Source organism: Microtus oregoni, unplaced genomic scaffold, assembly GCF_018167655.1.
Source record: "Microtus oregoni isolate MIOR12 unplaced genomic scaffold, Mior012 000003F_ref0000135, whole genome shotgun sequence".
Classification (NCBI taxonomy): domain Eukaryota; kingdom Metazoa; phylum Chordata; class Mammalia; order Rodentia; family Cricetidae; genus Microtus; species Microtus oregoni.
Window position 1 is genome coordinate 41,387,456 of NW_024543062.1, and position 288,358 is coordinate 41,675,813.

Genomic DNA, 288,358 nt, shown 5'->3' on the forward strand with positions numbered 1-288,358 from the left:
AATATTAAAGAGAAGACCTGAACCAGGGTGGACAAGGGAAAAACACAAGTACAATCAAACTCCAGGATGATTAGGGGTAGGCTCACCCCAACCTTGTCTACCTGTCTCCAGATGTGTGTGTACATTAACCTGAGCTCTTATCCTGGGTCACTGAACATCTTTTAGAGTAAGGTCATTTCTGATCTTTTCCTTGGTGCATGGAAAGCCATCCTGTCTTTGGGGAACTCACCTTTCTGCACAACCTCTTTTTAGGTTATCTTCCATATTGCATTCTTATTGAATTCTGGGGATGTTGCCTCTCTCTGTTTCAATTGTTCTCACAAGCTTCTGTGGAGGCAGAATGACTATGGTGTTGGGTTTCCACATCTGCTTCCACAGGACGCGTGCCTCACTGCACTCACCTGGATGCTGTCATCACAACACTTGTCTTTCTATCCCTCTGCACTCACTCCAGTATCTCTTTCTGTCCGTATCTAGTTTGCATTCTCTAACCATCACCGCACAATTCTCAGTACCTTTAATGGCCTATTCTGCACACGGGGAATCAGCTTTGGCCATGCCTTACTTCTCCATCTCTTGGGAACAAGCTGATCTTGTTAACTGTTTTAAACCATTGTGCTAAGTAGCTTCTTTAAAATTCACAACTCTTACTTTCAAGTGGGACTTGAAAATTGCTGGACTACAGCTCTCCCACAAATCCACTCTGCCATTCTTGATGGTGACTGCCTTCAAATTCTTTCTCAAGCTTCCAATATTTCCTATAGGCCAGGCAATCTAATGTTTGCTTCACACTTCACTGAGAAAACAGAAGGGATTATGTGGAAACCCCCTAAATTCCCACCACAGTCACCTGCAAGTGTCTGCCTTCTTAGCATGCGTTCCTGTCTCAGGAGCACAGTGCCTACACCTGTGTGCTCAATCTCACTGCTCTCTCCAGAGTTTTAAGCCTCACCCCTACTGCTCCTAGCTGCTGCTGCATTCTCAGTCAGCCTCGGGGCACCATAGTACCAACACTACAGCTCCTGTGCAGAACAAGATTTCTCGAAAGATTGTGTAATTGGATTTTTCTTTGAGCTGCCAGCTCACAAATAATGAGACTTAATAATTATGAAAGTTCAGCCTAGCCTTGTCTCACTAGCTCTTGTAACTTAATCTACATTCTGTTACGTGTCATCTCTCCAGACTGCCCATGCTGTTTCCTACATGTCTGGCTGGAAACTCTTTTTTCTTCTTCCCAGATTCTCTGCCTGGAAGTCCGGCTTATACCTCCTGCCTAGCTATTGGCCGTTCATCTTTCTATTATGCCAACCACAGCAATACATTTTTCACACGGTGTACAAACATCCCACAAGCCTGCCAGCGATGTCAATGGCTCTTTTTAGCCCATGTGTACCACAGTTGTGCTCCCAGCAGTTCCCTTACACTAACTTTATCAGTGGTTCTCCCAGTGCTTCACTAACTCCTGCCCACCAACAGTAGTCATGGATGCAGCTGAGAAACCCTTCCTTGCGACGTGATGCCATCTCGTTTTCCCTCCTGCCTCATTATCCCCTCTGCTTTTGCTCTGCTGGGATTCCCAGGGTTACTTTAGATCCTTTTTCCACAGTAACTCATCCCAGAAACAAGAGGGACCACATGCAGTTCTGACCTCTCCTGAGATGCAGGTGTGGCTAGCTTATTCTTTGACACTTTTGCGCACAACTCTCGACATAGGTTTAACAAATAGAAAAGAAATTAGACCTGAACTCAAGCTCCTTTGTTTCCTCACCACTGTCCTTACCCACCATTGGCTCAGCAACTCTTGCCAGCCACCCCCGCACCCATGTTGGTCTTTATGGCCTCCCAAGTTTATGTCACCTTATGTCCCATGCACTATGGCTCTTCTCTCTTCCCTTTCACATGGCCAAAGCTTAAGTTTTGCTAGTTTAAGACAAAATGTCAGTTCAAAGAAGTCAAAGTAAGCAGCCATTCTAACAGTTCCTTCCTAACCCTTCCTGTCAGCCTGTTCTTGCCCACACAGGCTTGGTGATGGTGGCCTGGGTCAGACTAGGCACTCAGTAACTGTATTAAGACTTGTCATTTCTACAACAAACATGTGAAACAATTGAAAATATTACTTAGGTCAATAAGTTGTCTATACAGACAGGGACTCCTTTCATCCAAATGTTTCCTGTGTTCTATAAGAACTTACCATCAATGCTATCATCTGTAAGGAGTTAACACTTTATCTGCCTCCACCCTATCATGTAAAGACTTAATGATATAGAAGACAGTTATAAGACTAAAGGAGTCTAGCTTGAGGTATACTGTATAAGGTTTGCCATCTGCTTCCCTCTATGTAGAAGACTGCTCTTTTGTTCCTGGCCACCCAGACCCAAATAATCACAGCAACTGTATCAATTACAACACTGTTTGGCCAATGGCTCAAGCACATTCCTAGCTAGCTCTTATGTCTTAAATTAACCCATTTCTATTAATCTGTGTATCATCCACAAGGCCATAGCGTTACCTCATTTCTGTCTTGTTTCCTCAGTGGTTGGCTGGCGTCCTTTTCCTTCAGCAGCTACATGGTGTCTCCTTGACTCCACCTACTCTCTTTCTATATCTCTGTTTAGATTTCCCACCTAGCTTTACTCTGCTAAGCCATTGGCCAAAGCAGCTTTATTCATCAGCCAATAAAAGCAACACAGATACAGAAGGACATCCCACATCATCTTCCCTTTCCCCTAAAAAAGTTATTTAAATATGTGGATCTGTTAATAAAAATTATAACAGAAATATATTAGTCTATTCTCCCTACTCATGGATTTCATAACTATGAATTGAAAAATTCTCATAAAAACTGTCTATATGAAGTAGCTACATTTTTTATACTTGTAGTAACCCCTAAACAGTAATCTTTAAAACTGTAGTCCCTGGTAAGTCGAACGCTCTTCAGTGGAAAGCTACACATCCAAGACTGTATGGCAGCATCAACTAGACTGATGGGTTTATTAGAACTAACTGAACAAAAAACAACCAAACAACAACCAACGCCCCCCAACCCCAACAAATCAGACAACAACCAACCAACCAACCTAACAAAAGACAACCAAACAAAAACCAACCAACAAAACCCAACCAAACAACCAAATAACCAATCAATCAACCAAACAAAAACCCATAAGGGAGGATAGGAAAAGAGGGATGGATCTGAAATGACTTTGGGGGTACATGATCAAAGCGCATTGTATGCAATTCTCAAAGAACTAATAAAATATTAAAAAAGAAATTATTTCCTTCCTGAAATATAATCAACAAAGCGTTTATATTGCACTAGGTATTGTAAGCAATCTAAAAATGACCTGCCAAACATGGAAGACTAATGTCAGGCTATAAATACCATGCCACATATATCTGCACTGATTCTTGGAACAATCTCCAGTTCCTGGGGTTTCTGCATCTACTCATCTGTTAACAAACAGAGATATATCCCACTATAGCTCAAAGGTGTATGAACATTTACTTTAGAATTATGTCTGAAATGTATTAGTTTTATATCACTACAATCCTTATTAGTAAAACCAAACTAGAATAAGGAATTTATAGAGATTAGATTTCTAAAATATCAGAGTATTTTCATGAATAAATGATTTTTTTAAATTTTTATATGGATAGTGTTTCAAAATGAAAACAAGATATGCAACCAAAACAAGTATGCAAAACATTTTATTTATAACAGATCAACATTTTGACATGAAAGGTAGCCACTTTCAATTTCTCAGGAATGCCTAGAATCCAACAGTTCAGAAAGACTACTCAATAATTTCACTATAGGTAAAAGAAATAAATGGCTTAGCCTGTGGAAAATTATTTTATAAGCTTTGACTGTGTGGGAAAGCTAGCTTTCCCAGTAAGTGAATATAATCCAGGTGTATTAAAGCCAATTTATACAACAAATGAGAATCATCTATATGCATGAACTGTGTTTAAATGAGTTCTTTTTATCAAAATAATTCATTCTTTAAAAAGGCCTGGCATTAACCCCTAAAATCAGTCACCCCTTTCCTATGCTCTGAGTCACTGTGTAGACAACCATCCAATTCCAGTGAGCTGTTCATCAACACACGCATGGGAGCAGCCCCTGAGTTGAAGGGATCAGTGGTGACTAAGCAGCATATCTTACCCAATGCCACTTTCAGTTAGAAGGGAAAAAGCAATCCCCAAAGGTCCTAAAGGTTTCAGTACTTCTCAGACAGGACGAAAAGGTAAACTGCAAAGTATAAGCATCTTAAATGTGTTACAGGAAGTAGGTATTACAGTTTAGACTTATATTTTCTTGTGAATTTCAACCTGGGGACAAACAATTATTAGCTCTTCTCGGCACATTTCTTTTTGAGCACTTCAATCTGGTACAAATGTTGTGAAATTCACCCTGGCTACTCGCCATGCTCAAGTGCTGTTTTTCCTCGGGTAATTCAATTGTATGCTCTAAATGCTGGGAGAGCAAACAGCACTTCAGGATTTTGAAGAGAGATGTGACATGTTTTAAGTCTCATCACTGTCTACTTATTGTAGGAGCTGTCATTCAAATTCACCACAGCAGCCTCAAATACTGTGTGAAAGGAATATATGTAATTCCTACAGAATACACAAACTCAAGTCCAAAAGGCACAGAGTAATGCTGGTGGCTCTTTCTAGTCAGTTAAGAAATAATAAAAAGTCTTCATTATTCTTTCATAATTTAAATACTTAAGTAATCTCCACTTTTATTATACAATGACTTCAAATTTACATTATTTTAAGTACCATTGTAATAGCTTAGAGTATAATACAGATATTTGCGAGTATCCCATCCAAAAATAAAAAAACGAAACAAAACAAAACCAAAAAACCCCTCTTCACTATACATATATATATATATTATATATAAAAGTTATTCTCAAAAATAAGAACATAGAATAGGGACTTGGTACAGATTCTTAAATCAAGTTTCTGTTACCACAGTTATAATTCCCAAACCAACAGATACACAGTAATAATCAAAAGCAGTGCAAATATCTTTGGAGGTTAGGATAAAATTATAACACAAGAACATAAGCTCAGGAAATAAAAAGGTAAGCGCTTCAAGTACAAGGAGCCAGTCTGCTTGAGGTTCACTTTAGTGTTCGCTGGGGCTCCCTTCCTGTTTCTACTTCTTCCTCTGGAACACATTGGCCAGCATGGCCCCTGAGGTTGTCAACTGACCCATTTTGTTCAAAAACTTGGTCTTTGTGTCTTCACTCACTAAACTTGCAGCAATTGACATTGATCTAGAAAAGAAAATTTAAGATGAGTGCAAAGCAACTAAAACTTTGGGTCACAGCACATGTGTGGAGGTCAGGAGAGCTGTGGTTTTCTCCTTCTGCCACCGGGGTCATCAGACTTGGTGGCAGGTGCCTTAACCTGCTGAGCCATCTTGGGGGCCCTCCAGGTTTTCATCTGTTAGTAACAGATCATTACATTACAAGGGAAATGGAGATCTGTAAAGAGGGATTTTTCTGTGTCATCTTAGATTTGGTATTTGACATGACAAGAGCAGCAACAGTTAAGATCACCTATGGTTGAGAACAGAACCTAGGCTCCACTCTCCTGCTGTGAAGTCTTGGGGAAGTTGTTTATCTACACAATGAGCCTGCTTTAGAGGGCTCCTGTGATTACTCAGATGCCAAGTGGGAGGGACATGATAGCATTCTCAAAGTCTTAGTAGTTAATGCTGTTCTTTTACTTGCCTACTTGGTCTTCTTTTAAGAAAGATCTCTCACTGGCCTGGGTCTTAGTGATCTGGCTAGTCTGGCAGACACAAAACCCAAGGGATTCTCCTATCTCTACCGCCTTGGAGCTTGAATTGTAAGAATGTACTACCATGTCCTTAAAAAACACAAAACAAAACACAAAAGCAGGGTGCTGGGGATTGAACTCAGGCCATCATGCTGCATGGAGCTATCCTTCTCCTAGACTTATATAGTTTTTCTTTTAACTCTATTGCTTCATTGGATCTTTGTTTTTGTTTTTTTGTTTTTCAAGTCAGGGTTTCACTGGGTAGCCCTGGATGTCCTGGAACTCACTTTGTTGACTGGCCTTGAACTCACAGAGATCCCTTTGCTTTGCCTCCCAAGTGCTGGGATTAAAGGTGTGCACCACCACTGCTCAGCCACTTCATTCAGTTCTTACAACTGGAACACGGGTACTACCTATTCCCCAAATGAGCAAATTATATCACAGCGAGGTTTGCACTGTGATAACAATCCTATTCTCTTTCAGGGTGTGTGTCTGTGTTCTGAACAACTAGCTGTATTAACTTCAATTAACTGTCTTCAAATTAATTTCTTCTTTCCTTTACAGCAGCCTAGTGTGCAGGAAGTAAACACAATCTGAATGACTATGAAAGATGGCTTATTATCACACTGCTTAACAGGAAGAGAACCCTGATCAAGCACTTTTTTTAAGTGCCCCAACAAGTGTCCTGCAACAGACAGGAAACCAGCTTACTGCCTTGTGGTTTTGATGAAGATGCTTTAGATCTTATAGGTTCCGTCTCCTTGTCTATAGCACACAGCTTGCAGTTTCTACTGTAAAATGTCCTGAGGATTAAATAAGGGAATGTGTATGAACAAATAAAGGTCAACGTGTGGCAAGCTGCAAGTGTTCAACTTGCCTCGTTTTAGAATTCATTTATTCTTCAGATGGACATGGTGGTGTACACTGGCAAGCCAGCACACAGGAGGCAGAGTCTAGGCTAAAACAGTGGAGTGGGTGGGGAAGCTCTCTTTTTTCATAGGAAGTTAAGAAAAGTTCCAAATACTTTACAGAGGCAAAAGACTTATGTGTACTGGCTCCAGGTGTATGTGCCTATTTATATGTGTGAGAATTCATGACTGATAGAATGAAATGAGTATTTCAGCAGTCAGCCTCAAAGGAAATTGTGCTTGAGCTTTCTTTATGATTAGATGCACAAAACCGTAATTCTTCACTGAAAATACAGTACATGAACCCATATATAAATTCTTCCCATTTTTGAATGTTCAACATTCTAACTTGAATTGAATCCATAATTCATTGAATCTTTGAATTCTATTAGTTTGGCTAGAATATCCCCACATGTGAACATTCCTGTAATAAATTATAAGTACTCCAGTAGCAAACAGAAATGTCTCAGGAGGCCTTTAAAGATTCCTAGGCTGGGGACTGGAGAGATCACTCAGTAAGTGAGCACCTGTCATCAAGCCTGAAAACCCAAGTTCTGGACCCACATGGTAGACTCCTGAAAGTCTTCCTCGGTTCTTCACATGTATGTGCCTTTGACACCTGTGCCCCCACTAATCTCTCTCTCTCTCTCTCTCTCACACACACACACACATACATACACACACACACACACACACACACACCCCTATCTCTGAGTGCATATAATATTGAGAGGGAAGGTACAAAGACAGGGTAGAGATTTGAATCTTAAAGTCCCTAAGTATTTCTCATGATTGGTTCAATACTTTACAAAATGCTGACTTGAACAGTTTCCTTCCTTCCTTCCTTCCCTCCCTTCTTCCCTCCGCCCTTCCTTCCTTCCTTCCTTCCTTCCTTCCTTCCTTCCTTCCTTCCTTCCAAGATAGGGTCTCACTATGTAGCCCTGGCTGCCCTTGACATCACTCTGCAGACTAGCCTGGCATTGAACTCGCAGAGATCTTCCTGCCTTTGCCTCCCAAGTGCTAGGATTAAAGGATGCACATCATGCCTGGCCTGAATAATTTTCTTGTCTTCCAAATAAGTGACTATAAAACAACTCAAAATAAAACATTATATCCATAGATATTAAATTTAGATAGAAAAATTCAGGTTAACCTTTAAATTCTTAAAAAAGAATAAATGTCTTACCCTTGAGGCTCTTGGACAGTCTTGTTTTCTACTTTTTGTTCACATTCTTTAATCATGGAACTTAAAATAACCTGATAAGAAAAGTCACTCTAGTGAGATACAGTTAACATTGTCAAATACTATGCTACAAATCACAGTCCAAGCCATTCTAAAAACCTGAAGAGGACAGAGTGTTAGGAACCCTGGGAAGAGACTGGGCCAAGGCTCTGGCATGCAAAAAAGCCTATATGCTGACAGTGTGGAAGTCAGGAGCAGGTACAAAGAGCTGGAAGACACAGAGTTAGAAATAAGTGATAGATAGGGAAAGAACTCAATTAAAGAAAGTTAGTGGTCAAAGATCGTTACATGTAACAGATAAAATTTCCCATAGAGATTTCCATATTGAATTCTTCTTGTGTTATCCCTACTTTAGAGAATTATAGAGGATCAAAATGTTAAAGAATTTGTTGCAGCATTACAATTGGTAAATGCATTCATAAAATAATGCCAAGCTAGACTAAGCAGTGTTACGCATGGCTGTCGTAATAAGCCTCACACAGGGAGAAAGGAGTGAGTACAGGAGAAGGTAAATCCCAGGAACCTGGTGCTGCTAGGCACAGGCACTTACCTCATGTTCTGGAGACAGATGTTCCATGTCAGTCCGTAAACATCTGAGGCCGGGTAAAAAGTGATTTACCATTAAATCCTCTGAAATGACTGAGGAAAGGTAGTCAAGGAAAAGAAAAAAAAAAACCAAGCAGCGTCCATCAGAGAAGAGATCACATAGAAAGAAGCCTTTTAGATAGTGCCTCAGTATAGCAAACTCTCCAGTCAGGCTTCTTGTATAAACGGCACCTTCTTGGGAAAGGTTGATGCCAAGACTTACCCACCTAAGTTTATTCTTACATATCTATTTATGTTGGTGCTATCTCTAACATTCCATAACTTTATTAAATATCACATAAATAAAACAATGCATAGAACATTCAATTATGTGGGCAAGGAAAAGGTTCAATTGGTAAGTGCTTGCTGCACAAGCATGAGAACCTAAGTTGCACCTCAGAACTTGGTGCAAAGGTATGCCTGCAGTCCCACAGTGGTGTGCCTGCAATCCCACAGTGGTGTGCCTGCAATCCCCCAATGGTGTGCCTACAATCCCACAGTGGTGTGCCTACAATCCTAGCCTCAGTGAGGTAGAGACAGCAGAAAACCTGGGAGACACACGGTCTTCAAAAGTAAGGTGGAGGGTTCCTGAGGAACAACGCCTGAGGTTGACCTCTGGCCTTCACATCACACACGCACTTGCATACATAAAAATATTTTCATGACAGCTAAGCTGAAAGTTATGTAAAAAACCGATAAAGGCAAGTTGCTCATAACATTATTACTTTTAATGGTTGTAAAAGATTTTCTAAATGCAAACATTTAGAAAAAGATGTACATTCATTATCAGAAATGCCGAGGAGCTTCTTCAGAGACCCACTGTGCTCGGCCTGAGGACGACACCACCTGTAACAGCAGACCTCATGCAAACGGCAGCACAGTCAGGGACAACACACTTGGACACTTTAGGTTGAGTAACTTGTCTAAGGCATACACATTTTTCCTGCTTGCTTTCTTTTTTAATTAAAATAATTTCATTTTGTGTGTGGATTTTTGCCTGCATGTATGAGTGTGGACCACTTGTGTGCCTGGTGTCTAAGGAAGGCAGAAAGGGACATTAGATCTCCTGGAACTTGAGCCATCACCCGGGTGCTGGGACTTGAACACGAACAGTCTGCAGAGTAGTCCGTGCTCTAAACTAAGTCGTCTCTCCAGTGACGTGGGATTTTCAAGACAGGGTTTCTTGTGTAGCCCTGGCAGTCCTGGAACTCACTTTGCAGGTCAGGCTGGCCTTGAACTCACAGAGATCTGCTTGCCTCTGCCTCTACTGGGATAAAAGGTGTGTGCCACCACTGTCCAGCTAAGATGACTTTCTGTTGGTCCAGAATGAACCACACAGCACATTCAGTTTACTTTAGGTCCTGGTCATCTTTGAGTTTTAGTTCATTATCTCCACATTCAAAAGAATCGAAAACCAGGTGCATTTCTCAAGAAAATAAATTCATCTTATAAATTCACATTAATTCTGGAATATTCTTATTCTAGCTCTGGTTTAATACTGCACCATGTCCCAGAGAAAAATGAAGTAAATGAGTTCCTTTATTAAACTGGCTTAATTAAAAAAATTACCATGAGCTTCATTAGGAAAAAAAGGAATTATATTACCATTTCCTTGAAAATGGTTACAATGCTCATAAACAAAGCTCCTATAATGCATAAATTATAAATTTAATAGGTATTAAAAATGCGCATGGGGCCTGCGAGATGGCTCAGTGAGTAAAAGTACCTGTTCACAAACTGGAGGCGATCCGAGTTCCGTCTCTGGCAGCGGCGTGAAGGTGGGAGAGGGCAACTCCGGACAGTTGTCCTCGGACCTCCACATGGGTATGTGCTGCAGCCTAATCATGATGCAGTCTTGTATTCTAGACACTGGGAAAGCACCTCCAGGATGTAACTGTGGTGACCTTTGGATAGCAGAGTGCTATAAGGAACCATGGGCACGGAGGCTCAGGACGGCTGGACTTCCAGAAAATAGGGAAGTTATTCTTTCTACTCACAATGGGCCAGCCTTTTCCTCATAAAAATGAAACCACCTTTCAAGGACTGAACATACACATACCACTCAGTCCTATCTGACTCTAAAACCACTTCTACCTCAGTAAATGGTCAAGTACCTGACTGCCAAGAGACGACATTCAGAGTTTCCTATGATACTCCTGCTTTTTACATAGATCTATGATAAAGTTTCCTTCTAAACAAAACCTGTCGCTGTCCATTTAAATACAATCTGTGACCTTCTTTCTACATAACCCCTTTAAAATTCCTCAATGTAAATGTCACCCAACATTAACCTCTGGCCTCCAGTGCACCCACATGCATTCATTCATCTCTTCTTGCCACACACCCTGTCAAATTTTCTCCTTACCTCTAAGCACTACTCTCTAGCCTGAAGGGTTTTTAATGTCCTTTAAGCCTGTCATAACATTCTGATTTGTTGTTAGGCCCAGCGTTACATGTAACTTTCCTATGTCAGTTCTGGGCAATGGGACCTTATTAGTGAGCACACTCTTGATTCAAGTAAGGTGCAAGTCATAGAGAACAGAGGACTTGATCAGGTATTACTCTTAGATGACTCTCCCCCTTCTTGTTCTGGCAAAGGCCTTTTAACTTCATTACTCCGGCAATCGTTTGTGCATACTGACAACTCTTGATAATTGCTCTGTGTAAATGTCTATGTTCAAAAATCACTGCTTTTTTCTTTAGAAATTCTGTTTTATGGAGCTAAAGTTGTGCTTGGATTTTCCCCTTTTCCTTCAGGCATATTCCACTATAAACTCCATTAGCTAATCTAGATTACACATGAGTTTTGCTTAACTTCTAACAAATACTTTCAGAGCTGAGTCTCTAATTCTCAGGCCATCACAGCTCTCCGGCCAGGGTCCTGTCACTTCTTCATAAGAAGAGTTCTCCTTGCAAACTCACAACAGCAGTTCCTCATTTGCTTCCTCTATCTTCTCGAAGTTGAAAATCCAACAAGATGAATCAGGAGGGATAGTGACTTCTGCTTTTAGTGGAACAAAGCTTAAACAGGAAATGGACACTTAAGTTATCAAACTAAAATATTAGATCCCTGCTGACTATCTAGCCTGTTATAAAAAGCATGGCTTAGGGCTGGAGAGATGGCTCAGTGGTTAAGAGCATTGCCTGCTCTTCCAAAGGTCCTGAGTTCAATTCCCAGCAACCACATGGTGGCTCACAACCATCTGGCGCCCACTTCTGGCCTTCAGGCATACACACAGACAGAATATTGTATATATAACAAATAAATATTTAAAAAACACATTAAAAATGCTACATAAAAAAAAGCATGGCTTACACCATCCACATAAATAGATCATTTGTAATCAATCTTCAAAATAAAATGAACTCATCAGTGCATCCAACTTTCTAAGTTTTAATTTCCAGAGGGCCTTACAGCTCCCCAATACACAGCTTTTACAACTTAATTTATTCTGAACAAAAGCAACCCTTCACGGTTACACACCAATTTAAAAAAGACCAATTCCAGAACTAATGAGTGTCTGTGGCACTCGAGAGCACATTTATCCTAACTGAAATGGCTGTCCCCTCTGCTGAGGACTGTGACTTGGCATACAACACAGAACCATGGTGCTCTGAAACACTTCCTGTCACCTCGTTTCCCCTATGAATCACTAGGAGGCTTAATTACTTTTTTTTGTGGGCAAAGATGATAATTCTCTCCTTATTTGTCTAACATGCATTTCCATGGTTCTGTTGAGAATTTAGTCTTTCACCCTTCCCAGTCTCTTAGTTCCCTTTCTTGAACTCTGCTGTCTTTTACTGAGAGCCAGAGGCTTCTCTTCCTTCCTACTTTTACTTTACTAAACATAGCATAGGGAGAACACTCAACAGGACAGTCAAAGCTCTACACTCCAGTTCAGTTTTGCTTGTAACTATGGAAAGCAGAAGTTCTCACTGCAGTCTTTAAGTCTTAGTTTAATCATTTATAATCTAGTGGGTTGATATGGGCCTTGAGGATGTTTCTCTCCCAGCTGTTACTACAGATGACGACCGTGTTGGCTCTGGACTTCTCCAGAGTGACATTTCATAGTGTTCCACTGTATACCAGAACATGAAAGCCTAACTTCATTCTGTCCTGCATTCTTGCTCACTATATAGTGAAGTATCAAGGCTTTAAAATTATACAACACAGAGGATTAAAAACTACCTTTAAAGATAATGAGATAGCTAGAGTAAAACAGGTACGGCAAGTTGAACCCAAACTTTCAAAGAAGTCCACTCTGTTCTTATGTTCTTTACTATACGGTGGGTTATACACAGTCAGCTACAGTTCAACACAGCAAGGATACAGCAACAGGACAGTGCACTGTAGGCTTCAAAAAGATGGATTGCGATGTCCAGTCTTTTCGAATCTACAATTTGTAAGTTGTTCACCAAGGCTAATTTATGTAGATGTGGTATAACAACTGAAAAAAAAAAAGAAGTTGTTACATTTTATTCCAATCATGTGTACACAAACCTCATATTTTACAATGCACAATTATTATCATGATTTATAAGATTTCATTTTAATACTGGATGCTTTCAAACATTTACCACCATCCTTTGCTTACTCTTTCTTATTAGGCAAGACTGTATGCTTTTTCAAATAAGTGATTTGTGACTTGAGAGAGAATATAACACTACCACCACTGTCTAGTTCTGAGGACTATGTAAAAATGATCTCATCTCACCTCCCAATCACCCCATGGAAAAACAATAAACAAATGAACCAAGACACAGCATATATGCACTATGCTGCGGTCCTAGACATGTTTCCTTAATTACCACTGCTATTACATAAGAGGTACATGCCTTTTCCCTTCTCAATAATAAATTATTTTATTTCCTCACAATATAACAAGTATCTTTACTTTCTCAAAGTTTAACCCACTGTTAAGAAGCACTCTGAATTTCCAGTCACTGAAGGGATAGAATAGAGTTCTAAGTTCAAAGACAACTTCTGTAAAGTAAAGTCACGGCTTGGGAAACAATAAACAAGTGATAACAGCAATCATCTTGGATGCCCATGATTTTCTCTTACTAGGCAGAGACTTGCCAGTAAGCCAGCTTTCTGCAGGAATGGCTTCAGAACCAGTGATTGTTTATCTGGTTAGAGAACACACCCCTCTAGCAACTGTAGTGACTCTTGTTTACACTGAGTCTGATGTAAAAGCATGTCTTCTGAAAGAACTGTTTCCTACACACACAAAGACTGTGAGCACAGTTTCCATGCTTCTCACTAAATAATGACAAAACCCCCAACAAAACAACCAACAATGTCCATTTTGAGGGGTCTTTGTTAAAATGAGTAACACAGACTTGGTAAGTCGGCTCACATCTATAATCCCAGAACTATATAGGTAAAAGGAGGGAGATTTAAAGTAGGCTATAAGAAGTCCCACTTAAAAAGAGGGAAATAAAAACAAGGCAACAAATAACAAAACAAAACAAAAACACTCAAATCAAAAGAACAACAATATTAAGAAGGGCTCTACAGGCTGGAGAGAATTAAGAACATTTGTTGCTCTCGCAGATGATCAGGTTCCACTCCCAACACCCACTTGGTGGCCCACAATCAATCACAGTTCCACTTTCATCCAGCTCTAACAAGATGTCTAGCCGTGTGCGCTGCACACTGTACACACATGCAGATCTAACAAGATGTCTAGCCGTGTGCGCTGCACACTGTACACACATGCAGATCTAACAAGATGTCTAGCCGTGTGCGCTGCACACTGTACACACATGCAGATCTAACAAGATGTCTAGCCGTGTGCGCTGCACACTGTACACACATGCAGATCTAACAAGATGTCTAGCCGTGTGCGCTGCACACTGTACACACATGCAGATCTAACAAGATGTCTAGCCGTGTGCACTGCACACTGTACACACATGCAGATCTAACAAGATGTCTAGCCGTGTGCGCTACACACTTGTACACACATATGCAGGCAAATACTCTACAAGTAGCTAGATATAAAGAACTAAAGAGTGTTCTAGAAAAATAACCAATGTTTAAGATAGGAGTAAGGGACTGTAGCTGTAGTGATGGTTCTGTGGTCAAGAGCACTTGCTATTGCTTATCTTGCAGAGGACGGGGTTTTGGTTCCCAGAATCCACACGGGGGCTCACAATCATCCGTAACTTCAGTTTCTGGTGTCTAATGTTCCTTTCTGGCTTCCTCGGGTACCAGGCTCCCAAGCGGTGCAGATACACATTCAGGTGCCACCCACACACACACCCAAAGAAGTTTTAAAACAGATACAAGACTAAAAGATCTAATGAAAAATTGGGAAATAATAAGGGCTATTGAAAGAACTAATATTAGTTAAGGAACAGAGTGATAAATAATTATTCTAATTATTCCAATTTTTCTACTTTTTCTCTAAACACCCAAAGAGAACTACCTATAAAGATAGATGGTTAAGAATATTGCATTCTTTCTGATATGGTATGGGCTTAATTTCGCTATAAGTCCTATTTACAGATTTGACATTAAATTTTCCAAGGTAAAGCCTTTTGAACAAGAAAGTAGTTCAAAATGGGGAGATCCAAAATTTTTTTCCCCTAAAAATATTTTCAGGAGACAATCAGATATCAGAGACAATAGTTAACTGGATCTAGAGTCAACTAAAGCCTTCCCCAGCACACCTTCCGGGACTACTGGAAGCAAACCAAATCCTGCTCTTTCCTATCACACAGTTCTTACACACTTAATAGGTAGGCATTGTTTACGTGAATAACACTCACATAGGAGGTCTCCTTCTTAAAGTTCTTAAGAACTCTAAAGAGACATTGATATACAGATAATGTTTGCTCTGAGAATTAACCCTTGGTCTAGAATAACTAAGGACAACGTCTCCATGGACCCATGCAAACAACTGGGTCTACTTTATGCTCATGGCAATCCAGACAGTCTCCCTGTCCACATCTCTCCCGTGAGTGCATTCAAACAGGCTACATAATGCTCTGCTTGGGACTGAACACAGACAGCATAGGCCAAAGACCCATCTTACTTACCACATCCCTCAAAGAAACTACTGTGTCAGTGATGTCAGGCCACACATTAAGAGCTCTGACTAAAGCACATGCAAATGTGGTGTTGTAACATTAGGACTATCTGTGATTTCTGGTGGCTGGGTGTACTCACCGCAGGAGAAGAGACTATCCTGACAGTTGGGATAGCACTATCGCCCTCAACAAGCCTTTCGGACATTGCACTCCAAATAATGACTTACTTTTTTTTTTTGCTGATATTCTGATTGTAAAACTGTTTTTTTTTTTTTTTTAAATCAGTCTGGCTATATAATAGAGAGCCTATTAGAGAATACAATTTTTTAGTAGAAACCAAACTGACTTAAGTAGCTAACCCTATGACCCTCTAGGAAGCATGTAAAACTGCTGACACTAAAAGCACAATAAAGTATCACAATGATCACAAATATGCTTTGGAAAAATGACGATGTCACCCAAAAAAGTGTAATAAATGCTGAGGGCCAGAGTAAGGAGGAGAATGTCGGAACTAGAGAAAGGAGCTAGCAGAGCACTATGCAGATCCAAACACTGACGCTGAAAACAGAGCTGTGCATGAGGCTGATGGCCAGAAGGACTGTGAACTTCCTGTAAGAATGCGACTTGAAGAACAAATACATCCCTAAAGCTTTGATTAAGAAAGTCTCTTAAGGGCTGGAGAGATGGCTCAGTGGTTAAGAGCATTGCCTGCTCTTCCAAAGGTCCTGAGTTCAATTCCCAGCAACCACATGGTGGCTCACAACCATCTGTAATGGGGTCTGGTGCCCTCTTCTGGCCTGCAGTCATACACACAGACAGAATATTGTATACATAATAAATACTGACGCTGAAAACAGAGCTGTGCATGAGGCTGATGGCCAGAAGGACTGTGAACTTCCTGTAAGAATGCGACTTGAAGAACAAATACATCCCTAAAGCTTTGATTAAGAAAGTCTCTTAAGGGCTGGAGAGATGGCTCAGTGGTTAAGAGCATTGCCTGCTCTTCCAAAGGTCCTGAGTTCAATTCCCAGCAACCACATGGTGGCTCACAACCATCTGTAATGGGGTCTGGTGCCCTCTTCTGGCCTGCAGTCATACACACAGACAGAATATTGTATACATAATAAATAAATATTTAAAAAAAAAAAAAAAAAAAAAAAAAAAAAAAAAGAAAGTCTCTTAAACCAGGAAGCAATGGTGCACGCCTTTAATCCTAGCACTCAGGAGGCAGAGGTGGGTGGATTTCTGTGAGTTCAAGGCCAGGCTGGTCTACAAAGTGAGTTTCAGGACAGCCAGGGCTATTACAGAGAAACCCTGTTTCAGAAAGAAAGAAAGGAAAGAAAGAAAGAAAGAAAGAAAGAAAGAAAAAACTACAAGTAACTTAAGTAACTATAGGTGGGGAGCTACTCTTCCTGTTTTATTTACAGCTGGTGTTGGGATCAATTGAAGAAGAGTTTTATAAAGTGGGAAATGAAGAGCAGCAAGGTTTTGGTGCCCAGACAAGCCCCTTGTGATGGCACAATGCAAGAACAGGTATGAAGGGGACTTACACTCATCTCGGAACCGGGGTTCTGCATTAGGCCCGACTCTGCCAAATGTTCTGATAATCTCTGTATGCAAAGAATGCTGGTCTTGGTACTGAGGATCTTCCAGAAAAGAAGCCAACTGCGTCTTCACTCTTTCTAGCAACTTAAAATCAGATACAGATGATTAAAAATGGAGTAGTGCTGTTATGGTGAACAATAAGCAGATTGAAAATCACCTTTCACAGTGGATTTATGCTGCAAAGCTATGATAGTGCAGTAATTCTGTTTGTGCAGTAATTCTCAATTTAGATTAACAATAAAAACACACCTGACAAAAATTGAAAACAAACGAAAAAAACAAACCAACTATGTAAGGAAGGGCTGGTAAGATTCTGAGTTTGTATCTGAGTTCCAATTCTCACATCAGCGTGTGCACCAATCACCCTCCTCCTAGCAGCAGTGAGTCATCAGTGACTGACCCTTTAGTCACATTTCCTACACATCTTATTTTAGGACTTAAGGCCATGTTGAAACTCTGCCAAGACTGCAAGCGTTGCAGAAATACGTGTTCTTTTTTCTGTTGCTTTGTCAGTTGAAATATAGAAGAAAAAAGGGGAAAAATATTCTTTCTATAACTAAAATTTAATTTTTATTATAAGAATCTTTAGACAATGAAATTACATTGAATTTCTTATTTTGGTGGGCATACATGATTTATTTTCTAATCCAAAAGATTTTTTTCTGTCTAGTATGACAAAAAAAAAATTCTAATGCTCATCTTTTTTTTTTTTTTTTTTTTTTTAAGGTTTTCAAGACAGGGTTTCTCTGTGTAATAGCCCTAGATGTCCTGGAACTTGTAGATCAGGATGGCCTTGAATCACAGAGATCCACCTGCTTCTGCCTGTGCTGGGATTAAAGACGCGCGCCACCACTGCTGGCCTGACACTCATCTTGATACATGCTTTTTTTTTTTTTAAAGGAGTTTTATTTTATGGGTATGAGTGTTTTCCATGTATGTATATATGTATGTGCACCATGAGTGCACCTGGTGCCTGGAGAGGCCAGAAGAGGCCATCTTATTCCTTGAAACTGGAGTGATGGATGGTTGTTGAGTCTCCATGTGGGTGCTGGAACCAAACCCAGGCCCTTTTCAGGAACAGCAAGTACTCTGAACTACTGAGATATCTTTTTAGTATCTTGAGAAGTGTGCTATATTTAATGTTACAGTTAGGCATAAAACATAAAAACCTTGAAATAAAACCAGTTTTAGAATCAAAATCATCTTTGCGGACGAAAAGCTTGTTAAAACCTCAGGCAGGCAAGGCAGGGTTTATGGTGATACAAGCTACAAAGAGCTACATAACCTATTAGAGGATTTTACAATGTAGCATCAATGGAAGTTGTCAGGCTACAGGTGTCCTCTCTACTTCATTTGCAGCTTTGTTTTCGCAATGTTTTGTGACAAAATACATCTTCAAACTAGCAATCAAAAATGTATGCTGGGCATAGTGATGTACACCTTTAATTCTAGCACTTGGGCTGCAGAAGCAGGCAGATCTCTGTGAGTGCAAGGACAGCTTGGTCTATACAGGTAGTACCAGACCAGCCAAGGGTATTCAGTAAGACTGCATTAAAAAACAAAACAAAACAGAAAAAAATTGTATATAGATTGGCTTATATCTAGCTAGCCTATAGTTAATTTTTTAATTGAAAAAACTAATACAGAAATGGAACAGTTTCTTAGAATAAACAATTAGTTTAGGTTGTGGTGCTTTTAAATTTTATCTTTCTCTGATCAATATTTAAGAAATGCCATTAAATTCCAATGCTCTCTGGCCCCACCTTCAGTTATACCATCAGAAATATGTCATCATCACCAGCACAGAGGTAATAAGCAAATGTCCATTTCCTACCTCTCTCTGAATAACTGTCTCCATAATAGTGCCAAACGCTGGGATCGTAGCAATCCTAACAGAGCTGTTAGAAATCAAAAAGGAAGGAGACTGAGACTTCCCTGAGAGACCACAGCATCATCATTAACATATGTATCAAAATCAGCACAAGGTAGAAATCCCGCATTAGTCTAGCAATGACAGTTAAACTTTTAAAGAGCAGACCAAGAAGAATGCTCAATGAGACAGGCAGGATAACTCAAGGTCACAGTCTGGGAACTCACAATTCAGGATCAGCGGACAAGGTAACAAGGGCCGGAGCAACCCGCTTGTCAACTAATGCTTCACTCATGCCTCGGAGAGTCAGCTGTAAACCAGTCAACATGCAATAAAAAATGGTGTGGTAAACTGCAATGAGAACTGGGTTAGCTGTGACTGAGGATGGGCAGGCAGACTCCCTGGTCTTTCTTGTTTTAGTCATCCACATGAGACATTAAAATGTTAAGCCTTTGGTTCATGCCACTACACTCACTGGCAACAACCTGTTAGTGAAATTATCAGAGCATCCTTTCTTGGCTTAGAAGAAATAGTCCATCAGCTTGTTTTGGTTTTGAAAGTGTTCCTTGATTATTAATGCAAATACTTTTTTCCTCTTTATATGGCCTCCGAATTAGTCTTATTTTGAGGCTGACTTAAAAAACAACCCCAACAACGTACTAATAGCAATGTGATAGTTTCAAATCAAGTAAGCGTATGACCTGCCACAACTATTTTCAAGAGATTCTGCAGTGACTGTTAGCAGCATGATGGTTATTTCTTGACAGGCACATTTAGAAAGGAATGCTGGACATAGAAGGCAGGGCCAACACTTACATTTCAGGGTCACTGGAGAGAGTAATGAGAGCAGGAACAACCCTCTGAGCTACCAGAGTCTCATTCACCCCCTTCACCAACAGCTGATTGGTCAGCACAGGGGGTATTCACAGGTGGTGCATGAAAGCAAACAGTGCGCCATGGGAAGAATAAAGGAACAAAGAGAGAGAGAAAACACAAAAGCAAACCAAAATTAGAAGCAAAGCAAATACTGCTACTGGAGTGCTTACCAAGGCAGAGAGGGCTTAGGAGGAAAGAAAGCTTAAATTGCCTAGCAGTTCACAAAAAGAGACTTGTCACCAACTGAATTTGACCTAAGTTTGTCCTTTAGGTCAAAGACTACATTCAATTCCCATCTTCAATTAAAATACAATGTAAAAAAAAAAAAAAACCCTGACTTTTTCTTTTTGATTTTATTGAAACAAGGGTCTTACTCTGTAGTTCTGGCCGGTGCTAACTCACTATGAAGACTGGCTTCAAACTCAATAGAGATCCACATGCCTCTGCCTCCCTTGGGCTGGGTTAAAGGCTTGTGTCACTACAGCTCTTAAAAAAAGAAAATAGCTAAAAAAGAGACACATATTGTATTAACAATACAACTAGCTAAAATTATTAAAAGTCAACTGGGTATGATTTTATTATGATCACCAAAGAACAAATATGCCTTTTAAAAAGCAGACTTTAATGGCTTGTAGCCATCAACTGCTTCTGACTTTCTACAGTGAGGGCACTGAAGTCTACATAAACTTCCAACCTTCTCACACAGTCTTATTATCTGAGCAATAAACATATACTTCAACATAATATCTTAGAATGTTAGACCTGGAAATCAGCTCTGGGTTCAAATTCCAGCTCTCACCCACTATTAGCCTTGGATGAATTACAGAATAAACTAGTTTGCTCATCTGAAAACGCTGAGTTTCTCATCAACTCAAAGGCCAAATGTACTATTAATTTGCAAGCAAGAAATATTGTACAAGGTAAATATATGCATACAAGAGATGAGTTTAGCTATTATAATTTTTATAAAAAGAAATCATTTAAAACTTGGTAGTTTACCTCTAAATGTGTTTTTGCTTTCTAATTTTCTAAAAGCTTACATAATTTTTAGAGTAAATATGACCAGAACAAATGTGTTTCTCTAACAGTCATTAAAATATTTTTGTTAGTAACCAGTACCAACGTTGTAAACAAGAGGGTAGTAGAGTATACATTTTGTTTTTGTATAGAATATCAATCCCTTGTCCTTAGCTTTGGAATGTAAGCATAAATTATTACTAAATCCTAATCAATCTGTTCACTAGTAGTAGCTCTCCTCTGATCAGAGTTCTTTGGACACTCCATATCAAAATTGCCACGGTGCATGCACTGATACTCCTCTTACAAAGTATGAGAAGCTTAGCTGATGTTATGTGAAGATATTTATTTCTGCAATAATCTGTTATCATTTATCAACACATTCATTCCAGAACTGATTTTGGCATTCTGAGATAATTTATTAAATGCCTACATAATTAGGCAGGAGAAAAATGATAAAAGACATTAATGTTACTATATTCAGGCAGGGAGAACTAGGACAAGGAATTCAAACTGTTCGTTATCATAAGAAGGCTTAACTTTGAGCAAGGCCTAACTTGATGGATGCCTGCTGTCTTGAGTCTCAAAGCAGGAGATTTAGAGGACAAGTTAATCTCTCACTGCTCTGGAATCCTTAAGGTAATTACAAAGAAAAAAAAGGCTAAAAAATTATTTGATAAATTTAAGAGTTATCAACTAATAGACATTTTACAGACTGTATGTATCCTTTGATCTTTATGTCTGGTAAGGCACATACAAACATTATCAAAGTTTAGCAGATGAAGAAACGGAGACTCGTAGAAAAGAAATGATTTTTGTCCAGGGTTTTTGAGTCGAAAGTAGAACCAGACAATGGAACGACTCATTCTTACCTGTCTTAACTGATGTCTAATGGTACAGTTCAATTACTTCATGACTAACTTACTAGCTATGTGAAGTTCTTTTCTATAACTTGTCACTCTAGGTCACTAACATGAGAGTTACTAAGCTTCCCCTATAAAAGAATGTCATTCATTTTTTAGTTCAAAAGGTAAGACACAGTCTCTTGTTTAATATCAGGAACAAAATAAACCCATTGGGGTTCTCCTTGTCCTGCTATCTAAAAATAAAGCTAAATTTGTGCTAAATTCCAGAAAATATGTCAAATTATGTTCCTAGCATACCCATTTCTCACTTCTATCATTTTATTCTGTTGCTTGACTTTTAAGGTAAGCTCTCAGATAGTCCCGGTTGGCCTTGAACTCACTATGCACTGAAGAATGCTTTTGATCTCCTTGCCTGACTTCTGCACCACCACCCCAATTCCATGTGGTCCTGGGAAAGAACACAGAACCCCAGGCATGCTAGGCAAGCGCTTTAGTAACTGAGTCATACCCTCACCACAGCCCTAACACCACTTTTCTAAAAGAAAAAAGGATTTTAAATGTCCTTATTTCTTACAGTTTTATTTTTAATGTACTCATTTTGAAGGAAGCAGGCATAACTGTAAATTATAAAACATTAATATAAAAGACATCTCATGAATCTAACATAATTTTTGGTAGATTATTTCCTCCAAATAAGGATTACTGACAGTAAAATTATACCCTAAATAAGAGTAAACTATATTTCATTGCTAATCCATCTGTCTACCTAGTACTCCTTAAATTCATAATTGACTTGAAAAAAATTTTTAAATTACTGTCAAACTAGACTCAGAAGTTCATAATCAAACAAAACGACACTGACGACAGTGTAGACACAGGTACAGCATTCAGACAAGCACAGAAACCAAAGGCCACGTACCAGGCAGACACAGAAACAAAACCAAATGTGAAAAGGCGGCAGGCTATTATTTATTTGAAGTCTTTGCATTCACACAATGCATATGTATGTATTAAAATTAGCAGTCAAGAGAAAGAAGTAAGTTTTCAGGCCTTAGAGTAAAACCGCATGAAGAGAGTATTAATGAAGGCTTTTGAAAGGCTACATTTTTCCCTAGATAGAGACAAGCAAAGAAATTCATCTTTCATGGTAAAGTTTGCTTTTCAGCACACTGAATAATCAAAAGTTATTTAAACCAAGAAGGAACTTGTACAGATTAAAAAATATCAAAATTACTCTGGCATTGATCTCAACAAATAATTCTTGATTATAGCTGATCTTAAAAACAAATCAGGACAAAACTTTAATTTTCCTTGTCAAGTGAATTTTTGTTTAGGCTTGATCAATCTAATTGATAGTTATTAGAAATTATAGCAATAATTTAGAAAATTATAGAAAAAATAGAAATATTTTAAATATGTGAAATATTCTATCCTTACAACTGAAATTTATCTTAAATTGTAGAAAAATTCTTTAATTCTGGAAGATTGAATTAATTCCTCTCAAAAGCATTTTAAGTTCTACTCCCTAACCAAAAAGATATTTGCAACTGATACCTGGCCGGGCGAGGGAAACAAGTTTTCTGCAATGGAACATCACTGGACATGCACCAACCATGGGCAGCCAAACAGTCAACAAAACACAGACTCTGTGTTGCTTTTTGAACACTTTTTGCTTTGGGTTTTTTATTTTTTTTTTAAAGCTTGTTTTAATTTTCAAGTTTATTTTGTTGGCTTCTTAAAATTTTATTTTTGAAAAAGAAAGAACATTAAGTTGGTCAGGCAGGAGGTGAGGAGGATCTAGAAGGAGCTGGGGAAGTGGAAATTATTACTGAAGTATATTGTGTGAAAAATAATTTAAAAATTAAATTCAAAAAAAGAATCACAGCCATAAAGGGACAATTTTAGTTTACATAAATCTATGTTCCTTACAGTTTTATGATTTTGTGAAGTAATAGCACAAATTAGGAAAACAGAGACATGATAACTAACATTTATTAAAGCTCATATGTTCAACACCCTATTAAGGGCTTTACAGTAGTAACTTACAGAACACTAACAAAATTCATTCCAATAGGATACTTTATATCTTTATATCTTCATTTTGTAGATGAGGAAACTAAGGTACAGAGGAGTTCAACAATTAACAAAGTAAGTAACAAAGTTGGTGGAAGAGATGGAAACTGAACCCAGGCAGCCTGACCCTATGGCAAGACTCAACAGTATCAACAATAAACCAATTGAGGACTTCATCTTCTAAAAATAAGTACATATGTCTATGGGATAAAGCGCTATCCGATGGGTCAACTTTCAGTTATCATATTACTTGGGAAGACAGTAAGTGAATAAACTCTAGGTACATCATAGAACAGTTTTGTAGGCAGTTAATGACTAAAGGTCCTATTCCAGATATGATATGTGAAATGAATACGAAAATTTCAAATAACTACATTTTATTACTATTAAAGAGTACTACAACTTAAGTAATACCCTATACTGAGCAGTCATTTACCTCAGTAAATAGGAAAGGACACTCAGAAAGACTTAATAGGATGGAATTCAAATAATGTTTACCAGAGAAATGAAACTGAAGATAACACTTAAAGAACCAATAAGGCTAGAAAACATTCTTCAGTTTGCCAAGGCTAAAGTTCTGCCCCATCACACAGTTCACAACTAGACAGTATTCAATGTCATAGATATATATTCATAGATATATATGACTTATATATCTATCTATCTCACACACACATACATGACATTTAAAACTTAAAAGAGAACTGAATGCTAGCATACCTCAAACATCCTAGCAGCAGTGCACCTGACAAGTGCGGAAGTGTGGACAACACCGTACCACAACACAGTCAGCAACAGCTCGTGATAGGCTGGATTTGCCCTGCAGGAAAAATGACGACCTTAAGGTCAATGCCATATGCTTAACTGATGCATTGAAAATCACTATCTATGTGTGTATACATATATACATATTAATGAAAAAACACTGGCAGAACATATAATGAAACATAAGTTTATTACATCATAGCTAATATCTCACACAAGTCACTTTATGTAAGTGTAAACCATATTCAAAATTACACTCCTCTAAGCATCTATAATTGTCAAAGAAATTCTAACCTACTTCATAGCATGAAAACTAAAATCACAAATAAAAATAGGAATGGTGGCCCATCCCTCTAGACAGAACATAGGAGGTGAAAAGCCAAAGGATTGCAAACTCCAGGACATTCTGCACAGTGCTGCCCAGGTCTAGTAAACTCCAGGGCATTTTGCACAGTGTTACCCAGGTCTAGTAAACTCCAGGACATTCTGCACAGTGGTGCCCAGGTCTAGTAAACTCCAGGACATTCTGCACAGTGCTGCCCAGGTCTAGTAAACTCCAGGACATTCTGCACAGTGCTGCCCAGGTCTAGTAAACTCCAGGACATTCTGCACAGTGCTGCCCAGGTCTAGTAAACTCCAGGACATTCTGCACAGTGCTGCCCAGGTCTAGTAAACTCCAGGACATTCTGCACAGTGCTGCCCAGGTCTAGTAAAAACTGAATAAGCAATAAGCCTGCTTTGTCACATGGTTGTAGAGTGAAGCCCATCTTCATGGAAGATATTATTATTAATAAATACACCTCCTAGTGGCTCTGGCCGGTATCTCAGCTGCTCAGGAGGGTAGGTAGAAGGATTAACAAAGTGAGACTCTGTGTGGCCAAACAGAAAATAAATAAATAATGAAATAATGAAATAGACAAAGAGGCTGGGGTTACAGTTCAGTGGGAGATCACTTGTTTGGCATGTGTATGGGCCCAGATTTAATTTCTAGTACCACAGAGAGTGACTGAGATATATGCACTTCAGTCACCATAACTTGTGATTAAAGCAGGACAAACAGGCCACAGAAAACTGAATAAGAAATCCATGATACTAGCTCTTAATTGAGGTTTCTTTCCATTTCTAGGAAACAACTTTTTAAACTCTGCACATGATTATATTTTTCTACCAGCTTCAAAGAAAGTATCAGTCTGTACCTTCAATCTTATAAAAAAAAAAAACAACAACCCACAACACATCAACTACAAAATATTTAAGAATATTCAAATAAGCAAAACCAAAACCAACTCAAAATGTAAAATCTTAACTCTTAAAGACAATGGTGTGTGGTTAGGTTTAAAACACCATTCATTTAATGCATCCATTTGGAAAGCTGCCTACACCTTAAAAAGATGCATGCGCCTTACAGTACCTTCTTCTCTAGCCGCTGAAGCAGCCTCCCCTTTCTGGAAACCACTGCCCTGTTTCAATGTGGACGGGTGTTCTTCACCTGCTTTTAAGCCCTTAGAGTAGGATTTCCTGCTGCTATCATTTGGGAGCGTCCCTTCTTTTTTTGAGTCTTAGTTTCTTGAATCTTACATCTTTTTATTTGATATGTCTTTACAAAAAAACAAAACAAAACAAAACCCCAAAAATCAACAACAAAAAACCAAAAACCTGTAAGCTATTTTGTTTTTACCCAAGTTCCACAAAAGAAGCCTTCAGGCTGTCAAGAGGAGCATGAGACAGGGAGAGCAGCGTCATTACATCCTCTAGGAAGCCAACCAGCAGCTTTCGGTCATCTTCCTACAGAGGAAAAATACTGACAATCAATTCGCAATTAAGTAGAACTAAATGCCACAATTCCCTATCTTTAATTAGAAAGGATTACCACATACTGGGAAGAGCCACCTTGAAAGCTATGTTCTGCAAACAGTCTGGTTTGTGATGAAGAAAAACTATTAATGTTTTCAGTCCCTATTCAATGAATCATTATTACTTTCATAATAACTTTATTAAGAAATTGACAACCTGTTAGATTAGAGTTAAAAACTTTGCATGTTTAACTAATCAGAAAGCATAAGGGAAAGGAATCTGATATTCTCCCAGGAAATAAACACACAAGTTAAGGTCAAACTTTCAAAAAGGATAAAAGTCAAGGACAAATGGCTTCTGAACACAGTCAAAGTCCTGGTTAGCTTTTTGTTTGTTTTTGTCAGCTTGACACAAGTTAGAGTTGTCAGGGAAGAGAGAACCTCAATTGATAAAACCATCTCTATCACATTTCTTGCTGATTCAGGAGAGGGCAGGGCCATACCTGGGCAGGCGGTCCTGGCTGCATAAGCTTGAGCAGGCCATGGACAGCAAGGCTTTAAGCAATATTCCTCCAAGGTCTCTGCTTCAGTTCCTGTCTTGGTTTCCCTCAAAGATGGACTATGGCTGGGCATGTAAACCAAACAAACCCTTTCCTCCCTACATCGCTTTTGGTCATGGCCTTTATCATAACAAAGAGTAAGTAACTAACAGAAACTAACGATGATACCTACTATAAAATCAAACATTAACCATAACCTTGAAAAACAAACTGCAAGAATAAAAGAATTCAGAGAAATAAGAGCTAAAAATAGAATTCCAAAATGACTATGAATTCTTTCGAGTTTTTAAAATTTACTAAAATTATTTCCCATTTTAAATATCAATCAAATAATATTGCTTTATATATGTAGGTCAGAAATGTGTGCGCGCGTGTGTGTGTGTGTGTGTGCATGTGTGCACATGAGACACCGGGTCTAGTGCATTGTGAACAAGTGCTCTAGCACGGAGCTCTATCGCAAGACCTCAAGATAGTCTTTATTTCCAAATAAAACTATAGACTGTGGTTTATCCCAACACAAATAATACCTAGCAAGGAGAACTATTAACTGCTAGTCTGTGCTTTCTGAAATGAGCAACCCTAGTAATCTCTGATTATTACCTCAATTTAGTAAATGTTCTGTGATAGAAAAGCTCTTATTTTAGAAATAAAAATACAAGGGGTTTCAGAGTCACTCCAGAGATAGCTTCTTATCAAAATATGGGTGACCACAGCAAGACCAGCAGAAGTTAGATGAGCTGTGTCCTGACTGGAGAATCATAAACAAATACATGGTTTATTATTAATAAAGATACTATGTCTGGGGTAGTTTAACATATAGCAATAATTAAGAAAAATGAAGTATTACTAAAGGGTACCTTGGTAAAAACAATATAGTTTCTACTACATCTTTAAATTTTCCAATATATCAGATAAACTATTTAACCAATTACATGGAAAACATCATGATAAACAAAGAAATTCTGCTAAGTAAACATAATCTAATGTAAATTAAATCTATGTGTTAAATTGGTACTTTACGTAGAGACTTATTTGAATATGCTCCTCACTCCAAAACATTTATTGAAAATGAACAAAACTCTTTGCAAACAAGCATGAGGTATTTTCTAAGGAGAGGAAGTCTTGTCTCTCACCTGAATGTGGCACGTGAGGACTCCTGTGGCATAGATGGGGACTGTAGCTTTAGTGAGGACCCCATTTCCTGCTGAGGAATCTAAAATTATTAAAATATTTTTAAAAGTTCTAGTATACTTTAAGTGTAAAGGCAAAAGTGAAAACAACTGCATTTAAAAGCACAACTATTTACAGGATTGTTTGGGAAGCACTTTGGGGAAGGCACATTCTAATCTGTCAGTCACAATTTACTGAAGTGGCGATAAGGAGGTAAATTAGTACTAATAGTTCATATACTGATCATACTGCTTTAAGTGGTTTGTTTCTATGTCCTTAAGTGTTTTGTTTTTGTTATTGTACAGATATTTTTTATAGCTAATTTATTTGTAGTGCCGAATACAAAGAAATTAAATTGAAAAGATAATTCAACAATTGGACATGACTTCAACAACAAAACTACCATAGCTAGCATTTAAAGTTTATTTTGCTGGTCAAAGTAACATTTTCTTGGGAGGAAAATTGATGCTAGCTAACACAACAACGGTATCAGAGAATTAAATCTGAGGCTGGAGTAAGTGAGATACAGACTGCAAAAATGGGGCTTACTCATTTCCTTTCTGAACAATTAAATATTCACAGTTAACTATTGATTTTAAAAGCTGTCAGTTCTGAATAACTTTTTCTTCTAAATCACATCTTAATAAACTATAATCCTTAATGGTGGGATTTTAGGTACAGAATTACCTATGCATTCAAGATCTATCAAGTGTAAGTTGCTATATATTCCACTTACTATTTTCTATAATTTATTCTTAAAAATGAAAAAATAGACAGGTTTACAGATGTACACATAATCATTTTCTTAGTCCAGTGAAACTGGCCTACTGTGACGCTGTGCCTGCCTGCACTGGTTAAGACATATGGGTGAGGCTGATGAATGCAAAGTCTGTTTACACAGGACCTATAGTATCTTTACATTTTCTGTTTCATTAAAAAAAAATTGCATGCCCTTCATTGTTTTCCATTGTTATTTTAATGCTGCTTCTTTTGCAAGCTGAAGTACTTTAAGTTCATCAAAGCACACTCTAAGAATTAAAAGCAATTGGTTTGAGAAGTTTGACCTTTGTAGGCAGAATAAAGGAGATTGCACACAACTGTTGAAGGAGGACACTGGAAGGTTGGCCACAGCCTCATGGAGATACACAGATTAATATAGTTTCTGTGTGATCATTCGGGTCTGGGTGGCCAGATACCAACGTGCAGTCTCCATTTACAAAGGACGAATCACCCCATGGGGAAGAAACTGACAAGGCTAGAGGGAATACTAAGAACTCCATGACAGACAGTCTCCTTCTCAATTTCACTTCTTATTTTAGATAATCTTCAGATAACCAATACAGTATTTTTCCTGAGTATAAAGATTCAACTGTTTTTAGAGTAATAATGGACATACTTACCGATGTTTTCTTCAGACAGTCTCAAAATCTCCTGGAACTGGGGTTTTACCTAAGTAAAACAAATTAATCAGTGATCAATATATATTGACTATTGATACAACTATTTTGCTTTATAGGCTACTGAAATGGTCAGAAATATATTATTTTTAATTAACAGGCTCAAGATAAAAAGAAGAATAAAGGGACTGAAAGCAGGACTTAAGGATAAATAAAAATTAATTCAGGTCAGTAAGTATTTTCAGAATAGCCTTTGGTATCTTTCCTTAAAATAATTTCCAAGATGATTTAAAATTCTTAAAATTACTGCTAAAAACTAAATTTAGTTATCAATAAGCTCACTTGTATATTATTATATGATTAAAAACTTCACACCATATATGATTAGAATTATTGTAAAAAAGATCTCGCTGTATTTGAAGGGAATGAAAGGAAATTCTACTCATTTAGGATTTCCAGGGCTAACATATCAAAATGTGAAACCTATCACAATCCATTATCAAGTCCTTCAAATTAAAACTTCAAATAAGGAATTTTACTTCAGTATCTTAAGTTAGAACAAATGCTCATTTCAGTTTTCTTTTCTTTTCTTTTTTTTTAAATTGGGATTATCAGAGGTTTTAGACCACTGAAGACAATTCTGTAGTGTTCAATGCAACTGACTCCTACTAAGTTTTCCAAAGAAATAACAGCTATTTCTTTAGGAACTCTTGAGCAATTCCTGCTGATAATGGTAACAGGTAGACTAGTGAAGAGGAAAATGGATTTTGCTTTCTCTACATTAATGTCAAGACTCAGTGTTTGCTTTCTTGTTAGCACCTCCGTCACATTGATTTGCACATTTATTGCAGACTGAGGGAGACACTGTGAAAGACTAAGCTGTGCAATTATGATTAAGATGAATGTCTTCACTTTACAAAACACTATTTACAGGCTATTTAACTTAGTAAATGTCACAGAACTTAGCAGCTAATACACTAGAAAGGAAGTATGAATTTTGGTGAGCTTATTGCAGCCTACATTTCTGCTTTAAATGTTGCAATAATATAGATTTCTTAGGAAGGAGCAGAAGCTTAGAGTGTTTACTATTTGAGTATCTTGATAAAAACCTGATCATAGCAACTACCTTGTAATACCTTTAGAGTTCTCTAATCAACTAGCAAAACAAGAAACTGAAGACAAATGTATTAACAGAATTGAAGAAGAATTGGATGCAAGTGTCCTCAAATTTTAACACCTAAAACAATAAGCAGTGTAGGCCACTGTGACAGATCACACTATGGCAACGGCTGAGACACACATCTGAGTGTCCATGCTGTTTCTAAGGAGTGGGATCCTTGGAGCAATTTTTAAAGGCTGCTGGGGCTCATCATCCTAGGTTCTTATCAAGTGCTAAGCAGACAAATGGTCCCAAAATCTGTAGTATATGACAAAAACAAAAACCCCCAAAACCCTTAATTACTATTCAAAGAATTGGGTTGCTTTCCTCAGTTCATATGCCTAAGGTAAAAGCTTTTGATATATCTACTGTGGCAGATTTCATAATAAAATCTCAGTACACACTAAGCTGAGGCTAAATATACTACTTACGTGTAACTATTTACTAGCACTGTAAGGCATTAAAGACACTAAAAGATAAGGGAGGCTTGTCTATTAGTTTGGTAAAGCATTATCACATTACAATTCTGTTTCTTGAATATAAATAAAGATGGAATACAAATATTTACCTTAGTGTTTGTAAAAATTTTGCCAAATGTCCGGCAAAGACGCCAGAAAAATTTGGAGAATTCATGGACACAGGCAGTTGAGGTTACATTAATTTTGCCCACTATTTCGATAAGCTGTGGTAACCTGAAGGTGAAAGGAGAGAAAAACAGCAGGGGCACACATGAATGACTGTCTCTGGGATACGTCTGCAAGAACACCTCCCCTATGTTCTCTATAAGCAAAGGTTTCAGATCCTTTGAAATGGTATTAATGACTCTACTAAATCAACTCTTCAAACACCAGTTTTAACTGCTTGTTATAAAAAAGAGAGTTTTCTGTGTGTGAAGCTAATGAGCTTCAATCAAAGATGTGATACATCACAGAACCTTGGTTTAAGAAAGCATTCATTCTAGACTCAAAGCTATTAAATTAGAATATAAAGTCCACTACTCCTAGTACTCCAGACAGAAGATCAGAGCAGACACAATAAAGATGAGCTTCTTTACACAATGTTACATATGCAGTGGGAGTTAATATCACCTTTCCAGTTTTGCTACTGAAGATGCCAATTTACGTTTCTTAAACAAATTAATCTATTTTATAAAATTCCTGTCTCAAACCTAAATATGAGCTATTTCACATTGAGTGAATTTAGGTATATATAATGGATATGGAGGCAGTAACTTACAACTGATTGACAACCCACAGTAAACTCTCCCAGCCTGTTGTGCCCTCATGTTCTAGTTGGTAATCGTAAAGTTCTAGCAGCACCGCCAATTGCTCACGACTTCCAATAATAGTAGACACATCTTGTAGAGGTGACATTGGCCGAGGGAACCTGGTCACTGTAAATAACAAACAAAAAAGCAAAATAAACCACACAGGAAAAAAAAATAGTTCTTCTGTCCAAAGCAAAACAAGGTTCTGATATTTAATTAAATTGCTTTAAACTTTAAATTTTACACATTAAAGAGAATTGAGACCCTCACACTTAATAACTAATTTAACAAACACTTACTAATGAAAACTAAGTTAATGTAGGTTAAATTAAAATCAAAGATAAGACTTCAGTAGAAAACATGGATTTAGTTAAAAATTGAATCTAATTAAAAATGTAGTTAAAAACAACAAAAATATGTAATTCCATTATATTGTTTATGCTAATGAAATAATCAAAATAATAAAAGATATTCTTCAGAGACTAAAGTTAAAAGCAGGGAAAATACTATTTCATAGGAGAGAATAATGATATAAAATATTGATGCTTCAGATGAAGAAATTTCTTTAGTAGTTAATTTTCAACCTTAAATGTTTTATTTAAAAAATTTCAATCAAAGTTAATGTAAAGTATTAAAGCCAGTGATGAGCAAGCTAAAATACAATCTATATAGATACTGTAACCAAGGTTCCATGTAGTACAAATAATAAAAACTCAGAGGCAGAAATAGGTTTTAAAGCTGGGTTGGGTGGTGGTGGCACACGCCTTTAATCCCAGAACTTGGGAGGCAGAGGCAGGTGGATCTCTGTGAGTTTGAGGCCAGCCTGGTCTACAAGAGCTAGTTCCAGGACAGGCTCCAAAGCCACAGAGAAACCCTGTCTTGACAAAACAAACAAACAAACATACAAACAAACAAAGCTGAAGATCAGAGAGGCAGAATAGTAAGCCACTAGAGAGACCTTTTTTACTTTTACCAATGCTCAGACCCACTAGACTACACTGTGTCTCTGCCAAACTTAAGACTCCACACTCCAGTGAGTTCCTATCTCTTTTCCTTTATATTCCTCTCTCTGCTCAGCCATACCGTTCCTGTCTCCAGCTCCATAGTGCTGGGATGAAAGGTATGTGACTCTCAAATACTGTGATAAGGTCTGAGCCACCACCACCTGGATTTGTCTCTGAATTGATCCTGTGTAGCCCAAGGTAGCCTTGAACTCACAGAGATCCCTTTGCCTCTGTCTCCCAAGTCCTGGGATTAAAGGTGTGTGTCACCACTGCCTGGCCTCTAGTGGTTTAGCTTTGCACTATGATCTTCAGGTAAGCTTTATTTATTGAAAAACAAATAAAATATCACTAGTCCCACATCTCAAACTTTAAAAAAATATGAAGGGAAACTGAAAAAAAAAACCCTCACCTTTAAAGCATGTAAATAAAACATAATACACACATATATATTTAAAAAGCTTAAGATATTAATAAAGCTTATAATCCTATGGATCACAATCCACAGATTTCTCCCCTTCACCACCTTTTTGATTTTTGAAACAGGGTTTCTTTGTAGCCCTGGATGTCCTGGAACTCACTCTGTAGACCAGGCTGGCTTTGAACTCACAAAGATCCACCTGCCTCTGTCTCTCAAGTGTTGGGATTATAGGTTTGCACCACTACATCAGACTCAGATTTCTTTTTTAAATTACATTTTAATTTTACCTGTGTGTATGCGTTTGGGGAGTAGTACATGTGTGCTAAAATATGCATGGTAGTCAGAGGACAGCAAGTTATCCCTTTCCACCATGTGGGAACTAGGGGTCAAACTCAGGTCGTCAGGCTTGGTTGCAAGCACCTTTGCCCACCGAGTCATCTTGACAGACCAGGATTTCATGGCATTATGGAATACCTACATGACAATTAAGTGAATAATGTATAACAGTAAGTTCATTAGCTATGTGTTATAAACTTCCAGATAGTAGTAAATACACCCAAAAGACACAGAAGGGTGCAGTATTTGCTCAAAATATATTTAATGCTATTAGGCTTCAGAAAATTTGAAATAGTACCTAACTTAAAAAATTTTAAAGTAAGATATTATTGTACTCTTGTGCTGCATAGGCATTCAACATTAAATGTAGAAACTCGTCATGACTGCTATCTGAAGTCTTCTATTTGCACTCGGAAATATGGGTAACATGGTTATCACTCACAACCTAGATTTCTGCTTAACTTCTCACTAGCCTTGCTCAGCAATAGAAGATCTGGATGATTAGGTGTTGCAGGAGCGCCTTCCGCTCCTTCAGCCAATAGCTGCTGAGATACCAGCCCACTGGGCGTGGTCTATTTCTCTTGTTTCTGGCTCTTGCTCCAGTGACTAAACTCCTTTCCTGGCTGTCAGTGTACTGTAAGTTTTTCCCCTAAAATAAATACCCCTTTGAATCCAAACTGGTGTGGGATTGTTTCGCACATTAATTAGGGGTATCTGGGTTTAAACTTCTACATTACATCGAAACATATATGATACAATTTCGACTAGGATTCTGTCATACTGGGCATAATCTGCAAGATATGATGGAATGAGTGCTTATATTTCAAAATCATTAACCTACAACTGGAAAATAATAATCACAATTAAAATAGATGAATTGAGACTCACTGTATTACGAAAGAGACTAAAGGCATTTTAAAATTTGAGACAAGCAAAAACAAAATGATGACAGGGAATAGGTAATTATGTCGAAAACTCAGCTAGAGAGAATACATTAGAATGTCAAGGTGGGCATGGTAGCACATGCCTTTAATTTCAGCACTTGGTTGCAGAGGCAGGTGGATCTCTGAAATTGAGTTCAAGAGAGCCAAGGCTATACAGAAAGACCCTGTTTCACAAAACAAAAATAAGAACAAAAGAATGTCTCAAAAGCCTCAAAATATTTTTCTGCTTATTAATAGTTTTAAAAACCTGAAAAATCTATCATACAACACTAGAGAAAGAGTCCCAGAGTAACATTTTAGTAAGATGGTAAAATAGCATCAATGAAACGTATACAGTAATTCTGCAGAATAACAGCTGCTAGGAATCGCTGGAGGTTAGTTTTAGAATGTCAGAGAATGCTACCTTGTTTACCACTGCACCCCAAATACCTGAAACAAAAGAACCTGAGATAAACTTCGGTTAACGTTATAAAATAACTGGCAGTAAAATCCTTGTGTTATCCTTTATAACAAATATAGCATTTAAATGAAGGATACAACTTTAACATTAAGCTAAAATCTGGGTGTAATGGTGTACACCTTTAATCCCAGCACTCCAGAGGTAGAAGTAGGCAGATCTCTGTCAGTTCTGGACAGCCTGGGGTATATAGAGAGACTCTGTCTCAGAAACAATAACAGCAGCAGCAGCAGCAGCAGCAGCAGCAGCAGCAGCAGCAGCAGCAGCAAGGCAAAGAGATATAGCAACAGCAACTAAAAACAAAAGATTGTTACTTGGCGTAAGGAAGACAATCACAAGAAGCAGTAGTTACATAAGTAAGGAACATGGTCAGGATGGCAAAGAAGTAAGTGGATGGCAGCTGCTGGCATTGAAGGGATATTTGTTAAAAACACGGAGAAGCTAAGAGACATCATAGGCTAAACTAGTTTCTAGTCGCCTCTCCCGGCTCTGGCTTAGAAGCAGGACTGCTACAGGTGTGTTTAGATAAAGTGAGATCATCTAGAAGGTGGGATCAGGGTAGGCTTGCTCCTATCTAATGCCTGACATCCTCACAAATATGGAAAAGCTGGGCACTAGGAGTCTGCAGAGATATGCAATGTGAAAAAAACAAGAGTCAGAGACACCTGCAAGCCAAGCAGCACCAAAGATGGCCCGCCCATAAATGACCAGATTTTAAGGAATGGGGCAGCTTTCTCTCAGTTCTCAGAAGGCCCTTCCTCTCCTAATCCCATCAAGTTATACTTCTGCCCTCAAGCTATGAGATAGCACATTTCTGTTATTTCAGATACTTAACTTGTGGTATTTTGTTAAGACAACTTCAGCAAACTAACACAGCCAACCAGGAAGAGGAAAAGAATTTAAAACAATAAGTACTTTAGTGGATGGTAGAGTCACAGAATGACTAGTTAGGAATTCTTATGGAGTTTTCCAAGTCTTTATCCTATGAAGTTTGATCTTTTAAAATTATCAATACAATAAGTCTTTATTAGAGCCACTAAGAGACACATATTTCACAAACCTGAAAATGTTCCAAAGCTATTTCAGACACAGGAACAGCTGTGTACAGCCTTTTCCTAGGTGTCGTGCGTAGGAGCAGCATGGCTGCCAACCACCTCATCACATCACAGATCATTTACTGTCCACTGGAAAGTGACTTCATGCATTTCTCCCCCACAACCCCAGTCCTGGGGATTGAATCTAGTTCCCCTCTCATGGATTAGGCAAGCATTCTGTCAATCAGCTGTACTCCCGGCCTGACTTCACATGTTTCTGAAGATAAGTCACTTTCTTTCTATGAGGTTGGGGAGAGAAAATCTTACTACATGCTTGTTTTTTTCTACCGCGAACACAACAAAAAATTATATTTATTATTAAAAATTACAACTATATTTATTCTACCCCATTGAAAACAAAATAGCAAGGGAAGAAATAATAAAGAGGAAACGACAATCTTCACACTAGCCCTAGTAACAATTAAGTAAGTCTTCTCATCGATTCAAATCTGAGACAGAAATGTCTATTCCAGCTTCCTAATAAAGTTTATAGAAACTTCCAGCCTTTGCTAGTATGAGACCCTGCCTCAACAAAGCATAAAACCTTACATAAAATCAACAAATAAGCAAAACACACCCATTCACCCAATGGGGAACAGAAGAAAGCACAACTATTGCAGAATAATCTCACATAGTTTATTCATAAAAGAGAAACCTATTAAGTTTTATCTCTGAACATAAGATTCGACACATTATACATACAAAACATTTGAATAACCATGCTGCTATGTAATGGGTAGAAACAAAACAACTCTTTGGGAAGCAAAACTGTCAATATTGTATCCCTTCTCTAAAGAGCTGAGAGTTGAGTACCTTCAATTTGTGGCACTTCACCATGCAGCGTGGCTTTGCTGGAGAAAGGCGCATTCTGAAGCACTAATGCAAAGAGAGATGGGATCAAGGACTGCAAGGCAGAAAGATACATGTGGAGCTTGTGTTCATCCAGCCCATGCTCTCCTTCCTGAAACAGAAGGGTGGGAGCTAATCTTAGGTTTCTGAAATCACATTGCAAGTTGGATGCATGACAGCTTCTCTTTCTATGGAAAACAAGCATTTAAAAACCTCTATGTTAGACCCAAACATGCACTTAACAGATCTGTCCATCCTAACTGTTATGAGAAGCAAGAAGGCATTGTAGACACGCCAGAGTCTTTACTAGGAAACACTGGGAAGAATTAGTTCCAAGGCTGGGAACACTTTTTCTGGGGAGTGTCTTATCTTCTGAAATTCTTGTATACTAGAGTGAGTCACAGGAGACACAACAAGTGTGATGCTGCTGATCCTGCAGGATCATCTGCTATTTCTGTTTCCTAAATGCTCTCAAGCACCTGGGGCCATCTGCATTTGCAAGGACTCACTTCCACAGATAAACAGAAAGAGAGAAATGACACAGAAGGCCAATGTTAAAGTGAAAAACAAAACAAAACACCCGAGGACTTATTAGAGATAAAGCAGTTATTGCATTCAGACAGATCTACTTGAGATGTCAGTTCACTGTTTTTTTTTTCTTTTTTCTTACAGAAACACTACTAGCTAATTAATTAGTATAGTGGAGACATTTAGAAGCAATGTGGTATAACTTACACCATAGCAAGGTACATACTAAAAAACAAGGTCTGGTTAATTATCAGATAGAAAGAATGCAAACACGTAAAAAAAAAAACCTAGATTTTCCTGAATATGCTACTTCAGTCTTAATTTTTATATATTTCCCCTAAGTGTTCACTGTGAAGTTTAGAAGGAACAGTCCAGTGTTTAGATTTAAGTCTATATTCATGTACATATGAGATCATCTAATAAATAGTTCTAAGATTTATGATAAAAACCTTAAAGGTCCTTGAAAACTTTGAAGCATAAAAGTCTAGAGTCAGAAACCAATTTGTATGACAGCTGGGGACCCTGACAAGTTACCTAAGTCAAACCCTAATTTCCGTGTAAAACACAAAACTCTCCTCAAAGGGTTCTAAGAGTGAAATGGGTTTTTAAATCTAAAATATTGATCTTTGCAGTATATATAGACACCCAAGAAATACTAGCTTCTCTGCTAGCCTCTAAAGAACATTTAGTACAAAAATGAGATAAAGACCCATCTATTATTTCTCAACTTTTCATCAACTCTTCTGAGTAGAATGAAGTTCTCTTAAGATGTCTATGCTTAAGTAAGCATAATTTATAGCATAGTTTTGACATCATAGAAATAAGAAGACCACAGACACTCTGCATTTAGTCATCTCTGGAATCTGGAACTGGAACTGATGTTTATGTAAAACACCATCATGAGCATCTTCAGAGCATCCGGGAAGAAGTGGCTTTCTGAACAATGTCTGCTATATTTCTAGGAAGATGCTCTTCCAGCCACTGTGTGCTTTCCCATCAAACTCCTCCTCTCTCCTCAGTGGTGATGTACTAAACTATTTGGCTAAGTGGTACATCTTGTCTCTGTTCCCCAATATTTCTCTAAGATGGTCTAGAACAGACCCTTTAAATTTATGAACTATATAAAAAAAAAGAGGAACTCACCCTGAGAAGCTTTTCAATCTTGTTCAGTAGTGTAGGTATAAGATGAGACTGTAAATTTCCAAGTTCAGTTGTCCAAGCAGCATAAGCTGGTAAAAATACTTGGTGTGTTGCACTAACGACTCTTTCTGAGGGGTCACCCAGGGCTGAAAGCAATAATTCAAAGCCCTGCAAAAAACAAACAAACAAACAAAAAAACAACAAAAAAAAACCCAACAGGTAAATGGAGATTGTTAAAAGAGTAAATTTCTACCAAAAATGTAATAAAATACAATATGCATTTCAAGAAATGTTTTAAGGAAGACAGTCATCTCCAAATCTTTCCCATTTTCTTGAGTGCTAGTGTATCTATGGATGAAGAGATGGGGCTGAAAACACGCACACTCATTTCCAATTTCCTGACAGTTGCTGGATTGAAAGCAGCTGTCCTTCCTGCTTATCACACCGACACACCATCTCACTGCAGACTGTCAAATATCTGAATCAGTACATTATTTGGAATTTATAACAGGGCAAAAATTCATGCTGAAAAACATACCTGCTGATATTTGTCAGGATCATCAATGTAGCCCATAATGACACCCAGGCTTTTGATCACAGCTTCTCTTACCAAATCTGCCTTATCTTCCATTAACATCTGTTGCAACATTGAAAGAACCAAGGAACTACGAATTTCTTTCTGAAAACAACCAATGTTTTTATGAGTTATTTATGCCATGATTTAATATGGTAATATTTAATAAAAATGCCAGTTACTGCTGTGCCTTAGCTTACTTTTAATACAATTTATTTTTACTTATAAATGTTGTGTGTAAGTGTGTAAGTATGGGTGTGTGCACACAAAGTCAGTGCCTGTGGAGAAGACAATGTCGGATCTCTAGAAGTGGCGTTTCAGGTGGTTGTGAGACACTTGATGTGAATGGTGGGAACCCAGAGTTGCATTAATGCCAAGCAGGGCTCAATCATTGAATTAAACCTCCAGCACACTACACCACTGCTCCCAGTTATGTTAAGGACTAAGCTTAATTAAAAGTTGAGGATAAAATAAAGTTATCAGGGGCTGAAGAGATAGATCAGTTGTTAAGACTCTACTGCTGTTACAGAGGACCAGAGTTCTATTTCCAACAGCCATGTCAGGCAGCTCACAGCACCTGTTAACCTCAATTATAGAGGTGTGCACACTGCTTCCTTGGAAACGCGTTCATGTGCAGCCCTCTACTTCTGCCTTTTCATGTAACTAAAAAGAAAATAAACCTTTAAAAACAGTCATCAATACTCAAATTCCTACCTTCTTTGTAGTTACTGAGACTTGTCAAGCCATAAAATGAATAAAGCCTAAACTTGGTCTGGCCCCTTTAAAGGAGATAATAAACCAAATAAAATAAAAACAAAGACTTGGTTTTTGTTCTAACTTTTTAAAACTTCTTAGATGAACAACACAAACATTTAAACCTGTGAGCTGTTTGTAATGAATAAGGCCTGTCATCTTAGCACACGGGTGGTAGGATACAGAAAGATCAGAAGTTCAAGGCCATCTTCTACACAGCAAGTTTTAGGCTATTGAGGGATAGATACAATGAGACTTTATCTCACAAAAAAACAAATGAACTTAAATTTTACTGCTACATCTCAGATGGAAGGCCTGGCCTCTATGTTAACATACACATTGTGAATTTGGGGGGAAAAAATCTAGAACATGAAGTTATGTAGATTTGCTTCAGAACTGGGGCACATTTTATCATTAAAAATCTATTTAAAAAGCCTTTACGCATTCAAAAGCTTTGTAGCAGTAGATGCAAACTTCCCGCAGTTCTAGAACCTACTCAATGTTCATTTTTATCACTGGAAAGGGATTTGTCTATTTGTTTGTCAAGTGACAACTTGATGGAAATGAAGATATCTGTCACATACCCAAGTTTGAATAAACACAGCTTGACAGTGTGTGCTTCTGCTGAGAAAAACTGATACACCAGGGAAGAAACCAGCTTCTGCCTCAGTGCTCAAGCAAGAATCTAAGTGCTTTTCCTGAAAACCCTGCCAAATGTCAGTCTGCAGCCAAAATATTTTCTATTATCACTTTCATCTTTGTGTCTAGAATATTACAAAGATTTAGGGTTTAAAATTTAGTAAAATTAACAATTTTACTGATTAAGCAAAGTCCTTTTTGAATGACTCTGGCTTGCTTTGGGAATGAATGCTATATAGAGCACAGTCCTTATCAGAGCATCTGAGGGCCAGCTCTCTGACAATGCCCTGCAGGAACACTGCTGCCCACACTGCTAAGCACCAGCACTGTATGTGTAAACACGTGAGGGACAAGAAAAGCCCTATTAGGAAAACACCTTCCACCTTATGGAACTCTTTGGGAGAATCAACTTCTGTAGCCGAGCGGTGGTGGCACACGCCTTTAAATCCAGCACTTGGGAGACAGAGGCACGTGGATCCTTGTGAGTTTGAGGCCAGCCTGATCTACAGCAGAGTGAGTGCCAGGACAGGCTCCAAAGCTACAGAGAAACCCTGTCTCAGAAAAACAGAACAGAACAGAACAAAACAAAGCAAAGAAACAAAAACAAAAAAAAGAACCAACTTCCCAGAGTCCTCAGAACATACTTGATGAACTACTCCACAGTTACATATACTATGCATGCACAACCAATCAGAATGTACTTATTTACAAAAAAAAAATGCATTAATGTAAGCTCCCTCTTCCCCCTACCCCCTTCTCTTTCTTTTGTTAAAATAGCATGGCTAAGAGAATTTGGATTAAAATGGACATATGTACTGTTAAACAGAAACAAAGAAAAAGGTTCTTACGGGGAGGTAAGGTGCCAGGGCTCCACAGGACTCTGCCACAAGCAGTCTTCTTTCTGGATATTTGTGATTAATCTGGAGTCAAAAACAAGCACATCAGTCAAATGGAAGCAACACACCCTCTCTTCTTCCAAAAAACAGTTACTTTTCAGCAGAATTAGTATTGAGAATATAGTACACTGTCTTCCTTTTCCACCTCTGGGACTGCCTGCGTGTCTATACCTGGGTCAGGAATAAGGGAATCAAGGGCAGCCTAAACATCAAGGCACAGGGGTATCTGTTAAAGAAAAAAGGGAAAATAAAAGATGAAGAATTGGCAAGGTATCTAGAAATCATGTGTTTGCCTAGGTCTAGGATCTCCTTAGCATGTCAGAAGAAGCAAGCACTTGTAGCAACAGGAGGTGGAGAAATCTTCTGGACCTAAGAGAACTGGCGTGTGATAAACACCAGTCTGTTTTCACCTGTGGGGCTAGTGGGGCTAGCCAATAGGCTGGCCATGCTTTAAGCAGCTACATGAGAACCTCTTTCCTGTTGGTGAATGCAAACACTGGGTCCGCCATGTGCTGACTACAGTGAACTGAAGCAAACTAAAGAAGTCACATGCTGGGTTAGTTCCCATATGTCTTCCTCATGGAATATAAATCTTTCCTTCACTGGGAAAGAAGTATATTGTGCTCATATTCCCATATCAAAAGATGACATAATTCAATAATGTTTTGGATGCCTAAAATTAAGAAAAGAAATTATATAGAAAGCTACTGGGCAACAAACTAGAGGTAGGTGGTGAGTCAGATCCCTGACCCACGATCATAAAGGTCACAAAAGAGAGATGGCAGAGATGTATGTAACAAACATCTCTGAGCTAAATTCAATCCGGTCACAATTGCTCTGAAAGCAGAGAAAGTTGGACTACCAGAGATTTGTGTTTACAGTTCCACCTCGTCCCTCTCAGTCTAGTGCACTGCACCTCAGGAAGAAACACACAAAATCAACTGCATTTCTTCAGTTAATGAATAATAAGATTCTCTTTAGCTTTACAAATAAGATATGAAACAAGCACAAAACATACATTCTGAAAGCTACAAACCACTGTGGTAGATATTTTGATGAACTTCTGTTACCCTAAACTCAGATCGGAAACACATAATTAGGACGGGAATCTTCTCCAGATCCATCTATAGATTAAATAAATTACTTGAAGAAAACAAAAACAAAAATAAAACCCAGCTGGCTTCTTTACAGAAATGAAAAGCAGTTCTTAAAATTCATATGGAGAAATAAGAGACCCATAGTAGCCACAGTCAACCTAGCAGTGCATTTGTTTTGGGGTAAACAAATGCTTTAATTTTTAAACTGGATGCATAGATGAATGTACCACTCTGTGAACACACTGACCATTCAGAGATAGACTGAAGCTAACACTGGAATTAACAAAACTCTGGGGGTGCTTTTGAAAACTAGCTCAGGCTTGTCTAGAACTCACCAGTACTGGAATTGCACACATGTACTACTACATGCCTGGCAGAATTTTTTACTTTTTAAATTTTCTTAGGGATTTTGAGGCAGGGTCTAGCCTTGACTCCTCCTGTCTCTGTCTCTTGAGTGCTGGGATTAAATGTGTTTATCACTGTGTTCAGTTTAAGTGCAAGCTAAAAAGAGAAAATGGAAAAACTAAAATCATCTCTTGTAGTCAAGCTTGTAGTCATGTTAGCTAGATTTTCCAGATCTACAGAGACGTATTTCAGAGGATAGGCATTCTTCAAACCTTTTAAAGACTACAGAATATGGCATTTAAAGTGTTTTAATAACTTAAGACTTTCCATGACATTAGATACATCTGTTCCTGGCAGCACCAATTACTTCAGGAGGATGATGGGCATTGAAGAGGCTCCTTATTGAGTTTGCTAGTCATTTGAGCAAGAAACTGCTTTTGCTTTGACTGCTTGATGGTATGCTGTGTGAAATGGACATTCAGGACCCACAGAGAAATGACTGTTGAACTTGCCTAAAGGTGAGACAATCCTTCGGGGTTCCTGCTTCATGAAAGAGTCTGCCAGATATTCTGCAGGACACAGAAGAAAGTGATGACAAACTGCCAATAGAGGTGGAACTATGTTTGAAATTTCCTGCTTCATGGAAAAGTCTGTTGGGTACTATGGGCCTGTAGGCTGAAGATGGATGCCCCAATATTACAGAAGAATTTTGGGTGACTGTCCAGGCAGCAAGATGCCTCTGTCAATTCTAGAGTTTTGGAAGTAGCTTACAATGCACTTCCTGTTTATTTAGGTGATATTATATCCCTCTGGAGTCTTTGATGAAGTTGAAGAATAGATAGGTATTATTATAGTTTTCCTTAGTTATAATAAAAGATAAAGTAGATATAAATATTGTAACTGTAATTCTTGCTTAACACCTGTTTTATTGTATGTAATGTTAAAGTTAAAATGTCCCTTTTTATTTAGACAGAAAAAGGGAGGTGATGTGGGATTCCCCTCTGTATGCTGTGAATACCATTGATTAATAAAGAATCTTCACTGGCCTGTGTGGGCAGAATAGAGAGGTAGGTGGGGAAAACTAAACTGAATGCTGGGGGAAAGAAGGTGGAGTCAGGAGATGCCATGTAGCCTCCGCTGGGAACAGATAAGCTGGAACCTTGCTGGTAAGCCACAGCCACGTGGTGAAACACAGATTAATAGAAATGGGTTAAATGAAGATGTAAGAGTTAGCCAATAAGAAGCTAGAGCTAATGGGCCAAGCAGTGATTTAATTAATACAGTTTCTGTGTGGTTATTTTGAGTCTGGGCAGCTGGGAATGAACAAGCAGGCTCCTACAACAGAATGGGAGCTGGAGAGATGGCTTAATGGTTGAGAGCACAACATGCTCTTTCAGAGGACCTGGGTTCAATTCCCAGGACCCATGGCAGTTCACACCTGTCTATAACTCCAGTTCCAGAGCTTCTGACACTCTCACACAGATGTTCATGGAAGCAAAACACCAATGAACATAAAATATAATTTAAAAAAAAAACTACTACAGTAAAATGAATTTGATTATAAATATATAAACTTGCTGTATTAAAGTTCTACACTTTGCAAACTGCAGGTATCTACAATGTATACAGGTTCTCCATTTGCACACATACTGTTAACTCTTCGTCAACTTGCTAAGTAAATAGCGCAAGGACTTTGTACTTGCTGGACCTTACTGCATCTAGAGTCTTGGTTCAACAGCACATCCTCAGAGGAGGACAAGTGTTCTACCATGCTCAGTCCTCTACTTTGTCTTTCTTTATACTGTTTTTCTAGTTACTACAGCAGTACCTGGCATAGGAATTAGTGTTTCTAAGTATCTGATGAATGAATGAATAAAGCAAAGCATCCTAAAGCATTCTTTTGTGCAAATAAACGATACGCAGAGCGATGGACAGTCATAATTCTCCTTCCATGGATTTCCCCATGTACTTTTAAAAGAAAATATAAACCTTCAAGAATAAGAAGAAAATAGCTAAGAAAGCCATGCAGGTAACTTACCTGTTCCCAACACTGTGGTAAAAGTTCAGCCTCCACACGTGTCGGTCCAACATGTCGTGCAAATGCCACACAGCCTGTCAGTATCATTTGTCTGAAAAATAATAGGAAAGAAACTGGTAGTGCATCAGAATATTGAATTACAACCACGAGTTAAAAAGAATTAAACAGCCAGTAACAGTAGCACCCCTTTAATTCCAGCACTTGGAGGTACACATATCTCTGTGTACCTTGACCAGCCTGGTCTATGTAAGTTTCAGGCCAGTAAGGGTTAGATGGTGAGACCCTGTCACAAAACAAACTTACACCAAGATAAATTAAAAAATAAATTGACAAGAAAAGAATCAATTCTAAACATCCTTATTATTGTTTCTCAATTTTTCACATTAGTGTCTTTATTATGTATTACAGTAACCTTCCACTCAATAGAGCCCACATGTACTAATACGAGCTTATTAGGAGATGCGCACTTATTCTTAACTGCACTGCTGAGATCTAGGGCCTCATGCCATCCAAGTTATACTCTAATCAAATCTTTGGGAATTGTACCACACAAATTCCCTATCATTTATATCTCCCTTTATTTCTATTTCTCAGTGTTTCTTTTTCATTTTTCTATTTCTTCTATTTTCCTCCACTTTAGAAAGCCAGTAAATTAAAGTGAATAAAAAGAGATATACTGAGAAATTCTATCACCTGCTTTCTCATGAGATATTCCAAATAACTGAGTATTTCTGTACCAACTACATACATATGTATGTGTTCCACAACTGTTAGATAACTGTAGAAAAGTCCAAGTATGGCGGGCACACTTGTAGGGCCAGTTAAGAGACTGCAGTAGGCAGATCTACGAGTTCTCTGGCCGACCAGCCTAACCTGTTCTACTCTAGACCTCTGAAAAAAGCTGCTTCAAGGGTCAGGTCTGGAGCTAGGCTAGTGGTAGAGCATCTGCAGATCACTGGTGAGTCCCTGGGCTCTATCCTTATTGCCGACAAGAGTAAAATTGTGCATTGTGTCTGAGGAAAGTACCCAAACTGTCCTATGGTGAACCGAAATTCTCGCGTGAACCCCCAAACCCTGGTCATAGTCATTGCCACACAAATTTTAAAATATTTCTTCATGATATGCATGTACTACTACTACATTAACCACATCTAAACATTGAAAAGAAAAAGTGATAGCTCTGAAATGCAGTTCAAAATAAAAAAGGTCAGATGGCCAGTATATTATTAATAGCACTGGAAGTAGGCTATTATAGCAGTAAAAAAATGAGACTACTTAGCTAGAAATATGGTATCATTTCTGGTTGTTGTCAAAGAACTGCAGAAAGTACCATCATGGAGTATAAAACCAGGTTTTACTGAGATATTGCTAAAGAAGTCTGAGATGAATTAACTAAAGAAAAATAACAAGTGGCTACCTATCAAGCATGTGCTAATGAACATATCTGTCTACTTTTCATTTGTATTATATGATAATATAGAATATTGCTATTAGTCTATTTTAATAAAAAGTTGTATTTCTGTAATATACCTGGTCTACAAGAGCTAGTTCCAGGACAGGCTCCAAAACCACAGAGAAACCCTGTCTCGAAAAAACAAAAACAAAAACAAAAAAACAAAAAAACACAGTAGTCAAGAATGTTTTATTTCTGATGTGAAGGCTTGGCCACCAGGTGGCAGTGGTTATGTTTAAGTTTTGCCTTGCCTGTCTCAAAAAACAAAACAAAATTTGTTTCATAAACTAAAAATGGGATGTAAAAAAGGTATTTCATTACTAAGTTATTAAGATAGGAAAAGGCATTTTTTAAAAGAAGAGAATGAGACATACAATTTCTTGTATAAATTGTACTCAGAAAACTTTCAAGTTAGATGATAAGTCTATAGTGAGCGATCTACTTTCCCTCAGTAGTAGTGCATGCAGGGTTCTAGTGCCACCCCGACTCTGAATGTGTCCTGAGGACAAACAAGTCTCTCCGCTCGCTCTTTGGTATATTCTACTAAGAACAAGAGACAGACACAGTGTAAATGTTGGGATAGCTTAGACTGTGTGATCATAACTTTGGAGCTCTTTCTACTTCAACTTCCCAGCTTTATGTGTCATGACTCATTTTTTATTTTATGATTTTACATAGTCAAATGATCAGAAGATATAAAAAGAAACCCTAAAATTAAATACTTACAAAGCACAACTCTGTTTTACAAAACATCAGCAAAATCCCTTTCATTATTTATTAAGCTAAAGATTGCATAGAAAAACATCCACTGGTGCGTTGTTTCCCTAAGGCCAGACTGCTTTCTTCATGCTCCCCTAGCAGCTTTACTTGGTATTTGAACATTTTCCTTCTTGAGGCAAACAACACACTTTCTTGATCAAACCAGTCCCTCATGTTCCTGTGTGCGGGGTGCTGTCCTATGGCGATTCCACGCATTTGTACCTGATGGCCATCAGGGGCTGCATGCAAGCTCCAGAAAGGACCTGTTCCTGGTAATTCCACCCCATCCACTGCTGCAGAGTTCCCACCTAACTTATGTAGAAAGAACAGGTCTGAATCTCTCAGAAACTGGTGTGACCCTCAGGAACCCATTTGGTGTTACATCAAGCTTTATGATGGCAATAAAGGTTTAGAAGTATTATAGACGATGGGCCAGCTCTCTGCTTTCCTCCTGAGGGTCTCTGCCACTTCATTTACAAAATGGTTCCTGGTCTCATTAATCCTGAGAGATCAGTAAAGATAAAGATGCTAAATTCTGTTAGATTCTGACCAAGAGCCAATTCATGGATTGACTAGAGTTCATGAGAAATCAACACTTTAAAGAACAAAGCATAGATTCAGTTTGCAAAGACTTAGTTATACTAATTATAAAAGTAGAGACTCAACAGGATTTGTACATACTTTTCACAGCTACTTTTGCTTCAAGAATTTACTTATTTTCACAGGTTTAATTTCTCAGAGTGTTTTCCCTATGATCTATTTATTTATCGGTATAAGTTGCAGGTTCCTTTAAAAATGAAGGTGAATAGAAGGAAAACAAACTCAATGATAACACTATTGACATCATACTCAAGATGGTGGACATATGACAGAACTCCAGCACACTGAAATTGATACTGGGAAGGAAAAAAGGCCTGTAGATTAAATCACCAACTATGGTGCTCCTTAAGAAAACTAGTATATCAGCATTGCATTTGTTTATTCCTGCACACCCACCTTTGCTCATCATCCGGCCTCTTGATCAGGTTGAAGAGTATGTGGAGGAGCTGGTCTCTTTCTTTAGGTTCAGGGTGTAGGCATGCTGTACACAATATGAGGGGGATCAACTCCTAAAGAAATATGAGAGTGGAGAAATTAAAAATAAAAATACAATGCATTAAATCCTAATTTTTATTTCCAGAGTACCTTTAAAACCTCAATAAACAGAGAATATTAATACATATATATACTGGTTAAAGATAAGGATAAATCACAGTGTAATAAAAATTATTCAAGGTTCAACTAACCTTTTTTTTAGCCAGAACTGCCAAAGGATCCATTAGGTTTTTACAGTAAATAACATCCCATAATCTGACAATCTGATATAACATTAATTTTAAAAGTATTTTAAGTTTCTCACAAAAGTTTACTACTTTTTTTTTTAAAGCATTAAAAGTTGAAGAAAAGAAAAAGTAAGAAAACAAAGTTTTTTCCTGGGACCGGACATACATCTCAATAAGGTACTTACTTAGCTTGTACATAAAGCCTTGACCTCCAACCAACACTACATATACCAACAATATAAAATTCCAAGTAAAAAACAAACACAGGTATACAAAAATCAAAATAAATGGAAACACAAAAATCTTTTCCCAAACTATATAACAAAAATTCCTTTACACACACACACACACACACACACACACACACACAATGTGCTTCTGTCAGTATGAGCTATAACTTAATAATTTTGTACCCTTCATATTTAATTCATTGTCTAATTAAAGTGACCATTCTTGGGCTATAGGTGCAGATCAGTGGGTATTACTACTGACCATAATTAGAAATATTTGATACTAAACTGAAAATTTAAACTACATTTCATCGTACAGTCAACATATAGAAGTAACAAACTTTTTTTTTTAAAGAAGTACCAAGTTTCTTTTTCATAGAAATGTATGAAATTAAAGCTGTCCACATTTTCATTAAGACAATATTCTGGATCCTAAATATATTATGTTTTTCATTTCTAATGGTTAAAAAAAAGCTGAAAAGTAGAAAGATATTTTTGGAGAGAAATGCTCCAAACTCTAAGTATTCTAAAGAAATCATGAGAATATATTAAGATTGGAGGGAAGAATCTCTCTTTCCCATTTACCTAATTACCTGCCTCAAAGTATAAGCAAACTAAACCATTAAGCAAGCTCTGCAGCTCAGAGCCTAAGAAGCAGGTTTAAATTGTGTGTAGATGACATAAGTTTAGAGTTGGGAAGGAGCTAAAAAGCAAGACTAAAAAGCCCTTTTATCAAGGTTTTTATATTTCATATTAAACTTTAATTATCTACTCTAAATTTTAAATTTGAAGTTATAAGATCTAGACAAGAGAAACTCCAAACAAATGAGAGAAGTAAAAAGTGTAAAGTACTTATTCTGTTTCTTTTTTTTTCCAATCATGCTATTTAGAAGCCTATATGGATTTCAGACTAAACAGCAACTAAAAAATTACAGAAAATTAGAAAAAATAGTTCTGTGCTGAGATTGTAAGACAGAATATTCAAGTTCTGCATGACCACTTTGGGTTCTTGGCGGTTTCTATAGGTCTGACCCTCATAGACTCACGTGTGAATAATTGGCCTATAAGAGGAGCACTAAAGGAGAAGAATCTACAGATTAAAGACAATTCCCATTTAAATGCCAACACAATTCTTTAGAGACCTTGAAAGAACAATATTCAACCTCATATAGAAAAACAATAAACCCAGGATAGCTAAAATAATCTTATATAATAAAAAGAATTTCTGGAGATATCACCATCCACGATCTCAAGCTCCACTACAGAGCTAAAGTAATAAAACAAGCATGGTTGTAGTATAAAAACAGACGGTGGATCAATGGAATCTAAGTGAAGACTTATGAATGAAGACACACATCCATGGACATCTGATTTTTGACAAAGGAGTCAAAATTATTCAACGGAAAAAAGAATCTTCAAAAAATGGTGATAGTCTAACTGGATGTTGGCATGTGGAAGAATGCAAGTAGATTCTTATCTATTGCCCTGCACAAAACTCAAGTCTAAGTGCATCAAAGACTTCAGCATAAATCTAGTTACACTGAACCTGACAGAAGAGAAAGTGGGAAATAATCTCGAATGCGTTGTCACAGGAAACAACAACCACTAGTAGGGCAGAAACTAAGATCAACAATTAATAAATGGGACCTCATGAAACTGAAAAGCTTCTGTAAGGCAAAGAACACCGTCAATAAGACAAAAAGGGCAGCCTAGAGAATGGGAAAATATATTCACCATCTCCAAATCTGACAGAGGGCTGATCTTCCAAATATATAAAGAACTCAAGAAACTAGACATCAAAAGTTCAAATAAAACAATTGAAAAATGGTTTACAAATCTAAACAGAATTCTCAACAGAAGAATCTCGAGATGCACTTAAAAAAATGTTTAACATCCTTAGCCATAAGAGAAATGCAAATTAAAACGATTCTAAGATTCCACCTTATATCTGTCAGAATGGCTAAGATCAGGAACACAGATGATAACTCATGCAGGAGACAATAAGGACCAAAGGGAACACAGATGATGATAACTCATGCAGGAGACAATAAGGACCAAAGGGAACACAGATGATAACTCATGCAGGAGACAATAAGGACCAAAGGGAACACAGATGATGATAACTCATGCAGGAGACAATAAGGACCAAAGGGAACACAGATGATGATAACTCATGCAGGAGACAATAAGGACCAAAGGGAACACTCCTGGGTAACAATGGCACGAGTGAAAACTTGTACAGCCAGTTTGAAAATCAATATTGAAAGTTGTTTTCCATATTGTTTCTTAGAAAACTGAGACTCAATCTACCTCAAGACCCAGCTATACCACTCTTGGGAATATACCCAAAGGATGCTCAATCATAACACAGGACACTTGCTCAACTATGTTCATAGCCAGAACCTGGAAAAAAAAAATCACAGATGTCCTTCAGCTGAAGAATGGATAAAGAAAATATGAGTCTTACTCAGCTGTTAAAAACAATGACATCACAAAATTCAAAGGCAAAAGGATGGAACCAGGAAGTCTGCATGGGACTGACTTAGGCCCTCTACATATTTGTGACAATTGTGTAGCTTGATCTACTTGTGGGACTCTTGACAGTGGGAGCAGGGATTGTCTCTGACTCCTCTAATGGCTTTTGGAACCCTACTCCTCAAACTGGGTTGCCTTGCCCAGCCCTACTACAAGGCGAGGTGCTTAGCTTTACTACAACTTGATAAATCAGATTTTGTTGCTCTCCACAGGAAACCTGCTATTTTATGAACAAAGGAGGAGTGTGCCTTGGGATAATGCTCTTGCACATTGCCAAGATTTGTCACTTGAATTGGTTTAATAAAACACTGATTAGCCAGTAGCCAGACAGGAAATATCAGGGAGGGGTAAGCAGACTATGAGAATTTTGGGAAGAGAAGAGCAGAGTCTGGAGTCATGGTCAGTTGCAGAGTAATCAGGATGAGAAAACTGCACTGAGAACAGGTAGCAAGCCATATGGCTACACAGAGATAACAATTATGTACTAATTTAAGCATAAGAGATAGTAATAAACCTGAGCTACCAGCCAAGCATTTATAATTAATACAACCCGCCTATGTGGTAATTTGGGAAGCAGCTGCAGAATGGGGCAGGACAAAAACTCACCTCCGATTACAAGAGTGGATGGGGTAGGGCAAAAGGCAGGTGGAGGGGAGGGACTGGGAGGAGATGAGGGAGGGGAAACTGCAGCTGGCCATACAAACAAATAAACAAACAGGTAAGTAAGCAAAGTCATTAAAAAAAGAGTTGCCACTTGCCATGGTCATGTTATCTCTTCAAAGCAATAGAAACCCTAAGACAAATGCTAATATCATGATTGATGGATTAACTGAGATTTTATTGGAGAACTCTCATAAAATAAATATTTAATCTGATTTGGAAGTTTAGTAAAAGTGCAGAGAAGAAATGACTTCTGAAAACATGAAAAACTCCAAAATTTGACCTATACTTCATGTCAGGCCAGATATTTTACTCCTTAGTGCCTTTCTTGTACTCCCAGCCCTCTTCCAATTTCTACATATGTATTTCCTATACTATTTTTCATATTCTTTCTTTGATCTATAACTTCAAAGTTATAAAATGAAGCAAAGATACGTGTATGCAAATACAAGAAAGTTTCTTGTATGCAGCAGAAGGATGGATTCTATTTTCATACCCAATCTGTTAGACTGTCTTTTTTATAGGTGAATTGAGTCCATTTATATTGAGATAGTAATGACCAGTGATTGCTAGTTCTGTTATTTTTATTGTTGTTATTGGCATTGTGTGTGCTTTCCCCTTCTTTAAGATTTGCTGCTGTGAGATCACCTATTGCCTGTGTTTTTGTGGATGTAGTTGATTTGCTTGGGTTTGAATTTTCCTTCTAGTACTTTTAGTGGGGCTGGATTTGTGGATAGGTATCTGGTTTGGTCATGGCATATCTTGGTTTCTCCCTCTATGGTGATTGAAAGCTTTCCTGGGTATAGTAGTTTGGGCTGGCATCCACAGTCTCTTAGTTTCTGCATAATGCCTGTCCAGGACCTTCTAGCTTTCATAATTTCCACTGAGAACCTGGATGTAATTCTGATAGGTCTCCCCCTATAGGATACTTGGTCCTTTTCCTTTGCAGCTCTTAATATTATTTCTTTATTCTATATGTTTAGTGTTTTGATTATTATGTGAAAAGGAGACGTTTTATTTGGTCCAGTCTATTTGATGTTCTGGAAGCTTCTTGTACTTTCATAGGCATGTCGTTCTTTAGATTGGGAAAATTTTCTTCTATGATTTTGTTGAATATATTTTCTGTGCTTTTCAGTTAGACTATTTCTTTTATCCCTATTATTCTTAGGTTTGCTCTTTTCACAGTGTCCCAGATATCCTGGATATTTTATGTTAAGAATTTATTGTATTGTACTTAACATTATCTTTGATCGATGAATCTATTTCCTCTATTGTATCATCATTGCCTGAGATTCTGTCTTCCATCTCTTGTATTCTTTTATTTATGCTTGTATTTGTGGTTCTTGATTATTTACTCAAATTTTCCACTTCCAGAAATCCCTCAGTTTGTGTTTTTATATTGCCTTTATTTCAGTTTTCAAGTCTTCTTTCATGTGTTTGATTGCTTTTCCTTGATTTTCTTTAAGGATTTTGTTGATTTCTTCAATTTTTTTTTCTTTAACCTTTCTTCCACTTCTTTAAAGGAATTTATCGTTTCCTTTTCAAGTGCCTCAATCATCGTCATAAAGTTATGCTAAAGGTCTTCCTCTGCTTCATCTGCATTGAGATGTTTGGGCTTGGTGCTGTAGAACCACTAGTTTCTGGTGGTGCCATATTGCTCTTTACGTTGTTGAGTGTATTCTTACCTTGTCTACTCATATCTTCCTCCAATTGGTATAGGTGAAGCCTGTGCTTCAGGGGTACCTCTTCCCCCCATTGGTGTAGTTGGGGACTGTGGCTCCACTGACTGCTCCTTCAGATGCAGGCAGAGCAGAGCCTCTAGTGATTACTCCTCTAGGCACAGGCAGGCCCAAAGATCAGATGGTCACTCCTCAAGGTATAGGCAGGACCAAAGCTTTCAGAGTCAGGTGGGGCAAACATTAACATGTACACAGAATGGCAGGGATGCTGGCTAGGACACAGGTGCTCTTTCCCAGAGGAATTTCTTTTTTTTCTAAATTTTTATTTAGTTCTACATTTTTCTCTGCTTCTCTCCCTGCCTCTCCCCCACTTCAACTCTCTCCCAAGGTCCCCATGCTCCCAATTTACTCAGGAGAACCTGTCTTTTTCTACTACCCATGTAGATTAGATCTATGTTAGTCTCTCTTAAGTGTCCTCACTGTTGTCTAAGTTCTCTGGGATTGTGATTTGTGGGCTGTTTTTCCTTGCTTTATGTTTAAAAACCACTTATGGGTGAGTACATGTGATAATTGTCTTTTTGTGTCTGGGTTACCTCACTCACAATGATGTTTTCTAGCTCCATCCATTGGCCTGCAAAATTCAAGATATCGTTTTTCTCTGCTGTGTAGTTCTCCATTGTATAAATGTACTACATTTTCCTTATCCATTCTTAGGTCGAGGGGCATTTAGGTTGTTTTCAGATTCTGGCTATGACAAACAATGCTGCTTATAAACATAGTTGAGCACATGTCCTTGTGGCACAATTGAGCATCCTTTAGATATATACCCCAAAGTGGTTATTACTGGGTCTTGAGGAAGGTTGTTTCCTAATTTTCTGAGAAATCACCACACTGACATACAAAGGGGATGTACCAGCTTGCATTCCCACCAGCAATGCAGGAGTGTTCACTTTTCATTTCAGATATATGCATGTGTTGTGTGTGGGACAAGTCTCAAGGTTGACGTATCTTCCTTAATTGCTCTTTTACCTTATTCTTTGGGGTAGAGTCTCCCAATCACAGTTTGACAACATGGCCAGTTTTGCTAGCCAGCCTGCTATAGGGATCCTGTTGTCATATGCCTATGCCTTTGAAGGCTTGAATTACAGTTGAGCTGCCAGCCCAGCCAATATTTATGTGGGTACTGGAGATAGAAACTCCGATACTTCTGTTTTCTTATCAGCTGAGCCGTCTCCTCAGACCCTAATCTCTCCCTCTCCACTCTGTGTGTGTCCTTGCCATAGCACAAGTGTGAAAGTAAGGACAGCTTCCGGTGTTGTCGTCACCATAAGACAGCTTCCGGTATTGTTGTCACCATAAGACAGGGTCTTATAAAAGTAAGGACAGCTTCCGTTGTTGTCGTCACCATAAGACAGGGTCTTATAAAAGTAAGGACAGCTTCCGGTGTTGTCGTCACCATAAGACAGGGTCTTATAAAAGTAAGGACAGCTTCCGGTATTGTCGTCACCATAAGACAGGGTCTTATAAAAGTAAGGACAGCTTCCGGTGTTGTCATCACCATAAGACAGGGTCTCACTCACTGCTGTGTGAGAGCCATCATCTTCTGGGATTTTCCTGTCTCCACTTCCTATCTCTCCACAGGAGTGCAGAGAGTATATTCACAAGTATTACCGCACCTGGCTTTAATCCCTACTGCAACCCGAGTGGTTTCTCTATGTAGACTTGACTGTCCTCGAAGTCAGAGATCCACCTGCTTCTGCCTCCTGAGTGCTGAGATTTAAGGTGTGTGCTGTGACTGCTCCCACAGCATCCGACTTTTAATTTGGTTCTCAGCAGCCTAAATCAGATTGTCCAGCTTACAAAAAAAAAATCAGTTTACTCATTAAGCCATCTCTTCAGTCCTATGTGTCCATAAGTTAAAGTGTCAAAAAGCTTAAATAGTTTATTAAAGATAATTTTTTTAAACTTATGTGCATATATCTATAGAAGCATGTCAGTTGTGTAGAGGCCTGAACAGATGTGTGGAACAAGTGTGTAGGACAAGTATGTAGAGGCCTGAATAGAGTCATGAACAGATTTCATATAATATCTTTCAAATCTCTATGAACTGTTTTTGCAGAAAAGGAAGTTGAACATTAAATCTACACAATTGCAAAGTTCCCTAAAGAATCAACAGATATTTAAACAGATAAAATTGGAAAACTCAGATGTCCCAATCATTTAACATACTAAAAACTACAGCAATAAAAAAGCATGGGAATGGCTTAAGGATAAGAATAGGATATACAGACCAATGGAATAGAACTGAGATTCCCAGATCCAAACAACCTATAGTAGCCAATTGTCAACAGAAGTGGCAAAGGCCTTCAACTGAAAATACTTTTTCTCTTGAACATATATGTCAGCTTAATAATCAATGTAAGGGCTATCTATAAAATGATTACAAGTCGTAATTGAAAAGGGTTTCATATCCAATCTATATGACTCTTACAGCTAAAACATATAAAGACAGTCCAATTAAAAATGGTCACAGGATTTGGAAAAAACACATTAGAAGTTAGTAAAATTATATGTGGGATGGGGAAAAGAATTTGTGTTGTCTGTCTTTTTCTATTTTAATAAAGTTAATGTTAATATATAGCTTCAAAGCACATGAGCGGCTAGGCCTCAACCCCCAGACTTGAGTCATAATGGCAGTTTCCAGGACCTTGACATGGGACAGTGGCCAGGCCCTGTCCTATAGAAACAAAACAAAGCAAAACAAAAAATAGAACAAAAAAGCACAATTATCAGGTCACAAAATCCATCCCATCCTGAACAGCTTTTGCCAGCCCAAAGAAATCCTCTATAAAGCCTGCCTCCTGCTCAGTTCTTTGCACCTGCATCTCACCCAAGGCAGCCACCTTCTTGTGTCTCTCCTAAGAAATCTTTTCTGTAAGGTGTGACCTGTGGTATTTTGGCTCCTGACTGCCAGGATATCTTACCCATCACAGTTGTAACACTTTATACTTTCTGAAAGTCTTAAACCCTGTTTCTAATGTGTTATGTCATCAGCTAGGATATTATAATGATCATCAGCTAACTAAACCTTTTAACTTTGTTTATGCTGAAAAAAAGCACATAACACTTGAGGAATAAGAAAAGCCTCAAATACCAATCCTTTAATCATAGGAGCTCTTTAAAAATACAGGCTTAAACAGGTGAAATATCAAAAATAAATTAAATTCCAAGAATTTAATAAGATAAGACAAATTTTGCTTCTTTTTTTCTCTCTGGGGGTACCAGGGATTGAACCTAGAGCCTCAAGGGTGCTAAGCACATGCTCTAAGGTTCTGTCCTTTTATAGCCAAGGATTTGTTTTAAACCAAATTAATATATACTTTATCATTTACTAATTTAATTTTGAGAAAATACAACTTTTATCGAATAGAACAAGAGGAAAAATTATTAAATAGAGAAAAGGATCAGTTTTTCATGAACCTACAAGAACACTCAATAATTTTTAAACATAAGAAAGTTAAAAATCAGCCAAAAAAGTATACATGTGTATACACACACATGATATCTGATTTATTGATGATACAAAACTATAAATACTTCATGCAATACAATCAGTTTTTAGTTAAGTGTTTATACTAATATGAAAAAAAGGCAAAACTGATTTTATAAAAGTCAGGTTTGATAACACTTAAAAATTATACCGCAGAAGAACAATAAGTGGGATGCAAACAATAGTTCATAACATGGATAGTACAAGCCGAGAGAGGAGAAGCTCAAACACCATCCTGCCAGGCAGAACCGCAAGACAACCTGAAATTGGACACTGATCCTTCAAGATCTCGAAAGCTTCCAGACAGATTAGTATGTCACAATCATTTCAAATTAGATACAGATAAAGCCATCATCAAGACTAGCTTCTAAGCTTTTTAAAAATTAAAAACATCTATAGGAATGAAAACTTTTAGGTCATTTTTTAAAATTAAAAATACTTATAGAAATAAAAACTTTCAAAGCTCTACATATCCTTTCTTGAGGATCAGTACGAATTTCTTTTGTTTACATAGATAACTAAGGTCAGCTTTAAATGGGTTTTGCCAATGCATTATATACCTAACATACTGTAGGTCCCATGAATATGAGTAAAATCAGTGATAAGTATTAACACAATAATGATAAAAACATATAAATTTAAATCTTTTGTTAGACAAATACAATAATTTATAACTATAAAGATAACTTCGTAATGTGTCCCTGGCTCATGGTCTAGGTCACATATGCTAAAATTTACTTGCAACTTTAACTAGATATTTAAAGCATCTGTAAAGAATGCAAATTCAAAACTTAAAAAAGGACCTTAAAAGGTTATTATTTTTTAGTATTTCAGCTATCTTACCATTATGAGATAATTGATTGTCAAACAAACATAATAAAACTAAGATTCATAACAAGCAATTACAAATGCATTTGGGAAAAATGTTACATTATTATATTATGTTAGTCTGTTAATTTTCAATGAGTGTCAACTTCTATAGACATGTCAAAGATAGCATCAAAAGAACAGAAAAAATCAATTACTGTTTGGTTACATGAAGATGACAGCATTCATGACACATAAATGGACCTACAGTAATAGCACCGCAGAAGCTAATAATGCTTTAAGCAAAACTGGAAACCATGGACACCATGCAGTTTTACTGAACTCACCTGACAGAGGTGTAAAACCATTCTCTAGGATCAGAGACGCATGCACAAAAGTAAGAATATGATTGCAAGTAACAGACTTAACAAAATAAAAATATAACACTAAACTTCAAAATGACAAAAATGATCACATGATGGGACTACTGGGATAAAAATACTTTTCTGTGTCTTACCTCTCTTTTGGCCAACAGCACATTAGGAACAATGTGTGGCAGGCAGCGTCCCAGCATTAACATAACACTCTCTTCACTGTCTGCAATCCTAGATACCTAGAAAACCAAACAGTTTAATGACAATTGTGGATGACTTCTGTGTGTAAAGGTGTGTACATGTCTATACTCTGGATGGAAAAACAAGCTCCAGCATCATAACTCCCACTACTAATAACAACACTGCCCCAGACAGCGTCATTTCTGTGGGGCGGTCATGGAGCAAGAGATGCTAGTAAAAGGGGTAGAGTTACTCATTTATTGTTTATGATGCTGGGGCTAACACTCACTGAGAAAACGCTTTTCTACTAAGCTACACCTCTAGCTACTAAGAAGGACAACACAAAAAGTTATCTATGCTAGCAGCTAGGGATGTGCACAGTAGGTTAACTATGGCGGTCAACAATGAATTGAACATTATAAATTAGCTTATAGAGAGGATTTCTCGTTTTGATTGTGTCCAACACACAAAAGTGGTATCTGAAGGACAAATGTCAGTCGTCCTGACTCAATGGATCCTTGTACCGTGATGTATCTAGTGTGTATAAACATGTATAATTCTACTTGCTGAGAAAAATATTTATTTAAAAGATAAAATAAAATGTCAATTAAAAAAAAAGTAGGGGTGAGACCCGGGAGGCATACTTCTTTCAGTTCTGGGAAGAAAGGATAGCCCAGAAATGGGACTTCCTCAATGACTACTGGTTTGTTTGCTTTTTCCTTAAAAAGATCCCTGCAACCATGTCAGGGCAACAGCTGTATTGAACTGCTTCAGGAAAGGCCCGAGAAAGCTGACCTGATTTTATAATGAAGTTTGCTGGACTGAGAGTGAACCAATAACCAACTACCTTCCTTACTGTTGAAATTTTTATGTACTATTTCTTAAAGAATAGGTTTTCAACTGAAATGCAATCTTAGCATAAGTATCTTTGTATGAAACACTATAAAAAACAAACACCCCTAAAACAGTAGAGATGTTTTATGGAAGCTGTGATATAAACTCACCTCTGATCCTAAACGACTATCTGCAGACATTCGACAAAAAGAGAGTAGTGCTTGGTGGAAAGCAGGTGACAATTTCCTGTAAGAAAATGGTAGAAAAAAGAAGATAGGCCTCAGGTATTGCACTGCTATCTCAGAAGGAAGTAAGCTGCAAATCGTGTACAGAAAGCCACATCCCAACACTAATCCTACCACATAAATGTTGCCCAGATTTCTCAGCCATCAGACTTGATGGGTAGAGAGAGCACATACAAATGAAGAACACTGCCCATCACCTAGCCTGATGCCAAATAGATGAATGGCCCTTATATGTTACTGCTCAAGCACTAAGTGGTACAGTAATCAGTAATTATAGAAAATATTTCCAAAATCTAAAGAGAGCACTATCTCCACCCTCCATTTGTTTATGTCTTCATAAAGGCTGACAAATGTTGAACAAGAAACAAAGTCAGAAAGGCATTACAGTTGTGCCAATATATAATAATTCAGTTTAACCTATAAAAAAACTAGAGAAAGGAAAGTTCGTTGAACATTCCTGATATAATTTAAGAGAAAAACATTGGAGGAACAACAGAAAATATCAGCTTACTTTTATATTTAATAAGAAAGGTCAAGCCTATCTCGCTCTCTAAAACATTGTGTCCATGTAATAGTACTCAAAAGGTTGACTACGAGCTGATTGTGTGCTCTATCTACAAAGACAAGACCAATAGCAAAAACTCACCAAAAGCATACTTAGTAGGCACCAAGTTGTATCCAAAAATGTCCATGATTGTAGAGTTAGAGAGATGTGCCAAGGCTTGTATCCTTTGCTCTTCTGGCACTCCCTACATTCTCTTAATGAATGGAGTCACAATCTGTTCTCTTGTTTAAACTAGATACCACAAACCACTCTTTCTCTAATTTCCAGTGGATTCATTCCTTTCTCTTCACTTCAAATCCAATGAACCCTCCCTCCATCTTTTAGTAAATCTCTTCCTTGCGTTTTCATTCTTAATGTTCTTTACCCACCCAGCCTCTGATTTCTTTACCTAGTCAACTCTCACTTAGCTTTAGTCTTAGATTAGATGACATTTCTTCAGGGAAACCTTTCTGCTTGATAACTAGGCTGGGTGCTTTGATTATGTGTTCCCAAAGCAAGACCCATTCATTGTCTTATTTTTCATACTTTAGTTTAATTGCTTCACATACACACACACTCTCTCTCTTTCACACCATAACGTTTGTGTATGAAAGGGTTACAGTGTCTCAGCCACCAGAGTATTCTTAGTAGCACTGCCTGGCATACAGGTATTGAGTGAATATAACCGCATCTACCTTTGGAGTATAAAAGAACTATACAGATGCTCTTATCTGGGAGGACTTTATAAGTGTTCCTACTACTGAGCACTGCAACATACATTTCCATATTTTATATCATCCACATTAGAACAAACACACCTTAAGGATTGCACACCTTATTCCAATTCTGTGAGCTTCATATATACAAAGATAACAATTATATCTAATAAGTACAGAAGGTTGTGGTTCATGAATGGAAATTTTCTTACACAAACAAATCCAGTACTTCTCAGTAATAAAGAGGACCTGTAAGTCTAAAGCAAATTAGCCAGCTGTAAGAATTTCATCCTAGTGTTGGGGATACTGTGCTTGTTTCTAATAAGAAGAGTACTATAGCCGAAAGCACACTGTAAGATTAGATGAGTAAGTATACACCAAGCACAAACACATGAAATAAAAAAAAACAGTAAATACTTCCATCTTAAAAGTATGGTTTTTTTAAAGTTACAACTGAAAATATTGAAAATTTATACTTTGTTCTTACTACTAGATAGTCTGAGCACACAGGACCGTAGTCATGGTTTACCTATTTTTTTACTTCCTAAATTTAAATACTGCAACCCAGCAAAAATTAAATGAATTAAGAGAATATTAATGACATCCTTCAGTAAAGATACAGAAACAAAACAATTTCATATTGCACAGGCAGCTATGCAGCACTAACCTCTGCTTGTGATAATACAAGGAAGGTAAGAGTCATGGAAGGAAAGGCCAAGAGCGTAGAGCTACTTATTATTTATTATATTATTTACATATTATCTATTAGAGGTTAGTTATGGCCGTAAGAACTTAGTGAAGACAGACTGTGTCAATTTATGTTCGTTCTTCTTATCGTTGACATAATTTAATAATTATTTGTCCCATCTTGTGACATGTATTCTGCCTATGAGCTAAGTCATTCCAAATGTATGAATTGGTAACTCTGCAAAAGGCATTCAAATATGAACTGAAGGTTTTCCAGCCCTACAAGCACAAAGAATCAAAGGCACATTTCAAAGTATGGCGTCACACTAACCTATTGGGCTGATCGAAGTGGACCACAGTTTTACTTGGTACAGAAGAAAGTGGTATTTCTTCTCTTTCCTTCTTGGGGAAAGAACCTGTGGACTTCTCTTTAGGAATAGAGGAATCAGGTCCACCTAGTGTTTCAAGATGACCATCCTTGTTTTTATACTGGTCTGAACTATTTACAACTGGGCTCCGTCTACTGTCTTCAGAATCTCTGTGGGAAGGCTGAACAGAATCACCAACTGCTGGGGTGGTAAAGTGCTCAGTTTTGAGGATGTCCATCTCACTGAAGAAAGAAAATTCCCGGAGAGCAATTTCAGTTTTGAAAGCTTCGACAACAATATTCACTCCCAGAAAAGAGGTTAATATAAACGGAACGTATTAAAAGGCAATTACTTCCTGAGTGACCACACTCTTCCTTAATAGCCATTGGTGCTTCATAGTCCTAAAAGTGTAGCTGCAAACTGTCAGTCAGGAGAAGAAACAACGGCCCTAAAGCCTGGTCTTGAGAACTATCCATTTGAAACACAGAGACCATCCCATCAAACCTAACTTAGTATTGTAAGAAGTAAATGAAATAATGAATGGTTCAGTATGAAACCACTAATGTAGAGTTAGTTTACTGAAACTGACAAGACACAGGTGAAGTTAAAATATCTAACTTCTTAAGTGTAAGACAAACTATAAGATACTATTGAAGCCTGCTTCACGCTACTATGTTTGCCAGACTTTTAGAAATAACAACTAAGTACTAACCTTTCAAGCCTTCTGATTTGCTCCATCAGTGACCATTTTTCATTATTTAATAAACTAATTTTATCTTCTAATTTCTGTACTAGCAAGTTCTAAAAATCAAAGCAGAAAAAAAGCAGAAACTCAAGATCTCACAGTAAGATTTTTACATAAATAATTTTTGTGAACATGAGTATTTAATTGGTATCTCTCACCTCTATAGGCTGGGAAGTGTCAAGTGTTGGAGGGACGTTGCCTAAAATTGGTGTAAGAGCCTCTAATTCATCTTCATCTACTCCACTGGCCACATCCACAAGATCTTTCCCAGTCACCTGGTGATTTCCAAAATCTCGGTAAAGCTGTAACAAGTCTGGGGGTTTGGGAATGTTTAATCCTACATCATCCCATAATTCAAAATCCTAATAGAAAACAAAACAAAAACATTAAAAAAGATTGGAGAAGTTGGAATGAGAGCTTACTGGGTAAGGGCACTTGCTGGCCAGTTTTGATGACTTGACTTCAATTCCTGGCACCCACATGGTAGAAGCAGAAGACCACCTCCAGAAAGTTGTTCCCTGACCTCACATACAGGCATGTGCACACATGCGTGCATGAACTCACACACTGTGCAGATGTAATTAAAAAAACTCTTTAAGGTAATTATGTCTTGTATTTTGAATCAAATATTGCTACTCTGGAAAAACCAAAGATAATATTGCATCATAATGTCTAAATGCATTGGGCAAGATGGTGCACACCTTTAATTCCAGCACCAGGGAGGCAGAGGCACATGGATCTCTGTGAGTCTGAGGCCAACCTGTACATTGAGTCCCCAGGTTGACCAGGGCTACATAGTGAGACCAGGTCTCAAAAATCAATTCAAATCAAATCAAAGTGTATATTCTAGGTACTCTTTCACTACACAATTATTATTCTAACAATCTTATGCTTTCTGTTTAATTGTGTTAGATGATAAGATGTTGCACTTTGGATGACGTACTGAGTGTGATTACTAGCACTGGAGCAAGAACGTCTAAGTACTTGGTTCACCAACATAATTACAAGTTACAAGCAAACTGACTGACGGCAATGTTCTTCTTTCATCCCACAGACTCTAATGAATTAATAATGAGCTTAAACTGCTGATCTTGCCACGGCCGCTTCAGTCTAACTTGAATTGCTTCTGGAAATTTAAAGAATCCAAATAGCTACCTGAAAATGTGTTGTGTTTTGAAAAATTCCCTTTAATTCAGAATAATTAAACTTCATAAAATCACAAAAAGGTTCAGCATCTTGAATACTCCATGGCAAAGATTTTTGGATGGGATGTATGATATTACATAGTAATAAATCACAGATACATATCCTTTCTTACCATCCTGTCTTGTCCTAAAATTAAATTGTTACCTTATTATAATTTGTTTATGAGACTCTCTGAAAAACTTCAGCATAGTAATGTTAATATGCTAAACATGGCACTTTAATTCTTTGATGGCTTACTTAAAGAATGGAATAATTAAAATTCAAAACTAAATAAGAAGTTGATGTGAGCACTAAAATTGGGGATTTGGAGAAAACAAGACTTAAATTCAACATCCTTAGTCTCTTCTTATTGTTGCCAAGTTAATTTAGGTTAAAAGGACCACCCATGAAATGGGTATAATATTCATTACCTCTTAGGACTTTTAAAAGAATTGACTAAATATTTTTAAAGGCCTCGTGGTGCTGGCTTACCAGAAATAAATCATTTTTAGCTTACATAAATTATGAAATGAATATTCCGCACATCACTTTATTGCACTCTGCCTAACTCAGGTCTAGCCTATTGAGTCTTCAGCCATGGCCGTCCTAAAGGTGTGGCATCTCAATGCACTGTAAGTTCATCTTTGAGGGCAAAGGAGCTGAGTATCTTTCACAAGTTCTTTTCTATCTAGATACCTGTTTTTGGTGAAGCATGTATATAATTCTTTTGCCTGAGTTTTTAAAAAATTCTGCTATTCTTATTAAAGAGTTATAGCGTTCTAACAGATCCTTTGAATATTTTCACCCAGTCTATGGTTTGCCTGTTTACTCAACAGTGGTTTAAATTTTTTTTTTAAATTTCTTTATATATCTTTGCCAAGGTAAGCCACATCTGTGTGTGCCCACAGAGGCCAGAGTGGGAGTTGGCTTTACAGGTGGATATGAACTCTATAAGAACAAAAAGCTCTTAATTGCTGAGCTACCCCTTCAGTCCCAAGAACAGCTTTAAGAATAATTTGTTATTTTACTATTATTATTATTATTATAAATAATTATTATTATGTGTCCATAATGAGTGTGTCTGGGCATGCATGCCATGGCGCAAGTATGGAGGTCAAAGGAGTCGATTCTCTCCGTCCCTTTCTCCATGAGTTCTGAGGATCAAACTCAGGTTGCCAGGCCTGTGTGGCAAAGTCTTTATCTGCTGATCAATCTCACCAGCAAAATGTGCTTTTTAAAAAATAGAAAAATTGTTTTGTTGACAGTACATCTAAAAGCACCATGATTTTGGTGTCATACCTAAGAAACCTTATCTTTCAAAACTGTAATGGTTCACCCCTCTTACATTTACCGGTATAAGCCTTAAGTCTTATAGGTTCATATTAAACTCTATGATTCACTTTGAATTAAATTTCACATATGGTATGGAACGTGGTTTCAGTCACACTTAGAAGGTGCATGGACACCATGATGTTATACTACCAATTGTAAAATGACTGCCGGTCTATATGGTAGTAACTGCACTTGTGAGAAATTAACTGCCCGTGTGCATGTCTCCCTCCCTCTAGCTTCTACTGGAATCGGCTCCTTGGCCTACTTGTCTATATAACAACAGGATACCTTGTGATTATCTTGATTCAGGTCCTCTTTGTTCTTTATCAAAGTTGCTTAGGCTACACTAGTTCCTAGCCACTTCCATTTTAATTAATGTCAAATAAGTCAATGAAGAAACACAGACCTTCTATATCCTAAGCTCTTTATTTGTTAATTACTGAGGAAGTACTGCTGATATCTCTTGATACTTTCTGATTCTTAACTGAGTAGGACCAATTGTTTGCAATTAAAAGTACCAGTTTAGACTTACAGAGACCATCATACTGTTTGACCTGTCCTCTCTGCTTATTCTTCTTCCCCTTTCAACATTTCTCACATTTTAAATATTTACTATTCACTGTTAAGTTAATGAGAAAAAGGCATGATTGACTTAAACTATAACCACAGTATTCATGTTTGGTAAATATTTAATGTCTTTTACATAGAATAAGTTCAGTAAAGCTACCTATCATGTGGTGAATAAATATTTATAACCATAAGCCACATACTGCATCAAATACAATGACAGACTTCAAATATGAATGACATCACTAAAATTATACCATTTTATTAAGTCTTTGAAAGTATATTTTATGCCGATGAATTTCACCCTGGTGATATAACTGAGCAGTTGCTAACATTCTCAGAAAATGTCCTATTACATCATACACAATTAGTTGTGTTACATTTAAGTCTTGCCAAACACGTGAGGATAACTGAGGAATAAACTGCTATGTCCTTTAAAGAACTTCTATTCCTGTAAAAATATCCACAGTAGATTTTATGAATCCAAAGAATAACCTTCATTAAAAAAGATGGCCTCTGGGGGAAGGGTACAGCTTCAGAGGTCGAGTGTCTGCTGAGCACCATAAAGTAGATGAATGAACAAAGATAAAAACAACAGCCTTCTGTTTCCCTCATAATAAAACCTCTGCCATTTACTTCTGCAAAGTCGTATTCAGAGAACCAATCACACACACACACATATACATACATCATATATGGTCATTCACAACATTTTCTAACTGAATTTTCTAATTGAATATATGAAATACAGTGCTACTCAAAAAATTTTATAGTCAAACTCAATTTCTAAGCTTAATTGATTTATAGGACCAAGTAAACACACAGTTTTAAAAAGAATACTTTACAAATGCACACAGATATGAAGGGGCCATACTGTTAATCACAGGCTGTAAAAAGCTACCTGGAAAGAAAGACAAGTCTTTATTTAGAAGACTTACAAAACAGAAAAGATCCGTGAGCCAATGAAATACTAAATGGAGTCGTACCTGATTTACTCTTAGAAATTACCCACTTCTAAAAATCAAGCAAAGAAACAAAGTAAATTAAAAGCAGACATTACTGAACAGTAACTTTACCTGATCATCATTTTCATCTGAAAAGGTTATTGATGTAAGCTTGTAGTTATTCTTCAACAAAAACTCATTGACTAGGAAGTTGAGAGCTCGCTTTTCAAGAGGTTTGATTGGCTCCTGGAAGCAAGAATAAAAGAGAGATGGGAAAATGTGAGCTTTGCTCCCTGACGCCTGGGCTACGCGGAGGATAACTGGTGCTGTCATTCACCCACCTGAATTTCAGGACTTGATTTGTAATTTTTTCGTTCCTGCAAAGGAACTTCATGTTCTGGTGGGATAAAATAAGATAATGTTTTACTATTTTACACATAAAAACAGTCCAGCTACTTCTACATTGTAAAAGTGGGAAAAGGCTCAAAAAGTTTTATGTACACCACCTGCAGCCTTTGTTAGGTTGGCTCGGAGGGCCTGAATGGTCTCCTTGGCTTTCCGTAGTTCAAACTCCAGGACTGGACAGGGATTTGGATTAAACACACACAGGCATCCAACCAAGAAAAGGGAAACAAAAATAAAAAAATAAAAAGCAAAGATGGGTATGAAAAAAACACAATTTGTATTGAAAACAGAAAGCATGCAATCTTTATGAAACTTGTGAACGCATGCAGCAGAGTTGATTAGCAAGCAAACTGGTGATCGCTTTCTTTGAGCAGAGTTAGGGGTGTGTGTTCTAGCTGTCTGACAAGGAATAGCTATTAAAAATATAGTCTGTGGCCTACTTTTATTTGGATAGTTAAAAATTTGATAATCTTGGTACTTGTTGTAGTCAATCTGGGTAAGAAAATGTAATGAAATGTTTTTGGTTAACATAACTTGGGGGGGAGGTTAGCTAAAAATTACATGAAAAATAAGCAAATATCCTTATAAAAACAAAACAAAACAACCCCCCCTCCGACTTTTAAGTTACTTTGAAATGTAATGTTCCGGATGCTGTGACTATAGAAACACTAATGGGTATAGTTTCAGTGTGCAACAAGTGCTGTGTGTGTATACATTTTCCTATACGGAAGCATGTTTTCTAGAAACAAGCAGATAGGTTAAAGACACACATAAAAAAGACCTGAAAGGTTGGGTGGTGGTGGTGTATGCTTTAGCACTCAGAAGACAGAGGCAAGTGTTTCTCTATGAGTTCGAGGCCAGCATGGCTTACAAAGAGAGGTCCCAGGACAGTGAGGACTACACAAAGTGAAAAAAGACCTAAAGGTTTATGTTTAGTTCAAATTTAACATTAAGGAATAGAAATGAGTTAATTCTAAAGAAAATGATTATATATACGCCAATCATTTCTAAAATAGTTGTATATAATTATCTAAAGGTACTAAATAAAATTGGGAAGAATTTAAAAGGATAAGTCTTCAAATAGTTTATTTTCTGTTAAGAGGGATTAATAAAATTCAAAGATTTCTCCTACTATCATATAGTCTGATTATAGGATAACACCGATGCTGGGAACACCTCTTATTAAACTTTGAACATTATTTGTCTTAAGCAAAATTGAATTGCATGTATCTTAACTGTGAAATTTTCTTAAATTTATAGATATTGTGTTTATAAAATAGCAAGCTTAAATTTGAGGGAAAAGGTTACTTCTGTTAATTAAAACTCTGGAAAAAGTAATTGACTTTTGTCACAAATGGTAACTACTGTCTTGAAGAAAAACTAGACAATTTAATTTGCATCTTAAGAAATGCAACTTTGCCCTGATTTACCGGTAGACAAAAAGATGAAATGGCATTGGATATAAGAAAGCTATAAAAATACATGGAAAAAATAGGATTCACTCAGTTTGCATGTGTTCAGTAAGAACTCAAGATGTAGTTGAATCACAGCTATGACGGCCATTGATTTTGATGCACCGAGTTGAACGGCAGTAGCAACAGAAGCACTAGGAGGGCACTGGGTCACTAGGTGCCATAGGTAGTCAGCAAAGCCGATCTGCAACCACGCTGTGCAGCAAAGCGAAGACTTTCCCCCTAAACCACACCTTTGAGAAACTCCTTAGGAGTATGCTAAATTCAGATTATTTATATTGCAGAATAGACCTATGTAGAAATTTGCTCATTTAAAATGTTTTCAAAATTCTATGAAATTTTGAAAAAAGCACCTAACTAGACTATGTATAAGGAAAAAGTATACGTATTATGTTTTCAATAGCACTTAAAATTGTTCAAAATATACTACAGAACAATTGCAGATCAGAAATGCCCTACACCAGAATGATAGAAAGTCGGGGAAGGAGAGGAAAAAAAAGGCGGGGCGGGGGGGGGGGGGACTGGTAAAAACACAAAATGGGAAATACTCAAATTAAACTGGTGACCAGGAACAAAACAAAAAATGATTAGGCACAGAAAGCCAGAAAAACCCATGTCAGACGGCAAGAATTGATTTTACAAACATCTAAATACATATTGCCAAATGTCATTAGAGACAGCAATGCTTTGGAAAGACAGCCTTCGAAAATGAATCACTCTGCTGCATGTTTCTGAGTATACAACATAGGCTCTACAAGACAGAGCTGTATGCTCGAAGCTGTAACACATCTCTATAAAAGTAGAATATAACCAAGCAATATAGATTTAGGAGAATTTTACAAGATTTTCTTCTTAAAATTGATTCTCTGGCAATTTCATACATGTATACAAAATATTTAAATATTACCCTCATTATTCTTTTATTCTACCTTCTACTGCTAAGATTCTTAAAGCCACACAATATTTATACACATATGAATCTGTCTCCTCAAACAGCAGATTGAAGAGCAAACTGAATTACCCTGTAGAAGACATGCTCAGGAACAAGCTGTAAGCAGTTCTTAAAACCAGAATGCTTCCTGAAAGTGTATGAGGGTATGTATGTTTATATAAGAACCAATAACCAATCTGCTCATTCTACATGCCCAATCCAAATTAAGGTTATCTTAGTGAGATTAAATGTAGTAACTACAAACATGCGTGTATATTAACACTATATTACAATTTTACTGAGACATTTAAGTCAGTATAAACAATTTTAAATTACCATAGGTCCCAATGCAGTATTGTTTTTCAAACTACTTCATGCTGACATGAGACTGGAAATATATTTTTTGCTCAAACCAATAGGTCAGAATCAGGACTTTGCCTCTCTTTTCTTTGAAGATGTGTATTTGTCTTCTTTCAGGTGAGTTTTCTGAATTTCTTGTCCCCCTTATTATAATGTTACCAGAAATAACATTTCTCAGCTCTTCACACTTTAGTGTTCTATGAGTGGTTTAGGAGAGTAAGAATATAAATTAGAATAAAAATTTGTTCATTTTTTGTTTTGTTTTTCAGACAGGTTTCTCTGTGTAGCCCTGGCTGTCCTGGAACTTGCTTTGTAGACCAGGTTGGCCTCGAACTCATAGATATCCTCCTGCCTCTGCCTCCCATGTGCTAAAATCCTGTATAAACTCTGATGTAAAAGTAATAAAAATCTAGTAACATTATCACCCTACTGGGTTTATGGAATTTCCTGCCTATTCTGGGCTTAAAAAGCAAATTGTACCATTAAACATGACATAGTGATTAAGTACATCAGAACAAAATTTAAACTCTATAGTCCATAGGCACCTCTGTTTCTGTATTTCTCCAAGAGGCTGGAAAAGCAGCCCTTTCTCCCAGTCCTTTAAAAGAAGGAAAAAGCCCTTCCTATTATTATTCTTTCTGTTCAGGTTCCTCTATCACTTGTCTCAGAGTTGGCTTCTCTCATTATCACCCTTGGGCCCTTTCTCATTTTACCTAAACACCCATTTTTGTGACATTCTTTATGATCACTCTCTTGAAACCCTTTCACCAGACACAATCTTACTTTCTTATTTCTTAGATATGCCCACCTGGATATCTCCTAAGTTTTGCATCTGATCCTAACTAAATTGCGTCATTCTTTCTTCTCACACCTGGTCTGCCCTGAGTCATCTCCCCCCATTAATGATACCTCCAAGTCAACTAAGGAGAGTTTGGAGAATACTCATCACTTACATGTGGTCTTCATCCTCCCGTCAAGTAATGTCCAAATCATACTGATTTAAATCCTTTAGTAACTAGCAATCATCTCAACCATCTCTATAACAGGCCAAATGTCAGACCTCTGTGACATTATGCATTATTATATATGCTAATATTACGATGCTCAAATATCAAAGACAGAAACAATCTGCAGAAAATCTCATCCTTCTAAATTTACCTATCCATGATCCACAAAAATTTAATGACCACTGCCTTTATATTAACTGAGCCACCCACCACAATAGTTTTTACCTGTTTCAAATCCTACCTGAATTCCACAGTAACAAATTGCAGATAAATCTATTTTCAGAATGCTTTATCTACCCTTGTTGGAATACCAATCCAATTTTAAATGATATCAAATTATAAGATTCATATAAGGTTCAGTATAAGAAAATAAATTCCAAAAGTTCTGCTAATAGGAAAGAACACACACAACTTGCAAAAAAAAAAAAAAAAAACCAACCAACCAAACAAACAAAAAAAACCCCATGGGAGAAGATACACAAAATAAGAGAAATTAGATTTAAAAAAAAAATTCTTAGCCAGGCATGGTGACACATGCTTTGGGGGGCAGAGTCAGGTGAATCTCTGTGAGTTTGAGGCCAGCCTAGTTTACAGAGTGAGTTCCAGGACAGCCAGGGCTACCTACTGAGAGTCTCCATATCTCAAGGAAAGAAAAAGAAAAGAAAAAAAAATTCCAGGCCAGATATGGCAGTACATGCTTGTAATCCCAGCATTCAGGAGGTTGAGGCAGGAAGATCTTAAAGTTGAAGCCAACCTATTCACACAGATTTATCTCAGCAAAACAGAGAGGCTACTGAGCCAGTGGAATACAGGCATTGCCTCGGCCATTTCCCAAGAAACAAGACCATGGTGCTACTAAGTGTTTGTTACTCGGGACAGGGGCTGGGAACTCCACAGGCAAGATCTGAGTCACCTTAGAAGAGAACAGCATAAATACTTGGAATACAGAGTTAAGAGTCAACTACTACGTGCTGAGTTGACCAGCAGTAACTCTTCTTTCCAGCATCCAGGAGGATCTTTTCCTTCACATTAGAGAGCAGCTCTGCATCCCTTTAGATTTCATCAGTGTGTGAATACAGACGTTACACTCTAGCAGGCTGTGCTACAAGAGCAAAATCAGAAACTCTGATGGTAAAAGATGGATCTTGTGAAGCAAGCTCTTATAGTTGTGCACATGAAGGGCAGAGCACAAATGCCCATGTTCTTTCTTGGGTGTGAGCCATCCTGTTCTCTGATACAGAGTACCTCACTGGCCTGGAACGCTCCAAGTAGGCTGGGTGGGCTGGCCAGAGAGTCCCAGGAACAGATCCTCAGCACAGTGATTACAGGTGCATGACACTATATATAACTTTTCCTTTCCCTCCCTCCCTCCCTCCCTCCCTCCCGGTGTGAGTGTGTGTGTGTGTCCGGGGTGTGTGTGTGTGTCCGGGGTGTGTGTGTGTGTCCGGGGTGTGTGTGTGTGTGTGTGTGTGTGTGTGTGTGTGTGTGTGTGTGTGTGATGAGTACTGGCGTTAAAACTCAGCTCCTCATGGTTGCAAGGCAAGAACATTACAGGCTGACCTATCTCCCAGCCATAGTTCTAAAGCAATCAAAACCTTAGTTGTTGATTCCAAAACAATCTTACAACAAAACTGGGTAGAAACTACTTCACACTTCTATGTTCAAAATGCATAATAAGGTAAACAACAGCAATTTGAATATCACAAATCCATCATATCTTTAAGAAAACTTCAGCCATTTATTAATGAAATCAGAATTAAGATCATTTGCTTTGACATCTGCTAGAACTTACATTAATTTTATGTGAAAATGTATACTTCATTGAAAAATTGTCAGCAATAAAAAGTTTCAAATATTTACCTGTTTGAAAAAAAGTGACCGTGTAAGAATAATTTTATTTGGGAAAGATTCAATTTTGGTATCTATAAAAAATACACTTTTTCAGAGGTACAGTTTATTCTAAAAGACAATGTGGTCTTTGGAAATTAAACTCTTTTGTGTTCCTGTTAGTGGCAAATCTCTGAAGTATCATTTTACTACTTTATACAATAAAGATTTCATTACTTATTTTGCAGGACTGTTAACAATATTAGGTAAATATTTTCTATAAACACCTAAGCCTGGGGATAGGGTTCAGTGGGAAAGTACGTGAATGAGGTCCTAGATCCAATCACTGGAGGGTGGGAGGCGTGGGGGGACAGGTAGACATGTCTTCTGATTCACTTTTAAATTACTACAAATGATTAGCAAAGAATTGCAATCTTTAGAAAATGTGATTATATTCTTAAAGTCTCACATGTATATACACATCTGGTCCCATACATACTGAAAGCTGTTTTCTAGAATAACATGTCCTTCCTCTAAGGAAGATGAAGACCTTATTCATCACCCACCAGCACAGTATAGTAACAAGAAAATGACTGGCTCCCTAAAGGTACAGGTAAGATATACTGTTTGGATTAAAAATGTAACATCAAAATACCCACATTCAAAACATTATTTTTCAAAAAAAAATTTTTTTGTTTTGCCTGTAGAAATGTTTATGCTTCATGGTGTAATTGGTGGTGCCTGTAGAGGCCAGAAGAGGGTGCTGGAGCCATGGGGACTGGAGCTACAGATCAGTGTGAGCTCTGAAGTAGGTGGTGGGAAGTGAACCTGGATTCTCTGAAAGTACAGCCAGTGCTCTAAACTGCCCAGCCAACTCTCCAGTCCGACATTCTACCGTTTGTTGTGCAAAGGTGTAGAGGATGAGGTACTCTGCTCTATCTGGAACTTTCTCTGGCTCTTCTGATACAATGGCAGATGGAATGGCTCAGAGCCTGTTTCTTAACAATGCTTTCTGTGACTTAAATAATGAGAAACTCTTCAGTATAATGGAATCTACCTTCAAATAGAAATTAAAGAACACAATTATATGGGCAACTTGTTGGTAAGAGGTTTTTTTTTGTTTTTGTTTTTGTTTTTTCCGTTGGGATTTCTCTGTAGCTTTGGGGAAGAGTTATTTTTTAACATGTAACTATACACATTAAAAAAAAAAAAAACCCTGTATTTGATCCCCAGTACAGGCAACACAGTAGTGGTGGCATACAGCTGTAATCCCAGCACTTGAGAGGTGGAAGTAGGGAGGGTCAGAAGTTTAAGATCATACCCAGGTACATAATGAGTTCCAGACTATCCTAGATACATGAGAACCAACCTATCTCAAAAAACAATAACAACAAAGCTACCATATATTTACTATACAATATAAAATATTTCATATTTACCAGAGAAAAATGTATAGCTCAATAAAAAATTTAATATTTACTATATAATATTTAATATGCAATTATATAACAATGCTACTTTACAAATGATACAATAAGATAAACCAATCCTGAGTTTATTCAATTAACTTTCCATTTGATTTGCTATTTTTAGATGTGACAGATGTGACTTGTAGTTTTTTTTTACCTAATTCTTTTCTTTGGTTGGAATCTCACTATGCAACCTATGCTAGACTCACACCTGGGGCAAGTCTCCTGCCTCAGCTTGCCAAGTGCTAGATTTTGATGTTTTGATGACTGTTGCTAAATTTTATGCTCACAACAAAACAGTTATAAAATATAGGTCACAGTAAATTTTTACAGTGACATTTTCATTAAATTGATATTACTATTATTTATAATTTTGAGCCCTCTTAGCTTTAGTTGAATTAAAATCGATTATCCACCCACCAACTTACATAATACCATGAGTTTTAAATATCAAATCTCTAGTCTTGAGCAAGGAATGGAAACCATATATTGGAATGGAATTTTTAATTAGGTCAAAGGTAATCCTTCACATTAACAGGGAGCATATGGGTCAGTTAATTGTGGGTTCTGTTGCTAGGCTATCTGGATTTGAATCCTTGTTTCACTACTCAAGTCTAGTACATTTTCTCCCAGAGCCTTAGTTTCTTGTGGGTAGGTGGTGATGCTTTAATGAAACAGTAAACACTTGGTGTTTACAGTGGAGCAAGCGAGTATAATACAAGAATTGTTTATTTTTATTATAGTGACTACAGTAGATCAGCACTGTATAGGCTTTAAGAAACCTGTCCCAGTATGTGCAAGAAAAATCCTTTACTAATAGGTGTAGATCGAGACTCACTCTGCCCTCACTGCTGTTTGTCCCGTATGGCCCTCCAGTTTCAGGAATGCCTACATCCCACTGGAGCTTAGTTCTTCCTTTTTATGTCTTACTCTGGACAGTAAGTCTGAAAGCAGTTCTATAACACTAAATGACTTCAATCCCAGGAAGTCGTTATCGTGAAGAACCAGATACTTGCACCAAAGGAGTCACAGCTTCTACACTGGCAAATTCCAGGGTAGATTCTGTGGAAATTCTCACTGGCATCAAAAGATACTGACAGAATACAGTATATGAGGACAAGTTGGTCCTCAGAAGCTCTACGGATCCAGTGGTGATTGATATCTTGATATCTATCTGGAAGGACAGGAGAGGAAGAGGGTGGGGATAGGAAGGGAGGAGACTGGTCTGAATAACTAAGCAAATAGAAAAGATGTTATCATATTACAGTGGTATGGTCCTGAAAGACCCATTTGTACCAGGCCTCACAGGAAAATCAGGAATATCTGGGAACAACTTTGAGAGCTATGGAACATTCACAGAACTCAAGGCAAAGTTCAAATTAACAATCAGAACAGAGCTATTTCAACCAGCTTTGAAAAATGTACAGTTATACTGATAGATATATGTGAATGTTGGTCTTAGCTTGGAGTATCAAGGAAATAAGGTTGAACTATGCAATCGATAATATAAGCCTGCTTTATAAGAGCTGTTAACTAGTTTGCTATAAGGAAAATCCAGCAAATTGTAGGTTTATATATTGTAAAACTTCTGACACCACTGGAACAGCAAACTGGCATACTTCCAACTTAAATAAGAAATCAGTACTTAACTTTGTATAATAACTACTTATATTAACATACCATACGGTTGGAGAAAGATAGTTCCTCAAGCCATTTTATTATTTCTGAAAAAAAATCAAAGAATCCAAATCTATCTTTCCAGTCTTACTCACCTGCCACTCTTTCATCTGTTTCTCTGTTACCATCATCTGAGTATCTTGCAAAGTCTAAAGAATCAAGAGTACTAATGCTCCCAGCTCGATCTATAAAAGAGAAAAGTAACATAACAGTTTTTTACTTAGTTGTAAAATAAGGGATTATAATTCAAGTATTGTCATTTAATTGTTGTAAGAGCTGCAGGTTGCATTCCGCCACCCAGCTCCTGCCACCGGCTACCTTTATCCAATATAACAACACACAAATTGTATTCTTTTAAACACTGCTTGGCCCATTATATCTAGCCTTTTCTCGGCTAACTCTCGCACCTGGACTAGCCGATTTCTAATAATGTATGTAGCACCCCAAGGTGCGCTTACCAGGAAGATTCTAGCCTACGTCCATCCTGGGTCGGAGTTCATTGCGTCTGCCTCAGAGAGCAGAGCTATCGAGTCTGCCCAGGAGAGGGGAACATGGCCTCTGAGCTCACTTCCTCTTCCTCCCAGCATTCTGTTCTGTTTACTCCTCCTACCTATGTTTTAACCTATGAGGGCAAGCAGTTTCTTTATTACTTAACCAATGACCTTCCTCCATCATTTAATAAAACTATAAATTCTAGAAATTCTACTAACCAACCAACCAAACAAAAAGATTAAAAATGCTCAAAAATAATCTAACCACTTTAGATAATCATGTTACCCAAATGGCTCACTTATGAACAAAGTATACACAAAACATATTACAGGTAATATAACCAGAACCAGCCAAGCAACCAAACATTCCAAACAGACAGTAAGCACCTCTGCAAAGACAGTTATGTGACCTGCACCTGAAAGACTTTGTAGATTTAGTCTGGGCTGGATAACTGCTGACTGGAAACAGAAGAAACTGGAAAAACAGATCAAAGCCAGTCTTCACAATCTATCCAATACACTGCTTATCAGACAGTCCAAAATTACTTGATACACAATAACAGCAAACTGTCATCCAGCACCAAGAGAAAATATGAGCAAAAAGGATCAATCCCAAGGCAAGCCATATGAGGCAATCAGAGCACAAAGATTGACTAAAATTATGTTTAGTGAATCAAAGTGTGGTGGTTTGAGCTAGTCTCAGGCATTTGAATACTTGTCCCCAATTGCTGGTGTTTAGGGGGCTTAGGAGGTGTTACCTTGTGAAGGTAGTGTTCCACTGGACATAGGCTTTGGGTTTCAGAGGCCATGTACCCTTTGCAGGGAGCTTCTCTCTGCTTCCTGTTTGCTGTGTAAGATGTGAGCACTCCGCTACTGTGCTGCCATGCCTGCTTGCCTGCTGCCAAACTTTTCCATCCCCAGTGGTGATGGACACTATTTGTCTGGAACCTTGAGCCTAAAATAAACCCTTCCTTATACAAGTTGTCTTGGTCATGATGTTTTAGCAGAATAATAGAAAATAACAAAAAACAAAGAGGATAGAAAATCCTAGCAGAAAATACAGAATATAGAAAAAAAATGAAAATTCTAGAAACATCAGTAGACCTGAAAAGTAAATGCTTCATACCAAAAGTTCAATGCAGAGTATAGCAGAATAAACATGACAGAGGAATGAATTAATAATAATTACAGGGGCAGTGAGATGGACTCAGTGTGCAAAGCACTTGCTGTGAATCTATGACCTGTGGTCAGTCCGTGCACTCCAGATAGTGAGGAAGGAACCAATTTCTGCAAGTGGCCTATGACTTCTGGGCATGTATGCGCAGTTATATAGACAAATGTGGGGGAGGGGGGAAACAAAGTTTTCTACTTGAAGAACAATGAAAGGTGACTAAGACGAAAATTAACAAAATAATTTCCATAGACCAACAACAAAATGTCTAAGAAACATAGAAATGGAGGCAACAAATAAAACAGGAGGTTGAGCAGATACAGATTCAAAAACGTTAAGGGAACACCAGAGGATAGAGTACAGAACCAGAGGAATATCATAATCAAATTGCTGAAAACCAAAAGAACAAAAGTAATAAAATCTGACAGAGAAACAGCCCATTCACATATAAGATGTAGGAGCATGGGCCACTAAAGAGGCATTCATTGTCAAAACTGATCAGAGTCTGCATCTATAATATATAAAGAATCAAAACAACAACAAAAACCTGGGCATCAAGAAAACAACCCAATTACAAATGGGGCATAGAAATAAGCAGAGAGTTCTCAAAAGATAAAGCAAAACGAAAAATCACCATCTTTGGCTATTGTGGAAAAAACAAACAAACAAACAAACAACTTTGAGATTTCCTCTTACCTCAGTCAGAATGATCAAGATCAGTAAAACAAATGAGAGCATGTGCTGGCAAGGATGAAGGAAAAGGGAAACACTTATGCATTGCTGGAGGGACTGCAAACTGCTACAGCAATAAAGTAAATCAGCGTGTCAGTTCCTCAGGGAGTCTGGAACAGATCCACCTCATCATCAGCTATACCACTCCTGGGCATATACTACTGAGACACCTGCTCATCCATGTTCACTGCTGTTCTATTCAGAAGTGTCAGATATTGGAAAGAGCCTAGATGTCCAGATGAATGGATAGTGAAAATGTGGTACATTTCACAATGGAATGCTATTCAGTTGTTAAGAAAAATGAAATTCGGGGCTGGAGAGATGGCTCAGAGGTTAAGAGCATTGCCTGCTCTTCCAAAGGTTCTGAGTTCAATTCCCAGCAACCACATGGTGGCTCACAACCATCTGTAATGGGGTCTGGTGCCCTCTTCTGGCCTGCAGGCATACACACAGACAGAATATTGTATACATAATAAATAAATAAATATATTTTTTAAAAAAAGAAAAATGAAATTCATAAGTAAATGGATGGGGCTGGAAAAAAAATCATCCTGAGTGTGGTAGTCCAGACCCAAAAGGGCAAAGATTGCATATTTTCTTTTATATGTAGATGCTAGCTTTTAATATGTGTGATACAATCCAAATAAACAGAGAAGTTGAGTACCCAGTAAGTGACTATGATCTCCTAAAGAAAGGGAAATGGAATGTGCTATTCTGGAGAGACAAAAGGGAAGACAGACTAGGAAGATTAAATAGGGAGGGTTCTGAAAAAGGAGGGTAAAGTGAGAAAACAGGGAGAGATAATTAATACTAAAGAGCATGTGAAAAACATGGTGGAAACCTACTGACACACACACACACACACACACACACACACACACACACACGAAAGAAATCTAAATGCAATCACCAAATAATAGGGAAACAATGCCTCAAGCAGACATCACATAGCCAGCAGGTAAAACCTTCAGGGCCAGCAAGGAGTTACATATTGTTGAATTATTGGCCAAAGTCGCTCCATGGAAACATCCAAACACTAGACAATTCCACACTAAATGATAAGGGCCTATTGCTAAAAACCCTATTGATAAAAACATATCTCATTGAACACAGAAAAGTCAATCCATTGACTAACTAGAAGTTTCTTCCTAGTACACATGGTATTGAACGGCACTCTAGGTAGGTAGTAGCACAGGAGAAAAGTAATCATCAATATTACCCAGCCATGAGCATTATAACTTACAGTAGCAAACTGCCTGCCGATAAACTGGCAGAACAGTAGCACAATTATTTTGAGAGTAACCAATTATTATCTGATTGAATTTTTTTATTTTTTTACATTTTTTATTGAGCTCTACATTTTTCTCTGCTACCCTTCCTACCTCGCCCCTCCCCTTCAACCCTTTTACAAGGTCCCCATGCTCCCAATTTACTCAGGAGATCTTGTCTTTTTCTACTTCCCTTGTAGATTAGATCTACGTATGTCTCTCTTAGGGTCCTCATTGTTATCTAAATTCTCTGGGATTGTGATTTGTGTGCTGTTTTCCTTTGCTTTATGTTTAAAAACCACTTATGAGTGAGTACATGTGATAATTGTCTTTCTGGGTCTGGGTTACCTCACTCACAATGTTTTCTAGCTCCATCCATTGGCCTGCAAAATTCAAGATGTAGTTTTTTTTTCTGCTGTGTAGTACTCCACTGTGTAAATGTACATTTTCCTTATCCATTCTTCAGTCAAAGGGCATTTAGGTTGTTTTCAGGTTCTGACTATGACAAACAATGCTGCTAAGAACATAGTTGAGCACATGTCTTTGTGGCACAATTGAGCATCCTCTGGATATATACCTCAAAGTGGTATTACTGGGTCTTGATGAAGGTTGTTTTCTAATTTTCTGAGAAATCGCCACACTGACATCCAAAGGGGCTGTACCAGCTTGCATTCCCGCTGCAATGCAGGAGCTTTTTCTTTAACCCACAACCTCTCCAGCATAAGTTGTCATCAGTGTTTTTGATCTTGGCCATTCTTACAGGTATAAGATGAAATCTCAGAGTTGCTTTGATTTGCATTTCTCTGATGATTAAGGATGTTGAACATTTCCTTAAGTGTCTTTCAGCCATTTTCGATTCCTCTGTTTAGAGTTTTCTGTTTAGGTCTGTACTCCATTTTTTAAATTTGAATATTTGTTCTTTTGATGACCAATTTCTTGAGTTCTTTGTATATTTTAGAGATCAGACCTCTGTCTGATGTGGTTAGTGAATATCTTTTCCCATTCTGTAGGCTGTCGTTTTGTCTTGTTGACCATGTCCTTTGCTTTACAGAAGCTTTTCAATTTCAAGAGGTCCCATTTATTAATTGTTTCTCTCAGTGTCTGTGCTGCTGGGGTTATATTTAGGAAGTGGTCTCCTGTGCCAATGCGTTCAGTGTATTTCCCACTTTCTCTTCTATAAGGTTCACTGTGGCTGGCTTTATGTTGAGGTCTTTGATCCATTTGGACTTGAGTTTTGTGCATGGTGATAGATATGGATCTATTTTCATTCTTCTACATGTTGATATCCAGTTATGCAAGCACCATTTGATGCTTTCTTTTATCCATTTGATATTTTTTGTTTCTTTGTCAAAAATAAGGTGTTTGAAGGTGTGTGGATTAATATCTGGGTCTTCTATTTGGTTCCATTGGTTCTTCTATCTGTTTTTATGCCAATGCCAGGCTGTTTTTTTCTGATTGAATTTAAGACCCACTCTATGAGAAGGAACCCATGCCTGAAAATACTGAAGTTATCAAGAGTCTATGGGACTGGGGGAAAACTTACTATATTATTCTATTAAAAGAACACAGCAATAAAATGACTTCTAATGACATTCGTTTATACCTACCTACAGAGCAGTGTCTATCACCAAAGAAGCTTCTTGATGTAGATTGGTACTAACGCAGAGATCTACAACTGGAAAATATGAAGTGAGTCTCTGGACTACCCAGTCATAAATGGGATGCCTTCATCAAACCTCTTCTTTTAAGGCTCAGGAACTTATGCAGAAGATGGAAAGACATACAAGAGCTAGAGGTGATGGAAGCCTCCAAGGAAACTGTCTTCCAGACAAAACAGGATTGATGCACATCTGAACTCACAGAGAGGGAGTTAGCATTCCCAAAGTCTGCACAGGTTCAGACATTGAGAGGGTGGCATGAACGTAAGGTACGACATCTAACCAAGACTCTATCTGCAATTGATAACCACCTGCAAAGTAAAAATTAGTTTCCTTCAATAGAGTCTCACTGGGCATATTGCCCAGACTTCATGGTAAGCCCTGTGTCCAGAGTAGTTGAGCAACACAAAATGAGCTCAACGGAATACTTTGTTTTATATTTTCTGGTTTTTGATTTGTATATTTTGGGGTGTATGTTTATTGTGTAATTGTTTTTCTATATATATTTTAGAGAGAGAAAACATAAAGTTGGGTATGTAGGAAGGTGGGAAGAGCCCAGAAGGAATTGGGAGAGGGTGAAAAACATCAAAATACATTTCATGAAAAATATTTTCAATAATAAAAAAACCCATCAAACTATACTCTTTACTCAAGATTTATAAATCTTACTAAGTTTTAGATCAAAAGGTAGAAATCTCATTTTAAAATATTGACTTCTAATGAACACTCAATACACGTTAAAAAAAAATCCAGGAAAAAATACACTGCTCGCGACATGCAACTTAATTAGCCGCTGGACAGGCCCTAGAATCACCTGGGAGACCAGCGTCTGTAAGCGTCTGTATAGGATTATCATGATGAGATTAAATGAAGATGGAAGATTCATCCACTGTGAGTGGCATCATTCTCTGGGCTAGGATCCTGGGTTGTATAAAAAGGAGAAAGTGAGCTAACCATGAGCATCCACCTCCTTTTGTTTCCTGAATAATGTGACCAGCTGCCTCAGGCTCCTGCCACTATGATGAACCCTAAAACTGTAAATTGAAATAAACCCTTCCTTCTTTAAGTTGTTTTTTTGGTCAGGGTATTTTATCACAGCAATAGGAAAAGTAACAAATAGGTCCTTGTCCACAATTCTGATGTCTCCAACCTGTGCATGCGTGACCACAAGGAGGATCTTTACCAAGAAATATTCTGGTGTTATGACGCCAGAATTCTGTTTCACACCTGATTTTAAAGGAATAATAGAATTATGTTGACTGTTGATTTCACATAACTTTTTTTTGGTTTGAGACAGGGTCTCCCTATGTAGCCCGGGCCAGCCTTAAACTCCAGTCTCCATCTTAAGAACGCTCAGATTATTGGCACAGGTTCTAACATCCCAGCCTCAGGTAAACATATTTTATGTTACGCACTCATCTTTTTCTTCCTAATATTTTTAGATATACATTAATGTCTAGACTAGAACCTTTTTAGTCATGATACAATCATTATTCTTCTGTTATACTGGTAGTATTATTCTTTTTAAGTTTTAAAGAACTTATCTATATAACAGGGAAGAACTTTGAGGAAGGCAAACACAATTTGATTTTTAACTTGGTATGATTATAGCCACTGAAAAATATACTCTTGCTGGGAAGTGGCGGTTTACACTTTTAATTTAAGCACTGAGAGACAGACGTAGTCATATAGTTGAATTTTAGGCAGCCTTATCTACAAAGTGAATACTACTTGCCTTAAAAAGTTCCTTTTTTCCCCCCTTTTTGGGGGGCATGAATAGTGCTGGAGTCAAACCTAGAGCCTCACGCATGCTTGCTTGGCAACTGTCTTAGCACAAAGTTATAAACCTAGTCCCTATATTTTTTATAGTTACAAGCCAATAATTTTACATTTTATAATAGGAAAAAATTGCTGTGGTATCTTAAAAAATAATGATTATAATGTCAGAGAAGAAAAATATTAGCACTGAAGAGATGGCTCAGTGGTTAAGAGTATTTCTTGCTTCTGCAGAGGACTTAAGATTTGATTTCCACATGGTGGTTTACAACTGCCTGCAACTCCATCCTTGGAGATCTGATGGCTTCTGACTTCTGTGAGGAATCATGCACACATGTGATGCCCAGACATCCATGCAGGCGAAAAACCCATATACATAAAATTAATTAAAAATATTCCAATTCATTAAAATTTATTCCATCTTGAAATAAAATAGTTATTTATGGAAAAAAGTAATGCTAATTCTGATTAAACTGTAACAGAGTTTGTAAGCAAAAGTATTTTGGATTTGAAGACTAGTAGTCTATATTGTAGGTCCAAGGTAAGTATGGTTTTTTTGGATTTAGCCACAAAATTTTAAAAGCAAATTTTAAGCAATTTCTGTAGGAGTCCTGTTACTAACATGGCTTCTGGACTGTGCAACACAGAAACATGATCAGGGCTATTAAAGGACAAGCACGCGTCTATTATATTCCAAATGGTCTAATACTTAAGGGAAATTTTGGAAAAATTAACCTCTTTTGCTAAAAAAGAATGCAACCAGATGTGATATATGACATACACTTGCCATTCTACCTACTTGGGAAACTGAGGTAGGGTAATCATTTGAACCTAGGACTTCTTCTCAAAACATGATTAGAGAATCTATCCAAAAACAAAACAAAATACCACAGAGTAAGTACATGCTAATACACAATGCTGTAGCTACAAAGTGTTTCTTCATAGACCAGCATGTCTCCTGTGTAACTTCTTAATAATTCACTTTATAGCTGGGCAACTAATGAGGCACCATAGTTGTAAAAAGAGCAAACCTGTTCTTAACTTTATCAAGGCTGAGAACTAAATCTATTATATACATGCTGAATATAAGATACGCAGAGTGGCTCTATAAATCACAAGTAAAAGTAGCTTTATTTATATGTACATTTGATGTTGTTGCCTCACTATTAGTTGCCCGGCTATAAAGAAAACTAACTCTGCATAGTTGTTCTCTGGCCTCTGCTTGTGGGTACACACAAATACACATTAAATAAAAATAAGCAAAGGGAAAGATTAATTACCTTGCATTGAGGCATTCACAGCCTGTGCACTTCTCCATCTCTTCTTGTAAGTCCCACAAGTGCCGTTTTATTTGTGACATGTTCCCTTAACTATGATGTTTATATTCCTTGCCTTTCTACTATATCCTATTTCATTTCATTTTGTTTCGTTTTGTTTGAGACAGGGTTTCTCTGTGTAATCCTGGCTGTCCTTGAACTCACTTTGTATACTAGGCGGGCCTTGAACTTGGAGATCTGTCTTTTTCTGCCTCCTGAGTGCTAGGATTAAGGCATGCGCACCAACACCGGCTCCAGTTCATACTTTTTCTCTGATAATCTTTCCTACATGGTGCACAGGACTGTTTACTTCACTTTGTATCCCAGCACAAGGAAATGTAAATCTGTGTTAACAGCAGTAACTAGTAACAGTAAAGTGGAACAAAAATAGAATAAAGAGAGAGGATGACATCAAGCCACAAAATAAGGGTAAAGTTGGTGGTTCAGAATCAAGCTGAAAGTATGAACTAAGGCAGCACACAAATACAGAGCTGAGAGATGGCAAAAATAACATAAAAATCTGATGACACTACTTTGAACAATCTTACACCTCCACAACAGGACTAGCAGGTTTTAAAAACAATCTGACTTGTACTTTTGCAATGGGTGAGACAATCTGGAAGATTACACTACACCCATGCTTACAACTTCATTTTATTCTCCTTGAGGCTGAGCCACGCTCTGTCACCAGAAAAATCACATGCAATCATGCAGCTAAGCTTGGTGGCTGAAACCAATCATACAAGCTGAATTGGCCTCATGTGATAACTTGATTCAGAATAGTTGATAAATGTACTTGGATCTGGCTGATAGTGAAGTAGAAACTCACAACTGATTAGATAACCCCAGTAGAGTGCTCTATCACAAATGCAAATATCTCCCAAAGCCTCATGGGACTATTGGAAAATAGGGGGAAGAAAGATCCAAAGAGCCAGAAGCTGGGGAGATGTAGGGATAAGCCCAGCCCATTAGGGGGCGTGCTCGCTTCGGGCTAATGTTTACATATAAATCTGGTAAGTGTGAGCCACAGCCCCTTCTGTTCTCCTGTTCTCTGCAGGAACCTGTGGGTCTGTAAGTCTATTTCCCCATTAAAGCTGTATATATTTTTTTAATGTTTATTTTATTTATTTATTATGTATACAGTATTCTGTCTGTGTGTATGCCTGCAGGCCAGAAGAGGGCACCAGACCCCATTACAGATGGTTGTGAGCCACCATGTGGTTGCTGGGAATTGAACTCAGGACCTTTAGAAGAGCAGGCAATTGCTCTTAACCTCTGAGCCATCTCTCCAGCCCCAGCTGTATATATTTTTACAATCTGTCCGCATTCATTTGCGCTGTTACAGGGAGAACTAGTAAAAAAATTGTCTTTTGGACATGATAGGACTAATAATAGCTCCCTCATAAGGACCCAGCCCAATGAACTCATAGCTGCTGTGGTTGCCCTGAACAAGACCTGCACAAGATCAAGCCAATCCACATTCCAACAAGGAGTAGGGAGGGGCTCACAAGTCCACACAACTACCTGACGAGGCAGGGATAATCGATGGTTTCTGGGGGAAGAGTCAGTTCATTAAGGATATGGTCTCTGGTAGGGAAACTACGCTCTAGTGAAGGGGCTCACACCCATGAATTTTTGGCAGCATAAAAGACTTGGTGGGTTATATAAAAAGAAGGGAAGGTAACTTGAAGTTGGATGGGTGAGGAGTTAGGGGAAGGAATGGAACATGGATATGATCAAAATATATTGTATGAAATTCTGATAGAATAAAAAATATTCTACTACAAATGTGTTTGCTCCTCTGTGGAGGCTAAACCAATTACCCTGGAGAGCTTACAATCACATGCACAGTCTGACTGTCCTGACTTTGAGGTTAATGCTATGTACTGTGGCTACCTTAATGGAGTGATACTCCTGGAAGATCATGCATCTTCCCCTCAATATGGGGCTATGCTTTCTCAATTCATCTTTTAAATTATGAATTCTGTATCACCTGCTTGACTATTTTGAGTGAAGACATACTCTGAATTATTAGATAGTTTGCTTGATCATATACTGAAACAACCTAACTTTTCTTGAGTTGTATCAGAATACAGTAGCTGTGGTAGAATGAATGTTAAGATAGAGATCTGAGTTAAATTCCTAGAACTGCCACTTAAAAGAAAAGATATGAGAAGTCCTCATCTTCTGATCAGTAGTCATCCTCTCGTTCAGACATACATGCACGCACGCACGCACGCACGCACAAAACTGGGGAGATAGAACAGTTTGTTCATAAGATACAAGGCCCTGGGTTTAAATCTCAGTCCTGGGTAAAGAGAGGCAGGAACTCCAAGCTAACAGGTGGAATGACTGTTAAATCACTACTGCCATACAAAAGACCAAAGGCTATGATGTAGGTTAAAACTAAGTCTGGGATGCACATAAAGTACTATAAAAGGGACATTTGGCCCAGGTCCTGATGAGGGAGTTTGTCAGGTGATACTTACTAGATAATTTAGACAGGTATAAAAGAAGGAGATATGCCTAGGAGTTCCCTTGATAGAAAATGCACCCTTTCCAGTTCTACTACATCAAATGTTAGCAATTTACATCCTCTGGAATCATTCAAAAGTACAGACACTTAGAGAAATCAATTAGGCTGATTTGTTAGTAAATTCCGGTTGGCCTCACAAAACACACCAAAGTATTAGCATCAGTGTGGGAAAAATTTGATGTCTCTCAAAAAGAAAACTGAGAATCCTCATATAAAACTTATATATAAATAATGGCTATATTAGTGATTACTCTGCTGCTAAAAATGATGTAAGAAGAAAAAAATAGATTAGCTTATTCAGAGAAAAAAGCCTACACAGTGGTGGTATGGTGAAAAAAAGGTGGCAGAAGATCCTTGGTTTGTTCCATAGCCTTCCTGTAAATTGAACCCTACCAAATTTAGGGTAGTGAAATTAAGTTATGTTGATATTATTTAAACAGAACACATCCAATGAAGCAGAGAAATCCCATTTCCTTCTTTTTATTAGCATAAATTAATATACAAAATAATGGAAAAAACAATTTTTGAATTAAGTCTTCCGAAGAGAAAAGGTCTTCAGTGACCCTAACAGCAGTACAGTGCGCTGCCATTTCCTATGCCATTCTTTTTTCAGTTCTTCAGTGAATCAAAGAATTACTAAGAAACATTATTTCCTGGTAGTATGATTCAAGAGACTGTGGGAAAAAGGAAAAATGCCTAGGGCAAATTGCCCAATAAGGAAGTTTTCTAGAGTGCCATAATTGCCAATAAACAGAAAACTCTTGATGTTATGGGTCCCAATACCAACGGGGTTACGGTTGGGGTGGGGAGGGGGGAGCAGCAGTGCAACACCTGCCAAAGATCAGAGCCAATACAAAGACAGCTACAGGGGGATCCCCTTGCTTCCACTACGCAGGGCACCACCCACCTAGCTCAATATTGTCTCGCTTCTCAAAAACGACCCTAGACTCGCAGCCCGCACACAAAAACCCTCAAGAGCACAGAGATTCTTCTAATACCAGGCCTGCAGGTGTGATAGGCTGCGGCTACTTACTGAGCTGCCCACCGCCCGACGTCGTACTCGGTTCCCGACCTCCAGCGCTTCCAACGCCTGATGCTCCAGGGATCCCAGGCGCCCCCATCCCTGGTGGAGTCCCACTCTGCCTCTCGAAGTTGCCAGGATTGGAGAAGTAATCGCGCAGCCGTGGTAGCTCGCGGCCGTTCTCCAACAGCTCTGTGTGCAGCTCCAGGGCAGTCAGCAAGTACTGATCGCGCAACAGCTGGGCGGCGATGGCATCGATTGACAATCGGGCAGGGGTCTCCCCGCTGCCCCCCAGGGCCGCCGGCGGGGCGGCCGTCTCCACCGGGAGCCCCGGTCGCGCGCTGCTCCCAGGGGCCATAGGGTCCTGTGGCGACAGCGAGTCCGCAGAGCCAGGATCCAGGCCGACCGCAGCACCCAGCCGAAGTCCTGCCCGCCGCTCCTCGGTCGCCGCTACCTCGTCGTCGTCCTCATCGGAATCGCTAAGGAATGGATTTACTCCGCCGCCACTGCCACCACCTCCGGGCGCCACCGCCGCCATCTTACTGTCAGGAATGTGGGTGCTTCCCTGCCTGGCCCGACAGGCCGCAATCTGAATCCCCGTTAGATCCCTGGAGCCACTGAGCACCTAGACAGCCAGGGCGGACAGCGTCCCTTCTTCGCACCTACAGACTAGTCCGGACTGGGAGGTAGGAGGCAGGGATGCAGCAGCACCCGCAGCCTCAGTCGCCGCTGCACCAGCAGCCGGCTCTGCAGGCGTCTTCCTGGTCTCTAGTCTCGCGAGAACAGGTTTGTGTCCCGTCCTCGCCCCGCCCCGTCCCCGCCTCAGCTCCACCCACTTCAGGCCCAGAAGTAGGAAGATTGAAGGACCCGCTCTGGACTCAAACTAAAGCCACGCCCATAGCCCATCGCGGATTGGCTGGCGCTTCTGGGGCTCGCTGGAGGTATCGCGACAGTTGGGGAGGCCTAGGCAACTTGGGGGCGTTCCCTGGTGTTGCAGGGGTGCAGGTGGCTGAGGGGCAAAGCTTGGATGTGCTTTGGGAGGGTTAGGGGCCTTTCTGGGACTTTCATGCCCGGGTCCTGACTTCGTGCAGAGAAGGTTCCCGAGACCCGACCTCAGCCGGATAAGCCCCAGGTAAAGTCCCGAGACCCTTGCACTTGAGGTGTGGCCGCACCAGCACGGTGACCTCACGCTCGCAACTCCCTTCATGCTTCCTTTTTTGCAGCTGTTTGCTGTCTCCGCCCAGATAGTAAGTGCCATGGGCAGTAGTCAGAATCTTGCTCTTTGCTCTTCTGTTCTTGGAGGTCTAGCGAGCGCATGACTTCCTTGCAGTTAGAAGTGGGCGGCCCCTCGGTCTCCAGAATCAGACCTAGAGAGCTGCGGGGTTCAGATAAAGCCTCAACGGAAATTGCACTCGAGTTTCCAGTTGCTTTTGCACTCATCTGTGAACTGCTTGGACTTGGACGACAAACTCAGTGCTCCATAAACCCTTGGAACTAACGTACAGTTTGCACCAAATGAAAATTTCAAACTGTTAATCTCAATCTACCATTAGAAATTTGTAAACTTTAGTCTGGGCAGCCTTGATGACTTGGTCATCCCATTCCAGTAGGACACATTCAGTGGCACTAGCATCACCCATCTTTTGTCCAAAACCATTCTTTCCCACAATCCCCTGAAACTTTTCTGAGTTTATTTAGGCTAGAATCAAGGTTTGGATTGTGGAGCTTAACGATTTAAAAAAAAAATGCACGCTGTAGAAAGAGTTGATTTTCTTTATGAAACGTTAGCACAGAACTATACTCCTAAGTTTGGAAGATCGTCTATCTTTTGTGTTATTCCTTGATTGTTGGCCGAGGTGATAAGGAGGTGTTTCCCAGCCGTTAGTGTTGGACTGCTATTTCAATTTCTTACACACAGCTTGCCACTTTTTCCTTGTTTCAATTTCCCAACTAAACAACTCCTAACAGACAATACAATTAGTATGCAGCTGTGCTAACTGCCTGCTCTGTCACAGTGAAGCCCTCAACTGCCCCCTTATCTTTGTGGAAGATAAAAATAGAGCATTGTTATGTGACTTTAGATACAGCTATTGGTTTACATGTAAAGTATGCCAGAAGCTAAGTGTAGGCTTTTATTTCAGTTTAATCAATAAACTACAATTTCATTTGAATGAGACTTTGAGAGTTTTTTGTCATTGTTATTATTGTTGTTTGCGTTTTCTTAGAAGCTTTTAAATAGTGTTTCATGTGATATGGAGGGAGTGTAGCATGAATCAGCAGAGCGTGAGACTTTTAATCTCAGGGTTGTGGGTTCGGACCCCATGTTTGGCACCAATTGTAGCACAAATAATAAAAACCCACAGAAAGATTGAGAAGCAAAGCAGCCAAGCCCCTAGAGAGCTTTTACCTTTGTGAAAACTTCAGACTGAAAGAGAGCAAGTTCCTGTCTCACCCTGCCTTATATGCCTCTCTGGTGCTGGGATTAAAGGCCTGTAACACCACTGCCTGGCCTCTATGGCTAACTAGTGTGGCTGCTGAGATTAAAGTTGTGTGCCACCACTACCTGGCCTTTATGGATGACTAGTGTGACCGTTTTGCGTTCTAGTCTTCAGACAAACTTTATTTGTTAAAATACAAATGAACTATCACTACATGGGAGGAGGAGTAAGGAAGTGGTTTAAGTTGGGAATAGGGGACAGGGAGCTAGGGAGAAAGATACTCTGAATTGTGAAAGAATGTAAGGAACCTTGTTGCATTGTAAGATAATTGAAAGATAGTTTTAGTAGTAAGGATTTTGTTGTTGTTTAAATAAAACTTTGGCTTCCAATTCTTCGGATAAATACTGTTCTGTACCATTTGTTAATGAATCTGAAAAAAAATCTTCAATACGGAAATAGTATAAAATGGCCAATATTGTATTGTGTTTCACATTTCTTAGCAAAAGGGATTATCAATCCTTACTTTGAGATTGTCAAAGAGATTAAAAACCAAATTTTGAAATGGAGTATTAGTGAATGGCATGGGAAAGACACGAGCAGAAATGCATTGTTATGTCCACTTTTTCCTTCTTTGTAATGAGAAAGTTTGGGAAGCTACAGTCGGGATCCCTGATGCACTGACAATGACAGAGGAGCCTATGCACATTATTATTAGGTGACGCTGGAAATGCTTGAGCTTCGCTTGCATTGGTCTGCCCAGGCGGATGATGGACCTAGAATTGTGAATGCTCTTGTCATGGAGCCTGGTCTGCAGCAGATGTTAGTGTGGCCAGGAATTAATTAGTGGCGTATTGGATACTGAGGACAGTTGGCAGATTTTAAAACACAAGTGCCAATGCTAAGGGAGCCCGGAAAAGCAGTTTATTCAGGAGGACCGAGAGAGGCAGCAGCTTTAATCTAGGGTCTGGATTCTAAAGTGCAAATAGAAAATAGATTTGAAGTGTTTGCCTCTGAGTCTTAGGTTGACCATTTGAGTTCTTCTGTGGCTGGTATACACATCTGTAATTAGATTTCTAGTTCTTATCCTGTAACTGCAGGCTTGTTTCTATAACTGTATTGCGCAGGAAATCAACTGACCAGTCTTCCCGTAGGGTATCTTTTTTTGTTTTTCTTTTTGGTTTTGGTTTTTTTTTTCGAGACAGGGTTTCTCCATAGCTTTGGAGCCTGTCCTGGAACTAGCTCTTGTAGATCAGGCTGGCCTCGAACTCACAGAGATCCACCTGCCTCTGCCTCCAGAGTGCTGGGATTAAAGGCATGTGCCACCACCACCTGGCCCCATAGGGTAACTTTATTTCTCCGTATTGTGCATGAATTGCTTTAATGCATATACTGGGATATTAAGAATTTCTGACTTCTACTTATATTAATAGCTGTTGGAAATTTTCTTTCTCCATTGGAACACTGACCCAGATCAAAGCCTTTTAGGCTGACATATGAATAAAGATAGTAGTTGACATTTGTCTCTTAGCAATAGAAATATAAAAGATTTTTTTTTAAAAAAAACACCATAATTTTTTTTTTTCCAAGACACAGTTTCTCTGTGTAGCCTTGACTGTCCTGGAACCTACTCTGTAGACAAGGTTGGCCTCAAACTCACAGAGATCCGCTTGCCTTTGCCTCCTTGAGTGCTGGGATTAAAGGTGTGCGCTGTCACTTCCTGGCTCACTTTTAATCATTTATGTTTTAAAATTATTTGAGGATTTAATAGTCTTAAATTACCACCAATAACATTATGTTTGCATTTTGTTGATTTAATGTTTGATAGTGTCTAATACTTTATTAGTGTTTAGTTGATGGTGGTAAATATCCCACAGATGTTATAAGGAGAGAGGGCCTGCTTTTCGTCCTGGCTGCCCTGCTAGCTTACACCCGAAATAATCACACAGAAACTGTATTCATTTAAACACTGCCTGGCCCATTAGCTCTAACTTTTTATTGGCTAATTTTTACATCTTAATTTAACCCATTTTCATTAATCTGTGTATGGCCACATAACTGGCTTACCGGCAAGATTCTAACCAGCATCTGTCCCAGGCAGGGGATCCATGGCATTCTGCCACTCTGCCCTTCTTCACAGTGTTCAGTTCTGTCTACTCTGCCTACCCAAGTTCTGCCCTATCAGGCCAAGCAGTTTCTTTATTGATTAACCAATGAAAGCAACACATAAACAGAAGGACCTCTTTCACCATTTCCCCTTTTCTGGTTAAACAAAACAGATATAAACTATATTTTTGAATAGGGAAGTGAATATGTATGCTTTAATTTTTATAGTTATGCATTTATTTTGAAGGTTCAAACAATTTAATTTTTAATTTTACTTTTTAATAAATGTGAATAAAAAGTGATTCCCTTTAGAGAAAAATGTTATATGGCAATATTGCTTGAGATAAATGTGATTGGGTAAATATTCATACTTTCAAGTCACTGAAACTTCATGTATAATAAGTTACTTAAACATAAAACATGGGCTTTTTTGTGTTTGTTTTGAAAATATCTTTGGAACTTTACAGATTTTTTTTCAGGAAACACAGAGGAGCAAGGCAACCTCTAGTGGCTGTTGGACATATTGGTATTGAAACTTAATTCTAAATGATTTATTCAGCAAACATTTGAGTCTTTGCACAGAACTGTAATGGATGCAAAGGGTAACCTTTCCTGCTGTCCTTGAATGATCGCAAAGTGACAAAAGCAGACATTAAATCATCGAACCCATAGTTATGTACTGAACAGATAAGTCTGCTGAGCTAAATCCAAAGCCTACATATACATTTTTAAATCACATGACTGCTATTGATAGTCAAAACTGGAGGACAAACTATAGCATGAATGATAAAAATCGAGAGACAAATTGGGGTTCAACCCGAAAACCAGAAAAGCAAAGCAGCCAAGCTACTAGAGAAGTCTTTCCTTTACCAAGGCTGGGCAACTGCAGACTAAGGAGACTAAGCCTCTCTTTCCTTCCAAGGGGTCAGACAACTGCTGGCTCATTAAGGTAGTAGAATCCTGGCTAATTTTTCTGTGTTTCAGTTATTAATATTCAGAATTCCATTGTCTTGATGGTACCCACTGTGTAGTTTAATGATCATATAAATTTGGAAAGAAGCAAGCATTGCACTGAGAGATTAGATTGCAAAATTAGTCTTTGTTTATTTTGTTCACCCTAAATTCTCTTAGAATAAAATATTTTGACCTTTTGGTTCATTTTTTTTAATTTGTCTTTGATAAGCACATTTATACTGTCTCTTTTCTCTTTACAGGACGTTTACACATGAATCCATGTGACATTTGATTCTTCAGACCAGGGAGAATAAAATGTGTCTGTAATTCTCATCTCATGGCTTTTTCAGCTCAAGGTTATTACACGTACCTAATACTGCTTCTCATGTTTTCTTTCTCTCTCTCTCTTTTTTTGTTGTTGTTTGTTTTTTTGTTTTTTTCAAGACAGGGTTTTGCTGTAGTTTTAGAGCCTGTCCTACAACTAGCTCTTATAGACCAGGCTAGCCTCGAACTCACAGAGATTCTCCTGCTTTGCATCTCAAGTGCTGGGATTAAAGGCACATGTTTTATTTCTTAATCTGTGGACACATTTACCAACAAAAGCAAAATGACAGCCGGTTTGAAAGCATTTCTATGGACGCTTTGGTCTTTGAGGTTTAATGGCTACTATCTTACATTATTATTTAGGCATTTCACTTTGTGTGGTTTTCTTTCTTTAGCATTTGTAAGCTCATCAGATCTCTGATAAGTCTTCCGAGTGCTCCTTTTTAAGGACCAATAATTTCATTTAATGAGAAAATAAAACCCTTTTTATTGACTTAGGGAAATAAAGTGTTTGTTTAAGGAGTATAGACTTTCTGAAGCACAGATGAAGTTTAACTTCTTGTGTCACTCACAAAATGGATAGAATGCAGATTCCCATTCAGTTTATTGCCGATTAGATAGTCAAACCTCTAAGCTGACAATTTAAAGATTTAAGTAATTTAATAAATTTAATTCTAGGAGTGGGAACAGTGCCATGTGGACAACCAAGAGTGACTTGAGTTACATTTTTTGTGTTATTTAGGATTTTCTGTGATTACCTAACTAATTATATGACCTTTTGTTCTGTGTTCCTTTGCTAAGTTTTAATTGTTTAGTAGTTAACTGGATTAGTTATAGTTTATTAATCCTAATTGAACTTGATTTCTTTTTAAAAACATCATGGCTTTTATTATTATTATTATATGTATGTAAGTGCTCTATCTGTATGTACACCTTTATACCAGAAGTGAGCATCAGATCCCCCTATAGATAGTTGTGAGCCACCATGTGGTTGCTGGGAACTGAACTCAGGACCTCTGGAAGAACACCTAGTATTCCTAACTGCTGAGCCATCTCTCCAGCCCTCATGAACTTGATATCTTTTTGCTTGGTGTACTTTAGCATATATTTTATTTCAGTATTATCTTAAGTTGTTAAACAGTGTTTTTGTTAGCATTATAAATGAGAGAAGTTGTATAATATCCTGACACAGCGCCAGTGTGTGAAGCCATCAGATATGCTGAAGATCCTTTTCACGCGTGTCCAGCCTGACTTTGTTCCCTGTTTTGGCTTCTCTTGCAGGTTTCTCATTCTGGATATGCTGCTGTTTTTTGCTTTGGGATTGCTTGTACATTTTGTGTTCTTCACCTCCATCTTTGACATTTATTTTACATCTCCTTTGGTTCATGGGATGACTCCTCAGTTTACACCATTGCCTCCCCCAGCAAAAAGATTAGTGTTATTTGTTGCCGATGGCCTGAGAGCAGATACTCTTTATGAATTAGATGAAGATGGTAACTCTAGAGCACCGTTTATTAGGTAAGGACGGAACCAAGCTCCGGGTGTGTCTTAGAAATGATAGATTGAGTTTGAAGAAAAGGTTGTATTATGAATTAATTGATTAAGCATTGATTAGTTTACAGTTGACAGTTTTTGAAACAAAAAACATTTTTTTTTTCTGAGACATGGTCTGACTGGTCTGGACGTTGGTAGACCAGGCTGACCTCAAGCTTAGCAATCTGCTTGCTTCTGCCTCCCAAGCCCTCAGATTAAGGCCGTGTACCTCCATCCCTGGCCTTTTTTTTTATTCTTAAAAATATGTGATTTTTTTTACACACTCAACTGTGTCAGTATATATTATAATTTTTTTAGTTTTTTCCCCTGAACAATATGAAAATATGACAATGTGGCATTTCTTCACCAAACACTGTACTGCATGTGTTAAGAACAAAGACTTCATTTTATATAGCCATATACCATCCTGGCAGCAAATAAAACTTAACAATGTAACGTTCTTTATGTTATTGTTTTCCTCCATTAGCAAACATCTCTGCTTTGTGGCTTAGAACTCTAGGGTGTGGTTTGTCTCTTATTTCTCTGGAATAGGGGAGTATTTTCTTTGTTATAGTACCTAGGTTCCTTCATGCTACTGTGATGAATTGGTGGGCACTATAGGATTGGGATCAACTGGGTTTTGAGATTCCTTTCCATCATAAAATTAACTTTTTGGTTTTTGACTCCTTACATAAAGATCTTCCTTAAAGCCTCATGAGAGTTTTAATACTAGCGTATGTTAACTGTTCATCCCGATTGTCTTTTAGGAACGTCATAATGCATGAAGGCAGTTGGGGAGTATCTCACACACGCGTGCCAACAGAATCTCGTCCTGGCCATGTAGCCTTAATAGCTGGGTTTTATGAGGATGTCAGTGCAGTTGCCAAAGGTTCTGTTCTGAAACAATTTTGTCAGATAAAATGTTTGCTATATAAATGCTTTTCCTACCACTGAATCATGTCATTAGTTGAAAGCTCAATCTGTTTTTAAGGATTTGTGTGTGTGTGTGTGTGTGTGTATTTGCTTGTCTGTTTATGCACCCCATGTGTGCAGGTGCCCATGGAGGCCAGAAGAAGGTATTCAACTCCCTGGAACTAGAGTGAGAGGTGGTTGTGGGCCACCCAGTATTGGTGCTGGAATCTAAACCTAGGACACCAGGGTTCGCAAGAGCAGCAAGTGCTTTTAACTTCTGAGCCATCTGTCAAGTCCTAAGATTGTGCTTTGAGATTCTTTTAACAAGTCTTTGAGTATGCCTTACTCACATGAACACGCCCTGGTATTGATTCTGGAATTAAATTTTAATCCGCCCACTGAAAAAGTATGTGTGTGTGTGAATATGTTAGTGTAAATAATGTTAGACATTACAATCAAGAATTTAAAAGTGATTATTTTAGTAAGAAATGGATTATCTATCTATCTATCTATCTATCTATCTATCTATCTATCTATTTGTTTTTGTTTTTTCAAGGCAGGGTTTCTTTGTAACCTTGGAGCCTTTCTTGGAATTCTCTCTGTAGACCAGGCCAGCCTTGGACTCACAGAGATCCCCCTGCCTCAGCCTCCTGAGTGCTGGGACTAAAGATTGTAGCACCACTGCCCAGCTTCTTCCATTTATTTTAAGATAGCCTATAATAAGCCTAATAAAATCTGAGTTTTATGTGTTGTCTTCAATTACTGTTTAAAGAATGCTTCTTTCAGACCTTCTTTTGTTGTTTTCTTATATTATTGTGTGCTTCTCTTCTCAAGGATGGAAAGAAAATCCTGTCGAATTTGACTCTCTCTTTAATGAGAGCAGGTACACATGGAGCTGGGGGAGTCCGGACATCTTGCCTATGTTTGCCAAAGGTAAGTGTATCGAACATATTTCTTCAGGAAGCAAGTAAGTCAGAAATAAATGTTTTTATTGTTGCAGTGGTGGGGATTGGCCTCAGGACCTCTCCCGTATGAGGCTAGTCTGTTACTCTATTATACTCTGTCCCTTGGCTTTTTATTCTTTATCTAGAACTAACAAACAAACAAAAACCCAAAAACTTCATTTAGCCTAGAGTGGTGGTGCATGCCGTCAGTCACAGTGTTCTGGAAACAGAGGCAAGTAGATCTCCCTGAGCCTGAGGCCAGCCTGTCCTACATAGTGAGTGTGTGCTCATGGTGCACATGGTACCCATGTGGAAGTCAGAAGCAATGTGCAGCAGTCATGTCCTTCCACATGTGGACCCCAGGGATGTAACTCAGGTCGTCAGGCTTGGGAGAAGTGCATAGACCCATTTAGCCATCTTGCTGGGTTTTATTTTTGATATGTTGTATTTATTTATTTCTAAAGATTTTTTTTTATCACTTCTGAAAACAGGTATGTGTCATGCAGTGGACTTGTCAGTTCAACAGATAGGATTTCTCCTTTGTTGCATTTTAAATATTGCTGTGGAACACTATATATATGCTTTTTGAGAGAGGGTTTCTCTGGGTGTCCTGGTGTGTTGGAACTAGCTCTGTAGACCAGGCTGGCCTCGAGCTCCTAGAGATCCACCTGCTTTTGCCTCCTGAGTGCTGGGGGATTTAAGGCGTGTGCCACCACTGCTGGCTAAAATTGTTTTTCTTTTTTGGAAGAACACTGTTAGTATTTTTGAATTCAATGAAATGATATATTTTATCATATAACAACCCTATTAACTTGAGCTCCAGTTTTCCTTTATATAAAATATGTTCTAATAATGTAACACCATAAAAGATTGTTTTAAAATTCAATGATTCACGTGCATCATTTATCAAAGTGCTTATTCTCGTTATGGGAACAGTGTTGGTGTTTGACTCTTTATACTTGGATAATTTGTTAAAGAAGCCAGTTGGTAGTTACATAAGATTTTAAATATGCAAACATTTATAATGACTAATCTATTTATTGTGCCATAGTGTTGGCATTTAATGCATATAATACTAATATGTTACTTAATATATTGAAATGCTACTTACAGTTCACTGCATTGGAGTTAGGATTTGTTGAATTTGTTTATGTGAACAAATCCACAAATACTAGGTCATCTCTTAATTAGAAAATTTATTTGAAAAAGTCAGTTGGATGAAGTTCTTGTCGTTAAATGATCTTTCCTGGGAGCAAAGTGACAGATCATTTAATGTAAAGATTTTATAACATTATATATAGCACGGATAAAAGTGGAAGCACTGAAGAAAGTTCTGTGTCCTGAAAGCGAACTATATGATCAGAATTGTACATGTGCTGTTCATAAGCCGGTGTTACACTGGGCAAGTCCCATTTGCTATTTTATATCTCGTTCTTTAGGAAGTAGTGAGGGCTGGTTAAGTTACTGTGGCTTGCCAAATTAGTCTTTCTACTTCTGGGCACAGTTGATAAAACAGAACTGATGCCACAGACCAATAGGAATGGTTCATTATGTGTGGTGGTAAATAACCAACTCCTTCAGAAGTCTGCATTCGGGGAGTAGAACAGCTGAGCAGAGTCAGTGTCAGTTGCGCAGAGTTGATGTAGAGTGTCATTACTTCATGCTCTGTTGTCGGGGAAAATTATTCTAAGGTGTGCTCCTTTTGTTTATGCTGCATTTGATTAACTGTGAAGCTGTGATTCTTTGCCTGTGTAAAACACCTGGCAGTCTAATAAAGACCTGAATGGCCAAGAGCTAGGCAGGAGCAAGGATAGGCAGAGCTGGCAGGCAGAGAGAATAAATAGGAGAACCAAGAAGGAACAAGCAACAAGAGAACAAAGGGAGGAAGACGTTGCTAGGCCTCCTTAGCCTTCTTATCACCAGGGAAAGGTGAGTGTGCTATCTGCCCATTCTGCAGCTCCATGATACAGGGCAATCAGACCAGCAGCCCCACGAAGCAGGACAATATGAAGTGATAGGGAGTCAAGTCAAAGCAGGAACTCAGTTTATTACTGTGAGCATCAGCTTATATAGGTTAAGCGACATCATGCGATGTAGGGGTACCTCCAGCCAATGAGAGACAGCTAAGCCCTTTCTCTGGCCTGAGGGACATCTACCTGGATTTGCTGTCTCATCTTCATTAGCTTTGAGACAATCCTTCAAACTCGAGCCAGGCTTTTCTCTGTCGTACAGGCCTCGAGGTACAGGCCCTGAGATAATTTTGACCTAAAAGACGTCAGGAGCCAGCTAGCCACACAGTAAGAGTTAAAGTTACATATACAGAAGTAAGAAAGATAAAAGTCCAGAGTCAAAAGGTATTTGGGATAATTTAAGTTAAGGAGAGCAGGCTACAAACAAGCCAGGCTAAGGCTGGGCAAAGAATAAGCCTCTCCACTCCAGAAATTGTTTTATATTCTTTTTTTTTATTTATTAAAGATTTCTGTCTCTTCCCCGCCACTGCCTCCCATTTCCCTCCCCCTCCCCCAATCAATTCTCCCTCTTTCATCAGCACAAAGAGCAATCAGGGTTCCCTGCCCTGTGGGAAGTCCAAGGACCACCCACTTCCATCCAGGTCTCCTAAGGTGAGCATCCAAACTGCCTAGGCTCCCACAAAGCCAGTACATGCAGTAGGATCAAAAACCCATTGCCATTGTTCTTGAGTTCTCAGTAGTCCTCATTGTCTGCTATGTTCAGTGAGTCTGGTTTTATCCCAGGCTTTTTCAGACCCAGGCCAGCTGGCCTTGGTGAGTTCCCAGTAGAACATCCCCATTGTCTCAGTGTGTGGGTGCACCCCTCGCGGTCCTGAGTTCCTTGCTAGTGCTCTCTCTCCTTCTGCTCCTGATTTGGACCTTGAGATTTCTGATCGGTGCTCCAATGTGAGTCTCTGTCTCTGTCTCCTTTCATCGCCTGATGAAGGTTAATATTCAGGAGGATGCCTATATGTTTTTCTTTGGGTTCTCTTTCTTATTTAGCTTCTCTAGGATCACTAATTATAGGCTCAATGTCCTTTATTTATGGCTAGAAACTAAATATGAGTGAGTACATCCCATGTTCCTCTTTTTGGGTCTGGCTTATCTCACTCAGGATAGTGTTTTCTATTTCCATCCATTTGCATGCAAAATTCAAGAAGTCCTTGTTTTATACTGCTGAGTAGTACTCTAATATGTATATATTCCATTCTTTCTTCATCCATACTTCCATTGAAGGGCATCTCGTTTTTTTCCAGGTTCTGGCTATTACAAACAATGCTGCTATGAACATAGTAGAGCATATACTTTTGTTGTATGATAAGGCCTCTCTTGGGTATATTCCCAAGAGTGGTATTGCTGGGTCCAGAGGTAGGTTGATCCCGAATTTCCTGAGAAACCGCCACACTGCTTTCCAAAGTGGTTGCACAAGTTTGCATTCCCACCAGCAATGGATGAGTGTACCCCTTTCTCCACAACCTCTCCAGCATAGGCTATCATTGGTGTTTTTGATTTTAGCCATTCTGACAGGTGTAAGATGGTATTTTAAAGTTGTCTTGATTTGCATTTCCCTGATCGCTAAGGAAGTTGAGCATGACCTTAAGTGTCTTTTGGCCATTTGAACTTCATCTGTTGAGAATTCTCTGTTCAGCTCAGTGCCCCATTTTATAATTGGGTTGATTAGCCTTTTATGATCTAGTTTCTTGAGTTCTTTATATATTTTGGAGATCAGACCTTTGTCAGTTGCGGGGTTGGTGAAGATCTTCTCCCAGTCAGTGGGTTGCCTTTCTGTCTTAGTGACAGTGTCCTTTGCTTTACAGAAGCTTCTCAGTCTCAGGAGGTCCCATTTATTCAATGATGCCTTTAGTGTCTGTGCTGCTGGGGTTATATGTAGGAAGTGGTCTCCTGTGCCCATGTGTTGTAGTGTACTTCCCACTTTCTCTTCTATCAGGTTCAGTGTGTTCGGACTGATATTGAGGTCTTTAATCCATTTGGACTTGAGTTTTGTGCATGGTGATAGATATGGATCTATTTTCATTCTTCTACAGATTGACATCCAGTTTTGCCAGCACCATTTGTTGAAGATGCTCTCTTTTTTCCATTGTATACTTATAGCTCCTTTATCGAAAATGAGGTGTTCATAGGTTTGTGGGTTAAAGTCAGGGTCTTCTATTCGATTCCATTGGTCGACTTCTCTGTTTTTATGCCAATACCAAGCTGTTTTCAATACTGTAGCTCTGTAATAGAGTTTGAAGTCAGGGATGGTAATGCCTCCAGAAGATCCTTTATTGTATAGGATTGTTTTGGCTATCCTGGGTTTTTTGTTTTTCCATATAAAGTTGATTATTGTCCTCTCAAGATCTGTGAAGAATTTTGATGGGATTTTGATGGGGATTGCATTGAATCTATAGATTGCTTTTGGTAGAATTGCCATTTTTACTATGTTGATCTTCCCAATCCAAGAGCAAGGGAGATCCTTCCATTTTCTGGTGTCCTCTTCAATTTCTTTCTTCAGAGACTTAAAGTTCTCTTCAAATAGATTTTTCACTTCCTTGGTCAAAGTTACCCCAAGATATTTTATGCTATTTGTGGCTATCGTGAAAGGTGATGTTTCTCTGATTTTCCTCTCTGCTTCCTTATCCTTAGTGTATAGGAAGGCAACTGATTTTTTGGAGTTGATCTTGTATCCTGCCGTATTACTAAAGGTGTTTATCAGCTATAGGAGTTCTTTGGTAGAGTTTTTGGGGTCGCTTATGTATACTATCATATCATCTGCAAATAACGAAAGCTTAACTTCTTCCTTTCCAATACGAATCTCCTTGATCCCCCTGTGTTGTCTTATTGCTATTGCCAGAACTTCAAGCACTATATTGAAGAGGTATGGAGGGAGTATATATTCTTGTCGTGTTCCTGATTTTAGTGGGATGGCTTTGAGTTTTTCTCTGTTTAATTTAATGTTAGCTGTTGGCTTGCTGTAAATAGCTTTTATTATATTTAGGTATGACCCTTGTATCCCTAATCTCTCCAAGACTTTTATCATAAAGGGGTGAGGAATTTTATCAAATGCTTTTTCAGCATCTAATGAAATGATCATATGGTTTTTTCTTTCAGTTTATTTTTATGATGGATTACATTGATAGATTTTCGTATGTTGAACCAGCCCTGCATCTCTGGGATGAAGCCTACTTGATCATAATGGATAATTTTTCTAATGTGTTCTTGGATTCGGTTTGCCAGTATTTTGTTGAGGATTTTTGCATCAATGTTCATGAGCGAGATTGGCCTGTAATTCTCTTTCTTGGTTGAGTCTTTGTGTGGTTTTGGTATCAGAGTGACTGTAGCTTCATAAAAGGAATTTGGCAATGACTCTTCTGTTTCTATATTGTGAAATACATTAAGGAGTATAGGTATTAGCTCTTCTTAGAAATTCTGGTAGAATTCTGCATTGAAACCGTCTGGTCCTGGACTTTTTTTGGAAGGGATATTTTTGATAACAGTTTCTAGTTCTTCGCTACTAACAGGTCTATTTAGATTGTTCACCTGGTTTTGGCTTAGCTTTGGTATATGGTACTTATCTAAAAAAATGTCCATTTCTTTTGCATTTTCCAGTTTTGTGGCATACAGGCTTTTGTAGTAAGATCTAATGATTCTCTGAATTTCCTCTGTGTCTGTGGTTATGTCCCCCTTTTCATTTCTGATCATATTTATTTGCGTGTTCTCTCTCTGTTGCTTAATTATTTTGGATAGGGGTTTGTTGATCTTGTTGATTTTCTCCAAGAACCAACTTTTTGTTTTATTGATTCTTTGGACTGTTTTCTGTGTTTCTATTTTGTTGATTTCAGCCCTCAGTTTGATTATTTCCAGTCTTCTACTCCTCCTGGGCGAATCTACTTCTTTTTTTTCTAAAGCTTTCAGGTGTCCTGTTAAGTCCCCGATGTATGCTTTCTCTGTTTTCTTTAAGTGGGCACTTAGTGCTATGAACTTTCCTCTTAGCACTGCTTTCATCCTGTTCCGTAGTATTGAGTATGTTGTCTCTTTATTTTCATTAAATTCAAGGAAGACTTTAATTTCTTTCTTAATTTCTTCCTTGACCCAGGTGTGGTTCAGTAGTTGACTGTTCAGTTTCCATGAGTTTGTTGGCTTTCTGGGGGTAGTATTGTTATTGCCTTCTAACTTTAATCAGTGGTGATCTGATAAGACACAGTAGGACACTGATTTTTTTTGTATCTGTGAAGGTTTCCTTTGTTTCCAAGTATGTGGTAAATTTTTGAGAAGGTTCCATGAGCTGCAGAGAAGAAGGTATATTCTTTCCTATTTGGGTGGAGTGTTCTATAGATGTCTGTTAAGTCCATTTGCTTCATTACCTCCAATAATTCTCTTAATTCTCTATTAGGTTTCTGTTTGATTGACCTGTCCATTGGAGAGAGAGGTGTATTGAAGTCTCCTACTACTAGTGTGTGTGGTTTGATGTCTGCCTTGAGTTCTAGTAATATTTCTTTTATATAAGTGGGTGCTTTTATGTTAGGAACGTAGATATTCAGGATTGAGACGTCATCCTGATGAATTGTTCCTGTTATGAGTATAAAGTGTCCATCTTGATCTCTTCTGATTGATTTTAGTTTGAAATCAGTTTTGTTAGAAATTCGAATGGCCACACCTGCTTTTTTCTTTTCCCTACCCTTTACTCTGAGTAGATGCCTGTCTTTGTGGTTGAGATGTGTTTCTTGCAAACAGCAGAATGTTGGATCCTGCTTTTGTATCCAATCTCTTAGCCTGTGCCTTTTTATAGGTGAATTGAGACCATTAATATTAAGTGATATTATTGACCAGTGGTTGTTTACTCCAGTTATTCTTATTGTTTTTAGTAGTAGAGTTTGTGTGTTTCCGTTCTTTGAGTTGTGCTGGTAAAGGGTCGCTAGATGCCTGAGTTATTGTAGGCAGTGTTGGCAATGTTGGATTCCTTGGGTTGCGATTTTCCTTCTATTACTTTCTGTAGGCCTGGATTTGTGTGTACGTATGTTTAAATTTGTTCTTATCCTGGAATGTCTTCTTTTCTCCATTGATAGTGAACAATAGCTTGGCTGGGTATAGTAGTCTGGGCTTGCATCCTTGGTCTCTTAGCTTCTGCAGTACTTCTATCCAGGACCTTCTGGCTTTCATTGTTTCCATAGAGAAGGCAGCTATAAGTCTGATTGGTTTACCTTTATAAGTTACTCGGCCTTTTTCCTTTGCAGCTCTTAATATTCTTTCTTTAACCTGTATATTTTGTGTTTTGATTATTATATGGCGAGGAGATGTTTTTCTTTGATCCAGTCTGTTTGGTGTTCTGTATGCTTCTTGAATATTCAAAGGAATATCTTTCTTTATGTTGGGAAAGTTTTCTTCCATAATTTTGATAAAAATATTTTCTGGGCCTTTGAGCTGTGACTCTTCTCCTTCTTCTATTCCTATTATTCTTAGGTTTGGTCTTTTTATTGTGTCCCATATTTCCTGGATGTTTTGTGATGAGAATTTGTTGGCTTTGCAGTTTTCTTTGATCAGTGCGTTTATTTTCTCTATGGTGTCCTCAGAATCTGAGATTCTTTCTTCTATCTCTTGTATTCTATTGATTATGCTTATTTCTGTAGCCTCTGCTTGTTGACCTAGGTTTTCCATATTCAGCCTGTCCTCAGTTTGTGTTTTCTTCCTTGCTTCCATTTCAGTTTTCAATTCTTGAACTGTTTCCATTACCTGATTGATCGTTTTTTCTTGGTTTCCCAGGGTGTCTTGTACGTATTTACTCATTTCTTCAAACTTTTTGTTATACTTTCCATCCATTTCTATAAGGGTGTTTTTTACATGTTGTTTAAGGGACTCTATTACTTTCATAAAGTCATTTTTTTCCCCACTTCTTCTGTGTTAGGGTGTTCAAGTCCTTCTGTTGTAAGATCTTTGGGTTCTGGTGTTTTCATGTTGTTTTTCAGATTATTGGGTGAATTCTTGCCTTGGCGCCTGCCCATCTCCTCCAATTGATGCTATCTAATGGGTCTTTTAAAACCGATCAGGTTTCCCTGCTGGTCAGGGGCTCCTCTTACAAAATGCCTTCGCTCTGTTTCCTGGCTCCTGCTGGGGGCCAAGATTTCTCTCACCCCTCAGAAGGGTCTTCAGGAACAGGACCAGGCTCCCTGTTTTCCAGGGACCTCGCCAACAAAAGGCCTACCTCTTTGATTTAATTGTAGTGGAGCGATCTGCTGCTCGTTGGTCCCCGCCGCCTGCATCTGCTGCCGTGGTGGTCTCCACCGGTCCCCGCCGCCTGCGGCCTGCGTCTGCTGCCCCCTGCGTCTCTTGTTTTATATTCTTAATACAGGTTTCATGAATTTATAAGATTAGCATATTTACCACCTTGGTATTTGGCACTAAGCAGTATTTCACCTTCCCCAGTCCTTGCTTTTAAGACAGGGCCTGGCTGATAGGAAAGCTGTGATTTTTTTTCTCCACTTCCCTAGTGCTAGGATTATAGGCACTCACTGCAATTCTAGGCTATTTATTTCCTTATGTCGAGACAAATGCACATAATCTTAAGACAAGCGAAATGTTTGAGTTTTTTAGGAAGAAGTATGCTGGCCATCTTTATTTAATATTGTAACTTCTTGAGAGCACACATTTCAATGGGAACAAACTTCAGAACTAATTTTTATTTTATTGCATATTAGGATTTTGACTATATATATTATTTTGAGAAGAAAAAGAACATGTTGATGTATATAACATGAATGATAGAATATAAAGTAAGCTTTTTCTCCTATCTTTCCTATCTCTATCATAAAGCACTTTGTAATTAATTCTGCCTACTTGTAAGTAAAGCAGGTATGATGGAGGCAGCATGCCTGTAATCCTGGAACTCAGGAAGCATAAGAGGAAAGATAATTTGACGTCATGAGTTCAAGACTAGTGTGTACAATATAACAATTTTATCTCAAAACAGCAAAAATACTTTTGATTATTTCATGTTTTATAACAGCTTAAACGGTTTTTTGGTTTTTTTTTTTTCCAATTTGTGTATTTCTCAAAAATTTTTTTCAGGTGCTAGTGGTGACCATGTTTATACCTACAGTTATGATGCTCAAAAAGAGGATTTTGGTGCTCACGATGCCACAAAACTGGATACCTGGGTTTTTGATAAAGTTAAGGTACTTGCTCTTTTGCTTCGTTTTGAAAGAGGGTCTTGTTATGTAGCCCAGGCTGGCCTTCGTTGTGGGACTTTTTCCCTCAGTGTCCTAAGTTCTGTTTTACATGTGAGTCCACCTGGGGAGGTGTTTGCTATTGAGTGGTTCGTAACTAAATACATACTTATGTAGAGTCCTGAAGATTTATTTCTGAGTGAGCTCATTTCAAGTTTAGTTTGCTGCCTGTCTGAACTGGAGCATTCAGTGTTGTACCATGCTATTTTTAAAAAGCAATTACAGTTTATAAAATTACTAATAAAGTTATTTTTTGAAATATCTCTCTAAAACTTTGTGTTTAGAGAGATAAACTCCAAGGTAAAACGAGTCCTACATTAGGGTCCAGAAAAACCTTCTTTCCATTTCTAGTTTGATGAGCCACTGCAGGCAGCTCTTGACCTTCTGTTGACCTTGGAGCTTTGGGCTGGTCGTAGTGGGCCAGTGAGATGTGGAGCATCTTGAAAATGCCATTGCAAAGGAGTAATTTTATAATAACAAAAAAATTAGATTTTTAAGAGAGTAGGGGCTGGACAGATGACTCAGCTCCTGTCGACTCCCCAGGTTTGATCCCTAGCACTGTGAGTGTCTCACAACCACCTATAACTTCAGTTCCAGGGGTCTGACAGCTCTTCTGCCTCCTCGGGCACCTGTGTGAACTTGGTAAACATACATATAGTCACAAACACATAAAAAATCCGCACAAAAGAGAAAATTCCGATAAGCCTAAACAGATTAGTCGGCTAGCCTTTACTAATTGCCCGTGAACTTCTTTAAATAGCAGAACTTGAAAAAGGCATTTGAAGTGACTACTGTTGAGACACAGGTTGAGCTCCACCTGGTTAGTGTTTCATAGCTTCCCAAATCTTGTGTCTATGGTTCATGGAGAAAACTATAAAATTAACTCAAGGAGACTGTAAATGGAAGCTTAAGGGCAGTTTTATCCTTGAATAATTTCTCTTAATTATTCCACTTATGCTTTTAAATACATTGTAGATTTTCATCAATACCTTATGGAAAGTTAGCGTCTTTTAAATCTATATACATTTATGTAAACAATGATGATACGTGCTAACATAATCTGTTTATTCAGATAATTTTTTTGTTTTTATTTTTTTGGGGCAGATTTTTGTGTATAACAGCACTTGCTGTCCTGAAACTAGCTGTTGTAGACCAGGCTGGACTTGAACTCACAGAGATCCTCCTGCGTCTGCCTCCCAAGTGCTACAATTAAAGTTGTACACTACCACTGCCTGGCTTATTTAAAATCATTTTAAAGTGCTCTCTTTGGGTGCTTGCATACATGCTTATAAATGTGAGTCAGGGTGAATTATTAATGTCTGAAAGGCTTATGAATCTAGGTTATTATTAGGATATTAATGTAATAAGTTCTGAACTGTATTTAAGTGGTGTTTCTCCACCACTGGACAGCCAAAGCAGGTCCTAGTCACGGAAGAGGAAGTAGTTAGACATTCTTACAACCTCAGTAAGAGGTCATAGTTTGACTGAAAGGGCGGTGGACAGGGTGATGAAAAATCACAATTTCCAAGTATACTTAGATATAATAAATGTCCTGTACCCCTTCCACCATTGCTGATTAACATTTGCCTTTTAGCCAGATAGTTCTTCAGTTTTTAATTACAGTAGATCTGTGGTAAGAATAGTATGAAATTAAGCTCCTTTTTTTTTTAAAGATTTATTTATTTATTAAGCATACAATGTACTGTTGGCAAGGAACGCACCAGGTCTCATTACAGATGGCTGTGAGCCACCATGTGGTTGCTGGGAATTGAACTCAGGACCTCTGGAAGAGCAGCCAGTGCTCTTACCCTCTGAGCCATCTCTCCAGCCCCCTAAGCTCCTTTTTCTATAATTATTTTGCCTAATTGTTTCAGAATAGCTCAAAGGTTATTTGGACAGAAATGTCTGAATTGATAACAAAGACTTCATGTTATATCTTGATGACAAAATTAAACACTATAAAATGAATTAGAGTTATTTATAAATTAACTACTTTTCACCTGATTTTTTACATTTAGGACTTCTTTTATGATGCGAGGAACAACCAGTCTTTGTTCTCAAAAGTGAATGAGGAAAAAGTAGTTTTTTTCTTACACTTATTAGGAATAGATACAAATGGACATGCTCACCGACCATCGTCAAGGTAATATTAATGATGTGTTCAATTTCAGCTTGTGGGGAATAGCTATCCCATTTGAATTTTTGATGTGATATGAAATTTTCTTTGTAGTTATAACAAAAGAGCTAGTACTTTATGTCCCTGCTATCCTGTAGGATGTTTTCAGCTATATGATGTATCGTTTATAGTAGTTAAGATCACTTATGCTTTGGTCACACTGCACATTAAAATAAGTGAAATAGATCTTCACCTAGTCTGTATTCTTCACTTATCAAGGCAGAGAGAAATGTCTGAATTACCCACATTTTGGGAATATTTTCAGTGAATCTCAAAAGCATAAACAGTTTATGAATTTTTATAACAGAAGATGTAATTCCCTGGGTGTTTGTTTGATCAGCTTTGTATCCAGCTAATAAAGTGTTGCTTGTTACTTCTTTAGCGCTATTCTCAGCTTTGCAGACCATAAGAAAGAAGAAATCATTTAAATTTTTATTCTTTATTTTGAATTGGTTTTATGCTAACTATAATGTCTGATGGTTTAATTACCAGCATGAATATCTCATTTTTCCTAGTTTAACATGATGTACTGTTTTTTTTTTGGTTTTTTCGAGACAAGGTTTCTCTGTGGTTTTGGAGCCTGTCCTGGAACTAGCTCTTGTAGACCAGGCTGGTCTCGAACTCACAGAGATCCGCCTGCCTCTGCCTCCCGAGTGCTGGGATTACAGGCGTGCGCCACCACCGCCCGGCTTGATGTACTGTTTTTATTAGTGAAATATACTCATATTAAACCAGCTTTGTGCAACTATGTGGGAAGCCTGAGTACAGTTCTCAGCACTGCAGTAGATTAAGTCACAAATACTTTATAGGGTGGGAATATTCTATATTTTAAATTATTATAGTTCCCTATGAAGGTTACCAAAACCGTTTATATGACGTGGACTTAAAAGTCCATTATCCTGTTTAGGATTTTAAGTGTTTATTAAAATATATTTACTAATCAATATTTTCCTTTTAAAATGTCTATGAAAATTATTTGAGGACTTTTTTAAATTCATTAAAGGGAAAAATTAGTCTTAACAGGAGCCTCTGATTTTAAAATAGTAAAGCATTTCTTCAATTCTTGACTTAAATGTAATGAGTAGGGGTTGGATGAATTCGATTGCTCTAAATTAATATAGCTTGTTCTTTTGTTTCTTTGTAAACAGGGAATATAAGGACAATATTAAAAAAGTTGATGATGGAGTGAAGGAAATTGTGTCAATATTCAAGCATTTTTATGGTGATGATGGGAAAACAGCATTTATCTTTACCTCCGACCATGGAATGACAGACTGGGGTTAGTCTGTGTTTCTGTGCTACCTTAATGAGAGTAGTGGCAGATATAGTTTGCAAATATTGTTCAGAAGATCCGATGTCTTGCAGTATGCAAAAATCCAGGACATAATTGTATGTTTAAAATATTAAATAATCTGACCTCTATAAGGGATCCTTTTTTTTCTAATTGTAAAAAGAATATAGTCTCATTTACAAATGAATAAGTAGAAAAAAAATCCAAGTACTTTTAAGTTTTCTTCACAGTTTTCTATTAGAAAAGAAATTCTACCTGGAATCCCTCCCATGTAGAGTGATGCTAGTTACAATGCACTGCTGCATTGCTGCAGCTGTGTGGTGTTAGTTACAATGCATTGCTGCATTATTGCAGCTGTGTGGTGTTAGTTACAGTGCTCTAATGCATTGCTGCAGCTGTGTGGTGTTAGTTACAATGCATTGTTGCAGCTGTGTGGTGTTAGTTACAGTGCACTGCTGCATTGCTGCAGCTGTGTGGTGTTAGTTACAGTGCACTGCTGCATTGCTGCAGCTGTGTGGTGTTAGTTACAGTGCACTGCTGCATTGCTGCAGCTGTGTGGTGTTAGTTACAATGCCTTGCTGCATTGCTGCAGCTGTGTGGTGTTAGTTACAGTGCACTGATGCATTGCTGCAGCTGTGTGGTGTTAGTTACAGTGCACTGCTGCATTGCTGCAGCTGTGTGGTGTTAGTTACAGTGCACTGCTGCATTGCTGCAGCTGTGTGGTGTTAGTTACAGTGCACTGCTGCATTGCTGCAGCTGTGTGGTGTTAGTTACAGTGCACTGCTGCATTGCTGCAGCTGTGTGGTGTTAGTTACACTGCCTTGCTGCATTGCTGCAGCTGTGTGGTGTTAGTTAGAGTGCACTGCTGCTTTGCTGCAGCTGTGTGGTAGTTCCCGAATTTGGGCCTCTGATTTCGCTAGCTTCACATGGATCAATTCTTTAAGACAAAGCATTTAGAGATGGTTTTGTGATTATTGGTGATTATATACTCATCTGACGACTCTTGATGTCTCTGCTGTAGGTTCCCATGGCGCTGGTCATCCTTCAGAGACTTTAACTCCTTTAGTGACTTGGGGAGCCGGGATCAAAGGTCCTCAAAAAGTATCAACTCAGCAATTTGATGACGAGTTTTTAAAAGGTACTAATATTTGTTTGTGTAGTCACAAATGCCCATGTAGATAGCATTTAAAATAGGACTAGAATTAAACTAAGTTGACATTTTCAATAAGATTTTAACAATTACTTGAAATTGTTTTAAATTCCTCTTTTTAATGATTCTGTCATTAATCATTGTTATATGCAAATGCTCCGTATCCAAGAGTTGGTTAGTTTGCTTTCTCTCCTTTTCTCTTTTTCCCCACAACCATTTGTTGAATATTTTCCAGTATACCACTGTTAGTAACTATTTTGGCCTTTCTAAATATCTAGGAATCAGAAATTTTAATCTTGTTTTATTATGTTAAAATTTTAATTAGAAATAAGAATAAAACAAGAAGGAAGGCACGGTTTCTTAGAGACAAATTATAAAATTAATTACAATTTTCCAACTTAAGCAAAAAACATATTAATTTTGAGGTTGCAGTTTCTAAAAGAAATATATATCTCCCTTATATGAAAAGCTAGATGTAGTACCAAGTTATTTCTGTCTGGACCCAGATGAAGAAAGCACAGCATGTCTTCATGTATGGCATGGGTACATTTTTCTTTTTTCTTTTGGTTTTTTTGAGACAGGGTTTCTCTGTGGTTTTGGAGCCTGTCCTGGCACTAGCTCTTGTAGACCAGGCTGGTCTCGAACTCACAGAGATCCGCCTGCCTCTGCCTCCCGAGTGCTGGGATTAAAGGCATGCACCACCACCTCCCGGCTGGCATGGTACATTTTTCATCATGCTGTTTACATATCGTCAGTGCTAACAGAGAATACCAGTCTGCTAGCTTCTTTGGCCACCAGGTGCCAGGCTTCTTGAGCCTCCATATTCAGACCCAAGGAAAGGTGAGTGTGCTAACTGCCCATTCCGCAGTCCCACTAATCAGACGCCATTGGGAGTCCAGTGAAGCAGGAACTCAGTTCATTACTGTGAGTGTCAGTTTATATAGCTTAAGTGACATGGTGTGATGTGGAGGTACCTCCATCCAACGAGAGGCATCCAAACCCTCCCTTTGGCTGGAGGGGCATCTACCTAATTTTTGCTGTCTCATCCTCACACAAACATGAGCCAGGTTTTTCTCTATCCTACAGGCCTTGAAGTACTTGAGCCAGGCTTTTTTTCTGTTTTATAGGCCTTGAGATACAGTCCCTGAGATAATTTTTGCCAAACACCAGGCAAGGTCATAGGCCTACAGGAGAAATTGCCAAAATACAGCAGTAGTATGTTATGCTCAAATCTGCAAAGTCTCCTAAAAGCCAACAAGGAAACCGAGTTCCATATGTAAAAGCAAACAGCCTTTATCTTATGCAAGTTTGCAAACTCAGTCTCTTTGCATGTCCAGTATATTGGAATAATCAGAGAGCCCCAATTTCAGTTAGAGATAGGTTTTTATAGTAGTAAAGTGGGGGTGAGGGGTTTCTGAGGTTCAGGACTCCTGATTGGCTGACATTTGTCTAGGGGTGTCCTGGTGAGTATGTGCTGGCAGGTGGTCCTATCTACATTGGTTGGGAATGTTAGGCATTTCCCTTGGATGGTCTATTTTTGGGTGATGCTTGGGTAATCTCAGGTTGTGGTTCTTCCTGCAACCAGGTGTTACTTTGGGGTAAACTACTGAGACTCAGGCCTCTGTTAAATTTATCAATGGCCAGAGTCCTACTCTGGCAGGTGAAAATGGTAAAGAACTTTCTTTGGGTGAACTTGTAATGATTGTTCTGTCTCTTTAAGAGACAAGTCACACACCCCCGCCCCCCCCATCTGCTAAGGCAGGCTTTAGGCCTGAGCTCTCTTTCTGTTTTCCTCTTGGGGAGGCAGCTTCTGCCTCTCTCCCCTCTTCTCCCCTTCCCCCGCTTTTGTCTCTCTCTTCTTTCTCTCTCTCTTCTCTCTCTCCTCTCTCTCTCTCTCTCTCTCTCTCTCTCCTGTTCTGTTCTCCCTTTCCCCTCCATAACCCCCTGAATAAATATCCAACCTCACTCTGCATGGCGTGTCTATCCATGTCTCTGTCTCTTGCCTGCCCGCCATGTGTCTCCCTGCCTGGGACCAGCCACTGCTCAGGGACCAGCAGCTGTTTCTGCCTTGGACTGGCTGTTCTCAGAGCCCGCTGCCTATGGCCACATGGCCCGTTACCACCGCTTGTGGACCTCCAGCATTTCTGCTGCCTACTGCCGCAGGGAATCCTGCAGCATTTTTAATTTTTCCATTACAAATGGGCATCTGTAACCAGAAGGAATAGACTCATAACTTTGAGTCCTAGCCAACAAGTTGGCTATAGCTTTGTGGAAGAATCTGGATACCTTTTACTGCTAAACTGACATTAATAACTTCCCTAGCCATTAATACTGTCACAGATCTCAGAAGGATAAAAAAAAAGTCTGTCTGAATATAGACCAAACTATTAAAAATGACAGGGACCAGAGTCTATATACATACAGTTAGTCATACCCAGATCTCCACAGCATTGGAGGCGGAAATATCCAGAACAGCAGTCTCACTGTCTCAGCCAGGCCCATAAGGTCAACTTTTCATTTTCTGTGGAAGAGGGACATGGAAAAGACTGACCTTATTTTGTCGAGATAAAAGTGGTGCAATCAGTTCTCCAGGGTCCTGCTGTTTGTCCACAGTCTGGACCGGGTCCTGGAAGCCAGTGTTGTACTGGGGGTCATCTTGCCCAGTGGACAGCGTCATCATAATCCAGATGGAGACATCATGGTGTCTCATAATCTTTTTTGGAGACCTTGGGTTACTGCTAGGATCTTGGAGTCTCTGTTTAATATAATAAGCTTTTTAGTCATTATTTTAAATGCCATATTCTGCAGGTCTCTGAAGTATGAGGGCTGCCTAGGTATGTCTGATTAGACAAACTTTGTTTCTTATTACTTAAGTTTGGCTTTAAAAACATATACAGGAAACTAAATAAGGCTTTTTTTTCTGTAACTAATTCTATCAGTACTTTAAAGACAACTGACTAACATGTATTTTTTTAACAGTCTATAATAAGCTAACAGCTTTTACAAGACTAGAACTCCATACTCTGTAATGATTTTGAATTAAAGCTAATAAAGAAACTGAATTAGTCATTCTGAGGGTATGACTATAAACACAGAACAAGTTTATATCTAACTGTTAATGCTATCTCCTGCAAAGGCAAGGAACAGATCCCAGGGTGAAATGGAAACAGCAGGGAGTCTAAGAGCTAGCATTGCACTAGACTTAGGTCTATTTTCCTGCTGATCTATAGAACCCATCTTGGCAGGTGTGTTCCAAGTTGCCCTGGGCCCAACATTTTTTCCCCTTCACAAGTACTGATAACAGGACTCAATCATGGATCCTCTCTGTCTAGGGGCTCAAGGGGGTAATACTGAAACCTCAACAATATTGACCCCTTCTCAAACAAAAGCCATCAAGTCTGTTGATAAGAAGAAGCAAGATCATTAGGGGCCTGTTAGAGCTGAAAGTAAGGTTGTTAACAAGAAGACCAGTTGAATAGGTTTTTATCCAGCTTCTGTTTGAGTGTTTTGTTTTCTATCATCAACAAGGCCATTGAATCTCTAATTACCCTGAAGTGATTGACATAGAAACAACATTTTTTCCTCCAGAAGAGGAGGTCCAAACCTCTTAGTGTCAATACAAAAATTTATGACTCAGCTTATCCAAATAGCTTAAACCCAGCAAAGTTAGCAAAGATAAAAAGGATAAACATTCATTTTAAAGCCCGAATAGACCTTGAACAAAGAAATGTATTTTTAAACCATTTTTTTTATTTTTTGGTTTTTCGAGACAGGGTTTCTCTGTGGCTTTGGAGCCTGTCCTGGAACTAGCTCTGTAGACCAGGCTGGTATCGAACTCACAGAGATCCGCCTGCCTCTGCCTCCCAAATGCTGGGATTAAAAGCGTGCGCCACCACCGCCCAGCCATTAGTCAATATTTTTAATGCTTTTACCTTTTAATAGAGTTTTGTATGTTACAGTGATCCTCCCATTACAGAGTTTTTCCTGTTGTTATTTTACAACTGCAGTTTTGCCTGTGTTCTGAATCTCAATTTAAACATCTGAAATGCAGGTGGCCCCAGACTACCACTGAACAACAACCTCCAAAAGATTGAGATTGATAGACTTGGATGCTGTTTCAAGCCCTCTATCAAACTGCTTAGGTCATTGTCTTCTGCATCACAAGTAATGAACATTTCTGTTTCTGGTTAGCTGTTGGTGCTTATGGCTCTGACCCTAATTTTTAGCCTTTTAAGTTTAATTATTAGTAATATGAAACATAATATCATGCAAAACTCTATCCCAATCCAAACTCTCTTGGGGGTTTGTTAGCCCATTCCAAGTGTCGCCTTCAATGAAGATGGTGGTCAAATTATGTGGCATCCTTTTATTTTTTTTTTAACTCTAGCAAAATGGCAATCATCCAAAGTTTAAAATGGAATTATGCCTTATGTTTTTTTTTAAATTACCCATGCATAGATTTTAACTAAATAAAACATTGATCTAACAAACGAAGAGCCATAATCCAGTCCTAGAGCCAGCATTTCAATAAAAAAAAAACCAGCATATAGTAGTTTTAACATTATCTCTACCAAAAAGTCATCTGAATTTTTGCTTACCCAAATTCAGTAACCAGAGCTCAGTGATAAATTTCTGAATCAGTCCTGTATATGTGGCCACAGCAGTGATGGGTGGCAGAGACAGCAAAAATAGTCAGACCATTTCTGTCTCAGCTCCATGCTTTCAAGAAAACTTACATAGACAAACTTTTAAACAAAACAAGCATATTTAGTATTCCCATGTTTGAGAAACCACAGCAAACATAGTTTACATCCCCTTTTGACCTTTTGTAACTTTTTATATACCTTTAACCAATCATAATTTGTAACCAGCCCCTCTGAATGATGACAGATATTTGTAACACATTGGCTCTGAATGATCAAAGCAGCTCTGGTGGACGGAAGTCTGGCTACAGTGTCACAACATGGCCATTGCGGGAACACCTATAGCCAGAGTCCTTGACCTGTGGAGCCAATCCTTGGTCAGGTTTGACCAGAAGTTGAGGCATGCAGCCCCCAGGACAGGTGGAGGGAACTCATCCACCAGCATGGGAGGGGCAGGGTGGTATGCAGCATGGGGGAAAAGATTGTTAACCTCTCCAAGCCTTAAAAATTAACCCCAGATTCTCTGTTCAGTGTTTGAAATCCTATTGGGGTACATTTGCCCCCTACAACTGTGGCTGGCAGCCTTGCTACATTGTAACAACAAGCATATATAGCCCAGCCACCCATCCACATAAGCAGGCTGCCCCACAGTCTCATGCTTGGGACCAAGGCTGACTTCTTTTCATGAAATGTTTAAGGCAGCAAGGAAAAAATACCCCTATGCCTATGGCCCTATGTCTAAAGTCTTGTCACAATATCTATGTCACAATGATCATAATATCAATGTCAAAGAAGTGATGATTTGAGTCTGTCCCATATCATCAGCATCAGTCTAAGTCAGGACAAAAACACAACAATACACAGACACACAGGACAATGAGCAGGACAATGGTGTCAAACCAAACCTAAGACCCCAGCTTCAAGCTGTTTTGCGGGTGTGACCCGCCCTCTATCAAACTGAGAATGCTACCTTCGTGTCTCACCATAGAACTGAGAATGCTACCCCTGTCTCTCACCACAGAACTGAGAACACTACCTGCGTGTCTCACCAGAGGGGACCGCCCTCTGCAGAATGGCCCTGGGAATGACTCCTCCAAGAGCCCTGCCTGTGAACTTTTCGCACATCCGCAGATTATTTACAAGCATTTATGGTTCCCGGGCATGCTCACAGAAAGACATGAGACACAGACATGAGACATAAAACAAAAGACAGAAAATTTACTGGCTGGTTGAAGGCTCTATAGGTGGTAGTCCCAGTGGGCTTGGTGAATTCCGGACGAGCCCCCAAATGTTATGCCCAAATCTGTGAAGTCTCCCAAAAACCAACAAGGAGACCGCGTCCCGTATGTAAAAGCAAAGAGTCTTTATTTTATGCAAGTTTGCAAACTCAGTCTCTCTGCATGTCCAATGTATTGGAATAATCAGAGAGCCCCATGCTCAGTTAGAGTTCGGTTTTTATAGTAGTAAAGGTGGGGGTGAGGGGTTTCTGAGGTTCAGGACCCCTGATTGGCTGACATTTGTCTAGGGTGTCCTGGTGAGTGTGTGCTGCTATCTACAGCAGTTGGGAATGTTAGGCATTTCCTTTGAATGGTCTGTTTTTTGGGTGATGCTTGGGTAATCTCAGGTTGTGGTTCTTCCTGCAACCTGGTGTTGTTTCGGGGTAAACTACTGAGACTCAGGCCTCTATTTAATTTATCAATGGCCAGAGTCCTACTCTGGCAGGTGATAATGGTAAAGAACTTCCTTCGGGTGATCTGTTCATATTTAGCTTATCATGGCTGGCTCCTACATAGTAAGCATTCATGATTTTTGCAGACTTACTGAAGCAGATTTGTGCTTAGAGAAATTAGAGAGATTTTTTTTTTTTTTATCTCCTGTGCTATCTTTGGGGTGGTGCTTGTTTCCGCAGGTCTTAGTACTAGTGCAGGGGTGTCCATCTCATGGTCCACATGTGGCCAATCATTGTTATGCACACTGCCCAATATAAAGCCACAAACTTACTAGTAGGCGTGTTTAAAACACTCACACACACACACACACTTGTAACTCAGTTAAGCCATTTTTGAGCATGGACTTTGGAGAGGATGACAGTCTATTCCAATGGCATGGAAAGCAGGTGTCTGGGTGCATCATGCATGCCATTGAAACTTCTGCCCAGCAGGAGATGAAACCTAGGAAACAAAGTTCTTGTGTTGGGTCCTTTTTATTGCTGTGCTGAACACCATTGCTAATAGGGATGAGGGAAGGACCTCACTGTAAGATCTGCTATGCTGAACCTGCTAGAAGAAACAGTAGGGACTGTGCTTGAACTGTAGGCACAGGAAAGGACTGTAGGCACAGGAAAGGACTGTAGGCACAGGAGCCTAGTAATGCAAGCATAAGACTGACAGCTGATAGGTGGGACCGCCAGAAACTTAAAAGCTTCTGTACAGAAAGTGAGTATCTAGATTATAAAAATTACTCAAAAACTTAACAACCACAAAACAAAAACAGTGATTGGGCATGGAGTAGAAAGTTCTCAAAAGATGAAATACAAATGACTGAGAAATAAATACTTTTTTAATGTGCAAATCCTCAGCCACCAGGGAAATGCAAATCAAAATTACTTTGAGATCCCACCTTAGCTCAGTCAGAAGTACTAAGCTCCAAGCACAAATGACTGCAAATGCTGGTGGGGGTGCAAACTGGTGCAGCCACTGTGGAAGTCAGTGAGTTTCCTCCAAAGCTGGACTAGCTGCACCCTATGAGGGGGTTGTAATAGTAACTAATACACTGTGTTAAAAGTTGGAGTTACAGGAGCATCATAGCTCCAGTTTTAAATGCTCTGGTAACTGCTGCCAACCCAGAAAAGGGAGGGCGGGTGTGTTGGCTGTCAGTCGCTGAAGCACAGCTTGCTGGCAGTTGCCATTAGGCAGGACTTCCCTCTTTGTTTCCTTGGATGTTTGGAACATTATATTTCCAAATGAACATGTTAAAAAACTTAATAAATCACAGAAAATGCTAACGATTTATTTTTTCAATTTTTCTTTTTAAAAATACTTTAGCATTTCCCCCTCTGCCCCTGCTTTTCTCGGTCTTTTTTTTTTCTTCCATACGTGGTTTAAGAAAGAGGCTTCCAATACTTATCCTTTATGTGGAGTGTCCTGCACACCTGAAAATAAGGCAAATAGTTCTTGTTAAAAATCTTAACATCATGTTTTACATCTATGTCTTCAGAATGGAGATTGGAAAACTGGAAGAGGCGAGACGTTGATCAGGTATCTATTTAAATTTAATTATTTTCTTTTTTATAAACATTTAGAGAAAAACATGCAAAAATAGGCTGTAATAGTAGTAGTAGTAGTAGCAGCAGCAAAGAAAATTTCCAACATATTTCTGTTAAGCAGACTACTTGGAGTGCAAGTGTTTTGTCCTAACCTTCTTGTGCCAATTAAAACAAAGAAACAAAATTCATATGGGTCGTTGAGCTGGCCAAGTGGATAAAGTGCTTGAATCATAAGCCAGAGTCCAGTCCCCAGCACCTAAGATGGGCAGAAACACACTCTACAGGGTCGTTCTCTGATCTCTGTGCACGCTCCTCTCCCGGCCTCCATCATACACAGAGTAATAAGTTTAAAATAAGAACATTTTAAACTCTCAATTGAAAATAAGAAAACTCCATCCAGGGGACTCAGGTGAGCAAGAGTTCTTGTTAAGAAGGTAAGATCTGAGCCAGACAGTGGTGGCGCACGCCTTCAATCCCAGCACTCGGGATGCAGAGGCAGGTGAATCTCTGAGTTCGAGGCCAGCCTGGTCTACAAGAGCTAGTTCCAGGACAGGCTCCAAAGCCACAGAGAAACCCTGTCTTGAAAGACCTGAATATCAATCCCTGTGCAGCTTCTTGTGCCTGTAACCTTAGTGTTGGGAGGTGAAGATCAGCAGGTCCCAGGAGCTTCCTGGACAGTCAGCCTGCTCAGCAGGCAGCAAATTTCTGGTTCAGTGAGAGAAGATGGAGACCAGTAGTAGAAGACACCTGCAAATCCGTCTTTCACCCCACTATGCCTGCATGCATTCCTTCAGGTACACGTGTGTGCACCATACCCTCCACCCAAAAGCTCCTTCCAGGTAACCTTTATAAGGGAGTTATTTTGTGTCCTTGCTGGTTTGTGTGTCAATTCAACACAAGCTAGAGTCATCAGAGGAAGGAGCCACAGTTGAGGAAATTCTTCGATGAGATCCAGCTGTAAGGTATTTTCTCATTTAGCAATCAGTGCGAGAGGGCCAGGCCCATGGTGGGTGGCGCCATCCCTAGGTGGGCCGAGCAAGCCATGGGAAGCAAGCCAGTAAGCAGTTCCCCTGCATGGCCTCATTAAGGCTCGCCATCATTGGGATGTGATTATGAAAGAGGCACAGGTCTGGGAGAGCATGGCGCACCTTGGGAATTTAATTTCAAAAGCTTGAGGAAGCTCTTGAAGAGTGTGTATGTGTGCTCACATGCACACAAGAATCCCTCTGGCTTCAGGATGAGTAGATGAGATGAGTGAGAGAGACAAGACTTAGGGAAGGGTTTGAATACCACCAGTATTCTGGGCGTGGCGTAAATCTGGGAGCAGCCTTTACAAACTCTTAGCTTAGGAGCAGAGAGGTACTTAAAAATGAGCCCCAATGAAACAGAAGGAACCAAACAGGTGTCAATGGGACCAAGAAGAGAATTTATCCCAGTGTCGATCGAGGAGAGCAGCAGGTGAAGTGCCCTTCATCGCAGGTTGTTCCGGCTAGGAACATTGCAAGTTTATCTTATTCAATTGCGCCATCCCTTTGTAAGGGAGAAGCAGATATTTAACTGATGAGGACTGCTGAAGTCTTCAGAGCTAACAAGCCAGGATTTGAAGGTGTCTCTTCAAGCTTTTACCTATTTTTACTACTTGACAACTTTTAAGGACTGCTAAGAACACAGCCACTTAAATGTAGGAAGGTAGAGTCTGTTCTCTCCCTGTGGCGAGCTGTCTTAAATGTAGGAAGGTAGAATCTGTTCTCTCCCTTTGGCGAGCTGTCTCTGGGTGATGGTGGTCCAAGCAGTCCCCACACTGCCACTTGGGCTCTTCTTCCTTCCCTGGCTGACCAGACTTCCTTCTGAGGGGCTTTCTCCTTCATGTTTGTGCACAGTCCTCCTGTAAAGACCACCGCCCTTTCCTTTATGACCACCAAAGCGTTCTTTTGCTTGATACTTAATAACTTACACAAACTGTTCAAGTTCTTAGCCAATAGGACAAGTAGGTTTTGATTTTGTTTTATATTGATGACCCTTAATGGTTACTTTTCAGATTTAGTTTTTCATAAGTTCAATCATTTCTAAAAAATGGCATTTAAAGACACTGATATATAATAATGTATATAAATGTTTGCAGGTTTTTGATTATAATCAGTATGGTGATGGTCCAAATACAGTTGTATGTGGGGATGCAATTTGCTGGTTTCTACATGCAGACTTACTGGAATTGAACTCTTCCATTCTAGGCTGACATTGCACCCCTGATGGCGTCTCTTATTGGAGTTCCCTTTCCTCTTAACTCGGTGGTAAGGAATGACACTAATTACCAATACTCCTTATAAAAATAAAATTTACTTTTCATGTGCTTCTCTGTAATCCTTAGTTGTTTTTTAAAAACTGTATTCCTTCCTGCTTATTTATATCTAAATAGGTAATATCTCATACTTGAGTGTAAACTATATAACATGGAAGAAAGCTTTTAAATGCTTTATTTCTTTAAAAACTATGGTTTTTTGAAAATTATTATAAAAAGTGAAATATATGTATATGTACAGTTTTAAAGGGAAAATTATTGAAAATATATTGATGGTTTGCTGGACTACATAGATCATGTTTGGAAATCACCAGGAACCAAGAGGGCCTGGCATGGCTGTGCTGCTCAAGGCACCAACCCTTGGGTAGAACAAAATTATACTTATAGTTGCTTCTTTCTAACTCTCAAGACCTGAATCTAGATTGCCTGGCTTGTCACAGAGGAGGCCAGCACTCTGATTCCTGTCCACCATATTCCATCCAGTGGGGAGGACCCTCAGCAGGAAGTAGTAACGCTGTTAAGAATCGGCGTGAATGGTGAAAACCAAAACATAAAGTAAGAAATACTCATCTTACTTACTCACAGCTATACTACTTGGTTTTCAACATTGAATTTATGTTAAAATGTAATAAGTCAGAACTGGAAGTGATAAGCTCTTGACTGCCATAAGCGTATGTGCGTGAGCGAGTGCATGCAGGGAACAGACTATCCGTTGGTTTATGTGTCCTGTTTACATCCTTATATCCAAGTATTGTAGCTGTGACCATTACAGTGCTTATTCTTCGTGTAGCAGTATGCTGCCCAACATGTCAGCTTCCCATTGCTATAAAAAGTTTCCTAGATAATCAGCTTAATGGGGAAAAAGTTTAATTTTGGTTTACGGCATTAAAGGTTTCAGTCTGCGGTGACACATTGTGCAGGAGTATGTGGTAGACCAAAACCAAAACTGCTTGCCTTGTGACAAAGATGTAAAAAAATCCAAGATACTTGTAAGAGGGTGTATCCCTAGTGACCCCAAAGTTTCTGTCACTTCTCATTAGGTCTTCCCTCTTCACGGGTCTGTCGTCTTCCCGTAGCACCAGGCTCCTTGGGGAGCATTTGTAGTACAAGTCAGCAGTAGTCTGCCAGTGGTAGATTTGATTTGATTTTAACCAGTCTCATTTGTTTATTTAATTCATTATTTTTGAATGTGAGAATTTTTTTTTCATTTATGGTTTTAAATATTTTGTTATTTAATCTAGAAATTTATTTTTTATTTCTTTTTCAATTTTTTTTGTGTGTGTGTGTGTGCGCGTGTGTGTGTGTGCATGCGTGCGTGTGTGCGTGTGTGTGTGCGTGTTTGTGTGATTGTCTTGTGTTTACCTATTCAGGTATGTAAGTTACTCAACACAGGTGCTGGAAACTGAGTCCTCATCCAGTGAAGGAGTAGCAAATGCCCCTAACCACTATCATCATGTACTTGTTTTTATTAATTTTTTTCTTTAATGCTTTGCCTGTGTGGGTTAGTACTTGCTTGGGTATTGATTTACCACATTAGGGCCTGGTGCTCTCAGAAAGCAGAAGAGGGTGTCAGAGTCCCTGGAACTGGAATTAAAAGTGATCCATGATGAGCCCCAATGTGGGTGCTGGGAATAGAGCTCTCAGGTCTCTGGAAGAGCAGCCAGTGCTCTAACCACTGAGGATCTCTGCAGTCCCACAGCAAGTGCTCTGACCACTGAGGATCTCTGCAGTCCCACAGCAAGTGCTCTGACCACTAAGGATCTCTGCAGTCCCTCAGCAAGTGCTCTGACCACTGAGGATCTCTGCAGTCCCTCAGCAAGTGCTCAGACCACTGAGGATCTCTGCAGTCCCTCAGCAAGTGCTCTGACCACTGAGGATCTCTGCAGTCCCACAGCAAGTGCTCTGACCACTGAGGATCTCTGCAGTCCCTCAGCCAGTGCTCTGACCACTGAGGATCTCTGCAGTCCCACAGCAAGTGCTCTGACCACTGAGGATCTCTGCAGTCCCTCAGAAAGTGCTCTGACCACTGAGGATCTCTGCAGTCCCTCAGCAAGTGCTCTGACCACTGAGGATCTCTGCAGTCCCACAGCAAGTGCTCTAACCACTGAGGATCTCTGCAGTCCCTCGGCAAATGCTCTGACCACTGAGGATCTCTGCAGTCCCACAGCAAGTGCTCTGACCACTGAGGATCTCTGCAGTCCCTCAGCCAGTGCTCTGACCACTGAGGATCTCTGCAGTCCCACAGCAAGTGCTCTGACCACTGAGGATCTCTGCAGTCCCACAGCAAGTGCTCTGACCACTGAGGATCTCTGCAGTCCCACAGCAAGTGCTCTGACCACTGAGGATCTCTGCAGTCCCTCGGCAAGTGCTCTGACCACTGAGGATCTCTGCAGTCCCACAGCAAGTGCTCTGACCACTGAGGATCTCTGCAGTCCCTCAGCAAGTGCTCTGACCACTGAGTATCTCTGCAGTCCCTCAGCAAGTGCTCTGACCACTGAGGATCTCTGCAGTCCCTCAGCAAGTGCTCTCAATTGTGCGTCATCTAACTTTCCTTTTTTCTATTGAAGCAGAATCTCTCTCCAGCTCAAGCTGGCCAGGAACTTGCCATCAGCACCTTGACCTCCAAAGTGCTTGGTTTACAGGTTGTACTTGTTTTACAATCAGAACAGCACAGTCTTTATCAATACTTGTTATGTTTTATTTTTTTAGGGGACACTTCCTGTGGAGTATCTTAACAACACTGGTCTCTTCAAAGCAGAGAGCATGCTTACCAATGCAGTGCAGATTCTTGAGCAGTTCAAGGTGAGGACAGTAAACACATGAACTGTGTATATAAATTCTAAACATGTTAAGTAAAATATTTGATTTTATATTTTAATTAATAATTTCCTATAACTTAGGATCTTGATTTTTGAATATTTGCCTATGTCATAAGTGACTGAAAAAATGAAAAGGGAAAGGAAAGCCCACGACTGCTCCTAAGTCTGGTGGAGGAGGAGGTTCATTGTACATATGTAGGAGAGTCCAGAGTAGCCTGGTGAAGAGAGGGGGAGGGGAGGAAGAGGGAGGGCAAAGTACCAAAAGGGGAGGCAGCCAAAATGTCTGGATTATATAGGGGAGAATCTCTGGGGGAAGGACAGCCCAGCCGCTGGGCTGGAGAGTGCAGCATAGAGGGTGGAGTATACCAGCCATGCCCTGTAACTGGTGGGAACTCAGGGATGCTGGGAGAACCTGGAGGCCTGGTCTACTTGAATATGTTAAATAAATAGGCACCTCAGCCATTGTCCAGGGTGTGAGACCTAACAATGAAGTTTTTATTTCTAACGTACAGGTTTTATGGGTGAGTTAGAGGGCACAGAATTGCCTTTGAGTGTCATATTAAATTGACATATATCCTTGCAAAGACTGCAAGTCCGGGCCTCATTTATTGGAATATGCCCGAAAGAAGTAGACTAGAGATCCAGCATTACAGGGACAATTCTCTAATGTAACTTTGCCTTACTTCCTTTTCAAAGAGTTAAGGAAAAGTCATTTCTGCAAGATTGATGTACTTAATTCTCATCTTACTGAGATAGTAAAGTATTATTTAATTTTTCTTTAAATATTTATGAAACTATAATATAATAACACAAAATCCCATTTATTTCCAAAGAAATTAATCATCCCCGAAGAGCCACTTCGATTGATATTTATATTTCAGAATGAAATTCATTATTTTTTATCATTTATAATTATTATTTTCATGCTTGGTTCCCAGGTGAAGATGACTCAGAAAAAAGAAGTTACTTTGCCATTTTTGTTTACACCATTTAAGTAAGTCTTAAATGTTTTTTAGTAGCTCGAAGGAAAAAGATTTCATTTGAGTTTGATGCCAATGAGATATATTAATTTATGTATAAACATTGTCTTTTTTTGTATGTAGCAAACTATGCCAAACTGAAGTCTTCTACTGTTACTTTTGCTAACATTGAGCCAAATATTGTCTACCTCTGAGTGGCTGAGGAGGAGACAGGGACGTGAGCACTGTCGTGGTTTTATAGAAAGATGTCCTGCTTACTTCTTTCTTTCTCCCTTAGAAAACAAACAAACAACCCTCTCCCCCACCACTGTCTTAGTTAGAGTTTTTATTGTTGTGAAGAGACACAATAATCACAACAACTCTTATGAAGGAAAACATCTAATTGGGGCTGGCTTACAGTTTCAGAGGTTTAGTCCATTATTGTCATGGTTGTATGTAGGCAGACATGGTTTTGGAAAAGGAGCTGAGTCTTCTCTGTCTTGATCTGCAGGTAGCAAAACTGACTGTGTGCCACACTGGGCTTAGCTTGAGCAGAGAAGACCTGTAAGCCCTCTCTCACAATGACACATTTTCTCCAGCAAGGCCACATCTCCCAATAGTGGCACTTTCTATGGGCCAAACATTTAAACACATGAGTCTTTAGGGGCCATACCTATTCATATCATCATGCCCCACAAAAAATTCACAGCAAACAAAAACCTCCAACAAGAAAAAAAAACATAAAACAAAACAAAAAAGTTATCAAGTGGTATTTTATTTTATTTTTTTTATTTTAAAAATTACATACTCAAGGTCATGAGTTTGAAACTGTCTGAGCCGCGGCATACTGAAGTTGCCATCTAAAGAAAGAAATTTGAAAAATAGACTTTAATCTTTGATGCAAACCAAGTAGAATATACATCAGGATAAAGAATACCATTGAGAATAAAAGTAAAACATGACATAATGGAAAATGTGCATTGTGGAAAAAAAACTATAAAATTTACTTTAGGTCATAATAAAATATAAATAAATATTGAGTAGTCTTGTTAAATATCATAAAATATTAACACTAACCTAAAATTTACTAACTAAAGAATAATTTTTTATGTGGTTCAAGATGTTTCTCAAATTTTATAGAGAGATTTACAAGAATCACTTAACTAATGCTGAGAAAAAACAAGATAAAGAGATTTTCTTTACTAGACAGCAAATGCATTCTAAAGTTACGAGGCAGCGTTGGTACAAGTATAGCATGCAGTTATGCAAACTGACTTGGTAGTACAAATACATAAAGAGGTTGATACCATGTCGTATTTGGTTTTGATTACAGATGACACGTAAGTTCAGGCGGAAGAAGACTTACACACAGCACTGTAGTAATAAGAGTGGCGGAGCTGCGTCTTCAGCACCCCGGCCACCTGCTAGCTTATGCCTCAAAATAATTACATGGACACTGTATTCTTTTAAACACTGCTTGGCCCATTTCTATCTAGCCTCTTCTAGGCTAACTCTCACACCTGAACTAGCCCATTTCTAATAATCTTTGTAGCCCACGAGGTGGCTTACCAGGGAGATTCTAGCCTACATCCATCCTGGGTTGGAGCTTCATCGCGTGTGCCTCAGAGAGCAGAGCTATCATATCTTCCCGGGAGAGGGGAGCATGGCGTCTCTGAGCTCACTTCCTCTTCCTCCCAGCATTCTGTTCTGTTTACTCCTCCCACCTATGTTTTAACCTATGAGGGCCAAGCAGTTTCTTTATTGCTTAACCAATGAAATCAACAGATTGATATATGACACTCCCACATCACAGCACATTTTCTTTGTCCTGGATAAAATATGGCCAGGTCCTCTACCTTAAGCCAGTCATACATCAAATTCAACATTGGTTGAAAAGGAAATAAAATGGTTCTTAAAAAGCAAAAATGTGACTCCCATAAAGAAAACAAAATACGTCATAAGAAAAAGACAACTTGAATATATCAGCATTAAATGTTGTGTTAGATAAAATAGACCATATAGATTAAGTCATTCTCAGATTTGTAGAAACTATTTATAGACTATGTAGCAGGCATTATGGTTTATGGTCTATGGAGGATTGTATACATCAGGTCAGGGAAGTAACTCAGGTGATAGAGTGCTTCCTGTTGAAGGCTGAGGAGCTGAGTTTATTTTCCAGAACCTATGTTAAAAAATAGAAAAGGTAAAGATATCAGTTGTGGTACTGTGCGTTTGCACTTTTAGCACTGTGGAGTTGGATTCCTGGGGCCTGTTGGCCAGAAGTCTTTCAGTTCTTCTAGTGAGAGACCTTATCTCAAAAACAAAATATGGATGCAATCCCAAGATTGACCTCTGCCCCTCACCCCCCATGTACACTCCCCAACACAAAAAAAATTTATACAGCATTAGGAAAAAATAGTACCTTAAAAATGGAAAATTATGTCCAAAATTCACAAAAGAGAATGTGTAGATGGTTTTTATGAAAAGAATATCCACCTTGTATTATCCCCTTTGTGAAGTAGTTCCTAGTATTTCCCTGCTTTACAGGTAAAGAAATTACAGCACAGCAAAATGACTTTAGTGAGATATCTAGCCCCAATTCCAATCCTAACCTGTAACCAATGAGTGGCTCCACAGCCTGCTGGACTCTTACCTGTGTTGTAGGGTGGTTGCATAATACCAGCACGTACCCACACTCTGTCCAAAAGGTTTACTTTTGACAGTGTGTTCTGAGATAAGTAATTATGTGGCGGTGTCCTTGTGAGCCAGTCTGTGGCAGTGTATGGAGAGTGAGGTGGTGAGCATGTATGTACTTGCATGAGAAAGTTCGTAAGTTAAGTAAGAAAAATAAGAATTTACCTGCGGTACATTATATAATGAACCTTAAAATATATATGCCATAATATTGTGATTGCACAGGAAAAGCATGAAATTTTACATGCCAAGCTAGTAGTATCATGAGGATATTAGCTAGCTCTATAGTGAGAATTTATTAGTTTAGTAAAGGTAAAAGAACCAGGTATAATACTATACTGAAAATTATTTTTCTAATAAATGGGGAGTTGTGCATGACATAAACTAAATTATATTTTAAAAGAATCTTTTCTGTATTAAAGCTTCATTCCTGTCTTGAAGTATGCTGAAAAAGTAATATTTGAGAGCAGTAACTATATGTGTTAGCCTGGCATTTAGTATTCAGTATATCCAAAAGAACATTGATTACTAGTACCCAAGTGCAAGAGACATTTTTATTTTCATTAAATCCAATAAATGTTCTACTTTATATCATCGGCTTCTTAATAACATCTGTGTACAGAGAACGACATCATCTTGTCAGCTATATCATGAGGGAAAGCGTGTGGCTTCCATCCTTTTAGGGAAATGACATTGTCTGAAGGTGTCTTTCCTCCCCTTTCCCCATTGCTCAGCAGTATTTCCTTCATGGCGCTGACTTCCTTCCTTCAGTATTGGCACCTGAGCATTTGATGAGCTCTAGGTTTTTTTACTTACATAATACATTTACAACATCAGGAAGTTTTTGTCTGAAAATTTTTATCTAAATAGCTAAGAAGAATCGATTAGATTCTGTCCTGCCCTGATCCCGCAGTTGTTAAGTCCCAAAGAAATCACACAGAAGTCTACATTAATTATAAACTGATTGGCCTAGTATCTTAGGCTTCTTATTAACTCTTAGAACTTACATAAGCCCATAATTCTTGTCTGTGGTAGCCACATGGCTTGGTACCTTTTTTGGTGAGGCAGTCACACCTTGTTTGCTCAGTGTCTGGATTATGACTGCAGACTGGAACTTCCCTTTTCCCAAGATTCTTGTTGCCCCACCTCTTCTTCCTGCCTGGTAGCCTTGCCTATACTTCCTGCCTGGCTACTGGTGAATCAGCATTTATTTAAAATACAAGTGCCAGGGTAAATGCCTATTGTCCCTCAGCAGGGTAGCAGAATAGCAGAGCTTTAAAACAAAAAATAAGATTGCTGAGGTCTTACGTATATTTTAGATATTGTAAAGAGTTCAGTTAGTTTTTACTATAATTGCATATTCTGTTTTATACTAAATAAATGGTTTCATACTGAGTTACAAATGACTCTTGGGGGAACAGAATAAAAGTTATGAAACATTCCTTTTGACAAATAGAATAAAATCTAAAGGCTAAAATTGGGTATTGTGAATGCTGAGTATATGCCAAGGTTTGACCAGCAGGTGGTGCTGCATGATTACGAGAAATTTGAAACCTTTCCTATACTGCCCTCACAGGAGGAGAGACACCTTGTGTTCCCAGTGCTCTCTTTTTCTGGGTGTGTGTGGGGTTTGTGATCCAGCCCTGGGGCTGAGTAGGAAACTTTGTGTCAGTCCAAGGTCAGCCTGGCACACACAGGATAAGCCTGTCTCAAAACAAAATCTGAAGGGAAATGGAAAGGAAGACTTAGGGTTCTCATAAGAGGCTGTGTTGGACAGTGGATCTGGACAAGGCTGTGCACCTGCCCCAGAAGAATAAGCATTTGAATGCCTTTTTCTCCTTTTGAAATTCATCGTGAAAATTTTAAAAATATAAATTTTATTTAAAAAATTCAATGTGTTTTTTCTCTAACATGGTATTACTTTCTTTTTATATATTTGCTTCCTTGGGCTCATAAATATGGAAATTCCTCACTCAGGTTACATTTATACACTGTTTTTTTGAGGAGCCTTTCTTTGCATCACCAATATGCTTTACTAATCATTTACGAGGTACACTATTTCCTCTTTAAAACTGAAGTCCATCTTTTAAAAATATTTTATTATTTGGGAATTTCATATCACAAACCCTAATCTTCCCAGTTCTCCAATGCCTATGACCTTATGACCTTATGACCTTAGGTCCTTATGACCTCTCCCAACAAAGAAGAAGAAGGCGACTGAGCAATTATGGCATACTCCTTTAATCCCAGCACTTTTGAGGCAGAGGTAGGTGGATCTCTGAGTTCAGATACAGCCAGGGCTACAATGAGAAACCCCCATCTCAAAGGAAAGAAAAAAAATAGGAGGAGAAGAAGAAAGAGAAGACAAGTCCAATTTTTGTCGCCCATACTGGAGCGTGGCCCTTCATTACCTGCAGCCCCGCCAGAGGCCTTCAGTTATGGAGAGCTCTGCTTCAGCACCCTTACCACAACTTTTAGAGTGCTCCTCGATGAGTTTCTGTCTAGCTGGTACTGTTTTTGGTGCGGTGGAGACAGGGCTGTCACAGAAGCCGTCTGTGTCTCTGTCTCTCAGCTTTGAGACTGCAGTCACCGGTACCACTGCAGAAGTAGCTTCCTTGCACGTCACTGTCAACAGGAGCACCGGCTGTGCATTTCTGTCAGGAGTGGTTCTCATGAGCTGTTGGGAGCCTTGCCGCAATTACAGCTCATTGCAATGGGTAGTTCAGGGAAGTATTCCCTGATGGGGCACCCCATCAGCAAGGCTTGTGGACCAGTAACTGAAAACCGCTGCTTCCATCTGTAATTTCGCTTGTGCAATTAACAGCTATGATATCTCCACATGCATTTTCATGTAATGTGTGTATGGAATCTCATGATTATATCTCAATATTAAGGGCAAATATATCTGTTGGTGCTCAGATGACTTTTCATTCATCTTTATAGTTTTTTAAATATGTATTTATTATGTATACAATATTCTGTCTGTGTGTATGTCTGCAGGCCAGAAGAGGGCACCAGACTTCATTACAGATGGTTGTGAGCCTCCATGTGGTTGCCGGGAATTGAACTCAGGACCTTTGGAAGAGCAGGCAATGCTCTTAACCTCTGAGCCATCTCTCCAGCCCCTCATCTTTATAGTTTTGATATGTAGAACATATACTGGGACATGCTTCATTATTAGATCTATTTGTCCCACAGGAATTGAAAACACTTAAAAGCCTGATTTGTCCTTTTGTTCAGACTAACTGCACACAGTTAGCTCACCTTTACCTCAGAGCACATCCAAACTAGACTGAAGGCTTTCTGTAACTAGGCCATAAGGTTAAAACCTTAGAGCTCCACACAAGGGCAGAGTCGCAACACAAAGCACCCAAAGAAAACCACGTCAGCTCTTCAGTTCTTTGCTTGTAGTCTGTTAACAGTAGACTGTAGTAATAGGAGCGGCGGGACTGCGTCCCCGGCACCCGGCCGCCCACATGGCTAGCTCTAGCTGATGCCCCGAAATAATTACACGGAAACTGTAGTCTTTTAAACACCGCTTGGCCCATTATATCTAGCCTTTTCTCAGCTAACTCTCGCACCTGGACTAGCCCATTTCTAATAATCTGTGTAGCCCAAGAGCTGGCTTACCATGAATGATCTTAACCTGCGTCTGCCTGGAGTCAGAGAATCATGGCGACTCCTTGACTCAGCTTCTTTCTCCCAGCATTCTGTTCTGTTTACTCCTCCCACCTATGTTTTAACCTATGAGGGCCAAGCAGTTTCTTTATTGCTTAACCAATGAAATCAACAGATTGATATATGACACTCCCACATCAGTAGACCTGCGTCTCAAGGTTTGTCACTGGGACTCTGCCCCCCCTCCCCCCCCACCAAATCGGGTCATGGTCTCACTCCTGGAACCTTGGAACCTTATCTTGCCATGGCAACACTTACTCTAAGAATGTGCTTTTGAGCAATAAGAGGCAACTCCTGTAATTTTTTTTTTATTGCCTCAAGGCTTCTGTAAGGAGAAGAGTTTTTAGGCTAGGGAAGAAGGAGCTAGAAGCAGCAGCTAGAAGGCTTCTGTAAGGAGAAGAGTTTTTAGGCTAGGGAAGAAGGAGCTAGAAGCAGCACCTAGGAGGCATTAGTAGCAGGCAGGAGAACTAGAATAGAAGCAGAACAATAAAGAGATTCCGAAAAGCTTGTGTGAGAGAGTTCGTTCACTCTCAGAAAAAGTCCTTTTTGCTGCAGTTGCCTTCATTCTATACCCTGAAGAGTGCCTTGGGGCTGAACCCCAAAAGTTGTCTCCCCTTAGACTTTTATATGGTTTCTGGTAATAGCACCGACCACGGATATCCACATGGTCTCTGGTGGCAGTACAGACTATAGACATCAGCACGACCCTTAGCTACATGGGCCATAGACACCATCATGGCCCTTAGGGGACAGCACAGCCACTCACATCAGCATGGTCCCCATTGGCAGCATGGCCCACGGACATCCACATGGCCCTCAGTCATACATTAGTACAGCCCCCAGCTCCAGTAGGACCATGGACTCAGACATGGCCTTTGGCAGTAGCATGGATCATGAACATCAGTATGGCCTCTATTTACAGCACAGCCCCCTGTCATCAACATGGTTTCAGGTGGCAGCACGCAGACCATTGATATCTGCATGGCCTTTTGTGGTAACACAAACCAGAGACATCAATACAGCCCTCTGTGCAGTAGGACAACAAACATGGACATGACCCTCAGCAACAGCACAGACCACAGATATCTATATGGCCTCATTAACTTTATTTTATGACTTTCTATACTCTTTTCCTTCTCTCTCCCAAGCCTACATACATTTATCCAACACTGTGACCCATTTAGAGGCTGTTTATGTCTGAATCTGTCCTATTGCAAATCTGTAATTCTTTACTGTCCAGGAACACTTCATACAATGTTAAGAGCTTCTTAAAAACTTAAGTTGCGCCATTAGTAGGGGTAATACGATAGCATCTATTTTCCTGCCCAGTCTAACACTTAAGCTGAGCTGTTACTATGATGAATACAGTAGTTCCTGCTCGGAGCTCTGCACAGTCCAGCATGGCAGAGCCACTTGTGCCTCTGAGCTGCTTGTGCTTCTGAGCAGCACACAGTGTCCCACTTCTAGGCACACAGAGAGTCCACGTTTCAAGCAAGCCATGGCATTTTACTCACAAACCCCATCCAGATGCTCTGTCTCCCGCAAGAGCCAGAGGTCACGCTCGTAGCATAGCCCAGAAAGCTGGCATTTTAAAACTGCTTGGCTTTTTTTCTTTTGCCATGGCTGAGTCGGGAAAAACTCTCTTAAAGGAGCTGTGGCACGCCACCAGCAAACAGCAAAAAGCTATGTTAAACCTTGTAATTTTTTTTTGTTTAAAATTAAGCTCTCTCAGGTTTTTAAGTGGATTTAGTCCATCATGTTGGCACCAGTTGTTGCAAGGGAGAGGGCCGCTTGTTCATCCCTGCTGCCCAGCTAGCTTAGCTCCAGAATAACCACACAGAAACTGTGTTCATTAAATCACTGCTTGGCCTATTAGCTCTAACATCTTATTGGCTAACTCTTACATCCTAGTTTAGCCCATTTCTATTAATCTATGTATCACCATGTGGCAGAGGCTTACCAGGAAAGATTCGGCATGTCTGATTCTGGTGGCTCCATGGTGTCCCTCTGACTCTGCTTTCTTCCTCCCAGCAATCAGTTCTGTCTTCTCCGCCTACCTAAGTTCTGCCCTGTTAGGGCAAAGAAGTTTCTTTATTCATTAACCAATACAAACAAAGCGCAGCAGGGGTTCCCACCAAGGAAGATTGCCCTCCCCCTTACCAGGTGCATCACTTGGGAAAGTGAACCCTGTACCTCGCCTGGGCATCACAGTGGAACTGACCCTGATGGTGGAGGTGTGGGTGTGTCAGCACCAATGCATTGGGGAGACCTGTCCTCATTTCTCATCTGTCATATGGTGGCATAGCTAAGGGAGAGTCGTCCCCCTTCTCCCCGTCCCTCTTCAATGCCTGAGGCAGGTAAAAGAGCTGACTCTGAGGTCATAAGAGCAGGAGACCTGTGTTGAGTCAGCCCCAGCATGTAGTGTGTCACACAGAGAATCTTTCCATCTCTTTTCTTCCATGAATACTCCTTCCTCTATCGTACTGTTTGAAAGTTGTTAAAATTGTAAAATAAGTTAATATGTGCCAAAAAAAGTATACAACTCGTAGCTCCATTAACTCAAAATAATAGCTATAGTAGTTCCCCTCTGAAGGATAAGACTCCCATTTCCTCTGTCCTTCACCTCAGTTCCTGTGTCCGCCAGCCTTTTTGTCACGGTGTTGAATTACTAGAGAAACAATGGAAAGGCTCGCAATGTTAGAGGGTTCAGCTCCTGAACTGCTAGCATGGTGGAGCAAAGATGTTATTTCCTGGTGACCAGGAGGGAAGGAGAGGGAGAGAAAGAATGAGAGTATTTAAGCATGAGAATGACTAGGGAGCTCAGGACAAATGTCTTTCAAATGCATAATTCTAGTGACCTGCTTTGTCTAGCTAGGCTTCACCTCCTAGTTGCCTATTCATTTATGAACTTACGAGTGGCAGTGATGAAGTTAGTACCCTCAAGATTCAGTCCCTTCTTCATAGATATGCCATATTGCAACCAAATGTTTACCACAGTAGCCTTTCAGGGGAGGCACACTTGTCCAAACTATAAGAATAAAGCCATTGCTTGATTAGTTTTTGCACACTGAATATAGTACCAGCCATGATGCCATTTGTGAGTTTGGTTTTATTGTCTTTTTGGGGGTAAGCCTGGGTTTAGAAACCCTGGGTTCAGGAGGCTTTATATTCGGGGAGGCATAAAGAGTGATGGCTGACTAGAGACTGTGTCCCAGCTCCAGATTTATATTCGGGGAGGCATAAAGAGTGATGGCTGACTAGAGACTGTGTCCCAGCTCCAGGTTTATATTCGGGGAGGCATAAAGAGTGATGGCTGACTAGAGACTGTGTCCCAACTCCAGGTTGCCACTGACCTCTGGTTTGTTTCTGCTGCTGCAGTGGCCTCACTGCAGCCCTGCTTGTGAGTTTGGGTTCTTATCTGTAGCTTTCCTCCCAGCGACTCCTGTGAGTCAGTTCTCACCCTGTGTGCATCCTAGCACTGGTGGCGTTCTTATGGACCTTGCTCTTACGTAACTTCTTTCCTGGGGGCTAGAGAGATGGCTCAGTGGTTAAGAGCATTGCCTGCTCTTCCAAAGGTCCTGAGTTCAATTCCCAGCAACCACATGGTGGCTCACAACCATCTGTAATGAGGTCTGGTGTCCTCTTCTGGCCTGCAGACATACACACAGACAGACTATTGTATACATAATAAATAAATATAAATAAATATTTAAAAAATAACCTCTATCCTGTCTCCACAAATGGCCCTCCTTGTCCCTCCCTGTCACCAGAACCTTTGCCCCCTCCCTTTTTTAAAAATGAGTTTTTCAGATTGTGTCATCTCCTGTGGTGTGGTATGTAGTGTTTCTTATGAAAGCTCCTGTTTTCCTTTTTTTTTCTTTTCTTGAAATTGCACCTCAGAATTTGTTTTAGTATAGTATAGTCTAAGTCTTTCTTGGGTCTGGAGAAATGGCTCAGGCATTAAGAGCACTGGTTGCTTTTCCATAGCACCTGGGTTCATTTCCCAGTGGCAGCTCACAACCATGTGCAATCCTGCTTCCAGGAGATCTGACATCATCTTCTGGCCTGTGTGGGCACTACACATATGGTGAACATACATACATGCTGGCCAAACTCCCATACATAATACAAATTATAAAACTCATATATATATTATAGTATATATACATAAATATTATTTGTACATATATATACATATATACAAACATATATACACACAGATAATAAAATCTCAAAAAAAAGTTATTCTAGGTCTATTTGAAATAATCCACAATTAAACATATCTAGGCGACATTTGCAGCCACAGAGTTTAATTTTCATCTCTCTGGTCTCGGGATTGCTGACGTCCCCACAGATTTTGCTTTATGTTTGCAGTATCTGTACTTTAAACTCTCAGCTTCTTGCCTTGTCCCCAAAATAGAAATGTTTTCATAACTTACACTTGTATCCAGGTTCTGGCTATTACAAACAATGCTGCTATGAACATAGTTGAGCATATACTTTTGTTGTATGATAGGGCATCTCTTGGGTATATTCCCAAGAGTGGTATTGTTGGGTCCAGGGGTAGGTTGATCCCGAATTTCCTGAGAAACCGCCACACTGCTTTCCAAATATGAAGAAAGTATGGAATATATACATATTAGAGTACTACTCAGTAGTAAAAAACAAGAACTTCTTGAATTTTGCATGCAAATGGATGGAAATAGAAAACACTATCCTGAGTGAGGTAAGCCAGACCCAAAAAGAGGAACATGGGATGTACTCACTCATATTTGGTTTCTAGCCATAAATAAAGGACATTGAGCCTATAATTAGTGATCTTAGAGAAGCTAAATAAGAAGGAGAACCCAAAGAAAAACATATAGGCATCCTCCTGAATATTAACCTTCATCAGGCGATGAAAGGAGACAGAGACAGAGACCCACATTGGAGCACCGGACAGAAATCTCAAGGTCCAAATCAGGAGCAGAAGGGGAGAGAGCACGAGCAAGGAACTCAGGACCGCAAGGGGTGCACCCACACACTGAGACAATGGGGATGTTCTACTGGGAACTCACCAAGGCCAGCTGGCCTGGGTCTGAAAAAGCCTGGGATAAAACCAGACTCACTGAACATAGCGGACAATGAGGACTACTGAGAACTCAAGAACAATGGCAATGGGTTTTTGATCCTACTGCATGTACTGGCTTTGTGGGAGCCTAGGCAGTTTGGATGCTCACCTTACGAGACCTGGATGGAGGTGGGTGGTCCTTGGACTTTCCACAGGGCAGGGAACCCTGATTGCTCTTTGGGCTGACGAGGGAGGGGGACTTGACTGGGGGAGGGGGAGGGAAATGGGAGGCGGTGGCAGGGAAGAGACAGAAATTGTTAATTAATTAATTAATTAATTAAAAGACTTACACTTGTAGAAAGTTCTCTTTTTTCTTTGCTTTCCATCTCTCTAGGCTCTTAGCCCTTGATTGTCTTTGCGCTTATAAATTGAATTTTAATTTAATTTAAAATTTACCACACTTTCTTGTTTCTGGTAGCTATACTGATATTCCAAAATTCACTGACAGCCTGAAACTTTGGTTAAATTCATAATTTAAAGGATTTTATTTAACCTTGTTAGTAAAATGTTAAGGAGAAAAATAGCATATGCACACATTTCAAATTATAGAACCAAAGATAAAAATGTCTCCTTTTCTGCCTAGTGTTCCAATCTTAGTAATTTTTTCTAAGGAAAGTTGTAGCTTGTTATGCGTTTCCATATATGGCATATATGTAGAATATTATTTCAATGAATCCTATAGTATATTAGGTTCTGTTCTATAGTATATAGGTTCTGTTCCTCTAGAGAACACATAGACTATTAAACAGGATTTGATAGACTGGCTTACAGAAAGTGGGCTGGAGAGTCTCATCAGTGATAGTTTCCATAGTGGAGAGGCAAAGATACCCCTTATCTGCTTAGTCCATGAAACTGGAGGTCTCAGCATTTCCAGTCCCGTCTCTAAGGAAGCTTAGAATCTCTGGAGAGTTATTGGCATGTGGGAGGAGCTGGACTTGACTGCGCAGAGGACAGCAGTGGCAATGACAGTAGCCACGCCTCCTGAGAAATAGAAGGCAAGGCAGGTGACATCGCTTCCTTTCTCTGTGTCTTAGGTCAGTGGTGCTCAGTCGACATCGCTTCCTTTCTCTATGTCTTACATCAGTGGTGCTCAGTCGACATCGCTTCCTTTCTCTATGTCTTACATCAGTGGTGCTCAGTCGACATCGCTTCCTTTCTCTATGTCTTACATCAGTGGTGCTCAGTCGACATCGCTTCCTTTCTCTGTGTCTTAGGTCAGTGGTGCTCAGTCTTCCTAATGCTGGAACTCTATAGCACTCACATTGTAGTGACTCCCAACCATAAAATTACTTTGCTATTACATCATAACTGTAATTTTGCTAGTTATGGATTATAAATATTGATATAAAAGATATCTTATATGCACCCCCCAAAGGGATCATGACCCACAGGTTGAGAACTGCAGTCTCAGGTAGCTCTATATGCTGACCATCCAGATAAACCATAGCTTGAGCATGCCACACACTTTTGATATTTCTAAACATATGTTGTCCTTCCCTACTCCTGCGTCTTTACTCAAGTGTCCCTCACATACTGTAATGAACCACAGATACTTCTTCAAAATGTTTCTCTCAATCTTTTAGATTTTCATCTTTTTTAACTTAATTTATCAGATCCTTAGTCTTTTTAGAACGGCAGTAAAGCTATACCATTCTTTCATTTTTTTCCCCACTTAAAGGCCTACAGCATTTTAATAGCTTTATAAACAAAGCTAAACAAACCAAACAAACATGCCCGAGTCTCACTCTGTGACTAAGTCGTGTCTGATACCGAATGTGAAGCTGAGGATGGTCCCAAACCTGAGAGCTAAAGGCATGTGCTACTTACTACAACAGGCTCTTTGATAGAATTTGATAGAATTTAATCTTACCCATTAAGATTTATTGGTTCATTCTGTGTGCTTAGTACTTTGTTAAGTATTATGGTGAAGTTTAATGGACGTATGAGACATTATCTTGATCCACATGAGGTAAAGATGTAACTGATGTGATAAATTGGTTATTATCCCACAGTAAAGTGGAAATGGTGTGAGTAAAGGTTTGGAATGGGCCATGAAGATTTGATTTTAGAAAGCATAAAGATCTTTATGGACAAGAACTCAGATGTAAGTACAAGATAGATGACAGATAAAAAATGGTGTGTGTGTGTGTGTGCGCGCGCGCGCACGCGCACGCACGTGTGCATGTGTGTCTGGAATCACGAGTAATTAAGAGGAGTAGAAGTAGTGTAGAGAGCTTAGAGCTTATAATTGAAGAAGTCGATCAAAGAAGCCATATTAATTGTAAGGAAGTTGGTGGAGGCAGTCAGGATTTGTTGAAGGAAAAAGAGCCTGCTTTTGGTCCCGGCCGCCCGGCTAGCTTACACATGAAATAACCACACAGAAATTGTATTAATTAAATTACTGTTTGGCCCATTAGCTCTAGCTTCCTGTTGGAGGCTAACTCTCACATCTTGATTTAACCCCTTTCTAATAATCTGTATATCACCACGAGGTCGTGGCTTACCAGGAAAGATTCAGCATGTCTGACCTGGCAGCTGCATGGCCATTCTCTCTCAATGCTTTCTTCCTCCCAGCATTCAGTTCTGTCTTCTCCGCCTACCTAAGTTCTGCCCTATCACCAGGCCCAAAGCAGTTTATTACCAATGAAAGCAACACAAATACAGAAGGACCTCCTACACCAAGTATTTACCATCAGAGTAGATCAGAGCAAGAAAAAAGAGGTCAGCTATAAGGCTTTTTTTTTTGGCAAATCAGTACTGCCTGCGCTCTTGGCTCAGTAATTCAAGGCTTCCAGGAAAACATTCCAAATGTTTGGTGTTCAAAAGCATAGGAAAATGGACCAAAATGACATTTTGAAGTAACATTTCTTTCTTTCTATTCCTGCCTGTGACACCTTTTCTTTACAAATTAAATTCTGTGGAGGGTGAGGATGGGAAGATGGTGGGTTTTTCTGCAATCAGAAACATGAGAGCCCTTGATTGGGTTCTTTTCAGTTGAATGAGCTGAGAGATCTTAGAATCAGAACAGATTGATTTTTTTTTAAGTTTATTTGTATTAGTTTTAATTATGTGTCGGTGTGTGTGTGTGTGTGTGTGTGTGTGTGCGTGTATGAGTGCGTGTGTGTTTATGTGTGTATGTGAGTTCAGTGCCTGTGGAGGCCAGAACATTAGATTCCCAGAATTGTAGTTACAGGTAGCTGCAAGCCACTTAACATGGATGCTGGGAACTGAACTCAGGTCCTCTGGAAGAGCAGCAAGTCTCTTAACCCTGAGTCATCTCTTCAGCCCCTCAACCCAATTCTTAATCATGATTCCTGTAGATTTCAAGAAATTTTGTGGGTAGTCTTCTGTGGTTCATGAATATTTTTGGAAAAACATGCAAGGTTTGAAATTATGTGTATTTTCTAGAAAAGAGTCTCAAGTTCTAAAATGAACTTCAGACTATCCCACCTCAAATTATTTAAAAGATTTACTTCTAATCAGAGTTAAGTCTCATCAGAGTTGGGAAACCACTAACTAGGAAGAAGACAAATGATTATGGTATGTTGACCATATCCAGTTCTCCTAGTCTTTGTCATGCATCATGCAACTTTCAGTGCCTTCAGTAACTTTTTATACATTGTCAAGATTTGATTATACTCATGTTAGGAATGGAGACTTAGTTCAGCAGTATGTATTCAAATTTTCATTTAGACATACTTATTCATTTTATAAAGGTGATTGTTCTGATGATATTTGTTGCTTTCTTTATTCTGTAATGTTAATAATGCCTTTGGGCTTCTGTAGCTTTGAGTTATTCTCTATTCTGTATTGTTTCTCTGAATTGATTGTAGTGCAAGAATGCTGAATAGGTTCAAATTATTCATTAACTCCTTTTGTTGGTTAGACTCTCCTGGTTTAATATGGATTCTCAGCCCCTGTTTTGATAAGGCATAAAAAGCTCACTTGATGAGTTACCATGCTACCCTATCTTTGTGACTAGTATACACATAGGAAGGCTTAGTGATGGAACTCAGTAGTCTAGTAATTACCTTGACTTAGTAAGAATTTCTTTGTTATGGCCTTAAATTTTCTTAGAATGATGACTTATATAGTTTTCTTAAATGTACTTAGTGTTTAAAGCTTTGTGTAAGGGATTGGAATATAACTCATCAGCGGGGCTATTGCTTATCATATCTAAGGCTTTCTGTTTGATTCCTAGCACTACCAAAAAAAATTTAAAAATAAAAGGCTATTTGGGATGATGTAATCTTTTTCTTGGAGGCGTTCAGATAGCAACTGTACGCTTCAACCTAATGTTTTCTTTCTTGTCCATTTTTATTTGGTTTTATTTTGTTTTCTCAATTTTTGCTATCTTATTTTCAAATAAGAATAAAAATCATGAAATGATAGAAACCAAATGAGAAAACACTAAAACTATTTTTCCTTCTATAGGTTGCTCTCTGATTCTCAGCAGCTGGATATTTTAAGAAAAGCAAGGTCTTATATAAAACAAGAAAAATTTGGTGAAGTAGTAAGTATATGAGCACTTGTGGTCAGGGCAGGGTAAACTATATGTAGGGAGCACATCAGGCAGACTGGAGATTTCCGGAGGAGCCTTTAGCCTTAGACATGCTTCTTATTTCAGGCAGTCTGTGACTGCAGTTTTCTAGTTTGGCTTTAGAAAGGAACTGTATTGCTGTTTTTGTTTGCTTGTTGTTTGTTTTTCTCCAATGAAAAAACAAATTTCAAGTAACCATCATCCCCTTATGAGGGTGCAGAGCATCCCCTTATGAGGGTGCAGAGCACCACATTCGCCACTTACAGTATCACACCGAAGCATTTATCTAATTATTCTCTATCAATAAAGAATCAGGTGTCATTTATCAGAGTGAGAACCTGAATGATCAGAGAAGTGGAAAAGCCATCAGTGATTTTCTTTTCCTTCCATTCCTCCATCAAGAACTTCCTGTCTCCTATTTGTCCCCAATCTAAGACCTCTATGGTTAATTTTGGTAAACTAGTGGTTAACTCTGCCCTCTGACTCATGTAGATGGAAGTTTCTGTCCTGCCCAGTCCCATAGCCATTCAGTCCCAACAAAACACACAGAGGTTTATATTAATTATAAACTGGTTTGCCTGTTAGCTCAGGCTTATTATTAGCTAACTCTTACACCTTAAATTGACCCATAATTTTTATCTGTGTTTAGCCTTGTGGCTTGGTACCTTACTCAGTAAGGCATTCTCATCTTGCTTACTTTCCACCTGACTGGTGACTGCAGACTGAGCCTTTCCTCTGGTCCTGCAGCCATTCAGTCCCAAAGAAATACACAGAGGTCTACCTTAATTATAAACTGGTTGGCCTATTAGCTCAGGCTTCTTATTAACTTTTATAACTACATTAACCCACAATTCTTGTCTGTGTTAGCCTCGTGGCTTAGTATCTTTTATCTCTGAGGCATTCTTGACTTGCTTCTTCTGTGTCTGGGTGATGACTGCAGACTGAACCTTTCCTCTTCCCAGAATTCTCCTAGTCTGGTCAACCTGCCTATACTTCTTGCCTGGTTACTGGCTAATTGGTGTTTTATTAAACCAATAGAAGTGACAACTCTTTACAGAGTACAAGAGCATTATCCTACAGCAACTCAGAGCAAACTTTATTTTCAGAATGCAATCAAACATCACATATTTCCCCTTTTTGTCTAAATAAAAAGGTTTTAAGTAACATAGTAAAACCATATATAATAAGTATGATAACTATATTCAAATATATACAGGTAAGAATTACATTAACAATGTCTAGTACATTTGCATTTGACAATTTCAGAGAAAGTACTCCATTATCTATCCTATTTTGGTGAGTCCAAATTTTTTTTTACCTAATTCACATTGTATCCTAACTTGTATTATCAACCCAAAACCTTTTTTCTATATCTTTCAACTTTATAAACTTAACACCTCTTTTGTGAGTTTCTTTTCAGAAATTGGTAACAAAGAAAACTATAGCTATAACTATCTAGTATTCAACTCCATTAGAGACCTGAGAAGGCAAAATATTACCTGAGGAGAGCAAACAACTTCCAAAGCTAAGAAATGACAGAAACAACTGACTGCTGGAACAGTCATCCACAGTTCCTCTGTAATGTTGGGGAATCCATCTTTGGCCTACAGGCCTAGAACATTTGAAAGACGTTTCTGTGAAGCAGGAATTTTGAAGGACTGTGTCATCTTGTCTGGGCAAAGTTCTACAGTCACTTTCTTTTGTGTCCTGCTTGTCCAATTTGGACAGCATTCTATCTGCAGTCAAGACAAGGACACTTTCTTGCCTGGTAGCTTACTTTGCCACAAAGAAAGTAAACTCCATATGGAATTTCTTTGATTCCCATTATCTTCTTTGAAGTAGATTGGTGCTGCCAGGAAGAGACATGTCTCAATGCCATAAAAATCTGTTATGAAAACATCTTAAGTGTTTCCATATTCCGAAGACCTCTCAAGTATTTGAAGACTATCTAAAATATATCTCTGTTTGACCTTGAAAACATGACATGCCTATAAGTTTGACTGTAATAGGTGACTAACTACTAACCTGCATTTTTTATCCTAAATAGTTTGTAATAATAACTTTCAAGGACTAGAAATTTATTTTACATTGTTAAATGAGCTGCATAGATACAATATCTTAAGCCAGAGCAGAATTGTATGTTCAGTATGTTCTAACAAAAATAGCCTTAAATTTGTATCAATATACAAATATCTTAAACAAGAGTAGAAACATATATACAGTATAACAAAAATAACCTCAAATTTATATCATTATATAAAAATCTGTACCAATATAAAATATTTAAGAGTAGTCGTTGATTTTTTTGTTTAAAAGTAGATTCATTAATCTACCCTATCATTTCTATATCCCTCTTTTTTTCTTTTCAGAATGAGATCCCTGAATCTAGTGTCCTTTGTTCAGCGTTTTTTTTTCCTAACCATTACTAATAACAACTGTAACCAACCCCAAGTGATAATATCCATAACCGAATGACCGAAAACCATCTACCCCACCACTTGGGAATGTGGCTGTTGTGTTCTCTAGGTTGCATCCTTGTGTCTGGAGGGTGACAGCATATCTAGGAAACCCTGATAAAATCGAAATACTGGTCAAGTCCTGGGAGAGCTCGCTGTGTCATTTGTTGACAGTCTCTGTGTAATGGGAAAGTGTAGGGCTGGTATAGTCATGAGCCTGAACCATCACAGCTAACCTTGAAATTGTCCTGAGCAGTTGGTAGTCCAAAGCTTATCTTTGGGTTCTATTAGTCAACTTAGATGTGTTACCACAATCCAGGTGCATTCATTGTAGTGGGGCCCAATAAACTTTTGGAGACTTCAGAGGTCGCTGTTAGGAATGTTCATGGTTCAGTATAGAAAACTTAAAACATTTTAAATGCCATATGCAACAGATCATGGAGAGGTTAAAGGGACACACTTGTTAAGTACATCCAGAATACAAAAATTTCTGCTTACCTGACAGAGACACAAACCCAAAATCATGTAGGGGAAACTAGATTAAGCCTTTTTGTCAGATTTGTTGGTACCCTATATGACCATTAATATTCTGACAAAAGGTATACACATACACACACATATCTCTTTTTGGTTTTGTTTTGTTTTTTGAGACAGGGTTTCTTTGTAACTCTGGAGCCTGCCCTGGAACTAGCTTTTATAGACCAGAGTGGCCTGAAACTCACAGAGATCCTCCTGTCTCTGACACCCCAAGAGCTGGGATTAAAGGCATGTGCCACCCCCCTTTTTCAAAACAGAGGCGCTAAATCTAATCTTCTTTGTTTAGCTTTCTTCCTGACTATTATCCATACAACTTATAACCAACACTCCAAACAAAGACAAATATCCATATTCTATTTTGGGGGAATGTGGGAGTAGTTTTCCAGGCTACTTCCTGCTATTTTATAATTTTTTAATTATAATTTAAAATTTTAGACTTCCTTTGGTAGTATTTGAACCCAGGGCTTCTCATATGCTAGGCAACCACTCTGCCACTAAACTACACACCCAGTTCACTAAACTATTGTTCTTTTCTAACATTTTGTAATTTTGGTGATATTTTACAGTAGATTTGCATAATATGATATGAAAGTAAAATATAATGCATATGCACACATGATTACACATGTATATGTATAGGCATTTCCATTACTTGGTCTAATGCTAAAGAACCTTCGTTTCCTGTGTGTGTCATCTGAGAACCATTTCTGCACAATGAATACTTTCAAAGACAGTATAGATTACAGACAGTTTCCATTAAAATGCCCTATTTTACCAAATTGAAAAATCTGTTTTATTTTGAGACTCTTTTTTTCATGTTTTGCAACAAGAGCCTCACAGTTGAAATCCGTTCCTATTCCTCCCATCTGTAGTTACTCATGCTTAGTGGTTTGATTCTGTGGAACGCCAGTTCTCCTGGGTTTGGGAAACTTGACTTCTATTGTTTCACTGCAAGTTCTACTTACATTTTGTCCCCCTAGGTCTCCCTCTGCGAGGAGCTGATTAATCTCGCATTGAAAGGATTGTCCTATTATCACACTTATGACAGATTCTTTCTGGGCATCAGTGTTGCTGTTGGTTTTGTGGGATGGACGTCTTATGCTTCTTTGTTAATCCTCAAGTCTCATTCTAATCTCACAAGGAGTGCTAGGACGGAAGTTAAGGTAAGTCTGGACGATGTAACAAAGATTCAGATGACAGTATCAAAGTCACCAGGAATAAGGATTAAGAAACTGAATCAAATCATGTATAGTGAGTTCATAGAATATGTAAATGTAAGAGTAAGTGAACTGATGTGTCTGTCTTTTACTTTCTTTTGTTTTGGCTATGTTTTCTGTTGCATCTGTTTTATCGTGCATTGGTCACATTGCTCATTGTAAGTGTTCCGCATCCTAGATAGGTCATTAGGAGCTGCTTCAGGGCTCAGAGAAATGCTCAGAGGTGGAAAGTGCTTACTGCTCTTGCTGAGGACCTGACTTTGGTTCCTAGATCCCATATTGTGTGACACACAATCACCTGTAACTTCAGTTCCAGGGATTCTGATGGACCCTGGTGTCCCTGGGCTTCTGATTACAAGTGACACATAAATTCATGCATGCATATACCCATGCACCTTAATAAATAAATCATAGAAATCAAAAACCACTCCAAACCAGGCGTGGTAGCACACACCCTTCATCACAGTGCTCAGGAGACAGGGGCAGGTGGGTTTCTAAGTTCAAGGTCATCCTCTTCTACACAGCAAGTTCCAGGACAGTGTGGGCCACACACGAAACCCTGTCTCAAAAACCAGAAAAACCGAAAGCAGTGTATTTATCATTATTTCATATTGAAAGCTAGGCAAACAATAAAGTCATAATTCACATATTAATTAATTAATAAATATTAAATAATTAACATAATATTTATTATATTCCTGACTTTATTCCTCTTTCAACTTACTATAAATTCCCAGAATGTTTTCTTTACCTTGTTTTGAGAATACAAGTCTAGCCTGCTATGCTTTCAATGAAAGGAAGAGGTCAAACTTCTAAACAAGTGCTGTGATCCTTTAGTACAGCTTATCATGTTGTGGTGACTCCCAACCATAAAATTCTTTTCCTTGCTACTTCATAACTGTAATTTCACTACTGTTACAAATTGTGCTTTCTGATTATCTGAAGTGACCCCTTTGAAAGACTCATTATAATTAACTCCTCAAAGGGTTCTGACCCATAGGTTGAGAAGCACTGCTCTAACTAGACTCTTACAGTACATACTTGGTTTTACTGCTTTAGAACACTTCCCTGTCTTAAAGTGTGTTTTGACTATCATTTACCAGGCAGAGTATCCAACCTCCATTTCCTAAACTTCATTCTCTCTCATGATTATTACCATGTTGAAATCCTCTAGAAAGGAATGTATTCTTATAATATATTTTTAATAATAATCGTTATTATTATATTATACCACACTTCTAGTGGTAACTTTTATCATTTTATATTTTGTCTGTAACGTAAGGAGAAGAACATTATTGCTTAATTTCAATTCTTTACAGTTCTGTAACACATCTTGTATAATTTCTTCCAAGTAATTTTAATTATTCCACTGTATTTGAAATTGACTGTAAAGGGAATTATTTTCTACATATTAGAGAAATACACAGAAATGATTATGTTTTGGTAATGGAGAAATGCATCTAGGAATTCTTGAAATGTATTCTGCCTTCTTTGCCTCTAACTGTGCCCTGTAACTGCTGTTCACAAAAGATGAGACTGAGCTGAGGGAATGAGCTAACTTGGTAACAGCCTCCCAAACAGGGTGTGGGGAGACTGAGGTCTAGGCCAGAGACTCTTCTTTCTGCTCCTCTCGCTGTTCAGAACATTAGAAAAGAAGATATGATACTTCTGTTAATGTGTCAAGAATTCGTAGTTGATAGTTCATTTTGCTTATTAATTGAGTGTATAGAACAAGGCTAGGTATTCTACAGAGAAATATGATGGTCAGATTTTACCATGGACTCTTGCTATTAAAGTAGGTAAGAAACACACATGGCCACACTCCATGATATTGGTCACTGCATATCATACTACAAATGGCAACCTTAAAATATGTTACGTGTTTAATATGATACTGCAAGAATTGCCATGTTTTAAATAAAAGGCAATCCTTCATAATGATAAAGGGGAAAAAAGTAAGTCTTGTTGTGAGTTTATTTTTAAAGACTTATTATTTTTATTTACCTGTATGTATGTGTATAGGAGGATATCTGAACATGAGTGAGGGTACCTGTGGAGGTAAGAGACATCAGATCAGTAGCTAGAGTTATAGGTGGTTGTAAGCCATCTAGAATGGGTGCTGGTATCTTAACTTGGGTCCTCTGCAAGAGCAATATACATTCCATCTTTTACATGTAAACCTTACCCTGAATGCTCGCTTTATGAATGTTGTTAAGTTTAATCTCACTGCAACTTTGTTGGTTATGATTCTCATAATATGAAGGGAGATTGATGGCTTAGATAATTCTGCCATATTGTATCAACTCTAGAAAGTCTAAATGTTTTTTAGACACTCTTATATCTTGTTGAGGGAGCTGCGGGCCTTGTTCCTGCCACCCAGCTCCTGGCTGCCTGGCTAGCTTATGCCCCAAAATAACAACACACAAACTGTATTCATATAAACACTGCTTGGCCCATTTCTATTAATGTGTGTAACACCACGAGGTGGTGACTCACCAGGAAGATTCTAGCCTATGTCCATCTTGGGTCAGAGTTTCATCGTGTCTGCCCCGGAGAGGAGCGGCATGGCGTCCGCCTCACTTTCTCTTCCTCCCAGCATTCTGTTCTGTTTACTCCACCCACCTATGTTCTAACCTATCAGGCCAAGCAGTTTCTTTATTAATTAACCAATGACCTTCCTCCATCAGTATCTTGTCTTTCATTTATTATTATATTATTTATTTCAAAATAGTGTGAGTTATAATCTCTTACAATCATTTGTAGTCTATCTAGCCCCTTTCAATTTTTAGAGATCATATTTGTCCATATCCATTTGAATTTGACCTTATATCCCCCATCATTTTGCTTTGGGACCTCCACTGGTATCTCTTACATCTTTATCTTGTGATGCCAATTGAGAGATTCTATAATTGCTGAAACTAATGCAAAAAAGAATAAAAAAAAATAATCGCCATCATTTAGTAAGTGGCAATAATGTTCTAGTTACTTTTTTAAGACCTGTGGAATCTGATTTCTTATTATTGATGAATTAGTATACATTTATTGTCCCCATATTATGGATAGAACAAAACTTTGTCAAGGAAAGCTTTGTACTTTGGACTGATCCCTCCCACATTAGCTGTTACTCAGGAAAATGCTGTGCAGACATGCTCACAAGCCAGTCTGACGAGCAGGTCCTCAGTTGAAGTTCCCTCCTCCCCGGTGTGGAAAGTTGACAACCAAGATCACCGTCACAATATCATATCCAGTTTATGAACTTGGAGCTGAGCTCTTAGCTACAGTGCTCTGTTTCAGCCTTTTTACATTGATATCCTGACTTATCCTTGATTCTTTCTTCATAATATTTAATGCCAGTAGAGAAAAACATCAAAAAGAGATGTGACATATTTAATATTTTCTTCTTTTTCCCCTAAATTTGTGTGTTTCTATAGAGACCCTTAATTCTCACTACATTTACAAAAGAGCACCCCCCCCCATTCCTTTCTTCTCTCTAGGCATACTCAATATCATCTGAAGGAGCTTAATTACTTTGTATCATTTTGTAATCACTGCTTCAGACCCTAGAACTCTAGTTTTTAGCATTATTATGTTCCCTTAAACGTTTCCAGGTCTTAGACGGTGTCCCTGACCCTTGCACTTACACCTGGCCCAGAGCACCAAGAGGCCTTGTGAGGCTGTGGTGTTTGTACTAGGGACTTCCATGGGGCTGAGGACAGTAGACGTAACTGAAGAGTCCAACTGTGTGTAGGTGTAGGCAGTGGGAGAGAGAGGCAAATGGACAGCATGGCAGGTTGGAGCTTGATAGAAAGAAAGTTTATTTCCAAATGAAGAGCGGTTTCTTGTGTGATAAATAGGTCCTTGTGAGCTTGCCATAGAAGCCAGTCAAGATTTAAAAAAATTGTTTCTAAGAGCAACTATGTTCAGAGTTCTGAATGAGTTATTTACAAACCAACTTTAGGACCATTGCCAGTCTGCAGCTGAGAATTACTTGACAATAACCATTCTAGGATAGCCAGTTTCTTTTCAGATATGCTATTACCCTCAAGTGATAGATTTTTCATTTTGAAAGAATTGTAATTAATCATCTAGTGGAACAAACATTGGAAGAAAATATTTTTCCCTTTATAAAATCTTAACAACTATCAATCAGCGAGGGTTTCAATGTATTTGAATGTTCCGTTTCATTTTCAGAAGCCACACCGTCTTCTGCCATGTAGCTTTGTAGCTATTGGTGTTTTAATGGCATGCTTTCTGCTGATCCAAGCCTGTCCCTGGACTTACTATGTGTATTGCTTGCTGCCAGTGCCAATATGGTATGCAGTTCTAAGAGAGTAAGTACCATATCTTTTTCCTTGTTTTCCACTTCACTGACAGTTAATTCTGTATTTAAAATGCATTAGGTTTAGTAGATGAATTTTTCTTTGGGCCACCAACTCACAAAAAAATGAAATAGAGACTTAATTTTCCTTGGCGTCCCCCCAAAAGCCTGTCCTTCCACTCTGCTAAAATAGAAAAAGGTACACCACTTAAAACTCCTTACCACTCTTTCTGGTGCTTCTGTCTTTCCCTCCCAGATGCCCTCTGATGTTCTATGATTGCTTTCTGTCAATCAAGGTTAATTTTATTTAATTAACACAAATGCAAATTTAAGTTCGCAGTGTGATTAAACATCCCCCAGCATGATTTCTATAGCATAAATCATAAAAGATGGCTATCATGCTCTTAGATGTCCAAACACTCTCATTTTGTTTACAATGTTTGCACATTAAACATCCCTTTTGTCTCACATTTTGATTTCACTTGTATTGCTTTGATAAGCAGTGAGCCTGTTCGTGTCTTTGAGTAGTCTTCAAACAAAAGTATAGTTGATATTACTGTGCTGTGGCATGAGCGCCTTGCATCTAGAATTTGTTTTACCTTGTATTTCAGAATATCTTTATGTATTCTTTCCATACACTTTACTTCTTTCTTAGCCATCAAGTACATGAAACTGTAATTCTATCACATCTGTTAATGTGTGCTTCTTGATGGTTTAAAAGTGGATTCTTGCTATTACACTCAACCTGGAAAGGAAGGCACCCCGTCAGGTTCAAACACTTTTAAGGGCATCTTTAAGATGGCATAACAAGCTGGGTGTGATCGTGCATGCCATGGTCCCGATACTGGAAAGACAGAAGCAGGACAGTCGGGGTTTCTAGGTCTGGCTTTATTAGGAAAAGGCTTCCTAAAAAGAAAAAAACAAAACAAAAACCAAAAAAACAAAGGAACTATCTAGCTTGTATGTCCTGACACTATACATTTTTTATTCTAATTTTTGTTGATTCTAGCTTTGTCTTCTATCTTTTAAAAATATGTTTTAAAATATTGAGACATTAAAATACAAGGAATAAAATATGGAAATGTTTCAGATATCTTTAAATATAAGGGAAAAAGACACTGCACAAAGAACATACTGACTTCACCATCTAAAAGGAATAAGGCTGTTGGTTTGCCTAGGTTTTTTTTTTTTTCTGAGACAGGGTTTCTCTGTAGCTTTAGAGCCTATCTTGAAACTCACTCTGTAGACCAGGCTGGCCTCGAACTCACAGAGATCTGCCTGCCTCTGCCTGATGAGTGCTGGGATAAAGGCGTGTACCACCACCACCCAGCACTTAGTTAGCTTACAGTTTTGTTTTGTTTCTGACATCATTTCTCTGGTTTCACAATTTTCTAAAAGGTTTGCTAAGTAGGAAGAAAATTCTGCTCTACTAGAACCCCTTCTGAATTATCAGATAGCTTAATTGTAATATATGCAGATTTAAAATTTAAGGGAACGTGATTGTGCAGTTATATTTTATTGCGTTCTTTTAATAGGCTGCATGGAAAATAAAACATAAAAAGTGAGTTTTCAAGCTGGCTAGATGGCTCTATGGTAGAAGGAACAGATTCCTGCAGGTTCTTCTCTGACCTCCACATACACACTGTGGAACACACACCCACACACATATAAGTAAATAAAAATGAAATATCTAACCCATTTTTCCTAGAATAAAACCTTACAAAATGACTTCATTTAATCTTTTGTGCTTTTTTTGCTTATTCATAGGGAAAACAAAAGAGATATTCTGCTTGTGGTACTGACTTTTCTTTCTCAGGTAGCTACTTAGTAGTGTGATAATGTTCTCTCCAACAGCCATTGTTTTCCATCAGAAAAAGGTCATAAACCCAATGACACTGGCCTTTTATAATTACCTATTTAATGTTCTACAAATGCTAAAGTTTTTCTTCTCAGTAATGAAATGTAAAATGTAGTCAAGTATGTAATACATTTTTGGTGGTTATAAATTCTCAATTACAATTAGTGTACAATTAATGACATCTTAAATTGGGTTTGGAAAGGTTATTTGGCTCAGTTAAAAAGTGCAATTAAGATGAGAGTAGTGGTGCATATCTGTAATCCCATCTCTGCAGGAGGCTAGGGCACAAAAACTGGCATTTCTGAGGCCAGCCTGAATGACTAAATGAAGTTTAAATGAAAGGCTGGGGGTTTAGCTTAGTGTCAGGGTGAATGTCTTGCATGTGGAAAGCCCTAGGTTTAGTTCTTGGTACTGAGAATAAATAAGTGCACTTAAGACTTTCACTACTCAGACTGTGGCTGGAGCCCAGGGGTAGATACAGGGTTATCCAGGTGAGTTTCATTATTTTCTTTCGGTTTGCATACATTTGGGTTCATTTTCTTTCTTTTTTTTTTTCTGGTTTATCTGTAATGCATATACCTTTGTTTAAAGTAAGATCATACAAGAATGATTTATTGAGCCAGACAGTGGTAGTCCATTCCTTTAATCCTAACTTTTGGGAGGCAGAGTCAGGTGGATCTCTGTGAGTTCGAGGCCAGCCTGGTCTACAGAGCTAGTTCCAGGAAAGTCAAGACTACAAAGAGAAACCCTGTCTCGAAAAACAAAACAAAACAAAAAGTTTCTCTCTTACTTTACTTAAAGTCAGCTGTTAGAGTGTGAGTATATTCCCAACATCGTATACAAAAATTTTAGCTTTAATATGACAGCAGATTAATAATGATGAACAAACCATCCAAGGAACCTAAACAATACAATAAAATAAACCTTTAATACTGTAAAAATAGAATATTTTATTGTCATTAATATTTATAGAATCTAAGCAAGTGCTTTTCATCATTTCCCCCCAAATACTTACAGTTCTCTACCAATAAAAGTAAGCAAAGCCGTGAAACAAATTGCTACAGTTTATCTTAAATTTTAAATAATTTATGAGTGGGAATTTCTGGGACTTTCAGCTTTGAGCACTTTTTATTTTTTAGCATTATGTTGCTTTGCAGATTAGAAGTAATCATTTTGTAAATCATCTTCTCAAACAGATATCAAGTTATTCAAGACCTGGTTGCCTCGCTGTTGACTTTTCCTCTGAGCCACGTTGTTGCCTGCTCGCTCGTCTTTATCCTGGGAGTTGAAGTACTGGTAAGGACCCGGCTAGTTGCATCTCCAGGTGCCTTGCGTTTCATACTGGTCTTCCATGACCTCACTCTTCATTTTCTTGGCAATATCTCACCAGGTGTTCAGTTTCTTCTACCGCTACATGCTGACAGCCGGACTGATTGTGTTTGCTGGTTGGCCGTTTCTCACTCAGCTGTGGGCCCGAGCAAAGGTATACGTACTCGTGTTGACAGCACAGAGTGGTCATTACTTTGTGTTGATATGTGTTTGGCTCAAAGAATTGTTTTTCAGACGAAGGAGTGGAATGTAGCCTCATAAACAGCCAGGTCCTTTGGACAGGAGGGCTGACATCAACTGTTGGTCTCTCTGATTTCTATGTCTGTTCCTGTTAGAGTGAGCCAGAGATATAGGAAGGCTGTAAAGGCAGAGCTGGCTTGTTTGGAGGGAGAAGTCTGGGCACTGTTGGAGCAGCAGAGTGGCCTAGGGGTCCACACTCAACCCTTTGCCCCGTCCACACAGTGCTTCCCTAGGGAAGTAGCATTGACTGGACTGAATGGGTTTTAAAAACACATGACCTTGGAAGGGAATTTGACCAAAGCACATTAATGAAAATTTCTAACAATACACAAACCCAAAACAGATAGTAAATATTCTGTAAGCTAACCATAGGTTGTCTTGACTGCCAACTTGTCTCTGGGAATATCTACAGTGGGTTAGTCAAGGTCAAAGTCCCACTGCACTGCTGGGACTATGAGGGGGGAGGCAAAGTAAGCAGCAGCATTCATTTCTCTCTGGTCCTTACTTGCTGCAGCATGACCAACCGCCTCAGGCTCGAGCTGTCATGACCACCCCACCCCCCCTTCTCTAGGAGAGAAAACTCTTCCTTCTTTAAGTTGCTTCCTGCCGTACATTTTGTCATTACAAAAGTAACTAACACATGTTACTTTCCATAGTAAATACCAGACTGGTTTTGATTTTAGTTTCACATTCGTGTATTATGTTGGATGCTAAAAACAGATTTCTACCCCATATTTGTCTAAATATATATATGTATATTTTTGATTGTAGATCACCTGCCTGAGTTGGGCTCTCTTCTCCTTGCTTCTGGCAGTGTTCCCACTGATGCCTGTTGTGGGTAGAAAGCCAGACATCTCTCTAGTGTATGTACAGCATTGTTTTCCATTTCAGTAGAATTTGTCCTCTCCTGACACTGTGACATTTAAAAACAATTCTCTCTCTCTCTCTCTCTCTCTCTCTCTCTCTCTCTCTCTCTCTCTGTGTGTGTGTGTGTGTGTGTGTATGTGTGTGTGTGTGTACGAGAGAGAGAGAGAGAGAGAGAGAGAGAGAGAGAGAGAGAGAGAGAGAGGGAGGTGTTTGTGGGCGCCAGCCATCTATATGTGGGTCTCCATGAAGGCCACAGGGTGATATGAGACTCCTTGGATCTGAGGTTGTGGGTGGGAGCCCCCTTATGAGGGTGCTGGGAACTGAACTGCCATTTTCTGGAAGAGCAGGAAGTGCCCTTGCCTACTGAAACCACCTGTCCAGCCCCAATACCGTAACACTTTAATTCACCTTAATCTTGGTCGTGAGTCTAACGTTGCATGGATAAACTTGAAAATACTAATGTAAAATTACTTGTTATAATCTCAGCCAATCACCTGCGAGGCATGATCTCTGTGAGATGCTACTAGACCTTCACAAGCAATGAAAGTGCATCAAGATTTCCTGTACTTTGGATATTATGGAATCTGCAAAAATTTTAGTAACGTGTGAACATGTTCTGTTGCTGAAGTGTTACCTCTGAGTGTGTCCATAGCAAATGCCATTGACAAATTCAAGTTTGTCTTATTTGAATTAAATTATTTTTACTCATGGGGGGAGGAATCTCTTTTTTAAAAGCTTTACATTTATTTTGTGTTGTCTTGATTTTATTTTAATTTTAATTTTTAACATAATTCTTTATTGATTCTTTGGAAATTTCATATCAGGCTGTGTACTCTTGTTCACCTTGCAGTCCTTCCATGTCTGCCCCTCACCCCTACAACATAACCCCAAAAATACTAAAAACAAAATGAAACAAAAGCTACTTTTCTCCTTGTCTTGCCAAGACCTCATCCATCATGCTAGTGTCACTGGGATCTGCAGTGTATCACACAGTACACCCTTTTGTCTAGTCAGCCCCACCTTGTAAATTGTCCGCTGCAGTAAGTTTGATCTGGTTCAAGGCCTCTGGAACACCATCATTACTGGATCCTTATTGAAACTGGGCTATCCTGCTGTTGCCCTCAGTCATAGGGATCCTGTGGTTATTGCTCCTCAGGACCAGGCCATTCACTCTCTCCAGCAGGTCATAGATGAGGTAGATATTAAGATGGGCCACCCCAAAGCCCAGGATGAGGGTCTGGGTGATTGCTGAGCTGGTCAGGGTCCACTAGGACTGCTTCCTCAGGCAAGGGCCTGAACCAGCTCTCCTAGGCCATGCCATTTGGAACAGATGCCCATGGTGAGGAGGGATGGGGATAGCTCTCCCATGGGAGTGCAGGGCCAACTCTCCTTCTCCAGTGTTCAGCAAGGGGCAGGGCCATTGTTGACTCATTTTGTTATGTCTGCTGAACTAGGAAGCAACCCTGGGACCTCTACTTGCTAGGAAACTTTTCTATATTTATCCATTCAAACTATGCAGAAAAAAAATTCTGTGTTTTACATATGTTCCCAATGTTGATGGTACATGATGCACCAAGTGAGGAGGACAAATGTTAAAAACAATTGGTTGCCTTTCCATGTGTGTGCATGTCCTTGTGTGTCTGTGCTTTACTAAGTTGTCTTTGTTTCATCTAATTGCTGCAGTTTCTTTCTTTTAATTAATTAATTAACTAATTTATTTATTTATGGGTGGAGCCTGTGTATGTAGTCCAGGCTGGCTTCAAACTCAGCGTCCTGCCTCAGCCTTCTGAGTACTGGGATTTAGGCATGAATTCCATCCCCCTCCATTCTTCTTGTTATAAATCACATAAATCACCTTCGCTGCTTACATCTGAGCCCTCTGGGCATTTTTTTTTAATGTTTTGAGACAGGATATCTCTGTATCTCTGGCTATCCTGGAACTTGCTTTGTAGACCAGGCTAATTTTGAACTCAGAGATTTTCCTGCCTCTGCCTCCGGAGTACTGGGATTAAAGGTATGGGCCACCACTGCCTGGTTCACTCTGGGAATTTTTAAAAGGAATTTTAACCTTTACTATATGAGGGTGTATCTTTTTTTAACAGTTGGAAGATTAATTGAATATTTTAAAATGATTTGTTAATTTAAGAAATTATTTTTTATTAATTTTTTTAAATATTTATTTTTTTATTATGTATACAATATTCTGTTTGTGTATATGCCTGCAGGCCAGAAGAGGGCACCAGACCTCATAACGGTTGTGAGCCACCATGTCGTTGCTGGGAATTGAACTCAGGACCTTTGGAAGAGCAGGCAATGCTCTTAACCACTGAGCCATCTCTTTAGCCCATAAACATATTTATTTACGTCCTGCTGCAGTTTCTCCTTCCTTCTCTCCTCCCAGGCCCTCTCCTCACACCCACTTTGTTCTCACCCCCACTTCACTCCTCTTCTGTTTCTGTTTAGGAAAGGGCAGGTCTCCCATGAGTATCAACAAAGCATGACATACCAAGTTGCAGTAAGACTAAGCACCTCTGCGTATATTAAGACCGCGCGTTGTGACCCAGTATGAGGAGTAGGGTGCCAAAGCCAGTAAATAGTCAGGGTCAGCCCCTGCTCCTGCTGTTCAGAACTCCTACAAGCGGGGTCTTCTGGTGTCTCTGTAAAACCCTTTCCTTCATTTTGACAGCTGTGGTCCATTTGTCTTGCTCAAGCAGTTTGCATAGTTAGGGGGAAGTTATAATGTGCTGAAAGAAAAAAAATGCATAAATGGTCTCTGTGGATATTTGCCACTTGTACATTCCACTAAAGGCTGACTCAGAAAACAAATACATCTTCTAAAATGTGAAAAATCAAATTTGTGGTTTTGAAAATTATGGTGTTTCTCTCTAAACTTGATGTAAGTTACTATTAATGTTAAATTTATGTTTGCTTCCTATAATTATTTGCAACTTATTTTATTCTTAGTTCAAAGAGGAAGTTCCATCTCCATTTGATCTCTCACAACAACTCCATCCTCTGATTGCAGAAACAGATACGTGAACCATTTAAGCATAAAGTAAGAAGAGCAGATAGGTGTATAGTGTCACCATCAGCTTCCTGAGAGCTGAGCGTACCAATGCAAAGGAGTTGCCAATGAGTAAAAATGCAATTAGTTTTTGAAAGAAAGAGAAAATGCAAACATTTTTTTTCTGAGTTTTATTATAATACATCTTAAAGTGTTACTGTCTTATGATTCTCAGAGATCATTTGAAAAATTAAAACAAACAAATGTCTACCATGTTCTTGACCTATATCTAACCATGCATTTACACTTGCTTATTTCTCTAACAAACTCATTTTTTAAGTTCTCTTAATTTGAGTTCTACATTGTATCTTGAACATACTGTAATTAATATTAATCAAATTTTTATGAAGAAAGAAATAGAGCTAAGATTCCTTGATTTTAGTTACCTGTGATTTCAGTGACCATCTTCCTGATGGTCTAGAAAAGGAAATTAGCTACTTCATCATCTATAGGATACGTGTATGGTGATGTATTCCCTCAACACCTTTGGGACCACTGCCCTACCTTATAGCCATGCCAGCCAAGAGATACCAGGACCAGTGACAGGAAGGAGCTGTGGGCCTAAGGGGATGCTGTGTGAGTGAGTCTCAGAGTTAGAATCTGCATGGCCCATGACGACAGTCACTTGTTTAGTTTTCTTTATATTCTCTGCGTCGTTGCCCAGTTCAGATTAAGAAGCTTTGCAGTTAGAGAATGACACAGATGAATTAGAGTGGTTACAATGAGCCCTGTCATGTGCTTGTCCTGCTATTTCCCACCATTCCTCTGCCAGCTTTACTACTACTTCCTGTGGATTTAATCAGAATGCTTGAGAGTTCTGCATTTGCGTAAAGTGTCTCTTGTTTTCATATACTGTCGGTAGTATGCTTCTTTAGAAAAGTTTTAATGTGAACTATGTTTTGAAACAGCATGGTTGCGGGCTTGCTGGTTCTTATGCTGTCCCTGGCTATTATAACAACTCTCAGAAAAAGAAAAACTACTTTGGCAAAGGAGGAGCTGTTGGTGCTTCTGTTACAGGTCAGTTCCAGTGCAATAGTATGTCATACTAGCCGTATAATAAAGTGTATCTTCCCGTTGTTATGCTCTGTTACACGCCTGTGTTCCTATCACTTAGCACTGTCACCTGGGAAGGAAGTTTTCTGTTTAAGTTTTAGTACACAGAAATAAAGCTAAATAGCAAAAGGTCAGTAAGACATAGCCAAAGATTCCCAGAGCAGCAGTTAAGGAGACTTTAGGCCATCTTTACTAACCAAACATGAGCTGTAAGCTCTTCCTCTGCACTGAGATTCTGTGCCATCCCCACAGACGCCAATTTGCTTGGAGGTGACGGCCCGGGAGATGGCTTGAGGTGGTTGCCAGCTGTGGTACAGCAGAAAGAACATTAACCTCAGTGTTTTAACATTTGTTGGTGCCCAGATATTCCGCTTACAGGATGTATGATTTTCAGTAATTTAATGCCAGCTTGTGTTTTAATGTCAGTGTAGCAAATAATTAATGAGACTGTAAAAGATAGAGATTACATAGTACCATATTTCATAAACTGATATAATTTTATATATAAGAATAAAAAGCACTTTTTAATAGGCTAATAATCCTCTTTAATATTTTTTGTTTTCAGCAATAGGCTTTATTTCTTATTTTAAGATTTAAATGTATTTGTTTTTATTATCATTTTCTTTATTCTTGAGAATTTCATACATATAAACAATGAAATATAATTGTATTAATCCCTAATTTCCTCTGTCAGCTACTCTCATGTCCCCATGAATATGTTCCTCCTTCAGTTTTATGCCTTTTTTTTTGTTGGTTTTCTTTTTTAGCATTTTATACATGCCTGTAATATGCTTGGGTCAAAACCACTCCCCTTTCTTTCCCTTTCAATTTCTCCCTTATCCCCCAACACTATTCTTTCCAACTTCCTATGTTTGCTTCTTCTCCCCCCCCCCCCCCACAGGGTTTCTCTGTAGCTTTGGGAGCCTGTCCTGGAACTAGCTCTTATAGACCAGGCTGACTTCTAACTCACAGAGATCCGCCTGCCTCTGCCTCCCAAGTGCTGGGATTAAAGGTGTGCACCACCACCGCCCAGCCATATGTTCGCTTCTTAAACCCACTAAATTTACTTTCTGCTACATTCCTGAAGAAAACTGACTATTCATCCTCCAGAAGCCATCAGTTGCCAGTAACTTCTCTGAGAGGGATGGGGCTTTATGTGCTCCCCGCCCCGTGTGTGCTAGGATTTTGGCTGGCTTGATCTCCTGCAGGCCTATGCATGCAGTTGTGAATTCATGTATAGAGTGGTGCTGTCATATCTGGCATTTACCTCTGGCTCTTACAATCTTTCCATCCCCCCTTCACAATGATCTCTTATTCTCTGCATGTTGACCAAGCGTACACTGTATTGATCTCCATATACTATAAAAAATAGTGCCTGTGATGAGTGCTGAAAGATGCTCTGCTGTATGGGTATAAAGATGAGAATTTAGGGGACAGTTAGTGTCCATTTAACAGAATAATAGTGCTAGGCTCCAATCTAGGGCCTGTGACCTCGCCAGTCCCAGGTTTTTGGTCCAGTTAGCAATACAAGGAATGAGCTCCCTCTTGTCAAGGAGGGCAAGTCCAAGCAGAAAGTGGCTGGTTACTCCTATATTTGTGCAACTATTCCACCAGTGGGCCTGAATTGCCAGTCTCATCATTATTCAACTGGAAGGGCACACAGCTGGGCAGAACTTTGCTTGTTTTTCTCCCCCAATAACATGCATGGTACCATCCTGCACTGTAAAAGCTAGGGAGTTGGGATGCAGCTTCCAGGTTGGTACCACTTAACTTCTCCATGTCCTATGACTCACGTATGTGCAGTCTTCAGCAGAAATCTTACCATTAAGCTCAGGAGGGTAACTGAAAGCTATGGTGATAGCCTATAATATTATTGAGAAGAGTCTGACCAACAACTTGAGTGCCCTCCCTTGGCCCCATACTGGTTTCTTGCCATCTATTGGTACTCTAATTTAAACATACATATCCAAAGAATCAAATCGATCCTCCAGATATAGGAGACAACATGCAGTATTTGTCTTTCTGGGTTTCAGGTATCTCAGAATGATTATTTTCCATTCTATCCATTTACCTATGAATTTCATAATTTCATTTTACTTTACAATTGAATAATATCCCATTATGTATATGTAACACCAAGTCCATCTAGTGCTGTACTTATATGTATGGGTATCAGCTTCCAATAGCTCCCCAGCTGGTGGCGATGCCTAGAGACCACCTCCCCCATCTATGCCATAATGTAGTCTGGCTTGCTCTTGTGCAGGTAATTATAGCGCTGTGCGTTCATGTGTGCAGTAGTCATGGCCGTCAAATTCAGCAATCGTAAATTGCGCTATGTTTTTCTTACCCTTTCATCTGTTAGCAGCCCTCCAGCTTCTCTTTCCTAGCAATTAGAATAGAGTATCAGTGAACATGGGTATTCAGGTGGCTTTGTAGTAGGACATAAGGTCCTTCAGGTGTATGCCCAAGAGAGGTACAACCGGATTATTTGTCAGTTCTGTTTCTAGATTTTTAGGAACCTTCAGATTGATATCCAAAGTGTCTGCAGTAGCTTACATTCCCACATGAGTTTCCCCTTCACCGCTTCCATATCAGCTCTTCTCTCTGCCCTTTAATGGATAAATAACCTTATCTGCAGCTCTAACAAAACTGTATGAGCCTCCTCAGTGCTGTCTCTCAGAACAAAGCAGTGTGAAATAAAAATGTACCATGCTTAAAAGGCATAACAAGCTACATTCATTCTTGGAGAGCAATACTCAACGCATAAGTAGACAAGAAATTCTTTGTAAACATCCTTTTGAGCCTACGAACATATGTTTCATTATAAATGGCATACTTACTGGCTTTCCTCTAAAGCTGGGGTAGTTTTGACAGAATCTGCCTACAGTAATGAGAGCTTTGACAGGAGTGTGTGTTCCTAACTCTCACTCCGGGAGGGAAAAATATGATGCTTAAGTCCTTATATGCTTTGTTAGAAACACTCCTGAGTATTATATAACTCCATTATAAAGTTCTTGCATTATTTTTAATAATTTGCTTTAATTCCTGTGCTGCCTGACATGTTTTATTGATGCCAAGGCTTTTTTTTCCCCTTCTCATTTTGGCATCTCTGAATTTAGAATACGTCTGTCTTACTTAGAGTTTCTTTTGCTGTGAAGCGATAACATGACTGTGGAAACTCTTATAAAGGAAAGCATTTAATTGCGACTGGCTTACAGTTTCAGAGGTTTAGTCCATTATTGTCATGGTGAGAAGCACGGCAGCCTGCAAGCAGACATGTGCTGGAGAAGGGGCTGAGAGTTCTGTCTTGATCTCACTAGTCATGATGTGAGACTTCAGAGCCCGCCTCCACAGTGACACACTTCCTCCAACAAGGTCACACATCCTATTAGTGCTACTCCCTATGGAGGCCATTCCTATTCAAACCCCCACAGTGTCATGTAATAGAAGGAATTGCCTTATTCACAGCACTTTTTGTGTCTTAATTTATGCCACAAGGAGACAAAATAAATTCATTTTATCTCTACAATTTCATGAGACCACTGATGTAAACTCTAAGAGCTTATTTTCTTGTGGTCATACTTTAGCTAATTTCTTTAAAATGGTAATCAGTTCACTGGTTCAGGGATCATTAGTCATTTTTCTATATAGCTGGATAATATTTTTGCATGTCAGGAATATGGAATCTGTTAAAAGTGTTCAAGTCTAGCACGTCAGCACAAAGGGAGACCATGCATAAACTAAGGGAGAGACTATACTGAATAAAGCAGTTTTTATGAAAACAGACGTCAAGCTGACGCCTCCGATCCAGTAACATGTAATGATCACTTACACTGTCTCAGTTCCCAGGGCCAGCAGAATGTGTTGAGTAAATAAATGCATGGATATTGTGTCCAGAGGAACAGAGGTGGGAAGGCATTAAACTACACACTCTCTCTATTTGTTTTTTTTTTTATTGAAAGAAAAAATTTCCCGCCTCCTCCCAACCTCCCATTTCCCTCCCCCTTCTCCCACTCTTCTCCTCCTCCCCCCACTCCTCTCCCCCTCCCTCTCCAGTCCGAAGAGCAGTCAGGGTTCCCTGCCCTGTGGAAAGTCCAAGGTCCTCCCTGCTCCATCCAGGTCTAGGAAGGTGTACATCCATAATGGCTAGGCTCCCACAAAGCCAGAACATGAAGTAGAATCAAAACCCAGTGCCATTGTCTTTGGCTTCTCATCAGCCCTCCTTGTCCGCCATGTCCAAAGAGTCCGGTTTTATCTCATGCTTTTTCAGTCACTGTCCAGCTGACCTTGGTGAGCTCCCAATAGATCAGCCCCACTGTCTCAGTGGGTGGGTGCACCCCTCGTGGTCCTGACTTCCTTGCTCATGTTCTCCCTCCTTCTGCTCTTCATTGGGACCTTGGGAGCTCAGTCCGATGCTCCAGTGTGGGTCTCTGTCTCTATCTCCATCCATCGCCAGATGAAGGTTCTATGGTGATATGCAAGATATTCATCAGTATGGCTATAGGATAGGGTCATTTCAGTTTCCCTATCCTCAGCTGCCCAAGGAGCTAACTGGGGACATCGCCCTGGGCACCTGGGAGCCCCTCTAGGTTCAAGTCTCTTGCCAACCCTAAGATGGCTCCCTTAATTAAGTTATGTGATTCCCTGCTCCTCTATCCAACCTTCCTTTCTCCCAATCATCCCATTCCCCCAAGTTCCCCCCATCCTCCCCTTCTTACTTTTCTCTCCCCATCTCCCCTTACCCCCGTCCCACCCCACCCCCAAGTTCCCAATTTTTTGCCTGGCAATCTTGTCTACTTCCCATACCCAGGATAACAACTATATGTTTTTCTTTGGGTTCACCTTCTTATTTAGCTTCTTTAGGATCACAGATTATAAACTCAATGACCATTATTTGTGGCTAGAAACCAATTATGAGTGAGTACATCCCATGTTCCTCTTTTTGGGTCTGGGATACCTCACTCAGGATAGTGTTTTCTATTTCCATCCATTTGCATGTAAAATTCGAGAAGTCAATGTGTATATATTCCACACTTTCTTCATCCATTCTTCTATTGAAGGACATCTAGGTTGTTTCCAGGTTCTCTATTTGTATAATTTAAGAAATGTTCAACAGATGCTTCTAAATAGAAACATTGATGAGGTACGCTGTAGTGCTCCTGAGAGTATGTGTGCCTCATGCCATCCTCAGGCAAGTCTGGGGCTCAGCATGCAGTGTTAGCTTATAGCTCTGGTACACAAGAAGGCAGCCTGGTCCAGTCCCAGCATTTCAGCCATGTTCCAGTTTTCCTCAGAGCACAAGAAGGCAGCCTGGTCCAGTCCCAGCATTTCAGCCATGTTTTAGTTTTCCTCAGAGCACAAGAAGGCAGCCTGGTCCAGTCCCAGCATTTCAGCCATGTTCCAGTTTTCCTCAGAGCACAAGAAGGCAGCCTGGTCCAGTCCCAGCATTTCAGCCATGTTCCAGTTTTCCTCAGAGCACAAGAAGGCAGCCTGGTCCAGTCCCAGCATTTCAGCCATGTTCCAGTTTTCCTCAGAGCACAAGAAGGCAGCCTGGTCCAGTCCCAGCATTTCAGCCATGTTCCAGTTTTCCTCGGAGCACAAGAAGGCAGCCTGGTCCAGTCCCAGCATTTCAGCCATGTTTCTGTTTTCCTCGGAGCTTTCTCAGCTTTTCCTTTCTAATGTGTCACCTTTCCCTGCCTTCTCTTTGCTAACCGGTTTGGTGTGTGTTTTCAGATGCTGAGTACAGTGTTCTCTATGTATGTTGTATACAGCACTCACCACAGTCTGCTAAAGAAAGAAGGCCTGCCTCTTATCAATCAGATTGTGAGCTGGGCCACGTTAGGTAAGTGGCCCCTCGAACCAAATTGGAAAAATTTATCTTCAGTCTCTTAACTTAAAAATGATACCTTTATGTCTCTGTTGAACTGAAAGAAGCAGTTTTGATGAAGAAAAATGTAGCCAGCTATTATTTCTATTTCTTTATGGAACTGACAAAGAAAAGCAGAACTTTCGTGAGCACACATAGATTAATAGGAGTTACTTGATAGAATATTTATGGCTTGATGATTGGATTGTGGACTTATGTACATCTAATAACATTTCCCGAGTGATTCTAAAAGAAGTTGTTTTTGAATATTCCATTCTGTATATGCAATGAAAGCAACACACAAACAAAGGACCTCCTACACCAGTATTGTTTAAATTTGGTTTTGTTATGGAATATCTTGTTTCTCTGTCTTCCACAACTCTGACATATGGTGAAGTCATTCCTTCCTGATCTTGATATACCAGGTGGCACACTACAACTCTAGATGCCTGCTTCTCTGACATTAGACATTATCAATGTCTAGAGCATTTGTTGTCTTTGAACTACGACATAAATGTCAAAGAAGCAAGTTGCTGAACATTAAATAATACATTTTATTTCATGAGAAAATAATAAATTATTTATTTGGGAGTTGATACAGTGATTTGATTTGGATAAAGTTGAGAAAATCTGAGTTATTTAACCCATGAAATAATTAAAGCAAGGTGTAATTTTAGTTAAGAATGTAACGTCTTTGTTTTCTTACAGAAACCCTGGCATTGTATTAAAGATCATACAGAGCCTAAATTGCATGAGTGTTGGTTGGTCTCTTGGGTCTGAAGAGCTGACACAGGACTCTTCTTTTCTTGCAGCCTCCTCGTTGGTTGTGCCGTTCCTGAGTTCCACAGCTCTCTTTCAGCGACTCTCCAGCATACTTCTTTCCTTGATGCCAACCTACTTGCTTCTGAGTACAGGGTATAAACTTTTTTCTATTTAAAAAAAAATCTTTTTTTTGGAGAATTTCATGAGTACTGTTTTTCATTATTTCTATGCCTTACTTTCCCCCTCCAACTCCTCCCATGCCACCTCTCCTTCCTAAGTTCATGACATCTTCTAAAATTATTATTGTTGCACATATATGTATAAACTTTTCTTAAAATATAATTTCACAGTTGCAAATTTTAAATGCTAAATTGACTTTTCTCCTTTAGTAGCTAAGCTTTGGGAATAAGAATGTTTTCTAAATATTGAAGAATAAATTATAAATATTTTATGTTTTTTATGTGAGTAGGTAAAAGAGGCTGCTAGTTAGTTTCCCAGCCGCTTAACCCCGAAATAATCACACAGAAATTGTATTAATTAAATCACTGCTTGGCCCATTAGCTCTAGCTTCTTATTGGCTAATGCTTACATCGGAATTTAACCCATCTCCATTAATCTGTGCATCACCATGAGATCATGGCCTACCAGCAGTTTTAGCATGCCTGTCTCTGGTGAGGCTCCATGGCTTCTTCTTGACTCTGCCTCCTTCTCCCAGCATTCAGTTTAGTTTTCCCTACCTACCTAAGTTCTGCCCTGCTATAGGTCCAAAGCAGTTTCTTTATTCATTAATGATAATCACAGCATAAAGAGGGGAAATCACACATCAATAACTTGATCTAAAATTTTGTTTTATTTTTCCTCATAATTTTCATAGTATTGTCTGTTATTTCTTTTTACTTGTAGCAATTGCTGAAATTTTATTTAATTATAGTATTAGGAAATCCTGATGAATAATGGCAGAATTTTAAATCTGAAGAGTTTTTTAAGAATGATCTTTATTTTTGTTGGATTTTTTAAATATATTTTCCCACAGTGGTACGATCTCTATTCTGATAAGTGATTGGAGTATACAGCTAGAAGGGAAACAGAAATTTGTCTGTAACACAAAACAGCATCATTTCTTCTTGTTGTACTTAAGAAAAAAAGTTATTTTGTTTTAATACCTATTCAAAAGCTGAAAAGCCTAGTTCTCCAGCTCCAAGTGATCTAGTGCCCTCTTCTGGCCTCTGCAGGAACTTGCATGCATGAGCACAGACTGGCAGGAAAACATGCATGCATATAAAAAGAAATCTCTTTTAAACATTACATTTTTTCCTTTTGCTTTTGGTACAAAATCTCACTGTATAGACCAGCCTTCCCTGGAACTCACAGAGCTCTGCCTGACACTCTGCATCGAGTGCTTGTATTAAAGGCGTGCACAATAAAAACAGAATTGAAATTTTCTTACAAATAGATTTAAACAAAGAATCTGGTGGGTTGATTTGCCATGAACCCTGAAACATCACTTTAAAATTTAGTGAAGGCAGTTTTATAGTTTCCATGTTGACTTTGAAGGGAAGAATTCTTGCCTTCCAGATACACACTCCAACTGAACTCAGTGTGTAGTCCCAGCTAGCGTCAAACTCTTATTTCAGGCTCCTGAGTACGGACATTCGAGGCATGTCATTTGAATTTGATTTTGCTAGTCCTTCCTTACATCCTATGAGGATAAAGAGTTTTTACTTTAGACGAAATGATAAGTAGGAGAAAAGAGCTGAGTAAATAGCACTGATAGTTTAAATTTTGGCTAATATATGGTATCTTGACCCAAATTAGACTCAGCCCAGTATTCACCATGATGAATGATGAACAGGTTAGGACCATCTAGCCTCCAAGGCCTGAGTCACTCTTCAGGAATTTTAGCCATCCTAATTAAGTATTACAGAGACATTCTGAAAGCTCTTGCCGTTGGACCTTAGCATCCCATGTGATCTAGACTTTGAGAAGTGGGGCGGGCAGTAAATCCCCTCTCACCAAAGGTCCCACCATATTCTGTTTTTTCCATTCTCCCTGACTGACATATTTGTGGGACACAGCTATGAACATATAACATGGACACCATGGAAACTTTCCTTCGATGCTTAATAAAGAGATCTTATGCTGAGCTTGCTTTGAGATGTGCAGTTTTTAAATAAGTCTTGAAGTGTGTGAGAATCTAGTTGTTCTTATTCAATAGTGATAAACATAATTGGAGACACTTTTCATTTCCCCACATTACTGCTAAAATTTTAGAATAATTCTATTCTATTAGCAGTCTTTACATTAAAATATGCAAAAGTTTTTGTTTTACATAATAAATTAAAGGATAAAATTCCCTTCTCTCGGGATGATATTGTTCTATTAAGAGGACACACTTAGCTTGACTGTGGTGGCGTACACCTTAATCTCAGCACTCAGGAGGCACAGGCAGGTGGATCTCTCTGAATTCAAGACCAGCCTGGTCTACAGAGTGAGGACAACGAGGCTACTCAGAGAAACCCTGTCTTGGAAACAAAACAAATCACACTTAGGGGTTTGCTTGAGAAAGTAAGTATTTTAGAATAAAGAAATATGTGCTGATTTTTTAACAGTCACTTAGTAATGATTTGACCTTTTTGGGGCTAAAGGAATGTGTAATCAATTTTAAAGAAACGGTGGAACATGTCTCAGGAGGCGGAGGCAGTGATTTTGAGTTTGAGACCAGCCAGTGCCATATAGCAGGAACCTGTCCTTTGAAAACCTTTCCCTGTTGCTGTGATAAATACTCTGACAAAAGCGACTCAGGGAAGGGGTTAGTTCCGGACTACAGTTCCAGGGTGTGGTGTCAGAGGCTGCACCACTGTTCAGAGGCATCTGTACCCACCAGCAGAGAGCCGTGACAGCATGCTAGTGCTCATATTACTTATACATTTTGTGCAGTTCAGGGTCTCCTTCCACACGATGGTACTTCCCACAATTGACATGGTCAGGGTAATCCCTGATATACATGCCCGTCTCCCAGCTGATTCTAGATTCCATCGGGCTGACACTTGATTCCACAGGGAGTGTAGAAGCCTCTGTCTAATGCACAGAGGTCTGGCTTCAATTTTTGGCAGTGAAAAAATTCAATTGATAAAAAAGAATAAAATATAAATCTTAGAAATAGACCTGGATTAGAAACAAAGGAGTATCAGGAAGAAAGAAAGAATAGTTTAAGCTTGTAGGTAAAAAAAATTTCTTAATATAGAGTGATTTATTCTGTAACTTACCCTTGAGACAAGTTTTATAATAATATATAATGAATAAAAGTGTTTTTAATCATCAATTTAATGGTCTTTGAGAGACCCTCAAACAGATTATCAAAATTACATTAGTTTATTTTAAGAAAATCAAGATCAGGAACGTTCGTGCCTAAAATCAGAATGTCACTGCTGACTGTGACCTCACTAGTGAATGCATTAGAGAGCCATCACTCAGAGTCCAGGTTTAGCTTGGGAAAGGGTCTTGAAACTGCGTGTTCTAGTCACTCAGATTAGTACAGTTTCTAGGTTTCTTATCAGTTTTGCAAATCATGTAGTTCTTCACTGTTTTGAACAAAATAGAAGTTTCTCTGTATAATTCAGTGAATATTCAGCATAAGAGATTCTTAGAATAAATATAGCTTTATTGTAGTATAGAGTAATAGTAATCTTAAATTCTAACAATACATCCTTGATTTAATGAATAAAAAGACTCATTAGTAATCAGCCCTGAATTAATTTTATGCAAATGAAAGCTATTACAATTCTTGAAAATAATTTGTCTGTTAAGTTGTTAAATATTTCTCTTTGAAATTTTGTTTACATTATCCCTTTCCATAGCAAAATATAATACAAATCTAAATGCATTTTCAGCCCATTCCAATCTGCCCAGAGGCCAAACCAGCAGATTGCAATTTAGGGCTTAGTATTTCATTACATTCTCTTAGTCCACGATGACATTTTATTGGTCTTTCCATATTAATTTAGATTTGCTGGATGTATATGAAAAATTGTCTCAAGAGGTAATGTCTCTTAGGGGACTGTTTCTCTCTGATCTTGTCTGCATTTTAGAAAGGGCCAGAGCTCTGAAGTACTGAGTGATTCGTGATTGTGTATTATTAGAAAGAATGACTTTCATACACAGCTGAATCTGTTTGTAAAAGTCTTGGTGCCGTGGGGCTGTATAGATGACTGGGCACTTAAAAGCTCTGGTTGCTTCTTCTGAGGACCCGGTGTCAGTTCCCAGAATATATATGGTACTAACAACCTTCTGTAAGTGCCCTCCTCTGGCCTGCTTGCATACTAAACATGCATGTAGTGCATCCATGTTCATGCAAGCAAAATCCTCATACATAGAAAATAAAAATGGACAAATATTTTCAAAGTCATCATCTGCCTTTTCCTAGGGAATGCACCTTCATGATCTGATTAGTCCAGTTTTTGTCTTTCACATTTCCAGTATCCTGAGCACTGAGCAGACACACCCAAGGGACTATTACTGTACTGCAGGCCTGCAGTGCAGCTGCTCATGGCTATAAAATAAGAATCGTGTTTTGCAGTTTTAACAGTAAAAACTGGAAAGTTGATTTTGTGGGTTAGGAAGTGAAGAGATTTTGAATAATGGAACTGGGTTGATGGTTATGAAACTGGCTATTTCTGTGTTTGAGTGTTTGTGAGTTTAGATAGTTTTTGTATGGTTTTTACAGTGATGTATGAGGTCCATTAAGCATGAACTTTTTTTTAACAAAACGTTCTATTTGTTTTAAGGACAGTGCTATTTTATATCACCAACAAACTATAAGAGATGTCATTTTATCATACCCTTAGTAATGCTATTTTTCCTTCAAGTAAGAATGCTAAATGCAATTTTAATGGGCTTTAATGACTGCTTTGTACTGTTTCTGTCCATTTTGCTAATGATATTTTCTCATGTTTATAGTCTATACTCATATCCTAGGACATCCCATATTCTAAACACAAGGTGATTGTATGTATTTCTTCAAATCTAGATATTTCTGCCCAGTCTTTGGTATTTTACCATCATGGCAGAGTTGAGAGCATTTTGTTTCTTTTGCACATTCATATCTGGGAATAGTGTCATAGGGCCTAGAGTGGTGAAAAGTGAAGCAAAGTTACTTATGTCTTTTTGTTGTGTAGCTTCCAATAAAGTTAGTTATTCTTTCAGAACCACTTCATGTGAGCTAGACTTGCATAGTCGCCAGACTCTGTTCATAAAGTAGGCGGAGTCTAAACGTGTTTGTGTGACCAAAGCAGCATGGGAAGTGCCGCAGTGGAGCATGTGGGGATCTGGAGGTGGTGCACTTACCCCAAGATAGAGCAGAAGCAGTCTTGAAAAGGCTTGGCAGTGTGAAAAAACCTCCATTCATTCTCATTCTCTCTCTCTCTCTCTCTCTCTCTCTCTCTCTCTCTCTCTCTCCCCCCCCTCCCTGCCATCCACCCTCTTTCTTTCCTTCCTCCCTCCCTCCCTCCCTCCCTCCCTTCCTTCCTTCATTCCTTCATTCCTTTTTTGTTTTATGTCTACTGTCTTCCATCTTACAGAGGTACAGGTACATTTGTAATCACTTTCCTGTGGATATGCAAGACCTTCACACCTTTATTGCCCCCTTCTGTAAACTTCTTTACAGTAAGGCTCATAGTGCATATACATGATTTTTCTTAGAATGAATGTTCTTATATTGTGGCTTATGAATGTTTCTTATATTTTTGACTCATAACATGAGATGGTCTTCCACTATACAGTGTTTCTATATATGTAGTATGGGAATCTATTTCAGTTTACTCTTCTCAACTCTGTTTTTATGTTGACAAACATGGTAAGTACATTTGGCATCTCATTTTTGTTTTGATTTCCATATCAGTTACTGATATAGTCAAACATATTTTCATGCATTTGTGGACCCTTTTATTTTCTTATTATGGGTTTGTATTCCTGTATCAAACTTACCTTTTAGGAAGCTGGGGATATTTGTCTTGCCCTGATACATATATTAGTGTTTGTACCTCCCACGTTATCTTTTTACCTTTGTCTTAGCATTTTCTTTCTTTTATGAATAGCTGTTACCTTCTTTAGGAATGGTTTTAAATATTTCCACTATTTTAAACATGTATCTCAAAATTTAATTAAGTTCAAAACAAGATACTGTTAAGGTTGAAATTTAAATGTATGTTTCTCTACTTTTGTCTGGAGAACTTAAAAGATTTTGAGTATTACTTCAATTATTTTTAATGTTTATTTCATGTATATGACTGTTTTGCTTTTACATATATGTACTGTGTGTGTACCTGGTACCTATAGAGACCAGAAGAGAGTAACAGATTCTTTGGATCTGGTATTACAGACTATGGTAAGCCACGATGTGGAACCAAACCTGGGTCTTCTTTAAGAGCAACAATTGCCCTTAACTGCTGAGCCATCTCTCCAGCCGCCATCACAATTATTTTAAGAGTGAGTTCTGACTTTGATTTTCAGCCTTCTCTGTTAATGTTTTCATCTCTGTGTTCTCACTTCCTGTCTCTTAGGTATGAAGCTCTCTTTCCATTAGTGTTGTCCTGCTTGATGTTTGTCTGGATACACATGGAACAAGAGACCCTACAACAGCCTGGCATTTCCTGCAAACAGAAGGTAGCCATCCAAACAACTGTTGCTCTGTTTTAAAACATTCTCTGCACTATGAGAATGTTACACCGTTATTTTGTCAAAAATTCTTTCTGCCTAGAAATCTAGCAGTTTAAAAACTTAGCAAATTTTACTTGTATTGATAATTAAGGTCAACAATTATACATAAAGGAAATTTTCATTTATAACAAAATACAATTGTACAGTTTTGTATGACATGTATATGTTGGGGTTTTTCTGGAAAATTATTAAGAATCAGATTAACAAAATATGAATAGGGCAAGAAACACATCTCATGGATAAAAGTGCTTGATACTTGGCTAACACACTTAGTGGTCTGAGGTAAGTGGGAGAAGTGGAGAGCCGGTGTCTGCACAGGCATGCTGTGGCATGCGCACTGCGCAATTGTCTCCCAGCACATGCTCGCACACCTGGTTTGCCTCCAGATTTCCCTTTGACGGTAAACTCGATCATACGGTGCTCTTTAAGTGCCCATTGCTGTTTCTCTAGCCATCATAGTTCAAGGTGCTTATTTTGTCGTCTTCGAGGTGTTGGCCCCCGACTGTATCTTCCACAGTTACGCACTATGCTGTGCCTAGAACTGGACAAAAGTCAACCACTTTTAAAAGGGTTGTCCTCCTGAGGAGTTAGAAGGTTATGTGATGTCTCTCACCTGTTGTAAGTAAGGTGACTCTGAGACATTGGTGACGCACTGCTCAGTTTACTGAGGTTGGATGAAGAAAGACTGAGCGCTTCTGTGCTCCTCCGCCCTTACCTAGCTCCAGCTGCCTCCCAAGAGGTGTTGTTCACTCAGAATCACTTCACAGCACAGAAGCAGTTGTGCTGCTGTGTATGTGTGAAAGCAGTGTGGATGGATCAGTGTAAAGAGTGAAGAATTACCCTAGGCAGTATTTCAGGAGAGGGAATCACTGCATCGCTCTCAAACCCTACTTTTAACAGACAGCAAGGCCGTTTGTGTTCAGAAAAGAAGATCGCAGCACCCAGTACTTGCTCTTTATTTATATCGAGTATGGCAATGGGGAGACTTCTCCTTTCAACTCTCTTTTGGCTTCTTTTCCGGGGTTGGGGACCTAAACAAGACTGTCTCCACAGTATTTAATGGTGTGACTTTCCCTTTTTATCAAAGACAGAAGTATTTTGTTTTTATAAGGGAAAATAATAATTTATCTGCAAATAGAATTAGCAGGACAAGTAAGAGAATAAATGTTTACTTTGTAAAATATTTTTAATGTTATATAACTGACCTAAGAAGACAAGAAAACTAATAACTGTGGTCTCTGAATAGCAGTTTGAAGGTGGAACATTTATATGGGGTAGAAAGGAGACCAACTCTTACTTCAATGACATGATGACACTATAAGTCCACTTAGCATGTTTTTAACATGTTTTCCTTCCAGTGAATTCTATTAAGATGTCATTAAACTATTTCACTGTTGTGGGTTTTTTTTGTATTTGTTTTTTATGTAAGCACAGTATAAATGATTAGCCATTGTTAATTTGTCTGTAAGTTTGTAAGCTAAATACTATTGTTTATTAATGTATTTCTTCCCGCCTCTCAGCTTGGCAGCATTCAGTTCACCTGTAACACTGATATATCTCTCCTTCGACTGCTTGATCCGGACGACATCCGCAGGGCCTTTTTCCTTGTATCCTTTGTTGGGAACTGTAACATCTGCCAACCCCATTTTAATAGAGGAAGATGCTGTGGAAGGTGGTTTTTTTTTTTTCTTACATAATAGTGGTGTTTTTATTAGAGGCCGGTTAACTCTCTTCTCAACTCAGGTTTTCTCACACACATAGTTCTCATCATCATTTGGAGAGGACAGATGGCAGGCTTTTAGGTCAGGGGTGGACAGAGTGCTTGCTTAGCATGCACCAAGCCCTGGGTTCAACCCCTAGTAGGGCAAACAAGCAAATACTTTTTTAGCTATAGAAAAATGATGTTGCAAATGTGTGTGTTCCTACCATTCAGTCTCTTAGCAGTTAAGATTTTATCACATATGCATATATTCCTTAAGAATAAAATGTTAAAACTAAAGCAGAAATCTTTCAACTCTCAATTCCTGTTTAGTTTCTCCTGCCCTAGAGGAAACCATTATGAGTTTTTATCTTGTTTGCTTTACCTGAGGCTTGTTAGGTCAACTCCCGTCTCGCTGATAGGCTTTGGATCCAATCAGAGGTGATCCCATGGAATTACTCAGCGTCACACATTTGAAAGATGGCATAATGAAGCCTCAGTTAAGGAAGACCAACTGGCCAGTTGCAAGAAATTCATAGGGAGTTATTCCTTTAAAAAGTTAGCAAAATTTTCAGCTTTTTTGAGGTAAAATGAATAAAACCGATAAACGTGGAAGGTGCATCGTTTGATGCTTCACCTTACACAGCAAAATGATCACACAAAATAATTGACATCCTCATCTACTCCGCTGCCATTTGTATTTCTTCCTCTTGCCTTTCCTTCCCCTTCACATTTTTTCCCATCCTCCCTCTTTCCCTCCTGCCTTCCCTCCCTCTTCTTGTGAGAATAATTAAGATCTTCTGTCCTAGCTTTAACACAATACAGTTTCTGTATTACCATACTGAACTTTAGCTGTCCAACCTTACTTGTCACAGATAATTGAAAGTTTTGTTCTGTGATCAGATCTTTTTGGCCCCTTTTCGTAGTCCTTCTCACTACCAGTCTGCTGTTTTTATGGCTGTATGTTTTATTTTCTCCATTTTTTCAAATCACTGTTCTTCTTTTCTTCCTTTGCCTGATCTTGAACCATAGTTTTCCCAGTCTCGCTCTGCAGCCTGCTTCCCATGTCTAATGAGTGAGAGCTTTTCCCCTAGTACTATCAGACACCTCTGGCATCCACTTTTCAACTCTGACCTCTCCTGACCTTGAGAGCCCTCTGTCCGTCATTTTCCTGGAAATCAGCAGATACCTGTGTGAACTGAGTAACAACTGATGATGGGTGCTTTTACCAAAGTAGCTCCCTAGACACCCTCCTGCCTCTGACACGGGCTACTGAACCAGATCCCTAGACATCCTCCTGCCTCTGACACGGGCTACTGAACCAGATCCCTAGACACCCTCCTGCCTCTGACACGGGCTACTGAACCAGATCCCTAGACACCCTCCTGCCTCTGACACGGGCTACTGAACCAGATCCCTAGACACCCTCCTGCCTCTGACACGGGCTACTGAACCAGATCCCTAGACACCCTCCTGCCTCTGACACGGGCTACTGAACCAGATCCCTAGACACCCTCCTGCCTCTGACACGGGCTACTGAACCAGATCCCTAGACACCCTCCTGCCTCTGACACGGGCTACTGAACCAGATCCCTAGACACCCTCCTGCCTCTGACACGGGCTACTGAACCAGATCCCTAGACACCCTCCTGCCTCTGACACGGGCTACTGAACCAGATCCCTAGACACCCTCCTGCCTCTGACACGGGCTACTGAACCAGATCCCTAGACACCCTCCTGCCTCTGACACGGGCTACTGAACCAGATCCCTAGACACCCTCCTGCCTCTGACACGGGCTACTGAACCAGATCCCTAGACACCCTCCTGCCTCTGACACGGGCTACTGAACCAGATCCCTAGACACCCTCCTGCCTCTGACACGGGCTACTGAACCAGATCCCTAGACACCCTCCTGCCTCTGACACGGGCTACTGAACCAGATCCCTAGACACCCTCCTGCCTCTGACACGGGCTACTGAACCAGATCCCTAGACACCCTCCTGCCTCTGACACGGGCTACTGAACCAGATCCCTAGACACCCTCCTGCCTCTGACACGGGCTACTGAACCAGATCCCTAGACACCCTCCTGCCTCTGACACGGGCTACTGAACCAGATCCCTAGACACCCTCCTGCCTCTGACACGGGCTACTGAACCAGATCCCTAGACACCCTCCTGCCTCTGACACGGGCTACTGAACCAGATCCCTAGACACCCTCCTGCCTCTGACACGGGCTACTGAACCAGATCCCTAGACACCCTCCTGCCTCTGACACGGGCTACTGAACCAGATCCCTAGACACCCTCCTGCCTCTGACACGGGCTACTGAACCAGATCCCTAGACAGCCTCCTGCCTCTGTCTTCCTCTGCTTGTGTATCACAAATCACATGGATTTTCATTATGCCACTTACCTGAGCTGTTTGCTTCCTATATTATTTCCCCAAAAATTTAAAGTTCAAGTTTTATTAGCATGTTGCTTATATTCCTTCCTTCATTTTCCCTGTGTTTTTCAATTACCCATTAGCTCTTACCACATTTACCTACTGTTTCATGATGTAATTTATTTTCCCACTATGTCTACCAATTTTACCAGCATATTTAAATGGGAAATCAGACAACATCTAGGGAAAAGGCAGCAGCCACACTGATCAGCTGAGATGTAAAGGTATCCTGAAGCCATTCTCTGAACTCAAGCGTGAACCAACTAGCAGCTATTGTCTGGCCTGTGTCTTAAACAGAAGTAGGTACTAAGAACATACATGTGAATAAAATTGTCTTAAAGTCATCCTGCATCAGGAATGCACAAAACCATCCCTTTCAAACAATTCATGATGATTAAACAGATAAAAAAGAAAATTGCTTTTGTGGGAGAATTGCCTTTTATTTTCATAAATGAAAAAGAGAGCACACCAAACACCAGGTAAAGAAGCTATGGCTGAAAGAGAAAGGAAAATCGACTTGAACTCATGTCCTTCCCTCCATTCTAGGGACTGTCTTTGTTACATGATTTGACCCAAACTCATCAAGAAGAGGCTTGATGTGGATGTAGAGTTGGAAATCTTTCAATGTTTTTTTTTTTCTTTTTATTTATTTATTTAAAATTTCCACCTCCTCCCATCATCCCATTTCCCTTCCACTCTCCCCCCACTCTTCCTCCCTCTCGCTCTCCAGTCCTAAGAGAAGTCAGGGTGCCCCTGTCCTGTGGGAAGTCCAAGCCCCCCCCTCTTCCATCCAGGTCTCGGAAGGTGTGCATCCAGACTAGGCTCCCAAAAAGCCAGTAATGCAGTAGAATCAAAATCTAGTGTGATTATCATTGGCTTCTCAGTCCGCCCTCATTGTCAGCCACATTCAGAGTCCTGTTTGATCACATGCTCCATCAGTTCCAGTCCAGCTGGCCTTGGTGAGCTCCCATTAGGACGTTCCGCCCCACCCCAGGATGGCACCCACTCACTGATCTGGATGGTTCTCCTCAGCACAGGGACAGGGACTCCTGGAGGTCCAGGGACCCCCGCAGACAAAAGGGCAACTGGAGGGAGTGGACGGTTGTGTAGAACAAAGAAGCTCCTGCAGCAGGAGCTAAAGATGCCCTGCACTCCCTTCCGGCCGGGCAGGCACACACTCACTCCTCTGGGTGGGTAGCCTCAGTGCAGGAGTAGGAACTATTCCTGGGCCAAGGACCTCGCAGACAGGATGTGTGGAACAAAGAAGATCCTGCAGCAGGAGTTGAAGGGGCCATGTGCTCCTTTCCTGGACTGTCCGCCCCGCGCTGGGATGGCACCCACTCACCGGTCTAGATGGTTGTCCTCAGGACAGGGATAGGGACTCCTGGAGGTCCAAGGACCCCACAGACAAAAGCGAAATCTTTCATTTGTAAAACAAGATTAGTCACTACTTGCAAGATTCTCTTGACAATTAAACAAGAATAAATGGTTTGGAAAGAAAGAAATGTTACGAATTCTGGTTTATTTATACATTTCCTTAACTGTGTGTAGGTTTTCTTTTTAGTGACTGCATTTTTTGGAACTGGAAATATAGCTTCTATTAATAGGTAAATTTTTACATTTATTTAGTGTGTGTGTGTGTGTGTGTGTGTGTGTGTGTGTGTGTGTATGCGCGTGTATGCGCGCACCCCCTTGGGCCAAAAGAGTATCAGATATCCTGGAACTGGAGTGACAGGCTGTTGTGAGCCACCTGATGATTTGGGAACTTTAGAAAAGTAACACCTGCTGAACCATCTGTCCGGTCATTTTACCTTGTTTTTATATTCAGTAATATAGTATATTGGAGTATAATATGATAATAAGGAAATTAGCATATAGATCTATTTTGTTTATTCTAGTGTGACTCAGTTTTAGTAAGAGGCAACTTCAGAGAACTACTGAGAATTTTTTTTAAAGAATATTCTTTTAAAGTATGAATTCTAAAATCTTCTTTTTCCTTTATCATTGTCTAGCTTTGACCTTGCCTCTGTGTATTGCTTTCTGACTGTGTTTAGTCCTTTCATGATGGGAGCTCTCATGATGTGGAAGGTTGGTTTTCTAATTTTATTACTTTCATTAAATGTTTTAAAGATTTTGATATTAAGGTTGTGCATTATATTGCATTAAGATTGTAAAGTCACTGTAACAGAGTTTGAGGCCACCCTGGACCCCTGCTTCCAGATAGCATTGATCTCTGCTTTATTCTTAAGACTATTTGACTATAAAAGAATAAGGATTCTGTTAGCTCAAGAAAATCGTATCAGAATTAAAGACTGTAGGAGAACTATAATCAAAACTGTGTCTTGAAGGGGAGGAAGCTTCCTGACTTCATGGTCTCCAACCACAGGGCAGCCACTGTGTTATCATTTTTCCCATGTTCCTAGAATTGATCAGTCCTTTTAACAAATGTCTCATTGAGTATTCTGTTTATTTAGGGTGTCAGGTACTAACTGAGTGCTAACAGTATGAAAGTAATTACATGTTCAGGTTTCTAGAGATAAAGATTCTGGTAGAATATTAGTTGCTTTTCTGTTGCTGTAATAAAATACCCTGATAAAAAGCAAGTTAGGGAAGAAAGGCTCTGTTGAGGCTTACAGTTCTAGAGGGGATTTGGTTCATCATGACAAAGATGGCATAGAAGCAGAAACATAAATCCAGTCTGGTTAGGAAGCAGAGAGATCACATTTCATCTGCACACAGGAATCAGGGAGAACAGGAAGTGGGAGCCAGACTATTAAGTTCTCAGAGCCTGCTCTCAGAGATGTACTTCTTTCTATAGGACTTGACCACCTAAAGGTTCATAACCTTCCAAATGCTCAAATACATGGGTCTGTGGGGAGCATTGCTCATTCAGACCATCATAGTTGTTATACTTACCTGTTTACTAAACTTCTCTTCTGTAGCACTTGGTACATCTTATGTAGATAGTATATATCTCTTTAAATATTCAGATACAGGAATAATAGCTGTTGAAGGTGTATATTTTCTTGGTTGGAGCTTTTGTATTAGAAATGTAATTTGAGAAATGATAAGAAGTCCCAGTCTCTATTCTCTATTGACTTGTTTTAAAATATATTAGGGTTTCCTTAATTATCATCTACATTTTTAGTGAATTTTTGTTTAGTCTGTGGACTATGATACTAATTAAACATAAAAATCAAATTACATTAGTAGATCTTTAATTTCTGTCATAATTCAGTAAGCCGTAGCAACATAATGCGCTTGACAACTGGTGTTGGCTGATGAGTACTGTGGTGAATACCCTCCTGAACTTGGTTGTGTTCATATGTCCTTTGGAGAAGGATCTTCTAAGTCTTGAACATCATTTCTTTACCATATACCACCCCCAGCTTATGAAATACAGACTTAGTCTTTTGAGAGACATGGGAAGAGTAGGAGACACATATGATTGCATTTCATGGTCTGCCTGTATGAAGTTCTCAAAGAATGAAAAAAGTTTAAAACTTGGTTATTGTAAATTAATACTCCATACATAATAATATTGGGGGTTACATCTCAGATATTCTGCATGTCAGATATTTCATTATGATTTACAGGAGTAGCAAAATTACAGTTATGAAGTAGCAATGAAATACTTTTATGGTTGGAGTTCCCACACCATAAGGAACTGTATTCAAGGGTTGCAACATTAGGAAGGCTAAGAAGGTCTAGATGATGAACTTTCAATTACTATAAAATATTACGTTTTCTGTATATGTTTTCAAATGTACTACACTGAGTATAAGTTCATAATCATAAGTAAAGTAACATTTTTAAACTCAAAAGAGCAATAATAAAATAGATGAGTCGTGTTCACGTGCTGTAGTCATCTAGTGATAAGCGGGTCCACTGATCTGTGTATCACATCAGCAGGCTGCATAGCTGACTAGTTAGGCACACGCTGTCACGTGCTCTTGGAAGCACGAGCATTGTCACGAATCCGTAGAATATGTCAAGTAGGGCAAAATTGTAAAAGATTTTAATTTGGAATTCACATTAATGTTTGCTGTTATTCTTGGTGTATTATTGTTGGTTTTTAAATTATTGTTCACTGTCCCATCTGACAGTTTCACGCTTTATCTCTGTTTTCTCTCGACTGGTATATATAAGTTATTTGAGAGATTGAAAGTCGTTCTGTAAGCAGTAGTATTTGCATGAAACGTGTTTCAGGGACTTGTTACCAATGACATCATTTGTTGTTCTTGGAAACAGATTTTAATTCCCTTTGTTCTTGTGATGTGTGCTTTTGAAGCAGTTCAGATAACTACCCAGCTGTCATCAAAGGGGTAAGAAAAATGCTTAAGAAGTCCTGGGTTCCCCATTGTTTATAAATGAAGATATGTCATGTGATTGCTATTAAAAGTGTGTGACACAAATTATTTTAAAATTCAGAAGTTTTCTATTTTTAGATTTCAGTTATCATTAGAGGAAATTGACTAATTAGGGCCTCTAGCAGACAAATATTCTTTTTCTGCAGTAAAACATTAGAATCTTATTCAAGCTACTGAAGATTCTCTCTAGAAAAACATAAATTTTAAATGCTGTAATTAATTATTTGTTTGTTAAAGGTATAATGGTTTTTACAAAAAATGAAGGGCTACTGTTGCAATTTCTTTTGGCTTATTTCTTAAAAACATATTAAACACATTTGTTAACATTATTTTATTTTATATGGGTTCACATTAACTTTACTGTATATCAATAATTTGCAAAAATACACATTGAGAAATGTGTGAGAAGGGTTCTGAGTTTTGAGATATTTCTCTAGCAGTTAGTCTTCAGCATTCAAGATTGTGAAAGAGAAGTTGTTAACCAAGTATTTACTTTTTTAACCCATAAAATTACCTCATCAGCACAGAGATTCTCTCAAAAGACTTATAAATAGCACTTTTATAAGTGAATCAAGCTGGCACAGTCAATACTAAAAGGATAAATGGTATTAACATAAATTTGCATGTTTCCTTGATGAGCCTAAGGTAGAACTCAGTTTAGCTTTCTAGTATGTATACATCATAATTCTTTTCAAGATTTCCTTCTACTGTTTAGCAATAATGAAAATCTTATTTCTAGTCCAAAAGAAAATAATCTTTCCAGATATTTACATGAGTTTAATTGTGAAGACATGTTCTCCTTATCAGCAATAAAGCCTGTTGAGTAACATAGCACGTGCTTTCCTGCATCTCTGCTAGCAGATAAATTTTCAGGAGGAATTTTAATTAAGCTTTGTATGCGAACAGTGGGCAGTGAGGTAAAAGCAGAAATCTGACTGACATGTGTGACTGTATACATGTATTTGTGTGCCTGTGTGTGGTAATTCTGTCTCGAGTCTAATGCAATGAAGTCCCAAGAGGCAGAGGTAGCAATATCAAAGTCTTAAGAACACAAAACAAAACAAAACAAAAATTTCTCTTTTCACCCTTAAGCCGTTGAAAGACTTGACATTTTTTTCCCTGTGTCAGAGCTCCTTGTGTTTAATATGCCATCCATTCAACTCAGTGATTCCATTTTCCTATTGACAGGTAGATTTGAATCTCTCAATCTCTCTCTCTCTCTCTCTCTCTCTCTCTCTCTCTCTCTCTCTCTCTCCTAACCCATCATGGAAGCCAGGCTACAGCTTTCCTCATTGTTTATTTGCTCCTTAGCTCTTGTTCATGTCTTGCCCTCCTGTCTCTGTCTTCACAGAGGCATTTTGTTTCTGTTGTTAATATCTTAGAGTTTTTAAGTCTGAGGCATAAAGAGGACTTTGTTTACATTCTGGTTCTTTCTTATACCCACACTGCCAAGACTTAAGTTGAATGTAGCACACCAAGGTGCAGGTTCTACCTGCATATTTTCTTACCCACTCCATAAACTATGTATTAGATAAAGTAAGGTAGAAAAGCCATATTAGCATTATTCTATTTTATATGACTTAAAACGAATTTTTCCGGTTGTCATTTATGTGTCTTGTCCCTCAGTCTCCGTAACTGAACTCATCATAAAACCTTGTACATTTTGGGTAGTGGTCTCGTTTTATCTTCCTCAGTTACCTGAGGACACTGTTCACAGTTGGGGCCTAACGAATTTGAAAGGTGTGCCTATTACATTATGTGTTTTTTTTCCTTTATTTTTCAGCCTTTTCCTCGTTGTTCTTGTCATATCAGACATCATGGCTTTGGTAAGGCACTTACTTGCATCAGTACTTCAGCTCTTGAAACCAAGTTTGTTTCTGTTTAATTGGGAGAAGTCTGAATGCATTTCTGTACATGAAATCTATATACTGAGTTTTAAGTCATGGCAGTCTGCACAGATATATTACTTTTTGTATTGCTAATGAAACTTTTTAAGCTGTCAAATTCTTTTCTTGTTACTTGATTTATTTAGACTGTTATTTTATACTTGCTCTTTGTATGTGAAATGAGCCTCTCATAGATTAACAGAAGAAGCCAGCTTCAGCTTCACTCATTTCAATACTGACTTCTGGTTCTCCAAGGTTAAAAAAGAGAAAACAGAAGTGAAGAAAGGAAAAATGAAATACAGCTTTATCGACTGGGGAATGTTATCAGTTAATAGCTATAATCAATGGATTCTAAGAACTCATAGATAATCTCATATATCATTCCTATACACACAATTAGATTTGATAATTCTCTAGAAGCCGTCACTGAGCTCGATGAATCCTGTTATATTTTCAGTTCTAGTTTGTGACAGCGAGATCATACAAATAAGTCACCCAAAGGAATTTCTGTTTGAGTGGAATGGAGAGTTCTCCTGCTTCCTTCTAGTGGAGTGAGAGCAGCCTTATCCCTCAGCACAGAGTGTGACAATACACATGGAACATTGCCAGCCTGGGCTCTTCTTTCCTTTTTAGTGGGTATTGGTCAACAGGGCGCACGTGACTGATCATTAGTCCCCAGTTCTTTCAAGAGAAGAGATCATATCATGTGGCCCAAATTTCCCCTCATAAATCATATTATTAGACTGGTAACCAGTGCCACTGGCAAAATGCTTCGTTAGCCATTCCAAGGCCTACAAACCACCTCCCAGTAGCTGAGAGCTATGCCTCTTTTAAGGTATGATTCATACCTGACTATATATCTGCTAAGTAATTTCTCAAATCTGATTGCTGCCTCCTTGATCTAGATGAGAACTTTTTGTGTTTTGTTCAAATTAATAGTTAGTATATTTCTCAAATTGATCACACATGATGATAGAACAAAATCAACATTTACAAAATGACGAATAGGCAAGAATAGATGAGAATTAAATGATTCTGCTTGAGTTTGTGTGAAGAATCAGGTCACTTGGTTTAAGTCACCAAACTGTTTCTGACCCAGGTTTTTTGACTGGCTTAATTTTATATCCCTCCTTCCTTGTTTTCCTTAAACCAGCATCACTTTGAACCTATGAACTTGATCTGGGTGGGTTCTTGGTATTTAGTAGATTATTCCTTTTGTCCAAAAACAACTTCCTCATTGCCTCTCCGATTATGTCTTTAGCTGATTCTTGCTTTTCACTTAGATTTCACTTTCCTCTGTTCTGTATTTCTCAATGCACGCACACAAGCATTTACACACCTAATAATTTGAATCATCATGAGATGATGTGTCTTGTGAGCAGATTACTTTTAGACCCTTTCAGTGACTATTATTAATTCATAGTAGATAGCATCACTAAATGTTTGTTGACCAGATGCTGTGACTTCAGTTGAATCTTGGGCATTTTTAATATTTTTATTAGAGTTGGGTGGTTTTATTTCTTATTATTCACAAACATCACTTTGTATTCATTTTATTGAATTTTATTTCCATTTGTGGCATTTGGGCTATTGCTTATTTTAATACAAGCAGAAATAGCAGTTTAGGGTATATTCTTGTGGATTCTGGGTAGAAAATGATGTGTGAAATACTCATCCCTAAGACAACTTTGTTTATAGATTGAAATTAAATAGTCTTTGTTTTTAATGGAGTAATATTGTATTATCTTTTACAGCATTTTTTCTTCTTGGTCAAGGATTCTGGCAGCTGGCTTGATATTGGAACCAGGTATTGTATATAGTCTCACTATATGGGTGCTGGTATGACTTCAGACAACTACAGGAAGTAGCATAGATTTTGAGGCTCTGAGATGAGACACCTTGGCAGGTATTTTCATGGGGTGCTATGGGAGAGAAGGAAGGATGTTTAATCTGGAGAGAACTGGGCAGCAGAAAGATATGACAGACCCATGAATCTGTATTCTCAAAGTAGCTCTCAGATGTCCTCATGTGCTCGTATAACCTCACAATCACTTCAGACTGCACTGTGAACTTTATGTATTGGTTGAGATTCCATGTCATCACTATCTACCTTGTAGAAGCTCTAAGGGGACCCTGTAACATACTGTCATTTAAAGCATAATCTGAGCAACTTTCCTCTCTTTCCAGTGATCTGTTCAAGTTCTTCTTCCTGAGAAGAAGAAAGCAAAGTTGATCCTCTCACCTTTCTACCCCTCAAAATAGATTCTGAGACAGAATATGCTTTTATAAACCATTGTATTTCATTTAGTTAATATTTAGTCGCACTTTGAGCTTCTGGGAATTTGTGGTTTTATGTAAGACTGTGCATTAGACATTTCTCTCAAAGCTTCCGGCTTGTATCTGCTTCTCTAGATACATTGGATGCCCTCAGACCTGGGATCTGATGTCAATCTACATATTCATCTGGGCCTAATGGCAGCTTCTAATGCATATATGAGCAACACTAATTGAACTTAGTGGGTCATGAAAAGAAAGGCAATTTGAATTTAGGAGAAAGAGATGGGGAGAAGAGAAGATTAGAAGGAGGGAAATGTGGATAAATATGATCATATCTCATTGTATACAAATATGGAAAGATTAAAAAAGCCTGGCATAGTAACATATGTCTGTAATCTCAACAGTGGGGTGGCAGAGCATGAAGATCCCTGGGATTGCTGTACAGCTAATCTTATGGAATCCATATGTTCCAGGTTCTGTGTGAGACTCTGGAGAACAATAGAAAAAGACATTCAGAACCAGCCTCTGACCTCTGCACATACTCACACATATATACACACATACCCACATGTACATTAACATGTGCACATGCATACCACATACACAGAGACAGTCACCAGGAGGGTAGATCCACAGCTCTTTGACATGGCCACTAAATTTCTAGGTATTTATCTAAGAGAAGGAAAAATGTACACAGAATGATTGATTTGTATAGGAATTTTTATAGCAACTTCATTCATACCAAACTGTGTTTGTGAGCACATGAATGGATAAATAGATCCTGCTGCATCTGAACAGTAGACAGCTACTTGTCGTGAATACAAATGAATGACGGCCTTATAGACAGTTCTTAGAACTGCAGTGAGTGAAAGTAACAAGATAGGTAGGGGTATACAGTGTGTTGTTTTCACTTATATAAAATTCCAGTTTATAGTTCTAGAATGCTAATCAATAGTTGTGGAGGTCGGAGGAATGTGGGGTTGCACGGAAGAGCAAGTGGGAGCTTCTGTGGGGATGGACATCATCCAGATGTCTTGACAAGGGTGATGGTCACCTGGGTGTGCCGTTTGTTAAAACTCAGCTCACTGGGCACTTAAAATTGTTCTATTTTTTTTACATCGAACTCTACCTCAAACTCAACTGATAAAAAAAAAAACAGCTAAGACGTCTATCTGAAATGGAGATGAGCATGATATAATCTAAGTTAAATCTCATTGGTGGTCAAGAAACAGAAGCATACGATGCTAATTCATGCTAGGGAGCTTACTGCCTTCTAGAAAATCTACAGAGAGAACTGGAGCTGCTTTTAGAAGTGAGAAAGAAGGAATGAGATCTTTGCTGTCCACTGGGCTTTCTCTTGTTCTGCTTCCTGCTACTCCATTTCCTGCTGGAAATGAAACAGAGAGTGCTTAGCTGGCAGTGGTCAGGAAGCAGGGATCTGTGTTTGCACCACTCTTTGAAGCTTGATTAGAAAGGGAAGAGGACATAGGTGCAGCATTTGTACAGGGATACCTTCACACCTCTATGTTAGGGGATTGTATTTTCATTTCATATAGTAAGGGATGTGAGCAATACTATAGTTGGAAAGAGTGAACATCCCTGAGTTCATCCAATCAGATCATCCTATTAGAGGAAGTTTCTGAAGGCAGTTTGAGGATTCCAGGTGGTACGCAGAGATATACCTGTAACTCTAAAGGGTTGTGCATTGCAATTCATACCCCATCTACCCAAAGGTGGTCATTTGGAATGTGGATCCTCAAAGGCAGATAATGACTGTTCAGAAACCAGGAGTCTAGCACAGACCAAGGAAAAACAACAAAACACTCACACTGGAGTAGGAAGTCCAGGACATCAGTCAGAGGATTGCCCCGAGTCACACTTCACCAAAATAGACGAGACTCGTATTATGCTCTATCGTATTATTTGCACTATCTCCCTAAAGGTTATTTCAGGTAATTTTCATCCTAACACAGAGAAGTTTTACCTTACCCAGCAGATGTATTTGCTTTCTCCACCTGGCTCTGCCACCCAGGGGAAGTTTCAATTAGTTCATGTTACAGGGCCCATAAGTAGTTGAGCTTAGTGGTAGCCTTTCACTGGTTGAGACTGGATTTCTCACTGCCCCCTCTCTGAGTTAGAGAATTTTCCAGAGGGTGTGTTGTATAACAAGATAAACCTTTTTTTACAAAACCAAAGTAAACAAAAATAGGACTTTGAGTAGCTGTGGTGGCCGATCCAGCTACTGAAGACCCCGTGATGTGAAGATGCAGGTCTGGCACCAGTTTCCCCAAACCTGGGGGGAGTGGAAGGAGGCTGCAGATGCTAGCTCCATGTTAGGACACTTGTTGCGTGTACAAAGCTTGCTTCACGCCCCAGGGCTCTTTGGGAAAAGGGGCTTTGTGCCTAATGCTGTTTGTAATTTACAGAAGGATCATTCACTGTGAAGTTTTGAATTATGTATATTAGGGGTGTGGACAGGAGAGAACAACATATCTGGATCATACAGTGATGCTTGTTTTAGTCTGGAGGAACCTCTGTACTGATTTCCTTAATGACCATATTAAATTATATTTCAATTAACAGTATATAGAGAAGCCTTTTCCCTCATATCCTTGATTGATTTATTTATTTATCTATTTGCTTATTTATTTACGTCATCTCAATGAAAAGTGGCTAGGAGAGAATCTCAGTGCCGTTTTGATTGGCATCTCCCTAATGGCCAGTGTTGCTGAGTAGTTACCACAGATTGTTCTTTTGAGCTGGCATTGCAGTTCACTTGCCTATTTGCTGATTGCATTACTTGTTCTTTTGGTGTTGATTGCTGATTTCTTTTTGTGTTCCGGATATTAATACTCTTCTGGCAGAAGAGGTACTGAGAATTTTCTCCCACTCTGTAGGCTTTGTCTTTATTCTCTTCTTTCCTATGCTTTGCAGAAGCTTTTGAATTTGCTGCAAGCCTATTTGTTGATTTTTGCATAATATTTCCTGAGCTTTGCAGTCCTATTTAGGAGTCCTTCTCTCTGCCTAAAGCCAGCATTTTCTGTTGATAATGTCAGAGTTCCAGGTCTTGCATTAAAGTCTTTCACCTATTTGGAGTTAACTTTTGTCCAGAATAAGAGAGAGATTTAGCTTAAGTTTTCTGCATCAGGATATCTGGTTCCATTTGTTTAAAGACTCAGTCAAAACATGGTCCAGTGGAGTCCGAGAGGGAACTGAGTTCTTTTGAGAAAACGCCAAGAGAACAAGACAACAGTCTTGTAACCTTAGTTTCTATAAAAACAATCTAGCCAAGTGGTGGTGGCACATGCCTTAATCCCAGCACTCAGGAGGCAGAGGCAGGCAGATGTCTGTTAGTTTAAGGCTATCCTGGTTAGGATAGCAAGAGCTGTTACACAGAGAGATACTATCTGGGCTGGGGAGGGGACAACACAGAATTGTTCTTGGAATATATTTTCTTTTTATTATTTTTTGTTTTTATTGACCTCTACATTTTTCTCTCCTCCCCTCCCTACCTTTTTCCTCCCTTTCAACCCTCTCCCAAGGTCCCCATGCTTCCAATTTACTCAGGAGATCTTGTCTTTTTCTACTTCCCATGTAGATTAGATCTATGTATGTCTCTCATTGTCATCTAGGTTCTCTGGGATTGTGATTTGTGAAATGGTTTTCTTTTCTTTATGTTTAAAAAACACTTATGAGTGAGTACTTGTGATAACTGTCTTTCTGTGTCTGGGTTACCTCACTCAAAATGATGTTTTCTAGCTCCATCCATTTTCCTGTAAAATTCAAGATGTCATTTTTTTTCTGCTGTGTAGTACTCAATTGTGTAAATGTACCACATCTTCTTTATTCATTCTTCGGCAGAGGGGCATTGAGGTTGTTTCCAAGTTCTGGCTATGACAAACAATGCTGCTTATGAACATAGTTCAGCACATATCCTTGTGGCACAATTGAGCATCCTTTAGATATATACCCAAAAGTGGTATTACTGGGTCTTGAGGAAGGTTGTTTCCTAATTTTCTGAGAAATCGCCACACTGACATACAAAGGGGCTGTACCAGCTTGCATTCCCACCAGCAATGCAGGAGTGTTCACTTTTCCTTACAACCTCTCCAGCATAAGTTGTCATCAGTGTTTTTGATCTTGGCCATTCTGAACAGATGCAGGATGGAATCTCAGAGTTGTTTTGATTTGCATTTCTCTGATGACTAAGGATGTTGAACATTTCCTTAAGTGTCTTTCAGCCATTTTAGATTCCTCTGTTAAGAGTTTTCTGCTTAGGCCTGTACTCCATTTTTTATGGGATCATGTGTTCTTCTGTTGATCAGTTTCTTAAGTCCTTTGTATATTTTGGAGATCAGACCTCTGTCTGATGTGGGGTTAGTGAAGATCTTTTCCCATTCTGTAGGCTGTCGTTTTGTCTTGTTGACCATGTCCTTTGCTTTACAGCTTCAAGAGGTCCCATTTATTAATTGTTTCTCTCAGTGTCTGTGCTGCTGGAGTTATATTTAGGAAGTGGTCTCTTGTGTCAATGTGTTCAAATGTTCTTCCCACTTTCTCTTCTATAAGGTTTGATATAATTTTAACACATTAAATAATGATTTGTCTCATGACATTTTCATAGTGTACATTTTGATCATATTCACACCCCCACTGTCCTCTCTTAGCCCCTTCCATTCCCACTTAAGATAGAATATATTTAAAGTTATGATCCAAATATATTTGGAGTTAGGCGAACAAAGTCAGAATCAATTTGATTGAGCTGAAATTGGTTCTCCCTGATAATGGTGTTCATTTGATTTTTTTCTTATGCACACTGTTGTTTTGCCACATTAAAATACAAATGACAACTTAAGTATTTAGCAGAAGGAAAACTCATAGTCCTGTTCAATCACCTTTGACTATCCAAAATTTGATCATCATAAAATAATCTCCACTCTTAGAGTGACTATCAAATCATATTCAAATGATTCACAACATTTCTTGCCCTAGTACCTCTAAAATATGTGACCAGTTTTTGTTGCTCATCGCCTTCATGGAAAAGAATGCAATCAAGCTTTTATCCTTCATTTGGTGGGTTGAAAAGACTATAAGGCAAATCCTGGATGCTGTTCTACCACATACACTTCTGCCTCCTCACTACACACACACACACACACACACACACACACACACACACACACACCTGCACAATAGCTGATTTCAATGACAGCATTGTGGTAGAGAGAGACTGGAAATGGCTAAAATCATTTGAAGTTGATGTTTACAGTTGTTTTAATACTGCTAATGCCTAGAATATGGGACTTGATTGACTCGGAATATCCCTGCCAGTTGCCTGATGGTGCAGTTGTGTGGACAATGAGCTTCACTTCTGCTTCCTGCCAATGGTGTTAGCTTGAGCAAGCAGCAAGTCTGCCATTCCAGGCCATAGGAAGGCTAGTGATCCATGGAATGAATCAATTTTATAGATCGGCTTTTCATTAGACTACAAGATGGAACACTTAACTGTTTACATTTTTCGTAAGAGATCCTGTTTAATTTGATATTTTGAACTAAGAATCTGATAGCAGATTTTAACGAAACTACAATATGGTGACATGAACTCCCCTTTTGTTCTCATTCCCTCATCTTCTAACTGTGCTCTTTTCTTTTATTGTAGGATAATTTGCATATCATAATATTCATCAATCTTAAAGCTTTAAGTTAAATGACTGCTATAAATAATTTAAATTATCAAATTTTGGAGTTCTGCAACTGATCAGGATATAGTTTCTTTAAACATTTGCATCACTGTAACATCCCCTTGAGGCCTCATACAGTCCTCTCTCTTCCCATAAACCTTCCCAGACAATGATAGTCTGCTTCGGTCTTCATGGGTTTATATTAGGTCTAGATGTTTCTATAAGCAGAACAATGAAATGTTGTTATCTCTGAATTCTTCCACTTTGTTTATTTTTGCATTCTTTTATACTGTTACCTACCAATACTTTGTTCTTTTCTTTGCTGAAGAGTGTTCCGCTATACTAACATACCATGTTCTGTTGTCTTTCATAGAACACCCTTGTTATAAGAACATCATAGTCCTCATAGGTTTTTGTTTTGTTTTGTTCTTAATATACTTGTCTCCCAATCTATTTGCCTGATTACCTTTAGAACTAGGTCAAGTTGAGCTTCCTCAGATTCTATCCTTAAGGCCCAATGCTGGGCAATTTGTACTTCCTCCCTTACCCAGCTTGTCTCTGACAACAAAGGAGAGTCCCTGGCCTGGGCAGCACACATTTTACAGCAGGAAGAAGTTGTATCCAATATATCTAGCTTACTGGGTTTAAGGTTTCAATTTTGTAAACAGATACAGGTTTTTAAATGTCCTGTAAGGATGCAGAAACCCTGTGTATTTGAGGATGTCCACATTAACTGTCAGCCTTTAAGTTCCATGGCTAATGCCTGGAAATTATAAGAACAAATAATGTATCAGAAACTTATCACAAAAAGCACCAGAAGCATTAGAAAGTTTCCTACTGTTTTAATGACTCAGTGAAAAATGCTGTTCAAAATGGTGTCATACATTCCTTTTTTCTTAATATGCAAATACATCCAGGGCTTTTTAAAGGAAATGTAGTAGAGAGTGAGTTTAGAGAATAGAGGGTTGGTAGCATATATGGCCAGATGGTACTGAGGAATTAAGAATTTATCCCAAATTCAAGGGAAAATGGTGAACTACTGGGTAATTTGATTTATTCCAAGTTTTTGACTCACTAACCACACAATAGAAGATATACTCTAGGTCAAGAGCAGGAATACAGTTAGGAAGCTGTTATGGAGTTCAGAGAACACAGAACACTAAGACTTTGACAGTGTAGCCTAGAGTAGCAATTCAGAAGATGACAAGAGGCTAGACTTAAGAGACTGGGAGAATTGGCTGATTCCTAGATGGAATAGAAATAGGATTCGTGAATAAGTCCTGTTTTCAGTGGTGAATGGAGATGTACTTTCTGAAGTAGGGTATAGGAGATGAGTAGCTAGATTTCAGGTATAGCCCCAGGGGACCCTGAGAAAGTTGAGATAATGGCCAAGTCCTTGGAAAACTAGTTGTAGCATTTGTTGTCCAGTCTCAGAACTGTTCCCATGCAGAGGGATCAGTACGTATGTCACCTGTCTTGTAGTTTTTCTAGGTTCCTTTCTTTATTTCTATAGCCAAGGTTTTCAGTAGGTCTCCCCAATGAAACCTGATCTTCATCAAACTTGAAGGAATTCACAGTCTTTTGTTTTCTATGGATTCTCTCTTCCCCAAAGTAATATATTTAATGAATTCCATTTTAAAGTTAAGACACACCTAAAGTATCTAGACTGGTTTAACTCAGCAGTCCCTTTTACAATCCAGTGTCTCTTAGCAATTGTCATTCACTTATCAGCATTCAAAAAATTCAGACTCAACACAACACCATACAGGATCCAGACTCCTTCCCTACTTCCCATCTTTATGTGGCTTTTTCCTTTAATTACTTTACTCTTTCTTTAAAGACTTTATTATTTTAAACTGTTTATATTTTCCTATGACTATACCTGTTTTCTTAAGTACCTATATACATTTTTAAACCCTCTGTAACCTGTTTAGAGTATTTTTCCATTTGGACCTGACTTCACTGTGTTTGTTTCTGGCATTTTCTGACCTTTTGAGCCAAACCTTAAGCTGCTGAGTGGTTTTGCCTGGCATCTAGCTCCACCCTGCTTTGCTCTGTGAAAGCCAATCTTTACATCCCCAACCTGACAAAGAGCTGCACCTGACCAGGAGCTGCATTCAACTGCCCCAGATCTAGGAAGCTGGAGCCTGCATTGTGGCAGGCACTGTTATTTAGCCTGGCATTTTTTTTACTTAGCCTGCTTGCTGTTAAGTGCTCTGCTGTATAGCAGAAACTCCTCAAGAAGCCATATCCTTTTTTTGTTTTTTGAAATTTTTTTGTTCCCCCTCCCCCAGCTTTCTCAGGTCCTGTGTGAAAATATGGACCCCACATTGGAATGCCAAATATAGTAGGCTTTTTTTGAGCCACCAACCAGCTCCCAAATCATGGCACAGAGACTTATTATTAATTATGACTGCTTGGACTTAGCTTCTGCTTGTCCCACTAGCTTTTATAATTTAAGTTAACCTGTTTCTCTTCACCTGTGTTGTGCCTTGGGTCCTTTTACCTTTCTGTGTGTTCCTCAATATTTGGCTAACTGGTGGCTGTCTGGCTGCCTGGCCCTGAGTATCTTTCTCTCTTTCTCCCTTATTCTCTCCTTTTCTTTCCTGATGCTAGAATCCTCCTCCTACTTTTTCTCTTTGCCTGTTACCCTTGCCTTATCCCTCTACTGCCTAGCTATTGGCTATTTAGCTTGTTATTAGACCAATCTGGTGCCTTAAGCAAGCAAGGTGAAACAGCAACACATCTTTGCATAATGAAACGCAGCATAAACAAATGTAACACATCTTTCCCTAAAGTAATTTTTCACAACACCAGCCCACCTCCTTTTTTATCTGACCCACACATTGAGAGAAAAAAAGTCTTTTTATTTTGAGATAACAATTCATTTGTATGTAGTTATAATGAACAATACAGAGAGATGCTGTCTACCCTCCATGCATGCTCACCTATTATAACTTCACACAAAGCCACAGTACCTCAAGGGTATTATTGATGCTGTCAAGAGAGAACATTCCTGTCATATAAAGAAAGACCACACCCTTTTCTTCTCAACTCCCATCCCCTCTTAAGTCCTGGTAACCTTTGATCTATTTTCTAATTTCACAAATATTCTATAAATGGAATGAGCTGTTTACACTCTATTCTTTGGTCAGATATTCAGGTTCTTCTCTGGTTTGCTTTCTATTACTGTTGAGATGTCCACAGCTGGTTAGTTATTCCCTTGCTGAAAGACATCGTTATTTTTAATCTGGGCTGTGATGAAAACACTGTAAACATTCCTTTGAGCACAGCTGTTTGCTCCCCTGCAGAAGTGTGTGTTTTTGTGTGTGTGTGTGTGTGTGTGTGTGTGTGTGTGTGTGTGTTCAGTCTTGACACATTACGGATGTGGTCAGAGGACAAACTTGTAGGAGTCAGTTTTTTCCTACCATGTGGATGCCAAGAATGAAACTCCAGTAGTCAGACTCAGTGGCAAGTACCTTTATCTGCTGAGCCAGATCCCCAGCCCCCAATTCACATATATATTTAAATTTCTGTTGAAACTGAGTCTTTGATGGTGACACATCTCTGAAATCACAACAAACAGGAAAGTCATAAGGTCAGCCTGTGCTGAATAGAGAGCGCTAGGCAACTTGGCTCACATAATTAGATCCTGTTTTAGGAAATCAGAAGGATGAAAGTCACATTTTTAACCCATTGGGTGATATGTAAATATGTTATTTCCAAATGTTAAGAGATTTTTCATACTTTGTTTGATTGTGTTCTGTCGGTAGTCTGTGTCATGCGGTATGATCCAGAAAAGAGGGTCACTCCAGAGGTAATCCAGGCTCTGGGACAGCAGGGAGAAACAGTCTCAGTGAGCTGAGCCTCCAACAGCCATGCAAAGGTGTAGGTGTTGATTGTTACACAGAAGTTGTTTGGGGATAAAACAAGTTCCTCATACCAAAGCCTGATCTAATCTATATGTTTTCTAAAGGGAACCATCTCACCCCTACAGCCTTAGTTCTGAATGTGTACTATTTGTAGTACCCAATAGTGCAAGACACTCCAGATGTGCCAGGACTTTTTGTGACCAAAGTCATGCAAATACTATAAAGTTCCTTCATAGAAACAGCTCTGTAGATAACAGAAAGCAATCATTGTCTTCTACAGTTATTTCTTCACAACCAAAGAAGTTTTAGAAAGCAACTATTCTGCTGTGGGAATTCTGAAGTTTACCCTTTATACAGTGAAAACAACTATTTTATTTTAATGTTTATCTTAGATATAATGATTCTACTAATTTATCCTCCTCAATATTGTGGTTAGAGAAATCATCTGTATAATTTCAGTTCTTACAAACTTGCTACAGTTGGTGTTATGACAAGATATAGTGTATCTAGCAAGTATGAGAATTACAGACAACCACATTCTGCTGTTCGTGAGAGTGGAGTTATGTTGATAGAGGTTTCTGTCATACCGCTTCCACAGCCGTTCCATCCCAAAGGAAAACACACAAAGGTCTACATTAATTATAAACTGGTAGGCCTATTAGCTCAGGCTTCTTATTAACTCTTACATCTTAAATTAACCCATAATTCTTGTCTGTGTTAGCCACATGGCTTGGTACATTTTAGCAGTGAGGCATTCTTCTCTTGCTTCCTCTGTGTCTGGGTGATGATTGCAGACTGACCTTTTCAAAATTCTCCTGTTCTGGTAGCCCTACCTATTCCTTCTGTCTGGCTACTGACCAGTCAGAATTTTATTAAACCAGTACAACTTACAAAACATTACTAGGTATAAGACCATTGTTTTTTTATTGTTCTAGCTAGGACCTCAAGAACTATATTGAATAGATATGGAGAGAGTGTTCCTGATTTCAGTGGAATCTCTGGGAGTTTCTCTCCATTTAGTTTGATGTTGGCTTTTGGCTTGCTGTATATTGCCCTTTATTATGTTTAGGTATGTTCCTTGTTTCCCTGCTCTCCCCAAGACCTTTATCATGAAGGGATGTTGTATTTTGTCAAAAGCTTTTTCGGATCTAATGAGATGATCATGTAGTTTTTATTTTTCAGTTTGTTTATATGGTGGATTATGTTGACAGATTTTCATATGTTGAACCATCCCTGCATCTGTGGGATGAAGCTGACTTGATCATGGTGGATGATGGTTCTGATGTGTTCTTGGATTCGATTTCACAGTATTTTATTTAGTATTTTTGCACCAATGTTCATGAGTGAGCTTGGTCTGTAATTCTCTTTATTAGTATTGTCTTTTTGCTGATGATGTGATAGTTTACATAAGTGATCCCAAAAATTCTACCAAGGAACTTCAAAGACTCATAAACACTTTCAGTAATGTAGCAGGATATAAGACTAACTCAAAAAAAAATCAGTAGCCCTCCTGTACACAGATGATAAAAGGGCTGGGAAAGAAATCAGAGTAACAACAACTTTCACAATAGCCACAAATAGCATAAACTATCTCAGAATAACTCTAACTAAACAAGTGGAAGACTTGTATGACAAGAACTTTAAATCTTTAAAAAAAAGAAATTGAAGAAGACACCAGAAAGTGGAAAGATCACCCATGCTCTTGGGTAGGCAGAATTAACAAGTAAAAATGGCAATCTTACCATAAGCAATCTACAGATTCAATGCAATGCCCATCAAAATCCTGGCAAAATTCTTCACAGACCTCGAATGAACAGTACTCAACTTCATAGGGAAAAGTAAAAAACCCAGATTAGCCAAAACAATCCTGTACAATAAAAGAACTTCTGGAGGCATCACAGTCCCTGACTTCAAACTCTACTACAGAGCTACAGTACTGAAAACAGCCTGGTATTGGCATATGAACAGAGAGGAGGACCAATGGAACCAAATAGAAGACCCGGATATTAATCCTCACATCTTCGAACACCTGATTTTTAACAAAGAAGCAAAAAATATAAAATGGAAAAAAGAAAGCATATTCAACAAATGATGCTGGCATAACTGGATATCAACATGTAGAAGAATGAAAATAGACCCATATCTATACCATGCACAAAACTCAAGTCCAAATGGATCAAAGACCTCAACATAAAGCCGGCCACACTGAACTTTATAAAAGAGAAAGTGGGAAGTACACTTGAACACATTGACACAGGAGACCACTTCCTAAATATAACCCTAGCAGCACAGACACTGAGAGAAACAACTAATAAATGAGACCCCCCTGAAACTGAAAATCTTTTGTAAAGCAAAGGACACAGTCAACAAGACAAAACGACAGCCTACAGAATGGGAAAAGATCTTCACCAACCCACATCAGACAGAGGTCTGATCTCCAAAATATACAAAGAACTCAAGAAATTGCTCATCAAAACAACACATAATCCAATAAAAAAATGGAGTAGAGATCTAAACAGAGAACTCTCAACAGTGGAATCTAAAATATCACTGAAAGACACTTAAGGAAATGCTCAACATCCTTAGTCATCAGAAAAATGCAAATCAAAACAACTGTGAGATTCCATCTTACACTTGTAAAAACAGCCAAGATCAAATCACTGATGACAACTTATGCTGGAGAGGTTGTAGGGAAAAGTGAACACTCCTGCATTGCTAGTGGGAATGAAAGCTAGTACAGCCCCTTTGTATGTCAGTGTGGCAATTTCTCAGAAAATTAGGAAACAACCTTCCTCAAGACCCAGTAATACCACTTTTGGGTATATATCCAAAGGATGCTCAATTGTGCCACAAGACATGTGCTCAACTATGTTCATAAGCAGCATTGTTTGTCATAGCCAGAACTTGGAAACAACCTAAATGCCCCTCTGCCGAAGAATGAATAAGGAAAATGTGGTACATTTACACAATGGAGTACTACACAGCAGAAAAAAAAATGACATCTTAAATTTTGCAGGAAAATGGATGGAGCTAGAAACATTATTTTGAGTAAGGTATTCCAGACACAGAAAGATAATTATCACATGTACTCAATCGTAAGTGGTTTTTAAACATAAAGCAAAGAAAACCAGCCTACAAATCACAATCCCAGAGAACTTAGAATACAATGATGACACTAAGAGAGACTTACATAGATCTAATCTACATGGGAAGTAGAAAAAAGATAAGATCTCCTGAGTAAATTGGGAGCATGGGGACATTGGTGGAGGGTTGAAGGAGGGAGAGGAGAGGCAGGCAGGGAGGGATCAGAGAAAAATGTCGAGTTCAATATAGATCAATTAAAACAAAACAAAACAAAAAAAAGACCATTGTATCACAGAGTTCTATAACTGTAAAATGCTGTTGGTTGAGGTGTTGTTGACTTCTGTATCCATGTTGACTACATTGTGCTCTCCCAGCAAATACTGAGAAAGTGGTGTCTTCGTTCCCTGGTATTAATATAGACATTCTTTTGTTAGTGTTTACATGATATACAGCTTGGGCAGTCCTAATTTTCAGATCAAGAATGTTCCAAAATCTAAACATTTTGAGGACTGGCATCGTGGAAAATTCCATATCTGGCATTATAGATTTTGATTGCAATCAAAACAGGCACACTGAAGATACTGTAGAAAAGTTATCTCCAGGCTGTGTGTATATACAGCAAGTAAATTCTGTACTTAAAATTAGATCCCTTTTTTTTTATTTTTTTTATTTTTTTTATTTTTTTTAACTTTTTTTTATTGAGAAAAGAAAAAAAAACAAATTTCCTCCTCCTCCCAGCCTCCCATTTCCCTCCCCCTCCTCCCACCCTTCTCCCCCTCCCCCCACTCCTCTCCCCCTCCCTCTCCAGCCCAAAGAGCAGTCAGATTTCCCTGCCCTGTGGTAAGTCCTAGGTCCTCCCCCCTCCATGCATTTCTAGGAAGGTGAACATCCAAACTGGCTAGGCTCCCACAAAGCCAGCACATTACGTAGGTTCAAAACGCCGTGCCATTGTCCTTGGGTTCTCATCAGCCCTCATTGTTCGCCATGCTCAGAGAGTCCAGTTTTATCCCATGCTATTTCCGTCACAGTTCAGCTGGCCTTGGTGAGCTCCCAATAGATCAGCTCCACTGTCTCAGTGGGTGGGTGCTCCCCTCGTGGTCCCGACTTCTTTGCTCATGTTCTCCCTCCTTCTGCTCCTCATTGGGACCTTGGGAGCTCAGTCCAGTGCTCCAGTGTGGGTCTCTGTCTCTGTCTCCATCCATCACCAGATGAAGGTTCTATGATGATATGCAAGATATTCGTCATTATTGCTCTAGGATAGGGTCAATTCAGGTTCCCCATCCTCAGCTGCCCAAGGAACTAACTGGGGACCTCGGCTTGGGTATCTGGGAGCCACTCTAGGTTCAAGTCTCTTGCCAACCCTAAGGTGGCTCCCTTAACTAAGAACCGTGCTTCCGTGCTCCCCCATCCAACCTTCCTTCATCCCAATCCTCCCCCTTCCCCAAGCTCCCCCCATTCTCCCCCTCTCTCCCCTCTCTCCCCATCTCCCCTTACCCCCATCCCACCCCACCCCCAAGATCTCAATTTTCTCCCCGGCAATTTTGTCTACTTCCCATAGCCAAGAGGGCAACTATATGCTTTTCCTTTGGTTCACCTTCTTACTTAGCTTCTTTGGGATCACCAAGTGTAGACTCCGTGACCCTTGTTTATGGCTAGAAACCAATTATGAGTGAGTACATCCCATGTTCATCTTTTTGGGTCTGGGATACCTCACTCAGGATAGTGTTTTCTATTTCCATCCATTTGCATGCAAAATTTGAGAAGTCATTGTTTTTTAACGCAGCATAGTACTCTAATGTGTAGATATTCCACACTTTCTTCATCCATTCTTCCATTGAAGAGCATCTAGGTTGTTTCCAGGTTCTGGCTATTACAAATAATACTGCTATGAACATAGTTGAACAAATGCTCTTGTCATGTGATAGGGCATCTCTTGGGTATATTCCCAGGAGTGGTATTGCTGGGTCCAGGGGTAGGTTGATCCCGAATTTCCTGAGAAACCGAAACACCGATTTCCAAAGTGGTTGCACAAGATTGCATTCCCACCAGCAATGGATGAGGGTACCCCTTCCTCCACAGCCTCTCCAGCAAAGGCTATCATGGAGTTTTTTATTTTAGCCATTCTGACAGGTGTAAGATGATATCTCAAAGTTGTTTTGATTTGCATTTCCCTGATCGCTAAGGAGGTTGAGCATGACCTTAAGTGTCTTTTGGCCATTTGAACTTCCTCTGCTGAGAATTCTCTGTTCAGTTCAGTGCCCCATTTTTTAATTGGGTTAATTAGCATTTTAAAGTCTAGTTTCCTGAGTTCTCTATATATTTTGGAGATCAGACCTTTGTCTGTTGCAGGGTTGGTGAAGATCTTCTCCCAGTCAGTAGGTTGCCTTTTTGTCTTGGTGACAGTGTCCTTTACTTTACAGAAGCTTCTCAGTTTTAGTAGGTCCCATTTATTCAATGTTGCCCTTAAAGTCTGTGCTGTTGGGGTTACACATAGGAAGCGATCTCCTGTGCCCATCTGTTGTAGGGTACTTCCCACTTTCTCTTCTATCAGGTTCACTGTGTTTTGACTGATAGTGAGGTCTTTAATCCATTTGGACTTGAGTTTTGTGCATGGTGATAGATATGGGTCTATTTTCATTCTTCTACAGGTTGACATCCAGTTATGCCAGCACCATTTTAGCTAACATTAAATTAAATGGAGAGAAACTTAAAGCCATCCCACTAAACTCAGGAACACGACAAGGCTGTCCACTCTCGCCATACCTCTTCAATATAGTACTTGAAGTTCTAGCAATAGCAATAAGACAACATAAGGGGATCAAAGGGATTCGAATTGGAAAGGAAGAAGTTAAACTTTCGTTATTTGCAGATGATATGATAGTGTACATAAGCGACCCCAAAAACTCCACCAAAGAACTTTTACAGCTGATAAACACCTTTAGTAATGTGGCAGGATACAAGATCAAATCCAAAAAATCAGTCGCCCTCTTATACACAAAGGATATGGAAGCAGAGAGGGAAATCAGAGAAGCTTCACCTTTCACAATAGCCACAAACAGCATAAAATATCTTGGGGTAACTCTAACCAAGGAAGTGAAAGATCTATTTGACAAGAACTTTAAGGCATTGAAGAAAGAAATTGAGGAGTATACCAGAAAATGGAAGGACCTTCCTTGCTCTTGGATTGGGAGGATCAACATAGTAAAAATGGCAATTCTACCAAAGGCAATTTATAGATTCAATGCAATCCCCATCAGGGTCCCATCAAAATTTTTCACAGATCTTGAGAGGACAATAATCAACTTTATATGGAAAAACAAAAAACCCAGGATAGCCAAAACAATCCTATACAATAAAGGATTGTCTGGAGGCATTACCATCCCTGACTTCAAACTCTATTACAGAGCTACAGTGATGAAAACAGTGTGGTACTGGCATAAAAACAGAGAAGTTGACCAATGGAATCATATAGAAGACCCGAATTTTAACCCACAAACCTATGAACACCTCATTTTTGATAAAGGAGCCAAAAGTATACAATGGAAGATAGATCCCTTTTTTAAATTAGCTCATTTTGTTTATACAAGGTACATGGCCTGTATCCTCTCCATATTGCTACTTTTCTCCTGCCTTTATCATTGTAATTGCAGTGTAAGTTCATGTTGCCTCTCAACCATATATTTAGATTATCTTTAATGTGATTAACAACAGCTATGACTTTAGTTTGTATTATTTTTTGCTGCTGTTCTGTCCTGTGTTTTATTTTAACATTTTCTACTAGTCCATTTATATTGGAGACATATTTAGCACATATTTAGCTTCTGCCATCAACTCAACACAGCTGGGAAGATGGATCCTCAGTTGAGGAATTGTGTCCATTGAGTTGGCCTAAGGGCATGCTATTGGGGCAGTTTAATTACTAGTTTGTATAGGAAGTACAGCAAACTGTGGGTGGTGCCTTCTGTAGGTGGGTAGACCTGGGTTTGGTAAGGAAGCTGAGCAAGCCAGTAAGCAGCATTTCTCCATGGCTTTGATCTAGTACCTGCCCCTTGATGATGGACTTAAGTTTAAGCTGAAATAAACTCTTCTTTCCTTGGGTTGGTTTTGGTCAGCTACTAGTCAGGGTTCTCTAGAAGAATAGCACCAGTAAGATGAATACATATGTCCATCCGTTAAGGCAGTCAAGACAGTTCTTCATCAAGGCTCCTTGCTCAGGTGACTCTGATTGGTGACTAGTTGACATTAACATCACCTGTAATGGTCACAGTGATGGAGAAGCAAACTAGGACCGCAAGCCTAGTGTACTCATACTTGTGCCTACCGAGGTCATCCTTCACAGTTACAGCTCGTTACTTGTTCATTTTCATTACATGTGCAGAGCCTCCTCAGACATCCATTTAGTGTAGGTCTGCGGCCTTAAATTCTTCCTTTCATTTGTTTGTTTATTTTTGTCTTGTGTCACCTAAGGCTATCTGGATTTTCTTTCCATCAAGAGAAAGGGTTATTTTCATTGAATTTTGGGTGTGTTTTCTTTCTTCCCAACATCATTTGATAATGGTGTGCCTGTCTGACTTCTAAGTTTTCTGATGAGGTCTGCTTTTATTCAAATATTTTTCCCATACTGACAAGGTGTTATTTCTCTCAGCTGCTTTCAAATTCTGTTTGTTTCCAAACGTTTACTGTGAGTCTGTATAAATTTCTTTGAGTTTATACTGCATCAAGTCGGCTCACTTCTGCAGTCTATTAGATAAATAAATGTCTTTGGCAAGCAGAAGAATTTCACAGCTACTTTTCCTATGAGTATTTTGTTTCTTTCTCTTCTTTTTCCTGCTGCAACTCCAAAGACATAAATGTTAGATCTTGTATCATAGTTTATGGTCTTTGAGGAATGCTCTTTGTTGTGTGTGTATGTTCGAAGTGACTTTATACTTCTATGTCTTTTATCCTTATGTTTGCTGTTGTTTGTTTGTTTTTGCTTTTTTTTTTTACTTCCTTTTCAGTTCCACTATTGAGCCCATCTGTTCAGTTTATATGTTGTATAGTTTTTCTTTGGGGTCTAAAATTTTAATCAGTTCTTTATGGCTTCCTTGCTGAGAATATCTCTTTCCAGGCCCTTCCTAGAATCCTTGAGCTGCCCCTCCTTCCCCTTTCAGACTGTTCTGACACCATGGGGTGAGAGCCACAGGGAGGATGAGTAGCATTGAGTGCCCATTACAAACTGGTGAGACTACAAGTCTAGGTACCCAGCTTTCCCTTTGCTGGGACAGATAGGTGTGTGTCTTCCAGTCTTCATGTAGTACCTGAGAAAACAGAATGGTTAGTATATAACTGTTTTCTGTCTTCTCTGGCTGCCTTCTACCTTGACTAGAGAAAGGTCTTGCTAAGCTGATATTTTTTAATATGGGGAGTTTTGCCTGTGCCTGTTGCATCTCTGCTACCTGCTTCCTTCTTACAATTTAGGTTGGGTTCATTTGAGACAAAGGAAATCCAGGAACTCAGCTGTGGTATTCAGTGGCTCCCAAGAACCTGAACCATTCTGCTGCCCCTTTCCTGACACCCAGAATTAACTTGTGCTCAATTGTACTTTATGTCCAGAGTTTTTAGTCTTACTTACCAGAGGGAATGGAAAGTGTTATGGTTTAAATAAAACGCTGCAGTTTTTCGAGGGGCACAGCGGCAGGCTACGAGGGCCAGCAGGTCCCAGAAAGCTGTGCAGTGGGTGTGAGATAGAGATGGATAGGCATGCCATGCAGGGGAAAGGAGAAGGGAGAAGAATAGAGAGAGAAAGACAGAGAGAGAGAAAGAGAGAGAGGGGGAGGAAGGGAGGAACGAAGGGAGGGAGGGAGGAACAGAGAAGGAGAGGAGCCATGGCAGCAGCTACCTCTTTGGGAGAGAGACAGAAAGGAAGGAATTTCAAGCTGGAAATGGAAGGAAGATCTGCTTGCCTAGGTAGATGGGGGATGGAGTGAGCAGGGCTTGTCTCTTAAAGGGATAAACAGACCATCATAATAAAAATAATATAAAGGTGGGAGGTTAAGGGAATTGGTATGGCAGATTCTAAAGCCTGCTTCCTGTTTATTTGTGGGCATCATCTTAGGGGGGAGTACTTGAGAAAGCTGGGTGCTAGTCACATCCTGGGGTAGCTAAGGTTTCTTTGCTCTGTCCGGTGTTTGTGGTATGGAAATGTCTGGTGTCTCTTACACCTGTTTAAGGTATTGACAGATCAGAGGACAAAGTTAAGTTTAGGAAAAAAAAATTAAGGACCAGGGAATTGAGAGGGGTGTATCTGACTGTTTAAGGTGAATCCTTCGACTCCCTGGAACTCATAAGAATTTTGGGGGTTGCGAAAACATAAGTTTTAAACAGCAGCGAATTTATATCAAAATTACTGTGACAGATATTTTTGCATAATGAAAACTATGTTTAAGACTATGAAAGGCAGCGTGAGAGAGAATATCTTATAGAAATTTGTTTGGTTAGGCTGCATCAGAATCTTTGAGAAGGATAAAATTGTACTTGAGTTATTGATTAAGAAATGACAAATAACTTACTTGGCTGGCACTTAGAGCTACTCCTCAGGGTCCTCCATGGTTGCTGAGGGCTGTATTTGCCTTTTGCTGTTTAGCACAGGGCCTGCCAGGCTCCAAAAGATCCTGTGGGCTAAGAAAGCTGTAGGAAGACAGGCCTACCTTGACTCGAGCAGCTAGACTGTCGATTCCAGCAATTCTGGCCACATCTGGAGATCTTCAGTTTAGATGAAAGGCAGTTTTTCCCATTGGTCAGTGCTTGGCAGTTGAAACAAATTGCGGATAGAGGTTGTTTTGTGCCCATTTGTCTTCTGTCTTCTTGGGAGGATGTAGAGTGCTGCTGCTAGGAGCCAACCTGTCTCTTTTTGTTATGAAAAGTCTTTTAATAATTAAATATTTAAATGCCATATTTCCCAGCTCTCTGAGCAATTGAGGGCTGTTTATCAGGTATAACTACAGTATAGAATCTGCCTGGAGAGCTGGGTCCAAGCTTGACTGTACTGGCTCTCAACAGGTAAACCAGAGTTGAATTAAGAGATTTAAAAGTACATACCAATTTAAAACATGAGACTTATTGCTTTGTAGTCTGGAATGAGATACAATTAATAGACAGTTATAACATTTACAGTAAACACAGGTGTGTTTAAGTTACATGGATGTGCATTTGCGCGCACACACACACAGAGTGAACAGGAACTGGGTAAAGTGGATGCTTTGGTGGGCCCTACCTGTAACATGAAGGGCCAGGCCTGCTTGTTTGAGTTTTCTGTCCCACCCAGTACCCCCAGCTGTTTAGCCCCAAAGAAAATAACACATAGGTCTCCATAAATTATAAGCTGATTGGCCCATTAGCTCTAGCTTCTCACTGGATGACTCTCACATCTTGATTAACCCATTTTTCTGATCTATGTTAGCCATGTGGCTCAGTACCTTTTTTCAGTGGGGCAGATCACATCCTGCTGGTTTGGGCAGGAGTGGGACGAATCAGCTTCCTCCTTCCCAGAATTCTCCTGTTCTCCTTGTATCATTTCTACTTCCTGTTTGGTTTTCCCACCTATAGTTCCTGTCCGGCCAATCAGCGTTTTTTTATAAAATGATTGACAGAATACGGACAATTCTCCCACACCACCTACCAAAGGCATGCTGCTTGACAAAACATACAAGCAGGGAATACCTCAGTAAAAATGGCAGGACTTGGTCACCTGACCTGGCTCTCAGTTAAGGTGGCAGTGAAGTCACCTGACATCAGTTAAGATGGCAGTAAGGTCACCTGACCTCAGTCAAAATGGCAGTAGTACGTGTTATATGGAAAAGCCATTATTTTTTGAGCTGTGGGAGTTTTAAACATAATAACAAGAAAGAACTAGAGGCATGATCTGCCTCATTGCCGAATGGCAGGGATAGTTTGAGGAAAAGCAGAGCCAGAGGGACACTGGCACAGCATTTACAGGTGTGTGGCTAATAGTTTGAGGGTTTATACCATAGCTGAAAATGTGAAAAGCCACAAAAACAGTGAATGAATACTGTAAGGCCTGTAGGAAAACATCTTTTCTCTAAAGGTGGGGTGTGAATGAAGTCTGACTGGCTCTGGGTCCAGGTGACTCAGAAGCCAAAGGCTAGAGGCCACTCTGAGCCATCTCTCACAGCGGGGACCACTTATAAGTGGTCCAAAAGAAAAGAAAAGAAAAAGGAGAAAGAAAAATTCAAGGGACCCCCAGTCTCCGAGTCAAATGCACCACATAGTGTGTGCAGTGCTAGCACGGGAGGACTGACCCTGGGTCGTCCAGTCACATTTTAGCTATGGGAAACAACCAGAGATGAATGTCAGCAAAGGGCTCAATCAGCCATGAAGGCTGTGGTTGGGAGCTGGAAGGGGAAAACTCACCACCGAAGCCTCTGGTATGCATAGAGGTCAGTGTTCAGACAGATGGAAGTGCAGAGCTGTTGTAAAGAAACCTGGTTCCCAAGTCCAGCATTCCACATGTCCTCAGCTGGCCCACCTGCAGGCGGGAGAGAACATGGAGAGAGACTGGCCGAGTCTTGAGCACCAAATGTTACCATTTAAATAAAATGCTATGGTTCTCCAGGACACAGCGACAGGCCACAAGGACCAGTGGGTTCCAGGCAGGAAGCCGCGCAGTGGTTGAGAGACAGAGAGGGATAGGCATGCCATGCACAGTGAGGTTAGATATTTATTTAGTTATAAAGGGGAAAGGGGGAAAGAGCAGAGAGAGAGAGGGAGGGAGTGAGGGAAGGAGGGAAGGGAGAGGGAGTTGGAGAGAGGAGAGGAGCCACAGCTACAGTTACCTCTTTGGGAGAGAGACGGAAAAGAAAGAAGCTCAGGCTGGAAATGGAAGGAAGATCTGCTTGCCTCAGCGAATGGGGGAAGGAGTGGGTGGGGCTTGTCTCTTAAAGGGACAGGATAGACCATTACAGAAAGTAAATCAGCTCCATATCTGGAAGTGCTTACTGGGGTTTTGTTTTGTTCTTTTTTAATGTTTCTGATTTCCTGTTAGTTTATTTTCCCAGTATCTCTATCATAATAAACTTTAGTTACCTTGTTTTGGAAGACTTTATAGTAAGATTAGTCAATTAGTCACCAGATGCTGTATAACAAAACTAAAGTTTTAGTCAAATTTGTATTTTACTATGAGCTTTTCAAAAGTGTTGCCTTAAAAATTACTATAAAATTTTTATTCCCAGTACATCTTAATGATGATAATAGTCTTGGAGTTGTTATTTTCATTTTAAAGTAATATAATTGTTAATGATTTTACTAATAGTAGGTAAGAGCTATATTTATTTCAGGTCAAAGTAGAAATACACAATCAGAGAAGTTTTAGTATATAAAATTTTCAGCATAATGTCCCATTATCTTATTTCTGTAATGAAAATAAGAGATGTTTAAGCTCTTACTATAGAGTAGATGCTGTCACCACTTAAGGATCTGGTTTTGTTTTCTTTCTTTGGTCAGCAGTCTACCATGAAGCAGGTTGTGTGTCTAAGGCTGTAATCCTTGTTATTGCATTAGTCAATTCGAGTTCTTTATATTCCCTATTAAATTAACTTTGCAATAAGATCAAACTAGAAAGAACTATAGATAAGAACTTCTGACAGTGTCTTTCCAGAGCAAACATTCACAGACTGTGCTACTCTCCAGCTCCAGGTTCCTATTTAAACACTAACATTGCCACAAGAGAAAGTCTGCACTGAGTAAAAAGCTCTTCCTGGCTCTGTGGGCCCTTGCCTTACAACAGGCTGAAGCTAAATTAATGCCAGCAGCTTAAGGTCTGGAAGCCTGCTTATCTGTGGTATTACTGGGAGAGTGAGAATATCTACTTACCTTTGTTTCTTCATCCTACTGTTCATCCCACCACTGGAGAATAAGACAACTACCACAGGTTAAAGCCAAATTTGAAGCAAACTTTAAATATGGCTAGGTGGATATGCCAATGTTTTCCCCCTCTCTGATGAAGATGTAAAACATGCAAGGCTGTTGTTAAAGTAGCTAACTGTCACTCTTGGGTATTGAAAATGGGTCAGTTGTGGTGTTTACAGATTAGTTTGGGCAGTGCTGTAGTCACTGTGGGAGGACCCTGTTTTACATACTTCTCAGGGTTCCTTTCCACCATGTGCTGTATGGACTATGTTTTGTGTTTAAATAGAAAAATTTGTGTTACTAGTTGAATTATTTGCAGTTTCATCTATAACACCCACCTTTAAAAAAAAAGCCAGACATGGTGGCATTCATACCTATAATCCCAGAACTCAGGAAGTGGAAACAGGAAAAACTGGGGCTTGCTCAGCCAGCCTAGGTGTATTGGGAGTCCTAGGTTCTGTGAGAGAATGTCAAATAATAAAAATAAGAATAAGAAGAAGAAGAAGAAGAAGAAGAAGAAGAAGAAGAAGAAAAAGAAAAAGAAGAAGGTGGTGGTTTGTGAGGAACAATACTGAAATTGACTTCTGGCCACTGCATTCATGCACATACACACCAAAGCAGGGGCAGGATTGAGTATTTGCTACTGCTAATGCATTAAGATTGAATAATTTTAGTTGAATCTGTTAATCTTCTGTCTTTTGCCAAAAGCCTGGGAGATAGTGTCTTCGACTGTGAGATTCATAAAGGGATGAATCCTTTTTACATCAATGAATTTAACCTTGAATAACATTTTTTTCTTTCTTAGTGACTGGGAATTTTGCCAAAGCACTTCGAATATGAGTAGTCTATGGATAAAATACAGTCCAAATGTTGTAGTAAGAAAACGGCTTGTGTAAAACATGAGATCAGTTTCTCTGGTGGCAAAGCATGAGCACTAGTTACAATGGTAAAAATAAACTCTGTGGTTCCCTGAGTGGCCCCTGGGCCACAAAGGGCACTGGATTCCAGGCAGGGAGCCATGTGACGGGTGAGAGACGTCGGTGGGGCAGCCAGTCCCATGAGGAGCTGCAGCCTTGGCAGGTGAGAGAAGTAGGATAGGCACGCCTACAGAGTGAGGTTGGATATCTACTTAGTGGGTTATGAAAAGGAAGGGGATGGGAGGAAGGGGAGAAGGGAGAAGAGCAGAGAGAAGCAGAGAGAGAGAGAAAAACACAGAGGGAAAGGGAGAGGAGTTGGGAGAAGGGAGAGAGGCAGAAGCTGCCTCTGAGAGAGATAGAAAGGAAGAGACTTGGGCTGCAAGCAGGAAGATCTTCCTGCCTCAGCTGATGGGGGAGTGGGCGGGGCTTGTCTCTTATAGGGACAGGACAGACCATTATACTAGTGATGTTTCAAAGGCCTTTTTTATAATGTCCTGTACTTGCCAACTCCTCCAGGCATTGTGTTCTTCCCTATTTCAGTAGGAGGATTATGTTATTGGGGTTTTAAAATAATATATAAGTAATATGCATTTTTAATTTATTGCCAATGTAGCAAATGTTTTATTCATACATTTCTAGTTAACTATTGTTTTTTATGGTATTATCTGTTTTGAATGCGGACAGGGGCAGTACATGCACTTGAGGAAGCCTGATGTCAACACAGGGTATCTTCCTCTATTTCTCTCCACTTTAGCCTTTGAGGCACAGTCTCCTTGTGAAGCTAGGTGAATGAACAAAGAGAAATAAAAAAGGAAGGCCATGACTGCTCCTAGGTCTGGTGGAGGAGGAGGTTTACTGTAGATAAAAGAGAAAGCATAGTCAGAGGCAGGGATCTGGGCGAGCCCAGAGTGAACACGTCCATGATCAGGACATGAGGAAAGGGGTGAGGGAAAGGGGACAGACAGCCAAGAGGCAGGGATCTGGGAGAGCCCAGAGTGAACACGGCCATGGTCAGGACATGAGCAAAGGGGTGAGGGAAAGGGGACAGACAGCCAAGGGAAGGGCCAGGTAACCAAAATGTCTGGATTATATAGGGAAGAGCCTCTGGGGAAAAGACAGCCCAGCCCCTGGACTGGAGAGTTCAATGTAGAGGTTGGATGGAGTATATCAGCTATGCCCTGTAACAGTTAGGGAGGGATGCTGGGAAAATCTGGTGGCCAAGTTCACTTTGATATGTTGAAATGGCACCCCAGTTAGCTATTTATTCCGGGTTTGAGAGCTAACACTGAGGTTTATCAATTAGCTGGACTGGCTGGCCTGCAGCAACCTGGGATCCTCTGGTCTTTACCCCCAGCATGGGAATGGCAGGCATGTGCTGCCATGTCTGGCTGTTTACATGCATGCTGGGAATCTGAATTCAGGTTAGCTTAGGAAACAGTTCACTGAGCCACTCCCTGGCTTCTGGTGTCTGCTTTTTAAATCATTGGTACCTTTTATAATTCTATGCATTTTTTGTAATCCTCTATTTTGTACATCCATCTAAAATTTTCTCAAAAATTGTCGGGATCTTGTGCTTTTCTCATAAGTTCTCTCCTTTTGCAGCATCAGCCACTATGTGATTGTCATGTCCATGACCATCTTTCTGCTATTACTTAATGGCCTGGCACAGTTGCTCACAACAAAGAAACTCCAACTGTATGGCAAATCCAAAAGGCATCTCCTGTGATGTTAGTAAAGCCATCAGCCAACATCTGCATCCTGATTCTCCTTAAAGAAAAATCCCACCAAGGAGTCAAGAAGATGGATATTTGACCAGAGAGATGGCTCAGTGGGTAAAAGTACTTGTTCCAGAGACTGACATGAGTTTGATCCCAGGAATCCATGGTGGAAGGAGAAAACAGCTCCCAGAAGCTTTGGCTTCCATGTACATGCTATGCCACACACACACACACACACACACACACACACACTGCATTTATAAAAGATGGATACTACTGTTTCACCTGGAACTCTGGATTTACAGGTGGTCTGACATAATGGAGCTTCCTTTGTCTTTCTGTTAACACATAGAATAACAGATTTCTTTTTTTTTTTATTGAGAAAAGGAGAAAAAAAAAACAAGTTTCCACCTCCTCCCAGCCTCCCATTACCCTCCCCCTCCTCCCACCCTTCTCCCCCTCCAACCACCCTTCTCCCCCTCCCCCCACTCCTCTCCCTCTCCCTCTCCAGTCCAAAAAGTAATCAGGGTTCCCTGCCCTGTGGTAAGACCTAGGTCCTCCCCCCTCCATCCAGATCTAGGAAGGTGAACATCCAAACTGGCTAGGCTCCCACAAAGCCAGCACATTAAGTAGGATCAAAACCCAGTGCCATTGTCCTTGGCTTCTCATCAGCCCTCATTGTTCGCTATGTTCAGAGAGTCCAGTTTTATCCCATGCTTTTTCAGTCACAGTCCAGCTGGCCTTGGTGAGCTCCCAATAGATCAGCTCCACTGTCTCAGTGGGTGGGTGCACCCCTCGTGGTCCTGACTTCTTTGCTCATGTTCTCCCTCCTTCTGCTCCTCATTGGGACCTTGGGAGCTCAGTCCGATGCTCCAGTGTGGGTCTCTGTCTCTATCTCCATCCATCACCAGATGAAGGTTCTATGATGATATGCAAGATATTCGTCAGTATTGCTATAGGATAGGGTCACTTCAGGTTCCCTATCCTCAGCTGCCCAAGGAACTAACTGGGGACATCGCCTTGGGCTCCTGGGAGCCACTCTAGGTTCAAGTCTCTTGCCAACCCTAAGGTGGCTCCCTTAACTAAGAATTGTGCTTCCCTGCTCCCCTATCCAACCTTCCTTTATCCCAATCATCCTGTTTCCACAACTTCCCCCCATCTTCCCCTTCTCCCTTTTCTCTCCCCATCGCCCCTTACCCCCATCCCACCCCACCCCCAAGATCCCAATTTTCTCCCCGGCAATTTTGTCTACTTCCCATAGCCAAGAGGACAACTATATGTTTTTCCTTTGGTTCACCTTCTTACTTAGCTTCTTTAGGATCACCAATTGTAGACTCAGTGACCCTTATTTATGGCTAGAACCAATTATGAGTGAGTACATCCCATGTTCATCTTTTTGGGTCTGGGTTACCTCACTCAGGATAGTATTTTCTATTTCCATCCATTTGCATGCAAAATTCGAGAAGTCATTGTTTTTTACCGCAGCATAGTACTCTAATGTGTAGATATTCCACACTTTCTTCATCCATTCTTCCATTGAAGGGCATCTAGGTTGTTTCCAGGTTCTGGCTATTACAAATAATACTGCTATGAACAGTTGAACAAATGCTCTTGTCATATGATAGGGCATCTCTTGGGTATATTCCCAGGAGTGGTATTGCTGGGTCCAGGGGTAGGTTGATCCCGAATTTCCTGAGAAACCAAAACACAGATTTCCAAAGTGGTTGCACAAGATTGCATTCCCAGCAAAAATGGATGAGGGTACCCCTTCCTCCACAGCCTCTCCAGCAAAGGCTATCATGGAGTTTTTTATTTTAGCCATTCTGACAGGTGTAAGATGATATCTCAAAATTGTTTTGATTTGCATTTCCCTGATCGCTAAGGAGGTTGAGCATGACCTTAAGTGTCTTTTGGCCATTTGAACTTCCTCTGCTGAGAATTCTCTGTTCAGTTCAGTGCCCCATTTTTTTAATTGGGTTAATTAGCATTTTAAAGTCTAGTTTACTGAGTTCTCTATATATTTTGGAGATCAGACCTTTGTCAGTTGCGGGGTTGGTGAAGATCTTCTCCCAGTCAGTAGGTTGCCTTTTTGTCTTGGTGACAGTGTCCTTTGCTTTACAGAAGCTTCTCAGTTTTAGTAGGTCCCATTTATTCAATGTTGCCCTTAAAGTCTGTGCTGTTGGGGTTACACATAGGAAGCGATCTCCTGTGCCCATCTGTTGTAGGGTACTTCCCACTTTCTCTTCTATCAGGTTCAGTGTGTTCAGACTGATATTGAGGTCTTTAATCCATTTGGACTTGAGTTTTGTGCATGGTGATAGATATGGGTCTATTTTCATTCTTCTACAGGTTGACATCCAGTTATGCCAGCACCATTTGTTGAAGATGCTTTCTTTCTTCCAGTGTATACTTTTGGCTCCTTTATCGAAAATGAGGTGTTCATAAGTTTGTGGGTTAAAATTCGGGTCTTCTATACGATTCCATTGTTCGACTTCTCTGTTTTTATGCCAGTACCACACTGTTTTCATTACTGTAGCTCTGTAATAGAGTTTGAAGTCAGGGATGGTAATGCCTCCAGACAATCCTTTATTGTATAGGATTGTTTTGGCTATCCTGGGTTTTTTGTTTTTCCATATAAAGTTGATTATTGTCCTCTCAAGATCTGTGAAGAATTTTGATGGGACCTTGATGGGGATTGCATTGAATCTATAAATTGCCTTTGGTAGAACCGCCATTTTTACTATGTTGATCCTCCCAATCCAAGAGCAAGGGAGGTCCTTCCATTTTCTGGTATACTCCTCAGTTTCTTTCTTCAATGCCTTAAAGTTCTTGTCAAATAGATCTTTCACTTCCTTGGTTAGAGTTACCCCAAGATATTTTATGCTGTTTGAGGCTATCGTGAAAGGTTAAGCTTCTCTGATTTCCCTCTCTGTTTCCATATCCTTTGTGTATAAGAGGGTGACTGATTTTACCCCTATCCAAACTAATCAAACGGCAGAGGGAGAATAGGCAAATTAATAGCATCAGAAATGAAAAGGGGGACATAACCACAGACACAGAGGAAATTCAGAGAATCGTTCGATCTTACTACAAAAGCCTGTATGCCACAAAACTGGAAAATGTAAAAGAAATGGACACTTCTTTAGATAAATACCATATACCAAAGTTAAACCAGGACCAGGTGAACAATCTAAATAGACCTGTTAGTTGCGAAGAATTAGAAGCTGTTATCAAAAACCTCCCTACCAAAAAAAGCCCAGGACCAGATGGTTTCAATGCGGAATTCTACCAGAACTTCCAAGAAGACCTAATACCTATACTCCTTAATGTATTTCACAATATAGAAACAGAAGAGTCATTGCCAAATTCCTTTTATGAAGCTATAGTCACTCTGATACCAAAACCACACAAAGACTCAACCAAGAAAGAGAATTACAGGCCAATCTCACTCATGAATATCGATGCAGAAATCCTCAACAAAATACTGGCAAACCGTATCCAAGAACACATTAGGAAAATTATCCATTATGATCAAGTAGGCTTCATCCCAGAGATGCAGGGCTGGTTCAACATACGAAAATCTATCAATGTAATCCATCATATAAATAAACTGAAATAAAAAAAAACCATATGATCATTTCATTAGATGCTGAAAAAGCATTCGACAAAATTCAACATCCCTTTATGATAAAAGTATTAGATTAAGGATACAAGGGTCATACCTAAATATACTAAAAGCTATATACAGCAAGCCGACAGCTAACATCAAATTAAATGGAGCGAAACTCAAAGCCATCCCACTAAACTCAGGAACACGACAAGGCTGTCCACTCTCGCCATACCTCTTGAATATAGTGCTTGAAGTTCTAGCAATAGCAATAAGACAACATAATGGGATCAAGGGGATTCGAATTGGAAAGGAAGAAATGACACTTTCGTTATTTGCAGATGATATGATAGTGTACATAAGCGACCCCCAAAACTCCACCAAAGAACTTTTACAGCTGATAAACACCTTTAGTAATGTGGCAGGATACAAGAATAACAGATTTCTTTAGGACATTGCCAAGAAGCTTCTTTTCTCTCTAGCTTTTGCAGGGTTGAAATAATGATTGTACCTTAGAACAGTGTAAAGCATCCTTCTTTTTCATTTTTTTCTTATTTTATCTGGCAGCTTTTTTGCAGTAATGTTTGAGAGCACCTGCCACCCTTTGCTCTTCACAGTGCAACTTCACGGACACCCAAAGGAGCTCATGCCCCTGTGGGGATGGTACTGACACTCTCCAAAGTCATCACAGTGGGGGGACTGAATGGAAGTCACCTGTTAGAACAGATGGCTGTCAGCCCCAGCACTGGGCTGCTTTTGTGGGAGCTCTGACTGCCCGAGCATGTGCTGAGTAAGACAGGTGGGGCTGCTGTCTAGGGCTTTCTGAGCCGCAGTGGAAAGCTCTCTGCTCAGCTTTGCCCCTTCTGTGTCCTCAGTAAGTTGGCCTCACTGTGCTGCCTCCAGGACTCCCACAGCCAAGCCGCTAGGTGAAGCTTCCACCCTTAGCTTCTGTCCATTCCTGGATCATCTTGGAATTTCTGTGGACTCTGTGGCTGTTTTGGTTATTGTTTCAATGTTAGTCCCCAAATCAAAGGCTGTAGTTTCGTGACAGTATCATAAAGACTCAAATTTAAATTGATACTCTTTTTTTTTAGTCTTAATATTTTAATGAGACCAAAGACCATCAGCCATCGCACTAGATTTAGCTTTCCCTTTGTATATTCTAATGAATGAGGTAATTTGTGTGCGCGCACACACACATATGCATATACATGTGAACACAGGTGCCATCAGAGTCTGTAAGAGGGTGTTGGATCCTTGAAGCTGTAGTTACCGGTTGTGAAATGCCTCAAATGGGTGCTGGGAACCAAACTCAGGTCCTTTACAGATACTTTTACCTTCAATATGTTAATGTTCCTAGGATAGCTAAGAATATGTGATCAGTGTTTTAATAGTCACTATACTTGATGAAGATAAGTACTATCTTTCAAGTTTGAAACAAGAAAAATAAAATTCATTTTCTTTATGTGTCTTAGTTTACTTTTGCCCTATCCTTGAAATTATTGTAATTTGCTGTAGCTTATAAAATAGACATTTCTTGTACCACTTCAGCCAGGTGATTGAGGTTAGCACCAACAGTGAAAGCTGTGCTGACAGTGTGTACACTGGGTATGTCGTGAAGAGCGTTACACCTTCCTCTTGACCATTCACAACCCCTGTTCTCATGGGAAAAAATGCACATGTCTCAATTCAGGAATCACTACATGACAAAATGCCATTAACCTGGTTACCTAGGAGACAGGTCTGGTGTATTTTCGTGCTCAGTTTATGTGTTGGTATAAAAGCTGTTTGGGGAATAAATGAGAGGAAATCTTCAGGATATGAACTCAGGACTTCATGAGGGACCACTGAGAATCTCCCTCCCAATTAAGCCATGTGAGTTGTGTCTTTATTTCTGTCTCCTCCACTTCGGTTGAGAGAGAGAGAGTTTATTTTGGGGTCTGGTCTAGAGGAAATGAAAGATTCCCTTGAAGAAATAGAGGAAAAGACAAAAAAATTGGAAGAAATCAATAAATCCCTTAAGGAAAGCCAAGAAAAACATCAAGTGAAGGAAACAGTTCAAGACTTGACACTTGAAATAGAGGCAATCTGTATCACATTCTGGAAATAAAAAATGTGGGTAAATGAACATGAATGACAGATGCAAACATAACCAACAGAATACAAGAGATAGAAGAGAGTAGCTTAAGTGTTGAGATACGACAGAAGAAATAGATTCATCTGCCAAAGGAAATGTTAAATCCAGCAAATTCTTAACACAAATACTCAGGAAATCTGGGACAGCATGAAAAAGCCAAACCTAAGAATAATAGGTATAGAAGAAGGAATGGAATTCCAGCTCAAAGGCACAGAAAATATATTCAACAATTCCAACCTAAAGAAGGACATGCCTATGAAGGTACAAGAAGCTTATAGAACACAAAATAGACTGAATTAAAAAAGTCCCCTTGCCACATAATAATCACAACACTAAACACACAAAATCAAGACAATATAAAGAGCTTTAATGGAAAAAAGCCAAATAACATATAAAGTGAGACCTATCAGAATTATACCTGACTTCTCAATGGAAACTCTGAAAGCCAGAAGGACCTGAGCAGACATTCTTCAGACATTAACAAACCATGGATGCCAACCCAGACTACTATACCCAGGAAAGCTTTCAATCACCATAGACAGAGAAAACAAGATATTCCATGATAAAACCAGATTTAAACAATACCTATTTACAAATTCAGCCATACAGAAAGTGCTAGAAGAAAAACTCCAACCCAGAGAAGTTAGTTGCATCCACATAAACACAGGCCACAGATACCCTCACACCAGCAAACTCCAAAGAAGGGAAACACACAAGCACCACCACCACCACCACCAAAACAGGAAAATAGCAAGAATTAATAATCACTTGTCATTAGTATTTCTTAATATCAATTAACTCAATTCACCTATAAAAACACACAGGCTAATAGGATGGGTACAAAAGCAGGAACCATTCTACTGCATAAAAGAAACACACCTCAACCACAAAGACAGATACTACTTCAGAGTAATGAGTTGGGAAAAGATTTTCCAATCAAATGGACCTAAGAAACAAGCTGGTGTAGCTATCCTAATACCTACCAAAACAGACTTCAAACTAAAATTAGTCAAAAGAGATGGAGAAGGACATTTTATATTCATCACAGGAAAACTCCATCAAAATCAAGTCTCAATTCTGAACATCTATGCCCCAAATACAAAAGCAACCACATTTATAAAAAGAAGCTACTAAAGCTTAAATCACACATCAAACCCCACACACTAACTTCAACACCCCACTCTTAGCACTGGACAGGTCTGCCAGACAGAATTAACAGAAATAAGGGAACTAACATGTTATGACTCAAATGGACTTAACAGATATCTATAGAGCATTCCACCCAAAGACAAAATAATATAATATTTTCTTCTCAGCACCACATGGAACTATCTCTAAAACTGACCACATACTTGGTAATAAAGCAGACTTCAACAAATACAACATAAATTTGAAGAACCTGCTGTATCTACTCAGATCACCATGGCTTAAAGACAGAATTCAAAAACAACACATTGCAGAGAGCCTACAAATGCAAGGAAATAAAACAATGCTCAGCTGAATCACCCCCAGAATCAAGGAAGAAATAAAGAAATCAAAGACTTTATTGAGTTTAATGAAAGTGAATGCACAAAATACCCAAACTTATGGGACACTTATGAAAGCAGTGCAAAGAGGAAAGTTCCTGGCACTAGTGCCTACATAAAGAATGTGGAGAAATTTCACTAATGACTTTTCAGTACACCTGAAAGCACTAAAATAAAAAGGAGCAAACTTACCCAGGAGGAGTAGATGACAGGAAATAATCAAATTGAGGACTGAAATAAATAAAATAGAAATAAAGAGAACAATACAACGAACCAATGAGACAAAGAGTTGGTTCTTTGAAAAAATTGATAAGATACACAAACCCTTATCCAAACTAACTGAAAGGCAGAGAGAATATCCAAGTTAACAAAATCAGAAATAAAAAGGGAAACATGTCCAACACTGAGGAAATATGCTAAAGTCATTCTGCTCCTTCTATTGTATATTAGGTCATTGCCTGGGGAAGAGGAGTTTTTTAGTCCATGACAAAATAGACATGGATAGGATGTGACCTAAGTCATTCCCCTGCTACCTAGGAAATAATGCTAAGGAAGTTTGTGTTACCTCCCCTCTTTTCAGTTTGCCTTGATATAAAAGCTGTTTAGAAAATAAACACAAGGGATTTTCAGGATTTGAATAAGTCCTGGAACTCCCTCACAATATTGTCATGTGAATATGCTTAATGTATTCCCCCTTCTCCACTCTGGTATAAGAAATGATTTATGTCCGGGCTGGTCACCGACACTCAATTTAGCTCAGACCCCAAAGGGGAGCATAAACACCAGGAGAACCTCTCTGAATTATGGCACTGATGTGTTACAGCTCTGAGGGGAAAGGTTTGATCAGTGGAGGTGTTGCAGCTCTGAGGGGAAAGTATCCTGACAGGTGGTACTTAAGGAATACCTCCACAAAGAAACACACAAAGCAAACCTTATGCAAGAGATATATTGGGAGAGACACAAGAGGGTGGCTGCCTCTGTTCAGGTGAGAAACAGCAAAGAACTGAGCAAGAGACAGGTTTATATAGTTCTTTTTGTAATTTACCTTTTGTTTTTTAATTAATTAATTATGATTGTTTTTCTGAGACAGGGTTTCTCTGTAAAACAGTCCTGACTGTCCTGGAACTCACTTTGTAGAGCAGGCTGGCCTTGAACTCACAGAGATCCTCCTGTCTCTGTCTCCCAAATGCTGGGATTAAAGGCGTGCACAACCACTGTCCGGTTTATATAAGATTTCTTGAGTTTTCTAGGATGGAGATTTCCAGGATAGAGCTTGGTAAGATTTTGAGTTCAGGGATTGGTGAGCTTCTCAGCTCAGGGACTGGTAGATTTTGGTGGATTTTCAAACTTGAGAATGAGCTTGGGTCTTTTACACCTGTATATAACATTTACTGAGTGCTCCTTTTATGCTAGCCTGTATTCAAGTCCCTCTCATGAGTCCCCTAAAGAAAATCCAGCAATGTAAGACACACGTAGTTGAATAATGAATTATCAGAAACAACACAACAGCAGCAACAACAAACAAAAACCCCCAGGAAAGGATCACATGCTGGTTAGCATCACTAACCAATAAACAAAACCCTCAGGGAAGGATCACATACTGGTTAGCATCACTAACCAATAAACAAAACCCTCAGGGAAGGATCACATGCTGGTTAGCATCACTAACCAACAAACAAAAACCCCCAGGAAAGGATCACATGCTGGTTAGCATCACTAACCAACAAACAAAACCCTCAGGGAAGGATCACATGCTGGTTAGCATCACTAACCAATAAACAAAAACCCCCAGGAAAGGATCACATACTGGTTAGCATCACTAACCAACAAACAAAACCCTCAGGGAAGGATCACATGCTGGTTAGCATCACTAACCAACAAACAAAACCCCCAGGAAAGGATCACATACTGGTTAGCATCACTAACCAACAAACAAAACCCTCAGGGAAGGATCACATGCTGGTTAGCATCACTAACCAACAAACAAAAACCCCCAGGAAAGGATCACATACTGGTTAGCATCACTAACCAATAAACAAAAACCCCCAGGAAAGGATCACATACTGGTTAGCATCACTAACCAATAAACAAAAACCCCCAGGAAAGGATCACATACTGGTTAGCATCACTAACCAATAAACAAAAACCCCCAGGAAAGGATCACATACTGGTTAGCATCACTAACCAACAAACAAAACCCTCAGGGAAGGATCACATGCTGGTTAGCATCACTAACCAACAAATAAAAACCCCCAGGAAAGGATCACATGCTGGTTAGCATCACTAACCAACAAACAAAAACCTTCAGGGAAGGATCACATGCTGGTTAGCATCACTAACCAATAAACAAAAACCCCCAGGAAAGGATCACATGCTGGTTAGCATCACTAACCAACAAACAAAAACCTTCAGGGAAGGATCACATGCTGGTTAGCATCACTAACCAACAAACAAAAACCCTCAGGGAAGGATCACATGCTGGTTAGCATCAGTAAAGTGAGTTTCTGAGGCAACAGTGGTGTCTGGTAATGTGCTCCATCTGAAGTGCCAGCGTAGCCAGTGGCAGCTGTCACCAGGAAAACACATAGTATGGCCACTGACAATCAGCAGATGGAAGCTAGACCTGCGACAGCTTCTGTTTCCTTACTGTTTAGTCTTCAAAGCCATATGCCATGTAAGCAGAAAAATCCTAAAATGTAGAAAATCTGCTCTTCCGATTCACACTCCTGCTTCAGCTAAAGCACGTCCTTTGGTACCACCCAACTGCAGCCATTCTCCCCCATTTCACATTCAGAACTCTGTAGCAAAAATGTTCTCAGATAAAACAACGACAAAATCCTTCATTGCAATGAGACAGATCAAAGTACTAGCCAATGAGATTTAAACTGGGGGTGGGGTGGGGTTGGAATTTAAACTCTGGGCAACTCTAACTCAGCTGGTTTCCTTTTTGCTGGCAACCTTTGCTTTCTTTCTGCCTGAACTGCAACCATGCCAGTGTTGGCAGCTGTGGTGTGTTTGTCGGAGGGGCAGTTATTAGCAACCTGGTAACACATTTGGAAATGAAACTTCTTGGAAAAGAAGCCCTAACTGAAAGATGGTGAGAGTCTCAAGATAGAGTCCCTTAGATTTGGGGCTAAGGAGACCACTGAGATTAAAACAGTTTTGACTCTTGTGGAGGACCCGAATTCAGTACCTGGAACACACATGGAGACTCACAGCCAAGTGTAACTTCACTTCCAGGGAATCTAACACCCTCTTCTGACCTCTTTGTGTACCATCAGACAAGGTACACATACATACATGCAGGCAAAACACTTGTACATATAAAATAAAAATAAATAGTCTTTAATCCTTTAGCCTCACCATACTAGCTCAGGATAGCCCAGTTCCAGCTTCTTTTTAAAAACTGTAAAAAACAAAACAAAAAACCCAACGTGTGTTGTATATTGTGTAATCATGCCTGTGTGTGCCAATACGGTATGTACTGTGTGTGTGTGTGTGTGTGTGTGTGTGTGTGTGTGTGTGTGTAGGCAAAGGAGGACATTAAGTGTCCTGCTCTATCTCACTTTGCCTTATTTCTTGAGACAGGGCCTCTCCCTGAACCTGAAGCTCACCATTGTGTTGGCTCTCTGGCCAGTGAATTCCTGGGATCCTCCTGCCTCTACTCCCAGGGCTGGGGATGGAAGCAAGTGTAGTCAAGCAGACACTAGGAATTTGAACTCAGGCCTTTGTGCTCCTGTGGAAAGCATGCTTTCCCACTCAGCTATCTTGTTAGCCTCAGCTTCTTTTTTTTTCTTTCCTTTTTTTTAAAATTATTTATTTATTAAGGATTTCTGCCTCCTCCCCGCAACCGCTTCCCATTTCCCTCCCCCTCCCCCGATCAAGTCCCCCTCCCTCATCTGCTCTAAGACCCAGGGTTCCCTGACCTGTGGGGAGCCCAAGGACTGCCCACCTCTATCCAGGTCTCGTAAGGTGAGCATGCATACAAATGGATGGAAATAGAAAACACTATCCTGAGTGAGGTAAGCCAGACCCAAAAAGAAGAACATGGGATGTACTCACTCATATTTGGTTTCTAGCCTCAGCTTCTTGATACGTGAGAGAGGCAGTGCTTCTTTTCCCTAAATATCCTAAATTTAGTGATCCTTATGTTTCTGAAAAATTTGTTGAAATTAGAAATTTGGATATTTACTAGCAATAGATCAGTTACTTAAAATAGGCTTTGTATGCAAGTCTGGGATTGAATTCTGGTTTCCCAAAAGAAATCCACAGCTGCCGGGATTTAAACATAAAACAGAGTCACCTTGCTTTGTTTAGTGACAGCCATAATGAAGGTGGCAGTCAAGCAAGATTCTTGAATCTTATGTAATTATACATAAATCAAGTAAATTATTTGTTAATCACTCACATTTGAAGTATATTTGTGTACCCTATGTAGTTATGCATGATATGGGTATGTGTATATATCACAATCTTGCCTAGCTTTATGGGAAATGTAAACAATTTAACATTGATTTTTTTCTATAATTATTGCCTACTTTTTATTACATTTTGTGTATGTGTTGTGCATGTGTGTGTGTGTGTATGCATGTATGTGTGAGTGTGTACTTGTCCTTGGGGAGGAGGGACACATGCCTGTGGAGGAGAGAGGTAAACCTCAGGCACTGTCTTCATCACTCTCTACTTGGCTTTCTAGTTATTGTTGATTTTGAGACAGTTTTACCCGGAACCTGGGGATTCATTTAGACTGTCCAATCACTGACCCTCAGGGACATAGCTGCCCCTGCTTCCCCAGTGCAGAGATTACAAGTGCATGCTACTATGCTAGGCTTTATAACATGGCTGGGAGATCAAATTCAGGTCTCTGGGCTTGGGTTTAAAGCACTGAGCCATTTCTACCTGACTTTTGATGTGAAGAATTTTATAATCCAAATTTGGAGATGGGGCCCTGTGTTTCTTGGTAATGAGCATCACACAGACTGTTTGGGCTCTCTGTCTCATTACTGTGTGACCTCAGGCAAGCCTCTCTGACTGAACTGAGGTGTTTATAAAACAGTGATAAACTTCCTGCCCATGGCACTGTCTTTTTCTCATTTTAGTTATGACAAATTACATTAAAATATTAAATGCATTAAATTCCTTATTCTCAGGCTTTACATCCAGACAAGATATTAGCTCTGTACTAAGTGCCTTGTGTGCTGAACACTGTATCTAAGTTATGGTTGATGAGTGATGCTGGAGTGAGACATTTTCACTGGGAGTAACACTTGGAATAAATATACCAGTAACCCACAGAGCAAAAGTTCAGGAGAAGCGGTGTGCTGAGACAGGCCTCGAGACATGGATTCAAATACGCATGGGCCCATGATGAAATAGTCTCAAACAATAAATGATCCAATGCATTTTAGAACTAAATTTAAATTCAGAAGTAAAGAACTTAATCCATCAATCAAACATGTACAGGAATTCATACTTACTGTGTGAGAAGCTTGGCTTTATAGGAATTAGAAGACTGGGGACTGAGGCTGACTCACTTGGCAGAGTACTTTCCCACCATGAACAAAACTCTTGAGTTTGCTGCCCAGTACCACATAAACTGGGTGTAGTGCTGCTTGCCTATCTTCCTTTGCAAGTACAAGCAGGGGGACTAGAAGCTTGAGGCTAGCCTGGGCTACATGAGAAGCTGTGTCAAAAAGAAGAGAGATTTAGGAGATATAATCTGTTTTATTCATAGACAGTTGTAGGAGGAGGGGACCATTTGCTGGTTCCCGGCCACCCAGCTAGATTAAACAGGGTAAAGTTCCCAGAATCTGTCTCTGGTGGCTCAATGGCTTTTCTCTGACTCTGCCTTCTTCCTCCCAGCATTCAGTTTAGTTCTCCCTAACTAAATCTGTTCTACCTACCTAAGCTAGCCAGGCGGCCAGGAACCAACAAGTGGCCCCCTCCTCCTACAGATTGGCATGCCAACGTGGGTAACTACATCCACACAAAAACCCATGAAAGCTTAAAAAGTAATCCTAGACACAAAAGAACAGAGTTAAACATGGTTTAGTAGCAGCACTTTCTTGGATGGGCTTTGTTTGCTAGAAGCAAGCAGAGGCATGACTCCTTTAAGAGAGATTTTCCTGACTCAGTGATATCAGAAAAACCATGTTTTAAAATGCTGGCTTTCTGAGGCTTGCTGCCAGTGTGACCTCTGGCTCTTTTAGGAGACAGGGCATTTGGATGGGGTTTGTGAGCAAACTGCTGCAGTTTACATAATGGTGGCATGGACTGGCTGTGTGCCTGAGAATGGGGCTGTGTAAGCATGGCTCTCAGAGGTGCAAGTAGCTCCACCATGCTGGACTGGGCAGGCAAGCAGGAAGTACCATATATACCATAGTAATGGTGCAGCTTAAGTTTTAAGAAGCACTTAGTCCTGAACAGTAAGGAATTACAGATCTGTAATAAAGACAAATCCAGATGAGTCATAGTGTTGGATAAGTGTATGAAGGCTTGGAAGGGAGAAGAAAAAGAGTACAGAGAGTCATAAAATAAAGTTAATGCTTTAAAAAAACGATAAAGTCTTTAAAGAGACAGAGTACCGATAGTCATAGATTAAAAGGGGTAAAGAAAAATGAGCCGTAAAAAACGGAAAATTCACAGAGAGTTTGGATTCTGTATATTATTGTGTTATCTTTGAATTTTTTGACTGTGAATGAGCTAAGTACAGAGAGACATTTCATTGTATGGGCTAAGATAAACAAGCATATATATTATAAAGGTATCATGACTTCCAAATTTGAGTCTAAGGATATGTTGCTTTGGAAAAGAGGTACTTCTCTTGTTTCCACAGAGGATGAGAACCCATGGATTGTTTCCAGACTGGTGTGGTTTGATGGAACACGATGCCCTGAAGATTGCTGTGAACACCCCCCAAAATTACTATGCCCAACAATCAGTAGGAAGCAGTATGGAGAAAACTATGCCCATATTCCCACATATTGTCTATAAATGTTTATTTACATTTAAAGGGGGATATGTTATAGTGATTTGCATAGATCTTGTTTTATTGATAAAATTAAAGGTCAATTTTGTTATACTGTGTATATGTATTTCTGCTTTTGAGTAAGGTATTGTGTTTGTGCAGCTCATTTAAAAATGTAATGTAATAGTCATCTATAATAGTCAAGTTTGTAGTCATGCTAGGTAGGTTTTCTAGATGTACAGAGATGTATTTCAGATAGGTAGGCATTCTTCAAACCTTTCAAAGCCTACAGAATATGGCATTTAAAATGTTTAAGAACTTAGGACTTTTCATGACACTGAGACACATCTGTTCCTGGCAGCACCAATAACTTCAAGAGGAAGATGGACATAGAAGAGGCTCCTTATGGAGTTGGTTAGCCAATTGGGCAATAAACTGCTCTTGCCTGGACTGCTTAATTAACTGGACATGCAGGACCCACAGAGAAATGTCTGCTGAACTTGCCTAAAGATGAGACAATACTTCAGGTTTCCTGCTTTATGAGAGTCTGCTAGACATTATGCAGGATACTGAAGAAAGTGAGTGACAAACTGTCAATATAGGTGGAACTGTCTTTGAAATTTCCTGCTTCATGGAAAAGTCTGCCAGAGGCTATGGGTTTGTAGGCTAAAGATGGATGCCACAATGGTACAGAAGAACATTGGATGACTGTCCAGGCAGTGAGATGTCTCTGTTAATTCTAGAGTTTTAGAAGTTGCTTACAATACACCTCCTGTTTACTTAGGTAATATTATACCCTTCTGGAGTCTCTGATGAAGTCGAAGAATAGATAGAAAGTAGATGTAGTTTTTATTAATTATGATAAAAGATAAAGTAGATATAAATATTGTAACTGCAATTCTTGCTTGATATCTGTTTTGTTATATGTAATTTTACTATGTTAAAGCCTTCCTTTTTGTTTAAACAGAAAAGGGAAAATGGTGTGGATGGTCCTTCTGTCTGTGTGTGCTTTTATTGGCTAATGAATAAAAAACTGTCTTGGCCTATAGCATGGGAGGGGGAAGGCAGAGTTAGAGAAAAGCTATGGATCTACTGCCTGAGACAGATGCTGGGAACTTTAGCTGGTAAGCCACTGACATGTGGCAATACATAGATTAATAGAAATGGATTCAATTAATATGTAAGCAATTGGCCAATAAGAAGTTAGAGCTAATGGGCCAAGCAGTAATTTATGTGTGATTATTTTGGGTCTAAGCTAGCCAGAAGGCTGGGAACCAACAAGCAGCACCCTCCTACAACAGACAGTAGAGGAGAAAACAAACTCATTACACTCAAGTCAATAACCAAGAAGTGGTAGAAGTTCTGGTTTTGAAATGGTTGGTAGAATGAAGACATTTAGATAGACCTTCCTTTCTCCTGAGCTCTTCACAATGCAGGCGACTGCTCTGTTCATAAGAAAGGGACTTAAGTGGCATTTCGGTTACTGAGCATTCCCACTACAGCAGGGTGGCTCCGTCAGAGGTGTCATTTGTTTCCTCCTCTCTGCCCATCCTCCCCTTCTAATCCTTTGCAAGTTTTATGACCACTCCCTTTGGCCAAGCATTCTAAATTATAGAGAAAAGCCCCTGTATGATGATAATGTTTAGTCTGGACCAATGTATTTTAGGAGTACAAGGCTCTTCTTTTGCACATTAAATGTGTAATATGTATGTATGTATGTATGTATGTATGTGTATTCACAATATGTGGGTACACATGTGTGCTTGTGCACATGGTGGTCAGAAGTTCATATCTGCTGTCTTCTTTGATTGTTTCTGTATTAATACAGAGTCTCTTAATTGAACCCAGAACTCAGCAATTTGGTTCATCTAGCTAGCTGGCTCACTCCAGGGATCTCCTCTCTTACCTTCTAAACACTGTGACTACCCAGAGGCCACTACGCCCACCTTGCATTCACATGAATGCTGGAGATTCAAACTGTGGCCTTCACAGTTGTGTGGCAGCAGGGGCTTCACCCACTGAGCCCTCTCCCCAGCCTACCTTTAAACAAATTGGGTCATAGTCATGAGATTATCTTCAGACTCAGTAGAGTTAGCAGAGTTAGAATTTTAAATAATGTTGAAACGTTTAAGAATTTGGGGACTTCTGGAGGTGGACTAACTGCATTTTGTATTGTGGGATGCCCATGAGACTCTGGGGACCAGAGATGGGATAACATGGTTTGAACATCACGTCTTCCACACATTCACTTATTGAAGAATTCTTGGCCTTCTGTTAGTGGCTCTATTTTGAAAGGTTATGAAACCTAAAGGAGAAAGGACTAGGTAGAGGCAGTAGGTATAGGCGCTGTATAGGTCTTTGGGAGTGTCTTCTGTCTGGCCCTTCCTGTCTTCTGCTTAGGTTCTTATATACCACAAGGTGAAGAGATTCCTCCTACATGCCCCCACTACTGCGATGTTTTATGCAAGTACCTGAGACTAAGGAATTGTAGACCAAACCTCCTGAACTGTAAATCTTGGGAAAGACTCCTGAAATGTGGGGGCTTCCTCCCAGACCTTGGATTAGGCACAAACCACAACCAAACACCTGTTTTCACAGACAGATCCTTTATTAAGTGGGGAAGAAAAGTTAAAGTGGCTGCTTTCTGACTCAAACAGAAAGCAGCAGCAAATGACCTTGCAGGTGTAATTTTTAAGAGGAGAAGAAGGGAGGTCTGTGTTAGAATAGGCTAGGATGTTGTGGTAGAGGGGCTAGGAGAAGAAAGGAGAAGGGGACAAGGTTAAGGGGCAGGGTTATCTGTCTCAGGAGACAAAGGGTGCTTCTGTAGAGAGAGGAAACAGACGTGGCACATGGGCCAAGGGTAAAGGGAGAAACCCGTGTTAGGATGAGGTGTTGAATTTTAATTGGGCATGTCATTCAAGTTAGACAAAGGGGGATTCTGATTGCTGGACTTTGGTAGTCAGTCTCAGGAGGAGGAAGTAGCCAAAGGGAATATAATATAATATTTTTTAGCAAGGCAGAAGGAATGGGGGAGAAGGAAAGACCTGTCAGAGCCACATCTAGTGGGCTAGTATCCCTTCTAATCTTACTGCCTCTAAAGTTTTCTCTTTTTTATAGAACACACTTTTTTCATACAATAGTTTTTTTTTAATCATAGTTTTCGCTCACTCATGTCCTCCTAGATCTTCCCCACCCATCCAACTCCAAGTCTTCTTTCTCTCTCTTTAGAATACAAACTGACCAATAAAACAGAATTTAAAGAAAAGAAAAACATATGTAGGCACACACACATTAAAAAAAAAAAAAGACACAAAACTGGAAATCAAACGACCAGTAAGGGTAAAAAAAAAAAAAAAAAAAATGTCCCAAAGGAAGCCTTATGAGACAAACAAAGAAACAAATACACAAACAAAAACAAACCAATATTGAGTTTATTTTGTGTTTGCCATCTACTGCTGAATACCAGGTCTGTCGTTAAGTGTGGTTTGTATAACTAGTGAGACTCCATTGGAGAAAAGTAATTTTTGCTTTACAAGTGATTATCAATTGGAGATGGTTTCTGGGTTAAGGATGGGGACTTGTGTCCATATCCCCTCTCAGCACTGGGGCCTCATCTGGCTTGGACCTATGCAGATGCTGTGCATGCTGCCACAGTCTCTGTATGCTCATATGTCCATCAATCCTGTTGTGTCTGGAAGACACTGCTTCTTTGGTGTCCTCCATCAGCTTTGGTTCTTAAAACCGTTCAGCCTCTACTTCTGTATAGTTCCGTGAGCCCTGAGGGGAGGGGTTTAATGAAGACATCCCATTTAGGACTGAGTCTTAGAAATCATGTCAAGTATTTTATTACATACTTTAAAAATTTTAGCAAGTATTTGGGTAGTCATTACATATACCAAACATTGCTTTAAGAAGTTGAAAATCCTTATCTCTTTGAACTTCATAACACATGAGATAAATATTACACCACGTACCTTATACTAACAAAGAAAACAAAATAGCAGCAATATGTTTGAAATATCTGAGGTATTAATGATGAGGCTTTTATTTTATTTTATGTAGGATGAGTCTCCCAGCCTCCATCATGTCATGTGCAAGTGTTTTCTCAGCCATAGTTGCTTGCTTCTGAAAATGCACTCACCATGCCTAAGCTGGTACTAAGAACGCCAGACGTGTTCTATTTGCGTAGGTAAGAGAGTGTTAGCTGCTTACATTTCCTCCATGTAGACAGGTGGCTTGGGATGGTCCTGTGCCCGATTTCCAGCATTAGGCTTGGAGGTGCAAGCCAGCTGTTTTCTACTAGTAAGTGCTGGAAAGAACGAGAATTTCCTTTCTATCAGCAATGAATGCTGGAGTAAATATTGTCTATTTTCAAATCATGGAAATTTTGCAGAGACCTAGAAGTCTGAAGTATGCATACCGTAGTGAGCAGGCCCTGTGACCTCCCAAAAGGTGTGTCCGAGTCTTAACAGTCAGGATCTGTGATTATGACTTTATTTGGAAAAAAAAGTCTTTACAAACGTGCAAATCTTAAGATAAAATTCTAAGAGACGGAAGTCAGTAGGTGGAGAAAGCCCCTGGACAATGTAAGAAGAGACTAAGAGTGATGTAGGCACCAGTGACTGAAGCTCTATAGCCATTGGAACTGGCGGGGGTGAAGAAGGGCCCTCCTGTTGCAGTTTTCTGGTACATTAAAACTTCCATCTTGAAGGGAAACTTCTCTTTTGTTGTTTTTATTGATCGATATATTTTTCCCTGCTCCCCTTCCTTCTTCCCTCCTCCCCTTCTACCCTCTCCCATGACCCTCACGTTCCCAATTTATTCAGGAGATCTTGTCTTTTTCTACTTCCCATGTAGATTAGATACATGTATGTCTCTCTTTGGATTCTCTTTGTTGTCTAGATTCTTTGTGCTTATGGACTATAGGCTTGTTTTTCTTTGCTTTATGTCTAAAAGTCACTTAAAAGTGAATACATATTATATATTGTCTTTCTGGGTCTGGGTTACCTCACTCAATATGATGTTTTCTAGATCTATCCATTTGCCTGCAAATTTCAAGATGTCATTTTTTTTTTCTGATGTGTAGTGCTCCATTGTGTAAATGTACCACATCTTCCTTACCAATTCTTCAGTCGAGGGGCATTTAGGTTGTTTCCAGGTTCTGGTTATTTAAAATAATCCTGCTATGAACATAGTTGAGCACATGTCCTTATGGCATGATTGAGCATCCTTTGGGTATATACCCAAAAAAGTGCTATAGCTGGGTCTTGAGGAAGGTTGTTTCCTAATTTTCTGATAAAAAGCCAACTGATCTCCAAAGCAGCTGTGCCAGTTTGCACTCCTACAAGCAATGGAGGAGTGTTCATTCTTGTTTGGGTTAAGGCTTTACCCCAGCCCCTGGCACCCCTATACCCAAAGAGTCTGGAATGTTTGGGTGGAAGTTCCATCCCAAGCCCTTTCCCCTAGGAGTTACCGCAGTCCAGACTCTACCTCTGAGAAAGCCCACCAAATGATGACCCCTCCCCAGAGATGCTCAAGACCACTCCCACAGGGTATTTAAACTGCCCCCCAGAGAACAAACACGTGATTTCCAGTCTTCCTTCCCTGTTTTTTCTCTGGGGGCCTGGAAGGCTGCCTGGGATCATTAGTATCCATTAAACCTGGGCTTTCTCTAATTTGGTATGATTTGGATTATTGCGTGGGCAGAAAGTCCTTGAAGGGGAACTTCTTAAGACAGGTTATTTACAAACAAGGGAAACAACAGGGAAACAAAATACTATATGGGAGTTCCTCAGGAAAGGAAATAAAAACTCAAAAGAGCTTCCACAAGTCCTTGAAACTGACCAGATTCATCACCTCCCACTCCCCCTTTACACACACACCATGAATATGTAAACAGCAAAGCCTGGGGAGTGTTGCTCTCAGACCAGGCAAGCTGGAAGGAAACTTTCAGGCAACCCCAGTCTTGTAGAATCAGAGCCGGAGAAGAAATTAACACCAGCTGAGCCTCTGGGAAGCTGTTGTGAGTCCTGGGGCTGGGCAGTTCTGTCTAGGTGTCCACGCTTGGTGAGTCATCTTTGATGCAGTCATCTTCGAGTCCTTTTGGCTCCTATAAGCAACCCAATAAAGCCCCTGGGCTCAGCAAGTTAAACTTTGCTGGGATCAGTTCTTTGGTCTGTGTCAGTTCCCAATGTGGTGAGGAAAAGCCCGTCACACACTATCCCTGCAATACAAGGGGAACACATCTCTGCCTTGCTTTGATTTAGTACATCTGGCCTCTAGAACTGTGACAGGATACACATCCATTGGCCAAAGCACTAGGTTTGTGGCAATTTATTAAGGCAGTAATAAGAAGCAACTGTACTTCAGGAGGTGAAGTTGGCAGAATCATCAGCCATTTTTCTGACTGTTTTGGTCTTTGAGACCTAGCCCTCAAGTCCTGACTTAGGTGAGTTATATGAAACATCCAAACAAAAAAGAACAGAAGAAAATGGCCTCATTTCTGTTGAATTTTGAAGTAAGGTCCAGGCTGTGCCTGTGTGTTTAGATGACATGGTCATTGTCCTCTCACTGTCTGGGAGAGCTCGCTGTTCACTTTTAGAAAGCGATGCCTTTTCCTGGTGGCAAAGTTATCAGCCAGCTTTTCAACCTCCTTCAGAGGAAATTCCACCTGCTAAAACACATTGCAGTGTGCTTGGATGACACATCCCTCTTTCTTTTCCTAAGGTTCCATCTTCGTTCTGTTACATTTTCTGTCTTGGTTTGTGAAATACCTCTAAACATGTTCTTCTGTTTCTAGACATATTTAACCCAGTCTTTGGAACCGTCCACAGGCACACGCAGCACCCCACCGGAGTAAAGAGATCACCCCCGCCCTCTCCGTGTTGAAAGCTCAAATCAGAGCACAGGAATGACGACCGTTTCTAGTAATTCCTGGGACACAGGTTTGAGACCCACAGGTCACCGTGAAACATGGATGAAGAAAACATGTCAACAAACTGCAAAGTGGAGTCAAGTCATCTTTAATGCCCAGACAACTGACGGTTTGGGTTTCTGGAACATTCCAGCCATGTTTTCCTGAAGTAACAAAGAGTTTCTGGAACATTCCTTTTCTTTTTGATTTAACTTAAATTAGAAAGTTCAAAGCTAGTGACAAATCTTGCTGTCCCCCTCCCCTTAAAGATAACCTTGAGAGGAGCCTGATCCTGGGTAGCTTTGCAGCATCCACAGACTTATTTAGGACACAGAAGGGCGGCTGCTCCCAGGAGCCCTCACCCAGATCTGGCAGACATGAGGCATGCTGTCACATACCTTGTATCAGGGCTAGCAGCATAACAAGAGCAGTCCCTCAGTCAGGGTGAAGCCTTCCAGTGGCATTTCATTGTTAAGCCCCAAGGCTTGTGTAATGCTAACTGACATTCTGGTTTATAAGATCTTATCTCACGTCACTCTGGTGGCTGGCACTGCTATTCTTAATGCTTTCGGGTCCTTGGAGGCTGACTGAACTCACTGGAGTCTGAGAGGGGAGAATAATGAGGTGAGGACCTGCAATCCATCCGGTGGGGGCTGCCCCTGTGAGAGCCTGTGTGCCAGGGGCTCCCTCACTGTCTCTTTTTTTCAGTCAGCTAGACTTGGTCCTTCAGGATGCTACCCATAGCAAGAAAGCTGGTGAGTCTGGATTCAGCTGCGTGAGTTTGGTTCAGTGCAATGAATGCTTTGATATGGACTACAGATGCGTGTGTGCGTGCATGCATGTGTGTATGTGTGTGTGTGTTAAAAAGGCCAACACTTCCTCCTATAAAATTCTGTCCTCTTTCTTCATTCCCAGTTACCCTTCTCATTCCTACTGTGTTCCTTTTTGGGCGCATTTTGAAATTCAGAGCTTGCTCCTGCTTGTATCTTGGGGTGTAGCAATCACAGTGGCAAGCCCGATTCCTTCTGTCATTAAATCACCTTTGTCAGACTGAGCCAGCTTGCCACTGGTTGTCAACTGCTGTGTTTTCTCCAAGAAAGCTTCATGTCCTCTCAGGCATCCGTGTACTTATCCAGCCTTCTACCCCTTCCTCTCTGGTTTTCCCTTCACAAATCCTTCTGTGAGCCCCAGAGGTTAGATTAGGAAGCCTGGTAGGAGAGCATCCACAGGAAGGGCAGCAGTAATAAGAAGGGGGAAATATAAGATAAAGGTGCAAGTGATTTCCTGAAGTGGTTTATCCAAGAAGAGCAGAAGAAGGAGGGGGTAGGAGAGAGAAGGAAGGATTGTGAGACATGTGGATGAGGAGGGTGGAGGGAGAGGAGCGGGAAGGATTGTTAAACCATAAAGAAAACTGAACAGCCCTCCTGTCAGTCCCCCAACTGTACGACTGAACAAGGCTCCCTGGGCAGAAGACAGAGGTAGGCAGCAAGGTGTACCAGTTACCAGTAACCTTCATTCCCCTGGTGACAGGCTTGCCATGTGCGTGCCACACCAGAAATCTCCATGGCCAAGAGACTGGTCTGTTGAACTGGGGGTAGCTGTCCTCAGGAGGCTGACTTCCTTCCTTCCCTCCGTGGTGACCTCTGCATCTGGGGAAGCCTGCTTCTCTGTCCCCTGGAGTGAAGGGAAACAAGAGGCTCCAGAGGAACAGTGAAGCTCTCATTGCTAAGGACAGTGGTGACAGAAGGGTGAGAAAGTGTGGATCCTTTCTTTGGAATCACTTCTTTATAGCATCGCATTTTTGGGTTGACTAATAGATTCATAATTTGGACAAGAAGTAGTGGAGATTCCTTGTGTCTAAACATTTTAAGCAAAAATATCTCTGAGGCTTTGCCAAGAAGACTGCCTTTGCCTGCCACTGCCACCTAAATAATGACATTTGCTTAACTGCAACATTAAAAAAAAACCCTTCTGCTTGAGCGTCTTCTCTTTCACAGCAGATGGTTTAAATGGCCTAAGCATATGCCAGGATGCTTTGATTCATTTTCCCTGAGGAACCATAGGACCATAAACACCAGGAAGGCTCAAGAGAAGAAGACCCATGTCCCTCTGCTACATAGATGCTGTTGTTGATTTTCTTGTCACAATTGGCAGACTTTTCCAGAGTCTCGTGCAAAGGCTGAAGCAGGTGAAGCCCAACAGGGGTCCTTCTGGGCACCATCAGTACCATTCTGAGGAGTAAGGACAGAGTTGGGAAAGCATTGGTTAGCTGTGGGGTAGGGGAACGCTGCCAAGTGTATGTAAGCTGAGTGTTGAAGGAGCTGCGGGTTGCATTCCTGCCACCCTGCTCCCAGCCGCCTGGCTAGCTTATGCTCCAAAATAACAACACACAAACTGTATTCATTTAAACACTGCCTGGCCCATTTCTATTAATGTGTGTAGCACCCCAAGGTGTGCTTACCGGGAAGATTCTAGCCTATGTCCATCCTGGGTTGGAGCTTCATCGCGTCTGCCCTGGCAATGAGCTGCATGGCGCCTGTCTGAGGCGTCTTACCTCACCTCCTCTTCCTCCCAGCATTCTGTTCTGTTTACTCCACCCACATATGTTCTAACCTATCAGAGCCAAGCAGTTTCTTTATTAATTAACCAATGACCTTCCTCCATCAGCTGAGTGTGCTTCTTTGCTGCAAGAAAGCACAGGTCTATCCTTGCCTAACAGGCAGGACACCCTGGGTTGGACATCCAGGATATACCAAGCATGGTGGCACACAGTTGTAATCCCAGCACCCAGAAGCTAGGCAGGAAGATTCTCATGGACACAGCAAGTTCAAGACCAGCCCGAGACACAGGGGACTCCGCTTCAGAAGGGAAGGGACTGTGCAGTGGCTTCCTGTGCAGCAGCCTATGCTGCACACGCTTGAGGACCAGAACCAATGTAAAAAGCTGGGTATGACTGTGAACACACAACTGTAACTTGAGTCCTAGGGTAGAAGGAAGAGACAGGAAAACCACTAGGGCTGCAAGCTTAGCTCCAGGTTCAGTAAGAGACCCTGTTTCTCAACAGCAGAAATTGACAGACCAGGACCTGCCATCCTTCTCTGGCCTCCACACTTACATAGGTGAGTACACACACACACACACACACACACACACACACACACACACACACACACTACGTGAGGGGTATTATGTGTGCAAATGTCAGAAGCCAATCTGATGAGAATATTTCTCCTGCTGTTTTTTTCAAGCTTGAATTGAGGGAGAGGGATCTTCCTTGGGCCACACTTTTTACACATTTGGAGTATTTATGACTCCTCATTATTTGATGGTGGCAAAAGTGTCACCTCCTTTCCACTTGACTGGGAGCTTCTGATATGTCAAACCTCAGAAGCAAGTTGATTCTGGAAGCTGGATGATGGAAGAGCTGGCAGAGGCCCGGACTCCAGAGGATGGAGGACTCCACGGTGAGAAGGTATTCAGTGCATTTTGAAGCACTAGAACACACTAGACTGTTATGCATCTGCCTCACAGGACAGAGTTGTTATCTGTCCGGAAGTGAGGTTGTCTGCTGATGCTGCAGAGTTTTCTATTGGTTCGTTCTCAGGCCGTTCAGACCATAGAAATCAGATACATAATGCAGACTTGGATCTGTTTCTGCAACCAATGTGAGCTGAAATTGCTTAACTTGAATCATTCTTTAGACTTTATGATCTTGTATCTTCTTCAAATCAACTGCTAAAGTCTCTCTCCTCTCTCCCTTTTTCACCCCCCCCCCCCGGGTAACTTTGAGTCATTTACTGAAAGGGTCCCCAAGCACACTGGTCTTACAAATTGAAGCCCTCAGGTTTAGGAAGAGAGTGTTTTTTGAGCTTAAACAAGTGTAGAGTGTTTTTTGAGCTTAAACAAGTGTATGGCAAAAACAGACATGAGTATAATCCTTTCCAATTTTTGAAGTCATGGAAAATCTCTACTTCCAGAAGAAATAATGTTAGATCAGTCTGGTAATGAAAGACCCCAGTGCTGGGGAGACTCTCACTCAAATCTCGGAATAACATGATCCCCGCAGTAACTCACGAGAGACTGTCCTTGCTGCAATCACTCGAGGCTTTAATGATGAGATGAGATGGGAACCAGTGCACTGGGGCCGAGACTCATAACCCACGCAGGGGAAGAGTTCGACCCCAAGTGACCTAGAGAAGGGGTTTTTATAGGAAGAAACCACAGCCCAATAATCCAAAAGGGTCATAGAAAATTCCGAAAATCCAGTGATGGTCACAAGGGGGCAACTCCCTGCCTTTCAGGACCACTCCCAAGGTCATAATCAGCTAGTTCCTAAAATCACAAGGGGGAAACTCCCTGTTTCTCAAGATTATTCTCAAGATTACAATCTAACTTTATCTTCAGCTAGTTTCTGAAACACAGTCTTGAATGGGCCAATCCTAGATTTTTGATTCTTCTCTTCCTGCTTGGATTTTTGGCTATTTTCTTCCTGCTGGGGAGGTCTGGATTTATCCAGGATTTTCAATAATTTGACATGAATTAGTTGTAAAAAGTCCAAATGAACATTTATTTGAAATTCTGATTCCAAATAAATTCTTTCATGATGTCAAATGAAAAAAGAGAGAGAGGCATGTCTCTTGGTGATATTCCTGTAGTGGACGTATGCAATGGTTAAATGAAAGGATTGGAACCACTTTATCAGTGTGGAAAACCACAAGAGATTAATGTTGACAAACTGTACACAGTGGTGTCCATTTGATGACCTCATGTGTCACATGAATACAGTAGAAAATGTATGGAAGAACTCATAACTTAAACATGATATTTTCATACCTCCCAAGAGAAGTGACATTTTACATAAAATCCTTGCAATTTTATTACCACCAGGCCCAGTCTCTCTTTACATATCTGTCACACACCCTGTTGAAAGTTCCTTCCTCTAGGAAGGTGTCTCCTTGTCTGCAGGATAGTCTATCTGTGCTTACTGGGCTTCATCAAGGACAGGCATAGCATCACTCTCATTGCAGTAGGGCTAACTTTTTGTCAGGGTCGGGCACTGAGACCATAATTGGCATTTGGTAGCAAGCTTTCAGTGATGCCAAACATAACTGTAAGCATTAAGGAGTCTGTAAATGATGGGCCTGCTTGTTGGGGTTTGTGTCCTGCCTGGTCCCCCAGCCGTTCAGTCCCAGAGAAAATCACACAGAGAGTCTGCATTAGTTATAACTGATTGGCCTATTAGCTCAGGCTTCATATTACCTCTTGTAACTTATATTAACCCATTGTTCTTATCTATGTTAGCCACATGGCTCAGTACCTTTTTCAGTGGGGCAGGTGCCATCTTGCTTCTTCAGTGGTTTAGGCTGGACTGGGAAAAGAGCTTCCTTCTTTCCAAAATTCTCCTGTTCCCATTGCCCCACCTTTACTTCCTGTCTGGTTGCTCCACCTATTATTCCTGCCTGGCCAATCAGTGTTTATTTAAAACATGATTGATAGAATGCAGACAATTCTCCCACACCACGAGCCCATCTGAGGGATGCACATAAAAGCATTAAAAAATGGATCTAGAGGGGCGACTCAGTGGTGAAGCGAACTTGCTGCTTCTGCAGAGGACCCAAGTTCAGTTCTAAGCACACATAGCAGCTCACAAGCACCTGTAAACCCAGTCTCACCTGAATCCAGTGCCTTCTGGCCTTGCCCTGGAGAATCCGGCTGAGAGGCAGAATGGAGATTTTGCTTCTTGAGGATAACATGGGAGCCCCAAGTGAGAAGAGCAAGAGAGTTGGGAGAACTGACCTGGACAAAGAGAAGGTGCTGGAACAGAAGGAGTACGCAAGGACCAAGCAAGAATGCCAGGACAAAAAGAGATCCCAGGTCTTTCCCTGATCTCCTAGCACCACAGAAACCTGTAAATTTTCTTGTGAGGGAGTTGGGGGTTGTAATGTCTGTTAAATCTCCATTATCCCCTGTTGCTGGTGAGAGTGCAGAGGACTTAAGTACTTTCTGGTTTGATTTACTTATTAGATTTTAAAATCCAATATATATAAAATGAAGGCATTAGCATGCCTAAGCCTACTCAATTGTTTCCCAGTTACCAATTCTTTGTATTCTAATTTCTTATGGAAAAAAAAATGTACTTGTGTTCTGGAAGAATGCGGGCAGACATCAGTTTGCAGTTTGGGCAGCTTGGATTTTAGTTATTATGCTTAAGTTAAGTGGTACCAGTTCCCAGATGCACGTTCAAGGTTCAGTGACCATAGTGCACTGCTCTAGATAAAGCATCAGGGGCAAGCTTCTCTGCCAGCACTCCAGTGCGCACGTCACCATGTAAACTGCAGATGCTCACCACAGTGAGTGACTTGTTATCATCATGTTACTTTTTTGCAAGTCTATCTGCTACTGGTCATTCTATCTGGTAGTCAGTTCATACAGGCTGAGGTGTGTAGCCAAACTCAGTCTGTGTCTCACAGTGACAAAACTATATAATATATTGCAACAAGACGTGACTAAAAGAGGAAATTGTTTGACAAAAATAAAAAATAAAATTATAGCCCAAAAGAAAAGTGGTGATTATGTGAAGGGAAATTAATTCAAATACAAATGGAGCTCTGAAAACAACTGCTCACAGTAGGACTACTGACATCACCACCATTGAGACATCCACTGTGCAGCCAGGAAAACCACATTCCTAGGTCCAGTTTATTGACAGAATAGAGGAAATGTCTATCAACTGATGGATGGATAAGCAAACTGTGATGTGTTCCCACAGTGGAGTTCTATTCAGCCATGAAGAGGATGGAATGCTGACTCACATGTGGCATGTGCGTCCATTGAGAACATTATGGTACATCTAAGAAGTCAGTCACACAAGACCACAAATGGGGGAGTCTGACCTGGGCAAACCCATACAGACAGACAGATGAGTCCTTTCCCATGGTTGGAAAGCATGGGGTGGAGGACTGGCTGCTGATGGGCCTGGGATTTGCGGAGCAGTGGAAGCTGTCAGAATATTCTAGACTGTGGCAATGGGCACAGAATCCTGTGGCTGTGCTGAGAATTACTGAGATATACTTTGAGTTTTATAACAGGAATTAAAATTCAACAAAGCTATTACTGATGAATAAGGGTCTAAGTAAATGAGTTTCTTAACTCCCTTTTCTTTACATTTATAACCGACAGGAAGAACATTTTTAATATCCTGACAAAAAATTTAAAGGTCACAGAGTGATCATTTTTCCTGTTGACTCTTAACTTGCTTAATATAATTTCAACTTCCTCAGCCAGTTTTATTGTCCCTTAGGATTACCTAGACAAATGGTTCTTAGCCTGTGGGTTGCAACCCCCTCAGGGGTCATGTATTAGGTATCCTGCATATCAGATATTTACATTGTGATTCATAACAATATCAAAACTACAGTTATAAAGTAGCAATGAAATAATGTTATGGTTGGTGTCACCGCAGCATGCGGAACTGTGTTAAACAGTGGCAGCGTTAGGAAGGGTGAGGAGCACTGGTCTAGACTCTCTTGATCAATTTAGCAGAGAGTTCAATACCAGCACTTATTAGTCAGTTTCTTTGCTTAGTATTTTTGCTAACTTGTGTGCTAGCAAATGTAAACAATGCAAAGTATACTCATAGCCTCTTGCATGCTAGCCGCAAGTCTCTACCTTAGAGGCACAGCTTAGCCTGACCAGTTCTTTTATTGAGCAGTTGAGGCTTGACAAGGATGATTTCTGTTAGCAAAAAGGGTGTGGTGACAATTTATACTGGAAGTCGAAACCCCCATCTGTTTACTAAGGCTATCAAACTGTAGCTGATGAGGGAAACGGTCAAGCTTAATTATGACTTCAAACTTCATTAGCTTTCATGTTTAGTCACAGTCTAAGCAAGCCGCCATTGTCCCTGCTGCCTGTTATAAGGTACACCCCTCAAATACGCCAGCACTGGGGAGGGTGGAAATTACAGGATTCTCGCTCCATTTGACTCTGCTAGCGTAGACTCCACTGTAGCACACTGGAAGTGCATTCTCCTCAACCTTTGAACCTGATTGGAATCTGAGGGCAGCTTCAACCTAGTTCTCAACCTTCCTAATGCTGCAAGTCTTTAATCTAGTTCCTCATGTTGTGGTGACCCCCAACCATAAAATTATTTTGTTGCTACTTCATAACTGTAATTTTGCTACTGCTATTAATTGTAATGTAAGTATCTGATATGCAACCTCTGTGAAAGGGTTTCTTTGCCTCCAAAAGGATCTCAACTCACAGGTTAAGAACAACTGAGCTAATAAGAACAGAAGCTCCAACTGTTGCAGGAGGAACTCATCTTCTGGAAGTCTGACTGAACTTAAGAGGACTCCAAGCTCCAGATGAGAGTTCTGCTCCATCTGCTGACACCTTGATTTCAGCCTTGACAGATTCGGAATAGAGAATCCATGCCCAGACTTTTAACTGTCAGAAACTAAAGGTAATAGGTGTCATTTTAGCTAAATGGGGTTTGGGGCGGAAGTATCTGCGTTGCTGAAAGAATTTATCCTTTAGAGCATGGTAGGAAGCAAACAGGCTCATTAAGTATGTTGCAAGCATAGCAGTACCGTAGAACACCCATGTCTGTGATGGGCTGCTGGGGCAGGCAGCATCTGCCTCCTGGAGGAGTCCTTGGTAGGTGTGGTTAAACTGCTTTTTATGTGTTTCCTGGCATGTAGCTCTTTCCTCAGAAGCACTGGCCTTGGGCAGCTAGGGTGCAGTTTCCCTGCCGTGCACATGGGAGCAGCTTCTGCAGAGAGTGCTCTGCCATTGGGGCAGACCCAAAAGCACATTTGTTGTTTTGTTTTGAAAACATTTCCTGGATCATACTTGCCTTGGGGGCTGCTTTCTTTCTAGTCTCAATCACGACTTACATTTATCATCATTTATTATACAGGAGTAGAAAACTTTCACATCCGATGACAGTTGTCCACACAATCCTGACTTTGCTTTCTTACAGAACTTTTGTGGGTACCTGTCTGGAGGGGAGGATGGGTGGGTTTGTCCCTAGTCCCTACCGAGTCAGCTCATTGTTACTTCCTCTCCAACATGCCCATTATGTGTGCTCCATGGTGTCTAGGAAGATTACAGGGGAGAATACGTATTATTCTGGTTACTATGTTTATTGTGAAGATTAACTGTCTTTGACTGTCTTCTGCCCATGTCCATGAAACCATGACAGTCACAAGCTCTTTCATGGCTTCTGACTTAACCATATGTCACCATTTGTATATCCATCTTAGTTACTTTTCTAGATGCTGTGGCCAAATACCTCACAAAAATTAATTTCAAAGAGAAGCGTTTTATTGGGGCATATAAGTTGAAGGGATATTGTCCATCATGATGGGGAAGGCACGGCAGGAAGAACAGCAGGACAGCTGGTTACATTGCATATGTAGGGAAAGTGGGAGCAGAAAGTGGACAGGGAGTGGGAACAGGGTTATAAAACCTCAATACCCAGGCCCCAGTGATATAAGGCTGTACCTCCTGAAGGTTTCACAGTTGTTGTGAGATATTTGATTACACTGTGTAAAGATATGTCACTGTGAGAGGGATAATAAAAAGCTAAACAGCTAATAGCTAGGCATGAAGTGTAAGTGGGACTTCTGGACAAAGTTCTGGGTAGAAAAAAGGAAGATTTGCCAGCTGAATGCAGAGAAAACAGGACATACAGGAGGAGAAGTAAAGCCACGAGCCAAGTGACAGCCTGTAGAGCAATAAAATGGGTTAAGTTTGAAGAATTAGTTATAAACAAGTCTAATCTAAGGCCCAACTTTGATAACTAACAAATCTCTATGTCATTTGGGAGCTGGCTGATGGGACAAAGAACAACTTCTTACTTATGGTGTCAATGTGGAGTTTTGAATATTCAAACATGGGGCCTGATAAAGTTAAAAAACACTCTTCAAGGAGCCAAATATGGCCTCCCAGTCCTGCAGTCTCTCAGGCAGGTGGTGGTTGGTACACAGAAGTGTGGCTACTGCCTGTGTGCTGGTGCCAGCCACCAGTACCATATGCCAGCATCATGCATTAAGCTGAGCCATGGGGTGGCTAACATCAGTTTTAAGATTTATCTCACATGGTCAGAGAATGCTGGAGGTGCTTACTAAAACCACGTCCAGACAGACAGACAGACAGACACCTTCTAAAAAGGTACAGTATGTTAATTGCTTAGGTACTAAAGAAAGAAAAGGAAATGGATATAGAAAGTCATAAAAAGTACTTTAAAAATAATCAAATAAGGTCTTGAAAGAAAAAATAAAGTAATATAAAAAAAACCATGAAGATGGGAAGTAGACACCATGTCTGGATCCTGTATGTTGCTTTGTTGACTATAAGTTTTTTGAATGCTGCTGAGCAAATGACAGCTGCTGAGAGTCAATGAATTATGGAAGGGACTCCTGAATTAAACCAGACTATATACTTTAGAGATGTCTTGGCATCGAAATGGAAGTTGAAAAATATGTTATGTTAGGGGAGAGGTTGTGCTTTTGTTTCTACAGAAAACAAAAAGCTATGGATTCCTTCAAAGTTCATCAAGATTTGATTTGACTAGGGAATATCTCCTGAAAATCTTTCCTACAATCACGAAAAAATAAACAAAAGAAAAACTATAAGATGGTGATGTATAAGCCGATCCTTTGACATGAGAGTAGTTCTGAGATGGGATGAAACATGATAGATATTGTTGGCTACAGTGTCCTCATGACTTGTCATGTCATCCTTTCATAAGGCATGGATAGAGATTTATATTACAGTTTGGTTATACAGTCCAAATAGACTTATAAAGTTAACAGATGCCTTTTACCTGCAAAAACATAGAACAAAAAAATCATCTTTAACTGACTTGTGCATACTGCACATTCCATATTTTTGTTAATGCAGATATATATGTTACCATTAAGTTTGTGTGTTTTGAGAACAAAAAGGATCAGACACCAATAAAGACAAGTATCCCAGGTGATCCAACCTCTCATAATGCCTCTGTTGCAGTTTCCTCAAAAGTCTGTATCCAGAACAACTTCAAAGTGGCTAACAATGATGATCCAGCCTCACAGACTACTCCAGCCAGGACATCAGTTAAGTCCTGCACTTTCCCATAACACAGAAACTGGACAACAAATGATATAGCTAGCTCTCCCAGGACTTTACCATTATCCCAATTTTCTCAGGGTCCCTAAAGATGCTGTCACCCATAGATACCAGGAAATACTTTTAAGAACATGATACTCACATTACCAAGAGGTATGGTAGATGGTTTTTGGTAATTTGGTGGATTATGGATGTTTGTCATTGTTTAGGGGGGTGTTGGTTACTAGGTGTTATTGGTCATGGTCAGGAAAAAAAAGCTGAACAAAGGGGATTAGATTTAAGTATTTCTTTTTGAAGGAAAAATGGGGGATGGGATAAAAGGGTAAATTGTTGAGTCTACTTTTGAACAACCACTAGTCTCAAATATTTTACATTGGCATGGATTTTTGTATATTGATACAAATTTGAAGTTATTTTTGTTATACTGTTTATATTTTCTACTCTTGTTTAAGGTATTGTACCTATGCACCACCTTTAAAAATGTAATATAAGTTCTAGTCCTTGAATTTAGGATAATGAGGAAATACAGGTTAGTAGTTAGCACACCAATAACAATTAAATTTGTAAATATTTTAGGTATGTTTTCAATGTCAAACAAAGATGTATTTTAGAAAGGTGATCTTCAAACACATCAAAGACCTACAGAATATGACATGTAAAATGTTTGAATAACATAAGGCTTTTCGTGATGGTGAGACATTTCTGCTCCTAACAGCACCAATTTACTTCAAGAAAGGATGATGGACATAAAAGAACCTCCAAATGGAGTTTGCTTTTATTGTGGCAAAGTTAACCACTGGCAAAGAAACTGCCCATGCCTTGACTATTGACAGTATACTGTCCAAACTGGGGAAGCAGGGCACAAAAGAAAGCAACTGCTGAACTTTGCTATGACAAGGTAGGACATTCCTTCAAAATTTCTGCTTTACAGAAAAGTTTGTTAGATATTCTAACCTGTATATGGAAAATGTGTGCCCCAATGTTGCAGAGGAACCTTGGGTGACTCTCCAGGCAATCAGATATTTCTGTCATTTCTATAGTTTTGGAATTTGTTAGTTCTATACTTACTGTTTACTCAGGTAATAGTGTATCACTTTTGATCTCTGGTGGAGTTGAAGATGAAATAGTTATACTTTTCCTTGCTACAAAATTCAGAAAAAACTCACAAAAGAGGTATAAAGCATATAATGTTGAGAGATATAAAAGCTTAAACTGTTTATCTAAGAAAATTGTTCGAGGTATAAAAAGATTTTTTTAGGATAGTAATACAAGTTAGATAAAAATGGCTTAGGTATAAAACTTTGAACTTATCACAATAAGATAGATAATAGAGTAATTTCCCCACATTTGATAAATACAAATGGACTGGCTATTATAAATGTAATTCTTACCTGATAACTTTTTTTTATTGTATATAGGTTTACTATGTTAGAGTTAAAACATTTTCCTTTTTATTTAGACACAAAGGGGGGAATTTGAAAAATATTTGATTACACTGTGTAAAGATTTGTCACTGTGAGTAGCTTAATAAAAAGCTAAAAGGCCAATAGCTAGGTAGAAGGTATAGGCAGGACTTCTAGAGAGAGAGCTCTGGGAAGAAGAAAGGGGGATTCGCCAGCCAGATGCAGAGGAAACAGGGCGTGCATGAGGAGAGACAAAAATCCATGAGTCAAGTGACAGCATCTAGATTACTATAAATGGGTTAATTTGAGTTATAAGAGCTAGTTAGAAACAATCCTAAGCTAAGTCTGAGTTTTGATAATTATTAAGAAGTCTCTGTGTTGTTATTTGGGAGCTGGCTGATGGGACAGCAAAAGACTTGTTACACACAACCTTCATTAACAGTGCCACAAACTGAGGACCAAGTGGTCAGGCACATGAGTCTATGGGGGAACGTTTTATATCTAGACAACAATTCCATCTGCTAATTAGCATTTGGATTGTTTCCTTCAAGCTATTATAAGTTTGGGTGCTTTAAATATGCATGCATTTGAATGTATGTTTGCATGAACATATTTTTTTTCTCTTGGAGAAATATTTAGGATTATATAGTAGGCATAAGTTTTATTTTTTCTAAATGTTCAATCTGTATTCCCAAATGCTCTTGATATTCTTTTTATTTCCACCAAACGATGGCAGAGGCCCAGTTTTTCTACATGCTTGTCAACTTTTTACAATTTCAGCCATCTTAGCAGTTGTTTGATGACATTGCATTGTGATTTCCGTTTTCTCTAATGACTGATGTGCTAATATGTTAATGTCTACATATCTTCCTTTAAAAATTAATCACATTTATTGATATGTGTGTATGTGGGCATGCCCATACCACAGTGCATCTGTGGAGGTCAGAGGACAACTTACAGCAGTCAGTTCTTTCCTCTCATATGTGGGTCCTGGTAACCAAACTCAGGCCATTAGGTTTGATGACAAGTAAGTGCCTTTGCCTGTGCAGTAGTCTCACCAGTTCCCACCTAATGTCTTTGGTGAACTTTCTACTAAATATTTTGTCCATTTGGGGACACACAGCTATTTCAGTTCTAGCGAGATAGCTCACTCCATAAAGTGCTTGCCACATAGTAGAGAGGGCCTGCGATTATTCTCCAGCCTCCACACACACAAATGCATCCACATGAGCACACACATTGTACAGACATTTAAGTATCTGTTTAAAATCATTATTTGCTAATTAGTCTCTGTCATTGATAGATCTGTCAATCAGATCCCCTTTCTCTTGATTATAGATCATATCTTGCTTCTGCTTATGACTTACTGCATGTGACAAGTTATGAACACTATGTAACTGAGTTGATCATTTATGTTTTATTGGATTATTAGCTAGCATATTATATTTTGTTATGTTGGCAGTTCAGATGAACTTGATATTCCAATGTTGTTGAAAGGCTTGCAAGGAGAGGCATAGAATAATAGGCTTTCCAGGTTCTCTCTTGGGTGTCTGAGTCAGTGCTATTGTTTTATCACTAGGAATGGGGTTGAACAAAAGGCTCAAGGAGCCCCTATCAGATCCCTGCTGGCAATCTTCCCTGAGAAAACTCACCCTTCATGTTTCAAATGTTTTCGTAGCCTAGTCTTCTGATTTCTGTCTTCTTCACTCAGCAGGATCACCTGCTTCCCGTTAGTCTCCCTCATTCCATTTTACCAATAAAGACTTAGGAACAAGATGCTGGAGTGAAAACCTGCTAGCTCAGAGAGGCATAGAAAACATCCAACTGCTTCCTCCTTGCTGTCATTCCAGAAAGAGAGCTTTCTGCTATGCTTTCTCAAACAAAAACCCTTTCTTCTGCTTCCTGTGCATCTCTCTCTCTCCATCCTCTTGATTCCCTCTTACTCTCCAGGCTATTTCCTGTCAGCTGGTTGGTTGCTCTGCCTCTTGACCTAAGGTTGATTTTATTTAATCCTGTTTACAATATTCAACAGGAAGCTCTTGGATTAAAGGGATGCCCTAGGGCTGAGCCACACCACAGGTAGAAGCAGGTTTTTCCAGTAAATGATACAATCTCGGGGTTCACAGTATGATCGCATATCCTGTGCCACACCTGGAAAGTGGCAGAAGTGAGAAGAGTGTTACAGGTTGTGCCTCTTACAGGTCGCAGCCTTCTGCTACCTTTGCCCAGTTCTGACATTGTATCATCACAGTTTAGCTTTAGATGTAATCGCTGCTATTGTTGATTACCACAGAAGGGCTGGGCTGCTTGCAGTTAGTCTGTCATAGCCAGAAACAGAAATTCTAAGTATGCTGTTGGGAGATTTCATCCAGAAAAATAGGTCAGGTGATAACTGAGATGCAGAACATTGGTGTAAGGGTCCCCCTGCCTCCTGTGGGGGTCGTCCCCTGATGACTAATGGGAAAAGGGGCTACAGGAATGGATTTGGAGACATTATCTTCTTCATTTTGACTTTTAGCCGATTAGTGAAGCTAAAATGTTCCTCTATCTAGCTCCAGTAACTTCTCCAGCCAAAACAATCACAGTTCAGAACGTAATTTCAAAAGAAAATCAGTTGTTAGTCCAAGAAGACTTTAATGTGCTTATTAGGAAAATATCTTAAAGGATCATTAAAGGTTGAAAAATGGGTATCTCTGGCAGAAAGCGGAGTTGAGGCCCTAAATGCTACGGCATCAGCTACATAGGCTCTCATTTGTGTGGAGGCGAAATAAAAGGACCCAGGAGACTAGGTACAAGTTTCTGTTTTGTTTTGGTTGCTGTCAGCCTCAGGCAGGTGTTTTGATCCCAGGGGGGCTTGTGTGTGTGCTTCCTCCTGGCAAAGAGGAGGTTAGACAAATGCCATCTCACTGTGCAGAGTGGGATTACAGTCATGTCCCACTGATTTTGGCTTTTACATGGGCTGTGGAACTCCAAACCAAGGTCCTCAGACTTATGTGGTGAGCACTTTTACCCACCGTCCTGGCCCGTAAATATAAATCTTAATCAGGAAGAGAAAGATTCAAAGTATTAAAATAAAAAAGGTGAGTTTTACATGTGTGTAGAGCAAATGGAATTGCTCAACTAAGTTTTCATAAGACCCCCCACCCCAACCTCCCCAGGCCTGGCTACAATCAACAGCTACATCCGCTCAGGACGCCTCCAGCCCATCACACAGCAGACACAGGTCCTCTGGGCTTCTGCTAAGTTTCTCTTCCCGAAAGGCATGATGCCAGCTTCGCCTAGCCTGCCTCCGGTTTTGATTCTACCCCCTGTGCCCGTTGGTTCCTGGGCAGCCCGGAGTGGTGCTTTTTGGGCGTCATGCTGTTACCAGAGCATCTGGCCGCTCTTCCCTCACAGTGAGAGGACTCAGGAAGGGAAAACGAGGTCAGTTTTGCGGCTTAATTTGCTTACTATGTAGCATGCCAACCATGAATCTGTAAATTTTGCAAAACAGAGTTTAATCCTGAGGTGCGGATTTTGTGGCGATAAAAGAAAGTCTAAACACATCTCCTGCGGGGCAGGACCTGCTAAGCACCCCTCCTGCAGGACAGGACCCAGGTTGTTTATCTGATCAAGACAATGGTGGGAGGTGAGGGAAAGGCAATTGATGGCAAGGAAAAAATGATGTAATTGGTGGTCTGCGCATGTGTAAACAAATCTCGTGGTTTCTCGTGGGGTGCATGTTCAACCCTACTTGCACATTAAGTTTTGGACTCCCTATTGGTAAAATGTTACACTGCACGGGTACAAAGGAAAGGTAGGTGGTTTCAATCAATATAATGAAGACAAAAGTAACCTCCAAGTTGCTGAGATACAACTAAGAGTCAACACCACCTGCCGGCATTAGACATGCTGTCTTCAGCAGTTAGTTAATGGGAGTGTGCTCTTTAGGTCATACAGGGCAATGGGTGGAGAATATCAATTATGTAGACGTACGTGAAGCTAGAGAATGTATTAACTCACTATTTACAGCCAACCTATTGTTTTGTTTTGTTTCAGGGGGTTGTTTTTTTTTTTTTTTTTTAGTTTTGCTAGCAGAATTGTAAAAATGTTTTTAAGCTTAAAATATGACTGATCAAACATTGACATCAGCTTGGGTTGCAAATGACCAAGGAAGCAAGTGGTGTGGCCCCTGGGATGTAAGAAGCAGCTGCTAGATGGCGCTGCTGGGAAAACCTTGCACAGTTTGGCACAGTATGTAGGGGAATGTGGTACAGTAGTGGTGTTGGGATATCCTGACTTATTGGGAAGCAAGGACATACTTAGGGCAGCAATAGGACAGCTCTGGGGGAGGGGGTAGAGCCACAATAGGACAGCTCTAGAGGTTGGAGCTACAATAAGACATCTCAACCCTGGAGGAAAGGTGTCCTATCAAGAAGCCAGGCTACCTGAAGGTGGGGTGCAATGGAGGATGGTCTCCTGGCAGGATATAGAGATTCTGCTCCTTTCCTGGAGAGCCGCTACAGCTGAGTTCTGCTCTGTTCCCTCAAGGGAGCGTCCTAGCAGAGCTATCTGCTTCTTCTCTGGTCCAGGATGTTTCTTCTGCTAACACTCTGCTAAGGAAAGCCCCCGGCAGAAGTGTAGCAATCTTCTCCGGCTCCACTGGCCTTGCTCAGCCCCCTTAAGGAGCATCCTAGCAAGGTTCTTCTGCTCTGCTCCACTGCCTTGCTGAGGCCCCCTAGGGAGCGTCTCAGCAAGGTTTGTCAGCTCAGTCCCCTAAGGGACATCCCAGTCAGGTTCTTTTGCTCTGCTGTAGTGAATGAAGATTGTCGCCCAAGACTCTTTTGAGAAAGAGACTCATCTGGGAAGGAGGAGTCCAGGAGAGTGGCTGCCTCTGCCGCTTAATGGCAGCTCTTAGTTGAAAGGGTGGAAAGGCTTATATAGGGCTTCTTAGGGGTGGAGTTTTTCCAGGGAGACGGGAGATTGGTTAGTGTTTCCCTGCTCCGGGATTGGTCAGTGTAGCTGGTCAGGGGCAGAGATGGCTCTGACATCATGGCCAAACTGTGTTTCTTTCGCTGGTCCTTTTTAGCTCTGTGACTGTAATCTTAGGACCAGGGCATATTTCTTTCACTGGCTCTGATTCTACGGGACAAAGTGTGTTTCTCTGACACCAGTTTCAGAGCCAGGGCACGTGTCTTTAGTCTGGGGTTCAGGGATAAAGATGTTTCTCTCCATGGCCCCAGTCTCAAATCCAGAGTGTGTTTCTTTCTCTGACTCTGGGTTCAGAGTCAGAGTGCTCAGTGATTGGTCAGTTTCCTGCTCCAGTTGTCCCTTTTACCCCACACAGGAGGTTCTGCACTTTCTTCAACAACAGACAATAGAAGTCATGCCTAAAGGTTTAGAAGATGACTCACAGTTGAGGCTGAAGGCCATGACCTCAAATGAGAAAGCTATGTGGTTACACCTATACAGTGACCTTCCTAAGGCTGTGGAGCTGGCTTACTACTGCGTTCATACCTGGAACCCCACAGCCCTCTGTAGTTCTAATTTCCGATTAGAGATCCGATGTTCTCTTCTGGCCTTTGAGGGCACCATGCATGCATATGGTACACAAAGACAGCAGGTAAAAAAACTCATAATTATAAATTTTTAAAAAATTAAAAAATTGGACTCTTGCTTAGTTTTTTTTTTTTTTTTTTTTTTTTTGGTTTTTCGAGACAGGGTTTCTCTGTGGTTTTGGAGCCTGTCCTGGAACTAGCTCTTGTAGACCAGGCTGGTCTCGAACTCACAGAGATCCACCTGCCTCTGCCTCCCGAGTGCTTGGATTTGCTTAGTTGTTTTTTGTGTTATTTTCATTATAATGTAAATCTAATTGATAATCCCTTATGTGTAAAATGAAGTTTGTTTTCTCTGTATGGCAAAAGTAGTAATTTCACCAGGATAAGAGAAACAAGCAAAGGCTCAGTGGTTGTTGCTTGGGCTATTTAAAGAGATTTCTCATTATAAAGAAAGTTAACTTGGCAGAAAAGCGGAACATTGATTTATAAAGAAAACCATCTTAGAGAAAAAGCGGCTCATGACACCTCACAGTGAAACTGCCGTGGTGGTCCAAAATTTCATCATTATCTTAACACCTGAAGAAGCCATTATTCTTAGTTCTCCTTCTTTCCCAAATTAAGAAAAAGCAGTCACATTTTGGTTGCGCACTGAATTTCCTTCAGTTTTAAAATGGATATGGAAGAAGTCTTGTCACTTGTGGATGAACCAAGAGAATATGTGTCTGGTGAGAGCCCCAGGTGCATAATCTCAGCAGTGCAGGGAATCCGCAAAATTTCAGGTTAGTTGAAGCAGAGTCCTCAGCAGCGACCAGGGATCAAGGATATAGAGTTTCAGTTGTACAATGTGATTACTGTTACTAATGATGTATATTTGAAAACAAAGAGAGTGGATTCTAATGGTTCTATCATACAGAGAGGAAGGAAGGGAGAGAGGGAAGAATGAGTTGGGGAAGGAGGGGGTGCAGAGAGAAGGAGAGGGTACAGAGGGGAGGAGGAGAGGAGGAGGAAGGAAGAAGGCTATGAATATGATAATTATTTTGTCTGGTTTTCCTATTGAAGTAATAACCCTGGGACCGAGGAGTCAGCTCAACAGTAGAGCACTTGCCAGCAGGGCATACGGATTCTGATTTCACTCATGTGAAAACTGAGTGGCTGGAGCTCACCTGTCATCTCAGTGAGAAGCAGAGGTGGAATTCTCAGAGCAAGCTGGCTAGCCAGGAAACAGCAGCTTGGAGTTCACGCAGAGATACCCTGCCTTAATATGTAAGTGGAGAATGGCCAGGGAAGGCACATATTATCACCCCTGGGTCTACACGCTCACGTACATGTGCCCCCATATGCAAACGTGCACCCATACACATGCACACTACATATACTTTCAAAAACAAAACTTCCCAGATAACCCTGACCTCACCCCCTTCATTCCTTCCCCTCTTCCCCTCTTTCTTCTCCTGCAAAGAAAGTGAGGAGGTTGTCTAAGAATGATAAGCTAGTTTTATATGACATTTACTCCATTAAAGTCATATACTGCATCATATAGGCACCAGAAAACATTACCCAGTCAGTTCTGCAACTGTATCAGTATTCCCTGAAGGTAAGTGCCTTTGCTTCCTGTCCTGTTGCTGTGACAGACTGCCCTAGCAAAAGCAACTTAAGGAAGAAAGGTTTATTTGGCCTTCAGTTCCAGGTTATATCCATCCCTGGGGATGTTTTGATCTGGAAACTTGAAAAGCAACTAGTCACATGTATCCACTGTCAAGAGCAGAGAACATAGATGAATGTATTTATGGTCCATGCTCTCCTCATTCTGCCCAGGGTCTAGACTCTACTGTTACCCACATTCAAGGTAGGTCTTCTCACCCCAATCAAAGCAACTAGGAAATTCCCTAACAGTCAAACATAAACTAGACCAGCAGTTCTTAACCTGGGGGGTCAGATGACCCTTTCACAGGGGTCGTATATCAGATATCCTGTATATCAGATAGTTACATTATAATTCATAACAGCAGCAAAATTACATTATGATGTACCAAAGAGATAATTTTATGTCTGGGGGCCACCATAACAAAAGGAACTGTATTAAGGGGTCACAGCATTCTGAAGGTTGAGAACCACTGCTCTATACAATTCTCTCATTGATTCCCAAGTGATTCCAAATTGTGTCAACCCAACAACCCAACAAAAATAGCTGTCACAACAGCACTTCTTACAAGGCCCTATGACCAGCAGATGAACCATATGCTGGACTCATTTGTGTGAACAATGGGCTGTCATGCATCTAGACTGGACACCCCTGGACCCATGGCTTTCCATTCCCTTCTCTTAACCACTACGACGGGTGCCATTAGCATGGGTGCCTGTAGGAATTTTGTGTATCTTTAAAAGCTTCTCAATCCTGAGAGGCTGGGAGCCCTTCTGCAAGATTAATAAGCAATATAGTATCTCTGTGTTTCCTCAGCCCTCAGGACCCTTTCTCCTGATTCTTCCTTTCCCCAGTTGCTCCCTGTCACAGCAGCAGCTTCAGAATTAAACTCCAACTGTAAAACAAATGAAGCAAAGGCAGGAGGGGATGAATCATGAACATATGGGAGCAGTCTTGTTTGACAGCAAATCAGCATTCTTTGCAAACAGGCAGTGGCCATATGTGGCAGCGTGGGCGTAGGAGGAGTCTTTAAAGTATGAGCGATAAACTGTGAGAAAGGCCTGAGATGCAAAGAGCTCTAATGACTCGTTTGACAGGGAAAATGAAGTCTCTAAGAAGATGGCTATTTCTGATCATTTCTTGCTTTATTGGGGTTTTTAAAACCATTTGGTGTGTGTGTGTGTGTGTGTGTGTGTGTGTGTGTGTGTGTGTTTGATTGTACATCTGCCAGTGTTCATGTGTGGAGGTAAGAGAACAACGTCTATAAGGGTTCTTGGGATCAAAATCAGATTTTCAGGTTTGGTGGCATGCATCATTACCCACTGAGTCATCTTTCTGGCTCCCCTGCCCCATGTTTCTAAGGCAGGTTTCACTATGTAGCCCTGGCTAACTTAGAATTCACTATGTAGACCTGACTGGCCAAAAATTTACGGAGCTCTTGCTGCCTCTACTTAAAAAATGCTGCAATTGTGGGCATGTGCCACCTCATGAACTTTATTCTTTAAGCCAAACATCTGTAGGGAGAAGCCTAGAGGGACTGAGAATTCTTGTATTATGTATTATATGGAAAAGACAGGAAGAAAGAAATCTGACATATCAACATAAAGTTTGCTGTCAACCCCATCTCCCACCTGTCGGCTCATTCCTAGAGAAAGAGGTGTAATAAATATGTGTGTGTTGCTTTCATTGACTAGTTCACTCAGTACTTATTGACCAAATGCCAACTTCTCTGGAAAGCCTTGGGTATTAAATGGTGAGCAGCAGTTCAAGGATATTCAATAGTAGGCAGAATTGTCACAATCCCAGCATTCCTGGAACGTCTAGTCCAGCAGGGACATAGTCATTGATCAATGACGACACAGGCAAACTGAAAGCCAGGGCTGAGGAGATGGCTCAGAGGGTTGAGTGCATGCTGTGGAAGTGTGAGGACGCGAGGTGGCTTGTCCAGTCCTAACACAGACTGCTGTCCCAGCATCTGCTTCCTGGAGACAAGATCCCTGGGGCAAGCTGCCTGGCTAGACTAGTTGAACTGGTGAGTTCTAGGTTCGAGTGAGAGACCCTGCTTGTGGTAGTTTGCATGAGAAATACACCCCAGGCTCTGGCATTTGGACATTTGACTACCAGTTGGGGACATTGTTTAGGGGAGTTTAGGAGGCATGGCCTTGCCAGAGGAAATATATCACTGTGTGATATAGTTCATGTCGTTTCTGCTTCTCTCTATGTTGAGGGCTTTGGCTTTGAAAACATGACCTCTCGGTTTTTGGCTTCTGCCACCACCTACCTCTTCTCCACCATCGTAATTGATTCTTGCCCCTTTGGAACTGTAAGTCTCCAGACAGTTTTTTTCTTAAACGAGTTGCCTTGTTTATGATGTTTTCCTACAGAACAGAAGTGTAACTAATGCACTGCCTCGTCTTGCATGATGGAGAATGAGAGAGGCAGGTACCTGATGTCAACCTCTGGTCTCACATGTGATGCATATGTGTACATATATACCTTCCCACACACATGCAAACACATACCACCTATGCAAAAAGAAGAACATCCATAGTCTGTACTGCCAAAGAGAGAAGTGGGCAGCCAGAAGGCTGAGACAGGAATACAAGGCCTAATATGAGAGTTGGGTTAGACTTCCCTGGAAACAGATGGAGCTGCAGCCCAGCGAGGAAACATTTCAGTGGGGGCGGGGGGGACATAGGAGTGTTCATGGCAGAAAGGCTTATGTGTGCTATGGGCTGGAACGGATGGAGTTGGAGTGGCCTCAGGACGTGAATGAAGGACAGTAAAGGACAATTCCTGAGGCATAGAGTACAGTGACCAGGACAAAGAGGAGAAGCTTAGAAATCAGAGCGGGGCTATGGATGAGAAGCATGTGCCCTCCGTACCTGCTTCTCTAGTCTGGTCCCAGATGATATACTACAAAGACGAGGCTATGATAAGAGCTGGCAGCATTGTCTGCCGGAGCAGCGCTCTAGGTCTCAGCACATAAGAGTTAAACAGAAATGGATTGGTCCACCTCACAGCCTATCAGTCTGGGTAGGTGGCAGGATGATGGGCATCAGGACAGCAGCGCAGGATGCTCTGAGATCTTAGCAGTGCCCTTTTGTGGTGGGAGAGGCAGAGACCACTGGAACGGTTTCCACTGAAGTTGCTTTGCCCCTAAACATTTCATTAGGTGCCCTTGACTTTCAAGCTCCCTCCCTCTGTATAGACACAGAGTAAGAATAGGACTTCTGGCAGGAAGACCAATGCTCACTCCTTCTGAGTGCCATGTCCTTGAGGTGTTCACTATGTCAATGAAACAATAGGCCCTTGGGGAGCCCTAGTGTTTTTCTCTCTACTAATCTACCAGGAGGGTTGTAGTATTGATATTTCTAAATTAACACCCCTTTCCTTACTAACCCAATCGCTTCTAATATGTTACAGTTCATCACTTCTACTAGTCTTTTTTTTTTTTTGCCAGTTGAAGACAGAAAATCTATGAGCAGTTTTTCAACGTGAGGCTGTTTGCATGTCAGTGCTGCCGCCAGCTTGAGTTTTCATCATTCTCTGCATGCCTGACCCAATCAGTTTACAAGTTAATGTGCTTATCTGAAATCAAGAAGTCACTTGTGTTTGTCTGTAGCCTAGCAACCAACCAAAGCCATTCACCCAGATACTGGGAATGGTTGGATACTCCTAAAGTCCTACGTCAGGAGTTGTTCTGAATTAGCCTAGCCCATTCCTGAAGACACACAAACCCTGCCTGTCAGCAATGAGGGTCAAACATATCTCTACACTGTTACTCTCTGCAGCCTGAGAAGTTCTCTTAATCTTCTAGGGACATCAGTTGAAGCCTAGCCAGGATTTGTGACTTCCAAACAGAGAACTTCATGATTTTCCCGAATAAGACAGAATTTGAGATTTTTATTAGGGGTATTTTAATATAGACTTTAATCATGAGGATTGAGAGAGACTGGGGGAAGGGGTAAAATAGCCTAGTTTGGATATGGAACTTTCCGGGGAAAGTTGCAGCTGATTTTCTTAGCATTAGATATATATGCCATTTTGGTAACTATGTCTGTAAAGACAGTTAAGAAATGTTTCTTCTTCTCTTTTGTAATAAGTGAGAGCGTAGCGAGGCTCTGGGGGTCCCTTGCATGGGATTACGACCTGATAGGAAAACCCGGGATCTGCTAGGGTTGCACAAGGTATTTGATACGTGTCCTTTCTCTAGTAATGGTGTTTCTGGTGCAATTTCTGAGAAACTGTAGCTGATTCCAGGAAGGGAGCAAGGCCTTGAGGAGGTGCTGGTTGGGCTGGAAACTACATACCAGAGGCCCCGTTTCCATCTCTTCTTCTCTGATTTTTCATCTTCCTGCGCTGCTTCAGGAGAGCTGTACAGGCCGTCCATGAAGGACTGCTGTGGTAAAGCCTGAGTCTGCTGCTCTCTCCACAGTCCATACCGTGGACAGGCTCTGAAGTGCCTGAGTCTGCAGCTCTCTCCACGGTAGGCATCGTGACAGGCTCTGAAGTTCTGTGTCCACACCCAACGAAGGCATAGCACTCACACCTGCTCGGTTTCTGCTCATCAGAAGGTCTGGGGTCAGATGAGAAGATGCGTGGGCTCTGTCAACTTTGGTGTTCATGGGTAGGAGGCCATCACTACCGCATATGTGAGTGCATCACTCACTCTGGGTTTGCCCTTCCTTTCAATTGTGCCTTTTGCCTTGTGACTCTGCCACCCCCTCTGAAGGACTTGCTTCCGTGTGTCAGTGGTTCTCAACCTTCCTAGTGCTCTAACCCTTTAACACAGTTCCTCATTTTGTGGTAACCTCCAACCATAAAATTATTTAATTGCTACTTCACAGTTGTAATTTTGCTACTGTTATGAATTTTTATGTAAATATCTGGCAAGCAAGATATCTGCTATGCAACCCCCAAAGGGGTCCTGATCCACAGGTTGAGAGCCACCATATTAGCATGCCCTATATTAACATGTATTGAGAGACACCATATTAGCATGCCCTATATTAACATGTACTGAGTTGCTTCACCCATTAGAGCATGACAAAAGTCTCAGTATGCCGAGTGGAATTCTTAACTTTGGCTTTAAGTTACCTGACATGCTTCTGCTTGTTATTGTACACCGTGCCAATTTCTAAGAGAGGAGAAGAGCCTGTCCAGGCTAGGTCTCTGCTCCCGGAAAGAGAATGCAGAAAGGCTCCAGTCTAGCTGAGCCAGACCAGACCAGCTGGTTCCCAGCTGACTTGCATGCATGTGAACAGCCCCAGCAAAACTTAGCAGAGCTCTCTGAGGGAGTTAAACCCTGGGACTGCGGAGTGAGTGGCACAGAGCTTTTGCTATTTGTTACGGTGTCTTGTTAGTTGACCAAGTCACCCTCCACCCTTCTGCTCATGCTGCCAATCAAATACGCATGGGTTCACAGAGACTCTTGTATCTTCTAGGGACAAAGACAAGAGATTTTGGGTTGAATTGGTGTCTGGTCCTTTTCCCATGCTTTCATAAACTCTTTCCTGCTTGGTCCACTTTCCAAAAGTAATTGCTCAGGGGTTGCAAATAGGAACTGCTGTGCACCACAGGCACAGCACAAATCTAACAATTAGTGTGTGTGTGTGTGTGTGTGTGTGTGTGTGTGACAAGCAGTCACCGGGTATCTCCTCATACCTCTATGCCTTATATTTTTGAGAGTTTCACTCACTGACCCTGGGCTTTATCAGTTCAGTTGGGCAGTGAGCTCCAGAGTTCTGCCTATCCCTACACTCTCTACCCAGTGTCAGGGTTACAGACACACTGTGCCTAGCTGTTACATGGGTGCTGGGGGTCCAAACTCAGGTCTTTATAGAGCAGTTGTTATATCAAATGAGCCATATCCCAGCCCCACAGTAAGTTTTGCAGGTTTACTTCTGACTGTAAGTGGGGAATCTGACTGTAAATAGTGGGGAGTCTTTCAGAACCACATGCTTTATTCTTTTTTTCCATTTTTGTTGAAAATAGATTTTTTCCTCACATAATATACCCAGTTTATGGTTTCTCTTCCCTCTAGTCCTCCCAGCTCTTCTCCATGTTGAAGGAGCTACAGGCTGAGTTCCTGCCACCCGGCTCCTGGCTGCCTGGCTAGCCTATGCCTGAAATAACAACACACAAATTGTATTAATTTAAACACTGCCTGACCCATTAGTTCTAGTTTCTTAATGGCTAATTCTCACATCTTGCCCAAACCATATTTAGTAATCTGTGTAGCACCAGTCTTACCGGGAAATATTCATCATGTCTGACCTGGCAGCTTGCTTCATCGCGTCTGCCCTGGAGAGAAGAGGCATGGCGTCTGCCTCACTTCCTCTTTCTCCCAGCATTCTGTTCTCCACCCACCTATGTTCTAACCTATCAGGCCAAGCAGTTTCTTTATTAATTAGCCAATGAAAGCAATAGATATATGACTCTCCCACATCATCTCCATGTATTTTTCTTCCTGGATCCACCCCATTCCTGTCCCTTATTAGAAAACACATAGGCTTCTATGGATCATAATAGCATAAAATATAATAAGATAAAACAAAAACAAACACATCAGGATTGGGCAAAACAAGCGGAAGGAAACGAACCCAAGAGAAGGTGTAAGAAACAAGGACTTCTTCATTTGCACTCAGGAATCTCATAAAACCACTAAACTGGAGGCATAATCTACACGCAAAGGATCTGTAGGGTAAAAAGAGAATAGAAAAACATATACAATTAAAAAGTTAATAAGATAAAATTTATGAAAGGAAGAGCTTTGAAATAACACTATGAGACAAAGAACCTCCAAAAATGCAGTTGAGTCTGTTTTCTGTTGGCATCTCCTGCTGGGTGTGTAGCCTGCTCGCAAGAGGGGTTTGTTTCCCCAGAAGGGCACCCTTGGAAGAAACTGAATTTTCATTTTAAAGTAGGTTATCATTTGGAAGCTGGCTTCTGGATTAGAAATGGGGAATGTGTCCCCTTCTCCTTTCAACTCTAGAACTACAACTGGTATAAACCTTGTATACCCTGTTCATGCTGCCTCCGTCTCTGTGCTTATGTGAGCTCTTGTCATGTTGACTTAGAGAGCCTTGTTTACTTGGTGTCCTCCATCAGCCCTGGCTCTAAAATTCCTTTTGACTCCTCTTCCATAGGGTTCCTTGAGCCCCGAGGGGAGGGATTTGATGGAGACGTCCTATTTAGGGGTGAGTGTTCCAAGATCTCTTACTCTCTGCTTAGTGTCTGGCTGTGGGTCTGTGTTTGTTTCCCTCTGCTGCAGGAGGGAGCATCTCCGATGATGACTGAGCAGGGTATTGGATCTACAGATATAACAGATGCCATCAGGGGTCATATAACTGTTACTTTCCCCCCTTTCTTTTTATTGTTTTTAGAATAGTAGTATTTGGTTTTACTCTAGGTTCCTGGGCTATCAAGTCTCAGGTTTTTAGCCACCCAAGCAGTGTCAGGTATTGATGTGGGATTGGCCAGGTGCTAAATCTGAGCAATAGGTAGGGCAGAGTCAAGGAGATGCCTTGTAGCTACTGAAGGAGAAAGACACGGGAATCTTACAGGTAGGCCACAGCCTTGTGATGACACACTGATTAATAGAAATTGGTCAATTGAAGCTGTGAAAGCTTGTTAATAGGAAGCCTGAACTATAGGCCAACAGTGTTGTAATTGCTATAGTTTCTGTGTGATTATTAGAGTCTAGGCAGCTGGGAACAAAAGAGCAATCTCTGATGACAAGGTATTGGTTACATCTTGTGGAGTGGCACTTCAGTCAAATCAGAGACTGGTTTGTTACTCTCACAAACTTTATGCCACCATTTTGCTAGCATATCTTGCAGGGGGCACCATTGTAGATCAAAGGTTTCTGATTGGTAACCTGCAGAGTACTTTCCTGCATCAATAATGAAAGTGTTGAAGGACCCATGTGGGCACCAGCTCAACGTCTCCATATTCAGTGAGTGCTGTAGGTATTGTTTCCAATAGTGGAGCCTTGCCAGAAGTTTGTGGAGAGCAATAGCCCTAATTGTTTGGGGGTTCTCATGGGACCCCTTGACCAACAATTCAGTCAGATATAATCTATTTCCAGTACTGAAAGCTTCATTTGAAGAAAGAGATGTCCAGATGGACTTTTTTTCTCCCCCTTTATTTGACAATTTCATTCAAATCAGCTTCACATATGTAAATATTTTTATTTTTTATGTCTGCTATATTGTTTCCATAATACCTCTCAACTGACCAGTAGTTTTAGCTGTCTCTCCTCATATTTTCTTCCTTTCCTCTTCTTCCTTCCTCATCTCCATTTGATCCTGCCATTCCAGTCCATCCATAAATATTCTATTTCCCTTTATATCTGTCCACACACCCTTCTCCCAGGTACTCTATACCTAACCTCTGTGGTCTATGGATTGTAGCTTGGTTATCATTGACTTAATAGCAAATTCACATATAAATGAATACATTTCATATTCATCTTGCTGAGTCTGGGTTATTTCACCTAGGGTGTTTTTTTCTAGTTCCATGCATTTATCTGCAAATTTCATGATTCTAATTTTTTTAACAGCTGAGTATTACTCCATTGTATATATGTGCCACATTTTCATTATCCATTCTTCTGTTGAGGAGCATCTAGGTTGTTTCCTATGTTGGGATGTTGTGAATAAATCTGCTATGAACATAGGTGAGCAAGTGTCCTTGTGGTTGGATGGAGCATCCTTTGGTTATATGCCCAAGAGCAGTATAGCTGGGTTTTGAGGTAGATTGATTCCCAATTTTCTGAGGAACTGCCATATTGATTTTCATAGTGGCTGTACAAATTTGCACTCCCACCAGCAGTGGAAGAGTGTTTCCCTTGATTCACATCCTCAGAAGCATGAGCTGTGACTTCTGTGTGCTTTTAATCTTAGCCATTTTGACAGGTATAAGATAGAATCTCAAAGTTGTTTTGATTTGCATTTCCCTGATTACTAGGAACATGTTTTGGAGTGTTTCTCAGCAATTTGAGTTTCCTCTTTTGAGAATTCTCTATTTCGATCTGTATCCCATTTTAATTGTGTTATTCAGTTTCTTGATATCTAGTTTTTGAAGTTTTTAAAAATATATATTTTTGATATTAGCTCTCTATCAGTTGTACATCTGGTAAAAACATTTTTTCATTTTATAGGCTGCTGCTTTTTCAAGATGATAGTGTCCTTGGGTGTGAGGGGATGGACAGTGCTGAGGGGGGGCACAGGAGAGAGAAAAGCCAGAGTGTTCCACCAGGATCTGTTTAGCCCTTTGGGAATAGGTACAGAGACTGAGGAGAGACCACAACAGGTGTTCTTCTCTAGAGCTGGGGATGATACCCTGGAGACTGGGCATGCAGGAGAGGCTGCAGAGTGAAGACCTGAATCCTGCCTACCTGCGCTGGCCTACTTGCTTCTCTGTAAGGCTTAGCTGGGGCTTTTCCAGAGAATGCCTGATGGAGTTGGGAGCTGGGATAAAGCATGAATTGGAGTAAGGAAGTTTGGAGGGGAAGATCTGTGTGATCCACTGGATATGCAGCAAGGGGTGCTAGTGTGGGAAGTCCTTCTGTCTATGTTTTGCTTTTATTGGTTAATGAATAAAGCTGTTTTGGCCAGTGGCTTAGCAGAATAGGGCAAGGTGGGAGTTCCAAGCAGATAGAGGAGGAGAGAGTAGGTGGAATGAGCAAGAAGCCATGTAGCCCCACTGGAGACAGATGCCAATCACCAGATGGAATTTTACTTGGTAAACCATAACCACATGGCGATGCACAGATTAATAGAAATGGGTTAATTTATGATGTAAGAGCTAGCTAGAAATACACCTAAGCTATTGAACAAACAGTATTGCAATTAATATAGATTTCTGTGTGATTATTTTGGAAGTTTGGGTGCCTGGGAAAATGAACAAGCAGCCTCTCCCAACAAATTGGCACTCATTAAATGAGTAGCCTCTGATGACAAATTGGCACCAAAGTGGTCAACTAAGTCCATTTAAAAACCCGAGAGAGTTTGAAAAGGAATTCTAGACACAAAGAAAACAGAGTTAACACAGCTTCTTGCTCTGTTTTCTGGTGAAAAGCAGAGACATGGCTCCTTTAAGAGGTTTCCTGACTCAGCTTTAGAAGTAAAAACTTCCTGGCTTCTTTAAAAACCGGCAGCTTCCTGGTTTGCCATCATGAATGGCTCTGACTCTTTCAGGAGATCTGGCAATGTTGCATTTAAATGGCATTTGTGAATTGAGTGCTACAACTTGCTTAATGGCAACATAGACCCACTCTGTGCCTAAAAATGGAGCAATGTGCATGGCTCTCAGAGGCAGGGAACATACCTCTACCATGTTGGACTGGGTAGAGCAGAACTACAAAGTTGGTCTTGGCCATGCCCACTTAGTATTTTAAAAAAAAAAAGAAGCATTCCTGGTCAAAAAATAATTACAGAAATGTACGCAATAAAGACAAATCTAGATGGAAAAGACTCCTAATTGTGTCACAGTGTTGGGTAAATATATGTAGGCCTGAGAGAGGCAGGAAAAGAGTATAGACAGTGATAGATTAAAGTAGTAAAGATAGTTAAATAAATATTAAACTTGTAGAAAAGTAATAGAGTAAGAAAAATAAGCCATGTAAAGATGGAAAATACACAGAGAGTCTGGATTATGTATATTATTGTGTTTTCTTTGAATTTTTTAACTGTGAAGGAGCTAAGTACAGAGAGATATTTCATAGGCTGCTGAGCTAAACCAACACATATATTTTAAAGGTATCTTGACTTCAAAATTTGGGACTAAGGATTTGTTGCTTTGAAAAAGATATTTTTCTTTGTTTCCACAGAGGATGAGAACCTGTGGATTCCTTCTAGACTAATGTGCTTTGATGGACCAAGACCCCATGGAAGGTTGCCATGAACACCCCCAAAAATTACTTTGCCTGGAGAGATGGCTCAGAGGTTAAGAGCACTGACTGCTTTTCCAGAGGTCCTGAGTTCAATTCCCAACAACCAGATGGTGACTCATAGCCATCTGTAATGAGATCAGGTGCCCTATTCTGGCCATACAGAAAGACAGAACACTGTAAACTTAATAAATAAATAAATAAATCTTAAAAAAATACTTTGCCCACCAAATGTAGGAAGCAGTTTGGAGAGAACAACATCCAAATTCCCAAAATGATTGTTTATAAATGTTTGTTTACATTTAAAGGGGTATGTGCTATGGTGTTAAATACTTTGAATTGGTATGGATCTTGGTTTATTGAAACAAATTTAAGATAAATTTTGTTATATATATATACATATACATATATATGTATATATTTCTTTTCTTGATTAAGGTATTGTGTTTGTGCAGATCTTTTAAAAATGTAATGTATAATTAAGAAATACAGGTTAATAGTCATCTATAATAGTCAAGCTTGTAGTCATGTTAGTTAGGTTTTCTAGATAAATAGAGATATATTTCAGTTATATAGATAATCTTGGGGCTGGAGAGATGGCTCAGAGGTTAAGAGCACTGGCTGCTCTTCCAGAGATCCTGAGTTCAATTCCCAGCAACCACATGGTGGCTACAACCATGTGTATTAGGATCTGATGCCCTCTTCTGGCCTGCAGGTATACATGCAGAGCACATAAAAATATATAAATAAATAAATAGATAATCTTCAAACTTTTCAAAGACCTATGGAATATAACATTTAAAATGTTTTAAGAACTTAGGACTTTTCTCAACAATGGGACACATCTGTTCCTGGCAGCATTAATCTACTTCAAGAGGATGATGGGCATTGAAGAGGCTCCTTATAGAGTTTGTTAGCCATTTTGACAAGAAACTGCTCTTGCCTGGACTGCTTGAAGTTATGTTGTATAAACTGGACTTGCAGGACCACAGAAAAGTGACTCCTGAAGTTGCCTAAAGAAGGTGAGACAGTCCTTTGGGGTCTCTGCTTCAGGAAAGAGTCTGCCAGACATTCTGCAGGACACAGAAGAAAGTGACTGACAAACTGCCAAAATAGGTGGAGCTAGCATTGAAATTTCCTGTTTCATGGAAAAGTCTGCTGGATACTATGGACCTATGCTGAAGATGGATACCCCAATCTTCACCAAAGAAGAACTTTGGGTGACTGTCCAGGCAACAAGATGTCTCTGTCAGTTCTAGAGTTTTGGAAGTTTCTTACAATATACTTTCTGTTAATTTAGGCAATATTATATCCTTCTGGGGTCTTTGATGGAGTTGAAAAATAAATAGTTATAGTTTTCCTTAGTTATGATAAATATAAAGTATATACAAATATTATAACTGTAATTCTTGTTTGATACATGTTTTGTTATATGTAATTTTACTATTTTTAAACCTTCCTTTTTATTCCAACGGAAAAGGGGAAATGGTGTGGGAAGTCCTTCTGTCTATGTTTTGCTTTTATTGGTTAATGAATAAAACTGTTTCAGCCAGTGACTTAGCAGAATAAAGCAAGGTGGGAGCTCCAAGCAGATAGATGAGGAGAGAGTAGGTGGAGTGAGCAAGAAGCCATGTAGCCCTGCCAGAGACAGATGCTGGACACAGGATGGAACTTTATCTGTTAAGCCACAGCCACAGGCATACACAGATTAATGGAAATGGGTTAATTTAAGATGTAAGAGCTAGCTAGAAATACGCTTAAACTATTGGCCAAACAGTACTGCAATTAATACAGACTTCTGGGTGATTATTTTGGGAGCCTTGGTGACCTGAAAAATGAACAATCAGCCTCCCCAGCAGGAGAAAGAGAGGTGGCAGCAGGTCTTCTGCTACAGAGCTGGTCATGAGACTAGGGAATTGGATTTCAAGGAATGGAGGGAAAGGCAAAAATTCATACTTTCTTCTTTATTTAATGATTTACCTATGAGTTTGTGTAACTTTGTGCAAGGAATTGGGGGAAATTAACAGCTTTCAGTTTTGGGAATCTGAGGTAGCTCTGGGACAATTCAAAGTAACACACATATTGAAAAGGTACTGCACATAAGGTGTAGTTAAAGCCCTCAGAGGAAATGGAAATAAGCAAGACAAATGGTTCCCTCTTAAATATGGATTCAGAGAAATGAAAACAAACTACTTGTGATACTGGTTTTGCAGATTCTGCAATGCAACTTCCTGGGAAGTTTTACATTCCGAAATCCTAACAGAAGTTTGAACTTTAACTCGGTGGCAGAAAGTATGCTTGAAATAGTTTAAGTGCCGTGTACAACACGGGGAGGGGTGAGGGAAGCAGAGACAGAGCAGGGAGGGAAGGAGAGTGGGAGTGGAGTGGGAGAGAGCCCTACACAGTCTGGCTGATGGGACTTTCCTCTCTTCTTGTGCTGTTACAAAGCCAGATGAAGATCACAAGTGAGGTTGTCTTAGAGCTGACAAAATGAGAACATGAATTGCAGGACACATCTGCATCATGTTATGGGCTCAGTAAATGTTTCTCTTCAATGACACAAGGGGGATTTCATGGAGGAGCAATTCCTGTGAGATCAGAAACATGAATTTCATTAAGAAAGGCTAGAATAAATACTAACTTAGGGCAACTGAGTCCTAAGGTTTCTGTCACCAAAGGGCTATTTTATGACCTGTACCTTAATCCGTCCTATATGACTGTTAAAACAGCAGTTCTCAAACTGGGGGTCATGACCCCTTTTGGGGGTCACATGACTCTTTCACAGCTGTTGCACATCAGATATCCTGTATATCAGATATTTACATTATGGTTTATGACAATAGCAAAATTACAGTTATAAAGTCACAGTGAAATAATTCTATGGCTGGGGTCACGAGAAACTGTATTAAAGGGTCACAGAGTTAGGAAGGTTGAGAACCGCTGCTCTAGAGGATTTTGCTACTCTATGGCTGGGGATGCATCTTAGTGGCAAAGTGCTGGTCTGGAGCTTGCAAGGACTGGAGTTTGGTCATTAGTACAAGGAAAAGAAAGTAAAAATATCTATTACTGTAAATTTGCATTTTTTGGAAAGCACTTGATTTCCCAATTTGAACAAAAGTCATGTATTAACCAGATTTCTAATAAGATGAAATAATTAGTATTCCATATCAAGTTAGTAATTATATGTAAAAGCCAAAAACTTTACATATATTTTAGTTCATTTATGATGCAGCTCCTGGGAATATTTAATTTTTATTAGGATTTTTTAAAGGATTTTATTTTTATTCATGTGTGTATGTCAGCATATGCCACATGTATGCAGGTACCCAGAGAAGTATATAAGGTAACTGGATCTTCTGAGCTGGAGTTACAGACAGTTGTGTGCTGCCCAACATGGGTGCTAGAAACTATACTTCAGATCCTGGAGAGCAGCAATCACTCTTACCTACTATGCCATCTCTCCAGTCCCCCTCTTCGGATTCCTCAACTTCGAACAAGGATTAATTCATGGGAGCTATCATCCTATGTGAAAGACATATTATTAAAAAATACACACATTGGGACCAAGAGGCTGTGATTCTTAATACATTTTTCCAGACCTTGGGGCAGATGAGGACATGTGACAAAGTATGAGGGAGGCGATTGCTGGAGAGTCCTGAGTATGGAAGAAGCGTAACTTTCATGGCTCAGAGAGGAAGCCACTATTGAATGCAATTGGATGAGTCCTGTGGCTTTGGCTATTGACGATAAAAAGAAGTTATATATGTCATAGCTAAGAACAAAAAATACATAGACATGGAGGCTGAAGAGATGGCTTGGCAGTCAGGAGTACTTAGTGTTCTTGTAGAGGCCCTGGCTTCAGTTCACACCCACATGGTGATGGCTCACACACAGCCATATGTAACTACAGTAACAGGCGGTCTGAAGCTCCTCTGACCTCCTTGGGATCTTGTATGCATAAAGTGGACATATATACACTCAGGCATGCACACATGCACACACATACACATACACACTTATAAAAAGAATCTAGACATGTTATAGCTTGCATGTTCATCTTTGGTGCAACTGCTGCCAATGAACCAATTCTGGGAGGAAGGATTAAGATCCTTCATTCACCCTGTGATTCTAGCATGAGGTTCCAGGAATGTATTGGGAAACAGCAAGAGCTCAAGTTCTAGAGTCAGACCACCTGGATTTATACTCTGACTCCATTACATTTAGTTTTGTGCCTTTAGGTGAGTGCCTGGTATATTCAACCTTTATTTTCTTGTCTATAGTTGAGAAACTAGTAACTGTGTTAGGAGGCATTGGTAAGGATGAAACAAAGTCATTCTTGAAGTTGTTTTTTGCATGGTTATCAAATCTTAGTTTCTTTTGTATTTGTTTGGAAATGCATATTCAAAGAGACTTTAGGAAGTATAGAACAATAAATTCATTTTTTCAAAATGTCCATTATGTCCTATGATACCAAACTGGCTGGTAATCAAGACCCCAAAGAGATAGCATATGCTCCAGGCACCAGCATTGTCTTGGCCATGTGTGAGTTTGACTTGACAGTAAATATAAATGACAGATGCATCTGGTGCACGTACTCTAGGAGGGCAGCTTTCCTGGAATGGAAGCTCCGCAACGGCCAAAACTGAACATTGTTCATGCACAAGCAGCAGGGGCAGTGAGCAGGGGAACCGCCTTTCAGAGGCAAGTCCTGAGACCCATGGACAACACTCAGCAGTGAATCTCAGCGTACAAGTCATAAGATCATGGATGCATGGAGTTTTCCTAGCAATTAATTGCTTTTAATCAGCCAGATTTGAAACCAGCATCATAGGAAATATTTTTCCAATGATAGTGCATGTTTGCCTACTGAAAGATAAGGAGATGTTGCCATGTTATTTTGGTCTGTTTAAGTATGTTTGAACTATATTCAGCTTGCTTTACACAGTCACCATGGGAGGAAGGTCCTTTTCCACAGGAGGAGTAAGAAACTCCACATGGCACTGAAATCTCATCTACTAGACTGCTAATTTGTGAATGGGAAGAACTTTTATCTTTTAACTATAATTGGACTCTACCAGGTCCTTATTCTATATGAGATTTGTTATTATTTCTCCAAGAGTCTTTGACAGTCACAATCTGTCTTCTTTAGTTAGAAGCATTCTTCTTTCTTATTTTATGTGTGCTTACCCAACAGTTTTATAACAGGCCAAATAGTTCCTACAAATGAGTAATATTTACCATTTCTCATCCTCTGTTTTTTGAAGATTGTTAGGGAATATTGGCAGGATGCCATTTTCTTCATCCAGTTTGATCCATAGAATGGAGATTTGAATTCATTGTCCAAATGAGATGAAGGCGAACATGCTAAAGACTCATCTACTTTTAGATTGGCATGGCAGGTATAAGCTGTGCCCTTCTGTTATAGAATATTATATTTTGATGTGTTATATTTGTTTATGTTTTGGAATATTTGTTCCATGATGCAAAGATGTGTTGCATTCCTTTATGTTGCATTTATTTAACTCTGTGAAGCTGTTTTACTTTGCCTATCTAAAGCACCTGATGGGTCTAATAAGGAGTTGAACAGCCAATAGTAAGGCAGGAGTAAAGATAGGCAGGGTTTGAAGGCAGAGAGAATAAATAGGAGAAGAAATTTGGGAACAAAAGATTGAGGAGCAAAAGAAGAAGGAGGAGAACACCAGGGGCAAGCCATACAATTACACAGCCCCACAGTCAGACAGAGTAAGAAGTAAAGATATACAGAAATAGAAAAAGGTAAAAGCCTGGAGGCAAAAGATAGATGAGATAATTTAAGAAAGATGGCTAGAAACAAGCTAAGCTAAGGTCAGGCATTCACAAGTAATAAGTCTTCTCTGTGTGTTTATTTGGGAGCTGAATGGTGGACCCCCAAAGACAAAAAGAGCAAAGAGAAAAACAACAACTACACCCCTCTCTTCCATGGGGTAGCACACATAGTGCACCCACTGTCCTTCACTGGTCAGGACATTTCAGTTCTCCCCCTGTGGCTCAGCCTTTAGCCTTCTTGAAGATTCCCCGGCCCACCCTACAAACCTTCTAATTCTCCCATTTTAAACAGGAAATCACCTTCAGAAATGCACAGGCAAAGTAGTAAAACTGCTATGTTCCACTAGGAATTGGGTCTATTTTATTACTTAATGTACTTATTTATATGTTTCCTCAAATTAACAACTAGTCAACCACCTCTCATAAGGATGGCTTTGGTTATCTGTGGATCCTTTTTTAGTGGCTTTGATTACAGCCACTCACTCATTTCTCATTTCACAGATTGGGCAGTTGTCTTACAGTCCCACCCTCCCTCAGGTGCTGCAGGGCCTGGGACAAGACTGTCTCAAGTGGCTTCCACTTGAGGTTGAATAGTGATTCAAAGTCTTCATGTTGATTCTGAAGAATGCAGATTATGAGGGAGGGGCTCATTAAGGGTGTAAGTAGTTATGATGAGGCCATGCTGGTGGCCAGTCTGTCCACCGTGCTGACACTCACAGAGATAAAACCACATCACAACAGAGATGATATTGGCTGAAGTGACTCCAAGCCAAGGAATGCTAGGAACTTTTGGGACTGCCGGAAGCTGAGAAAAGTAGAGGGTAGACCACTCTCATCTTAGTTAGGGCTTTATTGCTGTGAAGAAACACCATGACAATAGCAACTCTTAGAAAGGAAGGTATTTAATTGGGGTTGGTTTACAGTCTGTTGTCATCATGATCGGAAACATGATGTCACACAGGTAGGCAAGGTGCTGGAGAGGTAACTTGAGAGTTCTACATCTGGATTCACTGGCAGCAAGAAGAGAGAATGACACTGGTCATGGCTTGAGCATCTGAGACCTCAAAGCCCAATCCTAGTGACACACTTCTTCCAACAAGGTCATAATAGTGCCACTCCTATGAGCCTAAGGGAGCCGTTTTTATTCAAACCACCAAAGCCTGCCATGCCCAAGGGCCTCCAGAAGCAAATAAACTTAGCTTACACCTTCCATTTTGGACTTGTTGCTTCAGAACTGTAAGGGAATATGCTGTGACTTAAGTCACTCAGTCTGTGATGTTTGCTGGAATGACTTTGGGAAATGCACCTAGATCTCCACATGCACCTAGCTGTCCATCTGGATGGCTGCAAGAGCTTCCGTCTCAGCTATTCCTCTCTCTCCTACCCCATTCTTCCCCACCAGAATACTTGGATCTTTTATACAGATGCTTAAGCTTCCAAGAGAGTGAAGGTTGAAGTTTCCAGGCTAAGCATGGACTAGATTAGAGTTCTTACTGTATTATTTCCAGTGTAGTCTGCTGAATACATGACAGATTGGTGAGCTAGCTTGGCCTTAGGAAAGGAATGGACTCCACATGTCCACTGAAGACTAGCAGGGAAGGAAAGTGTCCCACTCCCTCTTGTCCACAGTGAGCCAGCAGGGAAGGAAGGGACCATATCTGTCCACAACGGACCAGCAGAAGAAGCCGTGGTTTCCCATCTGTGAGTCAGTTTACAAAAGCATCACAACCACTGGGTCTGAATGTACACACACACACACATACACACATGCAAATACAATACACACTCATGTTATATTACAGTTTAGGCATTTTTATAGTGTGCTTTTATTTGGGTGCACATATGTTACGACACACATGTGGAGGTCACAGGACAACTTGCAGGAGCTGATTCCTCCTTTCCACCGTGTGGGCTTCCAGAGATCAAACTCAGGCCTGACAGCAGGCCCGCTTATTCAGTAAGCAAATTTCCATAGCCTTTGGATGGATATTTTATTGAGGGCCTCTGAGTACCAGCCTCAGTGACCCCTCAGGGTTCAGACAGGACACTTACAGCAAGCGGGCTGGCTAAAGGGATCTGAGGGTGAATGAATCAGCTTGTATACGCTGTCTTCTCATGTCCCTTTATTCTTCCAGTGTTCTTTCTTTCTTTCTTTCTTTTTTTTTTAAAAAGCCATTTATTTAAAAAATTGGTTTGTCAAATCACATCCACGAGCGGAAGAAACACAACTATTGAAATGGCCCTGTGATACACACAGCAGTGGGGCATTCACACGGTACCTCCAGTTTATATACCCACACAGACACCATTGGCAATTTTCTGGCAATAGCAGGGATACCACACATGCATTTTTTAGGGTCAAGAAATAGGTAAGACTGACAAAGTGGGTGCCTGTTGTCTTACCTGTGTCTCAGGGCTGGGATGGCTGTGAAGCACCTGGGCATATCTGAAAAGGGTAAATAGAGGAAGGGGCTGTGATTTCTAAGAGGGGGAGAAGAGTTTGTGTGTTAACTTTGTTTGTGTGGTTACTTAAGCTAAAAGTTGTAATTGAAAAATGTAGAAAAAAGGGAAGAAAACAGGGCAGTGCTGTGCATTCTCTGAGTACTTTCTTCTACTTCCTAGGTGGCTGGGAACACAACATTGTGGTAGCTATGGCAACGAACATAAGCTGTAGAAGAAAAATGGGTAGCATTTGTGTTGTAGGAGCTGCGGGCTGCTTTTCGTCCCACCCAGCTCCCTCACGGCTAGCTTTACAACAGAAATAACAACACACAAATTGTATTCTTTTAAACACTGCTTGGCCCATTATATCTAGCCTCTTCTCAGCTAACTCTCGCACCTGGGCTAGCCCATTTCTAATAATGTGTGTAGCACCCCAAGGTGCGCTTACCGGGAAGATTCTAGCCTATGTCCATCCTGGGTCAGAGTTTCATCGCGTCTCCCTGGGAGAGGGGAGCATGGCGTCTGAGCCCACTTCCTCTTCCTCCCAGCATTCTGTTCTATTTACTCCTCCCACCTATGTTTTAACCTATGAGGGCCAAGCAGTTTCTTTATTATAATTAACCAATGACCTTTCTCCATCACATTTGCTCCACATTAGCATTTTTACAAAATGTTAGCTGGTTAAAGAAGATCTCTCAGCCCTAGAGATTGCATCTTCCTTAGCTTAGATTAAGGGTAAAAGCTATGGCTATGTATTGTAAAAATCCAGAGCCTGGCAATTTCAGCCTCTGCGCCAAGTGATGGCTTTGTTCTTGCTGACCCCCAAGTGAGAAGAATTTACTTTTTCAGGGGGCTTTTTCAAAAATACAAGGCAACCAGTATATATTCTACATATAAAGTTTATACAGCCAAATGAAATGTCATCCAGCATAACAATATATGAGAGAGTTACACTCAATAATTGATTAACACACTGCTGGGCTTTTGGGGATGAGCCCCACTATGGAAAAGGGAGTGCTATGGCTTCACAAAGTTTTTACAGAAATGGCAGTGACTATGCAAAAAGCAAATATTCCCAATGCCCTGCAATCTGGCTGTCCTCCAATGAAATGTGTGACCCCTGTGGATTAGCTTAGTGATTCTATCAGCTGTATTATTGCTGTATAATTCTGTGGACCATAGTAATATTTCTTTTGCATTATGGAACCTTGTGATATGAATTTGACAGGATATAGAATCAATGAAGATAAAAGACTTTGGAGGTGCCTATGAGGGACTGCCTTAATTGGGATGGCCTCTGTACATGTCTAGGAGGGGTTACCTTGATTTGGTTAACTGAGGTGGGAAGACTGACTTAGTGGCTCCTTTCCCTGGGCTGAGGTCTTGAACCGAACAGGCAGAGAAACCCTGCTAAGCAGACCATCATCCATCCTTGTTCCTTGATTGTGGAGACAGTGGGAGCAGCCAGCTCAAGCTCCTGCCAGTGTGGTCTGAGCCCTCCAAGTGGGGCCAAAGAAACGTTCCTTCCTGTTATCAGCTTCGTCATGACATTTTATCCCAGCAACAGGAAAAGTCAATACAAACCTCTTACTATGACTCATAATATAATTTTAATAAGTTTTTACTGGCAATCTTGTATCTCTAAGACATCTCTTTGAACGTTGACTCCACAGACTGTCACACTAATCCCTGTCAGATATGCCATGAGAAAGTCTAGGACCCAGGATTTGTGGTACTAGGTACAGTTGCCCATAGGAAAGATAGCCTTGTGGAAACAGTTTCTTTGCAGTAAGGATAAGCTCTGACTACAATCCACACCATTCCCTAAACTAGACTTTGGAAGATGATGGTGGGTTTCTGTGAAAGATGGGAACTACTGATCTGATCCAGGCATGGTTACTTCTGCTCCAAGGACAATATGGGAAAGAAATAGCTAACATCAACAGCTGAAACTTGAGAAATTATTTCTCCCTCCTCCCTTCCTCCCCTTTTCCCTCCTTCCTTCTCCCATTCTCTAGATATTCAGGTATGTCAGGCTAGCCTTGACTGTGTTATACACAGAGGATGACCTTGAATTCCTAATTCCCTGGCTTCCATTGCCTGAGTTTTGCAGGCCTGTACTGCTAGGCCTGGAGTATACACCGTTGGAGATCAAACTGATGTAGAAGGAAGAGCGGCTGCGTAGAAGGAGCTGCAGGCCGCTTCCAGTCGCCCAGCTCCCAGCCACCGGCTAGCTTTACTCAAAATAACAACACACAAATTGTATTCATTTAAACACTGCCTGGCCCATTAGTTTCAGCCTCTTATTGACTATTTCTCACATCTTGCTTTAACCCATATTTAGTAATCTGTGTAGTACCACGAGGTGGTGGCTTACAGGGAAAGTTCTTAATCTGTGTCCATCTCAGAGAGGAGAGGCATGGTGACTGCCTCACTTCCCTCTTCCTCCCAGCATTCTGTTCAGTCTACTCTGCCTATCTAAGTTCTGCCCTATCAGAAAGCCAAGGCAGTTTCTTTATTAATCAATGAAATTAACACATAGACAAAAGACCCACCTACATCAAACTGAAGGTTTGAGACATGCAACTGCACTGCACCACCAGCCTTAATTGAGAGAAGTAGCCACCATGGGTGTTGAATTATTTTAATTTGAAACCCACTCTCTCTATTGCAAACTTCAGAGTGATATTTGTAGTTTTAGAGTATTTGTGGAAGAACTTAGGAGATGAGTTTTAAAAAGATATTCATAAGAAAATAATACGGTTACATTTTAATTTAAAAATAACATTAATAAACATGAAATAAATGTTAAATTAAAAATAGCTTTCAGAATGAAAACTTGCAGATTACAGTTTTCAAATTTTTATTTAATATTTTTAATATCCTTCAAGAAAGACCTAGTCTTCCCAAATAATCAATAAAAATACTATACTGGGGGGCAAAGACCTAGGTTTAATAGTAAATAATATTAAAACAAAAAGATTATATTAAAATTGAGAAATGAAGAGATATGTCAGGGTAATGGGAATAGTTTCCTCCAGTAACTAGATATCTTTCCATATACTATTTATATTTCATTATATCTGATAAATTCAAAAGAATACATAATAACTATATAGAAATTACAAATGCATCTAAAAACACTCCTGAATTTAAAAACTAGGTAAATACTATCTGGAGTTAGCCCAGTGTAACACCAACAGGCAATTTGTGGCCACCTGTGAACAAAAGGGTCTTCTCTGTCCTGCTGGTCCCCCTGCACTTGTTTCTGTCCGCCTGCCTGCTTTTGAATAACCACTCAGAGGCTTAATATGAATTACTATTGTCGGGACAGTGGCTTAGTCTATTTTGCTAGCTCTAGCTATTAATTAACCCATTTTTGTTGGTTTATATTTTACCATGAGGCTTGTTACCTCATATCTTGCTTCTCAGGTGGCTCCATGGCATCTCTTCCACTCTGTCTACTCTCTATTTGTATCTTTGTTTGGACTTCCCAGCTAGTTTACTCTGCTAAGCCATTGGCTGAAACAACTTTATTCATCAACCAATAAAAGCAACACACATACAGGACATCCCATATCATCTCTCCTTTCCTATCTAATTAAGAAGTAAAATTTTAACTTTAACGTAGTAAAATTACATATGACAAAACATTTATTATGCAAGAATTACAGTTATATGTTGTCAGAGTTTCTGTCCTGCCCAGTTCCCACAGTCATAAAGTACCAAAGAAATCACACAGAGGTCTACATTAATCATAAACTGGTTGGCCCATTAGCTCAGGCTTCTTATTAACTCTTATAACTTACATTAGCCCATTATTCTTATCTGTGTCAGCCACATGACTCAGTACCTCAGTGGCATAGTCACATCTTGCTTCTTCTGTGTCTGGACAGGACTGCAGTGGGAGCTTCCCTCGTCCCAGAATCTCCTGTTCTCATTGACCCACCTCTACTTCCTGTTGGTTGGCCCATCTATACTTCCTGCCTGGCTACTGACCAATCAGCATTTATTTAAAACATAATTGACAGAATATAGACAATTGTCCTGCACCAGCTATAACTTTTAGTCTATTTATATTAGGCAAAATGAAAGAAAATACTCTATCATGTATCTTATCTTTGTGAATCTAAGGTTCTATATCTAATTTATCTTTTATTATAACTAAGGAAAATTATAGCCGTCTGTCTCCAATTTATCAAAGATACTAGAAAGATATACATAACATTACCAAAGTAAACAGAAAGTGCATTGTAAGCAACTTCAAAAACTGAATTGTCAGAGACATCTTGCTGCCTGGGCCATCACCTAAAGTTGTTTTGCAATGGTGGGATATTCTTCTGCCTATAGGCCCAGAGCATTTGGCAGACTTTTAGTGAAGCAGGAAATTTGATGTTTGACTTTGCCTTGTACTAATAAAATTTGTGGTCTACTTTACATAATCTGCCTGCTAAGGACATAGTCAAAGCATAGAAATTCTTTTTCAGAGAAGTGTAAAACCTCGAGTGTGAAGACCAGGGCTAGGCATACTTACTATTTTTTTAAATTCATTTATTTATTAAGGATTTCTGCCTTCTCCCCGCAACCGCTTCCCATTTCCCTCCCCTTCCCCCGGTCAAGTCCCCCTCCCTCATCTGCTCAAAGAGCAATCAGGGTTCCCTGACCTGTGGGAAGCCCAAGGACTGCCCACCTCTATCCAGGTCTCGTAAGGTGAGCATCCAAACTGCCTAGGCTCCCACAAAGCCAGTACGTGCAGTAGGATCAAAAACCCACTGCGATTGTTCTTGAGTTCTCAGTATTCCTCATTGTCCGCTATGTTCAGCTAGTCCGGATTTATCCCATGCTTTTTCAGACCTAGGCTATTGAATTTACTAGGAGTATATAAATTATGCAAATTATGTCATGACTAGTGTCATTGCAGAATATCCATGTATCACACCTGGAGAATATTTCAACTTCATTTCCATTTTGCCACAGCAAAATTAAACACATAGGGTTTTGTGTGTGTGTGTGGTATTGTTGATATGTAGACAAGTTCACCCTTCTCCACTCAACTCCTAGCAGTCCACCATGGTTAACAGCTTCCTCTTTCTGTTCTTATGGACATAACTGTCTTAGAAGATATGCTGCTCCTTGACTTATCAGTGATGTTTATTGATTCATTCCTTTGATGACTCAGTGCCTCTGTTGTCATGTGTTAGCTACATGGCTCGGTACCTCAGTGGCATAGTCACACACAGCTTTACTTTCCCCAATTGTCCTTCTGGCCCTATAAATTCACCCCATCTTGGATTTTTGTTTTATCTGAGATACACTTACAATCTCTAGAAGCTAAATATTTACGTTCTGAAGAGGTCAATCTTGGTGGCAAGATTTTCATGAAATTATAGATACATTTTCACTTTTGTCTAATAACCTTCAGTTACAAGGCCATTTATTTGTATTTTTAGTTTTGGTTTTTGATCATTTATAGAAATTTGCCCAAATACTTGTTTTATGGTCTTTCCTGAAAATTTTGTTTTATCTACTGAAGCTGTTCTGCCATCCAGAGCAGTATGGTTTTTCACAACAGGCATTAATTGCTCTGTAGAGGTGTTTCCCCAGTGTGACAGGGAATTTGACACTGGAGCCTATGACAGGCCCCCTAAGGCAAAGGGGTTACCTTAATTGTCCCTTGTTGATCTCCATTTGTTAGTTCAATATCAGCCTTTTCCACACCTTCTGCATATTATAGAAGGCCAAGGTCTTCTGTTTGGATTATCTTTAGAAAAAAAATAACATTGTTTCTAGAAATGCCTTGCCCACAATTCCTTTTCAGATGACTTTGTTTACCACAGTTAAACATCTGACCTTTTGTTTTTTTCTTAAAATTTTTAGAAATCACTTCTCCTATCAAAGTATTGTCATAAGTGTGAGGTCCAATATCAGCTGTATTTCATATCCACTCATCTATGGGTGCTTATCTTACCTTTGAAGGTCTAGCCACCCTTTTGCATTCTGGATTACCATTTTCAAAAGCCAAATATTCAATTAATATTTATCTAGCTACTGGATCTGATATCATTCTATTTACAGTTTAAGCCAATCTTTGTAAAGAAAAAATAGCGGAGGCTTCTTTTGGATCTTGTATAATTTTAGTAATTGACTCAGTTCTTTTTCCTGATTAACCTTGTCCCAAGCATTCAAAGCTGCTATATGGCTTAGAGTCAAATGTGATCAACAACTATAAACTGACTTTGCAAATCAGTCTTGTGGAAGAATTCTGTTGTAAGTTGCTCATGAATTTAACATATGCTTCACAAAGGGTGAATGTATATCGTAAGAAATGACTTCTTCCTTAAATCTCTTCAAATATAACAAATATAACTGGGATCTACAGGATCCCAGTTAACTTCTGAATAGCCTTAAGGTGCTTATTATCTGGTGGTCATTCTTGTACGGAAACTGAATAAATTAAGGTTTATTTTCTAATTACCTTAGGCCAATCTTCTTCAGTTTCATAATGCAATGGTATGGTAGGTTCTGCTCTAAATCTCCTCTGTCTCTGTGTGAATAGTTTTCTAAGTTTCATTAGTAGGTCTTGCCATGTGTTGGACACTGGAGGAAGCACCAGATGAAGCAATTACTTACATTGTTCTATTAATAAATAAAATCCATGAGTCGGATGTGGTAATAGCCTGATAGAGCCAAACAACAATGGAGGACCAATCAGCTGGCCTTGCTTCTCCACACTTCCAGATGGAAAAGTACCATACATTTTCTATTCCTTCCTGTGTCCCTCTATCCTAATTTGGGTCTGCCAAAAACTCTGCAGCTAATTCTGGCCAACTGAATGTTGACTCTGCCCTCTGATTCAAGGTTTAACTTTATAGTCAGTCTTAGGAGTGTCCTGTGTGATCAAAATATCCCACAATAGTAGATTCAAAGTTACAATGTTTATGCTAGTCAAAGGAGACTATTGCTAGCCAACTCTTCCCTTGGTATGCTATTTGTTGATGATTGACTCTTGCATTTCCCAGAGCCCAGAGAGATGTGGCAGGGCAGAGCCAGGTGAACTAGGGGTCTTTATTCTCTATCTTGAACTGGAAGGTCTATCAAATATATCGGTTTCCTTCCTCCCTCTTTCTCTCCCTCCCTTTCTTTTTTCTTTCTTCAGACAGGGTCTTACCATATAGCCTCAGTTGGCATAAAGTTGCTATGTAAACCAGGTTGACCTTGAACTCACAGAGGTCCACTTGCCTTTCGTTACTGTGAACTGAGATTAAAGGAATGTGCTTTCAAAGAAAGAATCTAGAAGACAGCAAAAAGAGCCCTTTCCTTTTGACATTCAGTAAAACTACAATAAATGCCTCTCACATAACTATTAAAAGTGTTCCTGATCCCTTTGTTTGTGAATCTGTCATAAGTGATTATTTTAACAGGCTTTTCCTTGTATTGCTAACTCTCAAATAATAACATTGAGACATTTTTTTTAATTATGAAAGCTTGACCTTAGTTTACGCTTGTTCCCAACTAGCTCTTAAAACTTAAATTAACCCATTTATATTAATCTCTGTTCTGTCACATAGCTTGTTAGTTCTCCCAGTACCATACATCTAACTTCCCCTACATCTGGCTGCTGAATCTCCCACATCAGATCCTTTCCTATCAGAGTCCCTATCTCTGCTTGGAAGTCCCACATATCCTCCCCTTCTTAGCTATTGACCTTCCAATTCTGTTTTTTTTGATTTATTCATTTACTTATTCATTTTATTTTTATTTTATTCTTTTTTATTTTTATTTTATTTTTTTATTTTATTGAGAAAAGGAAAAAAAAGTTTCAGCCTCCTCCCAGCCTCCCATTTCCCTCCCCCTCCTCCCACTCTTCTTTCCCTCCCCCCACTCCTCTCCCCCTCCCTCTCCAGTCCAAAGAGCAGTCAGGGTTCCCTGCCCTGTGGAAAGTCCAAGGTCCTACCCACTCCGTCCATGTCTAGTTCAATTCTTTATTAAACCAGATAGAAGGTGCCTTAGGCAGCTGAAGTAAAACAGAGACATGAAAAGATTATCCCAACAATACATTGACTTCTGTACTACAAACACACACACACACACACACACAACACACACTTAGGCTTATTTAGACAGGTTATAAAATGTTCTAGAGTCATGGTTCAAAAGGATTGAAGTCAGTCCTGTGCTCCAATGTGGGTCTCTGTCTCTGTCTCATTTCATCGCTTGCTGAAGGTTAATATTTAGGAGTATGCCTATATGTTTTTCTTTGGGTTCTCCTTATTTAGCTTCTCTAGGATCACTAATTATAGTCTCAATGTCCTTGGTTTATGGCTAGAAACCAAATATGAGTGAGTACATCCCATGTTCCTCTTTTTGGGACTGGCTTACCTCACTCAGGATAGTGTTTTCTATTTCCATCCATTTGTATGCAAAATTCAAGAAGTCCTTGTTTCTTACTGCTGAGTAGTACTCTAATATGTATATATTCCATACTTTCTTCATCCATTCTTCCATTGAAGGGCATCTAGGTTGTTTCCAGGTTCTGGCTATCACAAACAATGCTGCTATGAACATTGTAGAGCACAGGACTGAAATCTCAAGGTCCAAATCAGGAGCAGAAGGAGACGGAGCATGAGCAAGGAACTCAGGACCGCGAGGGGTGCACCCACACACTGAGACAATGGGGATGTTCTATCGGGAACTCACCAAGGCCAGCTGGCCTGGGTCTGAAAAAGCATGGGATAAAACCGGACTTGTTGAACATAGCGGACAATGAGGACTACTGAGAACTCAAGAACAATCACAGTGGGTTTCTGATCCTACTGCACGCACTGGCTTTGTGGGAGCCTAGGCAGTTTGGATGCTCAACTTACTAGACCTGGATGGAGGTGGGGGTTCCTTGGACTTCCCACAGGACAGGGAACCCTGATTGCTTTTCGGGCTGGGGGGGGGGGACTTAATTGGAGGAGGGGGAGGGAAATGGGAGGCGGTGGCGGGGAAGAGACAGAAATCTTTAATAAATAAATAAATTAAAAAATTAAAAAAACAAAAAACAAACAAACAAACAAAAAAAAAAACAAAAGGATTGAAGTCTAACATTGGAAAGAGAGGGATATTCTGCATCCTTGAAACATCCACCGTCCCAATCATATTCTGCATACAATTGGACTTAGATTAATATTCACCATGTCTTGGGACAAAAGACCCAGGACACATACATGTTAGTGGATATTTAGGCACAGGACTTGCTCGAGGAGGACCTTGGCTCTTTCTCCCAGTCTTCTGCAATATGCATTAGCACATGGGTAGGTAGTGATTCTATACCTTTCACTGTGGCAACCTCAAAGAGAAAACAGAAAAAGAAACAATGAAATTAATTTTTAAAATGATAAAGTAGGAGAAACCTAAGTACTTCCTAACCCCAATATTTTCTAAGATAACTGCATAAAATGGCTAATGTGTGTCTCTGAAGGAAACCTCAGGATAACTCATGGTATTTTTAGAACATTTTGGGTGAGCCTGCCATTCAAACTATCAGAAAGTAGATTACACAGGTCAGAAAATAAGACCAGCTTCCATCATTCTAAAAGATATTGTGGAAGTTCTGAAGGAATCTGTGATAAGGCCCTGTGCATGGGAAGGACTCCAAACTACCTGAATCCTTCAAGACAACATGTCCATGTGGGTTGGGAAAGGCCCTGGCTCCATGCAGATGGAACCTTGGGGTAGAGGGAGTGAAGGCAAGCACATTTGAGAAAACACATCCGGCCACTGTAGTTATATTTTATGGCAAATATATTCAAGCAACTTTCAATCCATGAGTTATGGGGAAGTCAGGTACCTCCATGCAATCTTCAGAAGTGAAAAGTAAACCTTTGTACAAAGGGAAAAGAAGCCCCAAAGATGTTAGGGATGACTGCTTTCCTGAAATCCTATTTCTGGACAGTGGGGTGTGTTGGAATGCTTTTATGAAGGCTGGCTCAGCTTTTCTGTTGATGTAAATGAACTCTTAAGATAAAAATGTTCCTGATTTAGAACACTCAGGCTCCAGTTTACAGATGTTTTTGAGCTCTTCAAATTGGACTCTAATCCAGTTGTTTGAAATGGAGTACATTTTCCCAGAAGAAACAATGTTATAAATGGTGAGTAGAATCCAGAGTCGTGGACCAGTACACAAATTCTGTTTCACTCCAAAGGCTCTAAAAACTAGATCATACATATATAGGGGTGGACGTGTGTGTGTGTGTGTGTGTGTGTGTGTGTGTGTGTGTGTGTGCATGTATTTGTGTGTTTTATTTTCAGATTGAAGACCACAACCAGCTAGTGGGTCACTACCATGGATGGAATATTTGTGTTCCCCAAATTCATGTTCAGACATCATTTCCAATGTGGTAGTGGTGTTAGGGGATGAAGTCTTCGGGAGGTGATTAGCTCATGAGTGGAATTAGTGCCTTTACAGACCCCAGAGAGTTTCTTCAGCCTTCTCCATGTGATGACACAAGCTGTTGTCTGGGAACTGGGGTTGGGTCTCACCAGACACTGACTACCAACAGTCTGATTAGGACTTTAGCCTCCTTTATCATGGGGGCAATAAATGCTGGGAACCAGAAGGAACCCAGGCTGTGTTTTGCTTGTTTGAGACAATGGATTAAGATAATCTAAAAGCAGCTTAGTGAATGACGATAACATTTTTAAAATTAATTAATGAAATATAGTTATTTTTATTGTTTAAAATTTCATTCATGAATTAATTCATTGTGATCATATTCCCCTTTGCCCACTAATTCCCTTTCTATCCCCCTATCACTTTTCTCTCTCAACCACATGTCTGCCCTCCACCCAACAACACGCATACATGGCATATTCTTTTTTTTGTTTTAAATTGTATACAACATTCCTTCCATGTGTGCTTGCATGCCAGAAGAGGGCACCAGATCTCATTACAGATGGCCATGAGCCACCAGGTGGTTGCTGGGAATTGAACTCAGGACCTCTGGAAGAGCAGTCAGTGCTCTTAACCTCTGAACCATCTCTCCAGACCCCTACATGGCATATTCTTGCATTGTGAAAGCTAGTTGGTAGGAATGAAGCTTCCAGGTAGATACCAGCTTGTTTCCCCAGGTGTGAGGTGTCTTCAATAATAGGGTTGCCGGGCCGTGGTGGCGCACACTTTTAATCCCAGCACTCGGGAGGCAGAGGCAAGTGGATTTCTGTGAGTCTGAGGCTCCAAAGCTACAGAGAAACCCTGTCTCAAAGAAACAAAAACAAGAACAACAACAAAAAAATCTAAACCAAACCAAACTAAAAAAACAATAGTGTCAAATTGAGAGGATAACAGAAAACAATGCCCTGAGCCCAGGAGACAGCTGGGTATGCTCAGAGGGCAGAAGCACACGTCTAAGCCAGGCTGTTTGCATCCCAGAGGAACATGAGAGGGTCCCAGATGTCAAATACTGAACTTTTAATACTGTTGAACTTCAGTTTTGCTTTGGTCTGATTGTAGCTGTGCCCTGGTTCTTTCCTCTTGAAATAGAATGGATTTGATTTATTTTTCATTTTACAGGAGCCCCCACAGTAAAGGGAATTTGAACTTCTAAAGAGACAGTGTTCTAAGTAGGCTTTGGATAGATATTTTAGAGACCTTATGTATTTTAGAGAGATTTGAGCTCTGAAATGGATTTTTGATGTTTTATTTGCTTATTTGGAATTTATTAATTTTATATTTATTTTAATGGGTGTTTTGAGTGAATATAGAGATGAGTAGAGGGTGTCAGATCCCGTGGAGCTGGAGTTGCAAACGGTTGTGAGTCACTTTGTGGGTGTTGGGGACTGAACTCGGAGCTGAGCCATCTCTCCAGCCCCAACTTTGGATGCCGAAAGAGAATGAACTCTTAAAGCATTTTGAGTCTTTAAAGACCATAAAACATTTAAAAGTTGTAATGTTTTATATCATGATACTAATATTAACGTGACAAATATTCTTCAATATGCAAAACAAAACAGATACAATCAGGCATGGTGGTACATACTTTGTAATCCTAGCACTTTCAGAGATGAACTATGAGGATCAGGAGTTCAAAGTCAGCCTGGGCTTCAAAGAGAGAGGGTATCCTGGGATGTATGAAACCTTGTTGGGGTGGGGGAAACAAATATTTTCCAACTTAGTGGAGAAGAAAGATAGTTTTCTTCATATAATATATTCTAATCATGGTTTCCCCTTCTGTAACTTCTCCCAGATGATCCAAACCTCCAAACCTACCCAAATCCATGTATTAAAAACAGATAGACATATAAATAGAAGAAATAAGCAACGAAAAAGGACATGAAACACATAAATATATAGAGATGACCACACAAAAATCCCATTAAAAACACAAAATCAGAAATCATAATACATAATACATAAGCAAGAAGACCTGTAAAAAAAAGAAGCCAGACAAAGCATCATGAGATGGAGAGTTTCAAGGGCTCCCATCCTCTCCACATTGCCCAGTCCCAGGCCTCTGTGTTTGTTCCTATCTACTGCAGGAGGCAGCATCTCTGATGATGGCTGAGCATAGCAGAATATTGTTGCCATTTTATTGCCATATTCCTATCTCACAACAGCAGTATTTGGTTTTCTCCTAGGTCTCTAGGCCATCTAGTCTCAGGGTCCTGGCCACCTAAGCAGTGTCTGTCATGGGTTCTATCTCATTGAGTGCACCTTAAGTCAAATCAGAGATTAGTTGGTAGCTCCCAGAAGCTATGCACACTGTTGCCCTTGTGAATCATGAAGGCAGGTCACCACTGTAGATTGAAGCGTTTGTAACTAACTGGGATGGTGTTCACCTTTTTCCTTTGCTGGCACATAGCGTATCTATCTCCCAGTACTGTGAACACTATCAGTAGGGGTGAAGGCTCTAGGTAGACACCCACTTAACTTCTCTGTGTTCAGTGAATTATGTAGGTGTTGCTTCAGCAACGGGGCTTATGATAAGAACAATAATCTTGGCAATAGCCTGGGTTGTTGGGGATTCCCATAGGGACCTTTGGGCTAATAACTCATATAGATGTAACTCAATCCTGGCACTGGAGGTTTCATTTGGTGGCAAGAGATGATTAGTTGGGAATTTGTCTCCCCACTATTTAATGTTTCTGTTTACGTTTCCTTCATATGTGTAAACTACTGTACCGCTCAAATGGCCCTTAGTTTTAGTTGTCCTTCCTTCACCTGGCTCTTACCTCCTCTTCCTTCTCATCCTCCCAATCCAGTCCTCCCATCTATAACTATTCTATTTCCCTTTCCTAGGGAAATCCTTCTCTCCTCTAGTTCCTTCCTCTGTAAGTGACTTCTGTGGTTCTCGTTTTATTTTTTTTATTTAAATTTATTTATTTATTAAGGATTTCTGCCTCGTCCCCACAACCTCTTCCCATTTCCCTCCCCCTCCCCCGATCAAGTCCCCCTCCCTCATCTGCTCAAAGAGCAATCAGGGTTCCCTGACCTGTGGGAAGCCCAAGGACTGCCCACCTCTATCCAGGTCTCGTAAGGTGAGCATCCAAACTGCCTAGGCTCCCACAAAGCCAGTACGTGCAGTAGGATCAAAAACCCACTGCAATTGTTCTTGAATTCTCAGTATTCCTCATTGTCCGCTATGTTCAGCTAGTCCGGATTTATCCCATGCTTTTTCAGACCTAGGCCAGCTGGCCTTGGTGAGATCCCAATAGAACATCCCCATTGTCTTAGTGTGTGGGTGCACCCCTCGTGGTCCTGAGTTCCTTGCTCGTGCTCCGTCTCCTTCTGCTACCCTGGGAAACCATTTATTTTATTTTTCAAGACAGGGTTTCTCTATAACTTTGGAGCCTGTCCTGGAACTGGCTCTTGTAGACTAGGCTGGCCTTGAGCTCACAGAGATCCACCTGTCTCTGTTTCCCCATTGCTGGGATTAAAGATGTGTGCCACCACTGCCCGCCTAGACTTCTGTGGTTCTATGGATTATAGCCTGCCAAACTGCACAAGGAAAATCCCATGAGGCCTCAATCCTATACAAAGAACTTCAGACAACTGAGGAAAGCTTGGAGAAGGAAAAGTGGTTTTCCCCATGGAAAAGCACACTAATTGCTTGTTCATTGCTAAACAGCCATGAAAGTATACCTCCAAGTAACATTATATGGACTCAACAGATTATATTTGGGTAAATATGTATATAAAAATATATACTTGCAAGAACAATTAATGAAAAAGAATTTGAGGGAGTAAGGAAGGGCATATGGAAGGCTTGAAAGGAAGGAAAGAGAAGAGAGAAATGTAATTAAAATATATTATCAAAATAAGCAAAAATATGAAAAAGACAGAAAAACACACTAGTAAGTTTTTTAAAGATGTCACTGTCAATAATTGCAGAAGTTTGAAGCATGCTATTAATATGCTTATTGTGATTGACATGGGGAGAGCCCCTTCCAACAGCAGAGTGCACATTCTTTTAAAATGCATATTGAGCACTTATTAAAATTAGCATGCAGTTTTTTATAAAGCAAGCTCGAGAAATATCAGAATATGAAATCATATAGAATAGTTCTTTAAGTGAAGTTAAGCTGGAAGCCAAAGGCTACTAGGAAATCCTGGTAAGTTTAGCCTCACACACACTTGGATGAGAGAAGCATTTTGGTCAGGATGGGAAGTGCTTTTAGTCTTCACCTTGGGTTGAGGTCCCTAGAGATCCCCCAGGCACACAGGCATGTCAATTGGTGCTGTCATTGTTCAGGTCTTGTTTAAGCAGTAATGTTGTTGAGATTTCTTGGGCTTAGCTTCTCATCATTTCCAGAAGACACAGTCTCACAGCAGACATCCCAGCTTGTAAAATCTCCTGCCCCTCTATCCATGAGGCACTATGATCATCGGATGTTGAGTTTGTTTCTAAATTTATCAGTTGGGTTCCAGCCTCCCCCATGCCCAGTTGTTCACAGCATTTTAACTAGTGGTTTTCTGTAATAGTCTCTTCCTTCTCTAAAAGCAAAAATAAAAACAAAACTTGGATTCAGGGTGAAAGCTACACTTAACCCTTAGTTTTCTTTAAAAAAAAATAACTATGACCATATAGACAGAAGTAAAAATAACATTTGACAACTTAAAAATCTCTTTTCTCTTTATTGTTCAGTTGAAGAAACATTTTTCAAAAATCTCTGTTGTTTTGTGTCTCAGCCTCCTCCTCCTTCCAATGGGTTGGGCTGACTGGAATCCCTGTTGTGGATGGCTTTTCCGTCTTGTCTGGTGTTGTCTGTTTCTCTCTCAGGATCAGCCCCAGCCTGAGTGTCTCCCTAATGGCTTCACACTTGCTTTGGCCATCCATGAAGAGGCGCTGTCATGCTCACTTTTGAGGACATATTTCTTGGTTGCCTTCTCATGGTTTTCCTTTGCTTTGTTTGTCTTGTGGTTTTTCTAGAATAGAAAAAGGCTGTATTTTTGCTTCTGCTGCTGTGGTGGAAATCAATGTCTTACAGGTTAAATGCTTCCAGAGAAACCATCCCCTTTTGGAGCAAAGGATCCCTTTCTCTGATTTTAGATTTTTCTCTTCAAACTTCTGTCTCCCACAAGTGCTGGGTCAGGGGCCAAATGGCTATGTTTATATGCAGATAATGCAAGAATACGCAGATATAATGCAAGTTATCCCTCTAATGGCAGCCGTCCTGGTAGGAAAGCCCTTTGGAGCCCCATTAAAGGGTTTGGCTCAGTTCCTTTTCACTGTGTGTGGATTGCTTTGGTCCTTCCAAAAGGTCCTTAATGAAACACTCAACCTTGCTAACAGAGAGGCCAACACAGCTGATCATCTTGGCACATTTTATGGGCCCGCCTTTAAAGTTCACATACTCCTCAGATGAACAAACACAGAAATCTTTAGGAACACAGATATCGGAAGAGAAAGTTTTCATTTTCCGGTCAGTGATTCTCAAATGTAAGTATTTACCAGAATGACCCACAGGACCTGCTGAGGCTCAATTTTAGCTGGGACCAATTTTTAGTGCTTCTGATTTAATAGGTGCAAGGGGCTGAATTATGTAAATTCATATTGAAGTACTATCCTCCAATGTGCTTTTTGGGGGCGGGGCTATAGGGAGCTAATTAAGATCAAATCAGATGATGTGGATGGGAACACACAGTCCAGAGGACACAGAGGAAGGCTGTGTGTGGTGAGAACACAACCTAACCTTGCCAGCCTTCTGTAAGTCAGAAAGAGAAGCCTCACCAGAAGGCATTGCGCTCTTGCACTTCAAAATCCATAATTTTGAGAAGGTAACTTTCTGTTGTTGAAGCCCCCAGGGCACCATATTCTGCTATGATGATCTGAACGCCCTCACAGTTGTCTGAAAGTGACGGACCAGGAACACCATCCCTGTGGTTACAGCACGCTTGGGATTCACAGTAGGAGAACTCCCATTCCAGAGCTCACTGTCCATACGCCAGTTGATGGCCTTTGTGACTTATTAATGACATTTAAAAATTGTCCCTTTGGAATTGAATGACTGGTCTTGAACTTAAGAACCAATATCTTGAAGGAGGAGATGGCTCTGAGGGTAAATCAACTTGAAGGGGGAGATGGCCTTACAAGAATGGGGACCTGAATTCAGATCTCCACAGCCCATGTAGCTAGGGTAGCATGTGCATGCCAGGATGGGAGAAAAGATGGAAATCCCTTGCCAGTCCTGGTCTAGCTAGTCTGGCAAATGCAGTGACAAAAACCTAAAGTGGGGCTTGAAAATAGCATCGAACACAGGAGAGGGTCGGAGTTTATATCACCCCCAAACTCCAAGCCTTGGCAATTTTTAAGGATTGGGGGATTTCCAGAGGAATTTTGGTTATATAGGAACTTGTCTGAAAATTTTAAAATTATTTGGCAGAATATCTTATCTTATCAGGATATGTCCAAGTTGTAAGTTAAACTTCACAGGGTAGGGAGGCTATCAAATTCCAGAAACAGGTTAAAGCATGGTCAAACTTGAATTTTGTAGTAAACAGAAATGAACTTGTTCTGAATTTTTAACAAAATGACTTCCATCTTTAAGATGGAGTCAGGTAGATCCATCAGCAGCAAAGGCTTTTACCAAGGGGCCATCTCAGCGTTACAGATAGACTGGTTTTCCAGAAATCCTTTCCCCTTCCCTTCCCTTTTCTTATCTTTCTTTCTTCCTCCCTCCCTTTCTTCCTTTCTTCAGAGACAGGGTCTCACTATGTAGCTCTGGCTGTCCTGGAACTCGCTCTGTAGACTAGGCTTGCCTCAAATTCACAAAGATCCACATGCCTCTGTCTTCCAAGTGTTGGGATTTTAAATCATGAGCTACTACGCTAGGCTTCCCTTTTCTTTAAAGATGAATTTTAACATTCTTCTGGTGACAGAGGTAGGTCACTAACTCTTGATGAATGTTTATATGTGTGTGTGTGTGTATGTGTGTGTGTATGTGTGCATATGTGTGTACGTGTATTGTATATTCTCACCACAAAAATGAGAAATATCTGAGGTGATGGTTAGGGTATATTAATTCATGTGTCATAATAGTACACTGTACCACACAAATATGTATAATAATTATTATTTTTTGTATAATTATTATTTGACACTTAAAGTTGAATAAAATTTAAGTGATTATATGAAAAAAACTTAGGATTCAAGGCAATCTTATGATAACCGTTACTGAAATATCTTCACTAGAGAAATACAGGAGGGGACGACTATCCCCAGAGTCAGCTAATGCAACATAAAGAGGACTATTAGGTGACTTTCAACCAACATCCTCAGTCTCCCTATGAAACTTCTGCAGAGCCCTCAGGTCAGAATGACAATGACTTTCCTATCCCCACCTCCATGAGTCCCCAAGCTTCCTATCCCTCCACAGTGGGACTGCTCATTTCTTCTTCATGCCAGTGTTTGTTCTTGGCCCAACTCTTTTCTTATTCTTCTCCTCTGATTACAACGCTCATAGAACCCTGCTCAAATAAACTACCAATAATATCTTTATTTCAACAGGAAAGACACATGATAAAGCATGGTAAACCTGGAGTATGCTTGTGTGTTAGAGGAAAAGATAATACAATGACCCAAAGGTAGAAACATAAATATCTATTGACAGAGGAACGAACAAACAAATCCCAGAATTCATGCACAGAGGAATATCACTCAGCCATAGAAAAAAAATAAAGAACTGAAATATGTCCTAATACAGAGGAACAACAAAATCATTATGCTAAATGAGAAGGGCTGGACACAAAAAGACATACGTATGTATGTATGTATGTATGTATGCATGTATGTATGTATTTATATTTGGTTTTTCGAGATAGGGTTTTTCTGTAGTTTTGGTGCCTGTCCTGTAACTAGCTCTTGTAGACCAGGCTGGCCTTGAACTCACAAAGATATGCCTGCTTCTGCCTTTAGAATGCTGGGATTAAAGGAATGTGCCACCACCACTTGGCTCACCAAGATAAATGTATTTTATGATTCATCCATGACCAATATCTGAGATAGAAAAATCTCCTGGTACAGAATGAAGTTGTGGTAATGATGGGAGGTGTGGGGAGAGGAGCAACTACCTAGCAGGTATGGGGTTTACTTCACAATATTGGAGATCTTTTGGAAGTAGAAGAGACGGTTTTACAAAATTGTGACTGTGCTGCTAAATCCCATTGGGTTATTCATTCTACAATGGGAAATTTTATCATATATAAATTTTACCCTAACGAAAAGTAAAGTTGTTAACATATGCATAATAGATATATTTATATCTGTCTGTCTAGTGTGTGTGTTTCTGTATATGTATTCGCACACACATGCTACCACACGTGTGTGGAGTTGAGAGACCAATTTATGGGAGTCAGCTCTCTCCTTCCACTGTGTAGAGCCCCAGGGACTGAAATCAGGTAGTCAGACTTGATGACGAGTATCCTCATCCTCTAAGACAACTCCCAGGCCCTAAAATTCAACAAAACTTTCCATCCCATTTTCTTGGATTTTATAGCTTTCATATCTTTCTACTTAATCACACATGAAAGAATGATTACTTTTAATTTAGATACTAAGCTCCAAGGAATGGTCCTCAGTGACCTTCAGACATTGTTTTGTATTGTATTGGTCCTTAATAAAATAGCCCAAAGAACAGTGAGAATAATAAAGTCATCTGATGAGGGGCAATAGAACTGGGCTGGCATCCCAAGGAGCGCTGCCTTTGAGTCTCTTGCTTAGTCCTGCTGCTGTCTTTCCCTGTCCCTGCGACTCCTGACATG

The 288,358-nt window shown here is 39.8% G+C and overlaps 2 protein-coding genes across 6 annotated transcripts; one reads left to right on the forward strand and one right to left on the reverse strand.

The window, feature by feature from the left end:
• Positions 1 to 3,692: 3,692 nt before the first annotated feature.
• Relch (RAB11 binding and LisH domain, coiled-coil and HEAT repeat containing) lies at positions 3,693 to 88,704 on the reverse strand. 5 transcript variants are annotated; one of them, XM_041647458.1, is made up of 29 exons: positions 87,949 to 88,704; positions 76,063 to 76,152; positions 67,326 to 67,397; positions 67,161 to 67,216; positions 66,952 to 67,065; positions 62,950 to 63,153; positions 62,759 to 62,847; positions 62,010 to 62,288; positions 59,657 to 59,732; positions 58,616 to 58,711; positions 48,312 to 48,424; positions 45,104 to 45,194; positions 41,576 to 41,647; positions 39,300 to 39,440; positions 38,765 to 38,929; positions 37,058 to 37,205; positions 31,961 to 32,117; positions 31,293 to 31,416; positions 29,569 to 29,617; positions 28,132 to 28,199; positions 26,324 to 26,430; positions 24,601 to 24,700; positions 19,865 to 19,947; positions 19,013 to 19,076; positions 17,124 to 17,262; positions 12,867 to 12,983; positions 8,501 to 8,589; positions 7,894 to 7,964; positions 3,693 to 5,291 (listed from the first exon to the last, which is right to left on the reverse strand). In XM_041647458.1, exons 1-29 carry the CDS (start codon positions 88,472 to 88,474, stop codon positions 5,171 to 5,173), a joined length of 3,621 nt encoding a protein of 1,206 aa, XP_041503392.1. In that variant the 5' UTR covers positions 88,475 to 88,704; the 3' UTR covers positions 3,693 to 5,170. The 5 variants fall into 5 exon arrangements, with proteins under 5 accessions (XP_041503392.1, XP_041503374.1, XP_041503382.1 ...); XM_041647440.1 differs by lacking the exon at positions 19,865 to 19,947 and adding an exon at positions 19,276 to 19,358 and having other exon boundaries at positions 28,132 to 28,211; XM_041647448.1 differs by having other exon boundaries at positions 28,132 to 28,202; positions 87,949 to 88,703.
• A 237-nt stretch (positions 88,705 to 88,941) lies between these two features.
• On the forward strand, positions 88,942 to 209,540 carry Pign (phosphatidylinositol glycan anchor biosynthesis class N). Its single transcript, XM_041647478.1, has 30 exons — positions 88,942 to 89,068; positions 93,692 to 93,787; positions 95,037 to 95,273; positions 96,056 to 96,177; positions 97,035 to 97,133; positions 106,213 to 106,319; positions 108,389 to 108,513; positions 109,695 to 109,825; positions 110,859 to 110,975; positions 118,847 to 118,887; positions 121,127 to 121,186; positions 123,904 to 123,996; positions 124,952 to 125,007; positions 140,889 to 140,967; positions 144,968 to 145,150; positions 149,396 to 149,535; positions 152,577 to 152,676; positions 152,771 to 152,863; positions 153,721 to 153,812; positions 157,789 to 157,897; positions 163,667 to 163,775; positions 164,612 to 164,714; positions 171,119 to 171,221; positions 172,796 to 172,882; positions 176,971 to 177,026; positions 177,432 to 177,507; positions 179,671 to 179,744; positions 181,573 to 181,615; positions 183,430 to 183,482; positions 209,012 to 209,540. Exons 3-30 carry the CDS (start codon positions 95,053 to 95,055, stop codon positions 209,133 to 209,135), a joined length of 2,796 nt encoding a protein of 931 aa, XP_041503412.1. The 5' UTR covers positions 88,942 to 89,068; positions 93,692 to 93,787; positions 95,037 to 95,052; the 3' UTR covers positions 209,136 to 209,540.
• Positions 209,541 to 288,358: the final 78,818 nt, after the last annotated feature.

Coding starts and splice junctions, on each gene's coding strand:
- Relch (XM_041647440.1), bottom strand. CDS start 88,474: ATGGCGGCGGTGGCGCCCGGAGGTGGTGGCAGTGGCGGCGGAGTAAAT. Junction 76,153..87,948: donor GTCGGGCGGTGGGCAGCTCA/GTAAGTAGCCGC, acceptor TCTCTTTTATAG/ATCGAGCTGGGAGCATTAGT. Junction 7,965..8,500: donor ATCTGTCTCCAGAACATGAG/GTAAGTGCCTGT, acceptor TTTTCTTATCAG/GTTATTTTAAGTTCCATGAT.
- Pign (XM_041647478.1), top strand. CDS start 95,053: ATGCTGCTGTTTTTTGCTTTGGGATTGCTTGTACATTTTGTGTTCTTC. Junction 95,274..96,055: donor TCTAGAGCACCGTTTATTAG/GTAAGGACGGAA, acceptor ATTGTCTTTTAG/GAACGTCATAATGCATGAAG. Junction 181,616..183,429: donor TATCAGACATCATGGCTTTG/GTAAGGCACTTA, acceptor TATCTTTTACAG/CATTTTTTCTTCTTGGTCAA.